Raw genomic sequence first — 288,358 nt, forward strand, 5'->3', positions numbered from 1 at the left:
CCATAGTAATTTGATCTATGTATGTGCTGAACTTCATTGCTAGATTCCTCTTGAGACTCCTTTTCTACATATTACTGAAAGTTTTACCCAGTGCAGAGAAGATAAAGAAATGAGAGCTAAAGTGACAAAGAAGAAACTAAGTTGATTCCTTTTTTTTAAATCAATGACCAAAACAAAATTAGAACTCGCAAATAAGTTCAGTAAGTTGTGATGGGAAAATCAACATATTGCTTTATATGAAAATATAATTTTTATCAACTCACATTGGTTGTATGGGGGGTCATTGTTACATCTTTACACTCAATTCGTATCAATCTTAATCCATATAACACCTCCCTTGATCTCCCAGCTCTCTTTCCAAAATTCCTCAACCTGTTTCATTAGTATATTTTTGTACATTTTTTATTGTAAAAATACTGTACAGACATGTTACCGTTACATGAAGAAGGTAATGAGTAGATTTCCTATAGAGCATTGTTGCCTCCTCCTTTGTTTTTCCCCTACCATCCCTTCCCTCCCACCTCCACAAATACCCTCCCAACCCACCCCCCCAACCCCGGCCCCCATGCTGAAGTTGTAAATTTCGCTTTCAACATAGTGTCTTGTATATCTCATTGTTACAGTGAGTCAATCTGCATCCCTATTTAAGCATTTTTTCCCCTTCCCCTCCACGAATTACAGAAGTGTATATACAAGATGCAGGGCACCAACATCAAATACAGTGAAAACAGGGGTAATACCACAGGGGAGGAACATACAAAGAAACAAAAAAATTACATGGTACATTATAAATACGTTAGAAAAAATAGCAAGCAAGAAAAAATATTTGTGTTGCTATTTTGGGGCTCATTTCGCTTAACATCATCTTATCTTGTCATATGTACATAGCCTTTGACTTTTTCTAGTTGTCTTACACATGTACTGTTATTGAAAATAATGGAAACCATGGGACCTATGTTTCTTTGGGCTTGGTTTACTTCACTTATTATATTTTTTTCCAAATCTTTCCATTTCCTAACAAATGGGGTGATGTCATTCTTTCTGATGGAGGCATAGAATTCCATTGAGTGTGTGAGTGTGTGTGTGTGTGTGTGTGTGTGTGTGTATACACATATATACATACATATATATGTATGTGTATATATGTATATATACACACTATATATATGCACAATATATTTATATATATATATAGAGAGAGAAACAGAGAGACAGAGAGAGAGACAGAGAGAGGACATTTTCTTGATCACTCATCTGCTGAGGGGCATCTGGGTTGATTCCATATCTTAGCTATGGTAAATAATGCTGTGATAAACATAGTGTGCTGGTAGCCTTTGTATGGTCTTGTTTGTAATCATTTGGGCAAATGCCCAAAAATGGGATTGCTGGGTCATAGGGAGCTCTATGTGGAGTCTTTTGAGGAGCTTCCATACTGCTTTCCAAAGTGGTTGAACAAGTTTACACTCCCACCAACAATGTAATAGGGTTCCCTTCTGGCCACATCCCCTCCAGCATCTGGTATTATTAGAATTTTTGATTATAGCGATTCTAACTGGGGTGAGGTGGAATTTTGTTGTTGTTGTTGTTGTTTGGTGTTTTTTTTTTTTTGGTGGGTCGTGGGGCTTGAACTTTGGGTTTGGGCACTGTCCCTGCTCTCTTCAGCTCAATGTGAGTGCTCTACCGCTTGAGCCACAGCACCACTTCCGGTTTTCTAGTTGTTTTTATTGGAGATAAGAGTTTCATGGATTGGGCTGGGAAGGTTGCCCAGTGGTAGAGCGCTTGCCTTGCATGCCTGAAGCCCTGGGTTCAATTCCTCAGCACCACATAAGCAAAAAGAAAAAAAAAAAACTGGAAGTGGCGCTGTTGCTCAAGTGGTAGAGTGCTAGCCTTGAGCTGAAGAGCTGAGGGACAACACCCAGGCCCAGAGTTCAGGCCCCACGACCGGACCCAAAAAAAAAAAAAAAAAAGAGTTTCAGGGATTTTCCTGCCCAGGTTGGCTTTGAACTGTGTGATCCTCAGATCTCAGTCTCCTGAATAGCTAGGATTGCAGGCATGAGGTAGAATTTTTATAGTTGCAAATAGTTCACATTTATGATTTTCAGTCTCCTTCAGCATCCTCACTAGCCTAGCCTCTTCGTAATGGTATATTCCAAGTGACAGGTTATTTCTCTTTCTTCACCCCATCCCTCTGTTGATCAATCAGATTCTCTTTGCTGACTTCACATATACTTGCAATATATTAAGTTATTATTTGCACCCTTTATTTACCTTTTCCCCTCTCATTATCCTCTCAGGGAGCACATTAGTTTATTAATGTTCTTTATCCAAATATGAAAACAATTTGTTCAACTATGTAAATAATATATATGCTGACATGAACACGCACATATATTTCATTTAGTTATAGCTTCACATATGTATGAAAACTCATGACATATTTTGGACCTTGCCTTGTCTCACTCAATATGATGCCCACTAAATATGTATATTTTTTCTTCCATACGATTTGATTTTTTGTGTAATAATTCATAGTACATATTTACTATATTTTCTTCATTCATTTCTTGTTGGGCACCTATAATGATTTCATCATTTGGGTATTATAAAAATCTTGTTTTTGTGCCAGTACCAACCTGTGTTGATTATTATGGGTTTGTAGTAGAGTTTGAAATTTGGTATTGATATTCCTCCAGCACTATTATTTCTGTTAAGGATCATTTTTGCTATGCAGGGTCTTTTATTGTTCCATATGAATTTTTGGATTGCCTCTTCTATTTCCTTGAAGAATAAAGTTGGAATATTGAAAGGTATCACATTGAATTTGTAGATAGCCTTGGGAAGTATTGCCATTTTCACAATGTTGATCCTTCGTTTCCAGGAATATGGGAGGTTTTTCCACTTCCTAAGTCCTGCTTTGATTTTATTTTTTTATGTTTTTAAAGTTTTTATTGTAGAGATCTTTCACTTCTTTAGGTAAGCTAATTCCTAGGAATTTTATTTTTTTCTGGGGCTATTACAAAAGGAGTTGCTTTCCTGATTTCAGCCATGCTCTTCATATTGTTGGCATACAGAAAAGCCATTGATTTTTGAGTGTTAATTTTATACCCTGCTACATTGCCAAAGTTTTGAATCAGCCCGAGTAATTTGGGAGTGGACTCCGTAGAATCCTTTAAATAGAAGATCATATCATCTGCAAAGAAGGGAGAGTTTTACTTCATCTTTCCCTATTTGGATCCCTTTTATGTTTGCATCTTGTCTTATTTCTGTAGCTAGGCATTCTAATACTAAGCTGGAGAGAAGTAGAGAGAATGGACATCTTTGTCTCATTCCTTAGTTTAGAAGACATGGCTTTAGTTTTTCACCTGAGGACCAATAGAATAAAATCGAAAACCCAGAAATGATCCACAGACCTATAGCCCCCTATCCTTTGATAAGGGAGATAATAAAATAGAATGGAAGAAAGACAGCCTCTTCAGTAAATGGTGCTGACAAATTTGGTTATTGACCTGTAGAAAATTCAGCTAGATCCTTATATATCACCCTGCAACAGATTCAACTCCAAATGGATCAAAGACCTCAAAGTCAAAGCACACACCCTGAAAACATTACAGGAAGGAATAGGAGAAACCCTAGATCTCCTGGGCACAGGCCGAAATTTTCTTAATAGAGACCCAGAAACACAACAAATCAAAGAAAGGTTGGACAAATGAGAGTGCATGAAGCTGCAGAACTTCTGTAAGGCAAAGGACGTAGCTAGCAAGATCAATAGATAGCCCACAGATTGGGAGAAGGGTCTCATATCTAAAATATATGTAGAACTCAAAAAAATTAAATCCCCTAACAACAAATCCTCAAAGAAACAATTGTCCGATAAATAAGTGGGCTAAAGACTTAAAGAGAAACTTCTCTGAAGAAGAAATAAGAATGGTCAATATACACATGAAGAAATGCTCAACTTCTCTAGCCATAAAAAATTGCAGACCAAAACAACATTGAGATACCACCTCACTCCAGTTAGAATGGCTATAATCCAGAACTCTAATAACAGATCCTGACGGGATGTGGCCAGAAGGGAACCCTACTGCATAGTTGATGGGAGTAAAAACTTGTTCAAACACTTTGGAAAGTAGTATGGAGGTTCCTCAAAAGATTCCACATAGAGCTTCCCTATGACCCAGCAATCCCACTTTGGGGCATTTACCCAAATGATCACAAAGAATATCATACTAAGGTTACCAGCACAACTATGTTTATCACAGCCTTATTTATCAGAGCTAAGATATGAAATTAACCCAGATGCCCCTCAGTAGATTAATAGATAAAGAAAATGTGGTATATATACACAATGGAATTCTATGCCTCCATCAGAAAGAATGACATTGCCCTATTTGTTAGGAAATAGAAAGGCGTGGAAAAAATTATATTAAGTGAAGTAAGACAGGCTCAAAGAAACATAGGTCCCATGGTTTCTCTTATTTCAAATAACTAGCATATGTCTGGGACAACCAGAAAAGGTCAAAAGCTATGTACATATGACCATATAAGATATGTTAAGCGAAATGAACCACAAGATAGGGACACAAATATCTTTTTCTTTCTTGCAATTGTTTCTAATGTATTTATAATGTTCCATGTTATTTTTTGTTTCTTTGTATGTCCCTTGCCCTTGGTATTACCCCTGTTTTCACTTATTGGATGTCGGTGACCTCCATCTTGTATGTACAGTTCTCTAATTTGGGGAGGGGTAGGGAAAAAAACAGAATACTTAAATAGGGATACACGTTGACCCATTGTAGCAATAAGATGAGCAAGACACTATGTTGAAAAATGAACTTTACAATTTAGGTGGTGAGGGTGGGAGGGTGGCAGAGTGTAGTTGTGGAGGTCGGAGGGAAGGGATGGTAGGGGAAAAACAAAGGATGAGATATAACAATGCTTGATAAGAAATGTACCCATTACCTTGTTCATGTAACTGTAACCCCTTCTGTACCCTATTTTTACAATAAAAAACTTTACAAAAGCCTTGTGACACCATTACAAGGTATTTTGCCATAAGTAATGATTTCATAAAGCAAGATTAAAAAATGACCACACATCAGACTCAATGTAGAATTTATTAGGCTTCAGGGACAGTCCACTTCACTGGTTGCTTAATTTCATGTTTAGATTCATAGATGTCTTCATTATCTACCTGTTAACGCATTAAAGAGTCAATCAAAAAAAATCCTGCGACAAATGTGGATATGTAGTTGCCTTTCTGGTATCTTGATTTGCTCTCATTGTGACATATACCAGTTAATGTTTATAAGAGCATCAAAGGGAAAATATACTTTTAGATTTCCAGGATTTCCACATTAGCTACACTAGCTTATATTCCCACCAAAATGTCTCAGGAACACTTTTTGTACCCACTTGTGTCTTTGTTATTGCTTGATTACTTGATGGCTAACACCATGACTATAGTGAAGTAGAATCTTAGAGTGTTTTTGATTTTCATTTCTTTTTTATTTCTTTTTTATTTTTTTTATTGTGAGAATACTCTACAGACCGGTTACAATTACATGAGCAAGGTAATGAGTACATTTCTTATCAAGCATTGTTGCCTCCTCTTTTGTTTCCTCTTCCCATCCCTTCCCATCTCCCCCCGACCCATCCACACCCCGCCCCCCGGCCCCCCGCGCCAAAGTTGTAAAGTTCGTTTTTCCACTTAAGGTCTTGTTCATCTCATTGTTACAATGGGTCCAACTGTATCCCTATTTAAACAATTTGTTTTTTCTATCTATGTTGAACAATTTTTTTAATGAATCCATTAGGCATTTGTATTTTTTTAAAACTGTTCAATTAACTTGCCCATTTTTAAATTTTATTGTCAAGGTGATGTACAGAGGGATTACAATAACATAAGTAAGGTAATGAGTATATGTCTTGTTTTACAGTGCTTTTTCTCTTGCTGTTAACATCTGTGAGTTCTCTGATTGTTCTATATAGTAGTCCTCTGTCTGTGGAAAAAATTTTACCTTTTTGTGTGTTGTCTGTTGTTGATTATTTTTTTGCTGTGCAGAATCTCTGTTTGATGTATTCTAGTTTGTCGTGTCTTTACCACATCGTGTGCACATATGGAGTCCTATTGAGAAAATATATACTTGTATTTCTAACTTACACAGTTTTCCCTAGTTTTTCCTGCAGTAGTTTTAAAGTTTCAGGGATCTCTTTTTACTTATATTTGGTTTTGCTTTGGGGGATTATTTTTGCAATCATATGAACGTTTGGATTGATTTCTGTAAATCTGTGATAAATTATATTAGGATTTTGAAGAATATGGCACTGAATTTTGTGAATCCTTTTGTCAATACTTTTTGATTTGCTTCACAATATTAATTCTGCAAATTCATAGGCATTTAAAGTTTTGCTGTCTTGTGGTGTGTATTCAATATTTCACCATATTGTGAGGCATAGCTACTATATATATATATATATATATATATATATATCCCTCATGATTAAATGAATATGACAAAGACATATCTACATGCCATGTTTTATGGCCTTTCTCATAACAGTGAAGCTAATGGAAATAATTGGGGTACATGATGGAAAATCAGATAAAGAAAATGTAGCACACATAAAAAGGTAAACATTATGCATTAATTAAATAGGAAATTCTGTCACCCATGATAACATGAATGAACTTGGAGGACATTATGCTAAATGAAACAAACCTGTTACACAAAGATAAATGATATATTTTCTTAATATGTTGGACTATAGTAGTAAAACTTTTATGAGTTAGCTTATTAATGGTTACCAGCAGATGCAACAGGTATTAGGAAATTGTATAGGTGATAGAGGAAATACATTTTCAATGAGAAGTAATTAAGTTCACATACATTCCTATACAATTTGACCACTATAATATTCCATGATATATTGTATACATGAATTGCTATGAGAATATATTTTGTGTTTAAAAACACATATGAATAACATATGTTAACTATATTCTATAATATACAAATACTATAAATTTTATGATATATTCACAATTTTTCTTCAATCTTAATAAAACTGAATAGCTATAACAAAAATAAACCAATTAAAATTTTGTCAGTGTTATGTTATTTTTCAAAATATGATGTCCTGTGTACAATAATTATTTTAACATCTTATAAATTCATCTGTAATAATATATAGTTAACAGTTCAGTGAGAAAATAGTATATACACATCAGTATTGCTAAAAATCAAACTTTAAAAGTTCAGAAATGTAAAGTTTTACTGGAGGTAGAAAATAAGATATGTCATATGTGAAAGGTAAGAATTTAAACTTTACAATAATTTTGTAAGTTTTGTCATTATCAGCTAAAAGTGAAGATACCCTATGTTTCAATGATACTACTACTCTATATAAAGTGACAGAAATGAGTTCATATTTTTTCAAAAGAACTGTTAAAAATCTTGAAATCATCATTGTTTATAATAGGTCCAAATTGGTAACAAGTACTTATCAGCAATACAATAAGTGGTGCTGTAGGTTTAAATACCAGTTAATAATGAAACTGTATGAACATAAAGGAGAATGGAAAGAATATCATAACCATTATTCTATGTGAAAAGCATCAGCTATAAAACAGGTGCTATATAAGGTTCAAAGTAGAAAAAATCTATTGTCTTAACAATTAAAATAATGGCTTCCTTAGTGATGTAAGTTACAGAAAACATTGGATGAAAGCTATAAAAGCATCTTCCCAGAAAATAATAATACAATTTGATTAAAAATGCAAGCACATTAAATTTTACTGTGTCTAATTTTCCAACTTTTCTTTGTGCCTCTGTTATTCAAGTGCTTGTATCTTTGTTATTCAATTACTCGTAAGAAATTATATAAATAATTTGATTCTAAAGTGCAATTATTAATAATTTTAATGTATTAAAATAATTATAAATATTCTGTCATTAAAGTTTGGGTAAATAGTTGCCAGTGTAGGTAAGCCAAATTAGGTATAGCACTTATTTTCATGTGATTAATTTTACTGGCTTGATATTTCACTTGGAAAGAAAAGGGCAAAAAGTGTAAAATAAATGAAAATGTTGGCTTTGTAAAATTAATTCACTAGGAAAACATATTATATCTTTGATTTCCCAAAATAAATGTCCAACAAAAGAAGGAAAAATTAAAACTGTACTGGGAAGTTAACTTTTTATTAATTTCATTTCTTTTGTTGAACAGGTTGGTTGTACTTGTTTCTAGATCATAACCAAAGATAGTATTTTGTATTTTCAATCATTGATTTCCTTTAAAAAAAAGAAAATACAGATAGTTCTTGCCTTTATAATCTTCCTTTTTTTAAATGTAAAGTAAGATTCAGTAGGGAGAAATGAAGTGCATAAATTTACTAATGGGTCTTGACAGTATGAACACTCATCAATTAATTTCTCATGAAGACAAAAGCTCATGATAATTTCAGACTAATAATAATATCATCAGGTATACCTAGTGTTCTGAAAAAGAAAATATAGGCCAAATGTCAAAGTAAACACTGATAATGTATGCCATCATTTATACCTTTCTCTTTCTTATGTAAATGGTAAGAATTTCATCAAAATAAATACAATTCTACTTTTTGAAATGCAGATTTCAGGCATGTTAAAAGTCAAACTAATTGAAGAAATGATCGAACGCACTAGCAATCTCAAATTCATAACTATTTAGTGTCTTTTTCTTTACAAATATTAAATTTTTGTAACAATTACTACAGCAATTTCATAATAATTTAAGGTAAAGAAAACTCAAAATCCAATTATTTTCTATTGAACTAATTAAACGTGTAACAATTTATCTTGAAGTTTCAGCTTATTTATGAAAAATTTTTTACTTTATTTTAGCATATTGGTATTTAAAGGTACTCATTCATCAATTTAACATTTATTCTTTCTTTCAACAATTACTTTAAATACTGTCTCATAACTTATTATATGCTGTGACTGCTAAAACTACTTGAATGTACAGAGATTCATATGGTTTGTCCCTCCATCCTCTGATTTTCATGGAAATAAGTAAGACACAGATAATATCAGTCAAAAACCGTTTTATGCAAACTTTATGCTTAATGTAGAATGCTTTATGTGAAATAGACACAGATGCACTGCCTAAGAAGGACTTAAGTTCATGAAAGTGTTCTAAGAAAAATATGACTTGAGTATTAAACACAGTAGGAGTTTCCCCATCCAAAGACAAATGGGGCCTAAATACAGCCAATTTAAATTATTAAATTGAAAGATAACATGATATGCTATTGGAAATAACAAGAAATTTGAAGAAGACAGTATCAGATCATAAAGTTTTAATTAATCACACTGTAATACTCATCTTTAAATTAGAGGAAGTATGATAAAGATGTGTTCTAAGAGGAAAGTGATATGGTACACTATGGAGAATAGAGTACAGATAGAAAAATTGAGGCACAGTTAAAAAGATGTTGCAATAATCAAGAGAAAAATTGAAGAGGGCCTAAATTCATGGAATTTCCAGCCCTGTCCAGTGGACTCTGTGACAACAGAGAAAAGATTACCCATGGAATGATATTCATTTATGAAGTTATATATTTAATATCTCCCTGAGGTGAAGAATGAGTTTCAGCAAAAAATGAATCTCCTCAATTCTCTACTCTTAGTGGGTCAGAGAGTACACATCAGCTTGGGGGTGGTTTCCAGTTACAGATCAACATATTCCAAGGGGCACATAACAGAATATCAGGAAGCAGTAAGAAAAGTTCTTTTGACAGGATCAATGTGTAAACACTCAGAGTCCTGTGTCTTTACTCAGAGGCAAGGCAAGGCAATCACACAGATCAGAAGTTTTAAATGGCATCAGTCTTTCTCCACAGCAACCACCCACTCATACTTTCTGCAACCAGTCATAACTTCCATGGGCCTCTAGGTTTTTTACATGGAATAAGTGATGTGTACAAAAAATATTGGCATTACAGGCTCTCTCTATTTACCTACTTTTGCATTTCTACTTCATGAGAACAACTTTTTCTTGAGCTAGAGAGAAGATATAACAATCAAAGTTGTATCAATTATTTTCTAACCTGTGATTTGGATGAGTTAACTGTTATGCCTTTCTCAAAGCTGTAGAATGAAAATTAGTGAATATATGTCAATATTTGTATAGCTATTGTTAATGTATGTCAGGAGGTTATGGTGGCAATTCAATAAAACATAGAATTGTGCACTAAAATTTAGTTATTATCCTTTACGTCTCAATATTTTTGGAATATGACCCCTGATAGATGCATGCTTCTGACACCTAAACAAAAATCAGTATCTACCAAGTTATTAAAAATCCAAAGAATATCGTATCAGTTGATTTGTTTAAAAATAATAATTTTGATAAAAATACAATTGTTATTCCTTGTAATTGTAAATGTCATTTATATGGTGCTGGGGCTGAAACTCACAGCTTTAAGTATTTGTGGCAAGTGATAAACCTCTGAGATACACCCTTATCCAAAATCATTTCTAGTACATGCTAATATTTATATAGGTATTCCTTAGCTGTGTAATAAAAAAAACTAATTGCAGATGGTTGTCCATGTCTCACACCTATAATCCTAAGTACCCAGGAGGTTGAGATCTGTGGATTGTGGTTCAAAGGCAGCCCAGGCAGGAAAGTCAATGAGACTTAATTTCAATTAACCACCAAAAAGCCAGAAATGGAATTGTGACTCAAGTACTAGGACACTAGCCTCGAGCACAAAAAGTTCAGGGACAATGCTCAGGACCAACAAAAAGAAACAAAAAAGCATAATTTCTGTACAAAAGCTATTGAAGCATTGATGTTGTGTGTATTTGTTCTAATCTGTTAAGGAAGAAAGAGCTATGATGTAATTTGTCTTTTGAATCTGAATGTATTTACTGTAATCAAAGGAGCTTTAGCCAACATGACCAGGCTGTGGTTTGTAAACTGCTCATGCAGTGTAGATTGTTCTTTGTTGCTGCTCCTGAGCATACTACAACTACTGCAATTTGGAAGAGATTTAGCAAAACTTGCTGAATGATGATCAACACAAGATCTAGTGTCCCCTACCATCACTGCTAATATGAAACCATGTGTTGGACATGCTAGTGAACTTAATGCCATTAGCTAAATACAGACATCAATTACCACTTCAAACACACCCACCCCCACCACTCCACACACACTCACTCACAATTATCCACTTTATTGCCAGAATATGAAGCATACATAAGGAATTTTCAGATTAGAAGACAAGAAGTAGAAATAAGCAAGGTCTCCTAGGTTTTAATTTTGGCCATTGGTATTTGTATTAAAGTCTTTATTTTCATTCTCTCTCTCTCTCTTTCTCTCTGTCTCTGTCTCTGTCTCTGTCTTTCTCTCCTACCCAGAGACATTTTAGTTTTGAGAGCTCTAATGTGTTGACTGATACCTGGTGAACATACATGGTTCAAAATATTCTGTGATAAGCAGGTAGTCCTCTGAAATAAACAATATGTCAGTCAAATTGGCAATAGTGGCAAGATTGAGAAGTGTTATATCCCCAATGTTCTCCTTTCTAGGTCTGAAAATAGGACACTGGGTTTTCAATATTCTCTAATCAGTATTTTAGAATTTCTTTAATTTGTACCATTTTTTCACTTCCTTTGAGTATGTACACCTACATTTTACATATTAGTATCTTAAGGTACAATTCCAATATGTTGATTATATTGCAATTACAGATGTATTCATTCTGTATTTTCCTTTTTAAAAATATATTTTCTTGTTTTTGTAGAGGTGATGTACAGAGAGGTTACAATTACGTAGGTCAGGTAATGAGTACATTTTTATTTTTGAGCCATGTCACCTCTTCCCTCACTCTCTCCCTGTTCTTCTGTCCCATCCCCAGCTACCAGTTGTATAGTTCATTTGCCACAGAGTGTCTAGTGAGTAACACTGATGCATTTGAACATGCTTTGTCCCACCTTTTCTGTGCCCCAATTTTCCTCCCAAAGACAAATAAACTAACAACCAAGAAAGGAAAATACAACAGAAAGAACGGTAACAACAAAAAATATCTTGTTTACATTTCTTGGAGTTCATTTGGAAAAATGTTATTTTATATGATCATATGCACATTGCTATTGAGCCTTTGTGATCTGCCCCTGTGAATATCTTCCTTATCAAGACCTCCCATCCAAGAAAAGTTCATTTTTTAAAATAATAGTAGAAAGTTTCAATTCACATGTCAATTCATGAGTACAAATAATCATGATCAGAGCACTTAATCTCTCCTCAAGGAATCTATGATTTGTCAGTCTACCTGGAATTAATTATCAGCAGTCTCCACCAACTTCATTGTAGTTTGTAAAACTTCGTAAAGTGTTGAGGAACTGCCAGCTTTACCCAGTGGTATGGTATATTCTGTTCCAATCAGTAAGAAATTGGTTCATAATTGATCGATAGCTAAATCAAAATTTATTATTTCTATTTTTACTGTAAGAAATGTAGTTAGCAAGGAAATATGGAGTAGTATTTTTAGATTTCCTTCACTCAGAAGGGAATTGAGAAGATTATTCATATTCATATTCAGAAAGATAAGATTCTAAAAATACTGATAAGACCCTAGTCTTCAATCTCTGACTACTACTTAAAATGAAAATAAGAACAAGTGTGTGTGCTAACTAAAGGAGATAGATCAGGATGCTATTTAGTATTATCATACCCTGAGAGTAAGTTCAGTGGAAACTTACATTTACTCATTCCAGGTCAGCTCTTCAAAAAAAGTTTGATCATTGTACCAGATAAAAAAGCATGACCAGCTAGGTGCTTGCTGAAAACCATGTGGAGGTTTCTGCAAAAATTAAATGTAATACTTACATATGATCCAGCATCCCACTAGTTGGTATATATGTAAAAGAAGTGAATCATTCTGTTTGCACTGTTAACGTTTATCACAGAATATACACAGTAACAGAGATTTGGAATCAATCTTAAGTACAATGTAAGAAGGGATAAACAATGTGGGAGATATGTATAATTGAATATTAGTTCTAAAACTAATCTGGAGGGACAATGGGTGAAGAAATGAAGCAGTGGAAATCACTAGAACCGATGTTGAAAATGAACTTTGCAACTTGTGAGTGAGGATGGGAGGGATAAACTGGGAGAGAAGGAAGGAGTAACATTGTCTAAATAGAAATGTACTCATTACCTGACTTAGGTCAGGTAATAAAAACCCTTTGTACATAACTTTATAATAAGAATGAAAAATTTCTAAAAACCTGACACCTCTTTATAATTACCTTAATATGTTTAGGAACTCTTACCTAAGAGGCCTATTGAACAAAATCATTAATTTGTGTAATCTTATACTAACACCACTCAAGAAATGGCTGCATATTCTTTAAAAAAAAACTTTTATTTCTGTTTCAATCGTTTCAATGTGAATGGCTTATGGCCAAGGATTTGATTAGCCTTTGTATGACCTTTCAAGGGATCCAGGAAATAAAACACTATTTTGGCATATTTCTATCTGTTTGACAAGGTGATTTTTATACCATATCTTTCGCTCAATCCTACAAAAATGCTATTCACTGGACACATATTGGCTGGCTTTTGACAACTCTGAGCCACAACACACAGCTCCTGAGTAACCTGTCATAGAAAATGGCATCTAGATCAGTCATTGGTTTTCCATGCTGATGAAACTTTCACATGATCTCTAAAGACCTGTTGAAAAGGTCCCGGCTCAGCCAAGCTGCTATTGGGATTGTTTGTCCTTGGCATTCTTATCCCTTGTGACTTTCAATCATATTTTAAAGAAGAGACTAGGATTTATTTTTAATGTCTAGCAATAAATCTTTCTACAACACCTAAAAGTGTCAAAGAGCTACTCTATGATCCACTGCATACTTTGCAGTATTTCACCGCTCGAAGTAGAGAAACATTTAGATTTTGTATTGTACATGGGCCTTCTGCTCCTTAGATAAAAGTATTTTATTTGACTCTGTTTCTTTTATCATAGTAACATACATTTTGTTATTTTTCTTTATTTAGATAAGAACATATTTCTTAATAGCCTATAATTTAATCAGATAACCTCATGGAATAAGAGATTGTAACAATGCATATAGAACTAGAAAAAAATTAGGTGATGAGTGGGCTTGGGAGAGAGAATGATGAAAGTGGTGACATTGATCATGATGGATTGTACTCATAAACTGACATGTTGAATTGAAATCCCTTTGTACAATTGTTTAAAGATAACAAATATAAAAAAGATAACAATGAATATACCTACTTGGAAAAACTTTACATTTCAAACATAACATGACATAATGAAAATCAGAAGTCTCTTTTCCTTCTAAATATGACAGCTCAATTTATTTTCTATTTTCTATGTGTTATATTTTATGCTAGTACTGAGGCTTGAACTCAGGGACAGGGTGCTGTCCCTGAACTATTTTGCTCAAGGATAGTGTTCTCCAAATTGAGCCACAGTTCTCCTTCTGGCTTTTATTTATGGTGGTGCTTAATTGAAGATAGAGTCTCATGAAATTTTTTCCTGAGCTGGCTTTGAACCATATTCCTCAGATCTCAGCTTCGTTAGTAGCTAGGGTTATAGATATGATACATTGTTGAAAAGCAAAATACTGGTTTTATGCAATAGTTTACATAGGTAATTAAGTTTACATTGCTTTATTCCATTCACAATATAATATAAATTCATGATAATACACATCCATATTCCTCTTACTCACTATGAAGATAAAGAACAAATGTGCGTTAAAATATATGGCCCCTATGAGTCACTCCAACCTTTACCCTAACTAGTATTTGTTTTCATTACATCGATGTGCTTCTTGTAGAAAACAGATGGTAGGGATTTGCCCTTTGATCAAACCACCCTTCTATATTTTAGGAATGGAAAATTGAGTCCATTGGTATTGAATGTAAAAACTGAAAAGTACAGAAGTCGTTTCTGAAAATTTACCACCAATTTTAGATTTTAGGTTCCTTCCTTTTCCTCCTTTATTCCTTTACTCATGTGAAGGATGTTTTCTCTACTTTTTTAATGTTTATGATGGTCACTTGTAGGCATGATTTGTTTGTTTAATTTCTGTAGTGCTGATTTAGTGGTAATTGTTTTATTTTTATTCATCATAGAATCGTTTTAATTGTGCTTCAGTTATGAGAAAAAGCTTCATTGGGGACAGTATTCTTGGTTGGTAGGTGTTAAGTATCATTGGTTGAAACATATAATTCCAAGTCTTTGTTTGAAGGTTTCTGTTAAGAAGTATGACATTATTCTAAGGGGTTTTCCCTTGTAACCAATGTCTCTACTCCTTTACAGCTATCATTATTCTTTATTGTTTTCTTTCTTTCTTATTTCAATTGCTATTGTAGAGTTGATATACAGAGGGGTTATGGCTATATGAATCAAGTAATGATTAATGAGTACAATTATTTTTGAACAATGTTTCCCCTTCTGTCACTCTCTCCCAGTTTTTCTCTCCCATCTCCACCAACAAGATATACAGTTCATTTTCCACATAGTGTCTGGTGAGTACTCTGTTGTATTTGTTTACCCTTGTTCCACTTTTTCTGTGCTTTCCCTTACCTCTCAAATACATACAAGCAAACAAGAAAAAAGGAAAGAAAGCAAAACCAGCAACAACGTCAATTAAAAATATCTCTTGTTTGCTTTTCTTGGAGTTCATTTCATTGAGTACTATTTTATATGACCATCTGCACATAGCTATTGAGTCTTTGTCAACCACTCCTATGCATATCCTTCTTTGGCCTCAGTGTGGGAATGTCTGGAGTCCTATATAATTTATCATGTCCCAGTGCACGCGTGTATGCACACACACACACACAACACAGTATAACCATAACTCTATCTATCTATCTATCTGTCTGTCTGTCTGTCTGTCTGTCTGTCTGTCTGTCTATAATTCAATGTATTTAATTACAGATTTATGGGCACATTCTAATTACCACAAATGAGGAAAACCATGCAACCTATGTTTCTTCGAGCCTGGTTTACTTCACTTAATATAATTTTTTCCAAGTCTTTCCATTTATTTATGAATGGTACAATATCATTCTTTCTGATGGATGAGTAGATTTCCATTATCTATCTATCTATCTAATCTATCTCTGTGTATATCTCTATCTGTCTGTCTATCTATCTATCTATCTATCTATCTATCTATCTATCTATCTATCTATCTATCTATCTATCTATCATCTATCTATCATCTATCTATCTTTCTACCTCTCATTTTCTTGATCCATTCATCCACTGAGGGACTTCTAGGTTGATTCCATATCTTAGCTATGGTGATCAATGCTACAATGAACCTGGTTGTGCTGGTGAATTTAGCATGGCCTACCTTGTGGTTCACTAGGTAAATGCCCAGGAGTGGGATTCCTGGGTCATAGGGAAGCTCTATGTTTAGTTTTTTAAGAAACCTCCATATTGAAACCTCCATATTGCTTTCCAGAATATTCAACAACTATACAATCCTACCAACAGTGTAATAGAGTTCCCTTTTGGCTACATCCCTGTCAGTAATTTTTATTGTTAGTTTTCCTGATAAAGACCATTCTAACTAGAGTGAGGTGGAATCTCAAAGTTGTTTAGATGTGCATTTCTTTTATGGCCAGAGAGATGTTGTACATCTCTTCATGTGTCTATTGGCCTTACTTACTTCTTCTGAGAAGTCTCATTTTAAGTCTTTATCCCAGTTATTGATTGAGTTGTTGCTTTTTTTTGTTGGTTGTGGGGCTTGATCTCTGGGCTTGAACGCTGTCTCTGCACTCTTCAGCGCAAGGAGAGTGTTCTACCATTTGAGCCACAGAGCTACTTCAGGTTTTCTAGTAGTTTATTGGAGATAAGTCTCACAGACCTTCCTGCCCGGGCTGGCTTTGAACCATGATCCTCAGATCTCAGCCTCCTGAGTACCTAGGATTAAAGGTGAGAGCTGAGATGTTGCATTTTTGAGGGTTTATTTTTGGAGAGTTAATCTTCTATTTTCTCCAGTCTTGATGTAGGCACTAAGAGCTATGAATTTCCCTCTGAGTACTGCCTTTCCTATGTCTTAGAGGAGCTGGTATTTTGTGTGTTCATTTTTATTAAAATCGATGAATGTTTGACTTTCCCTTCTAATCTGCTTAATGACCAATGGATCATACACCAACGTGCTGTTCAGTCTCCAATACTTAGTTTCCTGTGATGGCTTTTGCTGTTGAGCTCTAATCTTATTCTTTTGTGGTTTGATAGGATGCAGGGATAAATTCAGTTTTTTTTTTAAATTTGAAGAGATTTGGTTTGTGACCTAACATGATCTATTTTAGAAAATGTGCCATGGGATGCTGAGAATGTATATTCTGATGCTGTCTGTTAAAATAGCTTGTACATATCTTTTAAATGTAGTTGGTCAATACAGTAATTTCGGTCTGAGATTTCTTTCATGGGTTTTTTGCCTAGATGATCTATCCAGAGGTGATAATGATGTGTTGAAATTACCAACAATCAATATGTTTTGATCTATGTATACTTTTTTTGTTCGTTTGTATTTTTTGGTACTGGGGATAGAACCCAGGACATTGCATTTGCTAGGCAAGTCCTTTGCCACTGAGCTGCATCCCAGTCCACCTATGTGTACTTTTAAGTAATGTAGTATGTGTTTGATGAAGTTGTGTGTTCCAGTGTTTGGTGCGTAAGTCTTTAGAATTTTCATATCCTCCTGTAGTAAAATTCCCTTTACTAGTATGAAATGGCTTTGTTTGTCTCTCTTTACTAATTTTCATTTGTAGTTTGTTTTATCTAATGTTAGGATTGCTACTCCAGCCTGTTTATTGTGGCTATTTACTTGAAAGATTTTATTCCAGCTACTTGCTTTGAGAATTTATCTGCTTTTGTCAGCAAGGTGTATCTCTTCTAAACAACAGATTCATGGGTCTTGCTTTTTGATCCAAGTAGTCAATATATTTTAATTGGGGGCCTAATATTTAGGGTTAAAACTGAGAGTTGTCTGGTAATGCCTGTCATGTTATCCACATTCTTGGGGCTGTGCCTCCTCTATTCTAATTTTCTGGTAAGGAACATTTTCTCTGCAAATATCATATTATTGTTGGTTTTCTATATGAAGGACCTGTTCAAGTATTTTCGGGAGTGCTGGTTTTGTGGATACAAATTCTTTCAATTTTTCTTTGTTATGGAATATTTTAATTTGTCCTTTGGTTACGAAGTAGAGCTTTGTTGGGTGAAATATTCTGAGTTGGTGAGTAGTTGATTTTAGAGTTTCTAATGCATTGTGCTCCTCTTGCTTTCATGGTCTCAGCTAATAAGTCTGTAGTTATTCAGACTGTTTTTCCTTTTTAAGTAATCAATCTTTTCTCTCTGACAGCTTTTAAGATCCTTTCTTTTGTATCTATTTATCCTGTGCAGATTATAATCTGGCATAAGATGATTTGTTCTGATATGGCCTGTTGGGTGTCTTAAGTGTTTCTTGTATAGGAATAGACCTTTCTTTTTGGATATTTGCTACTTTTTGGATATTTGGGAAGTTCTATGCTAGGATTCTGTGGAATATGTTCCCTTTCCCCTTAGATATCTCCTCTTTCTCTTCCTGGATACCTATCAGTCTCAAATTTGGTCTTCGAATTGAGTCATAGTTTCTAGAGGCTTCTTTCTTATTTTTTGGATGTGTTCTCTATAATAACCTCCTGTCATTCAATTTGATTGGCTCTGTCTTCCAGTTCTGAGACTGTTTTCTGCTCCATCTATTCAGTCACATTATTTTTAAATTCTCTATTTTCTGTTTGATCACTTCGGAGGGCTTCTACCTCCTTTTTGAAATCTTATTTTAGGATTTCTAAGGTTCTCTTTACATCACTGATTTCTTTGTTTTAATCTTTCTACATCTCCAGTAACTGGGTGGCTGCTTTTCCTTTGGACTCCTTTGCTATCTCTTGTTTATGTTCACTATGAAGTCTTATATTATTCTTTGGCTAGTCTCATCACACTCACAAATTTTCTTGTATTTGTTTTCAAACTTTTCTTAATTAAATTTATCAGTAATCCTTTTAGTGCATCTTGAAAAGTGTCTTGTAGGTCCTACTCTGTTGTCTGGTTGTTTCATTTGATGATTCTATTTGCTTGGATTTGCATATTTCTAGTATTTCTGTGAAGTGTTCTATTTAAAGATTCTCTTGATTTTATCTTTTGGAATTCTGTGATCTTTGAAATAGGCAGTTTTTTTATTTTTATTGTAAGAATACCGTACAGAGGAGTTACAATTACATAGGCAAGATAACGAGTATATTTCTTATCAAGCATTGTTGTCTCGTCTTTGTTTCCCCTTCACATCCCTTTCCATACTCCCCCTTGCCCCCACCCCCCACCAAAGTTGTAAAGTTCGTTTTCGACATAACGACTTGTATATCTCATTGTTGCAATGGGTCTACCTGTATGGCGAGTTAAACGATTTGTTTTTTCCCTTCCCCTCCACAAATTATACCAACATCAAAAACAGTGAAAGCATGGGTTATACCGTGGGAGAGGGACATACAAAGCAACAAAGAAATCATCTTATAAATATGTTAGAAACAATTGCATTAAAGGAAAAAAATCTGAATACTTATCTTGGGGTTCATTCCCCTAACATCAACTTATCTGACCTTTTCTGCTTGACTCAGACATATACTAGTTATTGCAAATAAGGGAAACCATGGGACCTATGTTTCTTTGGGCCTGGCTTACTTCACTTAATATAATTTTTTCCACATCTTTCCATTTCCTAACAAATCAAGCCATGTCATTCTTTCTGATGGAGGCATAGAATTCCATTGTGTATATATACCACATTTTCTTGATCCATTCATCTACTGAGGGGCATCTGTGTTGGTTCCATATCTTAGCTATGGCAAATAATGCTGCAGTAAACATAGTTATGCTGGTAGATTTAGTGTGGTCTTGTTTGTGATCATTTGGGTAAATGCCTAAAAGTGGGATTGCTGGATCATACGGGAGCTCTATGTGGTCTTTTGAGGAACCTCCATACTGCTTTCCAAAGTTGTTGAACAAGTTTATACTCCCACCAACAATGCAGTAAGGTTCCCTTCTGTCCACATCCACTCCAGCATCTGTTGTTATTAGAGTTCTTGATTTAAGCCATTCTAACTGGGGTGAGGTAGTATCTCAATGTTCTTTTGATTTGCATTTCTTTTATGGCTAGAGAGGTTGAGCATTTCTTCATGTGTCTATTGGCCATCCTTCTTTCCTCTTCAGAGAAGTTTCTCTTTAAGTCTTTAGCCCACTTATTTAGTGGGCATTTGTTTCTTTGAAATTTGTTTTAGGAGGATTTAATTTTTTGAGTTCAAGGTATATTTTACATATGAAACCTTTGTCTGTTGTATGGCTAGTGAAGTCTTCTCCCTCTACTACAGAGCCATAGTAATCAAAACAGCTTGGTACTGGTACAAGAACAGACCCCAGGACCAATGGAATATAATTGAAAACCCAGAAATGAACCTAAAGACCAATAACCATCTAATCTTCGATAAGTGAGCTAAAAATATAGAATGGAAGAAAGACAGCCTCTTCAGTAAATGGTGCTGGAAATATTTGTTAACTACTTGTAGAAAACTAAAGCTAGATCCTTATATATCACCCTGTACCAGAATCAACTCCAAATGGATCAAAGACCTCAGAGTCAAAGCAGGCACTCTGAAAACATTACAGGATGGAATAGAAGAAACCCTAGGTCTCCTTGGCACAGGCTGGAAATTTCTTAATAGAGACCCAGAAACACAAAAAATCAAAGAAAGTTTGGACAAATGGGATTGCATGAAATTGTAGAGCTTCTGCATGGCAAAGGACATAGCTAGCAAGTTCAATAGAAAGCCCACGGATTGGGATAAAGTAGGCTGGTTTTTTTTTTTTTTTACTTAGTTGACTAGCCAGCTAGTGTTCTGTCCCTTTGTTGAGATTTATTTATATGGGTGCAAGGCTTGTAGGGATTGTTGGGTGAAGATGTAGAGTTCAGTTGTGCTGTGGAATTGGACTATAAATATTGACTACCAGATGAAAGTACTGAAGTTATGAGGTAAGGTTAGTATGGGGAGGGGTTGTTTTCAGGGATATATATGAGTGAGAGATTAGAAGTCTATAGGGGAGTTAGAGGAGAAAAGAAGGAGGGGAGGGAATGAGTGTAATGGAGGATATAAATGATAGAGAAGAAGAAAAATAATAAAAAAGGAAGGGGAGAAAACCCTTGTATTCCATATTGAAGAAGGAGTCAAGTAAAGAGAAATTGTGTTAAGCTCCCTGAAATGTAATGTTGCCTTCTCTAAAAAGCCTAAGGTAAGTGTTATCTTCTGTTTTATTACAGGTTTACTTTGGAAGGGAGAAAGGTGATATAAAGAAGAGCAACCATACTAAAGCTACCAGCAGAACTATATTTATTGCAGCATTATTCACCATAACTAAGATATGGAACCAACCCAGTTGCCCCTCAGTAGATGAGTGGATCAAGAAAATTATATATATATATATATATATATATATATATATATATATATATATATATATGAATTCTATGCTTCCATCAGAAAGAATGACATCATCCCATTTGTTCAGAAATGAAAAGACTTGGAAAAATTATATTAAGTAAACTAAGCTTGTCCCAAAGAAATTTAGCTTCCCATGTTTTCCCTTCTTTGAAATAATTATTATACATGTTGGATAATATTATTAGATGAGCAGAAAAGCTCAAAACCTATGTACATTTGTACATAAGATGATGTTAAGTGAAATGAACCCCAAGATAGGGACACAAGAAGTCTGTCTTTGTTGCTATTGTTTTAATTGTACTATGTGATTTCTTTTGTTTCCTTTATTTGTTCTTCCTCCTATGGCATATCCCCTGTTGTTACTGTGCTTGATTTTGGTACCCTGCATCTTGTATATGGTTTTGTCTAATCTGGGAGGGGAAGGGGAATAACAAAACGCTGAAACAAGGACATAGGATGGCCCATTGCAACAATGATACCCACAAGACAGTATATTGGAAACAAACTTTACAACTTTGGGAGTGGTGGTGGGGCTAGGGAGGAGTGAGGGAGGTTGGAGAGGGAAGGGTTAGTGGAACAACAACACAGGAAGGGGTAACAATGATCGACAAGCAATGTGGTTATTGCCTTACCCATGTAACTATAACCTCTATGTACAGAACCTTTACAATAAAAAGATTAGAATATTGTATGTGTATATATTAAAAACAACAGGTTATAAATTGTGTAAATACATATCTCAAATCAGTAGACCTAGAATATTCAATTTCGAGATTTGCATTCTCTAAAAACTAACAAAGAAGAGGAAAAAAGAGGCTCTCTGCTCAGTGTGTCAGAGATCAGGGCTGTTCTGTACTTCATTTTCTATGGGAATAGCCTGAGTTACGACCACTTCAGAGGAAGATCCTCAGTTCAGAGTTGCAATTTGACTCTAGCTGCTACTAGAGCTATATGTAGCAAATTACCATCAGAGATACTGGGTTAGAGGATGTAATGGTTTTCAACCAACTTTCCTGTGTGTGGGGTGGGTTCTCGTGTTGTTTCCCCATGTGTCTCCCTGGCTGCATGCCTTTCCAAGGGCTGTTGCTGTCTGCTGGCAGAAGATTTCGGGAAAGTTTGGAGGTGTCATTTGCTAAAGTAGGGTGGGGTGGAGGGGTGGGGGTTGGTGTCCCAGAGCTGTTTCCCGAGATGCTTCCCTAGCTGCATGCCTCTACAAGGGCCATTGCTCTCCATCAGGGGAGATTTGAAGAGACTGTTAGTTATAATTTGCAGGCATGAGGGAGGGGCTCTGTCCCAGATCTCTTTCCAGGTAGCTGCTGAAGGTGTATGAAAAGAATTTGGTTCTTTGCCCTTTTTGTTTCCTCCTTCTGGGGAGGGGGATATAGTCAGGGCAATTAGTGTTAACACAAGGAGCTGGTTTCCCAGGAGAGGGGTCCCTGATGGGCTATTCACAGATTCTGGAGCAAGTATTGTTCTGGCCTGTGTAGTCCTGGTGAGGAGTCTCTGTGTCTGAAGTGGCAGTCTAAAGTTCCTTTTCCTGTCCCTCCCCTCCTCCCTACATATTATAGTGTTTCAGTTGTGTCGCTTTCTCCCTCAAGCTGCTTGGCCAGGCCACAGCAGTTGTTGCTCAGCAGGGAGTTACAAACTGATTTTGAGATCTTTGCTGATTTCTGTTCTTGCGTTCCTAAGGTATGTTTTTTTTTCAGTATTAAAGTGAGCCTATCTTCAAAGTTTGATTGACGGTGATTCAGGTGTGTTTCTGTCAATTTTCCAGTATTGCCTGTATTTGTTCTCTTTGCTTTAAGTACAATATCTCATGGGGCACTTTTTGTCAGCTCTAGTATGTTGGATATTCTATTTTTTTAGTCAGTCATGGGACTTGAACTCTGGGCCTGAATGCTGTCCCTCAGCCCTTCAGTTCAAGGCGAGCACTCTACTACTTGAGCCACTGTGCCACTTCCAGTTCTCTGAGTGGCTTATTTGAGATAAGAGTCTCACAGACATTCCTGCCCAAGTTGACTTTGAACCATGATCCTCAGATCTCAGGTTCTGGAGTAGCTAGGATTATAGGTGTGATCCACTGGCGCTCAGCCTGTTGGGTATTTTAACAACGGATGCTGTAGCGTTTTCCACTGATCCAAAGAGCAAAGCCCTAGACCTGGATTATATTTCATCTCTAGCAAGATTTTCAGTTTTCTGTTTAACCGACCTGTTACACTGATGTATTGGGTAGGTGCATCAATTCCAGAAGGAAACAGAGAAGAAGAAAAGGAAAGGAACAAGAAAAAGATGCAGAGAATGTACTTCTATAGTTCTTCCATACTGTCGCTGTGACTGCATCTTCCTCCAAGATGTTTTCTGTTTTGGTCTATGTTTTAAAAAGAATTCTTGTTTATTTACGTGTTTTAAAGACTTAAGATTCAATAATTTGATTTCAACTTGTGGCAACGTGAATAGTTTACCTGATATCTTCACTTAAGCTGCTTTTACATGTTTAAACTCTGTATATTCGGTTGGTTTTCTGAGACATTGAAAAGTGGCTGTGACCAATCCATCATTATTTTCCTCTCACAAATTCAATTTTGATATGGCAAATAGTTAATATTTATGTTTAAATTACAAACTTATATCTTCTATATTTTGCTTCTCTAAGTTCTTGTTGCTATGTTGTCCTAAGAGCTTATAATAGATTTAGAAAATAATAAAACATTATAATACACTTTATTTTACATTACCCTCATGTATTTTTCAGGTATTGGATTTTTAAAAATAAATTTAATTCATTTATTAACACCTTTGCTCTAATAGATTGTCTTTAGTTCATCTTCACTAATTTTTTTGTCAGTTGTGGGGCTGGAACTCTGGGCATATTCACTGTCTCTGAGCTTTTGTGTTCAAGACTAGCCTTCTACCACTTTGAACCACACCAACTTCCTGTTTTGTGGTGGTTCATTGGAGACCATTGTCTCAAGGATTTTCCTGACCAGGGTGGCTTTGAACTGCAATCCTCATATCTCAGCCTCCTGAGTAGCTAGGATTATAGATATGATTCTTGCATAAGTTGACAATAGTATATTTCAAAGATTCTCATAAGTTTATCAGAGACAATAATCTTTAATTAATGATCTTTAATGCTACTGAAGTTGAGGGTGCTATGGACACTATTGATATGAATTGGACAACTGAATTGATAAATGTTGCATTTGTTCTGAGTGCTTGAATGACAAACAATTCTTCTATCACAGTTCCTCTACTAAGAATTATTTATGCTCTGAAACAGAATAATGTGTTTAAATTATATTAATGAACTACAATGGTCTCTTAAGTTTTCAAATTAAAGGAAAGTACCATATATCTCATTTTAAATTAAAAGCTACAAATAACCTTAACAGAGTGCATATGTTAAAAGCTAAATAAAAGCCCAAACTTAGGCCTATTCTAAGTCATATATGCAAAGAAAATCTTAATAGAATTTTTAAATGTTTTTTATTGTAAAAATACTGTACAGGGAGGTTACAGTTACATGAACAAGGTAATGAGTACATTTCCTATCTAACATTGTTGCCTCCTCTTGTTTTCCCTCTACCATCCCTTCCCTCTCACCACAACAACTACACTCTCCCAAACCCCCTGCCTCAATTGTAAAGTTCCTTTTTCTTTTTTTTTTTTTACATCAGTTTACATTTTATTAAAATGTAGCAGTCTGGCAGTTATGCAGGCTAAAAAATATAATGAATAATTCTCAGCAAACAACTCAGCATCCTGACAATATTTTGTTGTTAACCTAAGTTAATTAACCTTTTTAATTGAATGATATATTATGAATTATTTTTGAATTTTCATAAAATATGATGAATAACAAGTAGTGATGGTTCAATTAAATTTCTTTATTTTATTGTATTGTATATATTTTTTATTGTGAAAATACTGTACAGAGGGGTTACAATTACATGGGCAAGATAATTAGTACATTTCTTATCAAGCATTGTAGCCTCCTCCTTTTTTTCCCCTTCCCAGCCCTTCCCAGTGTCCCCTCTGTCCCCCCAATTCTCCCCCTCCACCAAAGTTGTAAAGTTCGTTTTCGACATGACAACGTGTACTTCTCATAGTGTCTTCTACATCTCATTGTTACAATGGGTCAACCTATATCCCTATTTAAACATTTTGGTTTCTCCCTTCCCCTCCCAAAATTAGACCGACAACAAATGCAGTGAAAACAGGGGTTATACAGTGGGGGAAGGACATACAAAGCAACAAATAATCACATGGTAGATTATAAATACATTAGAAACAATAGCGAGAAAGAAAAAACCACTTGTGTCCCTAACTTGGGGTTCATTAACATCATTTTATCTGGTCATATGTACATAGCTTTGACCTTTTCTGCTTATCCAAGACATATACTAGTTATTGCAAATAAGGGAAAACATGGGACCTATGTTTCTTTGGGCCTGGCTTACTTCACTTAATATAATTTTTTCCAGGTCTTTCCATTTCCTAACAAATGGGGCAATGTCATTCTTTCTGATGAAGGCATAGAATTTCATTGAGTATATATACCACATTTTTTGGATCCCTTCATCTACTGAGGGGCATCTGGGTTGGTTCCATAACTTCGTTATGGTAAATAATGCTGCAGTAAACATAGCTGTGCTGATAGCCTTAGTAAGGTCTTATTCGTGATCAATTGGGTAAATGCCCAAAAGTGGGATTGTTGGGTCACAAGGGAGCTGTATGTGGAATCTTTTGAGGTACCTCCATACTACTTTCCAAAGTGGTTGAACAAGTTTACACTCCCACCAACAATGCAGTAGGGTTTCCCTTCTGGCCACATCACCTCCAACATTTATTGTTATTAGACTTCTTGATTATAGCCATTCGAACTGGGGTGAGGTGGTATCTCAATGTTGGTTTGATTTGCATTTCTTTTATGGCTAGGGAGGTTGAGCATTTCTTCATTTGTCTATTGGCCATCCTTCTTTCCTCTTCAGAGAAGTTTCACTCTAAGTCTTTAGCCCACTTATTTAACAGACAGTTGTTTCTTTGAGAATTTGTTGTTGGAGGATTTAATTTTTTGAGTTTCAAATTTATTTTAGATATGTCACCCTTCTCCATGCTATAGCTAGTGATGATCTTCTCCCAATCTGTGGGCTTTCTATTGAACTTTCTAGCTATGTCTTTTGCCATGCAGAAACTCTGCAACTTCAGGCAGTCCCATTTGTTCAACCTTTCCTTGATTTGTTGTGTTTCTGGGTCTCTATTAATAAAATTTCAGCCTGTGCCAAGAAGACCTAGCATTTCTCCTATTCTGTCCTGTAATGTTTTCATGGTGTCTGCTTTGACTCTGAGGTCTTTGATCCATTTGTATTTGATTCGGGTGGAGGGTGACAAAGACAGATCTAGCTTTAGTTATCTACGGGTGATTAAGCAATTTTGCCAGCACCATTTACTGAAGAAGCTGTCTTTCTTCCATCTTATTTTTTAGCTCCCTTATCAGAGATTAGGTGGCTATAAGTCTGTGGGTTCATTTCTGGGTTTTCAGTTCTATTCCATTGGTCCTGAGGTCCCTTCTTGTGCCAGTAACAAACTGTTTTGATTACTATGGCTTTGTAGTAGAGTTTGAAATTTGGTATTGATATTCCTCCAGCACTGTTCTTTCTGTTAAGGGTCGTTTTTGCTATTCGGGGTCTTTTATTGTTCCATATGAATTTTTGGATTTCTGCTTCTATTTCCTTCAAGAATGAGGTTGGAATATTGAGAGGTATCACATTGAATTTGTAGATAGCCTTTGTATTGCTATTTTCACTATGTTGATCCTTTCGATATAAGAGCATGGGAGGTTTTTCCACTTCCTAAGTCCTGCTTTGATTTCCTTTTACAAGTTTTTAACATTTTCATAGAAGAGATCCTTCACTTCTTTTGTTGTTAATTCCTAGGTATTTTATTTTCTGGGGCTATTACAAAAGGAGTTGCTTTCCCTTTCAGCCATGCTCTTCTCATTGTTGGCATACAGAAAAGCCATTGATTTTTGAGGGTTAATTTTATACCCTGCTACTTTGCCAAATTTTTGAATCAGCTCAAGTAGTTTGGGAGTGGATTCCAATGGATTCTTTAAATACAAGATCATGTCATTTGCAAAGAGGGAGAATTTACTTCATCTTTCTCTATTTAGATCTCCTTTATATTTGCATCTTGTCTTTTTGCTGTAGCTAGGCATTGTAACACTAAATTGAAGAGCAGTGGAGAGATTTGACATCCTTGTCTCGTTCCTGAGTTTAGAGGAAATAGCTTTATTTTTTCACCATAAAGTTTAATTTTGGCTGTAGGTTTGTCATACGCAATCTTTATTGTATTGAGGAATGTTCCATGGATTCCTAGTTTTTCCAGAGCCTTCATCATAAAGGGGTGTTGGATCTTGTCAAATGTTTTTTCTGCATCTATTGAGATAATCATGTGTTTCTTATCCTTGCTCTTGTTGATGTGACAAATTATATTAATGGATTTGCATTTATTGAACCAGCTTTGCATTCCTGAAATGAGTCTTGTTTTATCTTGGTGTATAATTTATTGGATGAGTTTTTGGATTCAAATGTACATAATTTTTTTGAGAAATTTTGCATTGATATTCATCAAATAACTGGGTCTATAGTTCTCTTTCTTTGATGAGTCCCTGCCTGGTTTTGGGATGAGGATTATGATAGCTTCATAGCAAGAGTTCGGTAGTCAGTTTTCACTTTCAATTTCATGGAAAAGTTGGTGGAATATTAGTCTAAGTTCCGCTTTGAAGGCCTTGTAAAATTCCACTGTAAATCCATCCGGTCCTGGGATTTTCTTAGATGGGACATCTCTTATTGCTGTTTCTATTTTGATGCTTAATATGTGTCTCTTATGTTTGCTTAATTCTTCTTGGTTTAGTTTGGCATGTCGATATTTGCTAGGAAATCATCCATTTCTTCCAGATTCTCAAACTTATTAGCATAATGGTTTGAGTAGTATTCCCTTATAATGTTCTCAATCTTTAATTTTTCTGTGGTGATTTTTCTATTCTCGTGTATGAGTTTATTTATTTGGGTGTGTTCTCTTCTTCTGATAAGATTTGCTAAGGGTCTGTAAATTTTGTAAATGTTTTCAAAGAAATAACTGTTTTGTTGATTCTTTCTATGGTTTTTTATTCTAATTTATTTATTTCTGATTTAATTTTAATTCTTTCTTTCTGTCCACTGGATTGGGGTTTAGCTCGCTGCTCATTTTCAAGGAGGTTCAGATATCTCATTAAATTGTTGGTTTCAGAGCTCTCCAATTTGTGGATGTAGGAACTCAGAGTTATAAAGTTGCCTCTGAGTACTGCTTTTGCTGTGTCCCAGAGGACCTGGTAATTCATGTTTTCATTTTTGTTGAATATCATGAACATTTGAATTTCCTTTCTGATCTCTTCTCCTGGTGGTTCAACAGTGTTTTATTCAGCCTCCATATTTTACAGGACTTTATTTAGTTGCTTTTGGCATTGAGTACAAATTTTATTCCCTTGTGGTCTGATAAAATGCAGGGCATAATTTCTCTGTTTCTGAATTTGGACAAGTTTTCTTTGTGACCTTAAATGGGGTCTATTTTGGAAAATGTTCCCTGTGATGCTGAGAAGAACGTATATTCTGATGCTGCTGGGTGAGATATATGGTAGATGTCGGTTACACCTAGTTGATCTATGCAGTTGTTTCCATCAGTGGTTTCTTTGTTGAGTTTTTGCCGAGTTGATCTATCTAGTGGGGATAATATTGTGTTAAAGTCCCCAACAATTAATGTCTTTGGATCTATGTGAGCTTTGAGGGAAAGTAGTGTTTCTTGGATTAATTTGGGTGCTCCGTTATTTGTTGAATATATATTTAGAAATGTAATATCCTCCTGAAGGAGAGATCCCTTAATTAGTATGTATTGACCTTCTTATCTTTTCTCACTAATTTTAATTTGAAGTCCATTTTATCTGCTATTAGGATTGGAACTACCACCTGTTTATGGGGAGAATTTGTTTGGTAGATTTTATTCCAACCTTTCACTTTCAGATGTATTTGTTTTTATGGACAAGGTGTGACTCTTCAAGGCAGCATATTGAAGGATCTTCCTTTTTAATCCAACTAGACAGTATATGTCACTTAATTGGAGAGTTAAGTCCATTAATGTTGAGAGGACTGAGAGGTGTTTGGTAGTTCCTGCCATGTTAGTTACCCACCTTCTTAGAGGCTGTGACAACTGGGTTCTTCTTAAGGTTCTTGGATTCTCAGTTTGGGTGTGGTTTCTTAACCTTTATTATGATCTTGTTGGTTTTCTATGTGTAGGACATCTTTAAGTATATTTTGTTGGACTCATATTGTGGAGATATATTGTTTCATTTTTTTCTTTGCTATGGAAGGTTTTTATTTGGCCTTCCCTTATAAAGGATAGTTTAGCTGGGTCCTGTATTCTTGGTTGATAATTGTTTTAGGACGTGACATACATCATTCCAGACTCTTTTTGCTTTAATTGATACTGCTGAGAAATCTAAGATTATTCTAATTGTTTTCCCTTTATAGGTGATTGATCTTTTCTCCTTGACAGTTTAATGATCCTTTCCTTGGTCAGAATTGATCCTGTGTGGATTATAATGTGATTGTGAGATGTCCTGTTCCAGTCTGATCTATTTGGGGTGCTAAAAGCTTCTTGTATCTGAATAGGACTAACTTTGTGCATGTTATGGATGTTCTCTGTTGGGTCTTCGTCCGTCCCACAAAAGACGGACGGGGTCCGAGGAAAGGTAAGTGCGGCGCTCGCCCGTTCCCTAGCCTCCCTCAGCCCAGGAGACAATCAGACACAGCGGGGAGCCAAATCCAGCAGGTAGAAAAACTCGTTTATTAACAGAGAGCAGCCCCTTTTTAAAGACAAAGAGGGTGGGTAGTATGGTAAGGGAGGAAGAGGAACCAATCACTGTCAAGGTCACACCCTATCATTCACCTGAGCCTTCACGGGCTGGTTAGGTACTGATCAGAAGATCAATTGGGGCCTGCCCACTCTACCCTCTCCCAGAGCCATGGCTGGCCATGCTCTTCAGTAAATTAGGCTCTGCCCACTCAACCCCTTCCCAGCGCCATCTTTGCTGCCCATGTGCTCCACAGTTCTCTGCTAGGATCCTGTTAAATTAATTTCCTCAACCATTAACTTCTGTCTCTATGTGCTCTTCGACCTATTTTTAGGCCTTCTGCTGGTGCCTTCGCAATGTTGAGTAGATCTCTCATAATTCTTGGATTTTTTGGATAGTTATATGTTCTTTCTCTATAATACCTAAGCTGTCTTCAATCCCAGAGATTTGATCTTCTGCATGGTCTAACCTAATATGAAGACTTCCTACTTTGTTTTTTATTTCCTTTCCTTCTATTTGGTTGTCTTGGCTTCATATTCTTTGTTGGAGCTTTTGTTAGGTATTGTAAGAACTTCTTTACTTCCTTAATTTGTTGTTCAGTGCTTATTCTCAAATCACTTAGTTGATTGGTTATAGTTTCCTTGGACTCCCATTCCTTCTGTTGGGCTCCATTCAGCATTCCCTTTGTGCTCTCCTGGCTTCCTTCTGCTGTCTGTTTATGGATTCCATGAATGCTTCTATTGATCTTTGTCTAATCTCATCCGACTCACACAGTTCCTATATTACTCTTTGATTAGCTTCTTTAAGCTCATGCAAATCTTGTATTTCCCTTTGATTGTTCTCAGTCTGCTCACACAATTCCTGTTTTAATCTTTGATTTGCTTCCTCATGCTCGTGAGATTCTTGCATTAATTTTTGGTTAGTCTTGCCATGCTGTGAAGTTCCTGTGTTAATCTTTGGTTAGCCTCATCTCACACTGAGTCCTTTGCAGGTTTTCAATCTTATCCTTCACCATGTTTACCAGTAGTGTTTGTAGAGCTCTCCTCTGGATTATACATTTACTGTTCTGTCACCTGATTATCATGAGTGGGAGTGATATACCTGGCCTTGCCATTTTTCTTGTGTTTCTCCAGCTTGTTCTTCCCATTTGGTATGAAAGTAACACCAATTTTACTCTAGAACACTATTTTAAGGCAAACATCAACAAGAGTCCTGTAGTTGCACAGGCAAAATGACTGCAGATAAATCTAGTTCAACAGATACAATCTATTTAACATTAAATAACTATGGATTAATTGGCTAAGAACATCAAAGAGGAATTCAGCAGACCAGAAATTAATAGGTTTAGGTAGAATTGCAGAATGTGGGGGGGGGGGGGGAGATAGGATTAGAGGGCTCTGGAGGTAAAAGGAAAGAGTAAATTTAACCAAATCCTAATCTCAGAGAGGAAATGGATAGAGCAGAATGAAAGAAACAAGAAAAAATGAGAAAAAATTGAAATTAAAAAATGAAACATTTAAAAATTATGTAAGTATAAAGCAATAATATTGAGAGAAAAAAAGGATAGGATTAGAGGAGGAGAGAGATAAAAAGGAAAAATGAAAAATATAAAAAATAATTTTTAAAATGGATACTTAAAAATTACATAGGTATAAAGAAATAATACTATTATTAAAGAAGTTAAGCCTAAGAGGTATGAATTGAGTAATAAATTTCTGGATTAAGTATATACACAATGAGGGATAAGGCCTAATAATCAAAGACAGATATATATCTGCGGATGAGCAGAACAGCCATTAAGTCCTGCAAAAACAAAAAAAAGACAAAAGTTTAAGAGATTAAAAAGAAGAACACACACATACACACACACACTCCTAAAATTAAAACTATGAAAGAAAAAATATAAAACACTTTAAAAATTTATAAGCCTGGAACTGGTGGCTCACGCCTGTAATCCTAACTACTGAGGAGGCTGAGATCTGAGGATCACGGTTCAAAGCCAGCCTAGGCAGGAAAGTCCTTGAGACTCTTATCTCCATTAAACTACTAGACAACGGAAGTGGCACTGTGGTTCAAGTGGTAGAGCTCTCGCCTTAAGCTGAATAGTGCAGGGATAGCGCCCAAGCCCAGAGTTCAAGCCCCACGACCAACAACAACAGTAAAAAATAAAAATAATTAGGTAGAAAAAAATTTCTTTGATTTTTGGGAGGGGGGGAATCTTATATCTCCCCGGTGTCCATAACGAGTTTCTTAGTAGAGTCTCTGGTTTGGTTGTGGTGTTTGCTTTTCTTGTGGTTTGATTGTTTTTTTTTTTTTTTTAAGTCAGTTTGTTTGAGCAGGCAGAAAAAAGCTCTGCCTTACCGAGGACTTTGAGATCCTCCTCCCAGACTAGTTCAGTGGGAGGGAGATCAGCTTTGAGTGTCACAAAAGAGGGAGGAGGATGTTTCCTCAAGCTTGGAGTTGCTGTGAGGAGGTTGGGTTCTTGGTAGGGTTGAGACCTATCAACCATCAGTAAATTTTCCTTGAGGAGCAAAGTCCTGGGACACTCACAGAGCCCAGCCTGGAGTCATTCTCAGGATTTATGTTTATTGAGTTTCAATTATTTGTCTTTTTCCCCTCCTGCTGCTGAGTCTGAGGGCCTAGGCTGCAGTAGGGAGGGGCAGCCTCTGGCTGTGTTTATCCAGTGAAGAAAGTCACTCTTCCAGGGGCAGAACCCCATCTGCCTGGGCGGGGTGACTTTCCCCTGGGTGGAGGTGAGCCTGGCAGGTCAGGTCAGGTTCCTTGACCTGTGGAATGGCTCCTATTGTTTTCTTCCAATGCCTGAGTTGCAGCTAGCTGTTTCAGCAGTGCCTTTGTCAATATCAAAGATGGAGATCTTCTTCAGTGGTGGGAGAGGGGCTACATTCCCGCATGAGAAGGAGTGAGAATGTCTTGGGTCTACTCGTACCAGCCTCTTGGTTTCTGGGCAGTCCATGGTCTGCATTCAGTAGGATGAAGATATATGCTTCTTCTCAGTTCTTGCTGGTGGTGAGTAGATTACATTCACACACTGTGTCTGGTGCCTTTGTCCTGGACTCTGTTGATATATTACCCGCAGCAGCAGCTGCCGCTGACGTAGCCACAGCCCCCTCTGTGGACACTGGCAAGTGCAGAGGTCTGTCAGCTTCACCAGGCTGCCTGGATTTTTGCCTCTCTGGCCAAACTCTGTACTGTGATGGCACATTTGGTTTGATTCTTAAACCTAGGATTCTTCACTGGAACACTAAAACTGTTTTCTATGGGAGAGTTTGTTTAGCCTCCATGTTCTCCTCCATCATCTTCCTCTGGACAATTAATAGAAATTTATAGTGCAACTCTACGGAACATATGAATGATATAAAAGCTAATCTACCTAATGGGTGATGTGAAGAAAATTTTAGTGATTTGTTTAGAATATCATAGTAGGGAAGATATTATCTCAAAACATAGCTTTATACTAAACAAGTCTATAAACATTCTTCAATTTGTATTAAGGTTAAAAACACTGAGAAAGATACAAAATAAATATATGAAGCTAACAGATCTTGGTTCATGTGTATGGAAAAAGACATCATAAGAATAAATTGAGATAAAGTAATAAGTGCTGATATAAAAGCTGCCTGATATCCAATGATGTAATGAGTATAATTGATGAAACTTAAAACACCAGATAAAACATTTTCAGCATAGATAAAATAGTTTTCCATTGGAAGAAGATGTAGTCTATGAGCTTCATAACTAGAGAGAAAAAATCAAAGTTCGTTTCAAAGCATCAAAGGTCAGGTTGAGTGTCATATTAGTAATTATTCCACCTGCTGAATTTACTTGAAGCCACTGTTCATATACCATGCTAAAATCCTGAAGTCCTTAAGAATTACATTAAATCTATGAATATGATTTAAGATTTTATTAAATCTGTTATGTGCTCTTTGAATGAAAGAACAAAATCTAGATTGCAGTACATCTATTTACAACATTTGTGAATATTTTCAACTGAGTATTGAAACCTACTGCTCAGATAAAAGCAGTTCTCTCAAAATGCTAGGGTTTATTAACACTGCACTCAAAGTTCTGAAAGAATTATACCATCAGATTGAGGATGTTTTCAAGCATTTATCACACAACTATCATTTATTGATCCATAGATCAAGAAGTCATTGTGACTTACAATTATTGTATAAGAAATACATTTTATACTGCTATAGTCCTCATAAATCTTGGTAAATAAACTGAAAATTTCTGGAAAGGATACACCTTTAGAACTCTTAAGAATATTTTAATTCAAAGATGAAGTCAAAATATCCATACTTAGAGCTTGGCATGAGATTTCAATTCTCATATATAGCTTTGAAGTGTTCAACACTTCTTTGGAGGAAATAAAAGAACATGTAAACTAGCAAGAGATGTAAAATTGAAATGAAGGAAAGATTGCAAAATTGATTACTGAATCATCCTCAGAAACCTTAAATAAATGAGGATTTAGTTGTTCCACATGAACAAAGAATTTTATTTGCTGAGGTGAAATATACCTTGACAATTGTACTATGTACATTATTGAAATAAGCTGGGAATGTGACTTAGTGCTAAAGTGCCTGCCTAGCATGCATGAATCCCTGGTTAGATTCCTCACAACCACATAAACAGAAATAGCCAAACATGGTGCTGTGGCTCAAGTGGTAGAGTGCTATCCATGAGTAAAAGAAGCTCAGGGAAAGTGCTTAGGCTCTGAGTTCAAGGCCCAAGACTGGTAAAATAAATAAATAAATAAACAGGATTTAGAATGCCAAATAATCTTTGTTGATTAACAGCAGCAGATTTTGGTGCATATTTGGAAAATTGTTTTCCTATTCTATATTAGAATAGTACCAAACATGTCATGCACTACAGAGAAATCTTTCATGAAAGAAAGGATCACTTAATTTAGTAATTTTGATCAATCACTTATTTTATGAAATTGTGCCTCAATTGCTTGAACCCTAAGAAACCAGCAACCCATCTTCCATCAGCAAAGTCATCATGATGATTATGGTTCATGGAAGCTTCAGGTGATATGTGAAATAAATAACTTAATTACTTTATTATTTTTTAGGGGGGGGGTCCGGTCGGGGAAGCCTGAACTCTGGGCCTGGGTGCTGTCCCTCAGCTCTTCAGCTCAAGTCTAGCTCTCTTACCACTTGAGCCACAACGCCACTTCTGGTTTTTTTTTTCTTTTTGCTTATGTGGTACTGAGGAATTGAATCCAGGGCCTCATGCATGCAAGGCAAGCGCTCTACCACTGAGCCACCTTTCCATCCCTATTTTTTATTTATTTTTAATTTTTAAAAATTATTTTTGTATTATTTCATTTTGTGTGTGTATGTTTGCGTGTGTGTGCGTGTGCGTGTGTTTGTGTGAGTGTGTGTGTGTGTGTGTGTGTGTGTGTGTGTGTGTGTGTGTGTGTGTGTTGGTACTGGGTTTCCAACTCAGGGCCTTGGTTCTCTCCAAGACTTTTGGTGCTCAAGGCTAGCACAATAATATTTGAGTCACAGTTCTGTTTTTGACTTTTTAGTGGTTTATTGGAAATAAGAGTTTTTACTGCACAAGCTAGCTTCAAATTGCTATCCTCAGATCTCAGCCTCCTGAATAGCTAGGATTATAAGCATGAGCTACTTGTGCTCAGAAAAATGGTCAGTTAATTACATACAGTGTTTCTGATACAATGAATTTTATACTTAATATCATGTTTATGCAATTTGTTCTGGGCTACCAAAAGTTTCATATGACTGACTTGATCAGAGTATTTGCTTTCCTATCCTGGCCTGAAACTGCATCTGTAATATTTCTGACATATTCCTGTAGTTTTTCTTTTTGTTTATTCTTTTTATTAGTAAATCAAAGATTTTATATATAAAATGAATTCATAGAATCCGTGTTATGAAAGATATGGAACCAACCCAGATGCCCCCCAGTAGATGAATGGATCAAGAAAATGTGGTATAAATACACAATGGAATTCTATGCCTCCATCAGAAAGAATGACATTGCACCATTTGTTAGGCAATGGAAAGACTTGGAAAAAATTATATTAAGTGAAGTAAGCCAGGTCCAAAGAAACATAGGTTCCCTTGGTTTCCCTTATTTGCAATAACTAGTATATGTCTGAGACAAGCAGAAAAGTTCAGATAAGTTGATGTTAGGTTAAATGAACCCCATGATAAGTATCCAAAAGTTTTTTTTTTCTTTCATGCGATTGTTTCTAACACATTTATAAGATGATTTTTTGTTGCTTTGTATGTCCCTCCCCCACAGTATAACCCCTGCTTTCACTGTATTTGATGTTGGTATAATTTGTGGAGGGGAAGGGAAAAACCAAATCGTTTAAATAGGGATAGAGGTGGACCCATTGCAACAATGAGACTTACAAGTTGTTATGTCGAAAACGAACTTTACAACTTTGGTGGGGGGTGCGGAGGATTAGGTGGGGGGGGTGAGGAGAGGATGGGATGGGAAAGGGAAACAAAGGAGGAGGCTACAATGCTTGATAAGAAATGTATTCATTATCTTGCCCATGTAATTCTAACCCCTCTGTACAGTATTTTCACAATTAAAAAAAAAAAAAGAAAGAAACAATCCCAAACTATAGTTACCTCTAAAGGAAGGAATAATTTTACAAGTTTTTCTTGAAAAACTAACCACACCAAAGTAATTAAATTGAAAAGAAATGCCAAAAAAAGAATCCATGTTATGAATTATAGACCAATTATCATTTCATTTTTTGAACAAATAATAAAATTATCTCCAAAATACAATATTTTTTAAATTTAAAGTTAGCTTTTATACATCACATTCCTATTTAGTTAGTGTTCTGCCTATGGATATATTGTTCTGTTCAATGTATCAGTATGCCTATGCCATCACTACTAGCTCAATGCATTGCATTAATACACATTTAATGATATTTGACAACTTTTCTTGGAAAATCCTTCTTGTGCATTTTTCTTCTTCATATATTTTAGCTGGCTTTTTATACTTGCATTTGAATGCATATTTTAGAATCAAGTTAAGTTTTACTAAGAAAAAAATGCTGATACTTTCATTAGATATAAAATAGTTGTTCAAAATCTTTTTGTAAAATCATGTTGAGCGAGGTAAGCCAAGAGCAAAGAGACAAACGGTACATGGTCTCCCTGATAAGTGGATGTTAAATCCAAAATGTTAGGTGATACGACAAAATTAACAGGACTTAAGAATCAAAGAACTCCCACTCATCTGGTCGAACCACTACTAAATATCCCCATGCTGCTGATCACATGTATGGTGTATATGTGTACACTTAAAAAAAAATAAGTCTACTTTTAATCATACACACACCATTGAATTTTGTTTCTTGTATGCTTAAATTTGTGCTTAGTATATAGCAGGGAGTCAATAATCATTTGTGGAAATTGAAGAAAGGGATAAATCTGTAGATAATTTTGAAGAAATATCTTACTATTTTCAGTCTTCAGATCTATGTGTTGCATAATTCACCTATATTAGCCTACTAGCGTACTGTAGCATGATACTACAAGTTGAATGCTTTCAATATAAGATTTACTTTCTCATACTTTTGAAGAATTCTTGTATTCCTGTATCAGGATTATATTAGAATAAATTCTTAATGAAGTCTTTCTTCTTTACTTAATAATGCTCCCTTTTCACTCAATACTCCATGAATTCTCTTCTGTGTGCATTTAGAAGGAATACTCCTTCCTATACAAAACTTGTTGAGTAGGATTAGGGCCCCACCTTATAATGTCATTTTGTACTGAGTATCTCTTTAAAGTATCTGAACGTAAATATAGATATATTGGGTACCATACAATACTTTCATCATATACACTTAATAAACTATAATTAAGTCAACAACATTACTATTAAATGAAAAAACTCATTTTCTTTCATTAAATTTTTTTGCCTCTTTAAATTTTCTAAATTTTACAATTTACATTTTGGTGCTATTATAAAAAACCTAATTTTTGGTCGTGGGGCCTGATCTCTGGGACTGGGCTATGTCCCTCAGCTCTTCACCTCAAGGCTAGCACTCTACCACTTGAACCACAGTGCCACTTCAGGCTTTTACTGCTTATGTGATACTGAAGAATAGAACCCAGGGCCTCATGTATGCAAGGCAAGAACTCTACCACTGAGCCAACTTTTGAGTCCCTATAAAAAAATTTTTATTGTGAAAATACTGTACAGAGGAGTTAAAATTACTTGGGCAAGATAGTGAGTACATTTCTTATCAAGCATTGTAGGCTCCTCCTTTGTTTACACTTCCCATCCCCTCCCAGCCTGCCCCCACCCCCCATCCAATCCTCCCCACCCCCCCACCAAAGTTGTAAAGTTCATTTTCAACATGACAACTTGTACTTCTCATTGTTGCAACCGGTCCACCTGTATGTTTATTTAAATGACTTGTTTTTCCCCTTCCACTCCACAAATTATACCAACTTTAAATACAGTGAAAGCAGGAGTTATACTGTGGGGGAAGGACATACAAAGCAACAAAGAAATAATCATATAAATGCTTTAGAAACAAATGCAGGAAAGGAAAAAAAAACATTTAAATACATATCTTAGGGTTCACTATCCTAACATCACCTTATCTGACATTTTCTGCTTGACTCATATATATACTAGGTATTGCAAATAAGGGAAACCATGGGACCTATGTTTCTTTGGGCTTGGCTTACTTCACTTAATATAATTTTTTCCAAGTTTTTCCATTTCCTCACAAATGGGGCAATGTCATTCTTTCTGATGGAGGTATAGAATTCCATTGTGTATATATACCACATATTCTTGATCCATTCATCTACTGAGGGGCATCTGGGTTGGTTCCATATCTTAGCTATGGCAAATAATGCTGCAATAAAGATAGTTGTGCTGGCATGATCTGGTATTTAAAGAATCCCATTGACCCCACTCCCAAATTATTCAAGCTGATTCAAAACTTTGGCAAAATAGCAGGTTATAAAATTACCCCCCCCAAATCAATGGCTTTTCTGTATGCCAACAATGAGAAAAGTGAGGCTGAAATTAGGAAAGCAACTCCATTTGTAATAGCCACACAAAAAATAAAATACCTAGGAATTAACTTAACCAAAGAAGTGAAGGACCTCTATGATGAAAACTTTAAAATCTTGAAAAAGGAAATCAGAACAGAACTTAGAAAATGGGAAAAACTCCCATGCTCCGGGATTGGAAAGATTAACATCGTGAAAATGGCAATACTTCCCAAGGCTATCTACAAATTCAACGCAATACCTATCAAAATTCCAACTTCATTCTTCAAGGAAATAGAAGAGGCAATCCAAAAATTCATATGGAACAATAAAAGACCCTGAATAGCAACAAGGCTCCTCAACGGAAAGAACACTGCTGGAGGAATATCAATACCAAATTTCAAACTCTACTATAAAGCCATAGTAATCAAAACAGCTTGGTACTGGCACAAGAACAGACCTCAGGACCAACGGAATAGAATTGAAAACCCAGAAATGAACCCACAGACCTATAGCCATCTAAACTTTGATAAGGGAGCTAAAAAATTGAATGGAAGAAAGACAGCCTCTTCAGTAAATGGTGCTGGCAAAATTGGTTAACTACTTGTAGAAAACTAAAGCTAGATCCTTATATATCACCTTGCACCACAATCAACTCCAAATGGATCAAAGACCTTGAAGTCAAAGCAGACACTCTGAAAACATTACAGGATGGAATAGGAGAAACCCTAGGTCTCCTTGGCACAGGCCGAAATTTTCTGAACAGAGACCCGGAAACACAATAAATCAAAGAAAGTTTGGACAAATGGCATTGCATGAAGTTGCAGAGCTTCTGCATGACAAAGGACATAGCTAGCAAGATCAATAGAACACCCACAGATTGGGAGATCTTCACTAGCCATACAACGGACAAGGGTCTCATATCTAAAATATACTTGGAACTTAAAAAATTAAATCCCCCAACAACAAATCCTCAAAGAAACAACTGCCCAATAAATAAGTGGGCAAATGACTTAAAGAGAAACTTCTCTGAAGAAGAAAGAAGGATGACCAATAGACACATGAAGAAATGCTCAACCTCCCTAGCCATAAAAGAAATGCAAATCAGAACAACATTGAGATACCACCTCACCCCAGTTAGAATGGCAAAAATCATGAACTCTAATAACAACAGATGCTGGAGGGGATGTGGACAGAAGGGAATGTTACTGCATTGTTGGTGGGAGTGTAAACTTGTTCAACCACCTTGGAAAGTAGTGTGGAGGTTCCTCAAAATACTCCACATAGAGCTCCCCTATGACCCAGCAATCCCACTTTTGGGCATTTACTCAAATGTTTACAAACAAGACCACACTAAAGCTACCAGCACAACTATGTTTATTAAACAACTTTTTAATATTGCATATTCTTCTTGCTAGTATTCATATGTAAATATACAAAGTTTAGGTCATTTTTTCATTTGTGTAACTATCCACCTTGCTGAACCTCTTATTTAGTTCTGTGATTTATCTATAATTTTTTTGTATCGTCCATGTACAGAATTGTAAAACCCTTTCTAATTACCATGATTTTATTTTTTGCCTCACATTACTGATTTGGATCTTCAGTTCCATGCAGAAAAATATTAATGATAGTAATTAAACCATAACAGCATAAAGTTAGAATAACTCCTATGATGCATGTAGGTAAATGAATTTATTTTGGCATTTTTAATTTAATAAATACATTTCCTAAATACTGCATATGTTTTATTCTTCTTAAAATATTACTGCATACTTTCTGAGAGTTCTTCATTTCATAAATAAATGCCTTTTTCTTTATAAAAATTAATTTAATGTTACTATAAAGGTGATGTACAAAGGACTTACAGTTAAGCAAGTAAGTAATAGTATATTTTTTGTCAAACATTGTTACCCCTTCCTCATTTTTCTCCCGCTTTTCCTTCCCCTGATTCCCTCCACGTAAGTAGTAAAATTCATTTCCAACAATGTCTTGTGAGTATTACTATTGTCCTTTTACTCATCATTTTGTTATTTCCTTCCCCTTCCCCAAATCAGATAAATGTATATATAAGACACAGGGTACCAAAAATACCAGTGATAACTGGTAATAAACTAAAGGTGATAAAAAAGAAATAACTGCACTTATAACATTAAAAAACAAAAAATAAAAAATAAAAAATAAAAAAATACTTTTGTTTCTGTATCTGGAGTTCATTTCCATTAGCATCATTTTACAGGGTCATATGTACATTGCAATTGAGCTATTGTGGTCCTCTGCTATGATTATTATAGACATATATTAATTATTACAAATGAGGGAATCCATGGAGCCCTTGTTTCTTTGGCTCTCGCTTACTTCACTGAATACATTTTTTTCGAAGTCTTTACATTTCCGTACAAATGTCATTCTTTTTGATGGAAGCATAGAACTCCATTGTGTATATTTACCACATTTTCTTGATGCATTCACCTGCTGAGTGACATCTGGGTTGATTCCATATCTGGGATGATTCCATGTCTTAGCTACGGTAAACAATGTTGCAATGAATATAGTGCTGGGAGCTTTAATGTGGCTTTGTTTGTGGTTATTTGGATAAATGCCTTGGAGTGGGATTACTGGATCATAGGGGAGCTCTATGTTTAGTCTTTTGAGGAATCTCCATAATATTTTCCAGAGTACTTGATCAAGTTCACATTTCCACTAGCATTTTGTTAGTGTTCACTTTTGACCACATCCCTGCCAGTACCTACTATTATTTCTTTTCTTGATAATGGCCATTCTCACTGGGTTGAGTTGGAATCTCAATGTTCTTTTGATTTGCATTTCTTTTATGTCCAGAGATGTTAAACATTTCTTCATATGTCTATTGGTTATTCTACTTCCTCTCCAGAGAAGTCTCTTTTTAATTATTTTTAATTTAATTTAATTTTATTTGTGAACATATTGTACAGAGGGGTTACAATTACATGGGCAGGATAATGCATACATTTCTTACCAAGCATTGCAGCCTCCCCTTTGTTTACCCTTCACATCCCTTCCCAGCCTCCCCCCTCCCCCCAATCCTCCTTCCCCCCCACCCCGCACCAATGTTGTAAAGCTCGTTTTTGACATGATAACTTGTACTTCTCATTGTTGCAACAGGTCCACCTGTATCCTTAAACGACTTGTTTTTCCCCATCTCCTCCACAAGTTATACTGACATCAAATACAGTGAAAGCAGGGGTTATACTGTGCGGGAGGGACATACAAAGCAACAAAGAAATAATCTTATAATTGCATTAGAAACTCATGCATGAAAGAAAAAAAACGTTAAAATACATATCTAAGGGTTCATTTTCCTAACATCACATTATCTGTCCTGTTCCGCTTGACTCATACATATACTAGATATTGCAAATAAGGAAAACCATGGGACCTATGTTTCTTTGGGCCTGGCTTACTTCAGTTAATATAATTTTTTCCACGTTTTTCCATTTCCTAACAAATGGGGCAATGTCATTCTTTCTGATGGAGGCATAGAATTCCATTGTGTATATATACCACATTTTCTTGATTCATTCATCTACTGAGGGTCATCTGGGTTGGTTCCATATCTTAGCTATGGTAAACAGTGCTGCAATAAACACAGTTGTGCTGGTAGGTTTAGTGTGGTCTTGTTTGTAAACATTTGGGTAAATGCCCAAAAGTGGGATTGCTCGGTCATAGGGGTGCTCTATGTGAAGTCTTTTGAGGAACCTCCATACAGCTTTCCAAAGTGGTTGAACAAGTTTACATTCCTACCAACAATGAAGTAAGGTTCCCTTCTGTCCACATCCCCTCCAGCATCTGTTGTTAGAGTTCTTGATTTTTGCCATTCTAACTGGAGTGAGGTGATATCTCAATGTTGTTTTAATTTGCATTTCTTTTATGGCTAGGGAGGTTGAGCATTTCTTCATGTGTTCATTGGTCATCCTTGTTATTGGGGGGTTAGATTTTTTTAGCTCTAGGTATATTTTTGATATTAGACCCTTGTCTGATTGTCTGAGAGATCATGTCTCAATCTGTGAGCTTTCTATTTAACTTGCCAGGTATGTCCTTTGTCATGCAGAAGCTCTGCAGTATAGTGAAATCCCATTTATCCAGACTTTCTTTGATTTGTTGTGTTTCTGGGTATATATTTAGGAAGTTTCAACCTTTGCCAAGGAGCCCTCATGTTTCCTCTATACCTTCCTGTGATATTTTTAGTGTATCTGCTCTTACCTCGAGGTCTTTGATACTTTTGAAATTGATTCTAGTGCAGGATTATGTATCTAACTTCAGTTTTATACATGTGTATAGAAAACTCTGCCAGCACCACTTGTTGAAGAGGCTTTCTTTCATCTGATGGTTTTGGCTCCTTTATCAAACATTAGGTTGCCATAGGTCTGTGGGTTAATTTCTGGGTCTTCAATTTGATTCCATTGGTACTCAGGCATGTTCATGTGCCAGTCCAAAGCTGTTTTCTATAAATTTGTGAATGTCAAAGTTTTAACAAATGCCTTTTGTCTATCTAGAGATCTCATTGATTATTTTTTTACAAATGTATTAGTGTGGTAAATTATGTTAGTTGATTTTTCAAATTTATTACTAGTCTACTTTGCCATAGATGTCTAAGATACCACTGAGCTTCCTTTGGAGTAACCATCAAAAGCAACAGAGTCTTATTTACTCCTTTTTGACAGCAGATAATTTAAGTATGTTATTTTATTTTTAATGATTAAACCATGTATTATGTCATACTGTAATCACTCTAAGGTTCAGCTTCTTTTCTCCTTGTGTAGAATTTGTTTCTAACATCTTTCTGATTTTTATTTGATGAAAAAATGTGTTCTTAAGGTAACTATCTACATACATGCTTATTCAATACACAGAAATGTTAAGATTAATCATAAAAGAATTGAATACTTAGATATGGTTAATAAAGTTTTGTCGGGTCTTCGTCTGTTCCACGAAAGATGAACAGGGTCCGAGGAAAGGTAAGTGCAGCCACTCACCCATAGCCCAGCCTCCCTTAGCCCAGGAGACAATCAGACTCAGTGAGGAGTCAAGTCAAGCAGGAAAACTCATTTATTAACACAGAGCAGGCCCTTTTTAAGCAAAAAAGAGCGGGTGGCATGGCACGAGAGGAAGAGGAACCAATCAATGTCAAGATCACACCCTATCAAGCACCTAAGCTTCCACGGGCTGGTTACACACTGAATGTAAAGCAAATCAGGCTCTGCCCAATCAACTCATCTCAGTGCCATCTTTGGTGCCCATGTTCTCTACAGTAAATCGGGCTCTGCCCACTCAAATCCCTCTAAGCGCCATCTTTGCTGTCCATGTGCTCTACAGATTCCCTCTTTTTTGTGTTAATGGCAGACCCATCTCCCAGTTAGTTATCCTTTTCCCTCCTCTATAAAGGTTATTTTAACAGGATTACATTAGTAAGGATAGCATTGGCTGTGCAGGAGGTTCGAGGCAAGTCTGGGGGTCGAGATTCACCAGACAAGGATAAGGAGGGCCCTTGTGCATTAGCCTGTCCCAGATACTTCACATTCCCACCTAGCACAGTAATAAACATCAGCCCGGCTACAGTTAGAAATGTCTGAAGCAGTTCAAATAATTCCTGGGCATAGATAAAAGTCAGTATCTTGTAAGGTCGTCCTTTTCATAACATGGGAGTAGCCTGGGTATTGGGAGTTCCACACATGCGGCATGGTGCATCTTCATGGGTCCCCACACTCAGGCCATTCTACTATAGTCCAGAAAAACAAGGAAAATTTAAAACAAACTGCAGACATAGCAAAGCAATCCTGGGCACCTGGTGTCTTTTAAGTGAGCCAGTCCCTTGTATGTGCCTTTAAGGTAGCACAGGGGTCAAGATGACCTTTGAAATTTACTGTCAGCTCCCAACAGCTCCCAACATCTCCCCAGACTGTGTTTAAAGAAGTGAACCTGCCCGTCTTGGGTTGTTTGGATCGCCTTGTCTGCCTTACCTATCATCGAGAACTTCTTCAGAGCAAAGCTGAAGGCCCTGTCTTAGGTTGGTCAGACTGACAGCCCCTCTTACCGGTCTCTGGCTGCGATTCCTCTCAGGGGAAATTCATTCACTTGGAGTTTGATCTTATGTAATTGGCAGGTTAAGCTCATAAGTGTTTTGCAGTGCACATATAATGCAAGGAAGGCATAGAAAAACCATCAACAAAAGCATTACCAGGCCAAGCAATGTCATTAGCAGTCCTTGTAATATTAGTCAAGGATGGGATACCAGTCTTTGCCACTTCAGAGACCAGAGGTGGGGCTTGTTCTAATCCGGCTATTTGCCTGTGGGATTGGAAAAGATCTAAACAGGAAGCATAACAAAAGGTGGTTGTTTAACAATAAGTATGGATTCAATAATGGGACTATACAAGCAATTAGTAAAAGAACAATTAAAGTAGGTAATATTAAAATAATTAGCTTCTACAGAAATATTAAACAGCCCATACATAATGACATAGGGTGGTGATCAAAATGAAGGTCAGGCCACCAGATCCAAGGGACAGCTTCTCTTGTGAAGCTGTTGATAATTTCTGCATTGCCAGCACTGATCACTGCCCAGGTCATCCATTGAGGTGGATGCAGATTCCATAGGGCCATTGCCGGGACTGGGAGGGTCAGGACAGCCAACAGCTGGAGTATCGCCATCTGCAATTGTTAGAGAACACAAGAGCTTCTCAAGGGCTGGTTGCCCTTGGAGATGGTTAGTAATTATCTTTCTGGCTTTCCCTCTTCTAAACACAAGCTTTGGCCACCATAGCCGTTTTTTTTTTTCCTTGTTGGTTAGCTTATCCTTAGGCATCCTCCTGTATAGAGGAAATGGGTAAAAACTTAAGGTTCCTGGAAGGGATCCAAATGGGGTCTGTCTCCCCTATGGGAAAAACGCATCCAAATCCCTTGTCCACAGTAACTAGGGGGTCAGGTCCTCTCCATTGTTGTGTCAGGGGGTCCTTCCACCTGACTTTCACTTGGGACTTAGGGTTTAGTTGTCCCCAGTGCTTCTGAAGTCTGGATTCAGTTGCCCCTTTTGAAAAATTTAAAATGTTAATGGTAAACAAAGCTATCTGTAACTGTATATGGGGGCTAACTCCCTTTTTTGTTTTAATAATTGCTCCCTAAGACATTGGTGATTTCTTTCTATAATTGCTTGGCCTTGGGGATTATAGGATATTCCTGTAGTATGATTAATATGCATTTGTCAAAAAACTCTGACATTGCTTTACTAACAAAACAGGGTCCATTATCGGTTTTAACTTGTGCTGGTAGACCCAAGGTGGCAAAGCATTGAAGAAAATGTGCTTGTGAATGTTTGGTTCTTTATCCTGTATGTGCTGTGGCCCAGCATGCTCCTGAGTAGGTATCTGTAGAGACAAAGATATATTTAAACTTACCAAAGGCTAGGAAATGAGTAACATCCTTTTGCCAGAGGATGTTAGGTTTAAGGCCTCTGTGATTTACCCCTGGTGGTTGTAATGGAGGTACATTTAAGAAGGGCTGGCATGTTTTACAGGTATGTACTATCTTTTTGAGGTCCTTTACAGGTATCTGAGGAAATCTGTCTTGAAGACCTCTCCAATTAATGTGGGTTAAATCATGCAAACAGGTAGCCTCTTGTAAAATTAATACTTGTGGGCCAGTAGCTAACTGGTCTGCCAATTATTGGTTAGGGATAAAAAAACTCAGGAAGTTTTGAATGCCCTCTCAAACGCTGAATATGAATAGGGGTCCTCACCCTTCAAATAGGCCCTTAATGTTAACCATAAGAGGGGAAATAGGGTTTTCATCCAGTTTAATATATACCTGGGGAATATGAGGGAGCAAGTTAATCATATATAGGCTATCAGAATATAAATTAAAGGGTTTTTGAATGTCCTGAAGGGCCATCATTATGGCCAGCATTTTTTTTTATATTTCGCTGACCCTTGACAAGGTTGAAATCTTTCTTGGCTCAGGGTCTTTTGTTGGTCCTCAAAGGCTGCATACGCAGAGCCTGCTTTACCTCCGTCAGTAAAAACATGGAGGGAGCCAGGAATAGGTGTAGGAGAAAACAGAGAAGGCATTTTGAGGGCATTATGGGCCATCCATTTGGCCTAGAAACCCCTCTAAGGAGAGAGCAAGAAGAGCATTGGCTCGAGTGAGCCACTCAACATCTGCCATCCGAAAAGGAAAAACAATGGAGTGAGGGTCAAAGTCATAATGCCTTTGGGATTGGGTCCTTCCCTTACAATTGCATTTGCAAGTTGGTCTGCCTAAGAGAACACCCAAGGTGTGCCCCCCAGGGGAGTATGAACCCACTCTAATGGCTCCCCCCTTTGAGTTAAAACTGCAGAAATCAATGTAACACCTGCAAACAACCAAAGGGAAATGGGCTCAAAAATAGAATACCTCTTTAGGGAAACTTCATCCAGGGCTTTTTGGAACTGTAAAAATATTTCCTGATGGCTACCTGTAACTGTAATAACTTCTTGGGGCGTCCTGTCTTTAGTAGGGCAAATAAAGGCACAAGACTATCTTTAGGGACAGGAACCCATGGTAACAGCAAACTGATTTACCCTAAAAGACTCTGAAGTTGGGTTAAGGTTAGAGAGGCTGGAATATCCAGCAAAGGCTTAAGGGGGCTGGCCTGAGTCAAGTAAGATGGGTTCCGAGCCCCTTTAAAGGAGGTACCTTTTGAATTTTATTGAGGGCTATGGTAAAACCCCCCTTTTTTTAATATGGTGAGAACCTGTGCCAGAAGGCCCTCCAGGCGGCTTGGGTCGTGGTGCCCCAGAAATGATATCATCCATGTAGGCATAGGCAAAGGAGGTATCTGAATCCAGCACAGGCCCTAAAAGTGTGGCCAAGTATTGTTGGCAAAAGGCCGGGCTATTGGCCATTCCCTGTGGCAGCACTGTCCATTCAAAGCTACGATCAGGCTGGGAAAAATTAAGAGAAGGGATGGAAAATGCAAACTTCTTGCAGTCATCTGGATGCAGGGGGATAGAAAAAAACAATCTTTAATCCCAATCACAACCAAGGTATATTATGAAGGTCCAGGGCATGCATCATAGGGGTATTCCTACTAGCTCAATCCTTTCATTTACCTTATGGAGATCTTGGAGCATAGGCCAAGCCCTGAAGGCTTTTTGAATAACAAATATGGGTGTGTTCCAAGGACACATAGAAGGGCATATGTGCCCAAGGTTTATCTGTTCCTCCACCAGAAGGTGGAGGGCTACAGGTTTTGGTTTGCTCAATGGCCACTGCTCCACCCAGATAGGGCTTCCTGGCTTCCACCTGATGGGAGGTTCTATGGGTGGGGGGGAAGGCAGAGGCCTTTCGGATTGGGGGATCACCCAAGCGGGTCCCCTATGTTCTCCTCTGTAATTATGAAAGTTAAAAATATCCTTTTCCCTAACTCCCTCTAGATCCTGTTTAAGCCTTTGTGCTTCTTCCCCATCCAGGATATCATCATAGGATGCTTGATCGTCTATAGTGACCATGGCATCCATTTGTCTTAGCATGTCTTGCCCTAGTAAATTGGCAGTGAGGTTCTTTGCCAATAAATGGCGTATCTTTCCCTGTTCTCCATCTGGGCTAGTCCAGTTCTTCCTTGAGTTAATGGGGCTGGAGGATGCCCCTCCCCTAGTTTAAAAGCTTCCCAACTAAATCAAACTTGGATCAACAATCCTTTTTCCAATGGTATGACTTCCTGCACCTGGGGCAGGGTGTAGTGGGCAATTGCCCGCCCCCCCAGGCTGGTTGGCGGGGGATTGTTGTAAATGGTCCCTCTTAAAGTGCCCCTCCTGCCTGCATTTAAAACAACTCCCTCTCCCCGATGATCTTGGGGTTCCTCGGCCCTGGGCTGCCAGTGCCTGGGTAATAGTCTCAGTCATTGCAGATGTCTGAGCCTGTAAAGCTAAAGCTTGTGATTGGGACTGGTGCTGTTGCATTCCCACATCCTGCGAGGCCACCACCCATCTGCTCAGGGAACTCTCAATCCTGAGCAGGCCATGCGGTGGTCTGCATTCATCCCTTCCCAGACCAGCAGCTTTACAAACTGATCTCGGAGGTTCCCTGCCAGCATCTTGAGGTTAATACTCTGTTGCACTCGGTCTACAAACTCAGCTAGAGGCTCACCAGGTTTTTGTCTCATTCCTGCTTTGGGGGACTCAGTAGGCCCATCATCCAGTTTGTACCATGTGGCAAGTCCTGCCTGCCTCACCTGGTCACAGTACGGGCCAGGTATTGAGGCCTGTTGGATGCCAGTGGAGTACCCTTCCACCATCCCTGTTAACATGGCATAAGTAATAGGTATCTGGCATTGAGGCTGTAGGTTATGCTCCACCCAAACTCTACATTCCTCCTTAAAGAAAGCACACCATTTAATAAACTGAGAACTGTTGAGGATGGCTTTGGCCACATCCAGCCAGTCCTTAGGGACACATGGGTGATAAACAATGTCCTGTAATAGGGTCTGGGCCCAAGGAGAGTTTGGGCCATCCTCTGCCACCACCTTTCAGAGCTCTTTAAAGCCCTTTAAGATCCTTAGCTTCCCATGGATACCATTCCAAGGGCCTGTTAGCTCCTGGTGCCAGATTGACCTTATACGCTTGGGGAAGTGAATCCTTTGGCCTAGGGTCTGGGCTTCCAAGTGGCCCTTCCTTTCTAGGGTAAGCCGCTGATTAGGTTTCCCCAGCCCTGGGCTCCTCCATGGAAGGTTGGTAGGGGTCCGTGTCTTGCAGGTCCCCTTGCAGGTCTTATAGGGTGCCGTACCTCTGTACCTCCCCCACCCCAATCAGGGGAATAAGGAGGGGGCCTAAGACTGTCAGGGGCACCTGAGTCAGAGAGGGTAACTTTCAGCTTCGTTTTGACTTCCACTGTGCATGTTTCAGTGCCTTCTCAGTCAAATTTGACCCATTCCTTTTCCTTCTAACTTCCCAAGTCCTCCTTTATTCCTTCTAGGCTCCTCCTCCTTCTTCTGTGAGATAGCATTACCCATACTAAGGGTTTTACTTACCCTGAGAGATAGCTTAGCCTCAGCCCGTATCTTTTCCTTTCAAGCCCCACGTTGGCCACCAGATGTCGGGTCTTCGTCCATCCCACGAAAGATGGATGGGGTCTGAGGAAAGGTAAGTGGGGCCACTCTCCTGTTCCCCAGCCTCCCTAGCCAGGGAGACAATCAGATGCAGCAGGGAGTCAAGTCAAGCAGGAAGAAACTCATTTATTAACAGAACAAGCCCTTTGTAAAAGCAAAAATAGAGTGGGTGGCATGGCAGAGGAAGAAGAGGAACCAATCACTGTCAAGGTCACACCCTATCATGCACCTAAGCTTCCACAGGCTGGTTACACACTGAACGTAAAGCAAATCCGGCTCTGCCCACTCAACTCCCTCTCAGCGCCATCTTTGCTGCCCATGTGCTCTAGAAAGTTTTCCTTTTATTTTTAAAGTTTTTAGAAAACACTTTGTTTTCCAAATGATTTTTTGATTATAAGCCCCAAGGGAGCAATTTTGTTGAGGTACAAAAATAAATGACAAAAATTAATTGGAATCGGTGAATATATTGAGGTAGAATTGTGATGAATTCTTTCACTTTTCACTTGTTAGTTAAATGCATTAGAACAAAAATGATGACCTTTGTAGATAAGATTGAAATGAAATGAAGTAAAAATGCAAAAATGCTTTCACTTCCATTTTTACCTTGAAGGTTGATATTTATCAGAGCTTTTAAATGCACTTAAAAAAAAGATGTCTATTGGCAAGGGTAAACTTTTTCTGCTTCTCATTCTTACAAGTCAAATATATTTCTTACTATGGTCTAGACTTTACTAATACTAATTTAATTAAGTGTTTCTAGTTAACTAAAAATACCAATGTTTAATTTTTAGTATGGCACAAATGTGATGGTATTTTTGTAGTTAATAAATTATACACCTTCTGCTGGAACATACATGTTCTGAGTTATAACTATTCTTCCTATTTAATTACTTTAAATATTCAGCATTTTTAAATTTTTAAATGTACTATAAATCATATATTTTACTGATATCTAACCTGTACCTCATAATCATCAATTATTTTTCTACTGCTGTTATTTAAGGGCATAGAATTCTTTTGATCTAAAACAAGATTTTGTGTGATTACTGTGAGTACACACTGCTAGAAACTTTACTCACACTATGCAATTTAATCAGAATAAAAACAGTGAGATATAGATTCTCATCATTTCATTTTTCTATATAAGAAAAAGTGTGACATTAAACTCAAGTCAATCATTTGCTGAAATCTGATTTTATGTGAAGTTGGATGCATAGAGAATGTAAGTGCATATTGAAAAAAGCATTGAATTCTATGGTAGCACTATGTGCACACTAGTTATATAATTAAAAATATTGCACAGGAATTTTAACCTCCTACTTCATAAGCATTTTTTTCTTTCTTTTTTTTTTTTTTTGGTCGGTCGTGGGGCTTGAACTCTGGGCTTGGGCACTGTCCTTCAGCTCTTAAACTCAAGGCAAGTGCTCTACCACTTGAGCTATAACGTCACTTCTGGTTTTCGAGTGGTTTATGGGAGATAAGAGTCTCATGGAGTTTCCTGCCCCGGCTAGCTTTGAAACCAAGATCCTCAGATCTCAGCCTCCTAAGTAGCTGGGATTACAGATGTGAGCCACTAAGGTGAGGCTTCATAAGCATTTTTAACATACATAATTTGTGTTAGTTACTGTAAGTTTTTAGTTACTACATGAACAGGAAATACTATACTAAGGGAAAACAAATGTGTTTTTCACAGGTCTGGAAAAGTTTAGTTGCTACATCTGGTAAAAACCTTGGGACACCAGAAAATTAGGCAGGTATAACATGTCATGATACAACTAATACATTTACTCAGATGTTTCTCTTCTTAAGAAGTCAGCAGTGCCATTCTGAAGTCTAAACATGATGACCTCATATAGCTGTAATTACCTTAAAAACTATAACATATTAATTTGGAGTTAAAACATGGAAATTAAAAAAATTTGAATTATCTTTAAATAATTGTAGACAGTAATTGTAATTTAATAAAGTAGTTTATGAGTAAATCAAACTTGCAGTTCACTTTCAAATCACATTTTCCTCACACTAAATGAGTATAAATCCTTTAGTGTTTTCTGTTCATATTCCCCCTCTTTATAGTTAAGGAAACTGTAACTCAGAATAAATTTATTTTAAGCTAAGCATGATAATACATAACTTCAATCTCAATTATTTGAGAAGAGAGACAAGAGTACCAGGTGAGACCAGGAGTTAAAGATAAACTTAGAAAACAAAGAAATGCCCTATCTCAAAGTAAAAACATGCAAACAAAATAAATTTGTTCTAGGTCACATGGCTCATAGTGCCATATGTGGAATTAACTCATTTCCAATCAAGTATTAAAAATTATCCAAAATTGGGTCTTGAAGTCTGGGCTTAGATGCTATTCCTACACTCTTCAGCTCAAGGCGAGTGCTCTACCACTTGAGCCACAGTGTCACTTCTGGTTTTCTAGTGGTTTATTGGAGATAAGAGTCTGGATCCTCAGATCTCAGCCTCCTGAGTAGCTAGGATTACAGGCGTAAGCCCTGGTGCCCAGCTATCCAAACTTTCAATGTACATTTAATGACATTAATATTTCTTAGTATTATATCCACATAATCATTTAACTTGAAGTTCATCTTCTTTATACTAGAGTAAGGATTCAAATTTCCTAAACTCTGGTCAGTGTTAGGTTTCTGAGACTCTAATATATCTTTTTCCAGGGCCTTATTTGTTTAATCCATTACCATATAAGTTTGCTAAATGGCATACTTAGTTTGTTACAACCCTATTTGTCCTGTTGTTTTCCCCCCAAACAGTGTATTATTTGACATGGTAGAAATAAATTTTATTGCAAGATCAACATTAATCAGATGTGATATTACACAGCTATATAATCACTGTCATTCACTTGAACAAAGTAAGAAGTCAATTATTTTTCCCATGGGCAATATTGTTTCTTATTTGGTTGCCAGTTTCTTCAAAACAATGTGTAAATGTTTAACTTTATCAATTTCACCTTAAATAATGGAGGGAAAGGAATTATTGTGGTGTTTTATTGTTTAGTTTTCTGTGAATATCTAATTAATTATCTTAGTATGTGAGGACAAAAATTAATCTCCTTTGTATGAATTTACCTAAATGTAAATGATAATAAACATTTAAAATTTTCAGCTGGGCGAGAGTTGCTTACATCTGTAATCCTAGCTACTCAGGAGGCTGAGATCTGAGGATTGCAATTTGAAGCCAGCCTGGGCAGAAAAGTCCCTGTGAGACTGTTATCTCCAATTAACAATTCAAAAACCGGAAGTGATGCTGTGGCTCAAATGGCAGAGCACTTGTTTTGAGCACAAAGAGGCTCAGGGACCGAGCCCAGTCCCTCAGTTTAAGCCATACAACCAACAAAATAAAAACAACAACAAAAACATTAGCCTTACCTCTAAAAGTATACTATTGTAAAAAGTATTCAAAAGTTTTCAATTTTCTTATTTAATAAATAAAAATCAGCTGGGCACTGGTGGCTCATGCCTGTAATCCTAGCTACTCAGGAGGCTGAGATCTGAGGATCAGAGTTCAAAGCCAGCCTGGGCAGGAAAGTCTGCGAGACTCTTATCTCTAATAAACTACTCAGAAAACTGGAAATGTCACTGTGGCTCAAGTGGTAGAGCACTAGCCTTGACCTGAAGAGCTGAGGAACAGCACCCAGGCCCAGAGTTCAAGCCCCAGACTGACTAAAAAAACAAAAGTATTTGCATCAATAAATACAAAAAATATAATGATAACTTATACTTAATTTTTTATAATTCACTCCATGGGAAGATGTAGTTTTCTGTGTTTAAACATGAAGTAGAGTACATGTACAAAGAACTTTGCATTTTAGTACTTGCCTCATATAAAGATAAAGACATAAATCCTTTTTTTAGTTTTAATGTTATATTCTTATAAACTTGTCCTGAAAAGGGTCATAGCTTTGACAATTATAAATACATATTGTGCAGAGACAGTTCACAAAATTTGCAATACATTTTCTATTGTTCTTCAAAGAAAAATAGAAACAAGAAAATGAAGTTTTATTTTTAGTCCTTATCATAATCTTTCCATTGCCCTTTAAGACTTAGATTGGGAAGCAAAACAAGCTGGATGACATCATAATTATATTAAGTGAACACGGTGCTCAAGTCAATGTTGTATGCTTACTTTTGTTGACTAGATGCATACCAAGTTGCTCATTGTTTTTGTATTATTGAAGTGTATCTGGTTTACAGTCTATTAATTTACAAAATGAAATAATATCTCCAATTAGTATACTTCTTCCTTGGAATCTGGCATTGTGTATTATTAAATTATATACATATATAATTGAAAGAAGAATCTGGTTTACAGTCTATTAATTTACAAAATGAAATAATATCTCCAATTAGTACACTTCTTCCTTGGAATCTGGCATTGTGTATTATTAAATTATATACATATATAATTGAAAGAAGTTAGGTTATTTAACTTTTGTACAATTTCTTTTCATAATATAGCAGTATTTATAAATGCAATTTTTCTGATCAACACATAATGAAATGTTAAATAACATGGTTGTGCTGGTAGCTTTGGTGGGGGGCTTGTGTTTGGGCAGATGCCCAGGAATGTAATTGCTGGGTCATAGGGAAGCTCTTTTGAGGAATTTCCATACTGCTTTCCAAAGTGGTTGAACAAATTTACATTCTAACCAACAATGTAGTACCATTTCCTTTGGCCTCATCCAGCATTTATTATTTTTAGTTCTTTTGTGGGGTTTTTTGATATTGGCAATTCTAACTGGGGTGAGGTAGAATCTCAGTTTTGTTTTGATTTGTATTTCTTTTATGGCCAGAGATGTTGGATATCTCTTTATGTGTCTTCTGGCCATTTGTATTTCTTCTTCTGAGAATTCTCTCTTTAAATCTTTACTCCTTTATCAGTGGGGTTGTTGTTTCTTTGAGGATTTGTTTTCAAGGAGTTTAATTTTTTGAGCTCTAAATATATTTTAGATATGAGGCCTTTGATACAAACTAGTAGATGTCTTTTCTCATTCAGTGGGCATCCTTTTTTTTTTTTTTTGAACTCAGGCCTGGCGCTGTCCCTGTACTCTTCAGCTCAAGGCAAGTGCTCTATCACTTGAGTCACCGTACGACTTCTGGTTTTCTGGTGCTAAATTGGAGATAAAAGTCTCACGGTCTTTCCTGTCCTGGCTGGGTTTGAACTGCGAGCCTCAGATCTCAGCCGCCTGAATCGCTAGGATACAGGCGTGAGCCACCAGTGCTCGGCTTCACTGGGCTTTCTATTTATCTTGCTAGCTATATCCATTGCCATGTAGAAACGTTTCACTTTGATGAAATCCTATTTATTCAGTCTTTCTTTGATTTTTTGTGATTCTGGATCTTTTATTAGGAATTTAAATCTGTTCCTAGGTGCCCTGGTGTTTCCCTTAACCACTCTCGTAATGTTTTCATGGTATTTGACCTTACATTGAGGTCTTCGATCCATTTGGAATTCATTCTGGTACAGGAGTTATATTAGAATCTAGCTTTAGTTTTCTGCATGTGCCAATTCCACCAGAATCATTTTTTGAAGAGTCTGCCTTTCTTACACCTGTGTTTGATTCCCTTATCAAATATTAGGTGGCTATAGGTCTGTTGGTTCATTTTTGGCTTTTCTGTTTCATTGGTCCTCAGGTATATTCTCCTGCCAGTACCAAGTTTTTGTTTTTTTTTTTTATTACTATGGCTCTGTAATAGTTTGAAGTTTAGAATTGGAAATCCCCCAGCACTATACTTCCTGCTAAGTATTGTTTTAGCTATTTTGGGTCTTTTATTATTCCATATGAATTTTTGAATAGCTTTTTCTACATCATTGAAGAATGTTTAAAGGATTTGATGGATGTTGCATTGAATTTGTATGGAGCTTCAGCCACTATTGACATTTCCATGATGTTAATCCTTCGAATTCAGGAGCATGTAAGGTTTTTTCCATTTCCTTTAATCTGGTTTAATTTCTTTTTTTCAGATTTTTTATGTTTTCATAATAGAGGTCATTCACATCTTGTATTAATTCCTACGTATTTTTTTTCTTGAGGCTATTACAATGATCACTTTTGGCACATAGAAAAGCTATTGATTTTATATCCTTCTACTTTGCTGAAGTTTTGAAGCAGCTCAACTAACTTGGGGGAGGAATCATACATTTCTTTAAATACAGGATCAGGCTATCTGGTTCTTTAACATGACTAAGATGTGGAATCAACTCAGATGCCTCCCAACAGATGATGTGATCAAGAAAATGTATATATACACAATGGAATTCTATGCTTCCATCAGAAAGAATGATAGTGTATCATTCACAAAAAATGGGAAGACTTGGAAAAAAAATATATTAAGTAAAGTAAACCAGACACTAAAGAAGATAGATTGTGTGGTTTCCCTCATTTGTTGTAAATATAATGTGTCTATAAATCTAAAAGTAAACACACTGGAGGGTAAAAGACAAAAATACACTTGGACATGGTAAATTTACAGGGCTCTAGACATTCACACAGTGGGACTAAAAGAGGATCTTAGAAGAGGATCACAAAGGCTCAACAGCTATTTGCATATAATCATATAAAATTATGTTTATCAAAATGAACTTCAAGAAATTGAAACAAAAGGGTTTTTTGTTATAGTGCTCTTTGTTTCTTTTTTTTTCTCCTTTGTCACTGTTTTAGTTTTCTGTACATTCTGTCAGTTATAAATTAAGGCTAATTTTTTCAGTCTTTATTATTAAATTATGGCTATTTATCAGTTTTATTATCTCTTTATATTTACTTGAATTACATCTGTGGGATGTACTTTACATGTAAATTACATGTATATTCCATTTGTGGGAATATATTTTATGAGCTAATGCTATGTTTATGAAATAAACACTATTATCTGCACAACTCTCATGAACAAACTTGTACTTTTACAAAAGAATACTACATATTCACAAAATTTAGAAACAACATCATCCAAAAACAGTCTGATAACATAGTTAAAACATAAGTAAAGTCTGAAAAAAGTTCATGACAAGAGCATAGTGAGTCTGAGCTAAGTTTTCATTGATTACAGCATCCTAAACTTATTTTTTATTAACAAATTGGATAATCTGCAGTATATTTTATTTTTAAAAAGTATTGCCACAGCGACATAGCAAATTTATTTTTTAATGAAATATCTGTATTTAAATGCAAACAAAAAGATAGGAAAACAACATAGTGAAGGGAAACAACTAAAATGAATTTCATATTAAAACTTAGAAATTTAATGAGCACAATAGCCTTTTGAAAAATGCAATGTCCACTTTGCTTTAACTTCAATTTGATTTTATTTTTAAACAAAATTATGTGCATATAGTTTAAAATTCAATTGTTCTGTATGATCATAATAGAAAATGAATTTATTATCATATGAACTGTATTTTATCACAATTAATTCTTCTCTGGAAGTAGGTTTTCAAATATTAGATATTATTCCACAACTATACCATGCTTATGCTATCAATATATTTTCTATTTTTATATTACTTATTGACTTCTTGCTATTAGAGTTGTGTTTAACTTGATCCCGACCACATTCAGTAAACACACAAATTATATTTCTGTCTCCCATTATGTTTCTATGGTTTTTGTTTTTTGTAAAGGAAATTAATTAGTTACATTCCTAGAACAATGCTTTCTTTCTCTAGAATTAAATGGCATTTTCTTCCTATTTCAGTGGTTATTCTTGAGCCTATTAGTTGTCCATAACTACACACACTAAAAGCAGTATAAATCTCATTAGGATAAAAATCCAAAATAGTAAAAAATCATAATTTTTTCTTTTTATGTATTTTTCCTTAATCAATCTGTAAGGTTTCCCTTCTGGGAAATAAACTAAGGTTAAAATATTGCATTAATGTAGTTCCTTTCTTATTTAAAAATTTTACTTCATTAACTCAGGAACAAGACAAGGATGTCCACTCTCTCCACTTCTCTTCAATCTAGTATTAGAAGGTCTAGCTACAGCAATAAGACAAGATGCAGACATAAATGGGATCCAATTAGGGAAAGAAGAAAACAAACTCTCCCTCTTTGCAGATGACATGATCTTGTATTTAAAGAATCCCATAGACTCCACTCCCAAATTATTCAAGCTGATTCAAAACTTCCGCAAAGTAGCAGGTTATAAAATTAACCCCCCAAAATAAATGGCTTTTCTGTATGCCAACAATGAGAAAAGTGTGGCTGAAATTAGGAAAGCAATACCATTTGTAATAGCTACACAAAAAATAAAATACCTAGGAATTAACTTAACCAAAGAAGTGAAGGACCTCTATGATGAAAACTTTAAAATCTTGAAAAAGGAAATCAACACAGAACTTAAAAAATGGCAAAATCCCCCATGCTCCTGGATTGGAAAGATTAACATCGTGAAAATGGCAATACTTCCCAAGGCTATCTACAAATTCAACGTAATACCTATCAAAATTCCAACCTCATTCTTCAAGGAAATAGAAGAGGCAATCCAAAAATTCATATGGAACAACAAAAGACCCCGAATAGCAACAAGGCTCCTCAACGGAAAGAACACTGCTGGAGGAATATCAATACCAATTTCAAACTCTACTATAAAGCCATAGTAATCAAAACAGCTTGGTATTGGCATAAGAACAAACCTCAGGACCAATAGAATAGAATTGAAAACCCAGAAATGAACCCACAGACCTATAGCCATCTAATCTTCGATAAGGGAGCTAAAACAATAGAATGGAAGAAAGACAGCCTCTTCAGTAAATGGTGCTGGCAAAATTGGTTAATTACATGTAGAAAACTAAAGCTAGATCCTTATATATCACCCTGCACCACAATCAACTCCAAATGGATCAAAGACCTTGAAGTCAAAGCAGACACTCTGAAAATATTACAGGATGGAATAGGAGAAACCCTAGGTCTCCTTGGCTCAGGCCGAAATTTTCTGAATAGAGACCCGGAAGCACAACAAATCAAAGAAAGGTTGGACAAATGGGATTGCATAAAGCTGCAGAGCTTCTGCATGGCAAATCACATAGCTAGCAAGATCAATAGAAAGCCCACGGATTGGGAGATCTTTACTAGCCATACAACGGACAAGGGTCTCATATCTAAAATATACTTGGAACTTAAAAAATTAAAAACCCAACAACAAATCCTCAAAGAAACAACTGCCCAATAAATAAGTGGGCTAAAGACTGAAAGAGAAACTTCTCTGAAGAAGAAAGAAGGATAGCCAATAGACACCTGAAGAAATGTTCAACATCCCTAGCCATAAAAGAAATGCAAATCAAAGCAACATTGAGATACCACCTCACTCCAGTTAGAATGGCAAAAATCAAGAACTCTAACAACAACACATGCTGGAGGGGATGTGGACAGGAGGGTACTTTACTTCATTGATGTTGGGAATGTAAACTTGTTCAACCATTTTGGAAAGAAGTATGGTGGTTCCTCAAAAGACTTCACATAGAGCTCCCCTATGATCGAGCAATCCCACTTTTGGGCATTTCCCCAAATGTTTACAAACAAGACCACACTAAAGCTACCAACACAACTATGTTTATTGCAGCATTATTTACCATAGGTAAGATATGGAACCAACCCAGATACCCTTCAGTAGATGAATGGATCAAGAAAATGTGATATATATACACAATGGAATTCTATGCCTCCATCAGAAAGAATGACATTGCCCCATTTGTTAGGAAATGGAAAAACGTGGAAAAAATTATATTAAGTGAAGTAAGCCAGGCACAAAGAAACACAGGTCCCAGGGTTTCCCTTATTTGCAATATCTAGTATATGTATGAGTCAAGTGGAAAAAGTCAGATAATGTGATGTTAGGAAAATGAATCCTTAGATAGGTATTTTAATGTTTTTTTTTCTTTTTTTAAATTTTATTTTATTTTATTTGTGAATATACTGTACAGAGGGGTTACAATTACATGGGCAGGATAATGCGTAAATTTCTTACCAAGCATTGCACCTTCCTCCTTTGGTTTACATTTCACATCCCTTCCCAGCCTCCCCCCTCCCCCCCAATCCCAATCCTTCTCCCCCCCTCCCCCCCCCCCCCCGCAAAGACTTTTAAAGCTCGTTTTGGACATGAAAACTTGTACTTCTCATTGTTGCAACAGGTCCACCGGTATCCTTAAACAACTGGTTTTTCCCCATCTCCTCCACAAGTTATACTGACATCAAATATAGTGAAAGCAGGGGTTATACTGTGGGGGAGGGACATACAAAACAACAAAGAGATAATCTTATAAATGCGTTAGAAAAACACGCATGAAAGAAAAAAACATTATAATACATATCTAAGGGTTCATTTTCCTGACCTCACATTATCTGACCTTTTCAGCTTGACTCATACATATACTAGATATTGCAAATAAGGGAAACCATGGGACCTATGTTTCTTTGTGCCTGGTTTACTTCACTTAATATAATTTTTTCCACGTTTTTCCATTTCCTAACAAATGGGGCAATGTCATTCTTTCTGATGGAGGCATAGAATTCCATTGTGTATATATACCACATTTTCTTGATCCATTCATCTACTGAAGGGTATCTGGGTTGGTTCCATATCTTACCTATGGTAAATAATGCTGCAATAAACATAGTTGTGCTGGTAGGTTTAGTGTGGTCTTGTTTGTAAACATTTGGGGAAATGCCCAAAAGTGGGGTTGCTGGGTCATAGGGGAGATCTATGTGAAGTCTTTTGAGGAACCTCCATACTGCTTTCCAAAGTGGTTGAACAAGTTTACATTCCCACCAACAATGAAGTAAGGTTCCTTTCTGTCCCCATCCCCTCCAGCATCTGTTGTTGTTAGAGTTCTTGATTTTTGCCGTTCTAACTGGGGTGAGGTGATATCTCAATGTTGCTTTGATTTGCAGTACTTTTATGGCTAGCGATGTTGAACATTTCTTCATGTGTCTATTGGCCATCCTTCTTTCTTCTTCAGAGAAGTTTTTCTTTAAGTCTTTAGCACACTTATTTATTGGGCAGTTGTTTCTTTGAGAATTTGTTGTTGGGGGTTTAATTTTTTGAGTTCCAAGTATATTTTAGATATGAGACCCTTGTCCGTTGTATGGCTAGTAAAGATCTTCTCCCAATCCGTGTGCTTTGTATTGATCTTGCTAGCTATATGATTTGCCATGCAGTAGCTCTGCAACTTTATGCAATCCCATTTGTCCAACCTTTCTTTGATTTGTTGTGTTTCCGGGTCTCTATTTAAAAAACTTCGGCCTGAGACAAGGAGACCTAGGGTTTCTCCTAATCCATCCTGTAATGTTTTCAGAGTGTGTGCTTTGACTTCAAGGTCTTTGATCCATTTGGAGTTGATTGTGGTGCAGGGTGATATATAAGGATCTAGCTTTAGTTTTCTACATGTAGTTAACCAATTTTGCCAGCACCATTTACTGAAGAGGCTGTCTTTCTTCCATTCTATTGTTTTAGCTCCCTTATCGAAGATTAGATAGCTATAGGTCTGTGGGTTCATTTCTGGGTTTTCAATTCTATTCCATTGGTCCTGAAGTCTGTTCTTATGCCAATACCAAGCTGTTTTGATTACTATGGCTTTATAGTAGAGTTTGAAATTGGTATTGATATTCCTCCAGCAGTGTTCTTTCCTTTGAGGAGCATTTTTGCTACTCGGGGTCTTTTATTGTTCCATATGAATTTTTGGATTGCCTCTTCTATTTCCTTGAAGAATGAGGTTGGAATTTTGATAGGTATTATGTTGAATTTGTAGATAGCCTTGGGAAGTATTGCCATTTTCACAATGTTAATCTTGCCAATCCAGGAGCATGGGAGGCTTTGCCATTTTTTAAGTTCTGTGTTGATTTCCTTTTTCAAGATTTTAAAGTTTTCATCATAGAGGTCCTTCACTTCTTAAGGTAATTCCTAGGTATTTTATTTTTTGTGGGACTATTACAAATGGAGTTGCTTTCCTAATTTCAGCCACACTTTTCTCATTGTTGGCATACAGAAAAGCCATTGATTTTCGGGGTTAATTTTATAACCTGCTACTTTGCGGAAGTTTTGAATCAGCTTGAATAATTTGGGAGTGGAGTCTATGGGATTCTTTAAATACAAGATCATGTCATCTGCAAAGAGGGAGAGTTTTATTTCTTCTTTCCATATTTGGATCCCCTTTATGTCTGCATCTTGTCTTATTGCTATAGCTAGGCATTCTAATACTAGATTGAAGAAGAGTGGAGATAGTGGGCATCCTTGTCTTGTTCTTGAGTTGAGAGGAAATGGCTTTAGTTTTTCACCATTGAGTATAATGCTGGCTGTAGGTTTGTCATATACATCCTTTATTGTGTTGAGGAATGTTCCATGGATTCCTAATTTTTACAAAACGTTCATCATGAATATGTGTTGGATCTTGTCGAATGCTTTTTCTGCATATATTGAGATAACCATGTGGTTCTTATACTTGCTCCTGTTGATATGATGAATAATATTAATTGATTTGCATATATTGAACCAGCTTTGCATCCCTGAAATGAATCCTGTTTGATAGTGGTGTATGATTTTTTGGATGAATTGTTGAAGTCGATTGGCCAAAATTTTGTTGAGAAGTTTTGCATCAATATTCACCAAAGAAATGGGTCTATAGTTCTCTTTCTTTGATGAGTCCCTGCCTGGTTTTGGGATGAGGGTTATGATGGCTTCATAGAATGTGTTCGGTAGTGAGCTTTGTCTTTCAATTTCATTGAAGAGTTGGAGGAGTATTGGTGTGAGCTCTGCTTTGAAGGCCTTGTAAAATTCCGCTGTAAAACCATCAGGTCCTGGACTTTTCATAGCTGGGAGGTCTCTTATTGCTGTTTCTATTTTAGTGCTTGAAGTGGGCCTGTTAAGATAGTTTAACTCATCTTGGTTTAGTTTTGGCATGTCAATATTTGCTAGGAAAAGGTCCATTTCTGTCAAGTTCTCAAACTTGTTAGCATAAAGTTTTGAGAAGTATTCCCTTATAATGTTCTGAATCTTGGTTGTTTCCGTGGTGATGTTTCTATTCTCATTTCTGAGTTTAATAATTTGGATGTGTTCTCTTCTTTTTCTGATCAGATTTTCTAAGCGTCTCTCAATTTTGTTAAGTTTTTTGAAGAACCAACTCTTTGTTTTGTTGATTCTTTCTATAGTTTTTTTGGATTTTAATTCATTTAATTCTGATTTAATTTTGATTATTTCTTTCCGTCTACTGGATTGGGGTTTACCTTGCTGCTCTTTTTCAAGGAGGTTTAGATGTGTCATTAAATTGTTAGTTTCAGATCTCTCCAATTTGTTGATGTAGGAGCTCAGTGCTATAAACTTGCCTCTGAGTACTGCCTTTGCTGTGTCCCAGAGGAGCTGGTAATTTGTGTGTTCATTTTTGTTGAATAGCATGAACATTTGAATTTCCTTTCTAATCTCTTCCATGACCCACTCTTGATTCAGCAGTGTGTTGTTCAGCCTCCATGTGATACCGGACTTTCTTTGGTGGCTTTTGGTGTTGAGTTCTAATTTTATTCCCTTGTGGTCAGAGAGAATGCAAGGTATAACTTCAATGTTTCTGAATTTAGAAAAGATTGCTTTGTGGCCTAAAATGTCTTCTGTTTTAGAAAACGTTCCATGTGCTGCTGAGAAAAACTTGCATTCTGATGCTGCTTGGTGAAATGTTCGGTAGATGTCTGTTAAGTCTAGTTGATCTATGCAGCTGTTTAGATCGGCGGTTTCTCTGTTGAGTTTTTGCCGAGTTGATCTATGTAGTGGGGAGAGTGGTGTGTTAAAATCCCCAACAATTAATGTCTTTGGATCTATATGGGATTTGAAGGAAAGTAGTGTTTCTTTGATAAATTTGGGTGCTCCATTGTTTGGCGAATAGATATTTAGAATTATAATATCCTCCTGAAGGAGAGATCCTTTAATTAGTATGTGGCGACCTTGTTTATCTCTTCTCACTAATTTTAATTTGAAGTCTATTTTATCTGTTATTAGGATTGCAACTCCCGCCTGTTTATGGGGGCTGTTTGCTTGGTAGATTTTGTTCCAGCCTTTAACATTGAAAATGTGTTTGTTTTTTCGGGCAAGATGTGACTCCTGCAGGCAGCAGATAGAAGGGTCTTGTTTTTTAATCCAACTAGACAGTCTATGTCGCTTAATTGGCGAGTTCAGTCCGGTAACGTTAAGAGATAGGACTGAGAGGTATTTCAGAGTTCTTGCCATGTTATCCACCTTCTTGGGGGCTGCAAAAACTGGGTTCTTCCTTTGGTTCTTGGATTCTCAGTTTGGGTACAGTTTCTTGGCCTTTGTTGCGGTCTTGTTGGTTTTCTATGTGTAGGACATATTTAAGAATCTTTTGTAGGGCTGGTTTGGTGGAGATGTATTGTTTCAATATTTCTTTGCTATGAAGGTTTTTATTTGGCCTTCAGTTATGAAGGAGAGTTTAGCTGGGTACAGTATTCTTGGTTGATAGTTGTTTGTTTTTAGGGCATGGCATGCATCATTCCAGGCTCTTCTTGCTTTGGTTGTCTCTGCTGAGAAATCTGAGGTGATTCTAATTATTTTCCCTTTATAGGTGATTACCCTTTTCTCCTTGACAGGTTTAAGGATCTTTTCCTTGGTCTGAGTTTATCCTGTGTGGATTATAATGTGATGGTGGGATGTCCTATTCTGGTCTGGCCTATTTGGGGTTCTAAAAGCTTCTTGTATCTGAATAGGCCTATCTTTTTGTATGTTTGGGAAGTTCTCTGCTAGGATCCTGTTAAACAAATTTCCTAGACCATTAACTTCTGTTTCTAGGTGCTCCTCTACACCCATTATCCTTAGATTAGGCCTTCTGATTGAGTCTTCCAGGTGTTGGATAGATCTATCATATTTCTTTTACTTGTCTTGGATGGTTGTATGTTCTTTCTCTATAATATCTAGGCTGTCTTCAATCCCTGAGATTCAATCTTCTGCATGGTCTAACCTGCTGTCAAGACTCTCTACTTTGTTTTTTTTTTTTTTTTTAATCTCTTTTCCTTCTAATTGGTTAGCTTTGATGGCTTCAAGTTCTTTGTTGAAGCTCTGTTTTAGGTCTTGTATGAATTTCTTTACTTCCTTAATTTGGTGTTCAGTGTTTGTTCTCAAATCACTTAGTTGATTGGTTATGGTTTCTTTGGACTCCCATTCCTTCTGTTGGGTTCCATTCAGCATTCCCTTTGTGGTCTCCCTGACTTCCTTCAGCTCTTAGTTAATGGATTCCATGAATGCCTTTAGTGATATTTGTGCTTTTTCTACCTGGTTCTCTCAATTCCTGTAGTACTCTTTGATTAGCTTCCTCACATTCGTGGGATTCCTCTAGTTCTCTTTCCTCCATTCGTGGGATTCCTGCAGTTCTCTTTGAGTGTTCTCAGCCTGCTCACGCCATTCCTCCCTTTCTCTTTGAGTATTCTCAAGTTGTTCATGAAAATCCTGTATCAGTTTTTGAGTAGCTTCCTCACGCTTATGATATTCCTGTATAAACTTCTGGGATGCCTCCTCTCTCTCCCTTTCACGCTCATACTGAGTCCTTTGTAAGTTGTCAAACTTCTCATTTATCATGTTTGCCAGCAGTGTTTGTAGAGCTATTTGGGAACTCTCCTCTGGATTATTCATTATCTGTTCTGACCCCTGATTATAAAGATTGGGAATTGAGATACCCGAATTTGCCATTTTTCTTGTGTTTTTCCGGCTTACTCTGCCCATTTGAGATGAAAATAGCACCAGTTTTGTGCTAGAACACTATCTTAACACAACCATCAATCAAAGTTTGCATTTGTACAATCAATAATCTACAGATACAATCTAGTTCAACAGATACATCTATTCAACATCAAACAACTATATGTTAATGGGCTTCGAACCGCAGAGAAGAATTTGGAAAACCAGAAATTATTAAGGTTAGGGAGAGATATGGGTAAAAAATAGGAATAGATTGGTGTGGGGAGGCACAGGGAGAGTTAACTATGTCCTAATCCTAATGCAGGAAATAGGTTGGGTAGGATGCAAGTAGAGAGAGAGAGGAAAAGAAGAAAGGGAAAGGGAAATGAAAAGAGACCAGAAAAAAATAGAAACGTAAAAATTAATGTTATTATGGAGATTAAAAGACCATCTATTTAGAGAGGAATGTGAGTAAAGAGAAGGGAAGGGACATAGAGGAGAAGTGAAAACCTTAAAAAAATGCTTAAAATATTATATAGGTATAAAGAGGTAGTACTGCTATTAAGGAGTTTAAGTCTCGGAGGTTTTGAATTGAGTAATAAATTTGTGGATTAAGTGTGTACACAATGGGGGATAGGGTCTACTAGTTAACTACGGATTTATCTGAGGATGTGCAGGACAAGAGTTAAGTCACATACAGAAGGTCTAAAGAGAGTATAAGGTGCAAAGGATAAGAAAGGGAGAAAAAAAGATCAGAAGTTCAGTAGAGCTACACAAAAAACAAAAAACAAAAAAATAGTTAAGAAAGAAAGAAAAAGAGAAAGAAGACAAGAAAAGAAAGGAAAACACCCATTCCTAAAATAAAAATTATAAGAGGAAAAAAAAGTTACTGGAAAACAATTATTTTTTCAAAAAGGCAAAAATTAAAGATTAATAAAAGTTTTAGAAAAGGAAAAAAAAATTTTTATATATATAAGGTACCAAAAAAAAGAACAAAAAACAAGAAAAGAAGAAAAGAAGAAGAAGAAAAAAAAAAGTTTTTTTATTTTTTTTTTATTTTTTTGGGAGGGGTGGGAAGAATCCTGTATCTCCCTTTTGTCTGTAATCAGCCTCTTGTTGTAGTCTCTAGTCAGCTTGAGGTCCTGTGGCTTGATTGGTTTCTTAAGTCAGTTTGTTCGAACAGGCAGAAAAATTCTCTGCTTTACTCAAGATTTTGAGATCCCCCTCCCAGATTAGTTTAATGGAGGGTGATCTGCTTTGAGAATCACAAAAGAGGGGGATGCAGTGGTGAGGCTAGGTTCTGGGTAGAGTTGAGGCCTTTCAACAATGAGAAGCTTTTCCCTGGGGCTATTTTGTGAAAAAACTCACAGAGCCCAGCCTGGAGCCATTCTCAGGGTTTCTGTTTTTCAATTGATTGTTGAGGCTGCTAGAGGGAGGGGCAGCCTCTGCCTCTGGTTACCCAGTGAGGAAAGCCACTCTAATGGCTGGCGTCTGAGCTGGGTGACTTTTCCCTGGATGGAGCTGAGTCTGGCAGGTCACTTCGCCATTAAGTTCTTATGACCTGCTAAATGACTCGTTTTATTCCAAGGCCTGAATTGGAGCTGGCAGCTCCTCCGAGCTTTGTAGGTATCCAAGATGGACATCACCGGTGCTGGGGGGGGAGGGGTGGCCTTCCCTCCTCTGCTCCCTGAGAAGGTGTGAGGACGTCGGGCTTGTACTCACGCCGAGTCTTGGATCCTGGGTAGTCTCTGGTCTGCAAACTGCAGGATGAAGATGTCCGCTCCTTGTCGGTTCTTGCTGGTGTTGAGTAGAATCTGCTCGCCAGCTGCGTCTGGCTCCTTCGTCCCAGACTCTCTGTGTGAGCGCTCAGGTATGGCTCCGGCTGCGGACTCTGCCGCGACCCTGCCGCCGCCGCTGCTGCGGGTGCTGGCAAGCGCTCAGATGTGTCTTCTTGCCTTGGCTTTCCCTCTCTTGTCTAACTCTCTGTCCTGTGATGGCACACTTGGTGTGATTCTCTGGCTTAGGACTGTTCACTGGAACTCTAAAACTGCTTTCTATGCCAGAGCTTGTTCAGATTCCAGCTTCTCCTCCGCCTTCTTCCCGGAACCCCCCTGTTTTTTGTTTGTTTCATGCATGTGTTTCTAATGCATTTATAAGTTTATTTCTTTGTTGCTTTGTATGTCCCTCCCCCACAGTATAACCCCTGCTTTCAATATATTTGATATCAGTATAACTTATGGAGGAGATGGGGAAAAACAAGTCATTTAAGGATTCAGGTGGACCTGTTGCAACAATGAGAAGTACAAATTGTCATGTCAAAAAGGAGCTTTACAATGTCGGTGGGGGAGAGCGAGGGGGGGTGAGGATTGGGTGCGGGGGAGGGGGGGAGGCTGTGAAGGGAGGTGAAGGGTAAACAAAGGAGGAGCCTGCAATGCTTGGTAAGAAATGTATGCATTATCTTGCCCATGTAATTGTAACCCCTCTGTACAGTATGTTCACAAATAAAATAAAAAAAAATTTACTTCAATATGTCTTTGCAATATCTTTCCTGGAATTCTCATATTTATGTTTACATATTCATTTTCTTAGGGATTTTATCAGGTTTTCCCTGAAATGGGCAAGTGAATAGTTACTTTTTAAATTCTTTTCACATTCCAAAGTGTCTTTATTCTACTATAATATCATGTACATATTTGGATGTATATGTATATGCTGTAAATCATCTATTCCTCGGTCTCCAAAGCCCTCTTTTTTGTCCTGCAACTTCAGTTCTACAGTTAAAAAGTGTGATGCCTTTGTGATTTGTAATATTCTGAATGTGAATGTTCTCTTTCTTTTAACTTATGGTTAAAAAGTTAATGTTTTTCTTGACATAGTTATGATTTCCTTCACAGTTATGGAAATTCTTGAAGTCACCAAGTTCTAGAAACTCTGATTTTAAAATGTATCAATTATTTTGTCAAACCTTTGTTCATATCTACCTTTATGTCTGTCATTATTCTAATTTTAACTGTCTTTGATCCTTCTAAATAATTACTTCAACTTTATCCTTATATGCATCTTTCATACATTTAATATGCACACTCATAAATATATATATGTATATATATATACATATACACACATATGGTATCACTTTCATATGTATCATTCTTCTACATTTTTTACATAACTTTTCTTACTAACCCCCAATACTGCCTATATTATGCATGTTTCCTTTGTTTTGTATTTTTCTTATGTACAAATCATTCTGTAATAATTAGTTAATTCTTGATTATCTTTATAGCTGGGAGATCCTACAAACATGATTGCAAAGGCAATGTGGTTGTATATAGTTAGTAATGTACATATTACTGAGCATTATTATTTTTATTGAGCCAAGGTCCTACTGGGATTATTTTCATCGAGGAACTTCCAAAATCCCACTGTGTTATACTTTCAACAACTTGATAAATTATAATGATAGTTTGTAAAATGTTTTTCTGCCGTTAATGATATAAGTATTTTAGTATGATTTTTTTCTAAAATTGCCATCAAAGTAATTCATGTTAAGTGTACATGTAAATTTTAATTAGCTTCTATTTTGTTTATAAACTACATTTATATTTAAAGTTATTTCCTAAACATTCACACATTCATATTTTGATTAATGAGTACATTCATTAGTATTAATATCTGTGATCAAATTATTGAATTAATTTGATTAAGCTTTGCCTCACTATTTTGTATTATTCTTTTAAAATTTTATTTGAAAATATGTAAACTATCACCAAAAGTTGTAAAGTTCATTCACATAAATCCTATTGATTATTGGTTTTGTTTCCAATTGTTAGGTATTTCCCTAAATGACTGTGTATTCTGCATACTTTTCATTATTAATAGTTGTGCATTTGAATATATGAGGAAATTGTTATGTTCCAGTGGTTGACAAGTATCATTTTAACACCGAAAAAGATAAATCCATCTGCAATATCATAAATGAGGAAAATTACAGAAACTTCTGTGATGGAAAGTATTGTTACTTTTCAGAGGTCTTCTGGAAGACTTGCTGTAAGAATTTCAATGTATAGAGATCCTGTTCTTTCTACGAACTGCCAAATTAAAATTACAACTAGAATCAGGAGCTAAGCAGAACACTGAAATACAGGATTGAATTCCAAGACAGCCAGAGCAAGAAAAGTCAGATTGTATCTGAAAAATAACTAAACCAACAATAGATCAGGATGTGATTCAAGTGCTATAAACCTGCCCAGCAAGTGCAATACTGTGAGTTCAAATCCCAGTCATGCCATGGAAGATAAAATTAGTATTCTCTTAAAATACTTAAGAAGATAGCAACTATATATTTTAATATATAAAATTTATATTAAATATAAGTTTTGCATTATAAATTAATAATTTTACTTGAAATAAACATGCAATTTACAGACAGGCATTGAGTTTGTACATCAAAAAACAACTAAAAATCACTGAGAGCTTTAGATATATGTCATATTGGTTGCACAAAATAAATAACAACATATGAACTATAAGTAAGGATATTTAGTATTAAATAGCAACAATCTTAAAATGAAATAAAATAGTTTAATTATTCAGAAACATTTGGACAGGAACAAGCATATATATTTGTCTAAAAAATTAAAATGAGTAGTTAACCAATTTTTCCAGCACCATTTACTGTCTTTCCTCCATTCTATTTTTTTAGCTCCGTTATGGAAGATTAGATGGCTATAGGTGTGAAAACCCATTTCTGGGTTTTCAATTCTACTCTATTGGTCCTGAGGTCTGTTCTTTTGCCAGTACGAAGCTGTTTTGATTACTATGGCTTTGTAGTAGAGTTTGAAATTTAGTATTGATATTCCACCAGCACTGTTCTTTCTGTTAAGTATCGTTTTTTGCTATTCGAGGTCTTTCATTGTGACATATGAATTTTTGGATTGCCTCTTCTATTTCTTGAAGAATGAGGTTGGAATATTGATAGGTATCGCATTGAATTTGTACGTAGTCTTGGGAAGTATTGCTATTTTCACGATGTTGATCCTTCCACTCCAGGAGCATGGGAGGTTTTGCCACTTTCTAAGTTCTGTTTTAATTTCCTTTTTCATGTTTTTATAGTTTTCATCATAGAGGTCCTTCACTTCTTTGGTTAAGTTAATTCCTAGGTATTTTATTTTTTGTGGGGCTATTATGAATGGAGTTGCTTTCCTGATTTCAGCCACGCTTTTCTCATTGTTGGCATACAGAAAAGCCTTATATATCACCCTGCACCAGAATCAACTCCAAATGGATCAAAGACCTCGAAGTCAAAGCAGACACTCTGAAAACATTACAGAATGGAATAGGAGAAACCCTAGGTCTCCTTGGCACAGGCCAAAATTTTCTTAATAGCGACACAGAAACACAACAAATCAAAGAAAGGTTGGGCAAATGTGATTGCATGAAATTGCAGAGCTTCTGCATGGGAAAGTACATAGCTAGCAAGATCAATAGAAAGCCCTCAGATTGGGAGAAGATCTCCACTAGCCATAGAACCGACAAGGGTCTCATATCTAAAATATACCTGGAACTCAAAAAATTAAATCCCCCAACAAATCCTCAAAGAAACAACTGCCCAATAAATAACTGGGCTAAAGACTTAAAGAGAAACTTATCTGAAGAGGAAAGAAGGATGGCTAATAGACACATGAAGAAATGCTTAACCTCCCTAGCCATTAAAGAAATGCAAATCAAAACAACATTGAGTTACCACCTCACCCCAGTTAGAATGCCTATAAATAAGAACTGTAATAACAACAGATGTTGGAGGGGATGTGGACAGAAGGGAACGTTACTGCATTGTTGGTAGGAGTGTAAATTCATTCAACCACTTTGGAAAGTAGTATGGAGGTTCCTCAAAAGACTCCACATAAAGCTCCCCTATGACCCAGCAATCCCACTTTTGGACATTTACCCAAATTATCACAAACAAGACCATACTAAGGCTACCAGCACAACTATGTTTATTGCAGCATTATTTACCATAGCTAAGATATAAAACCAACCCTGATGTCCCTCAGTAGATGAATGGATCAAGAAAATGTGGTATATATACACAATGGAATTCTAAGCCTCCATCAGAAATAATGGCATTGCCCCATTTGTTAGGAAATGGAAAGGCTTGGAAAAAATTATATTAAGTGAAGTCAACCAGGCCCAAAGAAACATGAGTCCCATGGTTTCCCTTATTTGCAATAACTAGTATATGTCTGAGAAAAACAGAAATGGTCAGATAAGTTGATGTTAGGTGAAATGAACCCCAAGATAATTATTCAAATGTTTTTTTTTCTTTGATGTGATTGTTTCTAACATATTTGTAAGATGATTTCTTTGTTGCTTTGTATGTCCCTCCCTCACGGTATAACTCCTGTTTTCACTGTATTTGATGTTGGTATAATTTGTGGAGAGGAAGGGAAAAAAATTGTTTACATAGGGAAACAGTTGGACCCATTGCAACAATGAGATGTACAACTTGTTATGTCGAACAATGAACTTTACAACTTTGGCCACGTGGCGAGTGGGGGGTGGGCGTGGAGGGGGTGGGAGATGGGAAAAGATGGGAAGGGGAAACAAAGGAGGAAGCAACAATGTTTGATAAGAGAAGTACTCATTATCTTGCCCCTGTACGGTATTTTCACAATAAAAAAAAAGAAAAAGAATTGAAATGAGCATGTATACTTGATCCCTATGCGAAGATTTTAGTGATTGAAACATCATAGCTTAAAATAGAAAAATGTGGGCCTGAGATAAATGTTTGAAGAAGGCTGGGCACTAACCTTTTAGTTAAATATATATGCTTTTGTAAGATTCAGGATCTGGATAAATTGTATTTTTGTTTAAAACCCCATTAGAAACATTCAGACTTGTTAACTGTCTGCTCCTGAAAAATGGATAGTAGTTAAAAGGTCAACATCGTCATCATGTGTTTAGATGAATAGAATCTTACAATAATTTAGTTTATTTCCAGTGCTGCCTAAGTCTATAAAGAGTTATTAAAAATAAGAAACTTGGTAGTATTTGAAAAGCTGTTGATGACACAAGTCAGTAAAGTGATTTCATTTTTTATGAGGCTGTTTATTTTTACCAAATGTTGCATGGATATTTTACATCTTGATGTGAAATATTTAATTTTATAACTGATATAATTAATATAAAGGAAGTTGTTCTTTTCTGATTTGTGGTTTGGAGCTGCCTTAATTATATTCACATAAATTCATTTTAATTTTTGTGTATAAATATTATCATTTACCAAATAATAATACGAACTTCTGGAATATAAATATGATAGTGTCAAAAATATTATCCTTAGTGACATTTAATTTGAATATATAGTTATTAAAAACCAATTGTAAAATAGCAATTTACAGTAAGGTTTTTAACTGTCAGCATTACATTCAGCAACTGTTGCTACTTCAATCATTTCCAGATCTGCCATATTTCTCTGAAAATTAAGATAATTCTTCTCCACACAATTTGGTAGTAGCGTTTAATAATTTTATTGAACATATTCTGAGTATGCTCTATTATACAATGATGGTGCAGAAATTCACAAGTTATACACTAAAGCATGTACAATAAGTGAAATCTTGTGGTTCTCTCTAAAATAACATGATTAACAAATGGAAATGAACTTTCAGAAAAAATTTTAAGGAATAAACGAATATGTAAATCAATTACTTCATAGGAGAGTAATGGTTGCACCTTAAAGAAGCCGTGGGATTTTATTGGCATTGAAAGGTTGCTAAATTTTATTGAGAGATAGTATGTCAAGCAGGGACAAAAGTGCCTTGAGAAGATGTATACATGTTAAAATACACAGTCAACATTGTGGTATTTGTTAGAACCATCAATTCTTACATGTTTATCAAGACAATAAGAAGACAAAACCAAGTGAGGTAAAACGTAGCCCATTTTCAATTTTCAAGCCTAAGTTGATGTTGGTTTGGGTAGCTAAGTCTTTCAGGAATGCCAGTAGGAAAATGAGACATAGGGATGCCTTAGAGGATGGAAGGTTGTCATATTCATAAGTGATTAGTTTTAAAAAATGGCTGAACATTTGTCTGGCATTCCAGAGCCCCCCCCCCATTCTCTTTAGTCTTTTAATCTATCTTCTACTTTGCAAATATTGCATCATATTATTAGAATATCCTTAAGTTCTAATTTAAAAATGTAAAATATAGTATTTAGAAACCTACCTCTTAGAAAAAAAGTGATTGTATTTCATCCTAACTCCACATGCTTTAGCCCAAATATTTGCCAAATTATCATTTCTAGAAATTGATAATGTTTGAACAGAGGGCATCAAGCATCCTAGGTAAGTTCTCTGTCACTGAGTTTCATTCCTAGAACTTATCAATTAGTTTACATTACTAAGTTTTAATATCCTTGCTCCCATAGTGACATTAATAGCAAAATTATTAATTCTAACACTCATTTATAGAATTATAGTTCAGATTAATTACTAAATTATGTGAATATTTCTTAAAGATTTGAATATTTGGCTTATTTAGCAAGTAAAAGTTTTTTGTTACTGTTTTTAGTACTTTCTGCCAGTAGTGAAACCAGTCATTGATGTTTATAAAGTGGTTTAAACTATATGAAAGAAATCACTTTGTAGATCTAAGACAATGACTTGTGAGATCATAAGTCTTACAGAAAAAATGATGACATATATTTTAAATAAGTCAACCTGAAGATAAATGTTCCACTAAACAAAGATAAACTTAGGAAATACAGTCAATTCCCATTTTAAACTGGTTGTTATACCCCCATGCATATCTGATTCAACTCAGTAAGGTTACAAATGCACTTCTTCTATGATTCCACAAGTATGTGTGTGAAGTACAAAGATATCTAAAACTAATACAAAGTGTAAACACAACAAATCAAAGAAAGTTGGACAAATGGGATTGCAAGAAACTGCAGACCTTCTGCAAGGCAAAGGACATAGATAGCAAGATCAAGAGAAAATCCATGGATTGGGAGATCTTCACTAATCATACAGCAGCCAAAGGCCTCATACCTAAAATATACCTAAAATATTAAATCCTCCAACAACAAATCCTCAAAGAAACAATCGCCCGACTAATAAGTGGGCTAAAGACTTAAAGACTTGAAGAGAAAATAAGAATGACCAAGAGACACGTGAAAAAATACTCAGCTTCTCTAGCCATAAAAGAAATGCAAGTCAAAACAATACTGAGATTCCACCTCACCCCAGTTATTATGACTAGAAACGAGAAATCTAATAACAACAGATGTTGGAAGGGATGTGGCCAAAAGGGAACCCTACTGCATTGTTGGTGGGAGTGAAAACGTGTTCAACCACTTTGGAAAGTAGTATGGAGGTACCTCAAAAGACTCCACATAGAGCTCCCCTATGACCCAGCAATCCCACTTTTGGGCATTTACCCAATTGATCACAAAAAAATCTATACTAAAGCAACCAGCACAACTTTGTTTCTTGCAGCATTATTTACCATAGCTAAGATATGGAACCAAACCAGATGCCCCTCAGGAGATGAATGGATCAAGAAAATTTGATATATATTTACACATATATGATCCATTTTTATATATGAATTGATGCATATATATGAATCGATGCATATATATAAATTGATCCATATATATATACATATATATATGAATATATATATATATAATGGTATTCTACACCTCCATCATGAAGAATGACACTGCCCCACTTGTTAGGAAATGGAAACACTTGGAAAAATTATATTAAGTGAAGTAATCCAGGCCCTCCAAAACATACGTCCCATGGTTTCCCTTATTTGTCATAACTAGTATATGTCTAGGACAAGCAGAAAAGGTCAAAAGCTATGTACATATGACCACATAAGATGATGCTAAGTGAAATGAACCCCAAGATAGTGGTTTTATCTTTCTTGCTATTGTTTTTAATGTATCTATAGTGTACTATGTGATTTTTTAAATTTCTTTTGTATGTTCTTCCCCCATGATATAACCCCCGTTTTCACTCTATTTGGTTCTGGTGCCCTGCATATTATATATACATCTTTCTAATTGGGGGAGGGGAAGGGAAATAACAAAATGCTGAAATAAGGATACAGGTTAACTCATTGTAACAATGAGATGTTCAAGACACTACTTTGAAAACGAACCAGGCCCAAGAAACATAGGTCCCATGGTTTCCCTTATTTGCAATATCTAGTATATGTCTGAGTAAAGCAGAAAAGGTCAGATAAGGTGATGTTACGGAAATGAACCCTAAGATATGTATTCAAATGTTTTTTTTTTCTTTCTTGCGATTGTTTCTTACACATTTATAAGATTATTTTTTTGTTGCTTTGTATGTCCCTCCCCCACAGGATAACCCCTGCTTTCACTGTATTTAATGTCAGTAAAATTTGTGGAGGGGAAGGCGAAAAACAAATCATTTACATAGGGATACAGGTGGACCCATTGCAACAATGAGATATACAAGTCGTTATGTCAAAAACGAACTTTACAACTTTGGTGCAGGTGGGGGGAAGGGGGGAGCGGGGAGGATTGGGTGGGGGGGCAGAGGGAGGATGGGAAGGGATGGGAAGGGGAAACAAAGGAGGAGGCTACAATGCTTGATAAGAAATGTACTCCTTATCTTACCCATGTAATTGTAACCTCTCTGTACAGTATTTTCACAATAAAAAAGAAAAAAGAAAACGAACTTTACAACATGGGGTGGGAGGAGGGAGTGGTTAGGGATGGGGGAAGGGAAGGAATAGTAGGGGAGAAACAAAGGAGGAGGTAACAGTGTTCCATAGGAAATGTACTCATTACCCTACTCATGTAACTGTAACCCCTCTGTTCAGTATTTTTATAATAAAAAATATATTTAAAAAATAGAAAGCATATGCCCCGCTCTTAAAGTGCTTCTACTCAGGTAAAAAAAATCAGTTTTCTCCCATGAGATCACAGTAAATCAAAGCTTAAGGAAGCACATTGACATCCTAATAGTAATATAATTTTTCCTAAATCAGTGAAATAAAAGTGGATTAATTGAGTATGTTATTTTAGCAAAGTTGTACAAGTACCTTCTGTTCAGAATAAACAATCTGATGATATTTCACATGTGAAAAGCTTGTAAAGTCAAATTCTGGAAAAGAAAAAATATTGAAGAAAATTCCCTCATTATATGAGAAAATTATATCAGCATTATAAATTCTTGTTTTGTTATTACAGAATTTTACATTCACAAACATGAGAAATGTTCTTAAAATAACAATAACTACATTAAAAGTAATCTTCTTTAGGAATCTTTTATTAATGTTAAGACTGTCTTCCTTAGTATCCACAATTTACATCCTACTTTTGCATTGGAAAAATATAAAATTCAATATTTACTTCTTTTTCTGGTACTTTCTTTTCAAAAACTATTCAGTGATCTGAACATTAAAATTTTAGCTGAGGTTCATTTTTATAGGATGAAGAGTTGTCACCACAATTTTTTTTTATCATTTTAGAAACTTTTCTTAATAATTTTGGAATATAGTTTACTCCTCTTTAAAGAGGGATGAAAACTACACTTGTGTGCGACAGATTTTTTTCTGGAAAATAATAACCAAAAAAATTATAATTTGTCTTAAGTAATATTCTAAATGCTTTGTGAAGTGAATCACATTGGAAAAGATCAGTCTGCAAATTAACATAAGCAACAGGAAATATTACCTTTTGTTCCTCTTTTTGGTAGATAGTCTTATTACAAGTATTCCAGCCTTTATTTTTGTCTTTGAACATTTTTCTACATTTCTGGGTTTTTTTTGCAGGGGTGGGGCAGTCCTGCGGCTTGAATTCTTGGCCTGGGCACTGTCCTTGAGCCTCTCTGTGCTCAAGGCTAGCACTCTACCACTTGAGCCACAGCATCACTTCCACATTAGTGATAGGAAATGTACTCATTACCTTATTCATGTAACTATAACCCCTCTGTACAGTATTTTTACAATAAAAATATATACAAAAAAGTCTCATGGAGTTTCCTGCTTGTGCTGGCTTCGAAATATTTTTTTCTTTAAAGCCATATATTTAATATGTGTATAAAGGATTTCTTTGTATGTCACAGATTTGGAACAGTTTTTATTTATCTGATCTTCTAATGATTCAGCTCAGATAACAGCTTCTTGAGGCTCACATCGCTATCATCAAGGATCCTTTTCACTCATAATCTTTATTTAGAAGAACTTTCCCTTATATGGTGTAACAAATAATAAAATAACAAGACAAAATCTATTTCTATGATCATTGCTCTAGAACTTTCAATTTTCTGAACAGTTGCAGTGTATTCAATACTATACACATATTCATTGCACTAAATTTCAAGAGCCTGAAAAACAGACACTGGAAAAGACTGACCCCTATTTTATTGGTAGAGAAGTTACAGTTAGGGATATTAAATAAAAGTATTCAGACTTAAACACACATCTCTTTCAACAAAACCTATTGTTTTTCAAACACTCTCAAAGAGCAATTCAAGAGCAGAGACACAAAATAGAATTCAGTACCAAATATTAAGGCATAAAAATTTAATGTACTATGAACATTTTAAATTATATGATAAAATATTAATATATGGCATATACATAACTAGCTAATTATACATAGGGAAATAAACTACAACATCATACCTTTATATAAAAGTAGAATGCCAGATTAAAGAGCAAAAAAATACAAAAATTTAAAAATATGTATAAACTAAATATGGAATCTAGAAATAGTGATTTTTAAAGACTGGAAACAAAGTCTTTAAAATAAATTTTATAAATTATTAACATTTTTCATGAAAAATGTCCATTAAGCATAGTCAAGATGTGAAGAATAAATTTGGAATTATCGAAAAAGATAAGTACATATAAATTCAATATGCTGTTTTGAATTTTGTATTTTATAGTGTCTGCAGTGAATTTCCAGGTGCCAGGCCTTTTTTATTTTTTGAACATGTAAGATAATCTATAACTTGAAGAACATATAAGATACTCTATAACTAGAAGATATACCTTACACAATAATAAAAAGAGAAGATTAATCTTTGAAATACAGTATTAACAGAACTATTTAATTGTAAGTCTGAGAGATTGCAAGTTAAATTAAATGTTTTTGTCCTTTACAAAACCAGTGCAAACCACAGAAATCACTATAAATTGTATCCCTTACAGTTTTTCTCAGACAGTAATTTATCATCTTTGCTTTTTATAGTAAATAATATTACCCTGATCCATTTTAATGTTGAAACATGGATTCACCTGTCAGCATCTTAGATCAATCAGAAATTTGTTCTTATTTACAGTTGAAAAATGTGCAAGTAGGCACACCAAAGAGGATATTTTTAAAGCAAATAATTCACAGAGGATGTAAAGTCTTATTCCAAACACTGACAAATCAGACTTTCTACCCCATATAAAAATACATGAACTTTACATAAATGTGTGGTACCAGACCTAAAATACATTTTGGTATGTATGATTTTGATTTTCCAAAATGAATGTTGTATGTAGATATGGCTACTCTGTCACAAAAAGTTTCACACAATGAGCTTTCTCTCTAGTGTTTACAATGGTTTTACAAAAATGCTAAACCTCCAAAGAATCAATAAGTCAATTAATGATTGAGCAAAAGGCTAAACTAACACTTTCTCAGAAAGAAATAAAAATGACCATTATATGTCTAATAGACATATGAAGAAATGCTCAACCTCTCTAGCCATAAAAGAAATGCAAATCAAAACAACATTGAGATAACACCTCACCCCAGTTAGAATGGCTATAATCAAGAACTCTAATAACAACAGATGCTGGAGGGGATGTGGGCAGAAGGGAACCCTACTACATTGTTGGTGGGAGTGTAAACTTGTTCCACCACTTTGGAAAGTGGTATGGAGGTTCCTCAAAACACTCCACATAGAGCTCCCCTATGACCCAGCAATCCCACTTTTGGTCATTTACCCAAATAATCACAAAAATATATATACTAAAGCTACCAACACAATTATGTCTCTTCCAGCATTATTTACCATAGCTAAGATATGGAATCAACCCAGATGCCCCTCAGTAGATGAATGGATCAAGAAAATGTGGTATATATAATCAATGGAACTCTATGCCTCCATCAGAAAGAATGGCATTGCCCCATTTGTTAGGAAATGGAAAGACTTGGAAAAAATTATATTAAGTGAAGTCAGCCAGGCCCAAAGAAACATGAGTCCCATGGTTTCTCTTATTTGCAATAACTAGTATATGTCTGGGACAAGCAGAACAGTTCAGATAAGATGATATTAAGTGAAATGTACCCAAGATAGGGACACAAGTGGTTTTTTCTTCCTTGATATTGTTCCTAGCTTATTTATAAGGTACCATGTGATTTTTTTGTTGCTTTGTATGCCCCTCCCCCATGGTATAACCCGTTTTCACTGTATTTGATGTTGGTATAATTTGGGGAGCAGAAGGGAAACAACAAAATGTTTAAATAGGGATACAAATTGACCCATTACAACAATGAGAGGTACAAGATATTATGTCGAAAAATGAACTTTACAATTTAGTTGGGGCAGTGGGGGGGGTGGGGTGAGGGGGGTGAGAGGGTGGGGGTGAGGGTGGGGGTGTAGTTGAGGTGGTGGGAGGGATGGGATGGTAGGGAAAAACAAAGGAGGAGGCAACAGTGCTGAATAAGAAATGTACTCATTACCTTGTTCACGTAACTGTAACCCCTCTGAACAGTATTTTCACAATTAAAAAAATTTTTAAATGGACATTATATACATAAAGAAATTCTCAGCATGCCTAGCCATACAGGGAATGAAAATCAGAACATAATTGAAGTTATATCTCCCTCCTTGGAGAACAGCCATCATCAAGAATATGAATAACAAATACTGCTTAGGATGTAAGGAAGAGGATACCCTAATACAGTTAGTGGGAGTGTGAGGCCCAGACATACAAAGGGCACTAACTAGTTTTCTCTCATATATATGTACATATATATATATAGATATATATATATATATATGTATATATGAACCAAACTACAAGTCCCTATGTAAGTTTATTTCCACAATCAGTTATTATATATGGAAAAAACCTGGTCTCTTTTTAGTGCGTAAATATGAATATTCTCTATAATTGCAAGTTTTGAACACTTGGTTCCTGGATGGCAGTGCAAATTTCCAAATGTGTGGAAAACTGGTAGGTGGGGGCTAGATGACTGAACTGAGGACTTGTCTTTTGGGGCTACATCTTTTCCTGTATTTTCTTTGGTTTGCTTCCTGCCCACTGTGATATGAAGCTTCTCTTTTCCTACACACAATCACCACCATGATGGACTCACACTTCTGAAACTGTGAGTTAGTATAAATAATTCCTTTAAGTTATTTGCGCTAGATATTTGGTCACAGCTATTAGAAAAGTTGCTAACATACTGGAGACAGGAACTATAAGCAGAGCAATTGCCTAGAAAGCACAGATTTGAGATCAAATCTCCATACTGAAAACTATTTCTGTAAGTTGAAAACCTAGAAGTAGGGCCATTTCTGTGGCTAGTCCTTAGGCCTTTGGGACTGCTTTGCTGAAGAATTTTGAAAGTGTTTAGAGATGTGGGTTAGAGAAGCCCTGGAATGTGTAAGCAAACTTTAATGAGCAAAACTGGAGGGAACTACAAAGACTAGAATGACAAAAAGAATGTGAACTATAATGGCTTGACTAACAAGGTTTCAGATGGGAATGAAGAACTTTTGGAAATGTACTACAGACAATCCATGCTATATTCTGGCAATAAATCTGTCAACATTTTATCCATGTTCCATGATTTGAATGAAGCTGTACTTAAAGGTATCAGACTAATTTATTTGTATTTGAATTTGTAATTGTATTTGTATTCAGGTTGTGATATTGGTTATTGATGAATTTTTTTTCACAGGGATAATTGAAGCAAAAATACACAGTGGAGATTTGAAAAACAAATCCTGTTAAGCAAAGTAAGCCAGGTCCAGAAGAAAAAAGTTGTATGTTTCTCTCATATATGGATGGTAGACATAAAATATGCATACACACACACATGTTTAAACATATACATGATTTCTCTCTGTAGATATAGAGTTAGAGAGCTAGATACACAAATACAGATTTAGATGATATAGCTATATAACTCCCTTTAAGACTTTGAAGACTTCAAAGATAACCTAAATACAGTTTGCTTTATAAGACACCCCCAGGAGCCATGGGCAGACTCTTATGATGTGTATATGAAATATTTACCACAGGTCCATGTATTAAATGGTCTACAGATGGTAGTACTAATTTTGGAGGTGGTGGAAACTTTGCAAAGTCAGGTCTAGCTGAAGGAATTTGATCACCTGAAGTGTGACAATGAAGGGTATAACATCCCCAGACTCTCCTTTTCTCTCCACTTTCCATCCAGAAGTGAAATAAAAACCTCCACTACATGCTCCCAACTGCCATAGTTTTCTGCTCAAGTCTATGGGGCTAGTGTCTTAATGATAAGATGCAGAGCTTTTAGGAAGTAACTAAATTAGTATGACTGATCTAATGAATGAATTACTTCATTGATTGATTCACAATTGATTGGAGGAATTAGAGGTGGTGAAAATGAGAACAGGGAAGGAAGTGGGTAATGAGGGACATGCTCCTTGGAGCTATATCCTGATCTTGTTCTCTTTTTCTCTCATCTCTTCGTCTTAACTGCCATGACATAAGCAACTTTGCTTACCCACCATGGTATTTGGCCTCATGACAGTTAAAGAAACAACAGAGTCAAGTGACTATGAACTGAAATCTATGAAAAAATGAGACAAGTAAATATTTCCTCTATTAAATTGATTTACTTAGATGTTTTGCCATAGTAACAAAAAGCTAACACAAAGAGATAATCATTATTAATTTGAATCTTCCAGCAAAAACAAGAAGTTCTCCTTAATCGACTTCACTATCTGATAGACCATTTTGCACAGTTATTTGTCATTTTTCAAATTACTGGCAAACACAGTTTGAAACAGGTTTGAATTATTACTAGAAAATAAATATCTGATATACATCTTCAAATATAAATAATTGCTACTTTGTAAAGAATTTTACCGAGTTAATTTCAGATTAAGGACTGTGAACTGTTGAATTGTGTTCTGCTTTCAGGTCAGTATAATACACACACGCAAACCTAATTTAAGAACTACTTAAAATACTGACTGAATTGATTGAAAGTATATCCTAACCACATGTTGAAAATATTACACTGACATATCTTAAATTTGTCACTTCAGGAATATTTAGGAATTATGTATATAGTATATATACATATAAAATCATTGATATTAAAATAATTGAGACATATTCTCTTTTAACAATCTTATATTTACTGGTTTTCTGTTTGGTAATATATTGTCACCTTTTGACAAAATTTAACCTAACTGGGAGGAATTGGAAGAAGATGACAGAAAGAGAACAGAGAACTAACTAAACTGTCTCCAAAGAAGCAGGGTGTTAGGGTCCCACTAGGCTTTTCACATCTAGAGAGTCACACCAAGTAAGCTATAATTATACAGAGATATACACCAAAAAAGAAAATTATAAACTGCCTGCATAAGAAGACAGAACAAAGTGCTCGTTGGTGGCAGCGGTGGCTGCAGCCCAGCGCTAAAAACAACAAGTGGCGACTGAGCCTGTGAGCTTTCCACATACCTTTAGCACAAATTTAAAGACAAGGAACAGGTGCCCACAATATATAGCTGGCCATACTGGGATGCAGAAACAATTTGTCCCATTGCAGATGGTCCAAAACACCAATCAAAATCATGAGTAGCCCCACACAAAGCTTCCCTCCTAGAGAATGGCATCTGGAAAGGATCAACCCCTTCCTGAGAAGAACCCCAGTTTTGAAAATCACAGCCTACCTAAGCACCTCACCATAAAACCTTGCCAGAGAAGTGGTGCCATTTATGAAAATGGCAAAGGAATCTGATCCCCATACACCACCCTTCTCTAGCAGCTACCAAAAGGTTCACCCAGGGAGAGAGACACCTCCACTCATCAGGTGGGAGCAAGCACGAACTAGGTATTCCAACCAAACTCAACTTTCTCATTGCCAGCCAAACACCTAGGAATTACAATTATCTAAAATCTCAGTGAAAGAAAGAAAGAAAGAAAGAAAGAAAGAAAGAAAGAAAGAAAGAAAGAAAGAAAGAAAGAAAGAAAGAAAGAAAGAAAGAAAGAAAGAAAGAAAGAAAGAAAGAGAAAGAAAGAGAGAAAGAAAGAAAAAAAGAAAGAAAGAGAAAGAAAGAAAGAAAGAAAAGAAAGAAAGAAAGAAAAGCCTGGACAGGTTATAAGCGCTTGACCAATTTCAGGCTGGGCTAAGAAGAGGATCTCAGGAGGCAGCCCCCACATACTGGGGAAAGCTACTGATTCCATATATGCTGCAGTCCCACCAGAAACCCAAGCTCTGCAGAGATTTTACAAGGCAGATAATAGCAACCTCCTTCCTGTGTTAGCACACAAAGCCACTCCCCCCTCCCACTGCTGCCTAATCTAGACAGTGAGGGGACCTGTAAAGAAACCTAGTTTGTAAGGTAGACTTTATTCTGGTCATTCACACAAACTGATTAGAGAATTCATCTGTTCACTTTGAGTTATACTTAAAGTTCAGACAGGCCTAATTGAGGAAATCTAGGTAACAGCCACACCCGCATATCAAGAAGTCTTCTGAATCCGACTATACTCCCACTCCATGCAGATAAGCAGTGCGGATCCCAACCTATAAACACCACAGACACCACCTACCTATGAAATAAAGAAGTCCACACCCTTGCCGGGCGCTGGTGGCTCACGCCTGTAATCCTAGCTACTCAGGAGGCTGAGATATGAGGATCATGGTGCAAAGCCAGCCTGAGCAGGAAAGTCTGTGAAACTCTTATCTCCGATGAACCACCAGAAAAACAGAAGTGGCACTGTAGCTCAAGTGGTAGAGCACTCACCTTGAGCTGAAGAGCTGAGGGACAGCGCTCAGGCCCAGAGTTCAAGCCCCACGACCGACAAAAAAAAGAAGAAGAAGAAGAAGAAGAAAAAGAAGTTCACACCCTCATCACCCTGCCACCTAGAACTTGGGTACAGGAACAGCTAATCAGAGCAACAAAAGTGAGACTCTACTAAGACTGCAAAACAGACATCAAGAGACACAATGTCTTTCAAACAAATTAGAGAACGTATTTTTTTGTTATTAATAGTTTGTTTTCTTTTCTTTTTTACTGTTCTGTTTAGTCTTAGATATAGTCTACAGTGATTACTAGTTATCTTAATTTTTTTTTTGGTCGGTCGTGGAGCTTGAACTCTGGGCCTGAGCGCTGTCCCTCAGCTCTTCAGCTCAAAGCGAGTGCTCTACCACTTGAGCTACAGTGCCACTTCCGGTTTTCTGGTGGTTTATTGGAGATAGGAGTCTCACGGTTTCTCCTGCCGGGGCTGGCTTTGAACCGCAATTCTCAGATCTCAGCCTCCTGAGTAGCTAGGATTACAGGCGTGAGCCACCAGCGCCAGGCTCTTAATTTTTTTTTCAGGTAAGGGGTAGGTTTATTCAGTAGACCTGCTGGGTCCAGCTATATTTTTAATTGCCCAATTTTCTTTTTCTATTTATTTGTTTTTATTTTTATCTTATTTTTGCATATATTTATTTTTTATTGTAAAGGTGATGTACAGAGGAGTTATGGTTATGTTAGTAAGGTAATGAGTACATTTCTTTTTGATCAGTGTTACTGCCTCCCTCCTTTTCTCCAGCTTTCCCTCCCCCTGAATCCCCTCCCCACTCCAAGTTGTAAAGTTCATTTCCAAAGTAATGTCTAGAGAGTATCGCTGTTGCATTGGTTCACCCTTTGCCTCAAGGTTTCTGTGATTTCTCTTTCCTTCACCAAGTCAGATAAAGTTATATACAAGACAAAGAGTACCAAAAAAAAAAAGAACAGTGATCACAGGGAATAAACCAAAGAAGAAAAATAAATGAAAGGAAATAACTGCAAATGGTACACTAAAAAAAAGAAAAAAGTAAAAAAGAAAAAACAAGACAACCACAAAAAACCCTTTTTCCATATCAGTTCCTGAACATATAACACTGAATGTTGTTTTATAATTATAATATATTAATATAATTACAATGCATGTAACTGAATATATATAATATATGTGCATGTATACATATATATATATATATATACACAATAGGGCTTACTTATAAATATTAGGCTTAGGCAACTAGATTATATGATTCTCAAAGATTTTAACTAGTATTTAATATATATCACCCCTCAAATATATATACAACAGCTGACACTTACTACCTCTGCAAATAGTTAATATTGAAAATAAATACTTGTTGTCTTGAAAAGCTTTATAGTCCAACTAATAATCTTAGTGCTAAATATTCCCAGATGTTGGAGTTTATAGTTTATTTTATCTTAAAGGGTTAAATATTTATCCTGAATTTTTAGTTAGAATTTGTGAACTTCAATATCTTCAAGAAAGGAACTATTTTTCAACACTAACAGGTTTTAACAAAAGAGTATTTACTACTTGAAATCCCTGGGTGTATTATTATTTAGACATAGCAGAGAACTAATAAGATCACTAGGGGAATACCTGGTACATTATTATTACAAACATGAAATGCAGATGCCATTTGCAGCATATGAACAACTAGAATATTGTTCTATAATACATCGGAAATCACTCGACACCATGGTTAAATAATTACTTGGCATTTTACTGGGTTGTCCTTAACATTTCTAAATGCCTTAAAGTAGAGGTAATTTATAAAACGTTATAACAAGTGTTGATACAATTCAGCACATTTTCAGTTACCAAATTCAGTGTCTCTCTACTTAGAGCATTATGACTTCTTCATGAACTTCTATGAATATGATTTATTTCAATCAGCTGATAGTGAAATTTTCTCTGGCCTTAGGAAATAATTGTTTTGTAAACATAGGGAATGTTGTAAACTAAATATTCCAAAGTAAATATCATTTTGAATGCATAAGTAGGAAATATTGTTTTCTTGTTACATTGCTATTACTATTAGTGAAACTAACATATATTGACCTCAAAAAAAGTTTGGAAGTTCCTCAAACATTAATCACAGACCTACTGATACATTTCTGAAAAGCATTTTTATTCCTAGTCTTTATTCCAGAATTCTGTAAAGGAAGCTGGCAACTTTAGATAACTGAGTGATAAATTCTCATGGGAAGGATAGAGAGTTATTTTCAAAAATTCTCCCAGGAGGCTAGTATTGACACTAAGATTTAAACACATGGTATGTTTGCAATTATGTCAATAGAAACTCAAATGCCAGATGTGCCCAAATAATTCACAACATGGTGTTGACAATATATTAAGAGAAGACCGTAAACAAAAAGCTGTCATACTGTATCCATTTACAGTGATAAGTTCCCAAACAATTTTAAAGACAATATTTGAAGTACTTGGCATTCAACAAATGTTGAAACCTTCAAACTTGAGTTAGTCTCTTTGTATGGCTTATTTGATAGTACCAAATAGGCAACTACAACTAATAGATTAAAAGATTCAAGAAACCATGAAAATAACTGGATGGACATTTGGGGGAAATAATGCAGTCACAATTGAATTTCTGCAAAATATTTGCCTTTGAAAGCCAGAAATGTTTCCTGTTGTGACAGGAAAACCCATGCTGATTGCTTAGCTTAATAGTTGAGCCTTTTGTCTTAGCATAGGTAAGGTATGACACTGTGTGATGAGTTTGGGGATTTAACACATGCAAGAAATGTTTCAATTGGTTCAAAGAAATTTGTCTTTCATAATCTTGAAAACACAGAATCTGTAACAAAATCTAGTAGCACTACTTTCCCATCCTTGCAATGTGTTTTCCTTCTATTCCGCTTTCACTAGAATCTATGTCTATCTATAACATATACTATTAGATCATTTATAACATAGTTTAAATAAGCTTAACCTAGAAAATATATTTAGGGAATTTGCAATTAATGCACAAATCAATTATAAAATAATTTTAGCAAGATGCAATTAAGAAACATTATACACAAGGTGCTATTGGTTCATTCCTGTAATTCTAGGTTCTCAGGAGGCTGAGACCTGAGGGCTGTGGTTCAAAGCTAACCCAGGCAGGAATGTCTGTGAGATCTTATCTCCAATAAATTACTCAGAGAAAGCCAGGAGTGGTACTGTGGCTCATGTGGTAGAGCGCTACCTTAGAGCAAAAAGAAGCTTGGGGACAGAACCTAGGTCCTTATTACAATTCCCAGGACAGTCACCAAAAATAATAATACAAGAAAAAGAAATATACAGAAATACTCTTGTATGTCAACAGACCTCATTAAATAACTTTCGGCCACTTAACTTACAAGTAGCTTCAGTCATCATGTGCTCAATCCAGTTCTAGGCACTATAAGGGATGCAAAATATGAAAACAATTTTCCATGTTGAAAGGTTTTATGATTTCCAGTCTTATAAAGGTAAGTGCCCAGAAAAGTTGGTAAACTGCAGAAGGCTAAAAGGGGTAATGGCCACAATAGATATCTCTACAAAAAAGAATAAGGGGATTGTAGAGTTCCTAAAAAATATAGTGCCTGTATTTGGAAGACTGTAGAAGAAACTATGAGGAAACTAATTCAAACTGGCAGAGCTATACAAATAAGTATGTGGTCCATAAAGCATGAAGAAATATAACACTTTATTTTATTGTAAAGGTAATGTACAGAAGGGATACAGCTACACAAATAAGGTAATGAGTACATTTCTTTTTGAACAGTGCTCCTTCATCTCTTGTTTTCTTCTGCTTTGACAACCCCCCTGGCTCTGCTCCCCCAAAGTTGTAAAATTTATTTCCAACATAGTGTCTTGTGAATATATCAATGTTGCATTGCTTCATACTTTTTCCCTCATCCCACCGATTCTATGATTCCCTTTCTAATCCCCAAATCAGACAAACATATACAATATAAAGGGTACCAAAATCAAAAATAGTGACAACGGGATATACCAAAGTGTGGGGAGAAATAATTGTATATAGTTCACTAAGAAAATAAACAAAAAACACTCTTGTTTCCATATCTTGTAGTTCATTTTGATTAACATAATTTCATAAGGTCATATGTACATAGCTAATGACCTCTTGTGATCCTGTGGTAGATATGGTAAACATATACTAATTATTACAAATTACTAATTATTACAAATGAGGGAATCCATGGAGCCTGTGTTTCTTTGAGTCTGGCTTACTTCACTTAATATGATTTTTTTTCAAGTTTTTCCATTTCTCTATGAATGGGACGATGTCATTCTTTCTTGTGGAATTATAGAACTCCACATTTTCTTGCTCCATTCATACACTGAAGGGCAACTGGGTTGATTCCATGTCTTGGTTATGGTAAATAATGCTGCAATGAACATAATTGTTCTGAGAGCTTTAGTATGGCCTTGTTTGTGATCATATGGGTAAATGTTCAGGAGTGGAATTGCTGGGTCATAGGGGAGCTCTGTTTAGCCTTTTGAGAAACCTTCATACTGCATTCCAGTGTACTTGAACAACTTTGCATTCCCACCAGCAATATAGTAGTGTTTCCATTTGGCCACATCTCCAGCAGCATCTGTTATTATTATTTTTCTTGATAATTGCAGTTCTCACTAGGGTGAACATTTCTTCATCTATTGGCCATTCTTATAACCTCTTCAGAGAAGTCTCTCTTTAAGTCTTTAGCCCATCTGTTAATGGGGTAGTTGTTTGTTTGAAGATTTGCTTTTGGGAGGTTTAATTTTGTGAGCCCTTAGTATATTTCAGATATGAAGCCTTTGTCTATTGTACAGCTAGTGAAGATCTCCCAGTCTGTGGGCTTTCTATTTATCATGCTAGTTATGTCCTTTGCCATGCAGAAGCTCTGCAATTTAATGCAATCCCTTTTATCCAACTTTTTTTTTTGATTTGTTGTACTTCTGAGTCTTTATTGAGAAAATTCCAACCTGTGCCAAGGGGTCCTAATGTTTTCCCTATTCCTTCCTGTAATATATTCAGGGTGTCTTATTTTACATTGAGGTCTTTGATCCATTTGAAGTTAATTCTGTTGCAGGGTGATATATAAATATTTAACTTCAGTTTTCTACAAGTGAACAGCCAATTCTGCCAGTACCATTTTTTGAAGAGTCTGTCTTTCTTCCATCTTGCATTTTTGGCTCCCTTATCAAAGTTTAGGTGACCATAGGTCTGTGGACTCATTTCTGGATCTTCAATTCTGTTCTATTGGTGCTCAGGCCTGTTCATGTACCAGTGCCAAGCTGTTTTTTTTTTTTTATAATTATGGCTTTATAATAGAGTTTGAAGTTTGGTATTGATATTCTTCCAGCACTGTTTTCCTTGCTAAGGATTGTTTTTGTTATTTACAGTCTTCTATTACTTTGTATGAATTTTTTGATTTCTTCTATTTCATTAAAGAATGTTGTTGGGATATTGTTGGGATTCACATTGACTTTGGAGATAGCTTTGGCCAATGTTGTCATTTTCAGGATGTTAATCCTCCCAATCCAGGAGCATGGGAGGTTTTTCCACTTCCTTAAATATTCTTTAATTTCCTTTTTTAAGGTTTTTAAAGTTTTCACTATAAATGTCCTTCACATATTTGGTTAAGGTAATTCCTAGGTATTTGTTGAGGCTATTACAAAAGGACTTGATTTTCTGATTTCAGCCTTGCTCTTCTCATTGTTGGCATACAGATGAGCTGTTGATTTCTGTGGGTTAATTGTATATCCTGCTATTTTGCCAAAATTTCAGATCAGCTCAAGTTACTTGGGAAAGGAGACTATTGGGTTCTTCAAATACAGAATCATGTCATCTGTGAAGAGAGAGACTCAGGACTATGATCCTCCCAGGTGTGCTTCCTCCCATAGCTGGATGGCAGGTGCAGGCTATCACACCCACCTACTGGTTGCAATAGGATATTGTAGTTTCCCCCCTGGCTGGCCTTGAGCTACAATCCTCCCCACAGTTTTCTCCCAAGTATCTAGAATTACAAGCATGAGACACTATCACCTGCCAGAATAATTAAATTTGAATGAAAGGTTGGTGAAAACAAAAACAACTCACATTCTTTTCCAACTAAGCTCAACTTCCTGATTCTAACCATGAAAATTTTATTTCTTAAAGCAGTTAGTTTTGCCTAATTTTATTTTTAGATTGGTTGCAAACCTCTCACCCCATTCTACCTTCCTTATCTCTGCCTATCTTTTCATAGCCTGAATTGCAAAGCTGTTGATGTGATTGTTTATGTGATTAGATAGCTAAGATTGGGACTCTTCCCTCAGTTTATATTCTTTGCCTTTAGGGAAAATTTTTGATATACAAAGTTAAATATGACTAAAATGATAATTTGACCCACTTCTCTCTCTCACTATTAATAGGAAAATATATTTAATTCTAGTGGGAAAAGAAATATAGAAATCAGGAAGCTAATTAAAATTTCTAACATCGCATACATTATAACCACTTTTGAATGTGTAGTGTAGGGAGAACTAAACCCATTTACTGCCCTGCTTCTCACTGTTAACACTACTCCTACTCAAGGTGATTGTTTGAATGAGAAAAATAAAAATAGATTCAAAAGGAACTCTTTGAAGCTCTTCATCATAAATAGGGTTTTCTCATATTCTGTGTCTTGCATCGGGGGCAGAGTAGCCATTCCTTAGAAGGCAATCACATTCCCCAAAATAGAAGTGAATTGTTATAGAAAGGATATCTTGGATAAGGAATATGTTTGACTTAGACAGAGGAGTGCAAATTTTTAACACTTGAAATAGAATATGAGCTGTCTTTTCTTCTAAGAGCCTGGCTGGGCAGTAATCCGACTGGAAACTGTCAACAAATGTTGTTCTGTAACATTCTACATAACTCAGTTGCCATAGCAACTAGATTTTTATTGACAAGAAAGAAAGTGAAACATATGGTTGTGCAACATTCTTACTTCAAGAAGCCTAAAACCTATTTACAGGGTCATCATTCTCTCAGAGTGAAGTAAGACAGAGAGAGAAAGAGACTGAGAGTGAGTGAGTGAGAGAGAGAAAGTGAGAGAGCTTTAATCACACAATTTCATGGACTGTTGGAAATGTTTCTTGGATATAAACGATGCATAATAAAAATGTCAGTCTGAAATATTTTCAAAATTGTTTATCTTTAAAAAGGTAACAGGAATAAAAATTCTTTTATAATGAGAATTGCTTTGTATTCTTACCTAGTGTTCAGGATACATTTATGAAGTACCTCCACTGTGATATCATGAGAGTCACCCCTTACTCTAACAGTATCCTTGACATTCAGTTGCTCACAGTTTTTAAAAGAGAAAAGTGCATAAACATCACTGGTCACAAAATAATATACATATATAGAGTTTATAGTAGAGTTACTAAAGGGCATTATATGAAGATAAAAAGAAACAATTATATTTTGTCTCGGTTTTCACTGTTCCTTGTCCACTATTCTATTATAAAAATCATCATCTTTTTTTGTCTTACTACAGCATTTCATTCAAAATTTAATTATATTACTAACCATTTTGTGATCTTTACATATCGCTTACCAATTTAGACTATATTCAAATTTTATGCCATATACGTGGAGATAGATTCTAGAAATGTGTATCATACACCATAGACATTCAATAACAATTTGTCAAGTGTTTAAATAGTGTCAAAGTTTGTATTGTCATCAATTTGTAGAAAAATAGCCACATTTTTATTTGTAGTAACGAAGTCTTCTCAAATGCTTGTCAATTATTATAAATTGTCCAAGAAAAAGAAAATGGATGCATTATGAAATCTTGTCAAAAATTTCAGCTGTATTGGATACCCACAGAGCAATACGAATTAGGTGGCTTTAATAAAATACCTGGAGATTGTATCATCAAAACATCAGAAGTAATACAATTATGATGACTCTAGCAACAAACTATGTTTTTTGTTTTATATGGGAAGAAATATAAAAATAATAAGGATCAAAGTAACTGAAAGTCAGAAATGAAACGAAAGTGTTTTCATTTCCTATTTTCTCAATAAGATATCAACAATCTTTTTCACTTGGGATACAGATTTTATTTGGAGGTTTTGTTTTTTTCAATTTTGGAACAGAAATTTTAAACCAGTAATCACTATTAATCTTTGTAACTATTAATTATTACTTAGCACCAATTTAAGTTTAAAAATATGAAGAAATGAAAAATGTGAAAGACACCATTTTGTATATTGTTATTAGTTTATTATTTACAATATCTTTTTTGAGTATATTTGTGGGCTTAGATTTAAGTTGGATTCTAACATTATTTTATCTATGAATATAAATTTTGTTAATGTAAAACTAAGAGCAAGAATTTTAGAGGAACTAAGACTATCACACCAGCCTTTTAATATGTACACATGACAAATACACACACACACACACACACACACACATACACACACACACACACACACACACACACACACACACACACACACGGGTTTCCCATCTATATTTTCAGATTAAATTAAAGTGCTATTTTTCTCTTTATAGTAGTTCCTATAATTAAAGCTTTATAAGACATTTATTGCTATATATCAACATTTTAAAATATGGTAGCCAGTAACCACAATAGGTCATTAGGCATTACAAATATTGCTAGTACAAATGAAGAAATGAATTCTGTTTTTAGTACATAGAGTGAATGGATACTATTTTGAACAACTGAAATTTAGATCATTTAAAGGAAGAAATATTTCAATGACCTGAAATAATTCTTTCTTTTAGAACTGAAACAATAATTTTAAGTTTTTCCTCTCTACTTGGAAAATTATTCTGGAAGATACAAACCGGGGGAAATTAGCCCCTATGCCTGATAATAATCAAATAGCATTGCCTTAAAATTACTTTTTATGTTCTTTTTTTATTTTTAAATTTCGTTTTATTGTAAAGATCCTGTACAGAGAGGTTACAGTTACATGAGTAAGGTAGTGAGTACATTTCTTGCCCAGCATTTTTACCCCCTCCTTTGTTTATCTCCTACTATCCCTTCCCTCCCCCACCTCTCTTTCACACCTCCCCCCTCGAAGTTGTAAAGTTTATTTCCAATATAGTGTCTTGTGGGCACCATTGTTGCAATGGGTTATACTGTGTTTCAGCATTTTGTTATTCCCCTTCCCCTCCTCAAATTAAACAAATGTGTATACAAGATGCAGGGTACCAAAATCAAGTACAGTGACAACAGGGGATATAGCATAAGGGGAAGAACATACAAAGGAAACAAATAAAATCACATAGTACATTAGAAAACAACAACAACAAAGAAAGACCCCTTTGAAATGACAACTCTTAACATTGTTAATGTCCCACAATTAAATAATAATTCCTCAATCTAGTAGGCATTTTTCTTATACTTTTTGTTTGTTTGTTTGTTTTTGCTTAGGTAAGAGTAGATTCAGATCTCAAGGCCTCACACTTGCTAAGTGGATACTAAACCTCTGGCGCGTGGCCACTAAGTTAGTTTTTGCTCCACTTATTTTTTTGATGAGAGCTTATGTTTTACCTGGCATCAAACTTGGACTGTAATTCTTCTATTTATGCCTTTTAGTAGCTAAGATTATAAACACTCACCACCATGTTTCTTGGTTAAAATGATCTCTTAGTAACTTTCTACCCCAAATTCCCTCAAACCACTCTCGAATTTCTACCTCTTGAATAGCTGCTGATACTTTACTTGAAAATACTAGAGCATACATCATAAATTTGAAATGATCTGAATAATCTAAGAATATAGGAAAATAAATTATTACCTTGATTCCACAGGTGAGGAAATTTTGAAACTTAGAAAAAATTTTGAAAAGCAGTAGGATTTCTACATTGGAGAATCTGAGTTCCCAACTTAGAATCTCTACTTTTAAAATACAACTTTCTTTGTATTGAAATTTGAATGCAAAGTAGTGAGTATGTGGTAAAGCTCAATTTGAAATTCATGAGGACTTTTTTGCTGATTAAATTCCAATCAAAGGCCTTTATATGTTAGGTGGATTCTTGCCATCCTAATAAGTAATTACAGAGCACCTCAAAGGAAAGACAGGGAGAAAATGAGAGGTGGGGGGCAGTGGGAGACTTGAAAACAACCCAACTTACTTTGGAATTCAATAAAAGCAAAACATACTGCAGTGGATAATTAGATCTGGGTAGATATTGGACACTGTCTTATACCTTCTCCATTCTAGTATTTGTATTAAAATATAGTACCTATAAAATGTGGTCCCATTTGGCATTTCTATATAAGCCTACAATATACTTCGGTCACATTCACCTTCTTGAGTAAGTTCAGTGTTTACTAGAAACATTGCGTACTTGATATTCCACAACCTCCTCTTAGGAATTATACAAAGCTCCATTTTGCTGAGATTTCCATTGCTTTCATACACTATTTTTACATTCAAAGTGCATCACCTTCAAAAATTATGCCAGGTACAGAATGAGCTTTCAAAAAAATTTTGGTCTCCCTAGAGAGGGCAAGGGAAGCTGAAAGGTTTCTTGAAAACACACCAGAGCTTAATAATGCAAAGCTTTGTGACCATCAATGAAAGTTGTATCTGAAGATCAATGGAACAGATTAAAAGATCCAAAAATAAAACCATATATTTATAAGTATCTAATATTTGACAAAGGACCCACAGATATACAGTGGAAGAAAACATAGTCTCTTCAGTAATTGGTATTGGGAAAGCTGCACAGCCACATGCAAAAAACTAAAAGTGGATCCCTGCTGGTCACCATGCACTAATATCAATTGAAAGTAGATCAAAGATCTCAACATCAAACCTGAAACTCTGAAATTACTGCAAAAGAGAGGAAGAGAAACATTAGAACTTATAAGTGTAGGCAGGAACTTCTTGAGCAGAGTACCAGGGACACAAGAGATGGGAGAGAGACTTGACAAGTTGGAGTAAATCAAAATAAAAGCTTCTGCACAGCTTAGGACATAGTTATTAAACTAGAAAGATCTTTACCAGCAACACATCATACAAAATCCTAGTATCTAATATATACAAGCAGCTCAAGAAACTGACTTTTCCCAAACTTAACAAAACAATCCCTAAATGGGCAAGAGAGCTAAGGGGATACTAATCAGAAGAGTTAAGAATGGCAACAATGCTTGATAAGAAATGCACTCATTACCTTGCCCATGTAATTGTAACTCCTCTGTACGGTATTCTTACAATAAAAAAAAAAAAGAATGACAAAGAAGGTCGGGCACCATTGGCAGATACCTGTAATCCTAGTTACTCAGGAGGCTGATATCTGAGGATCACTGTTCAAAGCCAGCCCAGGCAGGAAAATCCGTGAGACTCTTATCTCCAATAAACCACTAGAAAACTGGAAGTGGTACTGTGGCTCAAGCGGTAGGGCACTCGCCTTGAGCTGAAGAGCGCAGGGACAGAGCCCAAGCCAAGACTTCAAGCCCCTTGACCAAACAAAAAAAAATGACAAAGAGGGTTGGGAATGTGGCTTAGTGGTGGAGTGCTTGCCTGGTGTGCACAAACCCCAGGGGGTTCGATTCTTCAGTACCACATACACAGAAAAAGCCAAAAGTGGTTCTGTGGCTCAAGTGATAGTGTTGCCTTCAGCAAAAGAAGCTCAGGGACAGTGCCAAGGCCCTGTGTTCAAGCCCCAGGACTGACAAAAACAAATAAAATGACAAAGAAACACATGAGGAAATGCTCATAATCCCTGGCCATAAAGGAAAAGCAAATCAAAACAACTCAAATTCCATCTTACCCAAGTAAGACTGACTGACATTTTGTTTTTGAACAACAACAAATGCTGGCAGAGATGTGGGAAGAAAAGGAACCCTACTGCACTGCTGGTGGGAATGTAAACTAGTATAACCACTCTGGACAGCAGTCTGGAGATTCCTCAAAAAAACTAAACATAGACCTTCCCTACCACCCAGGCATACCACTCCTGGGCATTTATCCTGAACATCATGAGCCAGGATATAATAAGGGCAAGTGCATATCCATGTTCATTGCCACACATTTCACAATAACAAGATATGGACACAGCCCAGACGCTCCACAATAGACAAGTAGATCCAAAAAATATGGTACTTATATACAATTGAATTTTACACGGCCATTAGAAAGAATAAAATAATGTCATTTTCAGGGAAATGGATGGAACTGGAACAAATCATGTTAAGTGAGGTAAGCCAAGCTGAGAGACAAACGGTGCATGTTATTTTGTCTCTGATATGTGTAAGTTTAGGTCTAAAATGTACTGGGATTTGACAAATTACATAGGATTCTAGATACTGAAACACAGTGAGACTAAAAGAATACAGTCTTAGGAGAGAATCGTCATGCTGCCTAAGTGCCTCTTCATATTTATGTAAAATGATATATATATGTGTGTGTGTGTGTGTGTGTGTGTGTGTGTGTGTGTGTGTGTGTGTGTGTGTGTGTGTGTGTGTGTGTGTGTGTGTGTGTTGAAATGAGCTTCTAAGATATGGAAACAAAAGAGTTAATTTTTTCTGATGACCTGTCTTCTTTACCTAATATATGGTATATTTAGGTATGTATCTTAAGGAGAGCAGGGGGCATAAAACTGGAGGGAAAGGGGTGAAAATGTTCAGTAGTGCAGTGCACTGGACATTGGTGAAAGTGAACTCTAGAAATCATGTGTAGAGATGGGAGGGAGAGACTGGGAGAGAATGAGGGAACAGATGATACTGTAGGAAAAGAAATTTACTCATTACTTTACTCATGTAAATGTAACCTTTCTGTATATCACCTCTCTAATAACAATAAAGTAAATATTTAAAAAAGAACAGCAGTAAGTCAGACCCAAAAAATATAGGTCCCATAGTGTACCTTATTTGCAATAATTAGTATATGTTTAGGATAATCTTATCAGATGAGCAGAAAAGCTTAAAAACTCTGTACATATGACCATTTAAGATGGTGCTAAGTGAAATGAACACCAAGATATGGATACAAGAGTTTTTCTGTGTTGTTGTTTTTAAATGTCTTATGTGAGTTTTTTTTATTTTTTTGTTTCTTTTGTGTGTTCTTCATCCTATGGTATATCCTTGTTGTCACTGTATTTGATTTTGGCACTTTGCATATTGTATACACATTTATCTAATTGGGAAGGGAAAGGGGAATCACAAAATACTGAAACAAGGACCCAGGATGACTCATTGCAACAATGATACTCACAAGACACTGTGTTGGAAATGAACCTTACAACATTGGGGAGCAGGAATGGGGGTGGTGGGGGAGGGAAGGGATAGTGGGAGAAACATAAAGGAGGGGATAACAATGTCCAACAAAAATCTACTCATTATCTTACTGATATAACTGTAATCTCTCTATACATCATCTTTACGAGAAAATAAAATTTTAATGAAAGAACAGAAGAAAAATATTTCTATAGGATGTCATCCTAGTTGAATTGATATGATCATATTAATGTTTCTGACACTCTCTCAATGTTATTTTACATTTCTGCCATCCATAGCCCTCCAAGAAACACAAAAAATACTTAAGTTCTGACCTAAAAGTTTCTAAAATCGTGAATTCAAAAGTTAAATATGTATAGTAATTTTATTCACAAATTAAGAAAGTATCTGATAGAATATAGTTCTAGTGAAACTCCTAGTTCCCAACTGTCACATGTAGGTATTCGTGCAAGACAGGTTGCTTTTTAGTCTATTTTTAATGGTGTTTTCATCTTTGTCTTTTATTTTTCCCGTAGTTTGGGTGGTACTGAAGTTTGAAATCAGGACCTCACTATCATGTGCTTGCTAAGCAGGCACACTAAATGTGGTTACTCCTTGGCCTTATGTTTTCCTGTTTTTCATTAAAGATAATAAAAATGTGATATCTCAAAATCCTAGGATTTTTAATCAATTCTATTCCTTGTCCTATATTATAGCTCTATTAACTTGGCAACTTATATAGCTTGGCTTGAACCTCACTTTTAAGTTTACAAAATGAAAAAAATACATTCTTTAAGTCTGAACACAAAGTGAAATAATATTGTGTGTTTTTTAAACACTGTAAGGGTTAGTAATTATTACTCAACGGAAATCCAATCATAGCATATGTGATTCACTTTCAAATAACATACTAAGAAATATTTCCTTTCATTTGATCAATTTTCAATGAGCAATGTTAAATATGCAAAACATTTTGACTGTCACATCAATAAAGAAAAATAAGCTAGATATGGTTCTTTTCTTCAAGAATATACTACTACTCTTTGTTCTAGGAAACAACCATATAAAAATTCCAGAGATGGGGGCTGGGAAGGTGGCTCAGTGGTAGAGAGCTTGCCTTGCATGCATGAGGCCCTGGGTTCGATTTCTCAGCACCACATAAGCAAAAAGAAAAAAGCCGGAAGTGGTGCTGTGGCTCAAGTGGTAGAGCGCTAGCCTTGAGTTGAAGAGCTGAGGGACAGCACCCAGGCCCAGAGTTCAGGCCCCATGACTGGACCCCAAAAAAATGTAAAAAAAAATTCCAGAGATGGTATATAGCTATTTCTGTAATGAAGCATGAATTTTCTAGAAGAGAAAAATGTAATCTGAGGCTTAACGGGAGAAACAGAAAAGTTTTTGTAGCCTTATTTTGCTTTTTGATTTTTTTTATTTTAATTTTATTTTGTTGTAAAGGTGATGTGGCTCATGCCTGTAATCCTAGAGAGGCTGAGACCTGAGGCTCACAGTTCAAAGCCAGTCTGGGTAGGCAGGTCCCAATGAGACTCTTAATCTCCAATTAACCACCAGAAAACTGGAAGTGGCTCTGTGGCTGAAGAGGTAGAGCACTTGCCTTGAACTGAGCAGTCAAGGACAGCACCCAGGCCCAGTGTTCATGCCCCACGACCTGTGAGCTACATCCCCAGCCCAGCAAGAACATTTGTCCTCATCTATTCTCATAGCATAATTTTACTCTACATTCAAAACTCTCAATATTCAAGAGAATATAATTTCCCTTTAAGAACACCTTTTCTTATGCTCTCTATTTAGAATCCTGCAGATTGATTTAGTTCACAAACATATAATAATGCTACTTATTTTTAAAAGTGCTGAAAATGGGTTTTAGAGTGAAAACTTCATGTGCAACATTAACAATTTGGTACTCCCATAATTGTGTGGAGATTTTAATAGAGAAAAAGTTTTTTTTGGGGGGGTCTGGTTGTGGGGCTTGAAGTCTGGGCCTGGGCGCTGCCCCTCAGCTCTTCAGCTCAAGGCTAGAGCTCTACCACTTGAGCCACAGCGCCACTTCCAGCTTTTTTCATTTTGCTTATGTGGTGCTGAGGAATCGAACCCAGGGCCTCATGCATGCAAGGCAAACGCTCTACCACTGAGCCATCTTCCCAGCCTCGAGAAAAAGTTTTGTATATATGTAAATCAAGTCTGATACTGGAGTGATAATTCTTGAGAATATCATTTTCAGTTGTGTTGAAAATACTTTGTTGTTCAATGACTTTAAACATGTTGTGAAACAACAGTAGAATAAAGATAACTATCTCCCATTTTCATGAATATCTATGGCAGAACAACTTGTTTTCTAGTGAGATATAGAATACTCCATTGTTTCTGAATTTCAGACTCTTTTGCTATGAATTGAAAATATATTGCCTTATAGTTTTTGCCTTTTGAGACTCAAAAAATCAGTAATTTAATTAATTTATTTCAACTCTCATTAATCTGCAAAAGAAAGATAATGCAGATAGATTCTGAACTTTCTAACATGATCATTATTTATTTTCTAGCACATGTGTTGACACAATTATCTACTGTAATTTTAAATAAGGAGCAATGAATAGTTTCAAACATACAAATCTCCAAGTGTGGCATTCAAGTTGAAAGCTTTGAGCAACATCATTAAGAAATCATTACTTTTTTAAATAAAGAAGCAATGATAAACTTAACATCCTTCATGTATGGGCTCATTACAGTGATGTGTGTTATAAACTATGTCTGTCTATAAACTTACATGTACATAGATAATCAAGACCTGTGTTGTATATAATAGACCTGAATAAAATTGCAAATTATTCTCCATGATCACTCTTTTCTGATATCATATACATCTTATCAGTTTTTATAAATGTGCATTCTTTTTCTTCAGTCTTTTTCACTGGGTTTCACAAGTGCTAATTATTTTCCTCAACTAACATATTTCCCAAGATTAGTGAACCAAATAGGAGCCCTCTGACATGGCAGTTCAATGTTCTATTATTTTAAGGAAGCATGGTGACTAATTGAACATCTTTATATTTTCTCAGTAATGTGTGTTAGGGCCTGACCTACAAATTAAAGCAAGATTTTTGACCTGAAGACAATACTTTTCTTTGGAGTTTTGAGGTTATAGATCTCCTTAATGTTAATCAATTTGCATGAAATTCAGAATGAGAAAAGTCTTTGTTATTATAATGACTTTTAAAATTAATGTTAGACTTTGAAACTCATATATAGAGTTTAAGGCAAATTTACTTAGAAAAATTACATGATGTTTTTGTATTTAAGTTGAACATAAATTTGCCTAAAACTAGTGCTTACTATAGATGAACACATAGTTTGGAGGGTTTTTTTATTGATTTTATTTATATTTAACTGGATTGATTTAATATAAGACCTATAATATATGTGATACAAGTATAACCAAAAGCATAAGAATGAATAGTATTTTGTGATCTCACTATGAAAATTCAAAAGCTAGACTCTATTTTCTTTTGCTAGAGATATTAATAATCTTTGTATGCATTGCAGTACCAAGAATCTTGTATTATCTACTCTGAATCACAAATTCTTGGAACAGGTTTCATAGCATAGGTACTTGACATTCAGAAGCCAACAACCATCACTTATAGTGTGGAATAATGGGAAATTTCTACATTGAAGGCTATGTTAGTCTATCATTACTTGCATATTCCTTAAATATGAGATCTTAATTATGTTTAATAACGTTATGAACTTTATATATATATGGACCGGGGGCTTACTCTCAGGACCTGGGAGCTGTCCGTGAGCTTTTTAGCTCAAGGTTCATCCTCTACCACTTGAACCACAGCTCCACATTCAGATTTTGTGGTAGTTAATTTGCGATGAGAGTCTCATGGAATTTACTGGTTTTCAATCTCAGTTCTCAGATGTCAGTCTCCTGAATAGCTAGGATTACAGGTATGGGCTATGGGTGCCCAGCTTTACATATATTTCTAAAAACTATCATGAAGCATTGCATGATCTATTGAATGGGTAAACAAATTTCTGGTCTTAATTCTGATTAAGTAATATTATCAAGGTCATTTACAAACTATATTTGAACCCAGTCTTGTCTTTATACAAAATTCCAAGAAAATGCATACTGTAACTTTCTTTTCCAGCTACCTTTACTTCATGTTTCTTCTTTTATTCACGTAAGTTTTGCATATGTCAAGTATTTGTTAAGTATACTCTCTATATTCAACATTTTCAATTTATCTATAGCATATAATATTTTATAATTGTATTATTTATATACATGTTCTTATTTGATTTGGCTTCTAGCTCCTTCAAATATAAATAACTAATGTTCTTGGAATTAAATTATAATTCCATGATTGTGCAGGTCTTAAGGTCTTTAGGAGGATACTAGGAATCAGATTATGGCATCAAGCTTTCTAATTGAATGCTTTTTATCAAGTGCATCACATGACTATAAAGTAGTAAAAGAAACCCAGCTTTGAGGCTTTGAGTCTACTTAAGATCTCTATGATACTGAGAAAGTTTTAACTTCTCTGAAAGGTCCTAAGAAGTGTTTTAGTGAGAAAATAATAATTCATAGTATTGAAAGAAGAAAGAAAGAAATTTCATTTAAACAATTCTTTTATTCAGAAAAGAACTACTTGTTTTCATTATTCTTGTGAGAAGATGGCAAATATAAAATGCTAACACAATGTTTGGACAGTAATTAGGAAAGTAATAATTACCAACTATTATGGACTATGTTTCATGCAAAGTAAGTCACCCAATATATTTTATTTTATTATTTCTAAGGTTATATTTATATTCTTTGACTATTAAACGATTATTTTGTGAAATAATGATTATATCTAATATTTCTTAAATATCAGTGCTAACATTTTAAATCTATGTTGATACTTATTGCAAAACGTAATATACAGCATAATATGGGTAATATATACACAAATTATAAAACATAAAAAAGTGGATAGCCATGACAAACAGAAATGACAATTAATTTTGGTTCTGTATTTTTGTTTATTAAATAATTTCACAAATCTGTGGAATATAAATCCTAGGCAGCATCTTATGAACCAAATATGATGAAATAATCTCTCCTCATTTCAATGTTATATGAGCTACTTTATCTTTATCTTTATCTTATTGGGAACTCAGTAATATAAAAGTCTATAGCAATACCTGTATCTAACTAAATTAAATGAGTAAAACATCCATATAAATAAAATGAATTGGGGTTGGGAAGGTGGCTCAGTGGTAGAACGCTTGCCTTGCATTCATGAGGTCTCAGCACTACATAAGCAAAAAGAAAAAAGCCGGAAGTGGTGCTGTGGCTCAAGTGGTAGAGCACTAGCCTTGAGCTGAAGAGCTGAGGGACAGCACCCAGGCCCAGAGTTCAGGCCCCACGACCAGACCCAAAAAAAAAAAAAAAAAAGTAAATAAAATGAATTAAAAGAACAGCTGGAATTTTGCATACTCTAAATACAATTCTTAATGAAATAGGCAGATAGATAGAAAGATAGATAGAAAGATAGATAAATAGATAGATAGATAGAGATAATTGAGATTATAGGGCTCAATTTGGTAAACTTATTAAAAGTTTTATAGACAAAATAATTATGAATTGCTAGTAATTTTTAACTTTTAAGGAGTTTTAAAATTAGAAGTGGTAAATCAAATCAAATAAGATTAGAAGTGGTAAATGAAATAAAGTAAAATTAGAAGAATACATAAACAATAAAGCAAACAAAACATTTTCATTTACCTGTAAAATTTATCTAGGCTAACATTCGTCATATTGCTTTAGACATTCTTATAAAGGTAGTAGAATATTTAAAAAGAACTTGATGGTTTCTCATGGTTATTTTCCATCATGTGAAACATTAATACTAGATGTATACACTATAGAGCAAATATGAACAAAAATATATACATACATTTATACATGCATACATACATACATAGTATATACCTTTTGGTATGAATTTTATCATATTTCTTTGTTCCAATAGTAGAGCTTGAACTCATAGCCTAAAACTTTCTTGGCTTGCTTGCTCAAGACTGGCATTCTCAAACCATGACTCCAGTCTGCAATTTTTAATGGTTTAGTAGAGATGAATTTTTTTCACTTTTCTGTCTAAATTGACCCAGAATCCTGAGACAATAAGATTATAGGTTTGAACCACTAGCACAAGGAATCATATCATAGTATTAATTCAGAGTTATTTTTAAGGTTTATAAATATCTGTACAGAAAACCTAGTTTACTCATTATAAATAACTTTTAAGTTGAAATATACATAAAGACATATTGAAATATGCATAAAGAAATATTCATAAAGCATATACATCTTAACTCCTCAATAATATTGTTCTTTGAATATCATATAATTTATTTGTTCTTCCAAATATAAATATTTATACTTTTCTAGATTTATTTTGGCAAGTGTGTAATAAAGTTTCATATTGATGGCTTTCCTGGTGTATGTGCAAGTTTTTAAGAACTGATATCTAGAAATGGGATGCATTATGATAGTTAACTCTGAACATTTCATGTGTCTGCCTTTTAGACCTGTGGCTAAAGAGCAGTTTAATGGCTGCTTGTTCTTTTTAATTCAGATTTTTCTTAAATTATAAACCTAATTTTAAAAAGTCCTTTTTTGCTTTCTTATGCATAGCATGGCATTAGAACCCAGTTAAGCACAGTAAATGTGATGTTCTGATTACTAGAGAAAAGATACCTATTTTCCCAACTAAAGCCTAGCTCCAGTTACAGGAATGGTGCCCACAAACTAAACAACCTTTTCAAAAGCAGTGATTAGATTCCTAGGATCTACTGATTCTGATCTGAGACTTAGCTTTGGATTCTAAAACTCCTGAATTTTGTTTCTTTACTTCTGACACCCAGAGTTTTCTCTTCCTTTATGTTGAACTCAATTGCAGAATTATCTCTAAGGGAGAATTTTAACTGGTAGGTGGGATGGGGTCACAATGTGTCCTGCTGTGTCAGCTCAGTTTACCCTATTGACTGGAAACAAATCAATGAGTTTTTAAATTAAATTCTCCTTTCTAATGCAAGGCACAGGTGGTACTTGGTTTTTATTGACACACTGCTAAGGAGGACACAACTTTGTGGAGAGAAAGTTGGGCCAGAGAGGTACTTTTGTGAGCTGAATAAATCATGGCAGGTTTTCTGTACCTATTGATGGTGGAGGTGACAGGAGTGCAGCTGGTGATTACCTACATGTATACATATTACACTTTTAAGGAAATATTCTGGATAAGCAAATTGCCTCCAAATGTGAATGTACATATTCAAATATTTATAGATATTTATGTGATGGAAAATAGTCAAATTATTGTATTAGTTTTAAATCATTTCAAACCCACTTTACTGGACATGATTTAGCTTTTATCGCAGAGAGTCAAGATGGTGCTTATTGAAAACTATTGCAGTGGGCTTATTAGTAAGCTAAAGTTCCTGGGAGCTGTTTGTTGAACTTGTACAGACAATTTAAATATTTGAAATTCATTATCATGACATATTTTCAAATGGTGATATCCCAAAATTGTTATCTAAATTTTTCTAGTCACAATCTTCTCTTTTTTATTCCATTGTATCATTATCCTTATTCACTTAAAGACTTAAAGGGGACATTGAGAAGTGCAGCAACATACTCTTGAGATGCCCAGTGAAAATTTCTAATCTTTTTGAGAACTTTGTAGGCTTTAAATAATGTTCATAGGGAAAAAAACTATTTAAAACTAATTCTTATACAAGGCCAGGGATTTTGTTCTAAAGAAAATTCAGTACCATAGGAATAGTAAATAATTTAGAGCATATAAAATTTTAGTACAATCCAAGAACTTTTTCTCTCCTTAGCGTTGGGAGAGAAATATTGCTTCTTAAATTGAGTAAAATTGCATGAAGATTTGAAACATATATATCTAAAAGAAGTCAAGTTATATGCACTAGTTTAAGGATTTATGATGGACTCACTGGTATATTGTGCAATCGTAATAACAAGATAAAAAGATACTGTTTAAATAAATTTAAATTGTATCTTTCTGACAATGAATGAAGGTTATAAAGAATAGGTATGCTTAGTTTATCTTTCACCACAATAAAGAGTCTATTACCCAGCCATAGAAAAGAAAACCTGTAATTGTTTTGTATTAAAAAGTTGAACTTACAGTCAAGTAGATCAGTGATTCATCTGATGGCAAAACAAATAAATCACAGGATTTGTTTCTTGACTTAGATTTGTTTCTTATTTACAATTAGATCTGAAGGAAATATTCATTCTGTATTTTTAAAATTTTGGTTTTAGCATTAAATTGTGGGGGAGGGCCTGAGGAGAAAACCAAATGATTATTTTCCTTTCTTTTAAATTATTGTCCTTTAGCATTTATGCAATAGAGAATATGGAGGAACATATTTCATATTAAAATAGTAGCATGGAACTAAGAGTTCAATGTAAGAAATGGTGATTTCTGGACTTTAAGAACATTTTTTTTCACTCGTGGAGCTTGAACTCTGGGCCTGGGCACTGTCCCTCAGCTCTTTAGCTCAAAGCTAGCATTCTACCACTTGAGCCACAGTGCCACTTCTGCTTTTCTAGTGGTTTATTGGAGATTAAGAGTCTCACAGACTTTCCTGCCTGGGTCAGCATTGAACCATGATGCTCAGATCTCAGCTTCTTGAGTAGCTAGGACTACAAGTGTGAACCACCAGTGACCGGCTGCAAATATTTTTATTTTAGCAAATTGCTTCAGGCTTAATTTGGGATCAAATTTAGAAGGAAAGATACTGGCAGCCTCAGAACTGTCAACCATTAAATTTTGTGTATTTTACAGGGACACACAATTTCTACTTGAAAGGAGAAAGAATAAAATCAAAGTTATTTATATGTATTATGATCAAAATTTATTCCATACTTGATATATGCCTAGTGTTTTATGTTCACTTTATCTCAATTTCATAAATGACAGAAATATAAGAAATAAATAAAAGTAAAAACAAAACATAAACTGATTAATTTTGACTTCAAAGTACTGTTATTATTTTTGACATTACTATGCTTTGAACTCATAGCTCCACATTTGTAGATTGGTACTCTATTACTTAAAACACATCCCCTTTCTCTCTTGCTACAATTTATTTTTGCCTATGGCCAGGTTCTTATTGCAAAGCTCCTACCTAGGCTTCTTATAAGACTTGGTTATGGCCATATACCATGATACTTGGCTTTGCTGTTAAATGCTATACTGCATATGTACTAGAGATCAATAAAATATGCTCAAGAAAGAAGGGTGTTTATAAATAATCTTTGAAAACACAACTTGAAATACATTTCAGAATATTATTCTTACAAATGAGGAAAATCTACATTATATCAACCTCTGTGATTTTTACGCAGAACTGTGGCCTGTGTGAAATAGTAGCCACCATTAGCAACTTAAAAGGACTATACTGAAACCTATCGGATTCACATAAAATTCACAGAGGGCATTCCAAAACCTAACCACTCCCAACACTGTTACTAAGCCATGCCATACCATCAAGTTCATTAAGGAAGATTTTGTGGGCTACATTTTTTCCTGAAACTACTCACCCAAAAGAACTCTATAGATATCAACAAAAGCAGCTAAAGAAACACTTAGCAGCTTGATTTGCCAGAGAAGTGAGTGACATTGCTGCCCATGACTGGAAGACCTGTCATCTTCCTTGGTTGCTCATTTGCTGCATGATCAATTCCAAAACTGGCTTATCACACTGAGTGTAATTAAGCAACATTTAAAAATATAAAGTCATTGACTTTGCTCTGTTATTTCCCCTATTATACATAATCCACAACAAATAACTAAGAATCGGAAATAGTGATAAAATATTGTGTACTTAAAGGAACCTCTAAATCTAGGGGCAGAAGCAGAATGTACAAACTATGATTGTTACCCTAGAATGATCTTAAGACCTAGATGGTTCTGAAGCTGAGTTTCAGCGCTTGACTAGCTACAGTCATTCTTTTGCATTTATGAGCTTTTCAGCTTGTTCAAGTTGTTGTCTGGATTATGATTTTCACATTCTTTCCTCTTAACAAGACAGTATATCTCTTCAGGTACAGTAGATCGAATTTCAGAAGTAAATCTCTCTTCCCTTTTCTTCTTAACTCAGGACCAACTCATCACCTGTAAATCAAAGTACAGTTTATTCAAGCAGTATTTGACCACATAGTAGTTTACATGGGCTCAGCTCTGAGAAACTCACCTTCATTTATATCTCAAGGCCTATGGAAAGAGCTACTGTCTCAAAGTTACCTAACAAGGAAATTGGGAAGCTCCTTCTCTGTTCTGAAAGGACATACTACACTGCACTTCACTTCCTACATTGAAGGTACATTGCTCATAGATTATTTTTTACCAGGCAATGGGTTAATAGTTGTGTTATAGGCCACTGTAAGAATATGTTAAGAGTTATAATCCTTCCTCAGAAAAAATGTACCAGCATAAAATACATGGAAATGTAGCATACAGACATGTAGAATCCCTGCCCCTAAAGCTACAACTTCGTATTTTTTGCACAGCATCCTTCAAGTCAATTTCAAAATATTTCAACCTCAAAAGTAGCTAGTCTCAACACTTTTATTTTTTAGATGAAAGATTTTTAGAGTAGTATGATATACACAGCCTTACACAGTGAATTAGTCAGTAGGAAATTATTTTCCTTTCGCCATTGTTCTCGATTAAGTATAAGTCAAGTTTAAACAACTTAAATTTTAAATAAGTGCTGTCATTGCATCTGTTTAAGTGATAAATGAATGTAATGATAAATGAAAGCTAGGGTTACACTGTTCTTTTGTTTGAACACCTGTACACTACATTCCTTGGGTATAGTTAAATTAAACTTTTTTGTATCACAGTCTTGCCATAAGTGTACCTCCATTGTAGACAACTTTATACTTTGTATGGAGATTTCTCAAAAAATATGCTGTGTGATATCTTAATGTTGTTTTGATTTGCATTTCTTTTATGGCTAGGGAAGCTGAGCATTTCTTCATGTGTCTATGGGCCATCCTTCTTTCCTCTTCAGAGACGTTTCTCTTTAAGTCTTTAGCCCACTGGGCTGTTGTTTCTTTGAAGATTTGTTTTTGGGGGATTTAATTTTTTAAGTTCCAGGTATATTTTAGATATGAGACTCTTGTCTGTTGTATGGCTAGTGAAGATCTTCTCCCAATCCATGGGCTTTCTATTGATCTTGCTAGCTATGGCCTTTGCCATGCAGAAGCTCTGCAATTTCATGCAATCCCATTTGTCCAAACTTTCTTTCATTTGTTGTGTTTCTGGGTCTCTATTAAGAAAATTTCGGCCTGTGCCAAGGAGACCTATAAAAGAAATGCAAATCAAAACAACATTGAGATACCACCTCACCGCAGTTAGAAAGGCTATAATCAAGAACTCTAATAATAACAGATGCTGGAGGGGATATGGGACAGAAGGGAATCTTACTGCATTGTTGGTGGGAGTGTAAACTTGTTCAACCACTTTGGAAAGCAATATGGAGGTTCCTCAAAAGACTCCACATTGAGCTCCCCTATGACCCAGCAATCCCACTTTTGGGCATTTACCCAAATGATCACAAACAAGACCACATTAAATCTACCAGCACGACTATGTTTATTGCAGCATTATTTACCATAGCTAAGATATGGAACCAACCCAGATGCCCCTCAGTAGATGAATGGATCAAGAAAATGTGGTATATATACACAATGAAATTCTATGCCTCTATCAGAAAGAATGACATTGCCCCATTTGTTAGGCAATGGAAAGACTTGGAAAAAATTATATTAAGTGAAGTAAGCCAGGCCCAAAGAAACATAGGTCCCATGGTTTCCCTTATTTGCAATAACTAGTATATGTCTGAGTCAAGCAGAAAATATCAGATAAGTTGATGTTAGGGGGAATGAACCCCAAGATAAGTATTCAAATGTTTCTTTTTGTTTTTTTTCCTCTCATGCAATTGTTTCTAACATATTTATAAGATGATTTCTTTGTTGCTTTGTATGTCTGTCCGCCACGGTATAACCATGCTTTCACTGTATTTGATGTTGGAATAATTTGTGGAGGGGAAGGGAAAAACAAATCATTTAACTAGGGATACAGGTGGACCTACTGCAACAATGAGATGTACAAGTCATTATGTCGAAAAACGAACTTTACAACTTTGGTGGGGGGTGGGGGAGGATTGGGTGGGGGGAGTGGGCAGTATGGGAAAGCATGGGAAGGGGAAACAAAGAGGAAGCAACAATGCTTGATAAGAAATGTACTCGTTATCTTGCCCATGTAATTGTACCTCCTCTGTACGGTATTCTCACAATAAAAATTAAAAGAAAATATGCTGGGCATATGAGTACATTTCTTATCAAGCATTGTTGCCACCTCCTTTGTTTTTCTCTTACCATCCCTTCCCTCCCACTTCCACAATTACCGCCCCTCACCCCCCCCCCCCCCGCCTAAATTGTAAAGTTCTTTGTACAACAGTGTCTTCGACATCTCATTGTTACAATGGGTAAACCTGTATCCCTATTTAAACAATTTGTTTTTTCCCTTCCCCTCCCCAAATTATAACATCAAATACAGTGAAAACAGGGATTATACCATGGAGGAGGAACATACAAAGCCTGAGACTCTTATCTCCAAAACACTACTCAGAAAAAGCCAAAAGTGGCTCTGTGGTGCAAGTGGTAGAACCTTGATTAATAGAAGTAAAAGAATAGTACACAGGCCCTGAGTTCATGTCCCAGGACAGGCAAAAATCAAAACTAAATTAAAAGTAAAATTATTGCTACCTGATAATCTAGTTATACTATCTGTAGCTATAAATACCTAAGGTAATTAAATAAAAATATCGTGGAGATACCGGCTCACCAATAAATTTCAGTTGAATAATTCAATATTTACTGATCACATACATACCCAAAATTTGGTGGCATATTTCTTTCCCAACATAAATTTACTCAACTTTTCATATGTATCTTTTTCTGTTACACTTTTACATTTTCTCTATTTCTATTACATATTTATTTCTAAAATGTATTGTGATGTACCTGAATGACAGTATCTGAATTGTTTGAAAAGTACCATCCCTGTAAATTTCTTTAGTGTTATCATTAACCAAACAGATCCAAATAATGGAGTCATAAATCAATGATAGCAACTGGTTTGAAAAAAAAATACCTAACTGTGAGTTTGTCATTAAATCTCCTTTATTCTCTGCTTTGTATCATTATACAAACAGGAAGTAATAGTGGCTTGATTATCTTAATAATTCAAAAGCACCCACCAAAGGATCTGAAATAAATGTATTAAATATTGTAGTGTGTAAAACAAATATTTGAAAATAAAATGTACATTGTTATATGACTGGTTGTCAAGGCTCCTCACCTACCTTACTAGATTCTACATGGTACAGTAAGTTGTGATGATGTAAATAGATGAGTTGATGAAATGAAGAAAATTGAGCTTTCCACAATGATGCAACATTCAAAAAACACTTTTTATATCAATTGCTTTTGTAGTGATCACTGCTGAGATTTATTGTGCTTCAACTAGCCATTTACTTATCATATCCATTATTCATATTGGCGTGAGTTGATCTCTTTATCCCAGTATACATGTTTGACATTTAACTCAATTTAAGAGATTTTAACCAGTTAAATTATTCCTGAGTTGTTATTTTCATTTTAATTTGTTATATTTTGAGGAAGAGTTGTTCTACCACATTTTCCCCTCACTTTCCTCCTGATAAAGCTTCCTAATGGCTTATTGATCCATCTGGTTCATTTCTCCTACACGAATTTAATTCTATTTACTAGTTTTGTCATTTGTAGATTTCCAATTTGAATATTTAGGCATATCACATGAGGCCATATTGCTTAAGTGGTTTGGTGTAATTGTATTGGAAGTATGAATAAAGCTTGCCTTGTGTTTCATATTTATAAAATTTAAATGGAAGTTAATTTATACAGAAAAATAATTAAACCCCTGCAGATATGTGTATCATTCAGATGTGTTGTGCTGCGTGGGACATCAAACATGAACAACATAAAAATATGCTCTTCTTTCATCCTCCTGATGCTATGTTTCAGAATTAGTCACAAGATGACTCATGTTATATAATTGTTTTCTAATTACCTACACTGGAATGATGGCAAAGAAACTAAAGAAAATCAAATGTCATGTTTCTTAGATATTTTTGGAAAGAACAAGAAGGTAAACAGTATATTTAAAGATAGCCATAAATGATAAATCCAAATTACTTGGTGCTCTGTATAAATAGTTTTAGAGAAACAATTTTTGTTCCATGGTCCTAGAAAATGCATTTTCTGAATTTTCAGGAAGCATTAATCTTTGCCCTCTAGTAGCCTAACACCAACATTTTATACTCAAAGTTTTCTTCAGGTTTTAGTATTTTTATCATTTTAAACAGAATTAAGCAACATTTAGGTTATTCAAAAATAAATTATAATGTACAATGTTCAAGGTGAACATATGAAAATGATGACTTTCTTAAAATAAATGGTTTATATTACCAGGAGTTTGTCAGTGCTTAGAGGAAAACATTTTTGTAGTCATAGAAAAAACATACTTGATAAAATATGCAAAAATCGGGGCTGGGAAGGTAGCTCAATGGTAGAGTGCATGCCTTGCAAGCATGAGGCCCTGGGTTCAATTCCACAGCACCACATAAACAGACAAAGCCGGAAGTGGCGCTGTGGCTCCAGTGGTAGAGTGCTAGCCTTGAGCTGAAGAGATGAGGGACAGCGCCCAGACCCAGAGTTCAAGCCCCATGACCGGGAAAAAAATAAACAAAAACAAAAATCACTGTTGACAGTAAGAAAAATTACTTTGAACATTATTAAACAGTTTTTAGAGCAATCACAATTTTTATCCAATAAAGCATTCAATATGTCAACCATACTACTGATATTGTGGTGAGGAGGGATTCATAAGATACACACACAAATTAAAACACATACTTGCATGAGCATACACGCACATACACACACATGTATACATACACAAACCTTTGCCCCTTATAACATTTGAAACTCAATTAGGAAGAGAAGGCCAGAATGATCAAAATAATAGCTAAACTAAATAGTATATATCTGACATCTAAGCTCTGGAGGATGGACTCTTAAGTATTACACAAGTTCAAAGCAAAAATAATTTTCTCCAAAATAATTGAAGATGCCTTTAAACAGAGGCGAGGATTTGACCTCGACTGAAGTGAATTTGTGGAATTTGCCTAGGCAGAAAGTAGATCAACTTAAATGTCAACCAACAAACATTTCAGAAGCAAAAAAAAAACGGTGTGAAAGCAATAAGAGTACACATTGTAGTTTGCATGTCAGCTGGAGAATGAGATCAGATTTAAACTAAGAAGCATAGGTAGGGAATTTAGACTTCATGTCATTGTGAGCAATACAGAATAAGGTAACTTGCCAGACCCTTCCTGGATGTGCTGTGTGGTGGACAGGATGCAGGACTATCAAAGTGCAGCCTGTTTTAAGTATAAGCTCAAAATATGAGGGAATCACACAACTCAGTAATTAAATACAAAATATTTTATTTTGCTAGTGTGCATAAACCAATTTATATAATAAATTTCCAAGATACTTATAGATGTTTTACCTGTAAATTTATTAGCATTGTCCTGTTTTACAAAGGGGCTTCACTTTGACATGTATGTACATGTACACCATCTACCTTGATCAGACAAATTCATCCTCTCCTGCACGCTCCTTACCTCTCTCCTACTTCCCAAACTAATCTCACAAAGTTTTTTGTTCATTTTGCATACATCTACATAAAGTATTTTTACTGTATTTTCTCTCCAATATCCTCTCCATTCATTCTACTTAAATCTGATTGACTCCCTTGCTTGCTTTCACTTTCCCCATTCAACAACTCTCAGTCATCCAATTTTCAATCTTCATTCACAGATCAAATTAAAATTAATTAAATCTTCAATTAGAGTACCAATTCTAATAGATTGTAGAGGTGTTTCAGCCACATTGATGTCAGTTAAACAGTATGATTAAGATACTTTGTACATGAAGGGGATAAAATACTTTTCCTATATTTGTACGAAAATTTGAATATAGTCTTTAAAAAACTGAAATCCAACATAAGACAACAGAGGGAATTTTAAATAATGTATGAATAAATTTGATGCACTTCCTAATATTTCATCATTAAATCTAGACTTATTCCTTTGTCTTTCATATTTGTAAGTTTGCATAGAACCCTTAACTTTATCTCAAATTAAATCAATAGCTTTGAGTATTCATTTGCTCTATCAACTCTACAACATCATATCATCTTCCCTTCAAAGACTTTTCCAAGTTCTTGCAGTTCAGAGTGGCTTGTGTCTGTAGAAGCCAAGGAATATTTATCCATGTAAATTAGATAATCAAAAGGATGGTTTCAGTTCTCTTGTCTTCCAATAGCTTAGAAGGTTCTTTTCTTAGTTGTTATTCAAATGCATCAGATCATATTTTCAACTCAAGTGGAGGAAAGGAATATTAAATTGGTGGGTATGTCTTCTTTTTAGTTGAATCTTAAATATCTTGTATTTCATATCAGAAAAAATACCATATTCTTGAGAATGAACATTCCCCATTAAAATAGTCTTTACTACTAAAGTTGCCATACTTGACATTGAAATATAATAATTTTCTTAGGAATTTTCTTAGGAATATTTTGGAATGGCTTAATTTGATACTCCAAATAATTTTCTATATACTAATGCTTCCAAATGATCTACTGGCCGTCAGATTTGATAAGACATCTAATTCTCTATCAAAGATAGTATGCTTTTTATATGCAAAATTTGTCTATTCAGTAAGTATATAACACATTTTATAATGTATTAGTAATTCTGGCAGATGATGAATAGACAATGGTAGAACATGGGCAAGTGTTAAACATTCAAAGGATGACAGACACTCCTTGATATGGGAAATGTGTAGGAGAAGGCCAGAAACTTGAATAAAATTCTCAGTGAATAAGTGATTCACAATCACTGAGGGACTAAAAGATGACTAATTTTAGTACAAAAATATTGTATATTAAACATATTTTATGTAGAAATCATTTTCCCACTAAAATATCATTTATTTAATATTGCAGAAAATCAGGAAGCTAAGGAAACCCAGAATATCCAGCACTCTCACTTATCAAACGCTGATAAAGCATTTAAAGAAATGTTTTCTAGGTTAGGGGGCTATGCAGGCAATGGATTTTAGCTGATTAATGGAATCCTAAAACAGATATGAGGAACAAACCCCAGAATGCCACTATAACAAGTGGGACAGAATTTAAATATAAAGCATTAGAGAAGAATGAAAGACAAAGAGTCAGGCATTTATACAATTGTTGATAAGGGTAAATAAAATTATTTTGAATTTCCTTTTGGTTTTGCATTTCTTATTTAGGAAGGGTCTTCTTCTAAATATAGTAAATTGAAACAGTTCATTTTTAGCACATTCTGTATTTTTTTGAAAGAATATGTTTTAGAATCAACAGCCTTGGTATTATACATATTCCTCAGGGAGAAATTTTCTGAATAATCATTAATTCTCTGATCTAGATAATACAACCCAAAAAAGCTATTTATCCATGTAAAATGTCGTCTTTCTCTAAATGAGACTGCACCAAAGCTAGATTAAGGTATTACTTATATTCTAACTAGAATTTTCAGAAGCTAAAGAGGATCCCATACCATCATGACTTTTGTGTTATTAGATGGAAATGAATATATTGTTTCAATGTCATTATTTTGTGAACCAGAATATTGTAGGAAAATGATCATTCTTTCTAATATTTTTAGAAACTGCATTTAATATTCATAGATTTCTTATTCCCTTGGTATAATTTACATCAGCATAATTTACCTGTCTCTACTTCCACTTCTATAATTCATCATAGGAATTTTGGTGTGCTGAAACATGTTCCATTCATTATTAGGATACTGATCTCTCAGTTTGTAATTTAGGAACCTTTGTAAGTTCTTAGAGGATTTTAAAAAATCATTGATGTGTACCTTCATTTCTAGTGTTGAAATAGTTATCTCTACATTAAAACCTACAGCCACAATAGAGTGGAAATATGCAGAAAGTAAAATTTCAAATGTACTCTTATAGCAAAGTGCAATAATACAAAGAAATGAATGAATACTCTAAAGGACTGCATTTTACTGACTTAATCCTTTCATTTCCCTATAGCACTTATTTTAGTTATGGGAGCATATATCTATACTATATTTAACAACTTTCTTAGAATCCACAATTCTCTTGAAGGAGTACTACAGAATTATGAATTCATTATGGAGTTCAGTACACTATGGACCCTATTTCAATCTGAATTTGTAATTAAACATGTAAAAGTTATATTTGCATAAAAAGAATGCCTACCAGCCAGGTGACAGTGGCAAATGCCCGTAATCTGTAGCTACTCAGCTTCCTGAGAGTCATGGTTCAAAGCCAGTCCTGGCAAGGAATTTCATGAGACCCTCATCCCCAATTAACTATCAAAAAGTACAAAATAGAAGTGTGGCTCAAGTTGAGAAAAAGTGCTTAGGGACAGGGACCAAGCCTTAGGTTCAAGCCCTAGTTACCAACTTAGGGAGGAAATGTCTATATAACTAAATCAATGGGGAAATTATCTTTTTTCAGTTGTTTTCATAAAGTGCTCATAATATTACCCACATTTGACTTAAAATATTTAATTCTATTATTACCAAAACTGTATAATATTAAATCACCTACAACTGCCCACACCATGTTAAAAACAGGATCTTGTGAATGTTTCTGAAAAAAAATTCCAGTCATATTGTGATGCATATGCAGGTGTAGATGTAAGATACTGTTTCTTTAACACTTTATCATTTTATGACATTTTAATTTCCTAGTGAGTATGATTAATACTACTTGGAAATAATTTATCACTAACACTAATTCAAGTGGTGGATCATCTCTAAAAATCAGTTGGCAATGAAACTGATATCCTGATGATATCCTACTAGTTTAATGTATTAACATGCACTCTCATTAATATCATGTTTATCCTTGTTGACAGGTATCACATTTGCTGGTTTTAAAAAGGATGTCCCTTCTGGTTCAAAGACATCTTGGTCTTTAGAAAAGTAAATTATGCTAAAGCAAGGGACTGATGCATACCAGCTTGTTCTCAGCCATATGTTTAAAGCAATCAAAAAAGGCAAAGTTGCATCTCTGCAGTGTTCATTCTGCTATAAAAGGATTAATATAATGAATCATGTGCTGCTGCAAAGGATTTTTCCTTTTTGTTTTTATTTCCTATTAAATTTGTTTTGCAATTTCAGTGACAGTAAAACTAGGTTATGCATAAACTGAAACCAAGAATTACTTGCCAAGAAATTTACGCTGTATACATGATTTAAGTATGTCATTTAGTTTATATTTAGAAAATAAACTTTTCTATTGACGTCCATCCATAGTTAGTCTTTTTTTAAAGTCAATAAAGGGTAAAGTACTTCCTTTCAGAAAAAAATTAAAAATACCACAGTATTTCCCAAACTCATTTGTTACTGAAGCATCCTGTACAGTATGAAAAATTAGACAACAATGTTATATTACTGAAATAAAAATGACAAAATAATGATATGATGAGATTACCTCAATTGCTCATGTATGTGGAATATATTTCCAATATTTTTCCAACTATAACCAGCGTGAAATATTCATAAGATAGTGATATCTGTAACAAAAATCACCAAGTGTGACAGGAAAGAATTACAACACTAGTTATCTATTATTTCTTGACACTGATGTTTATTAGTAAAGTCAATCTGAATTCTGAATCCATAAACAGGTTCTGTCTTCCTTTCTCATAACAACACATATTTTTGTTTTTGTTTTTACTTTTCACAGACATATATCAAATAATCCCTGTCTTCCCAGCTCTCCTGAAAACAATGCTAATTAAGACATAGTCTCTGATCCCAAAGAATTTTCTGACATCCTATTGTCCCAAACACCACGTAATAATGGGATAGAACATGTGATCAAATAAATGGCTTACTATCAGATTTTAAACTGGTTGATCATCTGGTCAAGCTTCAGTGTCCCCCTAGACACAAATATTTATGTACTACAATTTCTTTTTCTTCAGTAATTTGCAATGTGATAGTTTCTCATAAGGGAATTCATTAATTGTGAAGGCCCATATTGTTTTCTTCTAAATCTGACACAGCCTCTAATGTATTCATACCACCTGAAGAGAAATGTGATTGAATTAGAGTTCCTAGGGAGTTATCTTGAATTTTGGATGTAAGAACTGAGCTGATCCATATTAAATAATATGATTTGACACAAAGTTCAGTAGTACTGAGTCAAAGAAAAAGCTAACCCTCAACACAGTTGCATCTAGCCTGTGGTGCTCAGAAGGGATCATTTGATGGGTGAGACCTAATAAGAATCATTCAAGGGAGTTTCATTTTTAAAACACTACTCTGGGACAAGTTTTGAAAACTTACTGGGGATGACTAATATTTTCATAACTAATACAAAAATGTGGCATAACAATATCTAAAAGCAATTATTGTTAATTTTTCTTTTATAATGTCCAGTAAAACATGTGTCAAGATCTCACCCCTAACAAAGCTTGTATTACTAGCCAAATATTCATTTATTTACATTTTAGCATCTATGAATTGTATGAAGGAATGTTTATCACCATGGTATTTCAAATGTGTATAGGCATACTTCAGTAATATTTACCCCCTCCATTTTTCTGTTTCTAATCCCTTCTACATCACTATTGTTTAACAGATTTTAGTTGGTTCGCTAGTGCCATCTTTATACATGGGCACAATAAATTTTGATATTATTCATCCATCATCAATTCTTTTTCCCTCTACCTCTTGTTAACCATCTAAACAGTCTCATAATTGAAATCATGTTATATAATTCATATGCATATATACACATATGTGTGCATAAATATGAATATTTCTATAAATATATGTGTATTATGAGTATGTATATATTTGAATATATCTTTTAAATATAGATTATGCAAACAAGCAAAATTGTGCTGTTGGCTCCATCTGAGCTTGATTTATTTTGCTCAATATGATTTCAAATCTGTTCATTTTCCTGCAAATGATGTGCTTTCATTTTTTTCCTTTTAGTTTTGTAAATATTCTATGTGCCAGGCGTCAGTGGCTCATCCCTGTAATCCTAGCTACTCAGGAGGCTGAGATCTGAGGATCACGGTTGAAAGCCAGCCCAGGCAGGAAAGTCCATTAAACTCTTATCTCCAATAAACTATTAGAAAACCAGAAGTGGCACTGTTGCTCAAGTGTTATCGTGCTCGCCTTGAGCTGAAGAGCGCAGGGACAAAGCCCAAGCCCCATGACCGACCAAAAAAAATTCTGTTATATTTATATCATACTCTATTTATCGAATCATCCAATTGTTAGCCACCTCAGTTGATTCCATGTTTCAACTAATGTGAATAGAGCTATGTTAAACATTATTAAATCTGTTTTGTGTATTTATCTATACTCTTTTGGATAGATGCCCAATAGTAGTATGGAGAGGATATTAAGTAGGTTTGTTTTTCTTTATTGGAGAAGCCTCTATATGATTTTCAGAGAAGATGCACTAGTTTACATTCCCATTAACATTCTGCAAAGGTTCTTTTCTTCTAAATCCTCACAATATTTTTGTTTTCCTTATGACTGTCATTTTTATTGGGTTGAGATACAGGTTTTGGGTAGTTTAGATTTGCATTTTTTACAGCTAAGGAAGTAAAATATTCCTTAATATAAATATTTGCAATTCTTTCTTCAAGAATTCTATTCATTTCATATACACATTTATGATTTATTTTCCTTTTATTATTTATTTTTTTGGGCTCTCCACATTCTAGATACTAATATTTTGTATATTGAATAGCTGGTGAATGCTGCGTATTGTTTCTGCCAGATAGAATTGTTCTCTGCTGTGCAAAATCTTTGAAATTTATTTATTTTTTATTTTTGGTCGGTCGTGGGCCTGAACTCTGGGCCTGGGCACTGTCCTTTAGCTCTTCAGCTCAAGGCAAGCGCTCTACCACTTGAGCCATAGCACCACTTCCAGCTTTTTCTGTTTATGTGGTGCTGAGGAATCGAACCCAGGGCCTCATGCATGCAAGGCAAGCACTCTACCACTGAGCCACCTTCCCAGCCCCAAATCTTTGAAATTTAATGCAGTCCTACTTGTTAATTTTTGTCAGATTTTGTTACAATTCAACATGTCAGTATGTGAGCACAAAACATCTTCATCAATATCACCCTACTCACCCCCCTCTGTTTTCCTAGTTCTACTTTCATCTATCATCTATTGTGAATATATATTCCATAGTTTTTCTATGATTTCCTATTGTATTTAAGAGTTTTGAAGTATGATAAGATCTTTGGTGTATACTAGGCTCTAATGGCTCACAGTGATAATCTGAGGTACTCTGAAAGCTGAAATCATAATGATCAAAAGTCAGGGCCAGCTCAAGCAGAAAATTCTACTGGACTTACTTTTCCAGTACAAAAAAAAACATAACTAAATATATGGTGCAGGTGAAAGAGTTATGGAATTGAATAAATGTGAGGCCCTAATTTCAAACCTTATCAGAAAAAAAAACAATATGTCTCAGATTTTCCAATTAATTACAAAACAGAAATGAAATGTACAAAATTTTAAGGTGAGAATAAAAATGTAATTTTGCCATATGACTTTTGATCACTTTAAAAAGTATCTTCAATAAATATCTTACATTTTTTACTAGAATAAATATGTTTGGTCAATTTGGAGTTAATTTTTATCCTAGGGGAGAGGTTGAAACAGGAATTTCTCAATAACTAAAAGCCAAGAAATCAGCATATTCACTGTCAAATCTTTACCAGACCTCTCAAAAGGAACTAACACCCAGGTTCATGAAACCTCCATGAAATAGAAAAAGGAATAATACCAAACTAATTCTATGAAGTACCAAACATGAGAGAGATTATTATATACCTATTGCTTTGATGACAATAGACACAAGGATTGTTTATAAAATATATGCAAAAAGAACATACACCAGGATCAAGTTGGTTTCATTTTAGAGATGCAGAAAATAATCAATAAATATAATTTGGTAATTAGAAAAATATAAAAATATATGATCATTTCAATTAATACAGGAAAAGACTTTCAAAAATCAAAATCTTTTATTATAAAAGTTCTGAAGTAAATGGGATTGAAGGAATATATGTACCTAATAAAGACTACACATGACAGACCTACAACCAACATAATACTAGATGGGGAAAATATGAAATTATTTACTCTAAATTCAGGAACAAGAAATGGATAACTCTCTTCATTCTTGTTCAAATAAATGCTGAAATTCCTATCCAGAGAAATAAAACAAGAGTAACCAAGAAAATTAATCCAAATACAGAAGAAAGTCAAAGTATTCATATTTTCAAATCATAAGAATCTGGCTTTGAATAATCTTAGTAGAGAAGCAGAAAAGTTCAAAAGCTATGTACATATGACCATATAAGATGATGAACACCAAGATATGGAAACAAGTGGTTTTATCTTTGCCTCTATAGTTTTTAATGTACTATGTGATTTTCTTTTGTTTCTTTGTATGTTCTTCCCCATGGTATAACTCCTGTTTTCACTGCATTTGATCCAGGTGCTCTTCATCTTGTATGTACATTTTTCTAATTTGGGGAGGGGAAGGGAAAAACGAAATGCTGGTTGACCCATTGAAACAAGGAGATGTACAAGGCACTATGTTGAAAACAAACTTTACAACTTGGGTGGAGGGAGTTGAGAAGAAGGGAAGGGATGGTAAGGGAAAAACAAAGGGAAAAACAAACATGCAAGATAGGAAATGTACTCATGCACACACACACACACACACACACACACACACACACACACACACACACACACACATATAGGATTCTACAAAATCCTCCTATATCTGATAAACTCTTTAACACTTTCAACTATGTAGCCGGATATAAAATCAATGTACAAAAATTAGTAGCTTTTTTATGTAGCAACAATGAACAATACTCTCAAAAACAAAATACCTAAGTAAAAATGTAACCAAAAAGTTGAAAGATGTCTGCAACAGAAACTATTAAAAAAAAAAAAAAAACCTTGAAAGGAGACGTTAAAGAGAACACAAGAACATGGGGAAATGCCCCCAAAGCAATGAATTGGCAAAATTATTTTCATGAAAATGGCCACACTACTGATAATAATCTACAGACTCAATCCAATGATCCTTAAAATCTCAATGTCATTCTTCACATAAATAGACAAATCAAAGATAAAATTCAAATGGAATCAAAGAAGATCCCCCAAATTAAAAGCCATCCTGGAAAGGAAGCACACCTTTCAAATTAACTTCAGAGGCATAGTAACAATAACAGAATGATAATACAAAAACAGACATAAAGACCAAGGGAACAAAAGCTCTAGAAATACAGTCTCGTAAGTATTACCATTTCATGTTTGACAAGGGATCCGAAAGTATACATTGGGGAAAAACCACCTCTTCATCAAATCATTCAACTGGTTAGTTTGTTGTTGTTGTTGTTTGTTTTCTGTTTAATTTTACAAAGTAAACTAATAGTTCATGCAATACAAAGTACATAGTGTATATTGAATACAACAACTGCATTTGCTCACCCTTCTTTTCTGTGCACATACACACACAAAAACAACAACAACAAAAAATTTTCATTTCCTGGTATTTAATTTGATGAGCAGTACATAAGTTGTTCAAGGAAGTTATGCATTTGGATTACTCCCCTAAGTATAATTCTTTTAGTCAGTTTGTATGTAAATGCATTAAAAAAAATTGAAACTGGGTTTCACAACTTGCCTCAGGCTGGCTCAAACTTACAATCACCCAACCCCAGTCTCGCTAGTAGCTGGAATTACATACATGCATCACAATATCTGGTGAAAGGTCACACTAAAATTATTGGTATAAAAGTAGAAAGTGGGTTCATTTGGTATTACTACATGCATATAATGTATTTTTACCAAATTCACTCCATCTATTGTCATCTCTGTTCTCTGTTCCTTTTTTAATTCTAATTTTATTGTCAATATGATTTACAGAGGGTTACAGTTATATAAGTAATGTGGTGAGTACATGTCTTGTGTACATTGTTACACTCCCCCAATTGCTTATTTGAGTGCAGTTTGAGACTGGACCCCTATTTCTCACCCTACACCAAGATCTAGTTTTTAACCCTTATCATCCATGTCAGTATATATCAATGTATTTTAATATTTTTATATAGCTGAAAAAATATATAGGATATTTATGTATACTATTATATTGTTCTTTTCATCTGCATGTTTTATTTTTGGTTCATACTTAATAATATTTATTTTTTGAATTCTACTATTCCTTGACATTGACACATAAATGGAAGCTTTATGTTTGCTATTTGGATGCTAAACTACACATTATTTTCTTTTAAGTCATTGCTACTTTTACATTTGTAAAAACTTATATCCAAAGATATCTGCCCTAATTAGTGTATGCAATTCATATACCTTTAGTGTGACAATTGGTATGATGTTAAGGTTCACCATTTATTTTATTATTATTTGTTGTCTCTCCTATTCTCCTTTGTTATTCTATACCTTCTTCCTTTGTTTTTCACAGTTTTATTCTCTTTATATTACATAATAAATATTCACAATGTTTATATATTCAATCATGTATATTCATATATATTTTAGTTGTTAGGTTTGAGATAAACTTTTTTATCCTAATTTATAGACTAACAATCAAATTACACAACTAGATGTTTTATTTTATTTTTTATTTTTTTTGTTGGTCGTGGGGCTTGAACTCTGGGCCTGGGCGCTGTCCCTCAGCTCTTCAGCTCAAGGCGAGCGCTCTACCACTTGAGCTACAGCGCCACTTCTGGTTTTCTGGTGGTTTATTGGAGATAGGAGTCTCACAGTCTCTCCTGCCTGGGCTGGCTTTGAACCGCGATCCTCAGATCTCAGCCTCCTGAGTAACTAGGATTACAAGCGTGAGCCACCAGCGCCCGGTGATGTTTTATTTTTTACATACCATCAAAAAACTTTGAAATTGTAGCTGCGTACTCACTCCTCATCTTTTATGGTGTTGTCATTTTGAGTTTAAATTTTATAGTTGATACAGGTTTTATAGTAATATTATTGGTTATTATTTATGTAAACTGATGTTATCCAAGATGCCAAGCTTCTCTTCAGAAACAATAAACATAGTATTTTTAATTCACAATAAAAGAAAAAGTCTATCACAAAAGAATTCTATATTTATTAAAAGTATCCTTAAAGTTAATGTGAATGTCTTCATAAAGTTAATCTGAAAGAGATTGATGACCCCATATCTTTGAATGAAAAAATCTTAAAAGAAATTCTTCAAAGTAGAATACCATTATTTAATTTAGATATAAAAGAAAAATTTAAAAACCTAGATGTAGATTATAAGTTTTTGATGAAAAGTATTTTTTTCTCTGAATTTCCTTAAGAGGAAAATGATTGTGTAATTAAGTAGTTTTTGTAAACTATGCATGAAAATACATTTCAAGTTGATAATACTTGTGAATGCAAATGAAAGAAAACTAAAAAGTAATTGAAAGCAATGTAAAGATATTTCATATTAAAATCGTTCTTAAACAGAATATAAAAAGCAATACTCATAAGAAAATAAGTTGATAAATTATATTGTACTATGGAAATAATTTTCATAAGAAAGCATAATTAGACAATAAAACGGACTACCTCAGAATAAGGGAAAACATCAAAAAAGTTGTACCTAAGGAACATATGAAGAACTCCCACATATCAATAATAAAATTCAGCCAACCTAATAAAAATATAAACAATTACTAAGCAGGCATTTTAAAAGGAGAATTTTACTAACACAAAAATACTTATGAAAATTTGCTAAGAATATTGACAAAGAAATATAAGTTTAACCATAATGAATCTCATTGTATACCTATTGAAATGGCATTCAAAGTGACTGAATTGTGAGGAGAAAAATAAACTGCTGACAGAAATATAGATTTATATAGCTATATTTGAAGGTAGTTTAGAATGACAAGATCTTTAACAGTTTCTGAGATCAGTGACAATGCAAATAATTTATGCCACCAAAATCCAACTTTTAAGACTTGCATGCTTATTTCCAACAAGATGTGTGATCAAAGTGCACAACAGTATTATTTATAGTAGATAAATTTGGAAACAACACAATGTGCATCAAAATAGGTTGAACAAACTTAATTTATATTGTATATGTAAATGTAATATGTCTTAATAAAATGTTATTATCTCTCTTTTTGAACCATCTGTAAAAGAGTTTCAATAAAAAAAATTATACCTACTAGGACATGATATCTATCTACTGTTTGCAAACTATTGCCAGGAGTTCTGCCTGATCTATTTAAAATAACACCAGAGGAAAACACTCTTACAATTCTCATTTTAAACATGAAAGAAATATAAACTATATATTTGAGTAATAGAACTAGTAAGTTGTGAAAGTTTGATTTTTACTTGACCTCCTATTACAAAGATGGCTTATTTTTAATGTCATCCCATTGTATAATACCCTAGAAACATATTCTTGAGACCATGGTCTATATAGAATTGCACTTACAAAACAGACAAGCATCTAATAGAATATACTTTATATATTGAATCTCAGCTGTGACTCTTTGTGTATAGTTACATATACATGCATATGCAAAGTAAGTAATATATAATACGTTGTAAGTAAGCAATGCATATTTTATTTTACTAATAAATATAAAAATCACAAATACTCTATCTTGCTTTATAACAAAATGCTCTACTGTGAAGATTTCCCATACTAAGGAACATTTTTAGAAAACCTAATTCAATTAAATTATTTAAAAAATTCATTTAGATAACCCCTGTTTTCAATGTATTTGCTGTCGGTATAACTTGGGCAAGGGAAGGGAAAAAACAAAATGTTTAAATAAGGATACAGGTTGACCCATTGTAACAATGAGATGTACAAGACACTATGTTGAAAAAAGAACTTTACAATTTAGGTGGGGGAGGGGGGATGGGGAGTGTAGCTGTGGAGGTGGGGCGAAGGGATCATAGGGGAAAAACAAATGGAGGAGGCAACAATGCGGAATAAGAAATGTACTCATTACCTTGCTTGTGTAAGTGTAACACCTCTGTACAGTATTTTCACAATAAAAAACTTACCTAAAAATTCATTTAGATAATAATTGGCTTCTTGTGAGACTGTACTTTTACATACTTTATAGGTTCAATGCATCATAATTCCTTTTACCTGTCATGACAAACAGGACAGAGGGTGTTCCAATACCCAAAAGTATTCCCTCATGCTTTCTCAAAGCTCCTTCTAAATATAAGCCCTATAAATTGCTGGTCTCTCATCATACATGTAGATTGTCATTTCATTTAAATGAAAGATCATATAAATGAAATTTCAGTTAAATGCAGTTACAAAGTGTAATATTTATGATAATTTTTTTTCCAGGGCTGAGGACTGAACCCAGGGCCTTGCGTGTGCCAGGTGGGCACCCTTCTGCTGGGCTAAACCCCCAGCCCCTATTTATGATAATTTTTATATACTTAGCCAAATTTGTTTTATAATTATCTATATTATTTGGATGGCAATACTTTGTTCTTTTTTATTTTTTTAAATTTCTATAGAGCACTCCATTACGTGAGTATACCACTTTCTATCACCCATTCACCATTTTCAGAAACAAAATAGTAATCACCGAATTGAGACATATTACAATTTTTCACTGCTAAGAGTATTGTCAAGAGAGTCCAGAGGAAGATAGCAGAGGAGATGCTGAGGGCTAAACAAGCTCTTGAATAGAAACCAGTTTCAGTGTTCCAATGAAAAGTCCAAGGCTATAGAGTCACACCAAGTGTGCCGTCATAGTATAGGGAGTTTGTCCAGAGAGGAAAAGCCCAAGCAGCTTGGTTAAGGAGACAGATTTGAGCACTTGCTGGTGTCTGTTGTGGTGGCAGCAGTTGCTGATGCAGTCACCATATCAACAGAGAGAGCTGGAGACAAAGGCTACCGAGGCAGTGTGCAAGTGGATTCAACTCATCGCCAGCAAGAACCGATAAGGAGTAGAAATCTTCACAGACAGCCGCAGACCATGGATAGCCCTTAAACCAAGGGAAAGGCCTTAGTATCCCCAAGACATCCTCATTCCTTCTCCAGGAGCAGTGGTGGGAAGGTAGATCCAATCCCAACACTGGACTAGAATTCCAACTTTGACACTGACAAAGATTGGCTAAAGCAGCTAGCATATAACTCAGGCCTTGGAAGAAGGCAATAGGAGGCATTCAACAGGTCAAAGGAACCTGACTTGCAGGGCTCAGCTACATCCAGTGGAAAGTTGCCCTTCCCAGGCTGAGGAAGCTCCACACATGGAGGAATGACTTTCTTCACTGGGTAAAAAGAGCCAGAGCTTCCCCTTCCCACTGCAGCATAGGCAGAAGACCTAGCTGAAGGAGGGTCAAAGAAAAACAATTGAAACTCAGTAAACATTAATCCTGGGAATGGCTCCAGGCTGGGCTGTGTGAGTGTCTCAGGAGCTAACGCCTCAGGGAAAAGCTACTGAGTGCTGATAGGCCTTAATCCTACCCATGACCTAGCCCCATCACAGCAACTCCAGGCTAGAAGGAACAGCCATCTCCCTCTTTTGTGATAATCAAGGCAGATCACTTTCCCACTAAAGTAGCCAGGGAGGAGGGAAGTGAAGTCCCTGGTAGGGCAGGGCTTATTTCTGCCTGCTCAAACAGGTTTAAGAAATCAATCAAGTACACAGGGAAACTAAACACTACAAGCAAACCAGAGACTCTACCAAGAGACTGGTTATGGACACAGGGGAGACACAAGATTCCTCCCCAGAAAAAAAATCAAAGAACACTTTTTCTACCTAATTAAAAAAAATTAAATTGTTTCCTATTTTTCATTATTATTATTTAAGGGGTGTGTGTGTGTGTGTGTGTGTGTGTGTGTGTGTGTGTGTGTGTGTGTGTGTGGTTCAATTCTTTTTACTTCTTGCCCTTTTGGACTTTTTTTTCCTTGCATAACTTAATTGCTGTTCACTTCATCGCCAGATATACACTAGTGTTCGATTATTAAACCTTATCCTTCATTGTATGCATACTCAATTCACAAACCCTCAGCCTTAACTCCTTTAATTATAGTATTATTTCTTTATACTTATATAATTTTTATGTGTTTCAGTTTTAAATTTATTTTTTATTTTTTCATTTTTTTTAATCTCTCTCCTCCTTCCTTGTATCTTTTTTCCCGTCTGAATGTAGGTCTTGGTCAAATTCCCTCCCTCTCTTTCCCTCCCCACATTTTTATTTTCTTCCCACAATTATCCCTAAATCTATTAATTTCTGGTCTGCTGACACCTTCTTTGACTTTCTTATAATATTGATCCATAGTAGTTTGTTGTTGAACTAGATTGTATCTGTTGAACTAGATTGTATCTGTAATCATTTTGACTGTGTTAAACTCTCTGTGAAACTACAGGGCTCTTGTTGATGCTTGCCTCAAAATAGTGTTCTAGCACAGAATTGGTTTTGCTTTCATACCTAAATGGGCAGAACAAGCTGGAAAAGCACAAGAAAAATGGCAAGTCCAGGCATTTCAACTCCTACTCATGATAATCAGGCAACAGAGCAACTAATGTGTAATCCAGAGGAGAGTTTCCAAAATGCTCTACAAACTCTACTGATAAAATGCTGAATAAAATGATTGAAAGCCTGCAAAGGACTCTGTGTGAACGTGATTGGGAAATGCATGAGTGTGATGAGGCTAACAAAAGATTAATACAGGAACTTCACAAGTATGATGAGGCTAACCAAAGATTAATATAGGAATTTCTTGAGCATGAGGAAGTTGATTAAAGATTAATACAAGAATTGCATGAGTGAGATGAGGATAGACAAGGATTAATGGAGGCATTCATAGAATCCACAAAAAGAAACATGGAGGAATCTATGGAGGCCACAAAGGGAATTCTGAATGAAGCCCAACAGAAGGAAAGGGAATCCAAAGAAACTATAATAAATCAACTAAGGGATTGGAGAATGAACACTGAAAACCAAATTAAGGAGGAAAAGAAGTCCATACAAGATCTAAAACAAAGCTCCAAAAAAGAATTTGTGTCTACCAAATCTGACCAATTAGAAGGAAAGGAAAATTTTAAAAGTAGAAAATTTAGAACGTAGGTTAGACCATGCAGAAGATCTTATGTCTAGGATTGAAGACAGCCTAGACATTAGACAAAAAGAATAGATAAGTATTCAAGATATATCCAAGAAATAAGACAGATCTATTCAATATTTAGAAGACACCATCAGAAGGCCTAATATAAGAATAATGGGTATAGAGGAGGAAATAGAGACAGAAGGTAAATGTGTAGGAAATTTATTTAACAGGATCCTAGCAGAGATTGCCCAAACTTGGAAAAAGATAAGCCTATTCAGAGGTAAGAATCCTTTAGAACCCCAAATAGACAAGACCAGAATAGGACTTCCCACCGTCATATTGTGATCAGCACAAGATCAATTCAGATCAAGGAAAGGATCCTCAATGCTGTCCAGCAGAAAAGACCCCGAATAGCAAAAACGCTCCTCAACGGAAAGAACACTGCTGGAGGAATATCAATACCAAATTTCAAATTCTACTACAAAGCCATAGTAATCAAAACAACTTGGTACTGGCACAAGAACAGACCTCAGGACCAATGGAATAGAATTGAAAATCCAGAAATGAACCCACAGACATAGCCACCTAATCTTTGATAAGGAGATAATAAAATAAAATGGAAGAAAGACAGCCTCTTCAGTAAATGGTGCTGGCAAAATTGGTTAAACACCTATAGAAAACTTAAACTAGATCTTTATATATCACCTTGCACCAGAATCAACTCCAAATGGACCAAAGATCTTGAAGTCAAAGCACACACCTGAAAACATTACAGGAATAGGAGACAATCTTGGACTCATTGGCACAGGGTGACATTTTCTTAATAAAACCCAGAAACACAACAAAGCAAAGAAAGGTTGCACAAATGGGATTGCATGAAACTTCAGAGCTTCTGCATGGCAAAGAACATAGCAAGCAAGATTAATATAAAGCCAACGGACTGGGAGAGGATCTTCACTGGCCATACAATGGACAAGAGTCTCATATCTAAGTATACTCAGAACTCAAAAAAATAAATTCCCCAACAAAAAATCTTCAAAGAAACAACTGCACAATTAATAAGTGGGTAAAGAATTATAGAGAGACCTCTGAAGAGGAAATAAGAATGCCAAGAGACACATGAAGAAATGCTCAACTTCTCTAGCCATAAAAGAAATGCAAATAAAAACAACATTGAGATTCCACCTCACCCCAGTTAGAATGGCAATAATCAAGAAATCTAAGAACAACAGAAGCTGGAGGGGATGTGGCCAAAGGGGAACCCTACTTCATTGTTGGTGGGAGTGTAAATTGAACAAATTTTTGAAAAGCAGTATGGAGGTTCCTCGAAAGACTCGACATAGAGCTCCCCTATGACTCAAGAATCCCACTTTTGGGCATTTACCCAAACGATCACAAATAAGGCTATACTAAAGCAACTAGCACAACATAGCTAAGCTATGGAACCAACCTAGATGCCCCTCAGTAGATGAGTGAATCAAGAAAATATAGTGTATATATACAATGGAATTCTATGCCTCCATCATAAAGAATGACATTGCCCCATTTGTTAGGAAATGAAAAGATTTTGAAAAAGTATATTAAGTGAAGTAAGCCAGGCCCAAAGAAACATAGGTCCCATGATTTTCCTTATTTGCAATAATTTGTATATGTCCAACACACGCAGAAAAGCTCAAAAGCTATGTACATACGCCCATATAAGATGGTGCTAAGCTAAATGAACCCCCAAGATAAGAACACAAGTGGTTTTATCTTTCTTGCTGTTGTTTTTAGTGTATTTATAATGTACCATGTGATTTTTTGTTTCTTTTGTATGTTCTTCCCCCATGGTCTAACCCCGGTTTGCATTGTATTTGATTCTGGTGCCCTGCATCTTGTATTTACCGTTTTCTAATTTGGGGAGGGGAAGGGAAATAACAAAATGTGCAAATAAGGATATATGTTGACCCATTGTAACAATAAGATGTACAAGACACTATGCTGAAAACAAACTTGACAACTTCGGGGGGTGAGGATATTTTGGGGAGCTGGGGAGGGATGGGCTGGTAGGGGAAAATCAAACTAGTTAACAATGTTTGATAGGAAATGTACTCATTACCTTACTCATGTAACTGTGACCCCTCTATACAGTATTTTTACCATAACATATATGTATATATACACACACACACAAAAAAAAGTATTGTCAATGTATTTGAACAAGACTAGAACCATCACTTTTACAGTAATAATAGATGAAAATGCATCTTGTAATACTATCCCAACAATGTGTATTTTTCCTCTCAGCTTTCTTACATATATTTAACAAGTACAGTTACCAGGTATGGCTTCTACTGCTTACATCTACTGTGAGCTTTAATAACCTCATTGCACATACATATTCATTTTTAACTCACCATAATATCTTCATGTAACATTGTTGTTTGTGTCTGTGCTTCTATGGAAAGAAATTGAAGCACAAAATGGTTAGATGAGCTACAGTACATCACACAAAGAGTCAAAGCTTAGATTCAGCATATAAAGTCTGATTCCAAAACCCTATCTCACAATCACTTACATAGTCCACTTTAAATATATTTTATGTGGACTATCTTTTATGTTTTTCTGTTTATTTTGATGTTTTACATTTATTTTTTCTGATAGTAGAGTTTCTTCTGATTTAAGTATTTATATATCAAATATATTGGTGCCTTTTCTCATATTTGTTTCAAGTAGTTTGTTGAGTTTGCTATTTACTTTTTGAGTTTAAACTAATTTTGTAATAAAGCATTTAATTCAAAACAGTAAAATGGCTTTAATGGATAAAAAGTTTCTAATCTATTCTAATATCAGCCAAATAAATATTTATATCTTATACTTTTGTACTTTAATCTTATTATTTATTATGTACTTGCTACCATTTTATAAACCTAAAAATTTTCATTTATCTTTAGTTTACTAGGTGCATATATAAAAATAGAAACTTAAATCTCCCTTTTCTTCCTAGTATATGGTAGATTTATTGCTGTTATAACAAACTACCATATACTTACTAGTTTAAATTAACATAAATTTATTTTCCTATAGTTCTGTGTGTCATCAGTGGGCTATAATCAAGATATACCTAGGGTTTTATTTATTTTTTGTTTGGAGGCCCTAGGAATGAATCCAGCTGTTTGCTTTTCCAGTCTCTGGAACCTGCCCTAATATCTTGCCTTCCTTTCTTCTTCTATCTTCCAAGCCACTAATGGCCTATTTTGTCTTTCTTAAACTGTGTTACTTTGACATTGATTCTTATTCTGCATCCGACTTGCACACTGAAGAATCTGGTGGTTACATTTGGATCCCTGAACTAATCCAGGATAATTTCCTACGTAAGGTCAATTGACTCATAACTTTAACTTCTATTTTCCATACAACATAAAGTATGTTTCAGGAATTAAGATGTGCAATGACCTAACAGTATACATTTTCATTCTTATGCATATTCAAATGTGTTGGAAATACTTTTATTCTTGCCTCTACTTTTTGTTTGGGAGCTTGTCTTCCTGTCTGCTTATCAATCTATGACTAAAAAAATCTAAAGAATATTTTCTTTTTCCCTTATAGTAAAAGGTCAAACAATTTCAAACACTGTATTTGTTTATTATATGCATTTTTGTGGTTGATAAGCACGCACTTGAGGATCACCTCCAGTCCCACTTTGAATTGTCCATATTTGATGTTGGATTTTGTTTTGTGTGTGCAACAGCAAGGGCTGTGATCTTCCTAGTGGTTAGCTGGAATGACAGACATTCTCAACTGTGTCCAGAAACTGGTTGAAATGTCTCTCAGAATCCTTTTTTGCTTTGTTCTGTTTTGTCAGTACTCTGCCTGTACTCTGGGCCTGAGCACTCTCCCTCAGCACTTCAGCTCAAGGCTAGTGCTCTACCACATGAGCCACAGCGCCACTTCCAGCTTTTTCTGCTTATGTGGTGCTGAGAAATCAAACCCAGGGCCTCATGCCTGCAAGGCAAGCACTCTACCACTAAGACACCTCCTTCCCAGCCCCTCTCAGAATCTTTTATGTCCAGGCTAGCCTCAAAAGCAATGTCCTGATCTCTTCATATCCTCTTCCCAGGATTAAAGGCTTGAGCTACCATGCCTTGCTCACTATACCATATTTGTATGTTAACAACAAAGAAACTATCAATTATTTCTTCTGGTGGATAAAAATTGAAATTAGATTGACCTTTTGATAATTCAAACTGTGTTCTTTTCTTCCATCAATTTGTATGTCCTTCTGTATTTCATGTTATAAACACTTGGATAGTGCTTTTATGGTTTTTAATCTCTCTCCTAGACTTCAAGGCATTCAGTTAAAGGAAATTGCTTCCCTCATTTAAACTACTTGGCGTATGTTTTAAGGATTTTTCTGGTTTGTTTTATTTATTTTTTGGTAGAATGTTTTTTATTAATTTTATAAATAGAGCCATGAGTTTAAATAAAAGTTAAAGACCTTTGTCATAATCATAAACTAAGGTACAACTAAACCTATGTTCCAATCAACATTCCACAGAAAATTTGTATCTGTACATTGTAATATGAATATATATTTTTCTTTTGCAAAGTGTTAGAACCCTCTGCTTCTTATTGGCTTATGACTTTTACAGATATGACAGAAACATAGATCTTCAAATAAAACTGAAGAAACAACCTTGTCAAGTAGAGACAGGAACACTTAAAAATAAATAAGTGTTAAATTCAAATATTTGGGTACCAGGAATTCTTGAGCCTTTTAAAGATTTTAGCAATTAAAAATGTGTTAATGTCTAAAATAGAATACTGAGTTGTATGGATCATCGGGCTGTCTCAGAGAAGCAATTACTACTCTCTTACAGAGTGAGGCTTGTACAGTAAAGTTAATTTGATAAACAACAACTTCCAGAGGAGCAAAAAATGAATTTCTAACCTTAGTTGTTTTGTCTCAAATATGTCCAAAAGTAATATTTATATGCAAGCACAGATTATCAATATTCCAGACAACATATGAATAAGAATTTAAATTTTAAGTATTTTCCCTATCTTTAAAAGGGGAGATCTGTAATAACCTGTCCCTTTACAGCTTGAAAGGGATTTTTAGCAGTAATTTAAAAAAATCTTGTCAGATGTGTTATATTGAAAAGTAGTCTCTTTGATAAGAATTTAAGTTCATTGTTGTCCACAGATAAATAAAATTGTAAAATAAAAACATGATTTATTGAAACAATAGAAATGTAGTAATGATGAGTATACTTAAAAATATACAGCTTTCTGATTTTTTTTATTGTTATTGCAAAGGTAATGTACAGAATTGTTACAGTTACAAAAATCAGGTAATGAGTACTTTTTTTTAGCAGTGTCACCTCTTCCCTCATTTTCTCCCAGTTTACCCTCCTGGCACCCTCTCGCCACAAGTTGTATAGTTCATTTTCAACAAAGTGTGTAGTGATTATCACTGTTGCATTTATTCACCCATTGTCCCACCACTTCTGTGCACCCCTTGTCTGCCCCAAAACAGAAAAACTTGCATACTAGACAAAGATTACAGGAATCAAAAACAGGTACAAGGGAAAAAAGAAGCAAAATAACATAAAACTTCATTTCTTTTCTTGTAGATCACTTCAATAAATATTTTCTATGATCATATGCTCATAGTTATTAAATCTTTTTGATCCTCCTCGAAGACTATCCTCCTTTGATCTCACTGGGTAAATGTCTAGAGTCCTATATAATTTATAATTTTCAAGATATTTTTTGTCCTTTACCATCCAGTGTGTTTTCTTGTAGATTTATAAGGACTTTCTAGTTAAAACAAATGAGGAAAACATTCAATGTTTCTTTGGGTCTTTTCTTCATATAATTTTTTCCAGTCTTTCTATTTTCTTATGAATGGAAAATATTCTTTCTGAATGTATGTATGTATATATATTGCATATTTTTGATCCATTCATCTGCTGAGAGACTTTGGGTTTATTCTTTATTCCATTTCTTGGCTATGGTAATCAATGCTACAATGAACATGGTTGTTCTGGTAGCTTTAATATCGCCTTGTTTGTGGACTTTTGGATAAATGTCCAAGAGTGAAATTGCTGGGTCATAGGGAAGCTCTATGTTAGTCTTTTGAGAAACAATTGCTTTTTTGAGAAATATTGCTTTTTAGAGTTATTGAACAAGTTTACATGTCCACTAATTAATATTCCCTTTTGGCCAAACCCTCATGAGCATTGCTTATTGTTAGTTTTCAAGACAATATTGAGATTTCACCTCATTGTAGTTAGAGTATCCATTATCAAGAAAATTAACAATAAATGATGCTGGTGGAGATGTGGGCAAAAGGGAATTATGGCCTGAGATATTTGCTACATTTATTAACTCTAATTAAGTGTGACAAGATGCTCTACTTTCTATCTCTATTTTCCTCTGTCTGCTTCTTTCTTTCTGTCTCTATATGTGTTGATAAGTGTATGTATGACAGGTGCCTCTGTATATGTGCATTCATTGTACATGTAAATATACATGTATATATCTCAAGTTCATTTTAAATATTACTAATTTCATTTTAAATATATTTGTTTATGCAATATCTAAATAGCCCTTTGTGTCTTTTAATGGAAAATTATCAATATTTATAGTCATCCTTCCCTTAGTTACCTTTGAGTAACCCTTACAAAAAGGATTTCAGATGACAGCTTGTTCTTGTTATTACTCATGTTTATGAATACATAAAAGTTCATTAAGTATTCATTTTTAATGTTTCAAGATAAACCTATTTTTGCCTTTTAATTCTCAGCGCTGTAGATTTTAAGATGCCAAAGTGGGTATTATCCAAGGAAATAAAATTTTTTGCTTTTAGAGGAATTTAGGAATTTCAAAAACAGTTTCTGGTATCTTTGGGACAATCTTTCCAACAATTGCCATTTCAAAATGCTAGATCTGTTGCCCTTAATCCTCTAACTGAGGTTCGTTGAATATACACAACTCCCTTAAAATACATTTATTTGTATTTCCTACAAAACTTTTCTAAAGAGAGAGTTTGGCAATAAATATTTGCTTTATAGATTATGGATAGCTTATGCATCCTTCAGTGTAAGTCATACAAAGAGCAATAGAAACAAACTTAGAGATATTATTAGAATTTGTAAGCTTTGTCACTACAGAGCCTAATATTAGATCAGAGGTTACAAAAGTTATCATTTTAAGATAATTAAAGAGGTTTTATGTATTATTTGTAAGTGAGGAAAACCAAAGGCACAAATATTTTGTCTGTTCTTTTTTCTTTTATGATTCTTATCAGTCAAGGGAACATATACTATCATCTCTTACACACAGGCACAATATTTTATTTAAGATGTGTAAATGTACATTGTACTTAGAGGCATACTGATGTTGACTTTTATCATATGAAGGAGGAAAATGCGAAGTTAGTGATATTATTTTGATATCCTCTGAGGGAGAGTTCACCATCTGCTCAAGGCTCAACTTCTATTGTAGGTTTGGTTTTATCTGAACAAGAAAGCAGTTGGTTTGGGCTTTGAAGTTACATCCAAAGATTCAGTCTGTAACACAGAACAAGTTGTACTGTTGTACTATTTGATCACAATTTTTCTCTGTTCTATTTCACAACATATAGAACATACTTTTTCTAATAAAAATGACAGAATAGAGTGACTTACCAGAAATTGCACAATCACGAAATTGACACATTTATTTCCTGTATTTACATGCCTTTGTGTCTTTACTGGAAAAGTATTTTATTATTGAAAATCATTAAGTAATATTATTTAGAAATCTTCTCATTGCTAGACTATATAAGCAACTGAAATAAAATCTACAAATCTTTTATATGTGAACTATATCATGTGAATATGACAATTCAAGATGAATATTTACTATTAAGCCAAAATGTATACAGTGCTCATGGCTTACATCTTCACACTGTACTGTAGTGCATTTCTGTTAGCCTCCATTTTGCTGTTTATAAAAATCAATTAATAGTACTGCTTACAATAGAATTGCAACTCTATAGGATATAAAGAATCTATACTAAAGTCCAAAGATTGCACAAATGTAGCAATGATTTATAACTTATCCAATGTGTAGTCTTATTTCTAGTTTAAAAAATTGAATATTGTGTTTTATGTATGTACTTTAAGGTTCAATGTTCGTTAGGTTAAAAGAAAATCCAACCAACATTTTCATAATGCATAGAAAATTTATTTATATTTCATTCTATTTTGTTCTCACAATTATTCTAGTTAGTATACACATTATAATGCTACTTTAAAGGAAGGATGGTGAGGACCAAAGCAGCATTACTATCTTCAAAGGGGATTAAAATTGGATAGCTATTAGGTAGAATAGTCAAGACTTGAGTTCAGGTTATGTGATTCCAAATTAACAATCACAAATACAATAAAAGATCAGATATAATATATATGATGACAATAGTCAATATTAATTTTATTATTTTTTTCTTGGATGTTCTTTTTGCTTGACAAAATGTCAACAAGACCCTATCTGAAAAAATAACCTGGGTCTGGTGATAGATGCTTACAATTCTAGATATGGAGGAAATATAGGTGGAAGGATCATGCACACTTGGGGGCTCTTAGCCGAAAGTAAGAAAACTTTAAAAAATAACTAAACTATAAGAGGCTGTAGGCTTGGCCGAAATGGTAAATTGATTGCCTAGTAAGTGTAGGATCATATGTTCAAATCCCTGTGCCAATAAAAGCTTTCATTTAAAAAAAGGTGCAAACCCAGTTTTTCATACATAAAATACCTAAGAACATTGTTCACTCTTAGTATAGTAGATTGATATACAAGATTCAACCATATTTAAATATAAAATTCAAAATCTGAAATAAAAATTCCATTTAAAAGGTATCAAAGATATAATTTAGTTAGTTAGGACTATTCATTCATTATAAAACCTTGCTGAGAGAAATAAATCTAATAAATACAGAGATATCCCATACTTATAAATTAGATTAAATATTATCACATTAATATTGTTTCTCATGTTAAATTTCAGACTGAATTGCTGACAAAATACCAAGAAAAGCAATAATCTGAAATTGACAAACTGAAATTAAAATTCACAATGAAATACAAATGACCAAGAATAATCACAGCAGTCTTGAACAATATAGACACTTCCCTATTTACTACATTACAAATCTATAAAAATCGAGATATTATCATACTGACTTTAGCATAGAATTGGAGGTCAATTGATGAGAACTGAAGACTATTAGATGAAAATCATTGCATTTATGAATATTTTGACCAAAATTTGTTAAAATAAAGAAATGTCTTTTCAAGAAGCTTGGACATATAGATAAATATATGTTAAATGCTAAGTTGGACCTTTACCCTGTACTACATTGAAAAATTTGTTTAAAATAGATTAAAGCTGAAACATAAGCGATGAACTAAAAACCTAAATGCGTGCAATAAAACATAAAAGTACATAGTCATGACCTAGAATCAAGCAAGTGCCTTAACTGTGACATATATTGAAAGAAAACTGTCACCATTAATTTGATGTCATGCCTCATGAATTGGTTAGCATTCAAAATTAGAAGAATTTCAAAGATCTCTTCTTTACAAAGGTGCAGTGAATATGTACAAAGAAAGCATGAAAATGAAGAAGAAAAATAATTTCACTTATTTTAACTGGGTCATTTACCATATTCAGACATATTCTAATAAGCTGTTTGAGATTTTTTAAGGTCACCTACTCGTAATTGGATAAGAATCAGTTATGTGATGCAGAGGTATGCTCCTAAATTAGGTTTTGGTTCATTTATATACCAAATTTATACAGTATTACATATAAATTTAAAACATAGCCTATGGCCAATTACATTTATTTTATTTAAAATGCTCAAAGGAAAAGTGATAACTACGAGAAATTAATTAAACATCATCAAATGTAAAAGAAGTTTTTTGAACAGATAGCATCAAGAAAGTGAAACCTGATGTAAACATTATATTTCTCTTTCTTCTTGTGTTGAGACAAGGTCTTGTTTTTTATACTAAATTGGCTTGCTATTCATGTACCTACTTCTACAGGCTCTTAAGTGATGGGATTATAAACATATTCAATGGATTGTAAACATATTCAAACATATCTACCCTTCTCTGGGAAAAATAAACAGAAATTTTAAAAGTGAAAAATGTTGAGAAGTATTGGTAAAATAGCAACCTTCAATCTATTGATAAAATATGAGAATGTAAATAGTATGACTACTATGGAAAATATTAATTCAAATGTATCTCAAAGATATGTCTATTTCAATGATCATATATATCATCATAAAACTTGCAGCCTAATTCATAGTAGCCAAAATTTGAAAACGAACCAAATGATGATGGACTGATAGACAATAATACTCTAATATTTTTCTATTATTATTTTCCTTGGGTAATAAATGAAATTCTGATATATACTATATTATGGATAAAACTTGAATACATTATACTGAGGAAAAAAGGCAGACATAAAAGGCACTATTTGTGTGTATGTGTGTGTGTGCACTCCTATCGCTTCAACTCAGGCTCTAGGAGCTGCCACTAAGCATTTCTTACTCGAGTTTATCACTCTATCACTTCAACCAAAGCTCAACTTCTGGATTTTTGGTAGTTTACTGGAGATAAGAGTCTCATATACTTAGAGCTCCGAAAAATTAAGCCCCTAAAAGTAAACTGTCAAAAACTGGACTCATTCAATAAATGGGCTAACAAGTTAAAGAGAGACTTCGAGAGGAAGAAGTAAGGCCAACAGACACATGAAAAGATGTTTAACATCTCTGGCCATAAAATATATGCACATCTAAACGACATTGAGATTCCACTTCACTCTAGTTATAACTGTCATTATGAGGAAAACTAACAATAATATTGGCAGGCATGTGGTCAAAAGAGAACTCTATTACACTCTCAGTGGTAATGTAAACTTGTTCAACTACTCTGGAAAGCAATATGGAGTTTCCTTAAAAGACATAGAGCTCCCCTGTGGCCCAGGAATCCCACCCCTGGGCATTTATCCAATGAACCACAAGCCAGGCCACACTAAATCCACCAGTGCAACCATGTTCCTTGCAGTACTGCTCACAGTGGCTAAGATAGGGAATCAACTTAGATGTCCCTCAGTAGATGAATGGATCGAGAAAAGGATCAGAAAGAATGATATTGTACCATTCATAAGGAAATGGAAAGACTTGAAAAAAATATATTAAGCAAAATAAGCCAGACCCAAAGAAAAAGAGGCTGCATGGCTTTCTTCATTTGGAATAACTAGAATACGTATAAGATATTCTTAGCAGGGGATCACAATGGTTTAATAGCTATGTACATCTGATCATATAAAATGAAGCTTATAGAAATGAACTCCAAGAAATGGTAAGAAGAGGGTTTTTTTTAGTGTACTCTTTGCAGTTATTTCTTTTATATTTCTTTCTTCCCCTCTTTGGTTTATTCCCTGCTGACTCATTTTATTTCAGTAAGCTTTCTGTTTTATATAAGTTTATTTGACTTGGGAAAGGGAAAGAGAATGACAGAAAGGGTGGGACAAATGCTGAAACAAAGCAACATTGATACTCACAAGACATTATGTTGGAAATAAACTTTACAAATTGTTAGGGAGGGCAATTGGGGGAAGTGGGAGAAAATAAAGGAAGGGGGTAACTATTCAAAGAGAAATATACTCAATACTTTACTGATATAACTTAACCCCTCTGTACATCACCTTTGAATAAATTAAAAAAAAAATATTTCTCAGTCTTTCCTTCAAACCTCGGCCCTTACATCTCAGCCTCCTGAGTAGCTGTGATTATAGGCCTGAGCCACCAGCACCTGCCTGAAAAGTCATATTTTGTATGAACCCTTTTGATATAATTGTCCAGAATGACAAAATTTGTAGAAAATTATATTTGTGGAAATAAGAAGGGAATGACTGCTAAGGCATGAGAATTAGAAAAGATCATAATAGCCTGTTTTTACATAGCGTTGGTTTATAGATATAAACTTTGCAAATATACTGGAAGATAATACATTATTCAATTTAACAAGGTGTATTGTGTGGCTCTTAAAACAAACTATGTACATGTATAATGATTATGCTAACTGACACTTGAACTCTATGACACAGAAACAATACTTGACTCTCTTATATTATTAACCTACTGGATTTCCACGAACATTGTTGCTTTTGCTATAATTTACAAAAAGAGAATGAATTTCTTTCAGTTTCTGTATGTTTAGTCGCCATAAAATGTAATCTTAAAACATCAAAGTAGCAGAAAATCACTAGTAACAGTGAGATTTTCTCTTCAATTGACATACCAGTATGTTACAAGCACACCTTGGACTCTCAAAGTGAAACTGTTGATAATACTTGATGTGCATAAATATATAGAAGAAATTTTCTTTTTTACAATTTCCATAGGGAGCTACAGGATTCAGGTCCATCCACAGACATGAACTGATTTAAATCATAGTTTCCTGACACTTAAGGGGAAAAACAGTCTTGTTGATAATAAGAACAAATATACAATTAGCTATTAGTATTTTCCTGAGCAGGACACCACAAAAGCTCTTGTTATCAGTAGCAATTATGTTATTGACACAGAAATTCTAGTAGTTTGATTCATTTAGAGAATTATGAAAGGGGAATAAGATTCACTAAAGCTATTATAATAGCTAAAGGGACAAAAGTAAAATAGTATATATGATATATATAAATACATATATAGAAATATACCTATAAATAGTATACATAAACAGTAAAAGGGCAAAGGAATAAAGATCTTTTAAAGAACACTAATCTCCTGTTATAACTTTATCATTTTGTCCTAACACTTAAAACACTCCAAGCTGAAATTCAATTCAACCTGTGGCCTTAGCCTTTCTGTATTTCCATTTTCTCATCTATGAAATATGGATGATAATAGTGATTTGGTACATGGAATTATCTCAGCGGATCTTGAAGTACATTAGTAAATTGACTGCAATTTACAAAAATAGAATGAATTGACTTTAGAGGTTTTATTTAGAGATTAAATAAAACACTTGGAAAATTGAAGTGCTACACAAATTATAACTAATTACAATAATAATACTACATGTCCATGTCCCCTATGCAAAAATAATACATTTAGAATTATTGCATAATTATTGAGGAAGTCTACTGCAATTTTCCATTGGAGATTTGAACAAAAACAAGCTATCATTGTTGCAAGGACTATGGATCAACTGAAATATCCATATGCTAAATGTAAAGGTTATTTGAAAATGGCAAAAATGTCAGACAAACCTAAAAACTCACACTGTGAATTTTATTGATAGAATGTTTTTAACTAGGCTCTGAAGAAAGTACTAATTACTACAGCACAACTACAACTCTAGAATCAATGTAGCACTGTGCTGTGTTTTGATTCAGGCTGAACCTATTATGGCCTATCTCCATGTCCTGAACAAACATAAAAGAATTTTTTGACACTCTCAAGAAATTACAATAATTTTTATTTTCCACCACTGTGGAGTGAATGTTATTGTCATTTAGAAGGCTAAGAGTTCAGGGATGTCACTAAATACATTTCTATTCACAAGAAAGATTCTTTCACCTACAAGGAATTATCTAAGCCAGAAGTACAGTATGATTCCACTATAGTACAGAGATGTGATTGGTATACTAGACTCTATACAGATAGCAAATCTTTCAACGCTCAAAACTGTTTTAGGAAATATTATAATTTGGCAATTTATGCACACTCTCCCAAATATATTGAATCATTTCTAAATTACTTATGACAATGAATACAATGAAAATGCTATATAGTTATTGTCGTGTTGCTTAAGAAGTAGAGAGAACATATTTCTACACATTCAATACAGATTCATTTTCTTAAATAATTTCCATTAGTGGTTGGCTGAATTCCAGATGCCAAATCCACAGATATCAAAAACCATAGTTGTGGACTGTCAAAATTAGAACTCTGAATCAAATGGAAAATATGTATTGATTATGAGTAATGGAAGACAGAAATATCATCAGGTATCTGAAATTCTTCATTTTTCACTGACTTACACATTCCCAAATTTGGAAACAACAGTAATTCAAACCCATAAGGAAAGCTAAGTAAAACTGAGGCTATGTGAATCCTAGATTCAACATTTTAATAAAACCAGTCAGCAATTTTTAGACTTTGGGGAGTTGAAAGCTACTTACTAATTGTTTATTTTAAGCTTTATATATTTTTAATATATTTAATCTTTTTAATTGATTTTTATTGTAGAGGTGATGTACAGAAGGGTCACAGTTACATGCCTGGTAATGAGTGCATATTTTTTAACAGTGTCAGCTCTTCCCTCTTTTTCTCCCAGTTTTTCCAGCACAACCTCCCTCCTCCACAAATTGTATAGTTCATTTTCAACAAAGTATCTAGTGAGTATTACTGTTGCATCTGTTCACTCTTTGTCCCACTATTTCTGTGCTCTCCAATACCCTCCCCAAACAAATAAATTTACATATAAGACAAAAAGTAAAGAACAAATACAAACAAAGGAGAAAAATAACAAAAACCCTCCTGATTCTATTTCTTGGAGTTCATTTCGATAAACATCACTTTATATCATCATGTGCACATAGCCATTCAGCCTTTGTGATCCTCTCCTAAGAATATCCTTCTTTGGTGTCACTGCCTGAATATTTTGAAATACATTCCTGTTTGAATTTTCTTAATATGGACAAGTAACTGAATCAGAAATACACCATGTAATGTGACTTTTTCTGTGAACATACACATAAAAGAAGAGAGGATTGAAAATAAGAAAAAAACTATTATTTATGAATGTGTGAACATGTTTAAATATTTGTGTCCAATTTAAGCAAGATGAGCAATTATAGGGCTATAAATAAGCATTCTCTTCATAAAGTAGCAAAAAATATTTTTATTCTGAGGCCATTCTAGCTAAGTTTCTTAATTGATACTACTGAGACTAATGTTGCCTATTTATTGCCAAAGTGGCTGATTAGATTTAACACTTCCATAACAAAATTTGCTTCCAGTACCTAGATAGCTATTTCTTCAAATACACATGGAGCTGTCAGTAGTTGCACCTAGTCTCATAGGATTAAGACTAATTTCTACTTTATACTAATTATTGATACATAAATAGTAAATATTAATTCATAATCCTATCTTGAAAATGTTATTTTAAAATATGATGACTTAATCCTGGTGTTTGGATCATAAACAGCAATATTCATAACTCATGTGCCTTGTGTGCTATATACATTGATCACACACACATTGATCTCTGTGCATTTGAATCAAAATCAAGTAGAGTTCTCAAAGCAATTAAAGAACAAAGAAAGCTGATGTTTGATTTAGAAGATAGACATGCTCAGGCCACCCACTTACTGAACTGTTCATAATTGACCTGACAATCAATCTTGTATTTATTACTAATTTTCACAAAAATATTTTGTGCTAGAATTTTCAAACACAGTAAGACTAACAAAGAGTTAAAAGGTAGTTGATAATAAAAGCAAGAAATTAAGTAACAATGGTATTTTCTAGTGAAGAATCAGAAGTTATGCCACTAACACAATGATTTTATTGTATTTACAACACAATGGAACTATAACTCACTTTCAGTACTTTCATGCCACTAACACAATGATTTTATTGTATTTACAACACAATGGAACTATAACTCACTTTCAGTACTTTCTTTGAATAAAGAAATGCTTTATTTAAAATGTTTTTATTCACTTTTTAAAAATACAACTTTCAAACTAGTGATAGGAAATTGTAGAAAATCTAGGAGGAAAAATCATAGTTTTAAATAAAAAATAGTAGATAAAATTTATTTTCACAAAATTCAATGATGTTGTTTTCAGTATGATAAAACATAAAGTATACTGTCAAAAAGCTTAAAGTGTGAGTGATTATATGCCAATAGAAGACTAACATTTGGCTGAATAAATATAGTTTTTTTTCATTAATCAGACTTTTTTGATGTCTAGATGCCATCATATTCTAGGTGTGAGACGTGTGGTAACATATATATTATATATATATATATATATATATATAACTATGTACACATCAATTTTCTTAGTTAAGACGATTATACTTTCATAAAATTTTGCTATAAAACCAAATTCCAGTGGCTTAGGTCTGTAATGATAACTACTCATCCATCGGACCAAGTTTCGAAGCTTACTGTCACAGAAAATTTCACAAGACTCCATCTCCAAAATACCCAACAAAAAGTCTAGATGAAGATGTGGCTAAAGGTGGAACAAGCTAAGTGGAATAAACGTAAAGCCCTGATTTCAAACATTAATAGGAAAAACAAAAGTTTGTTTTAAAGATTTCCTCAAGAGAGCAATCCAAATGCATAACTCCCCTGAACAACTAAAATACTGTTTATCAAATACCAGGAATTGGACACATGTTTTGCGGATTGAGCAAAGGAGGGGGCACAGGAGTAGAAGGAAAAAGGGTAAACAAATATAGTCATTATATTAAATGTGCATTACGTAAAAAGTGAACTATATAACTTGAGGGTAGAGATGGGAGAGAGAAAATGGGAGAGGATTAGGAAGGGGTGATATTGACCAGGACTTGTTGGGTCTGTGTCCATCCCAGGAAAGACGGACAGGGTCCAAGGAAAGCTAAGTGTGGCCCCTCACCCATTCCCCAGCCTCCCTCAGCCCGGGAGACAATCAGATGCAGCAGGGAGTCGTCAAGCAGGAAGAAACTCGTTTCTTAACAGAGCAGGCCCTTTTTAAAGCAAAAAAGAGCGGGTGGCATGGCAGGGGAGGAAGAGGAACCAATCACTGTCAAGGTCACACCCTATCATGCATCTAAGCTTCCACAAGCTGGTTACACACTGAAAAGTAAATTGGGCTCTTCCCTCTCAGCACCATCTTTGCTCCCCATGTGCTCTACAGATTCCCCCTTTTTTGTTTTAATGGCAGACTCACTTCCCAGTTAGTTATCCTTTTCCCTCCACTGTAAAGGTTATTTTAACAGGATTATATTGGTAAGAATAGCATTGGCCATGCAGGGGGTTGGAGGCAAGTCTGACGGGCAAGCTTTACCAGACAAGGATAGGGAGGGCCCTTGTGCATGATCCAAGAGTCCATCCCACTTACCTCACATCCCCACCTAGCACAGTAATAAACATCAGCCCTGCTACAGTTAGAAATGTCCGAAGTAGTTCGATTAATTCCTGGGCATATATAAAAGTCACTATCTCATAAGGTCGTCCTCTTTAGAACATGGGAGCAGCCTGGGCATTGGGAGTTCCACACATGTGGCACGGTGCATCCTTATGGGCCCCCACACTCAGGCCATTCTACTATAGTCCAGAAAAACAAGGAAAATTTAAAACAAACTGCAGACATAGCAAAGCAATACCGGGCACCTAGTGTCTTTTAAGTGAGCCAGTTCCTTGTATGTGCCTTTAAGGTAGCACAGGGGTCAAGATGACCTTTGAACTTTACTGTCAGCTCCCAACATCTCCCATCTCCCCCCCCCTTTGCGTAAAGAAGCGAACCCCCCTGTCTTAGGTTGGGTGGATCGCCTTGTCTGCCTTACCTGTCATTGGGAACTTCTTCAGAGTGAAGCTGAAGGCCCTGTCTTAGGTTGGTCAGACTGACACCCCTCTTACCCGTCTCTGGCCGCAATTCCTCTTGAGAGGGGGGAGGGAGAAATTCATTCACTTGGAGCTTGATCTTATGTAACTGGCTGGCTAAGCTCATAAGCGTTTTGCAGTGCATGTATAATGCAAGGAAGGCATAGAAAAACCATCAACAAAAGCATTACCAGGCCAAGCAACGTCATTAGCAGTCCTTTAACATTAGTCAAGGATGGAATAGCAGTCTTTGCCACTTCAGAGTCCAGAGGTGGGGCTTGTTCTAATCCGGCTGTTTGCATAATGACATAAAGTGGTCATCAAAATGAAGGTCAGGCCACCAGGTCCAAGGGACAGCTTCTCTTGTGGAGCTGTTGATGATTTCTGCATTACCAACACTGATCAATGCCGAGGTCACCCTTTGAGGTTGATGCAGATTCCTTAGGGCCAGGACTGGGAGGGTCAGGACAGCCAACAACTGGAGTATCGCCATTTGCAATTGATAAAGAGCACAAGAGCTTCTCAAGGGCTGATTGCCCTTGGGGATGGTTAGTAGTTATCTTTCTGGTTTTTCTCTTTTAAACAAACACAAGCCTCAACCACCATAGCCGTTTTTCTTTCCTTGTTGGTTAGCTTATCCTTGGGCATCCAACTGTATAGAGGAGATGGGTAAAAACTTAAGGTTCCTGGAAGGGATCCAAATGGGGGCTGTCTCCACTATGGGAAAAACGCATCCAAATACCCTGCCCATAGTAACTAGGGGGTCAGGTCCTCTCCATTGTTGTGTCAGGGGGTCCTTCCACCTGACCTTCACTTGGGACTTAGGGTTTAATTGTCCCCAGTGCTTCTGAAATCTGGATTTAGTTGCCCGTTTTGAAAAATATAAAATGTTAATGGTAAACAAAGCTATCTGGGGGTTAACTTCCCCTTTTTTGTTTTATAGGCTATCAGAATACAAATTAAAGGGTTTTTGAATGTCCTGAAGGGTTATAATTATGGCCAGCATTTCTTTATATTGTGCTGACCCTTGACAAGGTTGAAAACTTTGTTGGCTCAGGGTCTTCTGTTGCTCCTCAAAGGCTGTATACACAGAACCTGCTTTATCTCCCTCAGTAAAAACTTGGAGGGCGCCGGGAATAGGCTTAGGAGAAAATAGAGATGGCATTTTGAGAGGAAGGTGCCATAATGTGACAGTCCATTTGGATGGCACATAATGGCTGTCAATTTGGCCTAGAATCCCCTCCAAGGAGGGAGCAAGACGAGCATTGGCTCGAGTGAGCCACTCAACGTCTGCCATCCGAAAAGGAAAAACAATGGAGTGAGCATCAGGGCCATAATGCCTTTGGGATTGGGTCCTTCCCTTGATGATAGCATCTGCAAGTTGGTCTACTTGAGAGTACACCCGAGGTGTGCCCCCCAGGGGAGTGTGAACCCACTCTAATGGCTCCCCCTTTTGAGTTAAAACTGCAGAAATCAATGTAACACCTGCAACCAACCAAAGGGAAATGGGCTCAAAAAAAGAATACCTCTTTAGGGAAACTTCATCCAGGGCTTTTTGGAACTGCAAAAATATTGCCCTATGGCTGTCTGTAATTGTAATAACTTCTGGAGGTGTCCTGTCTTTTAGTAGTGCAAATAATGGACAGAAACCCATGGCAACAGCCAATTGATTTCCCCTAAAAGACTCTGAAGTTGAGTTAAGGTTAGAGAGGCTGGAATATCCAGCAAAGGCTTAAGGGGGCTGGCCTGAGTCAAGGTAATGTGGGTCCCAAGCACCTTAAAAGGAGGTACCTTTTGAATTTTATTAAGGGCTATGGTATAACCCCCCCTTTTTTAATATGGCGAGAACCTGTGCCAGAAGGCCCTCCAGGCGGCTTGGGTCTTGGTGCCCCAGAATGATATAATCGAGGTATCGATTATATCGAGGGAGGTATCTGAACCCAGCACAGGCCCTAAAAGTGTGGCCAAGTATTGTTGGCAAAAGGCCGGGCTATTGGCCATTCCTTGTGGCAGCATTGTCCATTCAAACCTCCTATCAGGCTGGGAAAAATTAAGAGAAGGGATGGAGAAAGCAAACTTCTCGCAGTGATCTGGATGCAGGGGGATAGACCAAAAACAATCTTTAATCCCAATCACAACCAAGGTATATTCTGAATGTATAGCAGGAGTCCAGGGCATGCCTCTTAGGGGCGTTCCTACTAGCTCAATCCTTTCATTTACCTTAAGGAGATCTTGGAGCATAAGCCAAGCCCTGGAGGCTTTTTGAATAACAAATATGGGTGTGTTCCAAGGACTCCTAGAAGGGCGTGTCTGCCCAAGGTTTATCTGTTCTTCCACCAGAAGGTGGAGGGCTACAAGTTTAGGTTTGCTCAATGTCCACTTCTTCACCCAGATAGGGCTTCCCATCCAAATCAAACTTGGATCAACAAGTCTTTTTCCAATGGCATCCCTTTTTGCTCCAGGGACAAGGTGTAGGGGGCGGTTTGCTCCCCCCCAGGCTGGTTGGCAGGGGATTGTTGTGAAAAGTCCCTCTTAAAGTGTCCCTCCTGGCCACATTTAAAACAAGGCCCTCTCCCTGATGGTTTGGGGTTCTTCGGCCCTGGGCTGCCAGCGCTTGGGTAATAACCTCAGTCATTGCAAATGTCTGAGCCTGTAAAGCTAAAGCTAATGTTTGGGACTGGTGCTGTTGTGTTCCCACATCCTGCGAGGCCACCACCCATCTGCTCAGGGAACCCTCTCTCAATCCTGCATTGGCCATGAGGTGGTCTGCATTCATTCCTTCCCAGACCAGCAGCTTTACAAACTGATCTTGGAGGTTCCCTGCCAGCAGCTTGCGGTGAATGCTCTGTTGGACTCGGTCTGTAAAATCAACTAGAGACTCACCAGGTTTTTTGTCTCACTCTTAATATGGAGGACTCAGTAGGCCCATCATCCAGTGTGTACCACAGGGCAAGTCCTGCCTGCCTCACCTGGTCACAGTAAGCCCAGGTATTGCGGCCTGTTGGATGCCAGTGGAGTACCCTTCCCCTGTCCCTGTTAACATGGCATAAATAATAGGTATCGCCGGTTGAGCCTGTGGGTTATTCTCCCCTCGCACTTTGCATTCCTCCTTAAAGAAAGCACACCATTTAATAAACTGAGAACTAGTAAGGATGGCTTTGGCCACATCCAGCCAGTCCTTAGGGACACTCGGGTGATAAACAATGTCCTATAATAGGGTCTGGGCCCAAGGAAAGTTTGAGCCATCCTTTGCCACCACCTTGTAGAGCTCTTTAAGATCCTTAGCTTCCCATGGATATCATTTTCCAAGGGCATGTAAGCTCCTGGTGCCAGATTGACTGGATATGCTTGGGGAAGCAAATCCTGTGGCCTAGGGTCCAGGCTCTTGGGTGGCCCTTCCCTTCCAGGGTAAGCCTCCGAGTAGGTTACTTCCCCAGCCCTCGTCCCCTCCATGGAAGGTTGGTAGGGGTCTGGGTCTTGCAGGTCCCTCTCGCAGGTCGCATGAGGCGCCGTACCTTCCCCCCAGTTGGGAAAATAGGGAGGGGACCTATGACCGTCAGGGGCGCCTGAGTCAGAGGGAGTAACTTTCACCCTCGTTTTGACTTCCACTATGCATGTTTCAGTGTGTTCTTGGTCAAATTTGACCCATTCCTTTTCCTTCTCACTTCCCAAGTCCTCCTTTACTCCTTCTAGGCCTAATGTTGCCTCCTCCTCCTTCTTCTGTGAGATAGCATTACCCATACTAAGGGTTTCACTTACCCTGAGAGACCGTTTAGCCTCGGCTGGTATCTTTTGCTTTCATGCCCCATGTTGGGCACCAGATGTTGGGTCTTCGTTCATCCCACGAATGATGGACAGGGTCCGAGGAAAAGTAAGTGCAGCCGCACGCCCCTTCCCCAACCTCCCTCAGCCTGGGAGACAATTAGATGCAGTGGGGAGTCAAGTCAAGCAGGAAGAAACTCCTTTATTAACAGAGCAGGCCCTTTTTAAAAGCAAAAAAGAGTGGGTGGCCTGGCAGAGGAAGAAGAGAAACCAATCACTGTCAAGGTCACACCCTATCATGCACCTAAGCTTCCATGGGCTGGTTACACACTGAAAGTAAAGTAAATTGGGCTCTGCCCACTCAACTCCCTCTCAGTGCCATCTTTGCTGCCTATGTGCTCTACAAGGACTCATTGTACATATAACATGACTTTGTACTACAGTATTACTTTAAAAAAAGAAACAGCAATAATTAAGATTTCCTAAAAGTGCATGTAAAAATCTTAGCCTTACTTATGTTTACATGCCAATTAGTATTAATTAGGATTGACATTTAATTTAATATTAATATTTGTACTGTGTCACAGATGAAAATATTATTATCAGTAATAATAACTATTATCATTTCTGTGTGTGTGTGTGTGTGTGTGTGTGTGTGTTTGCTAGTACTAGGGCTGAAACTCAGGAACTAGGCATGATTCCTGAATATTTTGCTTATGATTGGCTCTGTACCACTGAGCCATAGTTCCACTTCTGGATTTTGGTTAGTTAATTGGAGATAAGAGTCTGAAGGACTTTCTTGATTGGGATGGCTTCAAAATGAAAACCTTAGACCTCAACCTCCTGAGTAGCTAGCATTACAGGCATGAACCATCAGTGCTCATTTTTTTTCTGTCCTTCCTAGTAATTATAACCAGAATGTTTCCAACATGGCTAGACACAGTCATTTACACCAGTTGTCTCATAGCATAGGAATACCAATAATGTGTGAAGGAAATCTGAATTTGTTTTGTGTTATGTGACACAAAATGAAAATCAGAAAGGTTTTATACTAACACCTATTACATTATTATTATTATGACTTGAATTTTCTAAGTTTTAGGAATCACTTTACATCTCCAGAGGTACTCTTAATGAAAAGTTATAAATCAAAAAATACAAAAAATACAAGTACAAAAAATAGCTCCTGGTGAGTAACAACACAATCAATGATTAGACTGTAAATATACATCAGTAGAAATCCAAAGTAATTGGTCACTTTAAGGATTTTCTAAGTGGAATTCTAGAAGTGCTTCTCAAAAGTATTCACATTAAAAAAAGTTCAAGTTAGTATGAGAATGTTCTATCATCAGGCTAAAAGAAGCAGCTAGTAGAAATAGGCTAGGAGATATACTATTATGTTTTAATTTTCTTTGAATTAGTTGTACAAAGGGCTTTCAACTCAACATTTCAACTTATGAGTACAACATAGCTTGATCTAAGTCATTCCTTCCAAAATTTTTTCCTGACTCCACCCATCCCCTCAAGTTACATGGTTCCATTTTCACATACATACATTGAATATTATGATTATATTCATCCACTTAGGATGGCTAAGATGTTCCTAAAATTTTCCTGTTTCCAACAAAATCACAAGTCCTTGAAAGCCACTCATGAAAAGTATTTCATATAGTTCACAAAAAAACAGACCTTCATAAAGTGAAAGTTTTTGAAAGGATTTATTTGAACAGGGTTTAATTAGAGATGGAGAAAGAAATATTTCCTGATGGTCAGAGAGAAAATGAAAGCTAAAAAATCAAAACTTGGATCCTATCTGTAATGTTCAGACTTTTTGTGCTGGAGGAATATACAAGTATTCATGTTAATGTTGCAACTTTTAATACTTAGACATGATTTTAAATGGTTTATATGCATTCAGTTTACTCAAAGCTCAGGCAATTTAAAGGATTTCCTTTTGTTTGTCCTTCATTCTTTTGGTGGCTATCTATTCATGAAGAGTTCCCAGCTTCTTAACATTTCTAAGGAAAAGGCAGATTGATATAGCTTTCTAACTCTCCTAATCTTGTCATTCAGTATTACAAAGGAGCTATGATTGCTGGGTGATTTACCTACTTTTCAGTTTACTTCTTACATTTAACTTGTGATTCTGATTCTTCGCTATTTGTTAAAAATAATATAATTTCTGTGTCTCCTCATCTATATATCCTACCTTATTTTCATTAGTATGTATTAATCCTTAAAAAATTTTGAGGCATTTAGTGTAGATTGCAAAACTCTTTGAAAAACTAGGACTCAAAAAAGAAGCAAACTTTTTTTTATTGTGAAAATACCATACAGAGGGGCTACAATTACATTGGCAAGATAATGAGTACATTTCTTACCAAGCATTGTTGCCTCCTCCTTTGTTTCCTCTTCCCATTCCTTCCCATCTCCCACCTCCCACCCTCTCCGTCCCCCCCCACAAAAGTTGTGAAGTTCGTTTTTCAACATAATGACTTGTACATCTCATTGTTGCAATGGGTCCACCTGTATCCCTATTTAAACGATTTGTTTTTGCCCTTCCCTTCCACAAATTATATCAACATCAAATACAGTGAGAGCAGGGGTTATACCGCGGGGGAGGGACATACAAAGCAACTTAGAAATCTTACAAAATGGAAAGACTTGGAAAAAAAATTATATTGTGAAGTAAGCCAGGCCCAAAGAAACATAGGTCCCATGGTTTCCCTTGTTTGCAATAACTAGTATAAGTCTGAGACAAGCCAAAAAAGGTCAGATAAGTTGATGTTAGGTGAAATGAACCCCAAGACAAGTGTTCAATTTTTTTTTTCTTTCATGCGATTATTTCTAACATATTTATAAGAAGAAGCAAACTTTTACCAATCTTCAAAGCTATCAGAAAAACTTCAATCTTCAAGGATGTGAGACAATCAAGTAAGGTACTTTGGTTTCCAATTTTCAATTGGTGAATTCAAAACCAGAAAGGCAATGTGAATGATTAAAATTTCATTATTAAAGCAGGATTTCTTTGGATTAGTTGGAGCTTGTCACATGTAACATTTGAAGGAAGTCACCAAATTAAGACAGAAATAAACTAGCGATTGTTGCTCTGAGTCCTGTTTTTCAATCAGTAAGAGTGCACTAAATGTGGACTAAGAGTTAACATTTGAAAAGTTCTTAGGTGGTACTGCTGTTTGTACTTAAGTAGTTCTACAAAGACTTTTCAGATATTTATGGCTAAGGAGGACAAAGGGGTTAACAGTGGAATTTAAGTTGAACAAAGGGATTGAAAAGAGGAAATATATTGTCATAACAAAAATGGCCAATTACAAGTTGATTGTGAAAGACAAAACAGAGCAATAGATGGCTCTATTTAAAGTTTCCTTTAACATTTCCATTGTAGAATAACACATTCAGAGTGGAGCTATTTTGTGTGGCTTTTTTAATCACTTTCTGCTTCCAGTTCTGTATATGTTATTTTTCAAAATAAAGAGACATGCCACTGAACACCTTAAGGCAACAGTTTTTTTTCTTTTATTCTTTTGATTTATTTTTGTCTTTTAGGAACCTCATTTTAAATGACTGTTAAGATTTTTCCCCCTTAATGGTAGAAGGGTCAAATAAATTGGATTTGAGATGTTTAATTAAGTCAATTCACAGACAAATGGACTTGATGAGTGGCAGGTTAGTGGTGTGAAGTCCAGGAGGAACAACAGCAATTAAAATAAACCTGTAGACATCAGATTAAGCTATTTTGTGGTCAATCCACAAAACTCATTTGGAAAAGAAATAACAGAATGCTGACAAAAAATTAATAATTAAACCTTTAACGGACACATAAAGCTTACAGGCATGACTGTGAACCATAGTCAATGACTATTCTCCAATTTTTCCTTGTATATAATGTGGAATAAAAGCTTTGTAAAAATAAAAATATATTAGTATATTTTTATCTGTTACAAATGCATTGAAATATAGATTGAAGAATTACAGTCTCAATATGGTGAAAAATATACATACATATTAAATCAGAGGAGTATGTAACCTATTGTTGGGAGAAGAGTTTTTGAAAGTAGTATATAAAAAACAGGAAAAAATAGAATAATTCTTTTAAGTCAGGCTCATAAATTTTTTGTGAGTTGTATAATATCAGTAAAGTTTAAAGAAAAATATATTGAATTACTTATCTAACAACAAACTAAATTTACCATGTGTATATATTCATGCTTATTAATGTATAATTACTTTAAGGTTAGCCGGTTCATGGAAAGAAAACTGCCACATGTTTCAGGCAGAAAAGCATTTATTGGAGAAGAACAAACTGCCACCAGCTAACATGAGGCAATTGGAGATTGAGGGAAAGGAAATAGAGAAAAAGAGGAAGGGACTTGAGTTGAGCTAGATTATATAGGAAAGGACAGGAAGCAGGACCACACAGATGCAGAAATTATCTCAGAGCCTCAAGAACTTCTCACTGTCTGATGGAAGTGTGGCCAGCTGGTTCAGGAAATGACCTCAGCAGATGAGAAAGTGACCTCAGAGGCTGGATGCTTTGCTGACTCACTGTAAGGCAATTGACAGTCAGGTGATTACTGGTTTCAAGCAGTACTGAACATTTGAGATTTTTGATAGTTATAAGTGAGCAATGTTTCTTTTTGGCTACTTCCTGCTGGCAAGTGATATCAACATTACGGATAGAAGGCAGAGTTGTTCTCCAGTCCAGTTGAAGGCAGCAAGCAGCAACTGTTCCTTGGTGGTGAATATGTGTATGTGTCCTTGGAAAACATCTGAAAGAAATCTCACAAGGCAGAGGCTGAGCAATAAGAAAAAAAATAATAGAGGACACACAAATGTCAGAAGGAAGGGTTTAGGGCAGATAATTAAAGATTGGATAACTTGGCTAGTTTGGCTATTTCCTATCTCCTGCATTCCAGGAGTTGGTGGCAAATGTCCCTAGCTACTTCTGACATCTGGTGACTAGATAGAGGAGAGCATGTTAGACTGGTAAGCAGTCAGAATCAGGGGCTGGGTTGGAGTGGTTAAGGGCCTGATGGGAGGCCTTAACAGATGTCTGGATTATAGAGTATGTATAGGAGACCCAGGAAGATGTCAAGGCTAACATCCTGAGCCTAATACTATAAATACATATAGTAGATAACAAAGGCAAGAATGCAAGTTTCTGTCCAGTTAGAAGGTAGACAGGTATGGACATTAGATGGGAAAGCTTACTAACTATTTCTTTTGATCACCTGGCACTGAATAATTTTGAAGATTTAGTGGTGTGGCTCCATTTAGATTGTGACACCATCTCCTCTTACTCCTCTCCATGGTCCCTTGTTCCCCTGACTGTTGGGTCCCAGGGATATAAGTGCTAGTTTCCAGGATGGCTTTGTCCCAGTTGACATTTTTTGTCCTTGATCTGGGCACTGTTCCTGAGTGCTTTTGCACAATGCTAGCATTCTACCACTTTGAGTCACAGCAGCACTCCCATCATTTGGCTGGTTAGACAAAAGAGTCTCTTGAGCCATGCTTCCAGCCTGGCTCTTTGGTAGTTAATTGGGAGATGGAGTCTCAAAGTTATTTTTCTGCCTAGACTGGCTTTGAACTACAATCCTCAGATCAAATGAGTCTGCCAAAAAACCCTTTTACACTGGGTGCTGGTGGCTCACGCCTGTAATCTTAGCTACTTAAGAGGCTGAGATCTGAGGATCACGGTTCAAAGACGACAGCCTGGGCAGAAAAGTCCATGACAGTCTTATCTCCAATAAACCACTAGAAAACAGGAAGTGGTACTGTGGCTCAAGCGGTAGAGTGCTCACCTTGAGCTGAAGAGCTGAGGGATAGCACCCAGAGTTCAAGCCTGTGGCCCCGGGGAAAACAAAAACAAAAACAAAAACAAAAAAAACAACCTTTTACTTCCAATTAAAGCAACAGGACACTGATAGAAATAGAAATAACAAGCAAAGATTAGCTGTAACTTGTCTAGAATTGACCAACAAATACTTTGTTATTTTTCTATGAGTCAGGCTAGATACTGCATGTTGAGAAATCTGTACTAACATAACTCAGTGGGACAAGATGAGAGTTTTAAAATTGTTTAATTGAATATAGCTCTTTACTACTGAAGATCAAAATAAACCATTGTCAGCTCAATATCCAAGATGGCTTACATATTTGGAAAACACATTAAAAACTTGGCTAACTTAATAGTATGAAAACAATTACTTTCATCGATGGACATAAAGAATGAGATGCTGGTTTTACAACAATGTATTAGAGATACTTGTTTGCACCCAAATCTGAAGAGCTAGTTTTGTGGCTTGAGTTTAAAACTGCCTGGTTTTTTCCTTTGGCTTGTGGAGTAGGGTGATTTTAGAATTGCCTCAAGGGAGATTAACTGTGACTCTACCAGACAGGCTACTGGGGCCATAGTAGTTTGCTAGATTAGGCTCCATCACAGTTTCCATTGATAAAGATTTTTCCTTTTAACAAACAGCACACATGATACTTCACTCTTTTCATGAAAATGCAAATAATTTTGACACCTTGGTGACAGTTTTTATGTATTACAATGAGATTACATTGAATGCATTTATATACACACATTCTTGTGCACAAGTTTTTAAATGTGCTTAGTATAAAAAAAAATTGGCTGTATAATTTCAGGAATTCCAGTGGGAAATTCCCATTGCCTGCTAGAACCATGTGGTCAAAGCTAGAAAGACAGGCAACACCAAATAAAAAAACAAGGAAAAACTCAAAGCCCAACATTTTTGACAACAGAATATATTTAGACATCTTTGCTAACAAAGCACAGTACATGGTCCGGCCTCAGTTTCAAGGGCCTGTGGAAAGAGACAGGAACTTTGTTAACAAGGCACATTAGAATATGAATTGAATGCCTTTATATGGGTAGAGGAGTAGTAAGCTTGGTGGAAGGGTGAGGATCAAGTGAGGTTAAATCCTAACCTACCACGTAGCCAAGATGGTGAATTTCTGAACAAGACACTATTGTAAGAAAACTTGGTGGAGATTTATTGAGTAAACAAGAATGTAGACAAGCAGACACACAAACAGAACACAAGAGGCACACTTTTTTAGGGTGTGGGGCCTCTCAAAGAAAAACATAGAGAGAGAGAGACTGACAGTTTTAAATGATCTCCATTCTGAAGGTCATGAGAGAGAAAGAGAGAGATTAAAGTGTAAGACAAGGAAAGCTACATTTCTAGAAGATGGCTGGGAGGAAGAGGTGAAGGTCAACTGAGAGAGTTTGCTTAGAGAGACAGAGAATGACAGGCAAAGAAAACTTGAACATATGGAAATTCTGACCATGTACTATTGCCTTGGAAGAAATTATATGAATCTTGCAATATTGTAGAGTCAGAAGTACTGTATTTAAGTCAGTGATTGCAATTATCGAATTGGTACTAAGTTTAAATTTCTAAGCAATTACTTTTCTTTTGATTTTAGATCTGGTTTCAAACCCAGAATAGCTAGCCTTTGTTAGAGAACCTAGAGGGAAAGGACCCAGGCTGTGTCGCAGCCTTGAAGGCACATGCCAAAAGTTTGCACCATTGAAAACAATTTTCTACCCTATAAAACATTTTGACTTGAGTAGGAGACTATCAAAAAGGCGAAGGAGACATCCCAAGTGAGTGTCCTGGCTCAGGAGTGACCCATGGCACCCCATGGAACCAGAAACTCAGGAAGGGAATCTGGTGAGTATGTGGGGGATAGGAGTTCCACAGCACATAGAAGAGTGTGGTCATGTAGGAGATAAAGAGTGGAGTCTCATAACACATAGAAGGCATGGTCTCACAGGACATAGAAGGGGAAGAGTCTCTTAAGACGGCGTGGTCATGCAGGACATATAATGGGAGGAGTCTGGTAAGTGTTAAGACGTTACCTATGGAAGACATCATTGTCCACACACAGTTCCTCTTCTAGAGTGAGGGTCAGATTCCCTGATTTAGGTGTTCCCCAAATGGGAAATGACTGACCAAGGAAGCATAGAAACCTTCTCGTGTGATACCACATCTAGAGAGACAGAGTCAGAGGGCTCAAAGAGTAGTCACTCACCAGACATAGAGGGTAAGGAAGTCACTCACTATATGTAGAAAGGAAATGATATGGTGGATGCATAGCCAGCAATGGTAAATGAGGGTTCAAAGTGAGGTTCCTCCAGCTTTCCTCACTTTGGTCCAAGGAGGGGCAGTCAAGGAGGCAGATTAATTTAGAAGGAAGAGAGAAAGGAGGGGTCCAGCGACACCTATCTGTGTCTCATCCTAGATCTTCAGCACCAGATGTAAAGTTTTCCATAAAGGAAATTGCCACATGGTTCAGGCAGAAAAGAGTTTATTGGGGGAAATCAAAGTGCCTGCTGGCCAACATGAGACACGTGGAGAGTGAGAGGAAGGAAAAAGAGAAAAAGAGGAGGGGGCTTGTGTTGAGCCAGATTATATAGGGAAAGACAAGAGGCAGTACCACAGCAGATGTGGAAGTTATCTCAGAGCCTGGGGATCATCTCATTGTTCGAGGAAGGTGTGGCCCAAGGGGCTCAGGAAATGACCTTAGTGTATGAGGACATGACCTCTGAGGCTGGGATTCTTTACTGACTCACAGTCAGGTGATTGACAGGTTTCAGGCAGATGAAGAGGAAGGAAGAGGAGCTTTTCTCCCGGGCAACTACCAAAACAGCATACTTAAATATACAGACAAACGAAAATTATTTTTGTCATTTTAATTTGAAGGTTGGTTCTCTTAAATCTCAATAAGACAATTAGCCCAAGGACTAACACACATTAGACATGCAATTGAATTTTTAAAATTTTATTTTGTTGTAAAGGTGCTATACAGAGAGGTTACAATTACATAAGTAATGTGTCAATTTCTTATCAGACTTTGTTTAATTTTTATTTATTACTGGTATGACTTTAAGAGCAGTCTAGTTTCTAGTTTCTTTTAAAAGGTCAATGAATTGAGCACTAAGAACAAATCTATTCATAACATGTAAATTAATTGAACAGAGTTCTAAAATGAAGTATAAATGGCAAATAATTGCATGAAGAAATGTTCAACATCTTTGATAGAGTATTTTGGGACAAAAATTATGAATCTGTGATTAATCTTTAATGATTATGAAAATTTTCTGATATGTGATTAGATTAACATTTTCAACTAAATTGAGAATTCTTTATCTCCACTCAATTTTGATGCACCATTTCTCCAAGCACTAAAATTTTATAATTGTAGATTTGACTTCAGCTGATTATATTGTTTGGCTATTATGAACATAGCTGTGATAAACATTGACATGCAGGTATCTTACTTGTGTATTGATTTACTTTCCTTTAGACGTGTGCCTAACAGTGCAAGTATGGCAGGATAATAAAGTAGGTCCATTTTTACTTTTTTGAGGAAACTTCATATTGATTTTCAAATTGTAGGAGACAGCTTAGGAAAAAATATTAAATGAATAAATAAATATTATAATCAAATTAGAATAAAATGAAGCAAAATTATTCCTCTGCACAAGTTATAACTGAAATCTCTGATATCCAAAACTATTTAGAACTAGTACACATTAAAAATAAAGTGTCAAAGTGTAAGATATAGCTTCAAAATTTTTATTTCTCAACACATTTTGTTGAAAAAAAAAAGATAAACTGGGCGCCAATGGCTCATGCTGCAATGTAAGGATAGTGTATGAAACCAGAACAGGCAGGAAAATGTGTCAGACTCTCATCTAGGGTAAACTACTCTTAAAAAAAAGGAAATGACCCTGTGGCTCAAGTGGTAGAGTGCTAGCCTTGAGTAAAACAAGCCTCAGAACCAACAAAAAATATGTTTGATTTCTGAAATAAATAGTGCAAAATAAAGTAACAGAATAAAAATAATCCCAGATCTTGTCACTGTAGCTGGTGTTTCTAATACAAGCCACTCAGGATGCTGAGATCTGACGATCTCAAAGCCATCTTGAGCTCAAAAGCCTGTGAGACTTATTTCTAATTAACCACAACAGACTGGCCTGCACAAGGATGTGGCTCAAATGTAAGAGCACTAGCCTTTAGCAACGAAAGCTCAGGGACAGGGCCCAGCATACACACACACACACACACACACACACACACACACACACACACACACACACACACACACACACACACACACACACACACACACACACACACACACACACATACACACACCCCAGTGATGAATACATTCATTCTTGGTCATCTTATTTCCAATTAGGGGTGCCTAACATTATTTAATAAGAAAAGGCAGTCATGTTATTAAATAGTTTGGGGAAAGCTAGACAGCCACATGCAAAAGATCTCAAAGACAGCCTTACCAGATAATATTTACAAAATGTAACTTAAATAAAATGAGGAAGAATAAAAAGCTATGACTATCAAAATCTTAAAAGAAAATTTAGCAGTGATTATTCATGCCTTTGGATTTGGATTCAATTTGGATATTGGCACAGAAAGTGCAGACAACAAGAGAAAAGCTTAGATAAATTAGACTACATTAAAATTAAAATATTCTTTGTATGAAATACACAATTAGTTCAATCAGAAGGCAATCCAGAATTGGTGAAAATATTTGCAAATTACTTACATAACAAGGGCTAACATCCAGAATATATTTTTAAAAACACTCAAAATACAAAAAAAGAATGATTCAATTGAAAAAAGCGAAGAATTTGAATAGACATTTTTCCAAAAATATGAAAATTGTGAATAAACATGAATAGATATTTAACACCATTAACTGTTTTGTAAATGCAACCAAACCAATGATGTCATATTACTTCACACTCACAAAGATAGCTACTCTCAAATGAGAAACAAAATGTGTGAGCAAGAATGTCAGGAAATTGAATTCCTCATGTATGCTTCTAAGAATGTAAAACAGGGCAGCTGCTATGCAAAACAATATATTCCTTAAAAAATGAAAATAGAATTATTCTAAAACCCAGAAATTGCATTTCTCTCCATATATCCAAAAATTGAAAGTAGTATGTTGAAAAATATTTTTACATCTGTGTTCATAGCAGCATTATTAACAAAAGCCAAGTGGTAACAAAAGTATCTATGAAAGGGGTAATATTTAAACAAGAACAGGATATTCTGACACATGCTACAACATAGATGAACTTTGGAGACATCAGTCTAAGGGAAGTAAGCCAGTAATGAAAAGAAAAAAGAATTTTGTGTTTTCAGTTATATGAGATACACAAATATTCTCAGAAGAGTACATTCTCAGAAGGTACACATATTCTCAGAAGAAAATAGAAGAGTGTTGGTATGAGATCAGGAGCAGGGAAAATGGTAGCTACTCTGTAAGAACAGAGTTTCAACTTTGAGGATGAATAGAATTCCTTAGGGTATTGGTGATTACACAATAATATGAATGTGACTAATTTTACTTACTTTACTTGAATACTCAACAAATTGCCATGGCAAATTTTATAGAATGAGTGTTTTAGTTTATTGATTTAAAACAAAAATAGAAGTTCTCCATGTATGTGTATCTCTATATCTGGATATTTGTTTTTCTTTTTTAATATATATTTTTATTGTAAAGATACTGTATAGAGGGGTTACATTTACATGAGCAAGGTAATGAGTACATTTCCTATCGAGCATTGCTATCCCCTCCTCTGTTTTTTCCCTACCATCCCTTTCGTCCTAACTCTCCAAATCCTTGGGCCTCAAAGCTGTAAAGTTTGTTTTCAGCATATTGTCCTGTATATCTTCTGTTACAATGGGTCATCCTGTGTCCTTATTTCAGCATTTTGTTATTTCCCTTCCCCTCCCTGAATTAGAAAAATGTATATACAAGGTACAGGACACCAGAATCAAATACAGTGACAACAGGGGTTATACCATGGGGGAAGAACATAAAAAGAAACAAAAAAAATCACATAATGTTTTTCTTTTGCATTGATCTATTTGGAAATTTTGTCATTATTTCAGAGCTCACAATAATTTTTGTAATTAAGTAGTGTTACTCCTTTAAATTTTTCTTCTTTTTCCTGATACTTTTGGTTATTTTAGTTCTATTGGATAAGAATTTTTGAATGTTTGGCCTAAAAGCCAACAGTCTTTTTTTTCTATATTTGATGCTATGGGAATAGCTCATATATCCTGGTAACAGTAGAGTTCATATGATTATTTTTTGCTCTAAAAATCATTTATTTATTTGTGTTGGGGAGATGGTGGGTCCTATGGCTTGAACTCAGGGTCTGGGCCCAGTCCTTGAGTGTTTTTGCTCAAGACTAGCACTTTACCAATTGAGCCATTGCTCCCTTTCCAGCTTGTTGCTGGTAAATTGGAGATGAGAGTGTCATGGAATTTCCTCCCCAAGCTGGCTTTGAAATGCCATCCTCAGATCTCTGCTTCCTGACTATCTAGAATTACAGGCATAAGCCACCAGAGTACTTCAAACTATTTGCTTGTGAATGCATTCTTTATTTCATTCTTGATTTCCCTCAGATTTCCCAAGTATACTGGCATTTTGTGAATAATGCTGCTGCGATAAACATAGTTGTGCTGGCAGCTTTAGTATGACCTTGTTTGTGATTATTTGGGTAAATGCCCAGAAATAGGATTGCTGGGTCATAGGGGAGCTCTATGTGTAGACTTTTGAGGAGCCTCCATACTGCTTTCCATAGTGGTTAAACAAGTTTACACTTCCACCAACAATGCAGTAGCATTGCCTTTTGGCCACATCCCATTCTAAGTGGGGTAAGGTGGAATCTCAATGTTGTTTTAATTTGCAATTTTTATGGCCAGATATGTTGTGTATTTTCTCAACCTTTATGAGCCACTGACTATTCCACTTATCATTATTGTATAGTTTAGATTAATTTTATTTTGTGTTTAAAATAAATGAAAATTTCCTCTAGAGAGATTAAATTTGCATACTTACTACTGTTAATATGAATTTTCTTTCTGTCATGATCCATATTTGTGTTTTCTTACTTTATCTCTACACATTTTGTATTGCTTGTTTTAGTATATACACCATAGAATGTAGATAATATAAAGACAAGTTTGATTTTAGTGTTGTAAGATATAACATTTATGGGTGTGTTTTCAACATTAATATTTCATTGCATGCAATATTATCTACAAGATGTCACAAATAATGATTGAATCATTTATATACCACTATTTTTGTAATAAATACCCACTGCTAACTATTTAAGATTTTAATCAATCTGCCTTTTGTATGTGCCTAATTAAAAATCGGAGTTCAGGGAAGTATTGTGTAAATGACCATTCTAGTCATTCTAAGCAAGAGAGTTTGCTCTTGTCCATCATGGTATGACACACATATTTTTTTCACTGCATTGTTTTGAAATTTATAACTGCAAATTTTCTACTTTGGTGTATTTTAGATGTAATTTGAGTTTCTTTGCATTGGTACCTCTTTTCCACATACTGTGACAGAATTATGGATGCTTTTTAATTTCACTGCATTATACAGCTTTTAAAGCAGATCTGGATTAGGAATGGTTTTGGAATTCAGTGTTTGTTGCTTTTTTCTTCCTAAACCTTGAACTCTAGAGACTCAAACTATTTTCATTTAGAAATTTCTGTACCTTAAGAAGTCTCCTTAGATCTCCCATTTTAAAGTAATCCTTGTTTGTCTCTTCATGTAGTTCTAATATAATGCTACAAATGCTGATTTATTCCCTTCTGAATAGTGTTACATGAAATTGTCTAAATGCCTGTCATCTACAAGTTGCTAATGAACTCTGTGTGCTAAACACTGTGTTAAATTGGTTCATTAGCAGTTTTACCAATTGCTTCCTCTTTTCATTGTTTCTTTCCATCGTAGCTGCCAGCTCTGGCCTCATTCCAAAATGTCATCTAAAAACAAAATTAAAAAAAAAAACATTTGGGGTAGAGAGATAAATTATTGACAGATTAAACTATTTCTTTAACACTGTAGATGAACTCCTATTCTTGGTAATTGGTTTGGGAATGATCTATCTGTAACAATGTAGATAACATTTGTGACTACAGATGGCAACAGACATATATATCCATAGATAAGTGAAATATATCCACAGATATATTCTTAAATGTGAATGCAGTGATATGCATGTACATGTAAATGTGAAAATATCAAACACATCTATACAAAATCTGTACTTTATTCATTGGTTGACTTTTCTTTCTCTCTCTTTTTTTTGTGCCAGTCCTAGAATCAGGCATTGGCCCTGAGCATTTCTTCTCAGTTTCTAGTGCTATGCCACTTGAGTTGCAGCTCCACTTCTGTCTTTTTGGTGGTTAAATAGAGATCAGAGTCTCATGACTTTCTTGCTTGGGCTGGCTTTGAACCACAATCCTCAGATCTCATATCCTGAGTAGCTAGGATTATATGAGTCTCATTTGTTGACTTTTAAACTATTTGTTTAGTTTAATACTTGAAATGGAGGATTACTTATTCTTTATAAATGTTTGTATTTGTAGTACTTCTATTAAATACAATGTGCTATGGACTATATTAAAAATAAAATAAAATGTAATTTGAATAAGTTTTATTTTCAAGAATGTTCTTATGTAACCACCGAATTGTGTTTATACAGATTCTTAATATCCAGAGGAAAAAACTGCTACAACAAGATTGAAGGAAAAAAAAAAAAAACTTCAGACCAGAAAATGAAATGCTGGTAGAGTTATTATTAGTAGTGATGTTATTAGATTATTTAATAGACTTAATTAAAATCAATACATTTACCTGTGTATTGGAAATAATTAGCACAATACAATGCATAAATATGTATGTAAGAAGTAATAATTAAAATACTACATAGTCAACTCTACTTAATCAGGCTAGCTGTGATTTTCTCTATTCTTTTTTCTATACTTTATATATTTCACATTGAATTCATATTAGGTTTATACTTGGAAAACTATGTTTAAATGAAACAATAGCTGTCAGAGAGCTATAGAAAAAGAACATAATTATAAAAGATAAGTTAAGGTACTATGCAGTTTATACAATTATAAAATATGCTATATTAAGCATCAACTACAAAATAATTTCAAACCTCATGAGATTCAAAGAACTGAATAATTATTAACATATACCAACTTTGAGCATGTACACATACTCTATAAATAGAATATTTAAAATAACATAACAGAGTTAGATTTACTAAATGTAACAACTTCACAAAGTTTCACGAAGTATTTTTCACATACAATCTGCTAACGCTGATTAAGTTGTATATATAATCATGTTTTTACCTAGGTAAGTTCACCTTCGTGTTTATAACTATAAAAATTTATAAATGTTTATATTTGCTTTCAACATGATGGCTTGTTTTCAGTCAGCCATAATACAGTAATTGTTAGACTTAACTGTCTATCTTGGTAATGTCTAGTTATGTAAGTAATTGCCAGTTACCTATAATAGCGCATAAACACAAAAGGTGGCTGCTTCAGGGTCAGAGACTTCAATTGTAGGAGATCTATATACTAGGCTAGTATTTAAAAATTATTCTTTCTCATCAATGGAACATTCATAGATGACTTGATTCAGAGCTCTTAAAAGTCTTGGAATCCTGTATTCTTATGTAAAGAAGAAGATGTTGGTATGTTATTATACAATTGTGGCTATTCATAACAATTATATGCATACATCTGTATGTATATGTACATATATATGTTCCATAAATATATGCTTATATATGTATATTTCTAGAAGCTAAATGATAAGATTTTTTTTTTTCTTTTTTTTTTTTTTTTTTTTTTTTTTTTTTGTCGGTCATGGGGCTTGAACTCTGGGCCTGGGCGCTGTCCCTCAGCTCTTCAGCTCAAGGCGAGCGCTCTACCACTTGAGCTACAGCGCCACTTCCGGTTTTCTGGTGGTTTATTGGAGATAGGAGTCTCACGGTCTCTCCTGCCCGGGCTGGCTTTGAACCGCGATCCTCAGATCTCAGCCTCCTGAGTAGCTAGGATTACAGGCGTGAGCCACCAGCGCCCGGCTAAATGATAAGATTATTAATGATTTAAACGTGGAGGATGATAAATGTTTGTTATGACTCTTATAATAGGGTGACAAATACTATAAATGTTTACACTTATTAAAATCAAATGGTACTTCATAAATATATTTAATTTCAATATGTTTATATGTCATTTAAAAAAGAAATTAAGTTAAAATTAAAATAAATATCTCAATGAGGACGAGAACAAATGATCCCAATTCACACCTAAGAAAATGACTTCCACGTTAGGAGATTGTTGAGTTGTTAAAAAAAAAACTACTTCTGAATATTGCATTTTTATTTTGTTGGATTCCATCCAAAACAGCTGAAAAGAACAAACAACCTACACTCTAAATCCCACAGCCATGTTCATGGTGTTCAGCACATACTCCAGACTGAGAATCAATGTTACGAACAACTACAACTGTCAATGGTATTGAGAATAACTTGAAAACATGACATTTATAATTTGAGAAATATTTTTCATGGCAATAGAAATTGGTAAGACATATTTCTGTAGCATACTGTTTTATCTTATGCTACTAGTTGCTGGCTTGTGCTTCTGGGGTGTCTCCACCAATCTTTTGAAAGTAAAATTAAAACAAAACATTCTAGTTGAGAAAAAGTCTCTTATTTTTAAAAATAAAAAAATTTAAAGGTACATATCTGCTCAGATATTGTAGAGGCAGACATTGGGAGCATCACAACTCAATGAACCCTAGACTATCTCAACTAATAGGTCAGGCATAGAAATCACACCCATATCACCATTATATTCCCTGTCGGGAAGCAGAAACATCATCCAAGTCTAGCCAGTCAAAATTATGAAAAGCTATCTTAAAAAAATAAAGCAAACAAGTGTTGAGATGTGACTCAAGATATAGAATACTTACCAATCAAGAGTAAGAAATAAAAGAGTAAGAGCTTCAGTTCAAACCTTATTATGCCCCCCAATTGCCTCTTGCAGTGCTATGATATAATACTGTGTACTCTTCAATGAATTTTTCCATGTAGAATAATCTTCCATCATTGTAAAAAATAACAAGATTTCAATATTGTTATAGAGAAAAGAATTTCACCATCACAAAGATTGTTGAGTTGTCTTGTTCTAGTTAAACTATTTTTCTTCTGCTCCTTCACTACAGCTAACTTGGGGGCATCTTCTAGTTCTCAGTTTCTATGATTTCTTTACTAGTTACTTTAAAAATTCTCTGTTGGTTTTTTAATCTTCCCTCTAAGCAACTTTATGTGATTAATTTTTATTTAAGTAATTTCAGTTGAAATTATTTATTATCTCTTTCCTCAAATAAAAAAATAATATTTCCTTTTTCCTCAAGTAAAATTCCTAGGGTTTTATTCCCAGTTTATGTTGAATTATTAATAGTTTGAACATTATTAATTCAATTAGTGGTTTTTTCATTTTACATGAATATTATTGCTCTAAGCATTATGAAATAAAATGAGTAAGATAGACAAGTACCCATTTCACAAGGATCTTTTTTTCAAAGGAGAGAAATTCAATGAACTTTACCCAAAAGATAAAACACACATTTTAAATTCATATCTGTACATGATATTTCTCAGTTGTCTATATACAATGAAATATAAACCTCTAACCTGTATTTTCTATGAGAGTAGGCACCTTAATTACTTGGAGCACTTAGCACAATGCTTGGCATTTAGACATTTCTTATTCAACTATTATTTATGAAAATCATATTGTGGCATCAGGCATAAGTGTAAGCACTGAAAATTTAATAATAATTAGACAAAAGTTCTTGCCATGATGGAACTTATATATAAATCCTATCAATTCATAATTGTAATTGCTGCTGTGAATTTTGAAACAGAGGAACATATGCATATGAAAATTCCCTGGAAAACGATGTAAGTCTTAAGGTTAAAATATATCATCTAAAAATACTGCCCAGAATTACAAAAGACATTTTTCACTTCTGTCTTATGTAGTAGTAATCTACTCAACAAAAAAGTCTAGTTAGACATCAACTTAATATTTTATCTGATGATACCATGGAAATATAGGTATTCATGGGATGACAAATGTGTGATATTACTGGCAATATCAAATAGCCAGCTTTGTCCAAAACAAAACCAAACAAAATGAAACAAATCCTTAACATTATGGTACATCAAAGTAATTTTTTCTATGTACTATGTTTGACTGCTTTTATTTGGATTATTTTGGTATTCTTTTAGTTTATCTTATAACAACACTGTTTATGTTGGGCTAAGTGCAGTGGTTACCCAATAAGGATATCTTATTGAAACCAGACAACAAATTGTCACTCAGTATCAACATATACAGAAAAAAATCTGTGTGTGGTTTGGTGCTACTAGGTCTCTTCTGATGAAGTGACAGTTCTTTCATCTGCCACACCTCCAGCTTCAAGAGTAATGTGTAAAACAATTTTACACATAATGGATCCTCATATGTGAGAATTTCTTCTCTTGACCTGACTTACCATTTTTCTCTGCTCAGGTACTGGTTGTTTGCAGAGAACATTTGTTGAGGATATTTCTCCCTTTTCAACTTTTATTTTTGGTAGGAAAAGAAAGATTTGAGGATCAAAATATAATCTCAGGGGAAGTCCAGGCTTTTCTTTTGAGTGAAAGGCACTTCAAAGCAGAACTCAGGCCGATACGTTGACATTTCTAACTTTGAATTTCTGGCGGTTTATTTTATACAGATGTAAATTTAACATTATCTGGCCTTTAAAGGAAGAACACATGAGAAAAAGACAAAAGCAAACCAGAAATAGCTAAGAGAAACAAACCTGTGGAAATGTCGGAAAGTGGAAGCCTGCTTTTTCAAGATTATTTCTACTCTCCTGACCTTAACACTCTCTCATATCTAGTACTACATCAGAAAACTCTTAAAGAATACCCACATCCATTCTCATTCAAGAGACTCCTTTTCCCAATTCTGTCTTCACTTCATTTATATTTTTTCTAGAATTTTTATTTTCCCAGATAATTTGAAATAAATGGCTCCTCTGGCAATTCAGAATTCTGCATCTTAATTGGAGTCATGAAAATTTTTTTATAGCTTTGAGGTCATTATGAAATGTACAGACAAGATTTAAGAAATATAGGACTAAAAGTCAAAGTCCAATGCCTTTAATTTGACATCCAAAGATCAATCTAATCTGAACTTGAAATTATTATACTTATCAGAAAGTGTACTTTGAAAAACAGTAAACCATTAATTTTAATATCTTCTAACTAACTCAAGTGGGAACTAGATTTCCTATCTCCCATCTAAAATATGTCAATATTTAATGATCATTTAATTTTCACACAGGGTAAATATAAAATGTTAAAATATCAGATTTCCAACTTTCAAAGGTGTATGTTTTTATAATAATTTTTGAATGCTAGAAAGCCTTTGCATATAGTATTATATATAACAAAAACATGCTGTAATAATTCAATAAATGGTTTGCCACAAATAAATCCTTTATTTGGTGCTGTTTAAAACAGATTATCTGAATATTTACCCATATTCTCATCATGTTTAATTGTATATGCAAAATACAGCAAGAAAATGAGGGTAACTAAGAAAGGCACACTACATCAAATACAAATAGATGTATCCCATCTCTGTTTCTATGTAAAAATTGAGTTAAAACACACAAGTATAAAGTAAGCAATGTCTTTTATATAATAGTTTGAAAGGGTTGCAATTTGGGGGCACCAACACACTAATATCCCTTTGAGTATGATCAATTTTAAAGTTGGGATAATTCCTGTAAAATGGGGAAGAGTTGGTTTATGTAACTTGGAGTCATGAGAGGTAGTCCTACCTCAGTGCAAAAATAGCTTAATAAATACCTGGGAAAAGGGACAAACTGTACAGCCCATTCACAAAATTGCTGTCAAGATGAAGTTTGGGCTAGAGTCATCTGCAGGCCTTAATGAGCATGAAGGATTAACCTCCAAATATGAACTATGTTATTGGCTATGGTCTTCATTATTTTGCTACACATGTCTTGCTATAGGTAATGTTGAGTGTTCTCATGAAATGACAGCTTAAGTTAGAAAGAAGAGAGATGGGAGATGGGAGAGAGAGCAACACATGAGAGAGAACAAGGAGTAACAAAATATGCTAGGAAAAAACAACTCAGATCTGACATTTTATGTTACATTAGTCAATATTAGCAAGTCATTAAGTCTATATATTACATAAGAATTGAGGGATTAAATCCAATAGTTGTAGGAATACATATGAAAGAATTTGTGAATCTGTTTTACATGGAAGAAGAATTTCTACTTGATAAGCTGCATTCACTTAGGATAACATTTAGTAACATAAATTGGAGTATGTATACATTGTAGGCATTATTCCTTTGTCAGATGGATAGTTGTCCTCGTAAACTTTCATTTTCTTTTTTTTTCAGGAATGGTTACATTTTCCTTCAGTTTCTTTGATAACTGACATTTCAGTCAAATGATTGATCAATTAATTTATGCTTGTTTATTTTCTGTAGTTTCTCTGAATGTGCAGGTGTAATTTTATTTAAATATTACAAACAAATTATTTCTATTGTCTTGTATTTCTCGATACTTGCTTTATGTACTAAATAATACATTCAGTAGTCAGTGGGAGGAATATTCTGTTAATATATAGGTATTTAAATTATGTTAATTTTTGTGCTCATGTGTGAAGGTACAACCACAGACACATGGGTTGATTTTGGTTGGGATTTTTAATACTTGTTCATGCATTGCTAACTTATCCACCATTGTCTACTGAAAAAACAGTTTAATATTATTTTTGTCTTTAAAATTTGAGGTACAGACTCCCTATGTAATCTACTCATAAGATACAACTTTCATCTCTTTGAGGACAAAAATCATAAACAACAAAGACTAAGTGTTGTATAGGTTGTAGGAAATTTCTGAATGCATAGAATTGCCCTTTTTTTAAAGTAAGTTTTTTTATTTTAAAAATACTGTACAGAGGGGTTACAATCACATAAACAAGGTAATGAGTACATTTCTTATCAAACATTGTTGTCTTCTTTGTTTTTTCCCTCCCATCCCTTTCCTCCCATCTCCAAAACTACGTTCCTCCCTTCCCCCCTTACCACCCTCCCGCCTAAATTGTAAAGTTCGTTTTTCAACATAACGTCTTGTACTTCTCATTGTTGCAATGGGTCAACCTGTATTCCTATTTAAACCATTTGTTTATTTCCTTTCTGCTCCCCAAATTATAACAAAATCAAATAATGTAAAAACAGGGGTCATACCATGGGGGAGGGACATACAAAGCAACAAAAAAATCACATGTTACCTTATAAATATGTTAGAAACAATAACAACAAAGAAAAAATACTTGTGATAGAAAATTTTCTTTGAAACTATCATGCATCAAGTTTAATCCTCCATACATTTCTTTTGTCAGCCATGGGGCCTGAAACCTGGGCTTGGGCACTGTCCCTTCAACTCTTCAGCTCAAGGCTAGTGCTGTACCATTTGAGCCAAAATGCCATTTCTGATTTTTTTCTGTTTATATGGTGCTGAGGAATTGAACCCAGAACCTCATACGTGCAAGGCAAGCACTCTACCACTGAGCCACCTGCCCAGACCCTCCCCAGTACATTTTAAAGGAACTACAGATACTATTAAGCTGTATGCTTTTGAGTGATACATACAACAAGATAAAAAGTAACTGTCCCTTCGACTTTTCTTTCTTATTTATGTTATATTTTGGCACCCCTTGATAGCTGGGACTGTCATTCTCAGGAGATACTAGAGCATACATACAAATCCACTAAATTTGTTTATAACATCTGTTAATGAAATTATGAAGGGGGCTGGGAAGTTGGCTCAGTGGTAGAAGCGCTTGCCTTGCAAGCCTGAGGCCCTGGGTTCGATTCCTCAGCACCACATAAGCAAAAGGAAAAAAGCCAGAAGTGGTGCTGTGGCTCCAGTGGTAGAGCGCTAGCCTTGAGCTGAAGAGCTGAGGGACAGCGCCCAGGCCCAGAGTTCAGGCCCCACGACTGGACCCAAAAAAAAAAAAAAAAAAAAAAGAAAGAAATTATGAAGGATATGCACCTGCATTAAATGAATTTCAAAATAATTTAGTTTCAAGAATACTATGAAAAAGTTTATTTTGAAAGTCCAATAAACACATATTTCACAGAAATTTTGGTAAATCAAGTTATATTCTAAAAGTTTGCAATCTATTTGGGCAGCTAGTGCCCTCTCACTACAATATAATTCATGTAGTCTATGATGAAGGGTGACATTTCTTTTTGCAACCAATCTATATTTTTTTGTACACGAGTTGACTATATAATGCATATATATCAATTTTAGTGATTTTAAGTGAAGAAATTTTAAATATACCCAATTATGAGTTATAAAACTAAATAATTAACAATATTTTCAGAATATTTATTTATATAAAGCATATAATAAATATATACTATTGACTTAAGATGTTCCATCAAAATTTATAATTTTACATCATAACCTCCAATGTGAGATTCTTTATAGAAAGCCAGCTATTGGCAGGCAATTAAAGAGAAATGATAAGAAGGGCGAGAGACTCCTAAACTGTGGCAAATATTACTATATTCTTTAACTTATACTATCTAAGGCATTTTGTTTTAGTTGCCCATGCAGACTCATAAAAGACCTCTTCAAATGAATTTATAAATATTTTATTAGGCCTTTGCTCACTTTTGCACTGATTTTTCATAGAGGGATAGAAGTAGATGTAGCTTCTCTTTTCTCAATGTGTATATGCAGTTTCCAACATATTTTCTTTTCTCCAACATATTTTGGTACCTTTATTGACTAGTAAATGACTGTAGCCTCCTAGGTTTATTTCTGAGTACACTATTCTATTGCATTGGTTCCCGTGTCCGTTACTGTGACTAGTTTATACCTGAAGGAATCAAGTCAGCATACAGTCCTGATACATGACTACCCATGTCAATTTAGTGAGGTTCTATTTCTAACAGCTAACTTTTGAAATATGCCTGGGCGCCAAGCAACAAATGAGCAGATTTATCATAGTGATACAAATACATGAATGAAATGATCCTAAATGCATGTTACTGAAATAACTGGAAATCATTATGCTTAGTGAAATCAGACTAATAAAGACAAATATAACATGTTGTTTATCATATACAAAATATAAGTTTTTAAAAGACATGAAAATATTATAGATACTATTTGAGGAGAAGAAGGATAAATTGGAGAAGAATCAATAAAGGATAATGGAAAGATGTATATGATCAAATCATATCATAGGCATATTTTTGAAAATATAATATACATATTCATTGAATGATTAATGGAAATACAAAAAGCTATTCAAAATAATTCATGTCAAGTATGTATACTAAAAATGTTTATTCATATAGTTTTTATATAGTGTTTATTTATATAGTGTTGAAGAGATGATAAGTCACTATAATGATATGATTTATCATCCATGCAGTACAGCAGCTGTCATACTACACCTGCCATTTTTGACCACTGTTGTTTTATGTTGTTAAAACAATGAAGATTTGAAATTACACTCCCATGTCCATTTTGATATCAGATGGTGACGATTCTGGGATTATGCTGTAATTTTATTTTAGAATAATAACATTTTAATCTTCAAACTACTTTTTATTTTCCTAAATTAAACTTACTTACATTCTTCTGCTATAATACTTATAGAGATACCAAAGAGAACAAAATTAGACATCAACTCAGAAAAGGCAACTTCAAGGCTTTCCTTTCTAATCATATCTGAGGCTCTTTCACTTTCCCAAGCAGGCACACAGAATTAATGTTTTTCTTTCACACGCTACTATTTTTAAGTGTGTTTCCACTTTGCATAGATTAACTTCTTGAACCCTATGAAGTTCTGGGTCAAAATTCCATCCACTCTGAAGACCACACTCTCTAAGGAACTGCGTGTATTCCCTTATATTGCCAAAAATGATTTAAAGTAATCACAGTGTCAAAGAAACATGCAATTCAATTGCAAAAGATTTGGAATATTCATAATTGTAATAATTTGAGCAACAAAATCAAAATTGTGCTAAAAGAAAAATAAATACTAGAGTATACACTATTACTATCTATGAGATGGTACTTATTTTACTGAAACACATACCTTATTAACTTCAATACCTAAGCTGGAAGAAAAAGAAATCTTTGTATTAAAGTTCTAAATAATTTATTTAGGTATTCTAAACTTTAAAAGGTAGAACATTTCTAGTCACTTCCCAAGTATGACTTTTTCATTTTGAGAACTATTAAAAGCATGCAATGTGGATTGGGTTGGGTGTAACTTTAACTGTATAACAAAAAAGCTGCTAGGGTATTTCTGGGGAATTCTGAATTAACTACATCATTTATGAAATGTTATTACATCAATATTGGTGCATCGTGTTTGAAATTATCCTCTTCTAATGCATGATACTAATAGGGCAAACTGGGTATGAGGAATGTTCAAAATTTTATGATTCTATAAATTTAAGCCTATTCTAAATTAAAATAGCATTTTAAAGCAAAAATAATCATGTACACTTTACAACAAAGTGGTTACATAACTCTTCTTATCACTCACATAAATGTAGTATGTTTGTGTATCTAGTTTCTTAAGGGCTATGCCTCATTTATTCACATCACCTGGTATACAGTACATTCAACTCATAAATTCATATATATGCTCAGTAAATAACTAGATAAGTGAAATGTTCTGGGTGGTTTCTTTTTAACTAGAAATATCAATTTGCAAATTTTATTTATAATTAAATTTGTATAATTCTTATTAATGTAATGTCAACTTACTAAAATCATAGTCATTACTTCTAATCATTCATCTACCTATGCACATGCATTTATAATTCAATGTGCTTTCACTTAAAATTAAAACATACTTAAATGGTTCTGGAGACACACAGAAAATAATATTACAGCTTGTCTTTATGTGAAGCTGTCAAAATTTCAGAGACCTAGTGGGATAATTTATAAGCAAGGAGCCACAAAATCTGAGTATAAATTTTATCCTCTTTCAGTAAAGTAAAAAGAAAATACACATGGGATAACCCAGGTGAAAGAGTGAGCACAAAATCCATTTTAAAATGAACAAAAACTTAGGGAAATTGCGTTGTACCCTAGAAAATAGTTTGCCTGTTGCTAAGAAAGAAAAAGAAAAGAACAAAACAACAAAGAAAGTAAAAAGAAATACCAGTGAGGTTTATGAAGAGTGAAAAAAACTTCCTATCCATTATTGGTGGTAATATAAATTAGTTCAGCCACTATGAAAAACAATATAAAGTTTCATCAAAGCACTAAAACTGAAGCTGTCATGTGGTTATCCTCAATATACAAAAATGAAGTGAACATGAAAAATAGCTACTTTCATGCACTTGTTTACATCAGTAGCATTCACAGTAACTAAGAAATTAAATCAGCTTCAAAGCATACTAATATATTAATAGATAACAAACATATAAATAATGAAGCATTATCAAGACATAGAGAAGAATGAAATTATGATGTTTGCTGTAAAATGAATGAAACTTAAGGGCAACCATATTAAACAAAATAAGACAGTCATAGAAGAAAAGGATGACATGACCTTCCTAACATATGAATACTAAAGAAACAATGTAGATTTTGGGACTGGGAACCATACTGGATTGAGTGAAAAAGATGTAGCTAGAAGTATAAACCAAGTCGGGTGTCGGTGGCTCACATCTGTAATCCTCCATAAACCCACCCCCCAAAAAAAAGTGTAAGCCATATGATATAATCAATGTGTGATATTGCACGTATGGATTTAAATGCATATTACAGTGAATCCCATTCAACATGTACAATTGGTATGCATTAACAAGGATATTACAAAGGAGGTTTGTTTTTTTTTTTGGTCCATTGTGGGGGCTTGAACTCTGGCCTTGGGTGCTGTCCCTGCGTTCTTCAGCTCAAGGCAAGTGCTCTACCACTTGAACCACAGTGCAACTTCTGTATTTTTTTTTTCTGGTGGTTAATTTGACATACAAGTCTCACAGATGTTGCTGCCCGGGCTGGCATTCAACAGCCTTACTCAGATCTCAGTGTCTTGAGTAGTAGAATTATGGGAGTGAACCACCAGTGCCCAGCTTGAAATTATTGTTTTTATGAATCAATATTTTTAAGATACTTTCTCCACATATTTTTCTAGCAATAATTAGTTCTACAAAGGGATGATTTAGTGTGTGTGTGTGTGTGTGTGTGTGTGTGTGTGTGTGTGTGTGTGTGTGCACTAATACTTATTGGGACTTGGATTTGGGACTTGGCACTCTCTTGCTAGTTTTTCCACTTATGGCTGGTATTCTACCATTTGAGTCAGGCATCAACTTCCAGCTTTTTGCTGGTTAATTTGAGAGAAGTGTTTCAGTTCCATTATTTTGGGAAAATTTTCCAGGCACATAACCTGTAACTTTTCAGGGAAAAATCTTGAAAGCCAGGTTAAAAATTATTGCTAATCAAGGCAAAAAGAACAGCAAATTTGCTAGTGTCCAGTAGAGAATGGATAGTGTTTAATGTAATGTTTTTATCCAAGGAAAACAACTACCTACAAAGATCACAATAGAAAACCCAGAACAATGCACAGATCAAGGTCACTAAAATATAGTATCTACACTATCCAGTTCTAAAACTTTACCTTGACACTGAAAGACAAGTGTATTGAAAATTCAGTAGAAAGAAGTCTCTTCAAACTAAATTAAAAAAAAAAATTCTCTTCATAATGTAGAGGTAAAATGAATTCATGCTAATGAGTGAACAGAAAGAATATTTCAAAAAAGATAAACTATCAAAACGAGAAATTCTAAAGGGAGTACATGGTATATCATAGCCAAATTAGTAAATATCCAAAGAAAAAAATGACTATTCCAAAAAGATACTTAAGAAACACACAAGAAAAAGAGGAAAATATTCTGAAATCTTCTAACTGGAATATAATAGCATATCACAAACAGTGGAACATAAAATATAAGATAGATAGATGCATTCCAAGAGAACTAACTAATATCCATAGACATATTTCAAAGAAAACTAGCCAACACTTATATAAACAGAAACAGAAACAAAACCAAAAGCCTACCTAGGAAGTTTCTGAGACTGAAGCCAAACAGCATTACTAGATAGTAATTAAGCTCTAAAAGAATCAAACTTATTGGACATGCAGTTATATGTGTGTATATAATATAATATTCCCATTCATTGAACACAAATGGATGCTCAATGTAAAAATAAAATTATATTGATGGGCTTATAACATGTAAAATTTATAATAATAATTGGGGTTAAGTGGAAATATAGAAAATTCCCATAGGTAGGGGTTGGGAAGGTGGCTCAGTGGTAGAGCTCTTGCCTTGCACGCATGAGGCCCTGGGTTCGATTTTTCAGCACCACATAAGCAAAAAGAAAAAAAATCTGGAAGTGGTGCTGTGGTTTAAGTGGTAGAGCACTAGCCTTGAGCTGAAGGGCTGAGGGACAGCACCCAGGCCCAGAGTTCAGGCCTCACTACCGGATCCCCCCCCCAAAAAAAGAACATTCCCATAGATGTTAAATGCTTTAATTTAACATTAAAAGTAAATATATTTTGTCAATTGAATAACAATAAAATTTCAGTAGAATTAGAATATTAAAGTTAGTTTATTAATACTAATCAAAAAGTAGGAAGAACATAGACAAAAATTAGGAAAATTAGAAGTAAATCCCAGATTAGTACAAATAGAAATTATAATCAAAATTAGATGATATTGAGCCAAAATAAAATAAACAACTCTCTGTCTCCTGCAAGGAATAACTTTAAATACAAAGCAAAATTCATTGAAATAAGAAAGAAAGTAAATGATGAGAAAAATTGTTTTGAACAATGAGTATGGAAAATTTCGTGTAACCATATTAATTAAAATACATCTCAAAACTTGGAGTGTTATTAGAGACCAATACAATGATAAAAGGGTCAATGCATCATCCAAGAAAGAAATAAATTGCATATAGGACTAATGACCAATATTGTACTATAAGAACTCTGAAAATCTCCTTTTCAATAAAACTAGTGAGAAGAGTAGCAAAATTCGTGAAATCAAATTTATTTAATATTGAAAATAGACCAAAAAACTACATTAAGAATACCCATATATTTCCCTCTATATAATTACTTAAAATATTCCAGTCTTGGTGATTTGGCAGTCATTTGAACCTGTAATATTTTCATCTGTTCTCAGTACCACAACAGTCTTGCAAATTAGTAATTCTAATAAACATAACATCTGGGAAAACTGAAAGTCTAGCAAGTACCCAAAGGGAATAATAGTTTTCTGTCTTCTCGAGAATCTTGTCCAGAGAATTGTCCCAATCTGATATTTTGAGAATCTCTTGGAAAGGTCTCCTTTTCAATACTTCTTGTTTGATAAGACTAATTTAAATCTGAAAATTCTGTCCCCAGAGTATTTGGTTGAGAATCAGAAATAAATATATAATATCATGTGCTCCTGAATTGCTAATTCCAACATGCAAACAGAAAACAGTCCACAAATGTTAAAAGGAAGATCTAAGGAATGATACCTCCAAAGGGTTTTTGAAACTCCAATGTATTTCTGGTTTCCTAGAAGACAAATTGTGTGACCAGGCTTATATACAGACAAAAGTAATATTATGACTGGCTGACATTGAAGAGAAAATAAAACAGGTAAATCAGAATTGTAAGCTGCTTGTCAAGCATTGAAAACATACCTAAACATACACACAAAACCTAGGATGGAAGAAGACTTATTGGTCCAAGACTTTTAATGAAATCCTTATCCAATCACTGAATAATTACTAAGCTAATTGATCAGGGACTTCACTGCCGTACACAAGAAAGAATAAAGACTGCAGAAATTCTCTAAGAAAGTCACTAACAGATCAAATACCAAGAATAGAAAAACAATGAGGAGCAACAACAGCAAGCTCCAGGGGATTAAGTTCAAGAACTGATTGACTTAATTATTTTAAACTTCTAGTTTTCAACTCCAAATTATAAGAAATACAAAGAAACAGGAAAATGTGGCTGATACAATAGAAAAAGTCAGCCAATAGACTCTATTGTGAAGAATGACATGTATTTGATTCACTACAGGAAGACTTAAAACTATGGCTTAAAATCAAAAGAATTATAAGATGATTTATCACAAAATAGTAATTATCAATATAAAGATGGAAATCCATAAAATAAACAAAATAGATGTTTTGCTCAAGTGTATAATACCCCCCCAAAACAAATTATTAGCAGAATTTAAGAGCAATTTTAAGTGATCTAAAGAATGACAATGAACTTTAAAGTAGACTACTTGAGAGTTCGAAGGAAGATGGTGGAGGAGAACCTGGAGGCTAAACAAACTCTTGCATAGAAAGTAGTTTTAGTGTTCCAGTGAACAGTCCTAGGCTAGAGAATCACACCAACTGTGCCATCACAGTACAGACAGTTTGGCCAAAGTGGGAAAATCTGGGCGAGGAGACAGATCTGAGCACTTGCCAGTAGCTGCAGCTGCTGCAGTGGCAGCAGCAGCAGCCGTAGCTGCCATACCTACAACACAGAGAGTCTGGGACAAAGGCACCAGACACAGAGTGCAAGTAGATTGTACTCAACACCAGCAAGAACTGACAAGGAGCAGAGATCTTCATCCTGCAGATTGCAGACCAGAGATGACCCAGGAACCAAGACTCTGGCTTGAGTAGAACCCTGACATCCTCACTCCTTCTCAGGGAGCAGAGAAAAGAAGAACGCCCCTCCCCCACCACCAGAGATCTCCATCTTTGATACTGACAAAGGCCCAGCTGGGCAGATAGCTCCGACTCAGGCTTTGGAAGAAAACAAAAGAGTCATTTAGCAGGTGACAGGAACCTGACCTGATCTGCTAGGCTCAACTCCATCCAGGGGAAAGTCACCCAGCCCAGGCACAGAAAGCTCCGCTCCAATGTGTCAGCTCTTTTGTGATATTCACAGCAGATCTCCCACCCATTGAACTAGCTTGGGAGGAGGATCACAAAATCCTGGGTAAAGCAGAGCATTTTTCTACCTGCTCAAACAAACTGACTTAAGAAACCAATCAAGCCAAGGGAAAACCAAACACCACAAGCAGACCAGAGACTCCACAAAGAGACTGGTTATGGACACAGGGGAGATATAGAATCTTCTCTTTTCCCACCACCCCCACCAAAAAACAAAAACCCAAAGAACTCTTTTTTGTACATTTTTTACTTTTTAATTTTTTAAAATTGTTTTCTATTAATCTTTTCCTCTCATAATTTGTATTTTAGTTGTATGTGTGTGTGTGTTTTTTTAATCATTTCTGATATTTTGGTACTTTTTAAAAATCCTTCTCATTTTTTTCTCTTTCTTTTTTGTGTGACTTAATTGCTGTTCTGCTCCTCCCCAGATATATACCCATTGTCGATTATTAGACCTTAAACTCCATTGTGTACACACAAATATTTTTCTAGCACAAAATTGGTGTTACTTTCATACCAAATGGGCAGAACAAGCCTGAAAAACACTAGAAAAATAGCAAGTCCAGGTATCTCAACTCCCAATCATGATAATCAGGTGACAGAACAGCTAATGAATAATTGATACAGGACTTGCATGAGCAGGTTGAGAACAGTAAAAGAGAAATACAAGGATTGCATGAGAAGGCAGAGAACAGTCAAAGAGAAAGACAGGAATTGCATAATCCAGCTGAGAACAGACAAAAAGAAACACACGAATTGTGTGAGCAGGCTGAGAATAGTCAAAGAGAACTACAGAAGTTGCATGAACATGAGGAAGCTAATAAAGAGTAATGCAAGAATTGGGAGAGCACGATTAGAATAGACAAAGATCAATTGAGGCATTCATGGAATCCATAAACAGATAGCTGAAAGAATTCAGGGAGACCACAAAGGGAATGCTGAATGGAGCCTGACAGAAGGAATGGGAGTCCAAGGAAACAATAACCAATCAACTAAGTGATTTGAGAATAAGCACTGAACACCAAATTAAGTAAGTAAAGAAGCTCATACAAGATCTAAAACAAAGCCCCAACAAAGAATTTGAGATCATCAAAGCTGACCAACTAGAAGGAAAAGGAATAAAAAACAAAGTAGAAAGTCTTGAGAGTAGGTTAGACCATGCAGAAGATCGAATCTCGGGGATTGAAGACAGCGTAGATATTATAGAGAAAGAACATACAACCATCCAAGACAAGTCCAAGAAATATGATAGATCTATTCAACATTTGGAAGACACAAAGGCCTAATCTGAAGATAATGGGTATAGAAGAACACCTAGAGACAGAGTCTAGGAAATTTGTTTCCTAGACAAAGTCTAGGAAATTTGTTCAACAGGATCCTAGCAGAGAACTTCCCAAGCATGCAAAAAGATAGGCCTATTCAGATACAAGAAGCTTTTAGAACTCCTAAGAGACCAGACCAGAAAAGAACATCCCACCATCACATTATAATCCTCACAGGATCAATTCAGACCAAGGAAAAGATCCTTAAAGCTGTCAAGGAGAAAAGATCAATCACCTATAAAGGGAAACCAATTAGAATCACCTCAGATTTCTCAGAAGAGACATTTAAAACAAGAAGAGCCTGGAATGATATATGCCATGCCCTAAAGACAAACAACTATCAACAAAGAATACTGTACACAACTAAACTCTCCTACATTACTGAAGGTCAAATAAAAACCTTCCATAGCATAGAAAAACTGAAACAATATACTTCCACCAAACCAGCCCTCCAAAAGATACTTAAAGTTGTCCTACACAAAGAAAACCAAGAAAACCACAATAAAGCCCAAGAAACCACACCCAAACTGAGAATCCCAAACCATAGGAAGAACCCAGTTGCAGCATCCCCCAAGAAGGTGGATAACATGGCAGGAATTCCCAAACAGGTCAGTCCTAAGTCTCAACATTAACGGACTTAATTCTCCAATTAAGCGATATAGACGGTCTAGTTGGATTAAAAAGCAAGATCCTTCTATCTGCTGCCTTCAGGAGTCACACCTTGCCCATAAAATAAACAAACAAACATATTTTGAAAGTGAAAGGATGGAACAAAATCTACCAAACAAATGGCCCCAATGAATAGGCGGGAGTTGCAATACTAGTATCAGAAAAATAGACTTCAAATTAAAATTAGTGAGAAGAGATAAAGGTCACTACATACTAGTTAAGGGATCTCTCCTTCAGGAGGATATTACAATTCTAAATATCTGTTCGCCAAACAACAGAGCACCCAAATTTATCCAAGAAACACTACGTCCCCTCAAAGCTCACATAGACGCAAAGACATTACTTGTTGGGGATGTTAACACACCACTATCCCCAGTAGATAGATCAATTCAGCAAAAACTCAACAGAGAAACTGCTGATCTAAACAACTGAATAGATCAACTAGATTTAACAGACATCTACCAAATATTTCACCAAGCAACATCAGAATACATGTTTTTCTCAGCAGCACATGGAACATTTTCCAAAATTGACCATGTTTTTCTCAGCAGCACATGGAACATTTTCCAAAATTGACCAAATTTTAGATCACAGAGCAAACTTGTCGAAATTTGGAAACATTGAAGTTATACATTGCATTCTCTCAGACCACAAGGGAATAAAATTAGAACTCAATACCAAAAGCCACCAAAGAAAATCCTATAACACATGGAGGCTGAACAACACACTGTTGAATCACCAGTGGGTCATGGAAGAGATTAGAAAGGAAATTCAAATGTTTATGATATTCAGCAAAAATGAACACACAAATTACCAGCTCTTCTGGTATACAGCAAAGGCAGTAATCAGAGGCAAGTTTACAGCTCTGAGCTCCTACATCAACAAATTGGAGAGATCTGAAACCAACAATGTGATGAGACATCTGAATCTCCTTGAAAAAGAGCAGCAAGATAAACCCCAATACAGTAGATGGAGAGAAATAATTAAAATTGAATCAGAATTAAATTAATTAGAATCCCCAAAAAAACCTTAGAAAAAAATCAACAAAACAAAGAGTTGGTTCTTCGAAAAATTAACAAAATTGACAGATCCTTAGCAAATCTTATCAGAAAAAGAAGAGAACAAACCCAAATAAATAAACTCAGATATGAGAATGGAAACACCACCACAGAAACAACCAAGATTCACAACATTATAAGGGAATATTTCTCAAAACTTTATGCTAATAAGTTTGAGAACTTGGCAGAAATGGACCTTTTTGCAGCAAATATCGACATGCCAACACTAAACCAAGATGACTTAAACCATCTTAACTGGCCCATATCAAGGATTAAAATAGAAACAGCAATAAGAGACCTCACATTTAAGAAAAGCCCAGGACCAGATGGATTTACAGCAGAATGCTACAATGCCTTCAAAGCAGAACTCACAATAATACTCTTCCAACTCTTCAATGAAATTGAAAGAGAATGTTCACTAACGAACACATTCTACAAAACCATCATAACCCTAATCCCAAAACCAGGCAGGGACTCACCGAACAAAGAGAACTATAGACCCATTTCTTTGATGAACATTGATACAAAACTTCTCAACAAAATTCTGGCCAATAGACTTCAACAATTCATCCAAAGAGAACATACACCATGATCAAACAGGATTCATTTCAGGGATGCAAAGCTGGTTCAATATAGGCAAAACAATTCATACAATTCATCACATAAACAAGAGCAAGGATAAGAACCACATGGTTATCTCAATAGATGAAGAAAAATCATTTGACAAGATAAAAGACCCCTTTACCATGAAGGTTCTGGAAAAACTAGGAATGCAGCGAACATTCCTCAATACAATAAAGGCTGTATATGACAAACCTACAGCCAGCATTATACTCAATGGTGACAAACTAAAGCCATTACCTCTTTTTTTATTTTTATTTATTTTCTATTGTGAAAATACTGTACAGAGGGGTTAAATTAGATGGGCAAGATAATGAGGACATTTCTTATCAAGCATTGTAGCCTCCTCCTTTTTTTCCCCTTCCCATCCCTTCCCAGCCTCCCCCCGCCCTCCCGAATCCGTCCCCCCCCCCAACAAAGTTGTAAAGTTCGTTTTCGACATGAAAACTTGTACTTCTCATTGTTGCAACGGGTCCACCTGTATCCTTATTTAAACAACTTGTTTTTCCCCTACCCCTCCACAAATTATACCGACATCAAATACAGTGAAAGCAGGGGTTATACTGTGGGGGAGGGACATAAAAAGCAACAAAGAAATAATCTTATAAATGTGTTAGAAACAAATGCATGAAAGAAAAAAAAAACATTTGAATACATATCTTAGCATTCATTTTCCTAACATCACCTTATCTGACCTTTTCTGCTTGACTCATACATATACAAGATATTGTAAATAAGGAAAACCCTATGTTTCGTTGGGCTTGGCTTACTTCACTTAATATATTTTTTTCCAAGTCTTTCCATTGCCTAACAAATGGGGCAATGTCATTCTTTCTGATGGAGGCATAGAATTCCATAGTGTATATATACCACATTTTCTTGAACCATTCATCTACTGAGGAGCATCTGGGTTGGTTCCAGATCTTAGCTATGGTAAATAATGCTGCAATAAACATAGTTGTGCTGGTAGCTTTAGTGTGGTCTTGTTTTTAAACATTTGCGTAAATGCCCAAAAGTGGGATTGCTGGGTCATAGGGGAGCTCTATGTGGAGTCTTTTGAGGAACCTCCATATTACTTTCCAAAGTGGTTGAACAAGTTTGCACTCCCACCAACAATGAAGTAAGGTTCCTTTCTGTCCACATCCCCTCCAGCATCTGTTGTTATTAGAGTTCTTGATTTTTGCCATTCTAACTGGGGTGAGGTGGTATCTTAATGTTGTTTGGATTTGCATTTCTTTTATGGCTAGGGAGGTTGAGCATTTCTTCATGTGTCTATTGGCCATCCTTCTTTCTTCTTCAGAGAAGTTTCTCTTTAAGTCTTTAGCCCACTTATTTATTGGGCAGTTGTTTCTTTGAGTATTTGTTGTTAGGGGATTTAATTTTTTGAGTTCCAAGTATATTTTAGATATGAGACACTTGTCCATGTATGGCTAGTGAAGATCTTCTCCCAATCCGTAGGCTTTCTATTGATCTTGCTGGCTATGTCCTTTGCCATGTAGAAGCTCTGCAACTTCATGAAATCCCATTGTCCAACCTTTCTAGGGTTCCTCCTATTCCATCCTGTAATGTATTCAGAATGTCTGCTTTGATTCCGAGGTCTTTCATCCATTTGGAGTTGATTCTGGTGCAGGGTGATAGATAAGTATCTAGCTATGTTTTTCTATAGGTAGTTAACCAATTTTGCCAGCACCATTTACTGAAGAGGCTGTCTTTCTTCCATTCTATTTTTTTAGCTCCCTTATCAAAGATTAGATGGCTATAGGTCTGTAGGTTCATTTCTGGGTTTTCAATTCTATTCCATTGGTCCTGAGGTCTGTTCTTGTGCCAGTACCAAACTGTTTTGATTACTATGGCTTTATAGTAGAGTTTGAAATTTGGTATTGATATTCCTCCAGCAGTGTTCTTTCCGTTGAGGAGCGTTTTTGCTATTCGGGGTCTTTTATTGTTCCATATGAATTTTTGGATTGCCTCTTCTATTTCCTTGAAGAATGAGGTTGGAATTTTGATAGGTATTGCATTGAATTTGTAGATAGCCTTGGGAAGTATTGCCATTTTCACAACGTTAATCTAAAGCCATTACCTCTTAACTCAAGAATGAGACAAGCATGTCCACTCTCTCCACTTCTCTTCAATCTAGTATTAGAATGCCTAGCTCCAAGACAAGATGCGAACATAAAATGGATCGAAATAGGGAAAGAAGAAATAAAACTCTCCCTCTTTGCAGATTACATGATCTTGTAATTAAAGTATCCTATGGTTTCCACTCCCAAGTTACTCAAGCTGATTCAAAACATTAGCAAACTAGCAGCATATAATATTAACCCTAAAAAACCAATGCCTTTTCTGTATGTCAACAATGAGAAAAGTGTGGCTGAAATCAGGAAACCAACTCCATTCGTAATAACCCCACAAAAAATAAAATACCTAGGAATTAATTTAACCAAAGAGGTGAACGACCTCTATGATGAAAACTTTAAAAACCTGTAAAAGGAAATCAAAGCAGGACTTAAAAAGTTGTAAAACCTCCCATGCTCCTGGATTGGAGGGATTAACATCATGAAAATGGCAATACTTCTCAAGGCTATCTACAAATTCAATGCAATACTTATCAATATTGCAGCCACCTTTTTTCAAGGAAAGAGAACAAGCAATCCAAAAATTCATATGGAACAATAAAACACCCTGAATATCAAAAACGATCCTTTACAGGAAGAACACTGCTGGACGAATATCAATACCCGAATTCAACTCTACTACAAAGCCATAGTAATCAAAACAGCTTGGTATTGACACAAGAATAGACCTCAGGACCAATGGAATAGAATTGAAAACCCACAGACCTATAGCTATCTAATCTTCGATAAGGGTGCAAAAAAAATAGAATGGAAGAAAGTCAGCCTCTTCAGTAAATGGTGCTGTCAAAATTGGTTAATCACTTATAGAAAACTAAAGCAAGATCCTTATATATCACCCTACACCAGACTCAATTCCAAATGATTCAAAGACCTCGGAGTCAAAGCAGACACTCTGAAAAAATTAAAGGATGGATTAGGAGAAACCCTAGGTCTCCTTGGCACAGGCCAAAATTTTCTTCAAAAAGTTCCAGAATCACAACAAATCAAAGAAAGTTTGGACAAATGGGACTTCATGAAATTGCAGAGCTTCTGCCTGGCAAAGGACATACCTAACAAGATCAATAGAAAGCCCACAGACAAGGGTCTCATATCTAAAATATACCTAGAACTCAAAAAATTAAATCCCCCAACAATAAATCCTCAAAGAAACAACTGCCCAATAAGTAAGTGGGCTAAAGACTTAGAGGAAAGGATGGCCAATAGACACATGAAGAAATGCTCAACCTCTCTAGCCATAAAAGAAATGCAAATCAAAACAACATTGAGATATCACCTAACCCCAGTTAGAATGGCTATAATGAAAAACTGTAATAACAACAGATTCTAGAGGGTATGTGGACAGAAGGTAACCTTACTTCATTGTTGTTGGGAGTGTAAACTTGTTCAACCACTTTGGAAAGTAGTATGGAGGTTCCTCAAAAGCCTCCACATTGAGCTCCCCTATGACCCAATAATACCACTTTTGTGCATTTATCTGAATGATCACAAAGAAGACCAAACTAATGTTACCAGCACAACTACGTTTGTTGCAACATTATTTACCATAGGTAAGATATGGAACCAAACTTGATGCCCCTCAGTATATGAATAGATCACCAAAATTTGGTATGTATACACAATGGAATTCTATCCCTTCATCAGAAAGAATGACATTACCTCATTTGTTAGGAAATGGAAAGTCTTGGAAAAAATTATGTTAAGTGAAGTAAGCCAGGCCCAAAGAAATATAGGTCCCGTGGTTTCCCTTATTTGCAATAATTAGTTTATGTCTGAGACAAGCAGAAACGGTCAGACAATTTGGTGTTAGGCAAAATGAACCCCAAGATAAGAATTCAAGTATTTTTTTCTCTTTTGTGATTGTTTCTAATATATTTATGAGATGATTCCTTTGTTGCTTTGTATGTCCTTCCCCCACGGTATAACCCCTGTTTTCACTGTATTTTATGTGGTATACTTTGTGGAGTGGGAGGGAAAAAAAACAAATTTTTTAAATAGGGATACATTTGGACCCATTGCAACAATGAGATGTGCAAGACTTAATGTCGAAAAACGAACTTTACAGCTTTGGTGGAGGGGGTGCGGGGGCTTGGGTAAGATGGGAAGAGATGGGAAGGGGAAACAAAGGAGGAGGCAACAATGCTTGATAACAAATGTACTCATTACCTTGTCCATGTAATTGTAACCCCTCTGTACAGTATTTTCTCAATAAAAAAACATGATTAAGTGAAAAAAAAGTATACTACTTGAAATTTCCTGAACTGTTAGAGCCAAAGGAAAGATGAAATGTGATTGGAAGTTAAAGAAAACAATCAAGTGTGCCAATTTGTGTAAGAGAGAACAGGAGAGAGAGATATAGTACAAAAATTTTCTTTATAATTTAATACATAATTGAAGCATTCCAACATATCAAAAATGAAGGAACAAATTACTTTAAGCCTTCCTTATGAGAATCTGTGGAGAAATTCTTCAGGCTAAAATTAAAGTCTATAGGCAATGTTCGTCTAGGTACTGTTTTGACATATTTTAGCATAGTTAAGTAAACACCATAAATAATCATAAATCTGTGTTGATCAATTAGCAATGGATAAAAATATAACAACAAAAGCAAGGCACCAGTGGGTAATGCCTATAATTCTAGCTATTCAGGAAGCTGAGCTATGAGGACTGTGATTTGAAGCCCACCAAGGCAAGAACATCCATGAGACTCTTATCTCCAATAAGTTACCCCCAAATAGGTAGAAGTGGAACTCTGACTCAAGTGGTAAAGCACTAGCCTTGAGCAAAAATGTTCAACCCCAAGACCCGCTGAAAATAAAACACAGCAAAATGTGGAGGGATTAGGGTATACTTTAGCCTACTTTTTATTATTTTGGTAATGAAAAAATATGTAATCTTAAATGTTCACTTTAAAATTCATGTATGCCACTAAGAAAATGCCCGAAATGTATTAAAGAAATGGCAAAGGAAAGAAAAATCACAATGTCTATATAGCACAGAGGAAGTGCTAATAGAGTAATAAGAAAAAATCGAGAATCAGAGAAAAGTGAAACTGTAAAGATTAATCCTAATCAGTAAATATAAATTATAAATATATAAATATGTTAAAAATACATAAATATAAATTAAATATAAAACATCTGAATACTCCAAAGCATAACAATCAGTACACTGGATTAAATTCCATTCATCTTGGAAAAATGAGTGAGAGAAAAGTAAACAGGCTCTATTGGAGGGTGATTATTGACAGGAGGGGGGTATTGATAAGGAGGGTGAAGTAATATGAATATGGCTAATGTAGTTTATTAATATGTACAAAACTAGAACAATGAAATTCATATTAAAATCATTTTAAGGGTTTTGAGATCATGTAGAATGGCAGAAAGTTTATGGGGATACATTGTATACACATGAGCAAATGTCACATGAAACCTGCCTTGTTTAAAAATACATGCTAATAAACAGTTTAGGAGAAATATACTTTCCATCCAAAGCCAGAAATACATTGAAAGAGTTTCTGTTATAATCAGGTAGTTCAGAGTGATATTAAGTGTAAATAGCACTAACAGCTCCATTGTTGCCTTGAGATGCCCATAACCCTGGACCAAAATATACAAGTGAGCTCTAGATGCTGATAGTGAGCTTGGACTGACAACAAAGAAAATCTTAAAATTGAAAAGAAATGAATTCTTCACACTCTTTCTGAGCTCCAAGGTTGATTTTTCCCTAATGCTCTAGACATGTGCCTATTTTTTTACTATGTTTTGGGGGGTTTTCAATAACAGGATAGGAATTCAGTAGTTACCTTAGTCTTGTAACATAAGGTCTTATGAGCTAAAAATAAGTTCAGTTTTAAGCTACTAAGTGTGATTAATCTGTCATTTGCATTGCCAGATTTCTAAATAATTTATATGCTTTGTCAGATTTCTAATAAATTTATATACTTTGATCGTTTAGAATATTTTATGCCAAATGAAGGACAAAAACAAGTATTTTACTTCACATAAGGATAGGAACAATTAAAATAATTATCGAGATTTACTTTTTGTATTGCTGCTTCACCTAATATGTCTGTTTCTTCCTCAAATGGGTAATGATTCTAACATACCATAGAATCACATAACTAGTGGAATATGTAGTATTTTAGAGTTGTCTCAGTTATTTCATGATGTTCCATAAGAAGAAACATACTTTTCCTCTTTCTCAATTTATGAAGATCAGAATTCCATTTAATATTTTGTTGTTTTTTTTCCTCACACAGCTTCTAAATAATATAATACTGTTTAGTATAACATTTTCCCTATTTCTGAATGTCACGAATTACAACAGTTTGGTATTATATTTAATGTTCAGTTCATTAATTAGTTTTATTGATTACTTTTTACATAAGAATACTCTGGAAACAATGAATTTTCAGAAGCATGGGAATCTGCTTGAATGTATGCATGTGTAAAGGTACAATTTTATTTTCTTGAATAAAATATGAGTAAGAACAATTTTTTATTAAATGCTGTGTTAGGACAGTAGAAGTGATAAAATCTATAATCAATTTCAATATAATATCCATCAGCTTTTAGAACAAAGTGAAAGTAACTTCCCTTCATATAAAGATCATGAACAATTAACAAGTAAAACCATAATTTCACAGATAGTTGATCATTTAAATTCATCAAAACTTAGGGAAAAAGTGAGGCTACATTAAATTTTAATCAAATTTTACAGCTGCTGAAATATATTCATGAAATACTTGATTGACATTCCTAATGCAAACAGAATGATCTATAAAAAGGACTGTTACTTTTTAAGGTCAAGCATGTCATTTTTATCTTCCTATGTTTAAAATAGACTACCTTCAAAGAGGTTTGCTATTCCCTTAGATTCCTGTTTCATTTCTTATGACTTCATTTTTAGATACAATGTGTGCAAGTTCTCAATATTAGATTAGAAAAAAAAATCACGGTTGAAGGATTGGCTAATTTGTTTCCAATGAATTAGTTATATCTCCTTTGTTATTAAAAATTAGTAGAACCTACTTTAAACTGATGTCAAAAACATTCATAATCCTAGAATTAGGTAAGTTCCAGTGCATATTTATATAAGTTAATGTTTAAATCAAATTAAATAACTGTTTCCTTAAACATTTATCATTTTTTACTATCCTTCTGCTTTGGTATCTGGTATCATTGGTCATATGTGAATTATTTGTGTGCTTGGATTACAATAAAATTATATATTTTTTTCTATATATAATAATATTTTTCTTACTCTGCAACCTGTTGCTATGTTACTTCTGTTAGTGTTCTTGTGATAGGCCTTTACAACCAGTATGTCTAGATTTCTAAATACAGAAAAAGACAAAACAAAAAGAAAGTAATAAATTCATGTAAAATTTTAAAGAAAAAAATGTGACAGGGAAGCATTTTGCTTGAAGCCCATAATTTCAGCACACAGAAACAGGATGACCATATGGTGAAGATCAAACTGTGATACATAACAAGGTTAACTATCAAAAATCAAACCAAAGAAGGCAACATTTTGATTTTCTTTCTCTTTTTTCTTTTCTTTTCTTTTCTGTCGGTCATGGGGCCTGAACTCTGGGCCTGGGAGCTGTCCCTCAGCTCTTCAGCTCAAGGATACTGCTCTACTACATGAGCCATAGCACCACTTCTGGCTTATGTGGTGCTGAGGAATCGAACCCAGGGCCTCATGCATGCAAGGCAAGCACTCTACCACTGAGTCACCTTCCAGCCCAACATTTTGATTTTCTGAAACCATATTTTGGGAAATAATATTCTTTATAAGACAATAATTGAAACATTTTGTATATTTTGTATAACAATATTTGATTATAATATGTAGGTTATATGTTATGGTATAATATGCATAAGCAGGAACTTTTTTTCCCTAGGAGCATAGCAGATAGGAGACTTGACAAAAGGGATTATATTAAACTAAAAGGTCTCTGCAGAGCAAAGGGCATAGTACTAAACCATAAAGACAGTCAATTATGTGAGGAAAGAACTTCCAGGTATACATCTGACAAGACCTAATATCCAAAACATACAAGGAGCACAAGAAACTAATCCCTTCAATCAATCAATAAATGGACAAATATGCCAAATAGAGATTTCAGAGAAGTAAGAATGGCTAATAAACACATGACATGTTCACAATCCCTAGACATAAAGGAAATGAAAATAAAATCTTTGAGATTCCATCTCCCCCCAGTATGATTGGCCAGTATTGAGAATTCAGTAGCAATAACAATTGCTGGTGGGAATGCTGGGATAGCAACATTATTACGGTTACTGGAAATGTCAACTAGTACAACCACTCTGAAGGGCAGAGTAGAGTTTCTTCAAAAAACTAAAAATAGAACTACCCTACCAGAGCATAGCAAGATAGACTATGGTAAAGATATTTGTACATCTATGCTTACTGCTGCATTATTCATGATGGCAAGGTATGGAAAGAGTCATATGTCCTAAAATAGATGAGTTGATCAAGAAAGTTTGGTACATATGTAAAATGTAATTTTACTTATACATTAGACAGAATAGTATCATGTCATTTGCAGGGAAATGGATTTACCTAGGGAAAAACCCATGTTATTTGAAATAAGCCAGATTCAGAAACACAAATGGTTCTTCTTTCTCTCATATATAGAAGCTAGATCTAAAACACAAATATTAATGATAATATATACAAGGCTCAGTTCAATTACACACAAGTAAATTGAATAAAGGATGGTATATGTATGGGAGGAATATAACTAATGTACTCTATCCAAATGAACAATAGGAAGTGGAAATATGGTTTTGTAGGTAAAGCAAAGGAATTGAGGAATAAATAGAAGAAGGAAGTATGAGAAAATGTAGTCACTATACCCAATACACATTATGTAAAACATGAACTACATAACTTTAGGATTGATGGAGGAAAATAAAGGAGAACAATAAGAGAAGTGATATTGACCAGCATTATGCTCATAATCTGACTTATAGTATAATAAATCTTTTGTACAACCACATAATAAAAATAATAGATAATTATTTAATTGAAATATGTTGTATAATATCAAACAATACTTGGCCATAATATATAGGTTTTCTTTTTGTTTAAACATAATTATTGTACTCTTTCTATGTTTTAGGTATAAAGAACACTTTGGGAACACAATTTTTAGCAGAATAAAAAACAAATCTTGTGTTCAGTGAATTTACAATTTAGTGCAGGAGGTATTAATTATATTTGGAAATATCCAAACAATTATGTTAGTATGCTAAATTTAGGTACTAGTAAAAATAGTGTGTTCTATTTCCCCATTTGTAAGGAAATGGAAAACCTGAAGAAAAATACAGTAAACAAAGTAAGCCAGGCTCAAAGAAACATACGCTGCATAGATTCACTCATTTGTAATAATTAGAATCTGTCTATAAATCTACAAGTAAATCCAATGAATACTAAAAGACAAATAACTACTCTTGGACATGATTAATCAAACAGAACTGTAATCATTCACACAGTGAGACCAAAGGAGGATATTCTTAGGAGAGGACCAGAAGGACTCAATAACTATGTGTGTATGACCATATAAAATTGACACATCGAAAAGAACCCCAAGAAATGGAAACAAGAAAAAAATGTTCTGTTCCTGAATACTACTTTGTTCATTCAATTATATATTTTTATCTTTATTTTTTAATATTTTATTTATTTTTTATTGTGAAAATACTGTACAGAGGGGTTACAATTACATGGGCAAGATAATGAGTACATTTTATATCAAGCATTGTAGCATCCTCCTTTGTTTCCCCTTCCCATCCCTTCCCATCCTCCCCCCACTCCCCCACCTGATCCCCCCTGCTCTCCTTATTTAAATACATATTTTATAAATTTTTCATTCAATTATAGATTTTATATTAATTTTAGATTTTATAATTTTCTAGATTTTCTTGGTGATACAGTTTGGATTTGAAATATCCTCTAAATGTTAAACATCATGGTTACTGACCTCTGATACTATTGTTAGATAGTAGAGTAGTTAAAAACTCTGTCCTCATTGGAAAGTTATTGAGATATTGAGATCTTTCCCTTTCTTGTATCTCACTTTGTTTCCTATGTTCCATGAGGTGAATAGTCTTCCTGAAACACTTTTTTCTGCTACAAGGATATAATGTGCCTGCCACTGGTGTAAAGCAATTTTTTCAAGTAAAGGTGGGGTGAAACATCTAAAACTATGATAAAAAATAACTCATTCTTCCTTTTAAATTGAATGGGTATTTGTCACAGCAGAAGAAAGCTGACTAATGCATTTTGGCTATTACTCTTCCAACCCCCTAAGATTTCAACTGGAATTGCATTGAATCATTGCTTTTGCTGATTCCTCTAATCCTTAAAAATGACATGTCCTTTATTATAGCAGTGTATTTAAATATTTTAATAACGTTAAGAGTAGTAGTTTTCCTCATATTTATTCAGACTCGCCCCAATAACTTTATTTTTGAGGTGCTTTTGAATGTTAAAAATTTTTAATATATTTTCTGTTCATTTTAACTTCCAATTTAATTATTCATTGAGCATACTTTAAATTATCATAAATTAGGTAATGAGCATATTTCTACTTGAACATTCATTTTCTCCCAGTTTTTCACCTCCTGAACTCCCTCCTCACAAGTTATAAAGTTGGTTTCCACATAATGTCTAATGAGTATCACTGTTGAATTGGTTCATCCTTTTTCCCACCATTTCTTGACTCTCTTTCCCATCCCCAAATTTGGTAAATTTATATAAAAGACAAAAGGTACAGAAATAAAAAAAAACCCAGTAACACCAGGGAATAAACCAAATGATAAAAAGAAAAGAAATAATTACAAACGGTACAAAAACTTTCACACCTTTTGTTTCTATTTCCTGCAGTTCATTTTGATAGGCATCATTTTATATGGTCATATGCAACTAGTTATTGAGTCCTACTGGTCCTCTCTTAAGATTATACTAGACATATTCTATTTAATACAAATGAGGAAAATCAAGCTACCTATGTTTTTGGGGGTCTGGCTTACATTTCTTAATATAAAATTTTCCAAATGTTTTATTTCCTTATGAATGAGGCAATGTCATTTTTCTGATGTTTTGGAAGCATAGAATTCCATGTGTATATATAACGCATTTTCTTGATCTTTTCATCCACTCAGGTGCATCTGGGTTGACTCCATATCTTAGCTATAGTAAGTAATGCTGCAATGATCATGGTTGTGCTGATGGCTTTAGTGTGGCCTGGTTTGTGATCTATTGGATAAATGACCAGGATTGAGATTACTTGGTCAAAGAGAAGCTCTATGTTTAGTCTTTTGAGGAAACTCCATAAGGCTTTGGCAGAGTGGTTGAAAAAATTTACATTCCCACCAACAGTTTAGTAGCATTCCTTTTTGGCCACATCCCAGACACTTGTTAGTTTTCTTGATGATGGAAACTCTAACTGAGATGAAGTGGAATTTCAATATTGTTTGGATTTGCATTCTTTATAGACAGACTTTCTTCAAGTACCTGTTGACCATTCTTTTTTTTTTCTACCATTCATTTTTATTTCTTTTTAAAATTAAAAAAAAAGTTATTGTAAAGGTAATATACAAAGAAGCTACAGTTACATAAGTCAGGTAATAAGTGCATTTCTTTTTGACCATTTATCACCCCTTCCCTCACTTTCTCCCAGTGTTTTTCCTTCCCAATCCACCCTATAAATTGAATACTTCATTTTCAACATAGAACACAAACAAGGTCACACTAAAGCTACCAGAACAACCATGCTCATTGCAGCATATGGAATCAACCTAGATGCTCCTCAAAGGTTGAATGGATCAAGAAAATGTGGTATATATACACAACAGAATTTTATACTTTCATTATGTACCACTTGTAAGGAAATGTTAAGAGTTGGAAAAAATTGTATTAAGGGAAATAGACCATACTTATTTCTTCTTTGGAAAAGTCCATTTTTAAGTCTTTAGTCCCCTTATTAATGGAGTTGTTTCTTTGAGGATTTGTTTTGGGGAGTTAATTTTTTGAGCTTTAAGTAATTTCAGAAATAAGGCCCTGGTCTGATGCATAATTAATAATGATTCTCTCCCATTCCATAGAATATCTGTGGCATAACGAATCAATGGCTTTCCCCAGTGGAGCAGGGGGAGCTAGCTCCTTAGACCCTTTTCTAAGTCCAGCCTAAATCTTGCCATTAGCTTTTACAACCTGTCCAGTTTTTGGTGTGTTTTTTTTTTTTTTTTTTTTGCATTTTTAGAGACTTTTGGTGTCATAATTCCAAGATGCCCAACTAGCTGTGGGCTCAGCTGCAGTATGTTTGGAATGCTGAGTTTGTTGTTTTTCGCTGCTGAGGGGCAGGGCTGCCTCTCCCTGGGCAGTTCTTCCTCTCCATGAGCAAGCCTGTCTCCCCCTGGGCAGACTGCCACCAAATGGGTGTGCTTTTCGTTTTCCATTAGAGAAAGGAGGTACAAATGTTGCCATTTGTTTGCGAATATCTCTGGCCAGGTGTTCTAGCAGACTCTATGCCACTTTCAAAAATGGTTTTCTTCTCAGGTAAGAGGAGGGTTTCTTTCCAGATACTATTCTCTGGGAGAGAAGATGTCTTTTGTAGGGTCTCATGCTTTCCCTCAGTGTTTTGGACCATCTGTGCGATGTGACAAGTTGTCTCTGCTTCCATCTCTGGCCAGCTGGGATGTGAATCCCTGGTCCTGGCTTTTAAATTCACGATGAAGTTCAGTGGAATGCCTGTGTGTGCTTTGTTGCTGTCACTAAAGCTGGCATCTATGCCCTAGCTCCCCAGGCCACCATCACCAGTAGCCACATAATTCTGACTTATTATGCAGGTATCTTATAATTTTCTACTTTGGTATAAATCTCTATATAATTAAAGCTTACTCTCTAGGCCTGTATGGAATCCTAGGCCTCTATGGAATCCTAAAACTCGGCTTCTTTGAAGAGAACGTTCTTGGTTCCCTGATATCTATCCACCATCTTCTTTATTTCTGGTATTTTTATAACTTTTATGAAATTTCATGCAAGGAACTTCAGCTATAGATCCAAGTGTAAACATGTATTTTTTCTGAAGATGTATTGATAAGACTAAAGACTGTCTTTTTCCTTTCAATATCCCTATGAAACAGATGTTTTGGTATCCCTTTAACATGACCTTCCAGAATAACACTGACTTAAAGTTTACACTCTCTTCCCAGCAGCAATCCAGTCTCCAATGATTAACTGACAAGAAGAATAGAAAAAGACCTTGATTTTCTTCTGAGGTAAAACCAAATTTGTTGTACCTTTTATGCTTCATTTTTACGCATGGAAGTAGATTTTAAATAACCTGAAATTATATGGGCTGGCTTCACTTCCTTCCCCAATCATAAACTAACATCTTATAATTCAGTAACATTGCAATAATAACTTGTAACAAGAATCCTATCTGAAACTTCTTTTCTGGAGAACTATACCCAGATACACTTTACATTAAAGATTTTACTCTATTATGTTTTTATGACTTTTTTTAACAAAATCTTTCTTTATATGTGTAATAATTCCTTAATGTTAGTATCTTTAGGTCTTTTAACTTGAACTTGTCACATTCTTCAGAAAAAACTCTTACAATCTACAATAGAGGGTAAAAGCATTTTATGAGGATTTCTGGGAGTTTAATCAAAAAGATATCTTGAGTTCCATTGGAGCATGTTTATACACGCTCTAAACTGTCATTTTGTAGCTGAAAGTTTTGTAATTCTTGAATTCCATGCATGCCCCTGTGTTAACTATTGAAATATCTTCCTTACAATAGTTTTCATTTTCAAATACTATTTATCAGGCTAAGAGCTATAAAGCTAAATTTTACATGCCAGAAAAACAGTGGCAAAATATGAATCAACAGAGTTTTAGTGCTGACACAGCTTCTAAACAAATGTGTTTCTCAAAGATACCATTAACATCTTTTTATTTTCATTTTCATAAAATATGATTTGTGATGTATAAGTGAAAGAGAAAAAGAGAGAATATAAGAGACAGATAAAAAGGACTAATTTTTATGTAAAACTCTAATATGGTCAAATTACATATTACAAATATTGCTATAATTTGGAAGTTGACTATCCCCAAAGGACCCTGTGATAAACTCTTGGTCCACAGCATGATGCTATGGTGAGAAGGTAAGGCCTGGTAGTTGGGAGATATGCCCTCTAACATGACTGTGGAAACCAAGCTTTTTTCCCTTTCTTTTTTCTTTTTAAGAGTTACAAATTGAGTAATGTTTTTAACTACTACTTACTGTCATTTTGATATTCTGCCTTGCCAAAAGCCAAAATAAACAGGCTCAACTGATAATCAACTGGGACTCAAAATAAAAGTCTTTATAATATCTTCTATATTTCAGTATCATGATGTAAAATTGAATAACACAATTCCTCCAAAATTTTCTATGAATAATTGGAAAAATATATGATTTATTTTTGAATGTCAAAGGTTAAAACTCTAGACACAAATTTCATGTTTTAGTATATAATATCCATGAGTGAATCCTACATCATACTCAACAGAATTGGAAAAAGAAGGACTTACCATTTATTAAAAGACTTAGACTCAAGACAAAATTCACTTTACTGTTGAATTAGAAACCTTAGATTATGATGCTAAGGATAGGTTTTGACAGCTTTTAGTACAACTTTTGCCACTAAGATTCCCATTCCTGGATTTTTTGTGTTTGAAAACTTTTGGATTATGGGGTGATACGCCAATTTTTCAGGACTATTATTTTTGGTGTTGCAATTAATAGTTGGTCATTTTAAAAGATAATTTTTCAGTTACATTATATTTGACAAATTATGCACCATTTTAAATATTGCAAAAGCATAGTCATTAAAATGTTGATGAAAGTGAAACATTTTACAAGATGATAATTAACAAGTCACTTAATCTCTAGCCAAGACTTACATAAATTATAATCAAGAAACAAAAGATACAATGAAAGAAGTTATTCTAAATTCCTATTTTTCCTTGACACTGTAGAGAATAACCCAAGTCCATATCCAGAAAAGCTATTAACCAAAAGCAATAAATTAAATCATTTGACATTTACAAATCAACTGGTTTAAGCCAATTTCAACTTGATTTTTCTGTAATCCCTCCTCTAAAACCTTCCTTGACTTTTCAGTTTCTATTAAAAGACTCTATTATCATCTTGGGTTTCTCTTTTTCCCTTGTGATATCATGGCACCAAGGAAAGGTAGAGGAATAGGCACCCTAGAGTTGCTAGGAAACTCCTCCCAGCCTTGATCTTTTCTCCTGGTGCTTCAGAGGGAGGCTCTCAAAACTACCAGAGAGTTTCAAGGCAAGACAATGGGAAACACTGAAAACAACTGTTGTTTTTAGTTTATCTAAAGGTTATTGTTCAGCTATATATCCTGGAGAAGCCAGCCCAGGCAGGAAAGGCTATGAGACTCATCTCTAATTAACCACCAGAAAAATGTAAGTGACACTGTGGCTCAAAATAGTAGAGCACTAACCTTTAGTGAAACAGCTCAGTGATGCACACAGGCCTTGTGTTCAAGTCCCATGACTAACAAAATAAATAATAATAATAATAATAATAATAATATCAAAATGGAAGCAAGAGGGTTTTTTCTGTGTTGCTGTATTTGTTTTCTTTTTGTCTTGTTTCTAAGTTTATCTGTTTTGGAGAGGGCAAGGGAGACAGAAAGGGTGGGACAAAGGGTGAATGAAGAAGGTAGCAGTGACACTCACTAGAAACTATTGTAAAATGAACTATGGAAATTATGGGTGGAGATGGGTATTGGAAGGAAAAACTTTAAGAGAGTGAAGGAAGGGATGGCACTGTTCAAAAAGTAATGTACTCATTACCTGATTCATATAACTGTAATAACCATCCTGTATATTACCGTTACAATAACAATGTGTGTATATACATATATATATATATATCCAGTAAAATTTAAATTGTAATTCCTTTCTCTGTACCTCAGAAGTAAATTATCATATGTATTCAATAATAAACAAACATTTTAATAACCATATAGATATTGGAGTGCAACTAAAAGACTGAGAGGGCAAGAATTTTGAGTTGTGTTTGCAATCACCTGTAGTTTGTTTCTTTTCATTTTTAGTGTGATTTCAAAAATATGAGTTCATAATTATAGAAACATTATTTGGTATTATATACTAAGCAAATATTATTAAAGGAATGTTATATTATTATCTCATTTAACATTTAATATTATAGTCTCCACTATAAATGTGTCAGAACTAATACACAATAACTCTATGGATGAGGAGATAAAAATGAAAAAGTATACTTATTACTCAATATAATATATAGTGATTTTTGGATTCAGAAATCATCTGACTCATTATTCTACTATTAAGAATGTAACACAATGAGAAACAGATGCTCTCAAAAGATTTTGGCTTAAATCTTCAGTAACAAAGTTACTGATGCAATAAAAAAAATCTGTTGGACTCTTTCCTTGAGATTGTTCTTTTCACTTAATTTACCATATCAAAATATACCAAATTAATGTATTCCTCACTGGTATTCATCATGTCCACAGAGATAAATCAATAAAATTAAGAACGCAACTGGAAACCCAGAAGACTTAAAATAGTTCAGAATGTTTACTTTTTGTTAATGTAGGTGGTATTGAGAAAGGTCTTACTACAAAAAGTAAGCAGCATCTGATAAGGTTTCATGTACCCTATCTTTCTTATCTTCAAAAATTTAAGCATCAATATTTATAAAAGCATCGGTTATATATTTTTAATAAACACAAGAAAGAGGCAAAGAAAAATATGAAAACCTTTAGTAATTCTTAATGTAATATAATAATGTTTAATGTTGCCAAATTTGTTGAATTGTCAGTCCTGTTTATATGGCAGTGTGCAGAGATATATGCCAGCTGAACTCCAGAATAGCTATGCACAACATTTCTTCTTTATTTTCCATTTTCTAGGGGCAATAGACAGAGATCTTTTAAATTTCATATATTTACACATAGATATGTTGATTCCATAGCTATTACAAGCACTGCCTCTGTTCATAAAATAAATACACATAAACACACAGATACACAGACACACACTCACACACACATATTTGATGATACAACAGTAAGTGTAAGTAATCAAAGTCCATTGCTCTAACTATACACAAGCTAGACACGTTACAGGCTTAGCATATAGAGTGTTCAAAAAATAATTATTCTGTATATTTACCAAGGCAAGTTGGTGTATGGATACCAATTCACAATATGTTGCTGTCATTTTGGATGTCATAGTAAGTGAAGACACCTTGTTAGAAGTTTTCTTAATTGTGAGAATGTCAGGGACAAGTATAATTGAGAATTAAATTTGAAAGTCTTATTTAGGAGACACCCCATTATCAGTCATCTAAGGTGAAATAATGCAACCATTGAACTATTACTTCACAATAAGAAAGAACATCATTTATACTGGAATTTTAATTTACTTTGAATCTTTTCATTTACTTTTTTGTTTCAAAAGTGTCTCTCTGACATATACATATTTCCAGTATCTGATAATAATTGGTTTTATGCTCATTTATTGAGGATAAAACAGAATTCCTGTAAGTTGTTTATTCCCTATTATTTATGGAGAATGTGTTTTCAATAATGTCCTACTTAGCATATAGCACTGAAGAATAACCTATTCATTTTATATCAACTGGTCAAAACGATGTTAACCAAATAGCAAGCCATTCCAAAGAAAAATAATTTTACCCAATTCCGTTGTGGAAAAATATACTCATGTCCCACCAAAATATTTAATTGGCTAGTTTAATAATTGAAGGGTAGATGAAAGGCAATTTGGATTATTTCTGAATTATACAGTTTTTAATCTATACATGGACTCTCTGAGACTTGATGGTTGACCTGTGTATTAATGAACAATGTGAAGGCAGATGGTTTTATTTTTTATCCACCACCAGTTTTATTTGGATCAGCATCATTGATTGAAACTGATTCTATGGTTTTGATTGGGGGTTGATGTTCCTCATTTACTTTAGTAGTTGATATCACTAAATACAATTTCTAGAAAAAACAGATGTAGATGACAAGTGCTATAAATTTCTCTTAGAGAAATATTTTATACCGCTTGATCAAAATCTCTTTTCTATCGATAGTAAACTAGGCTACAATTTAACCTAATCTCAAGGCAATTAAAACACACACTCTATTAAACCTTGGTCATGCCCATTAAAATTAATTGAGACCTTAACCCTTTGCTGGACTCTTTCTTAATGAGCTTAGAAGAAAAGATAATAAATCCAGCAAACAAGATCCTTCTTTAATGACTATGGTCCTTTTCTTTTTTTTGTCATTTTTTGCAAGAAATTAATTGTATATTTCTGCTTTTAGTATTGATACTTATCTTCCAGAAAGACATATGCATTCTCACATCTATGGAAGTGTTTTGTGTGCCAAGAAAGAAAATTGGTGTTATGAAAACACAAGATAAAACTATTTAAAAGGATAATATCCATTAAAGGTCATATTTTTCTAGTTAAAAGGACCCCCTAACTAGTAGATTATTAAAAGCTTCATGAATAATCAATGTATTTCTGGCTGTGCTCATACTTTCATGCAACTGCTGAAGCAGGAACAAAATTTACTCAATTTAAATCTATGGCTCGGAATTATCAAGTTATTTCATTAAAGAGGTAGCTAACTGACTAGTACATGATAGCATTTTCTTTATAAAGCATGTTATACTTTATGTGGCCATTTGTATGTATCCTTAGGTATCCTACAAAGAACCCACAATAAAACATGTATGTCTAATGTCATTAGTAAATGGTTAACTTTGGTTTCTCAGAGAACTAGATAACTTTGTTCACTAGAATCATCTATTTTCTTATCTAAATAGAGAAGTACTATATTCAGTTAAAAGTAATATATTAAATTAACTCCATCTGATTACATTCAGCTTCAAAATCTACAAATATATGTAACCTTCAAAACAAATGTTTAATATGTTTTTATTGTAAAAATACTGTACAGAGGGCATACAGATACAGTTACATGAGTATGGTAATGAGTACATTTCTTATTGACCATAGTTACTTCCTCCTTTGTTTTTCCCCTAACATCCCTTCTGTCACCACCTCCCCAACTCCTCTCTATGCCCCCTCCAAAGTAGTAAAGTTTGTTTTCAACATAGTGTTTTGTAAATATCATTGTTACAATGGGTCAACCTGTATCCTTATTCCAGCATTTTGATATTTCCTATCCCTTCCACAAATTATAAACAAGTATATACTAGACACAGGGCACTGGAATCAAATATAGTGAAAACCCCTCCACCAATTATGAAGAAGTATATACTAGATACAGGGCACTGGAATCAAATATAGTGAAAACAAGTATTATACCATGTGGGAAGAACTTACAAGAGAAACAATCACATGGTACATTATACATACGTTAAAAATAATAGCAAGAAAGAAGAAACCAGTTGTGTATATGTCTTGGGGTTCATTTCACTTAATATCAACTTATATGGTCATATTACAAAGCTTTTAAACTTTTCTACTTGTCCTAGACTTACACTAGTTACTGCAAATAAGGAAAACCTTGGGACCTATATTTCTTTGTGTCTGGCTTACTTCACTTAATATACTTTTGATCCAAGTCTTTCCATTTCCTTACAAATGGAGCAATGTCACTCTTTCTGATGGAGGCATAGAATTCCAAAAGATAGATAGATACATAGATAAAGATATATAGATATAGATCAAGAAAATGTGGTATGTATATCACATATTCATCTACTGAGGAGCATCTGGGTTGGTTCCATATTTTAGCGAATGCTACGATAAACATAGTTGTGCTGGAAGTTTTGTATACCCTTGTTTGTGATTATTTAAGTAAATGCCCAAAAGTGGGATTGCTGTGTTATAGAGGAGCTCTATGTGAAGTCTTCTGAGGAACCTCCATACTGCTTTCCAAAGTGGTTGAACAAGATTTCACTCCCACCAAAAGTGCAGTAGGTTTCCCTTTTGGCCACATTGCCTCCAACATCTGGTGTTATTAGATGTCTTGATTTTAGACCTTCTAAATGGAGTGAGGTGGAATATCAATGTTGTTTTGATTTGCATTTCTTTTATGGCCGGAGATGTTGAATATTTCTTCACGTGTCTGTTGGCCCTTGTTATTTCATCTTCAGAAAATTTTCTCTTAAAGTCTTCAGCCCACTTATTTACTGGGCAGCTGTTTCTTTGAGGATTTGTTGTTGGGAGATTTCATTTTCTGAACTATATCTTACATATGAGACCCTTGTCTGTTGTATGACTAGTAAAGATCTTCTCCCAATCTGTGGGCTTTCTATTGATCTGGCTAGCTGTGTGTTTTGCCATGCAGAAGCTCTGCAACTTCATGCAATCCCTTGTCTAACCTTTCTTTGCTTTGTTGTGTTTCTGTGTCTTTATTAAAAAATTTCAGCCTGTGCCAAGGAGCCCTAGAATTTGTCCTATTCCATACTGTAATGTTTTCAGAGTGTCTGCTTTGACTTCGAGGACTTTGGTCCATTTGGAGTTGATTCTGGTACAGGGAGATATATAAGGATCTAGCTTTAGTTTGCTACAGGTGATTAACCAATTTTGCCAACATCATTTACTGAAGAGGCTGTCTTTCTTCTAGTCAATTTTTTTAGCTTCCTTACCAAAATTAGATGGCTATAGGTCTGTGGGTTCATTTATGGTTCTTCAGTTCTATTCCATTGGTCCTGAGATCTGTTCTTGTGCCAGTACCAAGCTGTTTTGATTACTATGGCTTTGTAGTAGAGTTTGTAATTTGGTATTAATATTCCTGCAGTGCTGTTCTTTCTATGAAAGATTGTTTTTACTATTCAGGTTCTTTTATTGTTCCATATGAATTTTGGGTTGCTTCTTCTATTCTTTTTTCAATGAAATAAAGGGGAGAATATTGATAGGTATCACATTGAATTTGTAGATAGTTTGGAAGACCTCCCATTTTCATGTTAATCCTTCCAATCCAGGAGCACGGGAGGATTTTTCATTTCCCAAATTCGGTTTAATTTCCTTTTTCGGGTTTTAAAAATATTCATCATAGAGGTACTTCACTTCAGCAATTAACCCCTATGTATTTTATTTTTTGTGGGGCTACTACAAAAGGAGTTGCTTTGCTGATTTCAGCCATGCTGATCTTATTGTTGGCATACACAAAAGCTGTTGATTTCTGAGGGTTAATTTTTATTTATTTATTTATTTTCAATTGTGTATATATATCACATTTTCTTTTTTTATTGTGAAAATACTGTACAAAGGGGTTACAATTACATGGTCAAGATAATGAGTACATTTCTTATCAAGCATTGTAGCCTCCTCCTTTGTTTCCTCTTCCCATACCATCCTCCCCCCGACCCCCACCCAACCCTCTTGCTCCCTACCAAAGTTGTAAAGTTCATTTTTGACATACAACTTGTACGTCTCATTGTTGCAATGGGTCCACCTGTTTCCCTATTTAAACTATTTGTTTTTTCCCTTCCCCTCCACAAATTATACCAACATCAAATACAGTGAAAGCAGAGGTTATACTATGGGGGAGGGACATACAAAGCAACAAAGAAATAATCTTATAAATGTGTTAGAAACAATCACTTGAAAGGAAAAAAATAACTTTTGAATACAATCTTAGGGTTCATTTCCCTAACATCAACTTATCTGACCTTTTCTGCTTGACTCAGACATATACTAGTTATTGCAAATAAGGGAAACCATGGGACCTATGTTTCTTTGGGCCTGGCTTACTCCACTTTATATAATTTTTCCAAGTCTCTCCATTTCCTAACAAATGGGGCAATGTCATTTTTTCTGATGGAAGTGTAGAATTCTATTGTGTATATATACCACATTTTCTTGACCCATTAATCTACTGAGGGACATCTGGGTTGGTTCCATATCTTAGCTATGGTAAATAGTGCTGCAATAAACATAGTAGTACTGGTGGATTTAGTGTGGTCTTGTTTGTGAACATTTGGGTAAATGCCCAAAAGTGGGATTGCTGGGTCATAGGGGAGCTCTATGTGAAGTCTTTTGAGGAACCTCCATACTACTTTCCAAAGTGGTTGAAAAAGTTTACACTCCCACCAACAATGCAGTAAGGTTCCCTTCTGTCCACATCCCCTCCAGCATCTGTTGTTATTGAAGTTCTTGATTATAGCCATTCTAACTAGGGTGAGGTGGTATCTCAATGTTGTTTTGATTTGCATTTCTTTTATGGCTAGAGAGGTTGAGCATTTCTTCATGTGTCTATTGGCCATCCTTCTTGGTCTCCTTGGCACAGGCTGAAATTTTCTTAATACAGACCCAGAAACACAACAAATGAAAGAACGGTTGGATGGGATTGCATGAAATTACAGAACTTCTGTATGGCAGAGGACATAGCTAGCAAGATCAATAGAAAGCCCATGGTCTGGGAGAAGATCTTCACTAGCCAAACAGTGGACAAGGGTCTCATATCTAAAATATACCTGGAACTCAAAAAATTAAATCCCCCAAAAACAAATCTTCGAAGAAACAACTGCTCAATAAATAAGTGGGCTAAAGACTTACTGAGGGTTAATTTTATACCCTACTACTTTGCCAGAACCTCGAATCAGCTCGAGTAATTTGGGAGTCCATGAGATTCTTTAAATACCAGATCACGTTATGTGCAAAGAGGGAGAATTTTACTTCATCTTTCCCTGTTTGGATCCCTTTTATGTTTGCATCTTGTATTATTGCTGTAGCTAGGCATTCTAATACTAACTTGAAGAGAAGTGGAGAGTGGGCATCCTTGTCTTGTTCCTGAGTTTAGAACAAATGGCTTTAGTTTTTCACAATTAAGTATAATGCTGGCTGCAGGCTTGTCATACACAGCCATTATTATATTGAGGAATGTTCCAGGATACCTAGTTTTTCCAGAGCCTTCATCATAAAGGGGTGTTGGATCTTGTCAAATGCTTTTTCTGCATCTATTGAGATAACCATGTGGTTCTTATCCTTGTCTTGTTGATGTGATGAATTATATTAATTGATATGTATATATTGAACCAGCTTTGCCTCCTTAAAGTGAATCCTGTTTGATCATGGTGTATGATTTGATGAGTTGTTTAGAATGTTCATCATTGATGTAAAATATGTTTCTAACATATTTTATAATATATTTCTTTATTGCTTTTATGTCCCTTCCTCACGGTATTATCCCTGTTTTCACTGTATGTGATGTTGGCATAATTTGTGGAGGGGAAGGGAAAAAAATTGTTTAAATAGGGATACAGGTGGACCCATTGCAACAATGATATGTACAAGATGTTATGATGAAAATGAACTTTACAACTTTGGTGTGGAGGGGAAAAGGGAGGCAGGAGAGGTGGTGGGTCAGATAAGATGGCAAGGGATGGGAAGGGGAAACAAAGGAGGAGGCAACAATGCTTGATAAGAAATGTACTCATTATCTTGCCCAGGTAATTGTAACCCCTCTGTACGGTATTTTCATAATAAAAAAATTAGTGGAAAACAAAAAAAAAAGAGAGAGAAAGAAATGGGTCTATAATTCTCTTTCTTTGATGAGTCCCTGCCTGGTTTTGGTATGAGGGTTATGGTGTCTTCAAAGAAAGCGTTTGGTAGTGCACTTTCTCTTTCAATTTCATTGAAGAGTTGGAGTAGTATTGGTGTGAGTTCTGCTTTGAAGGCCTTGTAGAATTCAGCTGTAAATCTATCTGGTCATGGTCTTGTCTTGGGTGGGAGGTGGCTTATTACTGTTGCTTTATTGATGCTTGATATGGGTCTGTTAAGTTGGTTTAAAACCTCTTTATTTGGTTTTGGCATGTCGATATTTGCTAGAAAATTGTCCATTTCTTCTAGATTCCCTAACTTATAAGCATAAAGGTTTGAGAACCCTTATGATGTTCTAAATCTTGTTTGTTTCTGTGATGATGTTTCCATTCTCATCTCTGAGTTTGTTTATTTGGGTGTGTTCTTTTCTCTTTCTGATAAGATTTGCTAAGGTTTTGTCAATTTTGTTAATTTTTTCGCAGAATAAACTATTTGTTTTGTTGGTTCTTTCTATGATTTTTTGGTTCTAATTCCTTTAATTCTGATTTAATTGTAATTATTTGATTCTGTCTATTGGATTGGCATTTAGCTTGCTGCTGTTTTTCAAGGAGCTTTAGATGCCTCATTAAATTGTTTGTTTCAGATCTCTCCAATTTGTTGATGTAGGAACTCAGAGCTATAATCTTGTCTCTGAGTACTGCCTTTGCTGTTTCCCGGAGGAGCTGGTAATTTGTGTGTTCATTTTTGTTGAATATCATGAACATTTGAATTTCCTTTCTAATCTCTGCCCTGACCCACTGATGGTTCAACAGTATGTTGTTCAGCTTCCATGTGTTACAGGACTATCTTTGGTGGCTTTTGGTCTTGACTTCTAGTTTTATTCCCTTGTGGTCTAAGAGAATGCAGGGAATAATTTCAATGTTTCTGAATTTGGACAAATTTGCCTTGACCTAAAATATGGTCTATTTTGGAGAATGTTCTATGTGTTTCTGAGAATAATGTGTATGTTGATGCTGTTAGGTGAAATATTTGGTAGATATCTGTTAAGTTTAGTCTAACTATACAGTTGTTTATGTCTGAGGTTTCTCTGGTGAGTTTTGACCGGGTTGCTCTATCCAATGGGGATAGTCGTGTGTTAAATTCCCCCAAAATTAATGTATTTGTATCTATGTGAAATTTGAGGAAAAGTAGTGTGTCTTGGATATATTTGGGTGCTCCATTGTTTGGTAAATAGATATTTAGAATCGTAATATCCTCCTGAAGGGGGATCCCTTAATTGGTATGTAGCTACTTTCTTTACCTCTTGTCACTAATTTTAATTTGAAGTCTATTTTATCTCATATTATAATTGCAACTCCTACCTGTTCATGTAGGCTGTTAGCTTGGTAGATTTTATTCCAGCCTTGCACTTTCAGAATATGTTTCTTTTTGTGGGCAAGGTGTGTCTCTTGAAGGCAGCAGAGAGAAGGACCTTGGTTTTGATCCATCTAGACATTCTGTGTCACTTAATTGGAGACTTAAGTCCATTAATATTGAGATTTAATACTGAGATATGTTTGGCAGTTCCTGCCATGTTATCCAAGTTCCTGCAGGCTGTGCAAACTAGGTTCTTCCTATTGTTCTTGGATTCTCTGTTTGGGGGCAGTTTCTTGGCCTATTTTGTGCTCTTTTTGGTTTTCTATGTGTAGCATATCTTTGAGTATCTTCTGTAGTGCTGGTTTGGTGGAGATATATTCTTTTAGTTTTTCTTTGCTCTGGAAGTTTTTAATTGACCTTACATTATGAAGGAGAGTTTAGCTGGATACAGTATTTCTGGTGGATAGTTGTTTTTCTTTAGAGCATGGCATACGTTATTCCAGGCTCTTCTTGCTTTAATTGTCTCTGCTGAGTTTGATTGTTTTCTCTTTATATGTGATTGATGTTTTCTTCTTGGCAGGTGTAAGGATCATTTCCTTGGTCTGAATTGATCCTTTGTGGATTATGATATGACGGTGGGATGTCCTGTTCTGGTCTAGTTTATTGCGGGTTCTAAAGGCTACTTGTATCGGAACAGGCCTATCTTTTTGCATGTTTGGGAAGTTCTCTGCTAGGGTACTGTTAAATCCTAGACCATCTCTACTTGCTCCTCTGGTATCTTCTAAATTTTGAATAGATCTATCATATTTCTTGGATTTGTCTTGAATTGTTGTCTGTTCTTTCTCTATAATTTCTAGGCTGTCTTCAATTCCCGAGATTCCATTTCTGCATGGTCTAACTGTCAAATGTTTCTACTTTGTTTTTTATTTCCTTTCTTTCTAATTGGTGGGCTTTGATGGCTTCAAATTCTTTGTTGGAGCTTTGTTTTTGATCTTGTATGAACTTGTTTATTACTTGATCGGCTTTTCAGTGTTCATTAACTGATCTGTCTCCTGATCATCATGATTGGGCATTGAGATACCTGTACTTGCCATTTTTCTTGTGTTCCTCCGGCTTGTTTTGCCCATTTACTATGAAAACAAAGCCAATTTTGGACTAAAATATTATTTTAAGGTAAGCATCAGCCAGAACCCTGTAGTTTCACAGATAGTTTGATGCAGTCAGAATGATTACAGATACAATCTAGTTGTTGAGCAGATATAATTTAGTTCAACAACAAACAACATGGATTAAGGTACTAAGAACATCAAAGAAGGAGTCAGCAGACTAGGAATTATTAGGAATAGGGAGAAATGTGGGGAGATAATAAAATTAGAGGAATGTGAGGAGGGAAAAGGAGTGAGGGAATTCAAGCAAGACCTAAATTCAGAGAGATGAAACAGATAGAAGGAAAGGAGGAGAGAAATAAAAAACAAGGAAAAATAAAAAAGTAAAAAATGCAACACGTAAAATTATATGAATATTAAGAAATAATGCTGAGAAAAGAAAAGATGGAAGGGAGGAGAGAGATAAAGAAAAAAGGAGATATGAAAAATTAAAAAATAAAAAAAATTTTAAATGAAAAACTTAAAAATTATATAAGTATAAAGAAATAATACTACAATTAAATGAGTTAAACCTAAGAGATTGTGAATTGAGTAATCAATTTCTGAGTTAAGTATGTACACAATGAAGGATAATAATCGATGACAGGTATATATCTGGGGATGAGCAGAACAGCAATTAAATCATACACACACACACAAAAAAACAAAAAAGACCAAAAAGGACAAGAGAAAACAGAGTTTAAGCACACACACACACACACACACACACACACACACACACACACACACACACAAAATAAAAGTGATGATTAAAAAAATTAAGAAGAATTAAATATTAGGTAGAAAAAAGAGTTCTTCAATATTTGGGGTGGGTGGGGACGGGGTCTTGTAACTCCCTTGTGTTCCTAACCAGTCTCTTGGTCTAGTCTCCAGTTTGCTTCTCATGTTTGGTTTTCCTGGGGCTTCATTAGTTTCTTTTCTTTTCTTTCTTTCTTTCTTTTTTTTTTTTTTTTTTGGTCAGTCGTGGTGCCTGAACTCTGGGCTTGGGCTCTGCTCCTCAGCTCTTCAGCTCAATGCTAGCACTCTACCACGTGAGCCACAGTGCCACTTTCGGCCTTTTCTGATTATGTGGTGCTGAGGAATCGAACCCAGGGCCTTATGCATGCAAGACAAACAGTCTTCCACTGAGCCACCTTCCCAGACCTTCATTGTCTTCTTATGTCAGCTTGTTTGAGCAGGCAGAAAGAAGCTCTGCCTTACCAGGGACTTTATGACCCTCCTCCCTAGTTCAATGGGAGGGAGATCTACTTTGAGTATCACAAAAGAGGGAGATGGCTGTTTCCTCTAGCCTTTGGTTGCTGTGATTGGGCTAGATTGTGGGTAGTGTTGAGGCCTGTTAGCAATCAGCAGCTTTTCCCTGAATGGCTAACTCCTGAGCAACTCACAGAGCATAGTGTGGAGCCATTCTCAGAATTTATGTTTACTGAGTTTCAATTGTTTTGCTTTCACTCCTCCTGATGTAAGGTCTGCAGGGCTGCAGTGGGGAGAGCTGCCTCTGGCTCTGTTTACCCAGTGAGGAAATCCACTCCTCTATGGGTGGAGTCACTTCTTCTTGGGAAAGGCAACTTTCTCCTGGGTGGAGCTGAGCTTGGCAAGTCAGGTTCCTATGACTTGTTGAATGGATCCTATTGTCTTCTTCCAAGGTCTGAGTTAAATGCTAGCTTCTCTGGCCCAATCTTTTTCAGTATCAAAGATGGAGTTCTTCTCCAGTAGTGGGGGATGGGCTACCTTCCCACCAAAGCTCTGTGAGAAGGAGTGAGGATGTCTCATGTGGTACTCACACCTATCTCTTGGTTTTAGGACTATCCACAGTTTACGACTATCTGTGATGAAGATTTCTGCTCCTTGTCAGTTCTTGCTGGTGGTGAGTAGAATCTGCTTGCACACTGCCTCTGGCACCTTTGTCTTGGGCTCTCTCTGTTGATATGGTGGCTATGGAAGCAGCCGCCACCACAGTCCCATAGTTGTGGACCCCAGTAAGTGCTCAAATCTCTTTCCACTTTTTCTCTCTGGCTAAACTCTCTGTACTATGATGGCACACTTGATGTGACTCTGTAGCCTAGGAATTTTAACTGGAACACTAAAACTGCTTTCTATGCGAGAAGTTGTTTAGCCCCCCATATCTGCACCATCTCCCTCTAAAAACAAGTTTTAACATGACCAAATTACTAATACTGAGGAAGAAAAGTCCAAACTCTTTTATCATGTTTTTCATTGTGTTTATAAGTTCAAATAGTTTTCAAGATCACATGTTAAGTGACTATTTTGTTTCCTGGGCCTTTAATTCTCTAACTTCTGACCTTGAGCATCAAAATTTTTAAATATTTCATAATATTATTTCAAATTTCCTGTCGCAAGCTGTCAACCTTAAAAATCCAGTAATCTGCATTGTGACTTTCTTAGGCTGCATTCCATGGAACAAAACATATCAAATTTTCTGAGGCAATATCCATGGTTTCTGTACTAAATGATCTCAATAGGCATGGACCTACAAATCTTTTCTGATTTCTCCACAGTCATCCTTAATGTGCTACCAAAAGTGTGTGTGTGTAGATGCAGTTTAATGAGTAAATTTGGGAGAATAGCAAGAAAGCTCAGCTCAATATCACAACAAAAGCTTTTGTTAACATTATACTAATTAATATTTATTGAATATTTCCAAGAAACTCTGAATGTCAGGATACTGTGAAAGTTTCATATTCAATACATGAAATACAACATTTTACTTAATATTCTCTAAAATGTATTACTGAATAATCATGATTAAGCTTTGCTTCTGGAGGTCAAAGAAAATGTTTCATAGAAAACTGTCATAACACTTTTAAAAGTATATAACACGATACTGTACAGTTGTTCTATGCATAGTTGGATGGTATTAGTATTCACTGAATTATTAAACTAAGATGTAATTTTATATAGATACTAATTAGTTAAAGGATGGAGACTTCTCACATTTCAAAATTATGGAAAAAAATCACTTCTTGGATTTTTGGCTAAGCTGAAGTGAATTTCTGAAAAAGGAGAAAACTAGAATCACAGTAGAAAGTTGCACACTTGTTGAAAGTTTTGTGCTGGAATGAGAAAGGATAAATAGTGGATGCATGAGAATTGTTTTTGGTCCTAGAATCCCCTATTTTTTCTGCACTTGTAGGTACATGATAAGAATTTTTACAACTGTACAATTCAAACTGCACACTGATATAAAATGTAGACTGTAAAAATAATGTATCAACACTATATCATCAATTAAATTCTGTATGAAATTAAAGAAAGTTGATAATACAATCCAATGAAATAGTGAAGATGTATGTACATCTCTCTATATCTAACTACACTGAAATATATTCTAATTTTCATTGAATTTAGGACTACTTACTGTGGAACCATATCTCTAGACTATTTTGGAACTGTTTACTTTTGGGTGGAGCCTCATTTTATGCTGATGCCATCCTAGGATTTTATATTCCCACATGATTGCCATTATTACTGGGAATGACAGGAAAGAACCACTATACCGGATATTGGGCTTTCCCCTTAAAACCGGGATAACAGAAGTATAGGGTACAGTAATTGGTTGAAATGGATTCTCCAAAACTTACACTCATCTAGATTCAAACCATGACTCTTCTGTATGTACATAAAATGTACATACATACATTACAGACTTAATCCACTGCACAAGGTGAAAAAATGATGTTTTATTTCCTCACAAAATTAGGCATAGAAGAACAAATCACAGCCATCCTTGTTTTAAATCCAGATTATAGAACTAAAAAAATGAATCCATAAAATAATTACTTTTTGTGTGGTCATATCACCATCACACACAATTGCAAGGAACTGAATCAACTGGCAAATGAATAAGTACAATGGTATATTCATGCAATGAAATATTATCCAACTACAAAATCATGTGATTTGCATTCAGTATTATTTAAAGCCTTACAAACATTGTTTTAAGTGGAAAAAATAACAAATGGACACAATATGTGATTTTTTTTACTGTAAAATACTTATAAAGACCCAATGTGTAGACATTGAAAATAGGTTAGTATTTTATAGGGATTGGGAAAAGGGAAATGAGGGAAGAGTGATAATGAACATAGTTTCTTGTTTCAGGTACTAAATAATAAAATATTCTATATATACTCTTCACAGTTAAAACCATTTTGGGATTGCACCAAAATCAATGACATTTATACTTGGAAATAATAAAACTTACTTGTGAATTATATTTCTTATTTGCAATATCTAGTATAGGTATGAGTCAAGCAGAAAAGGTCAGATAATGTGATGTTAGGAAAACGAACCCTTAAATATGTATTTTAATGTTTTCGTTTCTTTCATGCATGTGTTTCTAATGCATTTATAAGATTATTTCTTTATATTTCAATAGAAAGAAAAACAATCTTCTCTTTAATTGGATGTCTTCGTATTTTGTTCAAGGCTTTTCTATTTATACTCCTCAAGGGTATTGATTTATATTTTTCTTTTTGGTTATTTCCTTGTGTGACTTTTGATATACAGGTAATTTTGAATATATGAAATGATATTGGAAATTTTCTCTCCCATACCAAATGTGAAACTCTATTACAAAACTATAGCAATGAAAAGAGCTTGGTAATGGCACAAAAATAAGTACAAGAATAGAAGACCCAGAAACTAACTCGAAGACCTATTCGATGAGGGAGCCGAAAATATAGACTGAAAAACATATAGCTTCTTCAATAAATAGTGATGGCAACAGTAGATATGCTTGTACAGAATCTGAAACTAGATCCTCTTGTACCAGCATCAATTCAAAATGGATCACAGAGCTCAATATAAGATAAAAAAAAAAAACCATAAACAATTACAGGAAGTGGTAGGGGAAGCATTAGGGCTCCTGGGCACCGGTTGAAATTTTCTAAGTAAGTATCTAGAAGCACAACAAATCAAAGAAAGACTTAATAAATGGGATTGCATCAAAATGATACGTTTCTACATGGCAAAGGACATAGATAATAAGCTAAATAGAAATCCCATAAGTGGGAGAAGATTTTTACTAGATATACTTCAGACAAGGTACCAATGTCCAGAATAGGCCTAGAACACAAAAAAATTAAATCCTCTAAAATTAAACCCTCAAAGAAACAGCACTACTAATAAATGAGCTAATGACTTAAAGGCAGCCTTCTCAGAAGTAAAAATGACCAGTTGACACAAGAAATGTTCATCATCTCTAGCTATAGAGAAAATGCAAATCAACAGCAAGAAAGATAAAACTACTTGTGTCTCTATCTTGGGGTTCATTTCTCTTAGCATCATCTTATGTGGACACATGTATATAGCTTTTGAGATTCTCTGCTTGTCCTAGATATATACTATTTATTGCAAATAAGAGAAACCATGGGCCCTATGTTTCTTTGGCCTGGCTTACTTCACTTGATTTTTTTGTATTTTTGTATGTTCTTCCCCCATGGCATAACCCCTGTTTTCACTGTATTTAATTTTAGTGCCCTGCGTCTTTTGTACACATTTTTCTAATTTGGGGAGAAGAAAGGAAATAACAAAATGCTTAAATAAGTATATGGGTTGACCCATTGTAACTATGAGATGTACAAGACACTATGTTGAAAACGCAATATACAGCTTCGGCGGGGAAGGGAGAGGTTGGGGAGGTGAGGAGGGAAGGGATGGTAGGGGAAAATCAAAGGAAGAGGTAACAATGCTCGATAGGAAATGTACTCATTACCTTACTCATGTAACTGTAACCCCTCTGTACAATATTTTTACAATAAAAATATATTCAAAAAAAAATGTAAATCAAAACAATGTTTTAATCTGCTCTGGATGACAACTATCTAGAAAACAACAAATTCTTGTGAAGATTTGACCAAAAGGGAAATCTGCTACACTGTTTCTAGGAATATAAACTTGTTCAACCACTCTGGAAAGCATAACGGAGGGACCTCCAAAAAGTAAACATAGAACTAACCTATGACCCAGCAATTCAACTCCAAGGTATTTATTAAATAAAGAGAATAAACAAACACAACCATGCTCACTGCAGGTTTGGAAGAAAGGTATTACTGTTAATTCTTCATTAATTATGTCATAAATGTAACATGAAATTGTTAGGCCCTGTTATTTCTAAGGGAGTTTTATTTTTGTTTTATCTTCTAATTTAACCCCATTCTTAGTATGTTTAGAATTTTGATTTATTTATGTCTGACTTCTGGTAAGTTTTTTTGTTTTAAGAAGTTATCCATTTCTAATAATATATACCATGCATGCTTCATATACAAGTATTCGTAATAGTCTTTTAATATCATTTTTATTTCTGTGGTATTAGTTGGAATGACTCCTCTTTCATTTGTAATTTCATTTTTGTATCTTTCCTCGACTTCAACTTCCTCCTTTTTCCTTTTCTCACTCTTGCTAACTCTCTTTCTAGTTACAGTTCATCAATATTTATCTTTAGAAAAACCACTCAAAACCTTATTCACTTCTGGTAATTTAAAAAATTTTGTTATTCCTTTTTGCAATTCTTTGTCATGTAAACTTAGGGTGCTTAAAATTTTTTTGAACATGGAAATTTATCTCTATTCCTTTTTTGTAATTCTTTGTCATGTAAACTCAGGGTGCTTAAATTTTTTTGAACATGGAAATTTATCTCTTCTGATTTTTACCTTAGAAAACTTCTTATTGTGCTTCTTGTTTTAACATTTTATATACCCATTTTCATTTGTTTCAATATGTTTTGTTAGTGCAAGTTTGATTTTTTCTTTAATCCATTGTTGGAAAATATGATATTTTATTTCTACATACTTACCAACTTTCCAATTTTACTTCTGTTCTTCAGTTCTAATTCCATACTGTTGGCATAGCATGTTCATTCATATAACTGACAGTTGACTAAATTTGTGGGGTTTTTTGTAAACGTAGAAAAAATATCTACTGGATATAAAATATCTGTTACTGGATGGAACTTTTCTCTATATGTGATAGGATTACTTTGTTTATAGTATTCATTCCATTTTTTATTATTGATTTTCAGGTGATCAATCCTTTATTTCAAGTGAATTACTGAAATTGCCTATTGTTGTTGTGTTGCTGCATGCATCTCTCTTCAGTATTTTTAATATTTTCCTTTTGTACCTGAGCAATTTAATATTGGATGGATAGATAGCTGTAGAGATAGATATAGTTGTAGATATCTGTACTACACCTATATCTATATCTATAGATAAATAGGGAGAGATGGTTGTACATTGATGGATGATAGAGAATGCTTATATCCATTTTATACCCTGAAGCATTTATCACCATAAAAACCTATTGTATTTCTTGTGGCACTTGGTGGCAAATTGTGATTTGAAGACTACTATATCTGAATATAGTCATATTGTGTCTTTTAGTTGACATTTACATGGAATAACTTTTTCCATTCTTTTCTGTTAAGCCACCAAGATTTTCTAGTTTTATCATTTAAGTATTTATGTAATGCTGGTAAAATGTTTTATCTGTTATTTAGTAACTTCTTGATTAAAAAGTATTTGCTTTAGTCAAAATGACATTTGTAGGAGATGAAGTATTTAGGAAAGGCTTAGATCATAAAGTGGAATTCTAATTACTGGGATGTGACTATCAAAACTACTTTAGAAAGTTCTTTGTCTCTTTCAAAACATGATGGCACAGCAAGAAAACAACACCTATGAATCAGGAAGTAGACAGATTAGAGCATATCATGCTCTGTTCTTGGATTCCAGATTCCAGAACTGTAATAAATAACTATTGTTTAAAGTGTGCTTCTTCCTGAATTCTTTGAGCATGTATCACAGTTCTAGTAATAATAATTTACAAATTATTCCAATGATTTCAGTAATATAATAGTTTTTAAATCTCTGTAGTTTTGCATTGGCTTTTCTTTTAGCAATAGAGAGTACATGAGACATTTAACTTAGCATAAAACTATTAACTAATTTCTACTAAAGAATTAAAAAGGAGAGGTGATATTCCTTCATTTGTTACAGAGAAAACTTTTATCTGATGACTTTTGAAGTTGTTAATTTGAAATACTGGCATGTAAAATTTTTACTCATATTAATACAATCAATGAAACAATTTCCCATTTCTGTGCTTTTATACTCAAAATAATATGTGCACACTTATTTTACTTGTTTCAAAACTGTTAGCTGCATTCAAATGCTATTGCTGGACTAGAAATGATTTTCATACTATATTTTAATTGAATTCCTCTTTTAAAACAAGGTAAATAACAAAGTTCTAAACTTCAGAAATCATACTTGAGTCATTAGTTTTATGAAAATCTCTTCATGTTGTTTTCTTAAGGTATTTGATTCTGTATATAGGTATACAGGGGCATGAACTTCATGACTAAGAGCTCTTCTGTTTGAACCATGACTAAGTCCTGATTACTTATGTTTAAAATATGTTAAAATATTATTTTATGGGCTGGGAAGGTGACTCAGTGGTAGAGCGCTTGCCTTGAATGCATGAGGCCCTGAGTTCGATTCCTCAGCACCACATAAGCAAAAAGAAAAAAGCCAGAAGTGGCTCTGTGGCTCAAGTGGTAGAGTGCTAGCCTTGAGCTGAAAAGCTGAGGGACAGTGCCCAGAGATCAGGCCTCACAACGGGACCAAAAAAAAAAAATATATATATATATAATTTTATATTTGTACTAATTTTAATTTATGTGACTTAAAGAGCAAATAAGTATTAGATGGCACAAACACATTCTAAACTGTTGACAATATTTTGTTTTCTAGAATAGTATACTTTTTGTCTTGAATGTTTTTACACTTAAATTTAACAACCTAAAATTTCACAATTTTTTATTAGTTAACATTTGCATTGTTTATTTTTGTCTTTAAAGATTCTTTTTTCAATTGTTCTTTAAGTAGTTGTACAAAGAAGTTTCCATTTAACAAAGCATTTGTGAATATGATTCACCTTGTTTAGTATCACCATGTTAAACCTTATCACTCACCTCTTTCTATGCATCTCTATCCTCACTTTTCTCTTTCTTTTTTTTTTTTTGAGTCCGGTCGTGCGGCCTGAACTCTGGGCCTGGGCGCTGTCCCTCAGCTCTTCAGCTCAAGGCTAGCGCTCTACCACTTGAGCCAAAGCACCACTTCCGGCTTTTTTTTTCTTTTTACTTATGTAGTGCTGAGAAATCGAACCCAAGGCCTCAGGCATGCAAGGAAAGCACTCTACCACTGAGCCACCTTCCCAGCCCCTCACTTTTCTTAAATTTGTAGCATATAAGTTAGATTTTTTTTAATTGCATCTCCTTCTCTTCTATTCATTCATCTAAACTTCTTCCCGTGCACATGCCCTGCAAATACCCGTATCTTGGTGCTTATATTTTATGCTTTGACTTTGCTTTTCTAAGGAATTACACTATTAGAGACCTCCTTTGAATTTACCATATTTCTTTTTTGATTGTTATTTTGGTGATTATATTTTCATTGAATTTTTTTTTTGTAAAGGTAATGTACAGAGGGGTTACAGTTACATAAGTAATGACAATATTTCTTGTCAAACACTGTTACCTCTTCCCTCATTTTTCTCCCAATTTCACTCCCCTCACACACCTCTCTCCTAGGTTGTAGAGCTAATTTACAAATTAGCATATTGTGAGTGACACAGTTGCTTTGGTTCACACTTTGTCCTTTGTTTCACAAATTTGTTCATTCCCTTCCCCAAATCAGATAAATGTATATACATGACACAGGGTACCAGAATCAAACACACTGACTTCAGACAGTAAATTAAAAGCATCATCATCATCAAGAACAACAACAAACCTCTTGTTTCCATATCTTGGATTTCCATATTTTGATTAGCATTATTTTTTTATGGTCGTATGAACATAGCTCTTGAGCTATTTTGATCCTCTGGTAGGACTATCGTACACATGCAATAATTATTCCAATGAAGGAATCAATGGAACCTATATTTCTTTGGGTTTGGTTTACTTTACTTAATATGATTTTTTTCCAAGTCTTTCCATTTCCTTACAAATGGGGCTATGCCATCCTTTTTCATGGAAGTATAGGATTCCATTGTGTGTGTGTATATATATATATATATATATATATGTATATATATGTATATATATGTATATATATATATATATATATATATATATATATATATATATATATATACACATACCACATTCTCTTTCTTTCTTTCTTTTTATTTTGTCAGTTGTGGGACTTGAACTCTGGACTTGGGCACTGTCCCTGAAATCTTCAGCTCAAGGCGAGCACTCTACCACTTGAGCCACAATGCCACTTCTGGTTTTCTAGTGATTTATTGGAGATAAGAGTTTCACAGACCTTCCTACCCAGGCTGGCTTTGAGCCGTGATCCTCAGATCTCAGCCCCTGAGTAGCTAGGATTACAGGCATGAGCTACCAGTGCCCGGCCACATTTTCTTGATCCATTTATCTACTGAGGGGCTTCTGGGTTGGTTACATATCTTGGCTATGGTAAATAATGCTGCAATGGAAATAGTTGTGTTGCTAGCTTTAGTATGGCCTTGTTTGTGGTCATTTGAGTAAATGCCGGGAGTGGGATTGCTGGATCATAAGGGAGCTCTATGTTTAGTCTTAGTAGAAACCTGCACACTGCTTTCCAGAGTGGTTGAACCAGTTTACATTCACAGCAACAGTACAGCAGCATTCCCTTTTGGACACATTCCCACCAGCATCCATTCTTATTTGTTTCCTTGATAATGGACATTCTAATATGGGTGAGGTGGAATCTCAATGTGGTTTTGATTTGCATTTCTTTTATGGCCAGAGATGTTGAACATTTTTTCATGTGTCTATTGACTATTCTTATTTCCTCTCCAGAGAAGTCTCTTTATAATTCTTTAGCCTACTTATTACTGACGTGGTTGGTTGTTTCAAGATTGGTTTTTTTTTGGGGGGGGTAATTTTTTGAGCCTTATGTATATTATTATATAAAGCCCTGTTGTATAGCTAGTAAGATGTTTTCCCAATCTGTGGCCTATTTATCTTGTTACCAATGTCCTTTGCCGTGCAGAATCTCTGTAGTTTAATGTGATCCCATTTATCCAACCTTTTTTTGCTTTTGTTTTGTTACTGGATCTTTATTTAAGAAGTTTCTACCTGTGCCAAGGAGTCCTCACATATCCCCTGTCCCTTCTTGTTTTGTTTTCAGGGTAGCCGCTCTTCTGTCAAGGTCATTTACCCATTTTGAGTTTATTCTAGTGCAGGATCTAACTTTAATTTCTACATGTGAATAGTCAATTCTGCTAGCACCATTTGTTGAAGAGGCTGTCTTTCTTCCATCTGATTATTTCAGCTCCCTTATCAAAGATTAGGTGGCCATAGGTCTGTGAGGTCACATATGGGTCTTCACATCTATTCCAATGGTCTTCAGCTATGTTCATGTGCCAGCACCAAGCTGTTTTTATAATTACAGGTTTATAATAGAGTGTGAAGTCTGGTATTTATATTACTCTAGACCTATTCTTCATGCTAAGGATTGTTTTAGCTATTTGGGTCTTTTATTATCCCATATGAATTTTTACATTGCTTTTCTATTTCATTAAAAAATTGTTGGGATATTGATGGGTATTACATTACATTTGTACATAATTTGGGGGAGTATTGTAATTTTCATGATGTTAATGCTCCCAATCCAGTAGCATGGGAGGTTTTTCCACTTCCTTAAATCTTTTTCTTTTCTTATTATTTTAAAAATTTCATCATAGAGGTCCTTCTCCACTTTGGTTCAGTTAATTACTAGGATTTTAATTTATTTTGAGGCTACTACAACAGGAAGTTTTTTTTTTCTGATGGCATCTCATTCCTCTTATTGTTGGCATACAGAAAAGTTACTTATCTTTGTGGGTAATTTCATATCCTGCTACTATCTTCAAGTTTTGGATAAGCTCAAGTAATTTGGGAGAGGTGTCTATAGGATTCTTTAAGTACAGGATTGTGCCATCTTCAAAAAGGGAGAGTTTCAATTGTTCTTTCCCTATTTGGATCACTTTTATGTTTTCTCTTGCCTTATTAAACTGGCTAGAAATACCAATACATTATTAAAGAGGAGTGGAGAGTATGGACATCCTTATCTCATTCCTGATTTTAGAGGAAATGTTTTTAACTTTTCAACATTAAGTATAATAACGGCTATAGGTTTGTTATATACAGCCTTTATTATATTGACGTATTATCCATGGATTCCTAGTTTCTTCAGAGCTTTCATAATAAAAGGGTGTTGGGACTTTTCAAATGCTTTCTCTGCACCTATTGAGATGATCATGTTGTTTTTGCCCTTGCTCCTATTGATGTGTTATATTACATTAATTGACTTGCATGTATTGAACCAGCTTTGCATTCCTGGAATGAATCCTGTTTGGTGATAGTGTATGAATTTTTTGGTTAGATGTTGAAACTGGTTGGCCAGAATCTTATTAAGAAGTTTTGCATTGATGTTCATTAAAGAAATGGGTCTATAATTCTCTTTCTTTTATGGGTCCCTATCTGGATTTGGGATGAGGGTTATGCTGGCCTAATTGAGTTTGGTAGTGATCTTTCACTTTCAATTTCATTGAAAAGTTTGAGGAGTATTGGGGTGATTTCTCATTTGGAGAGCTTATAGAATTCAGCTGTGCATCCACCTGGTCCTGGGCTTTTCTGGGTAGGAGGTCTTTTATTACCATTTCTATTTCAATACTTGATATGGGTCTATTTTGTTGGTTTAGATCTTCTTGGATTAGTTTGGGTATATCAATACTTGCTAGAAATGCTTCTATTTTGGGCTAGGAAGGTGGCTCAGTGGTAGAATGCTGGCCTTGTATGCATGAGGCTCTGGGTTCGATTCTTTAGCACCACATAAGCAGAAAAAGCTAGAAGTGGCACTGTGGCTCAAGTGGTAGAGCACTAGACTTGAGCTGAAGAGCTGAGGGACAGTGCCCAGGCCCAGAGTTCAGGCCCCATGCCAGACAAAAAAAAGTCTTCTATTTCTTCTGAATTCCCAAATTTGCATTATGATTTGCAAACTATTCCCTTATAATGTTCTCAATGTTGCTTTTTTTCTGTCATGATTTTTCCATTCTCATCTCTGATTTTACTTATTTGGGTGTAGTCTCTCTCTTATTTACGGGTCACATTTGCTGAGGTTCTGTCAATTTTTTCAATTTTTTCAAAGAACCAGCTCTTTGTTTTGTTGATCCTTGCTATGGATTTTTTAGACTCTAATTCTGATTTGATTTTAATTATTGTTTTCCATTTACTAGATTGGAGGTTGGCTTGTTGCTTATTTCTCAGGAGCTTCAGGTGTGCATAATTTAATTGTTGGTTTAAGTTTTCTCTACTTTGTTGATGTAGGAATTCTGAGATATAAATTGTCCTCTGAGTACTGACTTTACTGTGTCCTAAAGTAGCTGGTATTTTGTAGGTTCCTTTTTATTAAATATCATAAACATTTGAATTTCCTTTCTAATCTCTTCAATGAGCCACTGGTGATTTAACACTGAGCTGTTTAATCTCAATGAGTTCCAGAATTTTCAATGGTGGCTTTTGGAGTTGAGCTCTAATTTTATTCCCTTGTGGTTTAAGAGAATTAAGGGAATAATTTAAATATTTCTGAATTTATACAGATTTATTTGGGACCTAAAATGTGGTCTATTTTTTATAATGTTCCATGTGATGCTGAGAAGAACATATACTCTAATGCTGCTGGGGGAAATATTCTGTGAATATGGTAAGTCTAGTTGGTCTATGCAATTGTTTAGTTCTGGGGTTTCTCTGTTGAGTTTTTTTTTTTCTGGTTGATCTGTCCAGTCGCAAAAATGGTGTAACTCAGCAGCAATTGATGCATTTGGATCTATGCGTGATTTTTAGGGTAAGTAGAATTTGTTTGATAAAGTTGGGTATTCCAGTATTTGGTGTATAGATATTTAGAATTGTTATATACTCCTATATTGGAGATCCTTTTATTAGTATGCAATGTCTTTCTTTATCTCCTCCCACTGATTTTAATTTGAAGTCTATTTTATCTGATATTAGGATCACAACTCCATACTGCTAATGAGGGTCATTTACTTGCTATATTTTATTCCAGCCTTTCAATTTCAGAATTTGTTTGTTGTTGGCAAGGTGAGTCTCTTGAAGACAGGAGATAGATGGGTCTTGATTTTTGATACAACTAGTCAATCTGTCTTTTAATTGAAGAGTAAACTCCATTGATATTGAGAATTATATTTGAGAGGTGTTTGGTAGTTACTTCCAGGTCATCCATGTTCTTCAGGGCTGTTCCTCTGGGATTCTTACTGATTATCTGAATCTCTGATTGTATCGTTTTCATGTTAGGTTTTCTATGTGTAGGACATCTTTAAGTATCTTTTGAAATGCTGATTTGGTGCACATATATTGTTTCAACTTTTGTTGGCTATGGAAAATTTTTGTTTGTCCCTTGGTTATGAAGGAGAGTTTAGTTGGGGACAATAATCTTGTTTAATTGTTGTTTGTCTTTATGGCATGGCATAATGCATTCCAGGCTCTTTTTGTTTTTATGATCTTTACTGAGAAATCTGTAGTTATTCTGATTGTTTTTTCTTTATAGGTGATCGATCTTTTCTCCCTGAAAGCTTTAAGATTCTTTCCTTGGTCTCTATTGATCATGTGTGGATTACAATGTGATAGTGGGATGTCCTGTTCTGGTCAGGTCTGTTTTGAATTCTAAAGGCTTCTTGTACCTGAATGGGTCTATCTTTTTGGATATTTGGGAAGTTTTCTGCTACAATTCTGTTAGATATATTTCTTAGTCCTTTAGCTTTTTTCTCTGAGCCCTCCATTCCCATTAACCTTAAATTAGGCCTTCTGATTGGGACTTTTATCTGTTGAAGGGCTCTATCTTGTTTCTTGGATATGTTATGAATATTTCTCTGTTCTTTCTCTATAAAGTCTAGGCTATCTTCAGTTCCAAAGATTCTACCTTGTGCATTGTCTACTCTACTTTCAAGACTTTCTACTTTGTTTTTTATTTCCCTTCTTTCTAATTGTCAGTTTTGATGGCTTCAATGTCTTTATTGAAGCTTTGATTTAGATCTTGTATGGATTTCTTTACTTCCTTGATTTGGTTTTCAGTGTTTATCTTCTCACATCCTTTAGCTGAGTGGCTATACTGTCACTAGATTCCCTTTCCATCTGTTGGAATTCATTCAGATTTCTGTTTATGGATTCCATGAAATCGACTATGAATCTTTGGTTAGCCTTATAGTATTCACACATATCCATATGCAGGCCTTCAATCTTTTTATTCAGGATGTTTATCAGTAGTATTTGTATTTTTTTGTTGGTCTGTGGGCTTGAACTCTGGGGCTGTCCCTGTGCTCTTCAGTTCAAGGCGAGTGCTCTACCTTTTGAGCCACAGCATCACTTCTGGTTTTTTAGTGGTTTATTGGAGATCAGAGTGTCACAGACTTTTCTGCCTGGGCTGGCTTTGAATCGTGATCCTCAGATCTCAGCCTCCTGAGTAGCTAGGATTACAGGTGTGAGCCACTGGCGCCTGACTTGTAGAGCATTTTGAGAACTATCCTCTCCGTTTTTCGATGATTGCTCTGTTCCAAGTTTTCTTTGAGTGGGGGTTGTGATTCACTGACTTGCTATTTTTTCTTGTGGATTTATGTCTTGTTCTGCCCATTTTCAAATGAAAGTCAATTGAATTCTACACTAGAACACAATTTTAAGAGTAGCTACAATGCAGAGCCCTGTGGTTCTACAATTTTTAAGACAAGCAGCAAACCAATCATGTAGTTGCATAGACTTTTCACGTTCGCAATCAAAGATAGGTAATTTCACTATATCTCCTTTTGGGATATGCAAATAGATCCAATGCCATACCAGAGCACAGTTTTAAGACAAAACCCTGGGAGCTGAATTTTTAATGATTTTGGGGGTTAAAATGCATAGATTGGTATTCCTCTTTCTCTGCTTTTCTTTGTTAAGGGAAGGATACTGTGTTGAATGTATGGGGATTATAGATAATTGGAAGCAGTGAACAAATCGGTCATGAGGTTTATAAAGACTTGGATCAAAAGGATAAGACAATGGGCCACTTTGGCTCAATCACAATTAATACAGATATAGTCTAGCTCAATGACACAAAGCTAGGGATCAACAGACTAAAGAAAACAAAGAAGGAGTGAAGGACTAGAAATATAAGAGAATTGGTTGAGGTGAAATTAGAGGAAAGATTAAGAGATGTAATAAATATAGGAGGAGAAAAATCAGAGTATGGAGATGTACAGAGGGAAACAGAAGAAAACTAAGAACTGAACTGAGAGAGAAAAAAAGAAAAGAAAAAACAAGAAAGAGAAAATATATAAAATATATTTATAAAGTAATAGCATTAAATTAAAAATACTAATGTTGCAGAATAGAGAATTGAGTAATCAACATACTCTGAATTAGGTATTCACTCATTTAAGGAGTCAGGCTAGTAATCATCATAAGCTGTGTATCCAGGAATATCAGAAAGGCAATAAAGAAGAAAAGGCAGAATGGGGTAGAGAAAAAAAGAAAAAAGAAAGAAAGAAAGTGAAAGAAAACAGCAGTAATAAAAAAGAGAAAAATAAATATGTATATATAATTAGGATATAAATCTTCAGTTTATTTGGAGGATCTTGTGTCTCTCCTAGGTCCTCTATGTCCTCTATCCAGTCTCTTGATAGTGCCTTTTATTTCCTTGTGATGGTCAGTTTTTCTTGAGGTTTATTTGGTTTCTGAAATCAGTTTGTTTGATCTGGTAAATAAAACGATCTGCTTTACAGACTTGTGTCCCTCTGTCTAAACTAAGGTAGGGGCAGAGTGATCTGCTTTGTGTGTAATGCATGGAGAAGGTAGCTGGTTGCTATAGTTTGTTGTTGCTGTGAATGAACTTGAGTGTTGGTGGTGTTTCCATCCTGTCTGAATTCAGTGGCTTTTCCCAAACATGCTAGGTTTCTCTACTCTCTTCTGGCACAACCTGGAGGTGTTCTTAGCTTTTACGCCTGTCTGATTTTTATTTTTATTTTTTTATGATTTCCAGTGAGATTTCACAGACTTTTTTTGGCTTTTTTTTATGTTCAGATACTGTTTTTGTAAATATATATTTTTATTGTAAAGATACTATACAGAGGGGTTACAGTAACATGAGCAAGGTAAGGAGTCTATTTCCTATGGAGCATTGCTACCCCCTCCTTTGTTTTTCCCCTATCATCCCTTTCTTCCCTACCTGCCAAATACCTCCATTCCTCCCATCCTCAAAGTTGTAAAGTTTGTTTTCAACATAGTGTCTTGTACATCTCATTGTTACAATGGATCATCCTGTACCCTTATTTCAGCATTTTGTAATTTCCCTTCTCCTCCTCACTTTAGAAAAATGTATATACAAGATGCTGGACGCAGAATCAAATACAGTGACAACAGGGGTTGTATCATGGGGGAAGAACAAACAAAGAAACAAAAAAATCACATAGTACATTAAAAAGAACAACAAGAAAGGAAAAAAATAAAATCTCTTGTGTCCCTATCTTGGGGTTTATTTCGCTTAGCATCAGGTTATATGGTCACATGCGCATAGCTTTTTACCTCTTCTGCTTGTCCTAGACATATACTAGTTATTGCAAATAAAGGAAACCATGTGACCTATGTTTCTTTGGGTCTGGTTTACTTCACTTAATATAATTTTTTCTTAACTGTAGCTGGCAAAGATGCAGGTTTGGCTGTGATATGAATGGAATTTCTTTGCTCCCTGCAGAGGGGCAGGGCTCCCTCTCCCTGGGTTCACCAAATAGAGAGTTGTTGCACCATGGGAAAAGCTACCTCTTCCTGAGTGGAGCAGCCTTCCCCTGGGCATATCTGACTCTCATTGTCGGATTCCTTTGCCCACTTGAAAACTGGTGTTATAGTCACTGTTTCTCTGGCCTGAGTTTTCTGCTAGGGGCATTGCAGAGTTATGCCAGTATCAATGAAGATGTTCTTCTCTGGTGGGGAGTAGATCTACCTTCCATATGCTGTTCTGTGAGAAGAAGGGAGTATATTTTTTGTGGGGAAAACACACGTTCCATTGGTTATTTGGACTGTCTGCGATCTGCATCCATTGGTAGCCAGCAGGATGTGGATTTCTGTTCCCAGTTATCTAGTTCAACCTGGAGTGAATGAAAAGTCACACACTCTGTCTCTAGTACCTTTGTTCTTGCTCTGTGTGGCTACCACCTTGGCTGCTGCTGCCACCAGCATCGACATGTGTTCAAATATATTTCCTTAAGCAGACTGATTGAATTTTTCCACTCAGGGCAGAATCATTGTACTATTGCTGCTCACTTGGTGTCATTCTCTGACCATGGACTTTTCACTAGAATGAGAAAAATGGTTTCTTGGAGAGAGCTCAGTTAGACCCCAGCTGCACCTCCATTATCTTTCTGCTTCAATACTGTATTTCAATTAATACATTTGCATACAATTGTATTCACCTCACTGTATTTGCTTATAGGTTTATAGGCTAAGTCTAACTACTACATATGAGGGAAACAATGAAACGTTTTTCTCTGTGATCCCGACTTACATCACTTTTAATTTTTCCAAGTCTTTCCATTTGCTTAAGATTGGTATAATATCATTCATTCTAATTAATAAAATTCCATTCTGTGTGTATATATATCACATGTTCTTGATGCATTCATCCATTTAGTAACATGGGGCCTAATTCTATATCTTTGCTATGGTGGCTAGTACTGCAATGAACATGGCTGTGATGATGACTTTACTGACCTAGTTGATGAACTTTTCTAAAAATGTCCAGGAATGAGATTGTTGGGTCATAGGGTAGCTCTATGTTTAGTCAAATAATGGGTTTTGATTTTGGATTTAATATAATAAGTATTTTTTATTTTTTAAATAAGTTTTTTGTAGCTTTATTTATTTTTTGGTAGTGAGGTTTGAACTCTGGGCCTGGGTGCGGTCCTTCAGCTCTTCAGCTCAAGGCTAGTGTTCTACCTCTTGAGCAACAGCATCACTAAATAAGTTTTTTAATGTGAAAATACCGTACAGAGGGGTTACAATTACATGAGCAAGGTAATGAGTACATTTCTTATCAAGCATTGTTGCCTCCTCCTTTGTTTTTCCCCTTCCATCCCTGCCCTCCCATCTTCATGACTACAGTCCCCCACCGCAGCCAAGCTGTAAAGTTAGTTTTTCAACATAGCATCTTGTACATCTTATTGTTGCAATGGGTCCACATGTATCCTGATTTAAACTATTTGTTTTTTTTCCCTTCCCCTCCCCAAATTATACCAACATCAAATACAGTGAAAACAGGGTTATACAGTGGGGAGCAACATACAAAGCAACAAAAAAAGTCACCTTATAAATACGTTAGAAACAATAGCAAGAAAGAAATAAACCACTATGTCCTTATCTTGAGGTTCATGTCACTTAACATCATCTTATCTGATCTTTTCTGCTTGTCTCAGACATATACTACTTATTGCAAATAAGGGAAACCATGGGACCTATGTTTCTTTGGGCCTGGCTTATTTCATTTAACATAATTTTTTTCAAGACTTTCCATTTCCTAACAAATGGGGCAATGTCATTCTTCCTGATGGAAGTGTAGAATTCCATTGTGTATATATACCACATTTTCTTGATCCATTCATCTACCAAGGGGGCATCTAGGTTGGTTCCATATTTTAGCCATGGTAAATATGCTGCAATAAACATAGTTGTATTGATAGATTTAGTATGGTCTTGTGATCATTCGGGTAAATGGCCACAACTAGGATTGCTGGCTCATAGAGGAGCTCTATGTGGAGTCTTTTGAGGAACCTCCATACTACTCTCAAAAGTGGTTGAACAAGTTTACATTCCCACCAACATTGCAGTAGGGTTCCCTTCTGTCCACATCGCCTCCAGTATCTGTTGTTATTAGAGTTCTTGATTATGGTCATTCTTACTGGGGTGAGATGATATCTCAGTGTTGTTTTGATTCGCATTTCTTTTATGTCTAGGGAGGTTGAGCATTTCTTCATGTGTCTATTGGCCATCCTTCTTTCCCCTTCACAGAAATCTCTCTTTAAGTCTTTAGCCCGCCTATTTATTGGGTAGTTGTTTCTTTGAGGATTTGTTGTTGGGAGATTTAATTTTCTTTAGTTCAAAGTATATTTTAGATATGAGACCCTTGTTCATTGTATGACTAGTGAAGATCTTCTCCCAATCTGTGGGTTTTCTATTGATCTTGCTAGTTATTTCCTTTGCCATGCAGAAGCTCTGCAATTTCATGCAATCCCATTTGTCCAACCTTTCTTTGAGTTGTTGTGTTACTGGGTCTCTAGTAAGAAAATTTTGGCCTGTGCCAAGGAGACCTAGGGTTTCTCCTATTCCATCCTGTAATGTTTTCAGGGTGTCTGCTTTGACTTCCAGGACTTTGATCCATTTAGAGTTGATTCTGTTGCAGGGTGATATATAAGGATCTAGCTTTAGTTTTCTACAACTGATTAACCAAAAATAATAATAAGTATTTTTCTAAAACATCATAGTATAGTTTTACAAATGGATATTCTTGGGTTCTGGATAGTTTATTTCTTCATATTTTCAAGTCAAAAACTAATGACCATATGTTTTGAATGTAATAGAAAAGGTTTGTATGTAGAATCTATCTGTGTATCATCTATCTATCTATCCATCTACATATATACATACACCGGGACATAATAAATTATATAGGATGGTAGACAATCACAAACTGAGGTCAAAGGAGGATATGCATAGGAACACATGACAAAGGCTCAATAGCTATATCCATATGATCATATAAATAATATTTTATGAAATGAACTCCAAGAAAAGGAAACAAGTGATTTTCTAAGTTGCTATTGTTGCTGATTTTTGTTTCTTTTCCTTTTCTCTTGTTTGTTTGTATTTGGGAAGTTAAGAGGGCACAGAAAGAGTGGAACAAAGGATGAATAAATACAACACTGATAATCCTTAAAAGCCATGTGGAAAATGAACTGTACATCTTGTAGGTAGGAAATGTGAGGGAAAAACTGGGAGAGAGTGAAAGAGAGAGAGATGGTTTAAAAGAATTTTACACATTATCTGATACATGTAACTGTAATCCGTACATATATCACTTCACCAATATCAATATAAAATAAAATCTAAGAAAAGCCAGGTATAAGCCACCCCTAAAAAAATCTACCCTGAAAAGCATCAGAGATATCAAATGATGACCATCAGAATCTGTAAGAATCTTAGTATCTTGACCATATATTTCAAAACTTTCTTTTTTTTAGTCATCTCTTCTAAAATCAATGGGAATCCTTCATGAAGATTTTACTCAAATTAGCAGATCATTTGATTTGGACTAAGATGAGGACATATAGAATCTCAGCAAATGGGCAAACTAATGTTCTATACAGTATCACATCACTACATCTGTTCCTCTAAAAATATTTAATACCTTACCTATAATACTCTCCCTATACCTATTTGTGTCCATTCATTTATTTCATCTTTCAATGCATTTCTTGTAGTGATTACTATATTCCAGAGCAAATACTAGAAGCTTGAAAAATATGTGCACTAGTAATCCATACACTTTAGGGTGGTAATGTATTTTATGTGATTTTCTCATTTCTGCATGTCTTTATAAGAATGAAAAGCTATTAAAATGGAACTCATATGTTTCCTTTTGTTCTTTATGCAGTTTCATTTAAAAATATGTCTTTTTCTTTCTCTAGCTAGTGTCAGCAATAGGAAATTGCTTCCATAATTCTTTACATTCATATATACATTTTCACATTAAAGGTTGGCATAACCTGGGACTTGTTGAATTATTGATATTCATATAAATGTTTGTAGACATTTGAATACCTCCTATTGAGAAAAGGTTGAATTGATCAGAATCAGCTGAATTGCTTATGCAAATATCAAGGAACAACTATTGCTAGCATTCAAGGCTAAATGACATTAAAATAGTTTATCTCATATTTACATTGTGCACTTGGCAGTATAGCCATGTTTCTTTAAAGTTATGTGCTGCTAAAACACTAGGAATTTAGAAGCTTTGACTTGTTGGCCAATATAAAAGTACAACAGAGAGAAATGCCTAGTACTTTTATATGGAACTGTTGAAAGTACTATTTGCTAGTTCATTTTTAGTATAGACAAATTATAAAGATACCCATGTATTTCTCTGGAATTTGTGTATAAATATTTTTGAAACTTCATGTTATTACCACTTCACTTCTCAATTTTTGTATACCTGCAACAATAGTTATCAGCAACTTCCAAGTTATCCTTCTAGCCAATAATTATATCTTCTGAGCAAGTTCAATATCAAGAAGAGTAACAAACAAGACTGCAGTTCAGAGGAATTGAACAGAAGCAGTTTTCCTTTGTGGCTTTTCCTCAGACTCCTACTTCTGACCCTCTCCTTAACACTATCCGCTGTTTACATTCTGTTGAGTTTATTTTCATGTCTCTGAGGAATATGCCTTCAAAAAATAGACTGATTTGCCCTGTCAGAGTCTCATTGGAAATATATGAGCACAAACTGTACTATTAATAACTATAATTATCTCAACAAGAAAATCTGAAATGACTATTTTAACTTTCCTCTTCCTTTTACTAGTATTTTTTATCTGCATGGGAAGAAAAAGAACAGTTTAAAAATGCATTTCAACTTATAATCTTTATAATGTTTCCATGAGAGCTACTCTGTTCTTTAAACCCCTTGTTTCCAAACCCTTACCTTCTATCCATATTTGCCACAATAAATTTGTATTCCTGTCCAAAGGGAAGGCAAATATGTTATTCTCTTCACAGTTTCATGGACCACAGCATGAATGAGATTGACCTGAAAAATTTCAGCCTTTTATTATCAACTGTTTTTAAGTTACAATCTATATACCTAAATTAGAAGATTCTATTCTTACAAATTATGGTAAACAAATCTTATTTTAAACAAATAAGAAAACATTATTTTAAATTATATTCTGGGTTTATGTGGTTGCTCATGCCTGTTTTCCTAGAGAATGGTAAACAGAGATTAGAGGACAGTGGTTCTACACCATTCTGGGCAAAACGTTAGAAATACCTAGCTCAATGAACAAGTTGAGCATGAAGGTGCACATCAGTAATTCTAGATATGTCGAAGACGTAGTTATTTGCAAGAATCACAAACTGAAGTGGACCTGGGGGGAAACTGACATCTCATATATGGAAATGAATGAGCAGGAAAACATGCTGGAAGCTTGATTTAAGTGGTTATGGGATCAATCCTCAGATCATCCATAAAAATATTTAAAAATTCCCACAACAAAGAAACAAACAAAAAGCTAAGTATAATATAATATGGTTTCTTTGTAAAAGATATAGAAGTAGTCAGGCTTCCAGGAAAATCCTCATCAAATACTCAAAAATACCTTTTTACAAATCAAAGAGGAACAGAATAATATCCTACTACACTTTCTCACAAAAGGTATAGATATCGTTTTGTTTGTCAACATATTCACTTTTTAAATGATTATATTTGACAGCAATGTGACTATCCATATAGTAATCTTTTTTGGGGGGGGGGTCCAGTCGTGGGGCCTGAACTCTGGGCCTGAGGGCTGGCCCTCAGCTCTTCAGCTCAAGGCTAGCACTCTACCACTTGAGCCACAGCTCCACTTCCAGATTTTTTTCTGCTTATGTGGTGCTGAGGAATCGAACCCAGGGCCTCATGCATGCAAGGCAAGCGCTCTACCACTGAGCCACCTTCCCAGCCCTATAGTAATCTTATCTTTTGTAATTTAGTGGTATTTTTCCAAACCCTTTTTTACTTTTGGTGCTTTTTTTTCATTCTGCATTGATTCAAGCACCCCAGTACATTTCAAACAGGTTTCAATAATTTTGAATATTCAAAGACTTTTAGATCTTAATTTGTAATGTCAGTATATCAATATTTCTTTCTAAAAGCAACATTTTATATAAAATATTTTTCATATTACTACATAAACTAATTTATATTTCATAATTAGAGATTTAAGAGCAGTTATCATTAAATAGAAAATTTGAACTTGCTATAATTGAGTTATACTTCACTTTTCCACAGTGAGGCAGTGTCATGCAGTGATTAAAAAAATACAGTTCTTGAGTCATAAAGAAATTAAATTGTGGCTTTACTTGTAACAAGATATAAGACAAACAACCAACAAATCTCAGTAGAATGCTCTCTAAAATGTGAATAATAATAATAACTAGCTGAAAGATTGGATATTCACAATGAAGATGTACAAGACCTAATACTCAATAATGATCTGTAAATGGAAACTTCAAAAATATCTAAATTATACAGAACTAAAATACATTTCTAATATAATACACATACAAACAATCGGGACAGCAATGTACTTTTTAATAGAACATGTGTTCAACAAATAATTGAATCAATGGATGACTTAAATGGGAACAAAGTTAGTATTTTTCTTCCCTCTGAACCATATCTTCTGTCACTTTTGTTACTTTTAGTGTTTTAAGATTTCAATTTCTACTTGATAAACTACCATTCCCTTTGAGTAATTCATTTGTTTATTGCTTATTTATCATTGTGTGTAGGGCTTTTCAATCTAATCTGTCAGTTTATTAGTACAATATACCTTCATCGGTTATGCTTGGGTGATCCAACAATACCTACACACCACAAAGAGGATATGTACAAACAAGAAAAGAGTTGCTCTGAATTTTTGGTGTTCTCACCACACCCTTAAGTGTGGTCCTAGAAGAAGAAAGGCTGAGTATATGAGTCAGTAAGCATTATATAAAATGTTAAATAATTACACAGCTAGAGTAAATTTTTGAAAAGTAAAGTGAAATGGATCATTTCACTTTTATATCATGGTCTTATGGCATTTGTCAATGCCACCTTAGTTTATCTGGTAAGTTCACAATGACATATATGTCATTGTGTGTGTGTGTGTGTGTGTGTGTGTGTGTGTGTATACTTTTCAAGAACTGGGTAATTGTGTGTAATTATGTAGACATTTGATAAAATGCCTAGAAGTAAGGCAAAGTGCCTGTTGAAATTCTGATTTATTTGCTCCTAGGAATGATATGTACTATAGTTTTAAGATGGAAAATAGGAAAGTATCATAAAAATAAAACAATTCATATTAGAGAAGTAAATTATATCTCTTTACTGTGAAGGAAATATCATGAAATAAATTGTTATATTATTATGTTATGTCTCTACTGTCTTGGATATAGTTTTAGTCTGTTATGATTGTCACATAGTATATGAAAAGTAAATATTTCATAACTAACTTAAAGATATGTTTGAGAATATCAGTTCAATAACTGCATATAGAGGAAGCATTGTATATAATCAAGGGAAGAATAAAATTGCCAATTATAGGATCAGATCACTAAGGATGTACCATCTATGACAAGTAGTAAACATTTAACTTACAAGCATCTGAAGTATTCCTTTGTAAAAGAAGAAAAATTCCCAAGAGTAAAATGAATATATTCATGCTAAGAAACTTTTGCAAGACTATTTGAACAAAAAGATTTCCTTCCTAGCCTCTCTCCGAGCTGGAAATTTTCAACTCAACTATCATTCATGAAAGGAATTAACAGATTTTTATTTAATTAAAGAAATATGCAATTTAATAGGGTAAATATTACTGGGAATTAGTTTACCAGATGAATCTATTGTCTTTCAATGATAAATACTACTGTATCAGCAAAGCACTGTTATTTTGATTTGCACATTGCATTTTGATTTGCAAGGAGTTAAGAATCTTGGGATTTTAAACTGAAAAGGTCTCTGAAAGCATTTAATGTAGTGGTGCCTTTTGCTGAAATAGAAAATTTAAGACCCAGTATAAAAATGAGGAAGAAATAGATTATTTAAATTCAGGGCAATTATATCTGCTTTTGGCTTTCTTCCTTCTATATATTTTGTACAGGAGACATTAGGCTTCATAGTATATTCCAATATTCTAAGAATTGTAAAAGATCAACTCAGTATACCTACCATTTTTTCTCCTGGAGATTACATTGAACATGATTAATACAAAGCAAGTACTACCACAAGCAGGTCCATTTGATCTACATAACATTGCACTGTTTTGTATAATTGTCCATCAATTTACAATTGAAGTATGCCACAAAACATCCAATTTAAACATACAGTTTTCTCTCTGGAGAAGAAATGTTCTAGTAACAGAGGATTACTTTTCTCACATAATTGAATAAAGTTGACTTGAGCTGAGTAGCTTATTTCACTTTTAAATAGGACATAATGTTTCACATTTGCATGGTTGCCACTCTTCTCTAATTATTCTTTATAACATAGTTTCACTCACTTATACTTACCTATTGCTATCAAATGTTCATACTGTTAGGTTCCTACGACTACTGCCTGTAATCTTACTTACTCAAAAGGCTGAGATTCAGGGCTGGGAAGGTGGCTCAGTGGTAGAGTGCTTGCCTTGCATGCATGAGGCCCTGGGTTCAATTCCCCAGCACCACATAAGCAAAAAGAAAAAAAGCCGGAAATTGCGCTGTGACTCAAGTGGTAGAGCGCTAGCCTTGAGTTGAAGAGCTGAGGGACAGCGCCCAGGCCCAGAGTTCAGGCCCCATGACCGGACCCCTCCAAAAAAGGCTGAGATTCAGAATGTCACTATTCAAATAAGTCTAGACAAAAAAATTCTATATCTCCATGTCCACTTTGCCAGCAAAAAAAAAAAAAAATAGAGAAAGAAGAAAGAAGGAAAGGAAAAAGAAAGAAAATGAAGAGAAAATAAAGAAAAAAAGAAGAAAAAGAAAAGAAAATCCAGGCTAGAGATATGGCTCAAGTGATCAAATGGTATAGTCCCAAGCATGCAAGCAATCTTAAGGCTCTGATTTCAAACCACAATAAAAGTAATATAAATTCTGAAAAAACCTTAAAATTGAAAGTTTTATTTTAATATTGTATAACTACAGTCCTTTAGAATAATTAGGATGATCAAAACCCTGAAATGCTTAATGCTACAGAAGAATCATCTAAAATTCATTGTTTTTCACTGCAAATATTTCTGCAGTGACTCTTCTATCCTTTCATTAGTTGGCAAAGGTGATTTGAAATTGAAGAGCAGTATGTTAAAAAAGATGCCTAATAATGAAATAATTTGCTTTGATCCATCTTAACTTTAGCAAGAAATGAATGGACCAAATTTCATTTAATCAAAAAATAATGTATGCTATCTTTGCAAGATGTAAAATTAAACCACATTGCTATAAAACAGATAAATGGTAAGGAAATGTTAATCATAGGTTCATGATTCCAGTTGAGTCACTATGTATTTTTAATTGTTTCCTGGTAATGCCCAATACCCAGATAATTCACCAACTGCATAATGTGTATAAGTCCAGGCACAAATATCTTTCCAATTTATTGCCAAGATCAAGGGATATATAAATAAAGCAAAACATGAATTTAATGTTTGTACTGTTTTACCCCATGCTTAATTACTTGAAAAGAAATTGTGTGAAATGAATTGGCCAAATTTATAAATGTTATAAATATAAATGTTATAAATAACGTAACAATTTCATCAGAAATAGAAAGCATTTTCTATTTCATATATATTTTATTTTCAAAATAATTAATTTAAGATGGGAAAAGTGTGTTTTGGGTAAAAAATGTTCAAAGTTAATTTAGAAATTTCCAGATTGCCCACTGGAGGGCCCTTGAGTTAACTGCAATATTGAAATTGTGATGGATTTCTGTTCAAATTCAAGAAAATCATGCAGTATAAATTCTAAAATATTTTTGACTTTAAAATAATTATTTTATTTTATTATCTTTTCATGTTTAATACTTTTCCTTTTCTCAATACTTTGTTAATCCTATTATTACTTTATTCTAGTTTAAAAATCCTTATGATTATAAAGTGTTATAAATGATTATTTAATTATTTAATATTTAATTTATTACTTAATATGCCTGTGTCAATTATGTATTATACTGTAGAATAATGAATATAGCTAAGTTAAAAACTTGGAAGTGAACTTTTGTAACTGTCAATTTTCCCACTTTTTTTTTTTACTGGTATCAATTATTTGCTCAAGCGGGTCCTTTTTATTTTGTATGTTTTTTTCGTGTAAAAATACTGCACTGGGGGGTTACAGTTACATGAGCAAGGTAATGAGTACATTTCCTATAGAGCATTGTTGCCTCCTCCTTTGTATTTCCCCTACCATCCCTTCTCTCCACCTCCACAACTACCAACATCCCCCACCCCCGCCAGAGTTGTAAAGTTCATTTTCAACATAGTGTCTTGTACATCTCATTGTTAAAATGGCTCAACCTGTATTCCAATTTAAGCATTTGGCTTTTTCCCTTCCCCTCCCCGAGTTAGAGATATGTATATTACAAGATGCAGGGCACTGACATCAAATACAGTAAAACAGGGGTTATATCTAGGGGGAGGAACATACAAAGAAACAAAAAAAAAACACATGGTACATTATAAATACCCTAAAAACAATAGTAAGAAAGAAAAAATATATTTGTGTCCCAATCTGGGATTCATTTTGCTTAACACCATCTTATATTGTCATATGTACATAGCTTTTGACCTTTTCTACTTGTCCTACACATGTACTCGTTATTGCATATAAGGGAAACCATGGGACCTATGTTTCTTTGGGCCTGGCTTATAAATTAACATAATTGTTCTTAAATGAGGCAGATTCATTTTGACAAGTTCATATATGTATGTATTCAATGAACCTTGATCAGATGCATCTATGTCAACCTCCCTTATCCTTTCTCAGCCTTCTCACACAATTCAACAAGTTTTACCTTTCTATTTTTATACGTGTTTTTTAAAATTACTTTGTAACTGGTTAACAGAGCAAGTGTTGGGAATTAAGATATTATTAGTGATTAATTCTACATTAGAAGAGATTATATAAACTTATTCTAGTAAAATAAATAATAACATAAATATTAAAGTATTTTAATGAAATAAAGCTTGTAATGACAATAATAATAAAAATAAACAATAGAACTTATTCTAATATATTCTCAACATAAAAACATCCTTTTCTAAGAATTATATCTACTTCTCAATATATTATTGTTTAATGTCTTTATTTATGAGGCATATGCCAATCAATAAGCATTGTTTGGCCATAATACATGGAGAGTATCTGGAATACAGCAAATTATATTAGCAATGATTCATTATACAAAGGGGTTTCATGTTGACGTGTCCATATATGCATACAATGTACCTTTTTCAGACTCATAGACTTCATTACTCTATCTCTCCTCCTCCCCATCTTCTCAAATTAACCTCATCAAGTATAATGTCTTTCTACCATTTAAATTTCCACGAGAGACCTTCTATAATACAACCTGGAGCACAAAAGTTATGTCTGCAAAAAGTATGCAAACATCCAAAAACCTAAAAGAATGGAGACACTTTAAAGGGACATGTGAGGCAACCCCATAAAGATCTAATTAGACAAGCTGAAAAAAATCAAACAATTAAAACTAAGTATGAATTAATCCATGAATATTGATTCAAGAAATAATTGCAAGGAAGAGAATTTTACTTTACAAAATAAATTCTGTATTAATATTTATAGGCACCATTTGTTAAGACGCAGAGTTTTTTTTTTTCCTAAATTTAATATTTGTTACCGTATATCAGATTAGAGAAGGTGGAACATCACTTTAAAAAGTAGACCAAGGTTAATACCACCAGTAACATCATAGATTAACCATAATATCATGAGAAAAATCTATTCACTTTGGTGTTGTTTTTGTCCAAATCTGTAACACAAATTTCTCACCATAAAGATACCAGAAACTCTGGGTGCCAGTTGCTTATGCTTACAATCCTAGCTATTCAAGAGGTTGAGAACAGAGGATTGTGGTTCGATGCCAGCACACACAGGAAAGTATATGAGACTCTTATCTTTAATTAATTACCAAAAAGCCAGAAATGTCTCTCTGACTCAAGTGGTAGAGTGCTAGCCTTAAGTGACAAAGCTCAGTGACAGTGTCCAGGCCCCTCAAAACCCAGAACCAGCACACATGCACACAAAGCAACCAGAAACATCCAAATAGAGGACAGTATACAGAAATACTGGTTTGGTATTCTACAAAATTATGAAAATCATCAAAAATGCAAAAAAAGAACCCTGTCAGAATTAGGTGGAATCTCAGGAAACATGATAACTAAATCTAATATACCTGGGATGGAACTATGAATGAGAATAGTGATAATAAAGAAAGATTAACAATCCTGAAATAATATTACTAGTGAAACATTAATACCAATTACTTTCATGTTAATATAATAATTCAGTTTTAAATTAGTAATTATACTTTATAATCATAGATTTGTTAATATCATTATTTACAAATTATACATTTTAATTATAAATTATTTAACATTTCAAAATGTTAATATATGTTATATATCATGGAGATGTAAAATACTAAGAGTAGGAAAAACTAAATTTGAAATATGTAAGAAATCTTTATAGTATTGTAACTTTTTTATAAATGTATGTTTTTAACTAGAACCACAAAGGGAAAAAAAGGAGAAAAGACATACCTAAAATGATAGTGAAAATACTGCTATTGATCTTGCAGAAATAGAAAAAATATGAATGAAGTCTATAGATACTTGTTCAACAATAATTTAGATAACCAAAATAAAAGGGATCTATTAAACCTGATTCAAAAACAATCTCTAAGTAGGTTAACATGACTACTTGAGGTTGAATGAACAATAAGAAAATCTCACCAAACAGGAAACCTCAGGATTAGATGATTTGAATATTTAAATCTACCAAGCATTTACACAATTAACCCATCATTTTAAAACTTAACTTTATTGTTCTCTCATTCTCTCCCAGACCATCTCTCCTGTCACCACTCATGAGTTGTATAATTTAGTGTCCAGTGAGTCCCACTGCTGCACTTTATCACCCTTTATCACCCTTGAGTTTTGTACCCTCTTTCCACTCTCCACAAGATATACATATAAATACACTGTTTATAAGGTAGAATGAACAGAATCATTAAAACTATTTTTCAGAGAGAGATCTCTAGTTTCCATATCTTGGAGTGTACATATATATGAGGCCCATAGGCATTGCACCTTCATGCTTCTCTCCTAAGAGTGTACTCTTTTGGTCTTACTGTGTCTGAGTATTCAGAATCCTGTAAAATTTATCATATCCCAGTGTACTTTTATCTACTTTCCCATATCAGCATGCACAGTTTGCCTCTCTGAGCTTGGCTTACCTCATTTAACATGATTTGTTCTAGTTCTATCCATTTCCCTGCAAATGACATTAGTTTATTATTTATAATGGTGGTGTAAAATTTAATTGTGTGGAGGTACCACCGTTTTTAGATCCACTCATCTATGTGAGGCGTCTGGCAGTTTCCATATCTTGGCTATTGTCAATAGTGTGGCAATGAACATGGATACGCAGTTGTTTTAATTATAGCCTGGCTCATGATGTTCTGTGTAAATGCCCAGGAGTGATATGACGGGAGCATAGGAAAATCTGTGTTTAGTTTTTTGAGGAACCTCCAGAATACTGTCCAGAGTGTTTGTACTAGTTCACTAGTGCAGTACTAATGAATCATTTAAAAAAATCTTCTAGGGAATAAGCCAAAGGAAATAAAAGAGAAAAGAAATAACTGAAAACAGTACAATAAAAACCCTCTTATTTCCATTTCTTGGAGGACATTCTTAGGAGAGAATCACAATGACTCAATAGCTATATGCATATATACCCTTTGCCTTGTTTGTAAGTTTATCTGAGTTGGGGAAGGGAAGGGAAATCACAGAAATGATGGGGCAAAGGGTGAAGCAATTCAACAGTGATAATCACTAGACACTATTTTGGAAATGAACTTTACAACTTGGGGTGAAGGGGGTGGGGGGAAAGAGTAAGAAAATGAGGGGGGGTACCACAGTTAAAAAAGAAATGCACTCATTACCTTACTTATGTAACTGTAATCACTCTGTACATCACCTTTACAATGAGATTTATATTAAAGCAAAAAGAAAAAATATAACATTTAGAGAGTTAGATGGTATTATTCTATTAGGCAAGCCTTCTTGTCAAACTTTGACAAATGAATGAAAATCACAGACCATTAGATCTCATGAACATTAATTCAAAATTTTCTACAAAATATTGCCCAAGAAAATTCAACGGCAAATACACAAGTATATTGCATGAATATGGAGGATTTATCCCAAAAATGTAAGGATACCTCAACTTCTGATTGGCTATTCAATGTAAGAAATCTTATTACTATATTGAAAGAGAATAACACTATATATCTCAATTAGTGGGGAAAACAGCTTGACACATCTAATAAATTTTTATAATAAAAGTATAGTAAAAGCCTGGAAATGGAAACAACTTTTCCAACATAATAAAGAAAAAGAAAAACCAGAATCAAAATGACAAAATAGTAAAACATTTCACTTAATGTCAGAATTAATGAAACTGAAATTCTTGTAGGGGCAACTGGGTAAGAGAAAAAGTATACACAAATTACAAGAAGAAAAGAAGGAAAACTATCACAAAAACATAAAATGACTTATACATTAATAAAATCTTAAAGAATTTCTATAAAAATCCATTAAAGTTAGTAAAACTCAAATGGTTACAATTTTACCATGCAGGGCTGGGAATGTGGCTTAGTGGTAGAGTGCTTGCCTAGAATGCATGAGGCACTGGATTCGATTCCTTGGTACCATATAAACAAAAAATAAATAAATAAAATTAATTTAAAAAAGAGTCTCACAGACAAAATTTTTTACCATAAAATATAAATATACAAATGGTATTTGTCTTTTATATGATATCAATTAAGAATTGGAAAACTTAATATAAAATTATAATTGAAACAAAATCTTACTGAGGTCATTTTAAAGTCTTTCAACAATATTTTTCACTTTATATGTAAGATTCTTACATTTTCTTAAATTTATTACACTAAAATAATTAATGTTGATAAGACAGGATTTCTCAAAGGAAACTTGCTTTTCAATACATTCTCTACCAAAATTTAAATGGTCAAATTTTGTAGATATGGAATAACCAAACCTTAAATTAAAATAGAATTTCTAGGAACACAGCCAAAGTAATCTCGAAACAAAAAGTAAAAAATGGAAAAGGACACTTTAATTTCAATATTTTCAAAACTCTACAATCATAAAAACTGTTGGGTATTGTCATGGGATTAGTTATATTGATCCAAGGATTAGAGCTAATAATCCAGAACTATAACTATGTGCATGTTCAATGGATGACAGGTGTTCCAAGATCACACAGAAGGGAAATAATAAATGTTCAATATCCAGCTGTCCACATGAAGAGAAATAGTTAATTTCTTACTTCTGATCATAAAGAAAATTAACTCAAAGTAAATTAAATAAACATATATATATACAATTTTTAAAATATGAAATGCTTGGGAAAACATATAGCAATAGTATTTCACATTTGACAATTTGGAATTGTATTCTTACACATGATGCTGAAAGCTCATACAATAAAAGAAAAAAATTGGACATCATCAAATTAAAAGTTTGTATACCATAACACAAAATTAAGTAAAATAACAGCCTTCAGGATGAATACTAAATGTTCACAGAAATTTGCAGTTTATCTAAAAGCTTAATTATTCCCTTTATCATGTTTGTATCCATTGTTGTTTTCTTTGCATTCTTTCCTATTTTCAAATGTGTATTTTTATATGGTGGTAATTGATGAGGTTTTCTTAATTATCCAACTAATAGTAAACAAAACATTGAAAGAGACAGGTCTCAATCTATGAAGCTATGACAATACAAGTGGAAATCAATGATATCAATAATAGGATAAATCAATAAAGACAGTGTAATAATATTACAATATTACAAAATGGAATAAAGGATAAATGTAATTGTAGACAGACTGTGTTTACAATACCAAATTCATTGCTGTGAAAAAACCTAAAGAATTTATTATAATTTATTTATCCATTACTTAATTAAGTGTGATGTATTTAGCTCCTAGATGAACTTGAAAGTTTTTTTCTTTTCAATGTTTTATCAATGAAATCACAGGCAATAGAAGTGTTGCCACATCTCTTTATCATTTGAAGTATAAATACATACATATTCTGCAGATAGTATACTTATCGTACAATAAAAGCAATTTAAGCCAATATAACAATATTGTACAATATCAATGAACAATTTGTGTTTCTGAGGTGGGGACTGACTTAGGGAAAAATCTAGTTACTGGTAGGGCATGAATTATCATATGATTTTCAGTTTAAAATTTTTAAGTTTAATTTTTAACGATAGTATTCACTTCACAATAGGAGAAGCAAACCATTTATGCATCACTTTAATGCTCTAAATGAACAGCATGATATCTATAGTAAAGCAAAGCCAGTCATTACATTGGATGAGATTGTACTTGTCTGTGTTGTTTGTAATATATATATATATATATGTATATATATATGTATGTGTATATGTATACAAACATGTTTATTTAAGTGTATTCATTTTGAAATGTATTGCTTAAATTATTTCAATTTGTTTTCTGTAATCTAGACTGATGCATTTGGACTGTCAACTGTTGTTTTGTCATCTTTGTGCTCTGATAGATTCTTACTGGATTTCAATGTTCTTAACAGTTAATTAGCAACAGCAACACTAGTCATAACATCCTCCTTCCCCTACTATAATGATTATAAAAACTCACTGGAAGTGGATTATTGATGGACTCTTCCAAACTGCCTGGATGACAAGGTGAAATTCACAACAATTTTCATTAATAAGGGACAACCTACAAGTATATTAAATGCATCACTTAACAACTTAAGCAATTTTAAAGCTCTTTTAATTTTGACAAGCATAAAGAAACAGAATCTTCTTGACAATGATCCAGAGTGGAAAACATGTGTGGAATTTGGTTGTTTGCCAAATAACAGAAGGGCAGTGTAAATTCCAACTTCAAATTATTATGATGGCAAAGCCTGAAAAGAAGTCCAAAGGTATCTTAGTTTAAGTGTATTTACTTCTTAAGAAGTCTAATTTAATATTTAGGCTTCAATCAGAACAGAAAGAAATATGTGTTGTTTGATATAATGTGGGATGGAACTCTTAAGTATGTATTTCTTGCCATTCCACATAATGTATTTTTGCTGTGAGAATAGAACCCAGGGCATATTAGACAACTACTGTACTAATTCAGCCGTGCACAAGCCTTCTGTATTTTGTTTGTAGTACACTATCTGACTGGTGACCCTCCTGTCTGTACTTGCCAAGTATCTGAGATTATAGGAATGGACTTTTATGCTCATCAATAGATTCTATTTAATTTAATTTAATTTATTTACTTATTTTTGGTCAGTCGTGGGGCTTGAACTCTGGGCCTGGGCGCTGTCCCTCAGCTCTTTAGCTCAAGGCGAGGGCTCTACCACTCCACTTGAGTTACAGCGCCACTTCCGGTTTTCTGGTGGTTTATTAGAGATAGGAGTCTCATGCTCTCTCCGCCCGGGCTGGCTTTGAATTGCGATCCTTAGATCTCAGCCTCCTGAGTAGCTAGGATTACAGACGTGAGCCACCAGCGCCTGGCTTTAGATTCTATTTTAGTATGTAAGAATAGAACACTTGTCCAGATTCCTATGAACTTTGATAGCATAGTACAACTTTCATTTTAATTTTAAGTAAATTAAATAATTTTTCACATGGAATCCCTTCAAAGCTGGGCACAGAGTTGGCATATATTTTATTCTATTTTACAGAAAAGAAGTGTCAAGTGACTCACATAATGTAACATAAGAAAGAAATTATAAACTTCTAAAGACTTGTAACCAAAACTGAGGTCTCTTAATTACATATAATTTTTTTCAAATTATACATCACTTCTTACATGTCTTATATTTATATGTAGCTTCTAGTGTTTATAACATGCTTCCTTCCTCATTCTACAATAAAAACAAATTTTATCTATATCAATATTTGAATTAATAAAAGCTATTTTTATGTTGTAAATAAATATTGACTTTTTGGTTTCCATTAACTTTATGCCATCCCTCTACTATATATCACAATGCCTTCCATGCCCAAACACATGCATATATATAATTGGAGAATAATGATCCTCGGTGCCATCCACTTAGAAATGACAAGAATTATTCATTGCTACATAATTCCTTAGTTGCTAACTTTAATGTCTTTTCTCTAGATCCAATGTTACTGATAACCTCACAGAAGAGTTGTAATACCAGAATAAGAATTATGCTACATCATCCCAAAATGGAGTATTATGTTCCTTTGGGTCTGGCTTACTTCACTTAATTTTATTCTTTCCAAGTCTTTCCATTTCCTTATGAATGGGACAATGTCATTATTTCTGATGGAATCAGAAAATTCCATTGTATATATACCACATTTTCTTTAGAATTCCTATTCTGATTTCAGGACCTCTTTCTGGCTAACAGTAAAAAACTTTGGTCTCACTGTATACATAGAAAAATGTCTTAGAACTTGAGATTTTCCCCTCATAATGAAATGACTTTCACTTGTAAACAGTTCACTGTAAAAAGTATTAAACATTTATTATTTACAAGAACTGTGAGAATACTCTCCCAGACATAGTACTATTTACTGTGAATAAATTAACATATTGTAGTAAGATCTGTGTTAGAAATGACTTTATATTCACATACAGTTGTACATAGAAAAAACAGAACCTATGTGTACTCTACAGTTTCCCCAGTGTTAACAAAATTAAAATATAATCTCTTAGTCAAGATACTAATAATTGTACAGCAAGGTAGAGAATATTTCTGTCACTACAGGGATCCATTATTTTTCCCTTTCATAACCACACTCACATCCTTTCATTGCTCTCTGTCATTGCTGACCTCAGATGATTGCAAATCAGTGCTTCATTTGTATCATTTTATAATTTAAAGTATTGTAAGTAGATAGTATTTTTTGTCTGTCTTGGGACCTGAACTCTGGGCCTAGGTACTGTCCCTGAATTCTTCCGCTCAAGGTTATCTCTCTACCACTTGAGGTACAGCATCACTTGTGGCTTTTTCTGTTTTATTGGTGCATGCAAGGCAAGCACCCTACTACTGAGCCACCTTCCCGTCCCCAGATGCTTCTTTTATATCAGCCAAATCCACATTTTCCACAAGTGCTTTCAAGAGCAAATTATGCTGTTTTGTTTCTATCTTCTCTACTTTGTTCTTTTTTTTTGTATGTTAGTTTATTTGTCTTTGAGAGGGCAAGGAGGGGCCCAGAAAGCATGAAACAAAGGGTGAACAAATGTAGCAGTAATACTAGTCATTATGGTGAAAATGAGTTATACAACTTTTGGGTGGTAACAGGAGGGAAAAAATGGGAGAGTGCGAGGGAAGGAGTGACATTGCTGACTTATGCAACTGTAATCCTTCCATACATCATCTTTAAACAACAACAACAACTGTATATATATATATATATATATATATATATGTATATATATATATATATATATATATTCTCATTAATTAAAAATCTTTGGTCTGAGAGTATACATAGAAAAATATCTTAGAGCTTGTGATATGTAACTATAACTCTTCCCCACATCATCTTTAATATGTATTTACATATATATTTAATATACAATATATTATATGTTTTAAATATAATATTCATAATATATATAGTCACATATCACAAGTTCTAAGATATTTTTCTATGTAGAATACCTGTCTAGTAAGTGTGAAATCCTAATTCAAAACCAAGTATCAGAGAGAAAAGAGGTAGACAGATAAACAGAACTCATATTCATTGATTGTCCTTCAAATAGTCAATGATTGATTTAAAAAGTAGATGTTACTGAAATACACAGAGATTTACTATAAAATGAGGACTCATTAGTCTATAGAGGAGGAATTTCACAAAAAATTCTAAATGGGAGATAAACTTTGAGAAGGAAAATAGTCTTATACTTTTTTTTTTGCCAGTCCTGGGACTTGAACTGGGGCCTGGGCACTCTCCCTGAGCTTCTTTTGCCCAAGACTAGCACTCGACCACTTGAGCCATAGCAGCACTTCTGGCTTTTTACTGCTAATGTGGTACTGAAGAATCGAACCCATGGCTTCATGCATGCTAGGCAAGCACTCTACCACTAAACCCCTTCCCATCCCTCTTATTGTTTTGATATAATGTTTATCAAAAGTATCTTCAACTGAAATGCCTTAGAGAAGCTTTAAAAATTAATGATGACTTGAATGATTTTATCCTAAATTATCATTGATCATCAGCTTGGATTCAAAGCCTTGTCCAGGTGGCTTCTATCATTCAGTCTAAGTAACTTATCCAAGGTCAATAAATTTACATTCTACCATTCAAGTAATCAGAAAGTTATATGCTAAGAAATGTTCATACATCCAAAATCATGCTAGACAGAGTTTAGAAATGCAATCATTGAGAATTATGCAGTATTTGGGGAACAAAGCACGGTCTGTGTAAAGGGAGGGAATTCAGTAAGGCCTTTATGGAGGAAGTTAAATTATGAAAGATAAAGAAAACTTAGCTCAGTGAATAAAGATATGGTTGCAAGGGGTAGGGTAAACTTGGTAGAAAATAAGCATGAATAGGAGAATACAAATAAGGATGAGTACTATGAGATCAACAAAAGGCTCCATGTGTTTTGATGTTGCTAAAGTATAAAGCCTAAAAAATAGGATGTGGAAAGAAGTAGACTGGAAATTTAAACATAAACTAAATCATGAAGTCTGAATAATATCTATTGTATGGTTGATGGTCTTTCAAATGAAAAAATCTTGAAGTACTTTTCACTTCAAATTCATCTGATGAATAAATATATGATATATAAATGTATTATAATGTATTATATATTTTATAGATATAGTTTTAGATAATATTGTATAATATATACTATCTAGTATAATATGATATATAATATTATATATAATATATTGTATAATATGTAACTATATAATATAATACAATAATATATCATATAAATATCTGATGAATGGACAAATTAACTTCAGCAGATTTGCAAGGAATTAAAGGAGTAAAATATTGGAAACAAGAAAATTCACTAAGACAATGTAATCTTTTTTATTAACAAGATTTTTTTTATTGTGAAAATACCATATAGAGGGGTTAAAATTACAGGAGCAAGGTAATGAGTATATTTCTTATCAAGCATTGTTGCCTCCTCATTTGTTTCCCCTCACCATCCCTGCCCTCCCAGCTAAATGCCTTCCCCCTTCCAAAGTTGTAAAGTTCAGTTTTGACAAAACATCTTGTACATCTCATTGTTGCAATGTGTCCACCTATATCCTTATTTAAAGAAATGTTTTTCCCTTCCCCTCCACAAATTATATCAACATCAAATACAGTCAAAACAGAAGTTATACTGTGGGAGAGGCACATACAAGGCAACAAAAAAATCATCTTATGAGTATGTTAGGAACAATAGAAAGGAAGAAAAACAATTTGAGTCCTTATCTTGGGGTTCATTTTGCCTAACATCAAATTATCTGACCGTTTCTACTTGTCTCAAACATATACTAGTTATTGCAAATAAGGGAAACCATGGGACCTATGTTCTTTGGGCCTGGCTTACTTCACTTAAGATAATTTTTTCCAAGTCTTTCCACTTCTTAACAAATGGGGCAATGCTGTTCTTTCTCATGGAGGCATAGAATGCCATTGTGTATATATACCACATTTTCTTGATCCATTCATCTAATGAAGGGCATCTAGGTTGGTTCCATATCTTATCTATAGTAAATAATGCTGCAATAAACATAGTTGTGCTGGTAGCTTTAGTATGGTCTTGTTTGTGATCATTTGGGTAAATGCCCAAAAGTGGGATTGCTGGGTCATAGGGGAGCTCTATGTGGAGTCTTTTGAGGAACCTCCATACTACTTTCCAAAGTGGTTGAACAAGTTTACACTCCCACCAACAATGTAGTAAGGTTCCCTTCTGTCCACATTCCCTCCAGCATCTGTTGTTATTATAGTTCTTGATTATAGCCATTCTAACTGGGATGAAGTGATATCTCAGTGTTGATTTCATATGTATTACTATTATGGCTTGGGAGGCTGAGCATTTCTTCATGTGTCTACTGGCCATCCTTCTTTGCTCTTCAGAGAAGTTTCTTTTTAAGTCTTTAGCCCACTTATTTATTGGGTAGTTGTTTCTTTGAGGATTTGATGTTGGGGGATTTAATTTTCTGAGTTCCAGTTATATTTCAAGGTATACTAGATATGAGACCCTTGTCAGTAGTATGGCTAGTGAAGATTTTCTTGCAATCTGTGGGTGTGCTATTGATCTTGCTAGCTATGCCCTTTGCCATGCAGAAGCTCTGCAACTTCATGCAATCCCATTTGTCCAACCTTTCTTTGATTTCTTGTGTTTCAGGGTCTCTATTAAGAAAATTTCGGCCTGTGTCATGGAGACCTAGGGATTCTCCTGTGCCGTACTGTAATGTTTTCAGGGTATCTGCTTTGACTCCTAGGTCTTTGATCCATTTGGAGTTGATTCTGGAGAAGGGTGATACATAAATAAGGATCTAGATGTAGTTTTCTACAAGTGATTAACCAATTTTGCCAGCACCATTTACTGCAGAGTCTGTCTTTCTTCCATCCTATTTTTTAAGTTCCCTTATCGAAGATTAGATGACTAGAGTTCTATGGGTTCATTTCTCAGTTTTCAATTCTATTCCATTGGTACTGAGGTCTTTTCTTGTGCCAGTACCAAGCTGTTTTGATTACTATGGCTTTGTAGTAGAGTTTGAAATTTGGTGTTGATATTCCACCAGCACAGTTCTTTCTGTTAAGGATCGTTTTTGATATTCAGGGTTTTTTGTTGTTCCATATCAACTTTTGGATTGCCTCTTCTCTTTCCTTGAAGAATGAGGTTGGAATATTGATAGGTATAACATTGAATTTGTAGATAGCCTTGGGAAGCATTGCCATTTTCATGATGTTGATCCTTCGAATCCAGGAGAGTTTTCCACTTTCTAAGTTCTGTTTTGATTTCCTTTTTCAGGTTTTTAAAGTTTTCATCATAGTGGTCCTTCATTTCTTTGGTTAAGTTAATTTCTAGGTATTTTATTTTTTGTGGGGCTATTTCGAATGGAGTTGCTTCCCTGATTTCAACAGCACTCTTCTGATTGCCATACAGAAAAGCCATTGATTTTTGAAGTTTAATTTTATATCGTGCCACTTTGACAAAGTTTTGACTCAACTCAAGTAATTTTGGAGTGGAGTCCGTGGGATTCTCTAAACACAAGATCATGTCATCTGCAAAGAGGGAGAGTTTTACTTCACCTTTCCTTATTTGGATCCCTTTTATATTTGTGTCTTCTCTTATTGCAGTATCTAGGCATACTGACACTAGATTGAAGAGAAGTGGAGAGAATAGACATCTGTTTCTCGTTTCTGAGTTAACAGGAATTGGCTTTCGTTTTTCACCATTGAGTATAATGCTGGCTGTAGGTTTGTCATACACAGCCTTCTTTGTTTGAGGAATGTTCCAAGGACTTCTAGTTTTTCCAGTACCTTCATCATAAAGGGGTACTGGATATTGTCAAATGCTTTTTCTGCATCTATTGAGATAACCATGTGGTTCTTATCCTTGCTCTTGTTCATGTGATGAATTATATTAATTGATTTGCGTATATTGAACCTACTTTGCATCCCTGAAATGAATCCTGTTTGACCGTGGTGTATGTTTTTTGGATGAACTGTTAAAGTCGACTGGCCAGAATTTTGTTGAAAAGTTTTGCATCAATGTTCATCAAAGAAATGAATCTGTAGTTCTTTTTCTTTGATGAGCCCATGCCTAGATTTGGGATGAGGGTTATGATGGCTTCATGGAATGAGTTCGGGAGTGAACTTTCTCTTTCAATTTTATTGAACAGTTGGAGGAGTATTGGTGTGAGCTCTTCTTTGATGGCCTTGTAGAATTCTGCTTTAAATCCATCTGGTCCTGGGCTTTTCTTAGATGGGAGGACTCTTATTGCTGTTTCTATTTCATTGCTTTATATGGGCCTGTTAAGTTGGTTTAACTCATCTTGATTTAGTTTTGGCATGTTGATATAAGGTCCATTTCTGTCTTGTACTAAAACTTATTAGCATAAAGGTTTGAGAAATATTCCCTTATAATGTTCTGAATGTTGGTTGTTTCCGTGGTGATGTTTCCATTCCCATACCTGAGTCTATTTATATTGGTGTGTTCTCTTCTTTTTCTGATAAGATTTGCTAAGGGTCTTTCAATTTTGTTATTTTTTTCAAAGAATCAACTCTTTGTTTTGTTGACTCTTTCTATGCTTTTTATTGGATTCTAATTCGGTTAATTCTGATTTTATTTTTTTTATTTCTTTCTATTGGATTGGGGTTTAGCTTGCTTCTCTTTTCAAGGAGGTTCAGATGTCTCATTAAATTGTTGGTTTCAGATCTCTCCAATTTGTTGATGTAGGAACTCAGAGCTACAAACGTGTCTCTGAGTACTGCCTTTGCTGTGTCCCAGAGCAGCTGATAATTTGTGTGTTCATTTTTGATGAAGATATGAGCATTTGAATTTCCTTTCTAATTTCTTCCCTGACCCACTGGTGATTCTACAGTGTGTTGTTCAGCATCCATGTGTTAGAGGACTTTCTCTGGTGGCTTTTGGTGTTGAGTTATAATTTTATTCCCTTGTGGTCTGAGAGAATGCAAGGTATAATTTCAATGTTTTTGATTTGGACAAGTTTGCTTTCTGACTTAAAATGTGGTCTATTTTGGAAAATGATCCATGTGCTGCTGAGAAAAACGTGTATTCTGATGCTGCTGGGTGAAATATTTATTAGATGTCTGTTAAACCAAGTTGATCTATGCAGTTATTTAGATCTGTGGTTTCTCTGTTGAGGTTTTGCTGAGTTGATCTTTCTAGTGGCGATGGTGGTGTGTGTTAAAGTCCCCAACAATTAATGTCTTGGGACCTATGTGAGCTTTGAGGGAAAGTAGTGTTTCTGGGATAAATTTGGGTGTTCCGTGGTTTGTGGGATAGATATTTAGAATTGTAATATCTTTCTGAAGGAGCGATCCCTTAATTAGTATGTAGAGACCTTCTTTATCTATTCTCACTAGTTTTAATTTGAAGTCAATTTTATGTGATATAGGATTGCAACTCCTGAATGTTTATGGGGGCCGTTTCCTAGGGAGATTTTGTGCCAGCCTTTCATTTTCTAACTGTGTTTGTTCTTATGGGCAAGAAGTGACTTGTGAAGGCAGCAGATAGAAGGATTTTGCTTTTAGTCCAACTAGACACTCTATGTCACTTAATTGGAGAGATAAGTACGTTAATGTTGAGACATAGGACTGAGAGGTGTTTGGTAGTTCCTGCCATATTATCCAACTTCTTGGGGGCTGTGGCTATGGTTCTTGGATTCTCAGTTTGGGTGTGGTTTCTTGCCCTTTATTTTGGTCTTGTTTGTTTTCTATGTGTAGGGCATCTTTAAATATGTTTTGTATGGCTGGTTTGGTAGAGATATATTGTTTCAATTTTTCTTTGATATGGAAGGTTTTTTATTTGACCTTCAGTTATGAAGGAGAGTTTAGCTGGGTACAGTATTCTTGGTGGATAGTTGTTTGTCTTTACAGTATGGCATAGGTGAGAAATCTGAGGTGATTCTAATTAGTTTCCCTTTATAGGTGATTGATCTTTTCTCCTTGACAGCTTTAAGGATCTTTTCCTTGGTCTGAATTGATTCTGTGCGGATTATAATGTGAAGGTGTGATTTCTTGTTCTGGTTTGGTCTATTTGGAGTTCTAAAAGCTTCTTGTAGCTGAATAGGCCCATCTTTTTGCATGTTTGGGAAGTTCTCTGCTAGGATCATGTTAAATTAATTTCCTAGACCATTAACTTCTGTCTCTAGGTGCTCCACTACACCCATTATCCTCAGATTAGGCCTTCTGATGGTGTCTTCAAAAGGCTGAATATATCTATCATATTTCTTGGATTTGTCTTGGATAGTTTTATGTTCTTTCACTATAATATATAGGCTTTCTTCAATCCCCAAGAGTCGATCTTCTGTATGGTCTAACCTACTTTCAAGACTTTCTACTTTGATTTTTTATTCCTTTTCTTTCTACTTTATCGGCTTTGATGGCTTCAAATCTTTATTGGAGCTTTGTTTTAGATCTTGTATGAACTTGTTTACTTTCTTAATTTGGTGTTCAGTGTTTATTCTCAAATCACTTAGTCGATTGGTTATGGTTTCCTTGGACTGCCATTCCTTCTTTCGGGCTCCATTCAGCATTCCCTTTTTGGTGTCCTTGAATTCTTTCATCTGTCTGTTTATGGATTCCATGAATGCCTCTATTGATCTTTGTATATTCTCATCCTGCTCTCTCAAATCCTGTATCACTCTTTGATTAGCTTCTTCATGTTCACGCAATTCCTGTAATTCTCTTTGATTGTTCTCAGCCTGCTCACGCAATTCCTGTCTTTCTCTTTGACTGTTCTCAGCCTGCTCAGGAAATTCTTCTTTTTCTCTTTGGCTGTTCTCAGCCTGCTCACACAATTCCTATATTAATCTTTGAGTAGCTTCCTCATGTTCACGAGATTCTTGTTTTAATCTTTGGTTTGCCTCCTCTGTCTCCATATCATGCTCACTCTGTGTCTTTTGCAGGTTTTCAATCTTTTCATTCACCATGTTTGCCAGTAGTGTTTGTAGAGCTTTTTAGGAACTCTCCTCTACATTATTCATCAACTGTTCTGTTACCTGATTATCATGAGTGGGTATTGAGATATCTGGATTTGCCATTTTTCTTTTGTTTCTCTGGCTTCTTCTGCCCATTTGGTATGAAAGTAACACCAACGTTGTGCTAGAGCACTATTTTAAGGCAATCATCAAGCAGCATCCTCTAGTTGCATAGTTTAAATGGCTGCAGATACAATCTAGTTCAACATCAAACAACTATGGGTTAATGGGCTTAGAACAGCAATGAAGGATTTAACAAACCAGAAATTATTAAGTTTAAGGAGAAAGATGGGGAAAAATAGGATTAGCGGGATGTGGAGTGGTAAAACAGGGTGAATTTAACCAAGTCCTAATCTCCGAGAGGAAAATGGATTGGACAGAATGATAGGAGAGAGATAAAAACGACCAAAAAATGGAAAAACAAAAATTTTAATTGAAAAAAATGAAACACGTAAAAAATTATTTAAGTATAAAGAAGTGATATTGAGAGAAAAGGTTAGGATGAAAGGAGGGGAGGGATAGAAGGGAAATATGAAGAACTAAAAAGTAAACATTCTTAAAATTGGAATATTTGAAAATTATATAGTTACAAAAAGATAAGACAGCTATTAAAGAAGTTAAGCTTAAGTGATGCTGAATTGAGTAATAAATTTCTGGCTTAAGTATGGACACAATGGGGAATAAAAGTCTAATAATCGAGGATGGGTATATATGTGGGCATGAGCAGAGTATCAATTAAGTCATGCAAAAAAGAAAGAAAGAAAAAAATAGAATAGAAAATAGGACAGGTTCTGGGAAGATGGCGGAGGAGAAGCTGGAAGCGAAACAATTTCTCGGATAGAAAGCAGTTTTAGTGTTCCAGTGAACAGTCCTAGGCAGAGAATTACACCAAGTGTGCCATCACAGTAGAGAGAGTTTGGCAAGAGAGGGAAAATCCAGGCAAGGAGACAGATCTGGGCACTTGCCAGCAGCCCGGCTGCGGTGGCTGCAACGGTGGCAGCAGCCATAGCCGCCATACCTGCAACAAGGAGAGTCTAGGATGAAGGCACCAGACACAGCGGGTGAGCGGATTCTACTCAAAACCAGCAAGAACTGACAAAGAGCAGGTATCTTCATCCTGCAGATCACAGACCAGAGATGACCCAGGACCAACACTCTGGCAATGTGAGTAGAACCCTGGCATCCTCACTCTTTCTCAGGAAACAGAGGAGGGAAGGCCACCCATCCCCCACCCGACTACCAGAGATCTCCATCTTTGATACTGACAAAGGCTCAGCTGAGCTGCTAGCTCCAGCTCAGGCCTTGGGAGAAAACAAAAGAGTCATTTAGCAGGTCACAGGACTAGCCCAGGCCTGCCAGGCTCAACTCCACCGAAGAAAATGTCACCCAGCCCAGGCAGAGCAGGAGTAACTTTCTTCACTGGGTAAACAGAGCCAGAGGCTGCCCTACCCTACAGTAGCCTTGAAAATAAATTGAAATTCAGTAAACATAAACGTGAGAATGGCTCCAGGCTGGAATGTGTGAGTGTCTCTGAAGCTAGTCCTCGGGGAATAGCTACTGTTTGCTGAAAGGCCTCCACTTTACCCAGAACCTAGCCTCATCACAGCATCTGCAAACTAGAGGAAACAGTCATCTCCCTCTTTTGTGATACTCAAAACAGATCTCCCTCCCACTGAACTAGCCTTGGAGGAGGACCACAAAATCTTGGGTAAAGCAGAACATTTTTCTGCTTGCCCAAACAAACTGACTTAAGTAACCAATCAAGCCACAGAAAAATCAAACACCACAAGCAGATCAGAGACTCCACCGAGAGACTGATTATGGACACAAGGGAGATACAGGATCTTCCCATCACCCCTCCCCCCCCAAAAAAATCAAAGCACTTTCTTTTTGTTGTGTCTTAATTTTTTTAATTTTTATTTTTTTAATTTTGTTTTGTATTATTTTTCTTTTCTTCCTCGTATAATTTTTATTTTAGGTGTATATGTTTGTGTGCTTTTTTAATCTTTACTGACCTTTTGATCCTTTTTTTATTTCTTTTCCATTCTTTTCAATTCCTCTTTCCATCTTTTCTGTGTGACTTAATTGCTGTTCTGCTCATCCTCAGATATACCCGTTGTCAATTATTAGATCTTATCCCCTATTGTGTACATACTTAATCCAGAAATTTATTACTCAATTCAAAATCTCTTAGTCTTAAATTCCTTAATAGCAGTATTCCCTCTTTATACCCATATAATATTTTAAACATTTTTATTTTTTAGTTTTTCATGTCTCCTTTCTATCCCTCCCCTCCTATCATCCAATCTCCATTCTTCTCTGAATACTACTTCTTCAAACTTGCAGTCTTTAAGGGTTTCACTTTTTTATTTAAAATTTTTTCCCATTATTTCTTGTCTCTTTTTTTTTCTCTTTTTTTCTTTTTCTTTCTTTTTTTCTCTCTCTGCTATCATTCTGTCCAATCTATTTCCCTTGGTTAATTCCACTCTCCCCTCACTTTTCCAAATCCCTCTAATCCTATTTTTCCCCACATTCTCCCTAAACCTAAAAATTTCTCATTGCCAAATTGTCCTTTTCTGTTCTTAGGCCATTAAGACATAGTTGTATAAATTGTATCTCTTGAACTAGATAGTATCTGCAGACTTTTGACTGTGCAACTAAGGACTTTGGTTGATGCATGCCTTAAGATAGTGTTCTATCACAAAACTGGTGTTACTCTCATCCCAAATGGTCAGAACAAGTCGGAAAAACACAGGAAAAAGGGCAAGTCTGGGGATCTCAACTCCCACTCATGACCATCAGGGGACAGAACAAATAATTAATAATCCAGAGGAGAGTTCCCAAAAAGCTCTACAAACACTACAAGTAAACAGGGTAAGTGAAAAGAGTGAAAACCTGCAAAGGTCTCAGTGTGAGCCTGATAGCGAGAGAGAGGAGGCAAACCAAAGTTCAATACAGGAGTCTCATTAGGGTGAAGAAGTTATTCAAAGATTGATACAGGAATTTCGTGAGCAGATTGAGAACAGTCAAAGAGAAATAAAGGAATTGCCTGAGCAGGGGACCACAAAGGTAATGCTGAAAGAGCCCAGCAGAAGGAATGGCAGTCCAAGAAAACCATAATGAATCAAATAAGTGATTTGAGAATAAACATAGAACACCAAATTAAGGAAGTAAAGAAGTCCTTACAAGATCTAAAACAAAGTTCCAACAAAGAATTTGAAGGCATCAAAGCTGAACAATTTGTTTTTTTTATTGAAAAAAACAAAGTAGAAAGTCTTGATAGTAGGTTAGACCATGCAGCCCTCAAGAAGGTGGATAAAATGGCAGGAACCACCAAATACCTCTCAGACCTATCTCTCAACATTACAGGCTTAACTCTCCAATTCAGCGACATAGGATATCTAGTTGGATTAAAAAGCAAGATCCTTCTATCTGCTGCCTTCAGGAGTCACACCTTGTCAATAAAAACAAACACATCTTGAATATGAAAGGCTAGAACAAAATCTACCAGGCAAATGGAAACCATAAACAGGCAGGAGTTGCAATCCAAATATCAGAAAGACTAGACTTCAAATTAAAATTAGTGAGAAGAGATAAAGAAGGTCCATACATACTAATTAAGGGATCTCTCCTTCAGGAGGATATTACAATTCTAAATCTCTATTCGTCAAACAACGGACCACCCAAATTTATCCAAGTAACAATACTTTCTCTCAAATATCACATCGATCCAAAGACATTAATTGCTGGGAACTTTAACACACTGCTATCCCCACTAGATAGACCAAATCGGCAAAAAAAATCAACAGAGAAACCGCAGACCTAAACAACTGCATAGATCTACTAGATTTAACAGACATCTACTGAATATTTCACCCAGCAGCATCAGATTACACTTTCTTCTCAGCAGCACATGGAAAATTTTCCAAAATAGACCACATTTTAGGTCCCAAAGCAAACTTGTCCAAACTCAGAAACATTGAAGTTATACCTTGCATTCTGTCAGACCACAAGAGAGTAAAATTAGAACTCAAAACCAAAAGCCACCAAATAAAGTCCTGTAACACATGGAGGCGGAACAACACACTGTTGAACCACAAGTGGGTCATGGAAGACATTAGAAATGAAATTCAAGTGTTCATGATATTCAACAAAAATGAACACACAAACTACCAGCTCCTCTGGGACACAGCAAAGGCAGTATTCAGAGGCAAGTTTATAGCTCTGAATTCCTACATCAACAAATTGGAGAGATCTGAAACCAGCAATTTAATGAGACAGCTGAGCCTCCTTGAAAAAGAACAGCAAGATAAACCCAAATCCAGTAGATGAAAAGAAATAATTAAAATTATATCAAAATTAAATATATTGGAATTAAAAAAACCATAGAAAGAATCAACAAAACAAAGAGATGGTTCTTTGAAAAATTAACAATATTGACAGACCCTTAGCAAATATTATCAGAAAAAGAAGAGAAAAAACCCAAATAAGTAAACTCAGAGATGAGAATGGAAATATCACCACAGAAACAACCAAGATTCAGAACATTATAAGGGAATACTTCTCAAACCTTTATGCAATAAGACAAGATTAAAACATAAAAAGGATTCAATTAGGGAAAGAAGAAGTAAAACTCTCCCTCTTTGCAGATGACATGATCTCGTATTTAAAGAATCCCAGGCACTCCACTCCCAAATAACTCAAACTGATTCAAAATTTTTGCAAAGTAGCAGGGTATAAAATTGACCTTTAAAAGTCAATCATTTAAATAGGGATACAGGTGGACCCATTGCAACAATGAGATGTACAGGTCATTATGTCGAAAATGAACTTTACAACTTTGGTGCGGGGGGGGGCGTGGGGAAGATTGACTGGGGGTGTGGGGGGAAGATGGGAAGGGGAAACAAAGCAGGAGGCTACAATGCTTGATAAGAAATGTACTCATTATCTTTCCCATGTAATTGTAACCCCTCTGTACAGTATTTTCACAATAAAAAAATGTATTTAGAAAACAACAAAAAAAGGTCAATGGCTTTTCTGTATGCCAACAATGAGAAAAGTGTGGCAGAAATTAGGAAAGCAATTTCTTCGTAATAGCCCCACAAGAAATGAAATACCTAGGAATTAACTTAACCAAAGAAGTGAAGAACCTCTATGATGAAAACTTTGAAAAACTGAAAAAGGAAATCAAAACAGAACTTAGAAAGTGGCAAAAAACTCCCATGCTCCTGGATTGGAAAAATCATCATCGTGAAAATGGCAATACTTCCCGAGGCTATCTACAAATTCAATGTGATACCTATCAATATTCCAACCTCATTCTTCAAGGAAATAGAAGAGGCAATCCAAAACTTCATATGGAACAATAAAAGACCCTGAATAGCAAAATCGATCCTTAACAGAAAAAACAGTGCTGGAGGAATATCAATACCCAATTTCAAACTCTACTATAAAGCCAAAGTAATAAAAACAGCTTGGTACTGGCACAAGAACAGACCCCAAGACCAATGGAATAGAATTTAAAACCCAGAAATGAACCTAAAGACCTATAGCCATTTAATCTTCGATGAGGGAACTAAAAAAATAGAACAGAAGAAAGACAGCCTCTTCAGTAAATGGTGCTGAAAAAATTGGTTAACTACTTGTAGCAAACTAAAGCTAGATCCTTATATATCACCCTGCACCAGAATCAACTACAAATGGATCAAAGACCTCGGAGTCAAAGCAGACACTCTGAACACCTTAAAGGATGGAATAAGAGAAACCCTTGGTCTCCTTAGTATAGTCCAAAATTTTCTTAATAGAGACCCAGAAACACAAGAAATCAAAAAAAGGTTGGACAAATGAGATTGCATGAAATTGCAGAGCTTCTGCATGGCAAAGGACATAGCTAGCAAGATCAATAGAAAGCCCTCGGATTGGGAGAAGATCCTCACTAGCCATACAACAGACAAGTGTTTCATATATAAAATATACCTGAAACTTAAAAAACTAAATCTCCCAACAACAAATGTTCAAAGAGACAACTGGCAAATAAATAAGTGGACTAAAGCCTTAAAGAGAAACTTATCTTTAGGGGAAAGAAGGATGGCCAATAGACACATGAAGAAATGCTCAACCTCTCTAGCCATAAAAAAAATGCAAATCAAAACAACATTGAGATACCATCTCACCCCATTAGAATGACTATACTCAAGAAATCTAGTAACAACAGATGCTGGAGGGGATGTGGACTGAAGGGAACCTTACTGCATTGTTGGTGGGAGTGTAAATTTGTTCAACCACTTTGGAAAGCAGTATGGAGGTTCCTCAAAAGACTCCACATAGAGCTCCCCTATGACCCAGCAATCCCACTTTTGGGCATTTACCCAAATGTTCACAAACAAGACCACACTAAATCCATCAGCACGACTATGTTTATTTCAGCATTATTTACCATAGCTAAGATATGGAACCAACTCAGATGCCCCTCAGTAGATGAATGGATCAAGAAAATGTTGTCTATATACACAATGGAATTCTGTACCTCCACCAGAAAGAATGACATTGCCCCATTTGTTAGGAAATGGAAAGACTTGGACAAAATTATATTATGTGAAGTAAGCCAGGCCTAAAGAAACATAGGTCCCATAGTTTCCTTTATTTGCAATTACTAGTATATGTCTGAGTCAAACAGAAAATGTCAGATAAGGTGATGTTAGGGAAATGAACCCCAAGATAAGTATTCAAATGTTTTTTTTTTCTTTCATGCAATTGTTTCTAACATATTCATAGGGTGATTTCGTTGTTGCTTTGTATGTCCCTCCCCAACGGTATAACCCATGTTTACACTGTATTTGATGTTCGTATCATTTGTGGAGGGGAAGGGAAAAACAAATCGTTTAAATAGGGATACAGGGTGGACCCATTGCAATAATGAGATGTACAAGTCATTATGTCAAAAAGGGAACTTTACAACTTTGTTGGGGAGGGTTCAGGTTGTGGGAGGGGGTGAGGATGGGAAGGGATGGGAAGGGGAAACAAAGAGGCAACAATGCTTGATAAGAAATGTACTCATTATCTTGCCCATATTATTGTAACTCCTCTGTACCATATTCTCACAATAAAAAAAAGAAAAATAGGACAAAAATGTTAAAAGACATTTCTAAAAAAAAAGTACACACACACATATACACCCAAAATAAACATTAGAAACGGAAGGAAAAAAAAAGATTAGTAGAAAACAATTAAAAAATAAAAATTAAAAAAATTTAGAAAAAAGTGTTCTTTGATTTTTTTTTTTGTGGATGTTGGGGGGCATGGGGAAGATCCTGTATTTTTCTTTTGTCTTTAACCAGTCTCTTTGTGGAGTGTCTGGTCTGCTTGTTGTGTTTGGTTTTCCTGTGGCTTGATTGCTTTCTTGGGTCAGTTTGTTTGAACAGACAGAAAAATGCTCTGCATTAGCCAGGATTGTGTGATCCTCCTCCCAGTCTAGTTCAGTGGGTAAGAGATCTGCTGCGAGTATCACAAATGTAGGAAATGGCTGTTTCCTCTAGTTTGGAGATGCTGTGTTGAGGCTAGGTACTGGGTAGGGTTGAGGCCTTTCAGCAAACTGTAGCTTTTCCCTGAGGGGATAGTTCCTGAGATACTCGTAGTGCCCAGCTTGGAGCCATTATGTTTAATGAGTTTCAATTATTTGTCTAGGCTGCTGTAGGGAGGGCCAGCCTCTGACTCTGTTTACCTAGTGAAGAAAGTCGCTCTTCAGGGGCAAAGCTTTCTCTCCCTGTGTGGGGTGACTTTCCCCTTTGTGGAGCTGAGCCTGGCAGGTCTGCTCAGATTCATGTGACCTGCTAAATGACTCTTTGTTTTCTTCCAAGGCCTGAGTTAAATATAGCTGCTCAGCCAGGCCTTTGTCAGTATCAAAGATGGAGATTTCCCGTGGTGGAGGAAGGGCGGGCTTTCCTCCTCAGCTCTCTGAGAAGGAGTGAAGATGTCAGAGTCTTGGTTCCTGGGCTGTCTCTAGTCTGGGATCTGCAGGATGAAGATCTCTGCTCCTTTTCAGTTCTTGCTGGTGGTGAGTAGAATCCGCTAGCCCACTGCATCTGACATCTTTGTCCAGGACTCTCTCTGTTGGTATGGTGGCTAAGGCTGCTGACATTGCCACCACTGTTGCTGCATCTGCGGCTACCGGCAAGTGCTCAGATCTGTCTCCTTACCTGGATTTTCCCTCTCTGGCCAAACTCTCCCTACTGTGATGGCACACTTGGTTTAATTCTCTGGCCTAGGACTGTTCACTGGAACACTGAAATTGCTTTCTATGCAAGAGCTTGTTTAGCCTCCAGGTTCTCCTCCACCATCTTCCTCTGAATCTTAATGTAATCTTTTATTACTGGTATTATGAAAGCTGAAATTACTCCAATCCAATCACAGTTGCAGAAGTGAAAATATCTTAAAGAAACCTTTGATAAAATCATAAAGATGTTAATTATTGAATTTGTGACTTCTGGCAACAATGTGACTGGTGGTAGAAGGGATAGGTGAGACAGGAAGGGAGAAAGATAGAAATGTTAACATTATTCAAAATTCAGTGTATAAATGGATTCATTAAATTTAACCTCCTTGTCCAAATATTTTGAAGTAAAAAGTAGAATAGATCAAATTGACAATTTCTTTTAAAATGTTTTTATGTAGGTCCCATAGTTTCTCTTATTTACAATAATTGGTATAGGTCTAGGATAATATTATTAGATGAGCAGAATAGCTCAATCGCTATGTACATATGACTATATAAGATGATGCTAAGCAAAATGAACTCCAAGATATGGACACAAGAGGTTTTCTTTGTTGTTGTTTTTATTGTACTATGTGACTTTTTTTTGTATCTTTTGTATGTTCTGCCTCCTATGGTATATCCCCTGTTATCACTGTATTTGATTTTTTTGTACCCTTGTTTTGTATATATGTTTTTTTGAATTAGGAAAGAGAACGGGAACAACAGAATGGTAAGAAAAAGGACAAGGGGGAAACCAATGCAATTACAACATACACAAGAGAAGATGTTGGAAATTATCTGTACAAACTGGGGGGGGGTTAAGGGAGGAGGGAAAGTAAGAGAAGAATGAGGGAAGGGGTAACAAGTTTGACAAGAAATGTACTTATTGCCTTACTTATGTAACTGTAATCCCTGAAAATCACCTTGGCAAATAAAAAATGTAAAAATTTCTATCAAGAAAAAAAGATGAAAAAGTGAATAAAATTATAACAAAGAGCTTGGATCTGTTTTCATATTCACACACACACACACACACACACACACACACAGAGATAATTTCACCAATAATTTCTTAGGCAAGATCCAAAAGCCTATGACTTATATGTGGTTCCTTTCACTTTGATATAATTTACATGCCATAAAATTTACTATTTTGAAGTATGAAACAGGGTTTATTATTACTTTTATTACAGTTTGAAACAAGCACCTTTATTAAATTCCATAATAATTTTGTTACATTTAACAGAAGCTCCTCATTCTGAAAGATACTGAACCTAGAATCTCAGACCTTCTGTATGCTAGGCATGTGCTCAACCACTGATCTGTCCTGAAGCCCCACAGAGATTCCATGTTTATTACCAGTCAATCTCATCGTTTCCATCCTGCTATGTCTATTGATGACTATATTTGATGTCTGAGGATTGTCTTTGCTGATCATTTCAGATGAGTAGAGCCATAGAATATGTGACTGGTTGTGACTGACTTCTTTTATTATGTTTTTAAAGGATCAAGGCAAGTCCTCTACCACTTGAGCCACAGCACCACTTCCAGTTTTTTTCTGGTGGTTTATTAGACATAAGGGTCTGATGGACTTTCCTGCCCGTGCTGGCTTTGAACCGTGATCCTCAGAACTCAGCCTCCTGAGTAGCTAAGATTACAGGTTTGAGCCACCAGCGCCTGACTCTGTTTTTAATTTTTTTGGGGGGAGGGGTCCGGTCGTGGGGCCTGAACTCTGGGCTTGGGCACTGTCCCTCAGCTCTTCAGCTCACGGCTAGCGCTCTACCACTTGAGCCACAGCGCCACTTCTGGCTTTTTTCTTTTTGCTTATGTTGTGCTGAGGAATTGAACCCAGGGCTTCGAGCATATAAGGCAAGTGCTCTACCACTGAGCCACCTTCCCAGCCCCTCTGTTTTTAAATTTTATCCATGTTCTAGAATGCCCTTTTGATGGATAAGTAATATATCCCATTATATTGAAGTAAAACTGTATGTTTCTTTCTTCATTAATTGATGTGTTATGTGAGTTATTTTGATGTAACAAGCACTTATTAGGCATACATTTTCAGTTATGCTGAAATCTATATATTAGTAGTTTTGGTGGGGACTTGGAATGTGGCTTAGTTTTGAAGTGCTTGCCTAGCAGGCATGAAGCCATGGGTTCGATTCCTAAGTACCACATAAACAGAAAAGGCACTGTGGCTCAAGTGGTATAGTGCTAGCATTGCGCTAAAAGAAGCTCAGGGACATCACTCAGGATTTGAGTTCAAGCGCCAGGACTGGCAAAAATTGTTTTTGGTGGTTTTTAGGAATATCTGGCCAAATCCTAGTGATTGCATCATTTCACAAACCCCACTAATAGTTGATCCACAATGCATGAGGTTTTCAATTTATTCAAATCCTCACAAGTATGATAACTATATGTGTGATTGGATGTATCATGATTGTGATTATTTGAATTAGAAAAAGTTAAACAATATAGCCACTGTGATTTATATTTTAATTATATCCAGCAACACTGAGTATCTTTCCATGAGATCTTGATCACCTGAATATTTCATTTAAAGAAATACCTTTTCATGTCCTTTGGTCAGCAAATGTAAACTTTATTTATGTCAGAAAGCTATTTATCAGATAATTGGTTTTTAAAATACTTCTTCATTTTGTGAGTTTGTAATACAAAATTATTAATAGTGATGAAATCCAAGTTTTCTAATTGTCTTTTTTAAAGCACTTTTCTCTTATCATATATAAGTACCTATTACCTAATCCAGGGTTATGAAGATTGCTCTTTGTTTTCTTATAATTTTATCTCTTGTAATTTTTATAGTTTTATCTATAAAATTTATATCTTGATCAGAGTTAATTTTAGCAGGTGGTTTGAAGAAAGAGATACAAAACTAATACTTTTATGTAGGATTGTACAGTTACTATATTATCATTTGAAGACATTGTTCTTTCCCTGATTATGATCTTAACACCTTTGTTGAAAATCAAATAGCAATAGACACACAGTTTCTTTTTTTTGTGAACTCTAAAAATTTACTTGATATAAATATATTCATTTATATCAATATCAGTTGTTTTTATTAATGTAATTTTATATCTTGGGAATCAGAATGTATGAGTCATCCAATTTTATAATTCCCTTTTCAAGATTGGAATGGCTATTTTAGACCCCTTGAATTTATACAAGATAAAGATTTAGCTTTTGCATTATAGTAAAAATATAAAACTTAATAAATGGTGTGTTAAATTTATTGATCAATTTGGAAAATATTGCCCCTTTGCAATAATAACTATCAATCTACAACAAAAATACATTTTTTCAGATATTTGATTTCTTTCAATAATGATGTGTAATTTTTTATATACAAGTCTTGATTCTTTGTTAAAATTTATCCTACTTCTTTTTAGATATCCTGAAAGGAATTTTATCCTTTTAGTTACTTTGGTGCAATTTGGTTACCATATAAGTTTACAATATATTTATTTAATTTATGCTGCCTAACATTAAAGTTTCTCACAATATATTACCCTTAAAGTATTTCATTATTCTTAAAGCATCAAAAAATTCACAGTATGTTACTAGATACCATAGTACCTAGTTGGTACAAATTTTAAAAAATCTTCTCATCAAATTCTATTGTTGTCTTAATTTGCATTAAGTTATACACATAACTTTACACATAATTATACATAAGTATATAACTATGTTACTAACTATATATATAACTATATATATGTATACTTTCTTGGTCATATGTAGAAACATTATATAATTTTCTAAATGAAACTTCATATCATCTGCACTTACAGAAAAATTCCCTTCTTCCTTTTCAACATGGTTACATTTTCTTTCTTAGTCTTTCTCAAATTCATGGGTTAAGCTTCTTATAGAAATTTTAAAAAATATGATTAGAATGGACTATTCTAGTTTTTCATTGACTTTAAAACTTCAAGGTTTTTAATGTTAATATATTTGAATTTTAAAGAAATATTTGTTCTTCATTAGGTTGATGGTCACATTACTTGGCTAAGTCTCATTTGGCTATACAGTATTATGCTGTGTCTTTAATTTTCACTAGATTTGAACGGCTAGATTATGAAATTGGAGTATTCAACAAAATTCATATAATTGTATCAATATAAGCAAAAAGAATTTTATACATTTATAATTTTCTACTGGAGGAAATTGCAAAACTGGAGTTAGAGGAAAAAGCTCTCTGTTCTCTCAATTCTAAAAACAGATAATGAAATTTTCCCAAAGAAAAATTGTTTCCTTGTATCAAAATAGAACATTTTTTATTGTAAAGATGATATACAGAGAATTTATAGTAACATACATAAGGAAATGAGTGCAATTCTTTTCAAACATTGTTACCTCTTTCCTTGTTTTCTCCTGTTTTCCCTCTCCCCCACTCCCCTTTCCTTACCCAATAGTGTCCTGTATCACTGTTGCATTGGCTCACCATTTTTCCTTTGTCTCATCATTTCTGCAATTCCTCTTCCCATCCCTAAATCAGATAATTTTGTATGCAATACAAAAGATACCAAAATAAAAAACAGCCACAATGGGGTCAAAACCATAGGAAGAAAAAGAAAGAAAAAAGAGATAACTGCATACAGTACACTAATCAAAGCAAAGCAAAACAAAACAAAAACTCTTGTTACCATATTGTGTACCTTAGTTTGATTAGCATAAGGTCATATGTACATAGCTGTTGAGCAATTGTGATACTCTGCTAGAACAATCCTAGACATATACTAATTATTACAAATGAGGGAAAACAAGCAGCTTATGTTTCTTTGGGTCTGCCTTACTTCACTTAATATGATTTCTTCAAAGTCTTTCTATTTCCTTCGAAAGGAACATAAAGATACATTTTGTGTGTGTATGTATGTGTGTGTGTGTGTGTGTGTCTATACACACATACATATATGTACATGTATATTGTGTTTTCTTGATCCATTTATCCACTGAGGGGCATCTGGGTTGATTCCATATCTTGGCTGTGGTAAATAATGCTGCAATGAACATAGTTGTGCTGGTAGCTTTTGTATGGCTTTGATTATGGTCGTTTGGTTAAAGACCCAGGAGTGGGATTGCTGGGTCATAGAAGAACTCTATGTTTAGCCTTTGGAGGAACTGCCATACTGTTTTTGAGAATGTTTAAACAAGTTTACACTCCCACCAAAATATTACAGGAAAGAATAGGGAAAACACCAGGGCTTTTTGCACAGGTTGAAACTTTGTCAATAAAGACCTGGAAACAAAACGTATCAAAAAAGGATGGATAAATGGGATTCCATTAAACTGAAGGGCATCTGCATGGCAAAGGACATAGCTGGCAAGATAAATAGAAAGCCCACAGATTGGGAGATCTTCATTAGCTATACAACAGGCAAAGACATCATATACAAACCATACTTGGAGCTCAAAAAAACACATCCTCAAAGAAACAATCATCACATTAATAAGTGGGTTAAAGACTTATAGAGAGATTTCTCAAGAGAAAGTAAGAATGGCCAATAAACCCATGAAGAAATGTTCAACGTCTCTGGTCATAAAAGAAATGCAAATCAAAGCCATATTGAGATTTCACCTCACCCCAGTTAGAGTGGACTTCATCAAGAAAACTAATAACAACACATGCTGGGGGGGATGTGGCCAAAAGAGAATGATACTACACTGTTGATAGGAAAGAATTGAATTTTTTTATCCACAGAGATTGGAATTCAATTTGATATTTGCCATGTGCAAATATATTCAAATAATCTTTACGTTCCATTAATTTCCTCCATACATTCCCTAGTCACTATTACATAGCTATGGCTATCATTTCAAAATATTTTGTCTTATCATAACTTATGTGTATATAACTGAATATAATCACTTTGAAGAAGCAAATTATAATTGGTAATAATGAGAACTGTGAACATAGTTAGCAATTGCATTCCAAGTTATGCCGTAGGGAAGTACCCATATGTGTCCATTTGTTTAGAGTAAAATTCATAACACTTGAAAGTTTGGAAAACAGGAAATAACAAACGCTTGTGAATATGTATAGAAAAGAAATACTTATACACTATTGATAGGAATGTAAATGACTGTAAACAGATGGAAATTATGTGTAGAAATTCCTCAAGAAATTAAAAATAAAGCTATCCTATGATACTGTTTTACCACGTTTGAGTATATTTCCAAAGGAATGCAAACCTACAAAACAAGAGGGGAACCTGTACAACCATACTTACATCAGTATTGTTCCAATGGTGAAAGCATAGATGCAACATGGTTTTGTAATACTTAGTGCTTAGATAAAGAAAATGTGGTAAATATATATTGTGGCATATTAACTAGTTTTAATAAGAATAAAATCATGTGACTTATAGGAAAATAAATGGAGATTAATCCAAACCTAGGAAAAAAACACATCACAGATGTTCACGCATATGTACAATATAAACCTAAAGAAATATGTTAGAACAGTGAGAGGGCTTCTAGAAGGTTGGAATAGGAAGAAATGTGAAAGTACTGATAATAAGTAAAATAAAATTACATTAAGTAGATGAAAATAATATAATTAAAACCACCAAAAATTCTTTGAAAGGAGGGAGATAGAATATGTTAAGTAATAATATTGCCTTACCTGGAATTGAGCAGAGCAGGGGTTAGTTTGGCCTAAGAACACCAATACCCAAGTGCAGAGGAAATCAGAATAAGAGGCATGACTGTTGCGGATTTCTATATAGAAAAAATGCATTAATTATTTAAGTAAGACAAAATAAAAATGTAACATTGGATAAAATATTGCCTAGTAAATTTGGTTAAAGTATATTATATGTAATTTGTCAATATTATAATGAATTCCATTTGTAAAACTGATATATGCTAACAAAATTTTCAGAAAGTAGAGTATTATTTTGGTATTTTATATTTGTCTATTTTATTTTTCAGAACCACCACTTTAAGGAAATGCTCCTAAATTATCTATGCTTTAAAAAGAGCTTGTAGCCAAGCTCTGGTGGCTCACACCTGTAATCCTAGCTACTCAGGAGGCTGAGATCTAAGGATTGTGGTTTGGAGTGATTCCAGGCAGGAAAGTCTGTGAAACTCTTGTCTCCAATTAAAAACCAGAAAGCTGGAAGCTAAGCTGTGATTCAAGTGGAAAAGTGCTCGACTTAAGCAGAAAACCTCAGGGATAATGCTCAGGTCCTGAGATCAAGCCCCAGGACGACACACATGTGCAAAACATTGTTTGTAAGGTTTTGTTTGACATACTTACCAATTCAATTTTTGTTTTAAAAATAAGTGTTCTTATGTATCATTTATTCAGTTTCTTCAAATCATGACACCTTAATAGAGCTATTGCATAATAACACAATGAAGATATTAACATTGACATAGATCCAAGAAATTCATTTGATATTACTGTAAGGATACTTTCTGTTGCTTGCTATTGTCATACCAACTTCCTTTCCTCCCTCATCACTTTGTTAAACTTTGCAAGACTAATCAGTGTCCATTTCTATAACTGGATCATTTAAAATGTTATTTAAATAGAAATGTCCAGTATATAACTTTCTTGGTTTGTTTCAATGTACTTCCTTCCCTGTAAATTTATATATCATATAACTATCAGTATTTGTTCTTTATTACTTAGTACTCTAAATATCATATTATTGTGCAATGTTTATAGTTATTCATGTATGTGATGGCTTGTTTCATTGATATCTGTTACACTGAATATAAAGTGTCCCCCTTAAGTTCATGTATTTATGATCTTCAGCAGGTCACATTGTTTGAGGAGGTTGTGGTAATTTTAGGAGGTGGGATATAGCTGAAGCAAGTATGTCATGGTTGACAAGTCCTTTGGTGTTTGTTATCATTGAACCATTCTTGTTATGTTCATGGTTTTCTACCTGCCATGAGGTGAACAGTTCTCTGCCAAACACTCCAGCCATTATGATGTTCTGCCCAAGTACATGATGTAAAGTGATCATAGACTGAATCCTCTGAAACCATGACACTTAAAAAGTTTTGATTTCAGCTTATTCTCTCTGGTATTTCAGTACCAGAAAGGAAAAAGTAATCTTTATACTCTTTAGACTTCATAGTCTGTTACAACAGATAGTTTCTGCTCGGTGTTAATTTCAAATTTATGACACCTTGTACATGGTGGCAACTTATGGAAGAAATGACTCATTGAGATTACTAGTACATATCCTAAACTATTTGAAACCCAAATTAGATGTCAAAGTTGCATATTATGTACTGAATTATGTATTCTTATTTACCAATGTATTTATGCAATAATTATTATTTACTGTGAATAAAGTCCTCTTCTAAGCAATGAAGGTACAAAAGAAAAAAATAAAGAAAAAACACCTGTTCCAGGCTAGGAAGGTGGATCAGTGGTAGAGTGCTTGCTTCACATGCATGAGGCCCTGGGTTTAATTCCTCAGCATCACATAAAACAGAAAAAGCTGGAAGTGGCGCTGTGGTTCAAGTGGTAGAGTGCTAGCCTTGAGTTGAAGAGTGAAGGGACAGTCCCCAGGCCCAGAGTTCAAGCCCCATGATCGACCAAAAACAAAACAAAACAAAGCAAAACATCAACAAAAAACCCACCTGTTCCTTGAAACCTGCTGTCAAATCTAAGGGGCATACCAATCTCAAAGAATTAAATTACATACATTTATTAATATGTGCATAACTGTCATGAAGGCAAATGAAGCCTGGAAAGATATCAATAATTCAGGTGATGTTGCCCTCGTATGTGAGGCATTATACAATAAAACAAAAATGCAAAATTCTACATTACTAATATTTTATGTTAATTTTATGGTGAATTAGTTATATTTTATGCATATTTATTTAAATGTATCACCCTTTTTTCTTTTACTTCTTTCACTAAAGTGGATGAATTATAAGCTAAAATGTTCTGGAGAGAATACAACTATATTGCAATCTTTCTCATGTGTGATTTTGAAGATTTTTTTTTTTACTCAGAAGGGAAAATAATTATCATGTATTGAGCCTAAGGAACAATTGGTTTAATTTCAAGTGATCAACCAATGTTGACTGAGAATAGACTCTAATGGCAAGAATGGAATCAGAGACTCTAGTTATCTGGCTGCTTTGACAATTAATTTGAGAAATTATGGTGAATTGGGTTGGTTTGGCGGTGGTGGATATGATGTGAAGCATGCAGGCTGTGGATATAGTTCAAAACAGAAGCAATAGGATTTCTTGACCAGATGGGTAATGCGGAATATGAAACAAAAAACAAACTTGGCTCCAAAGTTTTGACCTGAGATATTGAGTAAAATGAAGTTATAATCAATAGTTCCAAGAAATGAAATATCGATAATAGATTTGGAGAGTGCAGTCACAAGTTTAAATTTAGATATGTCCACATATTGAAGAGGACATAATGAAGGGGTAGTTGAATATAGATCTGTCTTTGATGGGAAAACCTAGTCTGGCGATACAAACAGCAATATTATTGAAAGCAGAACTAAGTTGAAGAATTAGGAAACTTCTATCAAACTTTAAGGTGTCAGTAGATTTATTACCTTCTAAACAAGGATCTATCCTCTATTAGAAGAGTTGCTTAGCTCTTCTCTCTCCCATTTCACACGTGTACTACAATTAATTATTAAACTCCATTTGTCTGGCCTTCCTTTATTCACAGCTTATAACACTTCATGATATTTTCATTTTAATGTTGTATTGCATTGGCATATATCACCAGTTAAATAAACTATTTTCTTGATCATAATCATCTTGGTTGCAATAATTTCCATGATATTTGGAGTTTCTTACTCAGTTATTATGAAGCTATCTATGTGTTGCACATCAAGTATCCTTCCCATGATGTATGATCAAAGAGACAGGTTATATAATACAGTACATGATTATATTATATATGAAAAAGTAAAGCCTGTATGTATGAAGAATCAACATAATAAAGGCTGCTATTATAGTAATATTAAAATTGATCCACCTAGGACATATTTATCAAAAGACTACTGCATATCTGGCATAAACACACAAGAACTTTTCCTTATATAGACTCTGGATCATAGGGAATCCTCCAAGAGTTGGCTAGGTGTGAACAGAAATGGAGGAAAAGGAAAAATAGGAATCAAAATTTTAAAGGTATAGGAATAATGGGAAGATAAGGTTAAAGCATTCCACATGGAAGCAAAAACCTGAAATTTGTGGTTCTATTATTTGATTTTGTAAGTAAAGCAATTATTGTGTGATTTTTTATTATAATTTTATTGTCATTATAGAGGTGATATACAGAGGGATTATAATTACATGAGTCAGATGAGTACACTTCCTTTCATACATTGTCTCCTGTTCTCTCACACTCTCCCTCTCACTCCTGTTCTCTCACACTCTCACTTTCATCAGTGTCCAGTGAGTTCCACTGCTACATTTTTCACGCTTTTTCCTTGAGTCCTATACCTTCCTCTCAACCCTTACAAAGATATGAACTTGAATGTATCATACATAAGGTAAAGAAGACAAAAATCATCAAAAAATAAAAACTATAAAACAAACAAAAATAAACAAATAGGAGAAGTTATTTGTTTACACTGGGATATGATAGACTAAACAGGATTATAGATATGCACACACAATTAGACCAAAAAAAGATATGCTTAGGAGAAATACACAAAGGCACAATGCCCAAGTGTCTATTCATATTTATATAAAATAATAGGCCTGGTGCAGGGGGCTCATGCCTGTAATCTTAGCTACTCAGGAGGCTGAGATCTGAGGATCACAGTTCAAAGCCTTTTGGGGCAGGAAAGTCCGTGAGAGTCTTATCTCCAATAAACCACCAGAAAACCGGAAGTTGCTCTGTGGCTCAAGTGGTAGAGAGCTAGACTTGAGCTGAAGAGCTGAGGGACAGAACCCAGGACCAGAGTTCGGGCCCCATGACCGGCAAAAAAACAAAAACAAAAAAAAGTAAAATGAAAGTACATTTTAAAATGAGCTCTAAAATAGGGAAATATTTTCTCTAATTAAAAAATAAAAATTTTAAGTAACATTTTTGTTTTCAAAAAATAATAAAGCTTATTTTATTGAAGATCATGAACATACGTTACAAAATTCAGTGTCTTTACATGATATTTTAAATTTCTTAACATTGTAACTGGAGGCAAAGTTTCACCCTGTCATATAACAAATTTTCATTCTTTTATGGCACTTAGTATTAAATACATCTTATCTGTTAAATAATGAATTATGGGATATTTAAAAAGTAATCAATTTTAGATTATCATTTTGAAAATCTTGCTTTAAATTTTCCTTTTAAGAAATGAATCATTTCAAGTTATCAATTTTGTGATACTTTAGAAGTTATCCTTTGTTTTATTCCAGTCCTAAGGTGTGAACTCAGGGAGGGGAGTGAGGAGTTGAGGAGGTGGGTAGGGAAGGAATAGTAGGGGAAAAACAAAGGAGGGGCTAACAATGATCAATAGGAAATGTACTCATTACCTTACTCATGTAACTGTAACGCCTCTATACAGTATCTTTACAATAAAATATTGAAAAGTAAATAAAAATTATTTTTATTTTTAGTATGCTTATAAATGAGTTATCTAGAATGAATATTCTGGTATTTTTGACTGTACTGAATCTAAAATATCCAATGTTATATGTGGGACTATTCATTTACTACTTTGCTGATTATATATATGTATATATATATATATATATATATCATGAGTGTATATATATATATCATTAGTTCTACTCATATTAAATGATATATAATATCTTTCTACCTGGAGTTACACAATGAAGGCAAAGATTAATTAATATTCCCATATCAACAGATAACATTTTGAAGTCAATTAAAATAAATCCTAATAAAGCACTTTATTTCTAATATGTTTTCCAGTATCATTGTGCTGGAAACTTTCTGCCAATGGAACAATACATAGAGATGAGGACTCTGAATGCTAGTCATGGAGGCTCTGCTATCTATCTAAAATTATTAAAATAAGAGTTTGATGAAGGAAATTATTCCTTTCTTTCCTTGCAACAATTTATTCTGTGAACCATCTTGGAAATAGCAAGAAGGCTTGTGCATATACTAAACCTGCTATGACTTTATCCATTGAATTTTCATCCTTTACATTTGTGTGAAATAATTTTGTGTTCTTTATTTATAATCCAGTACCAGGCATTGTGTTTTAGCAGTTAAAAATGTAAGGTACTGAGGTAAAAGGCGTTTTAGAGTTCATGAAATCCTACTATTTCATTTTGCATATAAAGAAAATGAAGCCCATATATTTTAGGTCATAGATTTGAAAATAGATCGCACTTTGTTTCTCAATACATAATTTTTACACAGTAATGACAATTTACTTCCAGATTTTTCTCTAATGGAGAAAGCTAGTATACCAAGGAAGAAAATAACTTGTAAACTAAAATTAGGTGAATGGTTAATATATTGGGATTATAATCCTATTGTGACAGTGCTTAGAAGCCCTATATGGTGAGAAAAGAGTCTCCTTAATTAGGTCCATGAGTTAAATAAAAGCAGGAAAAAATTTCCCCAATTTCAGTCTCCATTTTGTATGTTCTCTGCTCTAAGCCATTCTGCAGTTACTTTGCAATCTCTTTTGGATCCAGTAACGAACTGATTGATAACATTTTCATGACAAGGAACCACAGCTATCACTATTGAACAATAGAACCTGATCAAGACAGATCACCTATAAGCAATGGCAATGACTTAATTCTGACCAGGGCTAACAAATGACAGTTGTAACTTCTCTGGATCTCTACCTCCTCCACTTCTCAAAAAAACAAAAACAAAAACAAAAAACCCAAAACCAAAAACCAAAACAAAAGCAAAAAAATGACAGAAATAATGATCAACAAACACATGCTTAAACCATTATTGCCTAACAAATTTTTCCCAATGTAGCATTTTTTTTATTTAAGCCTTTTAACTCATTTGAACTCCCTACGATGGCTAAAGATAATCAGCTGTGCTGTCTTCCATGGCATTTCCATTTCTTTTAATTAATTTTTCTGCATTTCATTGTTACCATCTCTTGATTTTGAGTTTAAGTGACAGTGGACTCCCTGGAGTTTGGGACTGGTTTCAGCTTGGTATAGGTTTTTAGCATGTGTCAGAAATAACTGAAAGGTTTGTTATATATTAAAGAGTGACACAAGTCAATTAAGTAATTCAACACTTAAACAGGAGCAGAGTCAACAAACAAATGATCGTCTCAACAGATGCAGAAAAAGCATTTGACAAGATCCAACACCCCTTTATGATGAAAGCTCTGGAGAAACTAGGAATCCATGGAACATTCCTAAATATAATAAAGGCCATATATGACAAACCTATAACCAACATTATACTTAATAGTGAAAAACCAAAACCATTTCCTCTAAAATTAGAAAACAAACAAGGATGCAGGCTCTCTTCATTCCTCTTTATTATTTTATTGGATTTAATAGCCAGACCAATAAGGCAAGAGACAAATATAAAAGGGATCCAAATAGGGAAAGAAGAAGCAAAACTCTTCCTCTTTGAAGATGATATGATCCTGTGCTTAACGCCCTAGATGCCTCTCCCAAATGACTTGAGCTGATCCAAAACTTTGGCAAAGTAGCAAGGTATACAATTAACGCACAAAAATCAGTAGCTTTTCTGTATGCCAACAATAAGAAGAGAAAAGCAGGGAAAAAAAGCAACTCCTTTTGTAATAGCCTCTAAAAAATAAAAAAAACCCAGAGAGGTTCTGGGAAGATGGCGGAGGAGAAGCTGGAGGCTAAACAAGCTCTCACATAGAAAGCAGTTTTAGTGCTCCAGTGAACAGTCCTAAGCCAGAGAATCACACCTGTGCAATCACAGTACAGAGAGTTAGGCCAGAGAGGGAAAATCCAAGCAAGCAGAGAGATCTGAGCACTTGCCAACAGCCCCAGCTACAATGGCCACTGAGGCGGTGATGGCCGAAGCTGCCATACCTGCAATACAGAGAGTCCCAGACAAAGGCTCCAGATACAGCGAGTAAGCGGATTATACTCAACACCAGCAAGAACTGACAAGGAGCAGACATCTTCATCACACAGATCGCAGAGCAGAGACGACCCAGGAACCAGGACTCCAGCATGAGTAGAAGCCTGACATACTCACTTCTTCTCAGGGAGAAGAGGAGGGAAGGCCACCCTTCCCCCCCCACACACACACATTACCGGAGATCTCCATCTTTGATACTGACAAAGGCCTGGCTGAGCAGCTAGCTCCAACTCAGGCATTGGAAGAAAGCAAGAGACATTTAGCAGGTCACAGGAACATAACCTGACCTGCCAGGCTCAACTCCACCCAGGGAAAAGTCACCCAGCCCAGGCAGAGCAAGAGTGGCTTTCTTCACTGGGTAAACAGAGCCAGAGGCTGCCCCTCCCTATAGGAGCTTTGACAATCAATTGAAATTCAGTAAATATAAACCCTGAGAATGGCTGCAGGCTGGGCTCTGTGAGTGTCTCAGAAGCTAGACCCTCAGGGAATAACTACTGTTTGCTGAAAGGCCTCAACTCTACCCAGAACCTAGCCTCATAACAGTGGCTCCAAACTAGAGGAAACAGCCATCTCCCTCTTTTGTGATACTCAAAGCAGATCTCCCTCCCACTGAACTAGCCTGGGATGGGGATCACAAAATCCTAGGTAAAGCAGAGCATTTTTCTGCCTGCTCAAACAAACTGACTTTAGTAACCAATCAAGCCACAGGAAAATCAAACACCACAAGCAGACCAGAGACTCCACCAAGAGACTGGTTATGGACACAAGGGAGATAAAAGATCTTCCCATCCCCGCCCCCCCCAAAAAACAAAGAACTCTTTTTTTTTTGGTACCTTTAAAAAATTTTTGTAATTTCTTTAATTTTTAATTTTTAACTTAAAAAATTGTTTTCTATTAACTTTTTTTCTTTCTCTTACAATTTTTACTTTAGGGGTATATGTATGTGTGCATTTTTTTTCTTTCGATCCTTTTTTTCGTTCTTTCTCATTCTTTTCACTTTCTCTTCTCTTTCGTTCTTTTTTGCGTGACTTAATTACTGTTCTGCTCATTCTCAGATATACCCGTAGTCGACTACTAGACCTTATCCCACATTGTGTACACACTTAATCCAGAAATTTATTGCTCAATTCAAAACCTCTTAGACTTAAATTCCTTAATAGCAGTATTACCACTTTATACCTATATAATATTTTAAGCGTATTTATTTTTTAGTTTTTCACGTCTCCTTTCTAGTCCTCCTCTTCTCTCATCCAATCCCCATTCTTCACTGAATATTATGTTTTTTTGCATAATTTTTAAGTGTTTCACTTTTTGATTTTTAATTTTTGTTTTTCTATTTTTTCTTTCTTTTTCTTCTTTTTTTCTCTCTACTATCATTCTATCCAATCGATTTCCCTCTTTGAAATTAGGATTTAGTTAACTTTCCACATCCCTCTATTCCTGTTTTTACCCACATCTCTCTCTAAACCTAATAATTTCTGGTTTACCAAATTCTTTGCTGTTCATATCCCATTAACATAATTGTTTGATGTTGAACTAGATTGTATCTACAGACTTTTGACTGTGCATCTACAAACTTTGGTTGAGGCTTGCCTTAAGATAGTGTTCTAGCACAAAGCTGGTGTTACTTTCATCATAAATGGGCAGAACAAGCCGGAAAAACACAAGAAAAATGGCAAGTCCGGGTATCTCAAATACCACTCATGATAATCAGGGGACAGAACAAATAATTAATAATCCAGAGGAGAGTTCCCAAAATGCTCTACAAACACTAATGGTAAACATGATAAATGAAAAGATTGAAAACCTGCAAAGGACTCAGTGTGAGCATGATAGGGAGAGAGACGAGGCAAACCAAAGCTCAATACAGGAATACCATGTGTGTGAGGAAGCTACTCAAAGATTGATACAGGAATTGCGTGAGCATCTTGAGAACACTCAAAGAGGAATAAAGGAATGGCATGAGCAGGCTGAGAACACTCAAAGAGATAGCAGGAATTGCGGGAGCTGGCCTAGAACAAAGAGAAAGTCAGAAATGGAGTGAGCAAGCTGAGAACACTCAAAGAGAACTACAGTAATTGTGTGAATATGAGGAAGCTAAACAAAGAGTAGTACAGGAATTGAGAGAACAGGATGAGAATACACAAAGATCACTAAAGGCATTCATGGAATTGATAAACAGAGAGCTGAAAGAAATCAGGGAGACCACAAAGGGAATGCTGATTGGAACCCAACAGAAGGAATGGGAGCCCAAAGAAAAAATAACCAATAACTAAGTGATTTGAGAATAAATACTGAAGGAAGTAAAGAAGTTCATACAAGATCTAAAAGAAAGCTCCATAACAGAATTTGAAGACTTCAAAGATGACCAACTAGAAGGAAAAGACATCAAAAAACAAAGTAGAACGTCTTGGTAGTAGGTTAGACCATGTAGAAGATCTAATCTCGGGGATTGAAGAAAGCCTAGGTATTATGGAGAAAGAACATACAACCATCCAAGACAAATACTAGAAATATGATAGATCTATTCAACACTTGGAAGACTCCATCACATGGCCTAATCTGGAGATAATGGGTGTAAGAGGAGCACCTAGAGACAGAAGTTAATGGTCTAGGAAATTTGTTTAACAGGATCCTAGCAGAGAACTTCCCAAACATGCAAAAGGATAGGCCTATTCAGATACAAGTAGCTTTTAGAACTCAAAGCTTTTTAGATCAGGCCAGAACAGAACAGGACATCCCACAGTCACATTATAATCCACACAGGATCAATTCAGACCAAGGAAAAGATCCTTAAAGCTGTCAAGGAGAAAAGATCAAACACCTATAAAGAGAAACCAATTAGAATCACCTCAAATTTCTCACCAGAGACAAATAAAGCAAGAAGAGCCTGGAAAGATGTATGGAATGCTTAAAGACAAACAACTATCAACCAAGAATACTGTACCCAGCTAAACTCTCCTTCATAACCGAAGGTCAAATAAAAACCTTCCATAACAAAGAAAAATTGAAACAATATATCTCCACCAAACCAGCCCTACCAAAGATTCTTAAAGATGTCCTACACATAGAAAACCAACAAGACCACAATAAAGGCCAAAAAACCACACCCAAACTGAGAATCCAAGAACCATAAGAAGAACTCAGTTGTCTCAGCCCCCAAGAAGGTGGATAACATGGCAAGAACTCCCAAATACCCGTCTCTCAACATTAAAGGACTTAACTCTCCAATTTAGCGACATAGACACTCTAGTTGGATTAAAAAGCAAGATCCATCTATCTGCTGCCTTCAGGAGTCACATCTTGCCCATAAAAACAAACACATTTTCAATGTGAAAGGCTGGAGCAAAATCTACCAAGCAAAGGGCCCCCATAAACAGGCGAGAGTTGCAATCCTAATATCAGATAAAATAGACTTCAAATTAAAATTAGTAAGAAGAGATAAAGAAGGTCACTACATACTAATTAAGGGATCTCTCCTTCAGGAGGATATTACAATTCTAAATCTCTATTCAACAAACAATGGAGAACCCAAATTTATCCAAAAAACACTACTTTTCTTCAAATCCCACATACATCCTAAGACATTAATTGTTGGGGACTTTAACACACCACTCTCCCTACTAGATAGATAACTCGGCAAAAACTCAAGGGAGAAACCACAGAACTAAACAACTGCATAAAACAAATAGATTTAATAGACATCTACCGAATACTTCACCCAGCAGCACCAGAAAACACATTTTTCTCAGCAGCACATGGAACATTTTCCTAAATAGACCACATTTTATGTCACAAAGCAAACTTCTCCAAACTAAAAAACGTTGAAGTTATACCTTGCATTCTCTCTGACCACAAGGGAATAAAATTAGAAGTCAACACCAAAAGCCACCAAAGAAAGTCCTGTAACACATGGAGGCTGAATAGCACACTACAGAATCACGAGTGGGTCATGAAAGAGATTAGAACAGAAATTCCCATGGTCATGATTTTCAAGAAAAATGATTACACAAATTACCAGATCCTCTGGGACAGAGCTAAGGCAGTACTCATAGGCAAGTTTATAGCTTAGAGTTCCTAAATCAACAAATTAGAGAGATCTGAGACCAATAATTTAATGAGACAGTTGAGCCTCCAAGAAAAGAGCACCAAAATAAACAACAATCCAGTAGACGGAACGAAATAATTAAAATTAAATCAGAATTAAATGAACTAGAGTCCAAAAAAAAAAACATAGAGAGGATCAATAAAGCAAAGAGTTGACTCTTTGAAAAAATTAACAAAATTGACAGACCCTTAGCAAATCTTATTAGAAAAAGAAGAGAACACACCCAAATAAATAAACTCAGAAATGAGAATGTAAACATCACCACAGAAATAAAAAGATTCAGAACATTATGAAGAAATACTTCTCAAACCTTTATGCTAATAAGTTTGAGAACTTGGCAGAAATGGACCTTTTCCTAGCAAATATCTACATGCCAAAACTAAGCCAAGATGAATTAAACCATCTTAACAAGCCCATATCAAGCATTGCAATAGAAACAGCAATAAGAGACCTCCCATCTAAGAAAAGCCCAGGACCAGAAGGATTTACACCGGAATTCTACAAGGCCTTCAAAGCAGAGCTCACACCAATACTCCTCCAACTCTTCAATGAAATTGAAAGAGGAAGTTCACTACAGAACTCATTCTATGAAGCCAGTATAACCCTCATCCCCAAATCAGGCAGACACTCATCAAAGAAAGAGAACTATAGACCCATTTCTTTGATGAATATTGATGTAAAGTTTCTCAACAAAATTTTGGCCAATCAACTTCAAAAATTCATCCAAAAAATCATACACCACGATAAAACAGGATTAATTTCAGAAATCAATTTAACCAAAGAAGTGAAGGACCTTTATAACTAAAAATTTGAAAACCTGAAAAAAGAAATCAAAACAGAACTTAGAAAGTGGCAAAAACTCCCATGCTCCTGGATTGGAAAGATCAACATTGGGAAAATGGCAATACTTCCCAAGGCTATCTATAAATTCAATTCGACACCTAACAATATTCCAACCTCATTCTTCAAGGACATTGAAGGGGCATCCAAACATTCATATGGAACAATGAAATACCCTGAATAGCAAAAACGATCCTCAACAGAAAGAACAGTGCTGGAGGAATATCAATACCAAATTTCAAACACTACTACAAACTCATAGTAATCAAAACAGCTTGGTACTGGCACAAGAACCATCCTCAGGACTAATGGAATAGAATTGACAACCCAGAAATGAAATGACAGACCTATAGCCATCTAATCTTTGATAAGGGAACTAAAAAAATAGAATGGAAGAAAGACAGCCTCTGCAGTAAATGGTGCTGGCAAAATTGGTTAACTACCTATAGAAAACTATAGCTAGATACTTATTATCACCCTGCACCAGAATCAACTCCAAATGGATCAAAGACCTCGGAGTTAAAACAAACACTCTGAAAACATTGCAGGATGGAATAGGAGAAACCTTGGTCTCCTAGGCACAGGCTTAAATTTTCTTAATAGAGACCAGAAACACAAGAAATCAAAGAAAAGGTGAACAAATGGGATTGCATGAAATTGCAGAGCTTCTGCATGGCAAAGTACATAGCTAGCAAGATCAATAGAAAGCCCTCAGATTGGGAGAAGATCTCCACTAGCCATAGAACGGACAAGGGTCTCATATCTAAAATATACCTGGAACTCAAAAAATTAAATCCCCCAACAACAAATGTTCAAAGAAACAACTGCCCAATAAATAAGTGGGCTAAAGACTTAAAGAGAAACTTCTATGAAGAGGAAAGAAAGATGGCCAATAGACACATGAAGAAATGCTCAACCTCACTAGCCATAAAAGAAATGCAAATCAAAACATCATTGAGATACCACCTCACCACAGTTAGAATGGGTATAATCAAGAACTCTAATAACAACAGATGCTGGAGGGTATGTGGACAGAAGGGAACCTTACTTCATTGTTGGTGGGAGTATAAACTTGTTCAACCACTTTGGAAAGTAGTATGAAGGTTCCTCAAAAACTCCACGTAGAGCTCCCCTATTACCCCGCAATCACACTTTGGGGCATTTACCCAAATGTTCACAAACAAAACCACACTAAATCTACCAGCACAACTATGTTTATTGCAGCATTATTTACCATAGCTAAGATATGGAACCAACCCAGATGCCCCTCAGTAGATGAATGGGTCAAGAAAATGTGGTTTATATACACAATAGAATTCTATGCCTCCATCAGAAAGAATGACATTGTCCCATTTGATAGGAAATGGAAAGACTTGGAAAAATTCTATTAAGTGAAGTAAGCCAGGCCCAAAGAAATATAGGTCCCATTGTTTCCCTTATTTGCAATAACTAATATATTTCTGAGTCAAGCAGAAAAGGTCAGATAAGTTGATGTTAAGGAAATGAACCCTAAGATATGTATTCAAATGTTGTTTTTCTTTCATGAGATTTTTTCTACCATATTTATAAGATTATTTGTTTGTTGCTTTGTATGTCCCTCCCCCACGGTATAGCCCCTGCTTTCACTGTATTTGATGTTGGTATAATTTGTGGAGGGGAAGGGAAAACAAATGGTTTAAATCGGGATTCAGATGGACCCATTGCAACAATGGGATGTACAAGTTGTTATGTCCAAAACGAAATTTACAACTTTTGTGGGGGGGGAGGTTGGGGGAAGGAGGATTTGGGGGGCGTGGGGGAGGATGGGAAGGAATGGGAAAGGAAACAAAGGAGGAGGCAACAATGCTTGATAAGAAATGTACTCATTATCTTGCCCATGTAATTGTCACCCCTCTCTACAGTATTTTCACAATAGAAAATAAAAATAAAAAAATAAAACCATGAATGCACTTAACGAAAAAGGTCAAGGACCTCTCTGATGAAAAATTTTAAGAAGTAAAAAAGGAAAATAAAGCTTATTAAAGAAAGTGGACAAACTTCCCATGCTCCTGGATTGGGAGAATTAACATCATGGTAATACTGCCCAAAGCTATCTACAAATTCAATGCAATACCTATCAAAATCCCAACTACTTTCTTTAAGGAAAGAGAAGACGTAATCCAAAAATCCATATGGAACGATAGAAGTCCCTGAATAGCAAAAATAATCCTTAGCAGGAAGAAAAGTGCTGGAGGAATTTCAATATCAAATTTTAAACTCTATTTTAAAGCTATAATTATGAAAGCAGATTGTTATTGGAACAGAATAGGCTTGAGGACCAATGGAATAGTAATGAAGACCCAGACATGATTCCACAGTCCTATGGCCACCTAATCTTTGAAAAGGGAGCCAAAATTATCAGAGGGAAGAAAGACAGCCTCTTCAATATATGGTGATGGTAGAATTGGCTATACACATATAGAAAATTGAAACTAGGTCCTTATATATTGCCCTGAACCAAAATCAACTTGAAATGGATCAAAAACATCGAGGTAAAGCAGAGAACCTGAAAATATTACAGGAAAGGACAGGGGATGGTCCAGGGTTCCTTATTACAGGTGGAAACTTAATAAATAAAGATCCAGAAATACAACAAATCAAAGAAAGACTGTATAAATGGGAGTTCATTAAACTGCAGAGGTTCTGCATGTAACCAGAAATAGGTAGTAAATTAAATAGAAATCCCACAGATTGGGAGAAGATCTTCACTCGATATATAATAAACATGGGTCTCATATCAAAAATATACCTAGAGATAAAAAAATTAACCCCCTAACTAACAAATCCCCAAAGAAACAACCACACCATTCGTAAGTGGGCAAAAGAATTAAAAAGAGACTTCTCTGGAGAGGAAATAAGAATGGCCAATAGACACATGAAGAAATGCTCAATATAGCTAGCCATGCATGAAATGCAAATCAAAACCACATTGAGATTCCACCTCACCCATTAGAATGGCCATTATCAAGAAAACAAAGAATCACAGATGCTGGTTGGGATATGGCCAAAAGGGAATGTTACTACATTGTGGTTGGGAATGTAAGCTGGTCCAACCACTCTTGAAGGCACTATAGTGGTTCCTCAAAAGACTAAACATGGAACTCCCCTAAGATCCAGCAATCCCACTCCTGGACAATTATCCAAATAATCACAAGCTAGTCACACTAAAGCCACAGCACAACTATTTCTTTGTAGCATTATTTTTTATAGCTAAAGATATGGAAGCAACCCAGATGCCCCTCAATAGATGAATGGATCAAGAAAATGTGGTATATATACACAATGGAATTTTATGCTTCTCTCAGGATGAATGACATCACCCTTTTCATAAAGGAAATGGAAAGACTTGGAATAAATTATAATAAGTGAAGTAAGTCAGACGCAAAGAAACATAGGCTACATGGTTTTTCTCATTTGTAATTATTAATGTTTGCCTAGGATAGTCCTGGTAGAGAATCGTAATAGCTCAATAGCTATGTACATATGACATACAAATGATGCTAATTGAAATGGAAAGAACAGGTCTTTTTTTTTAGTTGTTGTCCTTGTTGTCACCAATGTACTGTATGTAGTACTTTTTATTTTTTTTAAATTTCAATTTTTATTTTTTGTGAACATACTGTACAGAGAGGTTACAATTACATGGGCAAGATAATGAAGTACTTTTTTTATTTTATTTCCTTTTTCTTTTTCCATTGGTTTATCCCTGCAATCACTGTCTTTGATTCTGGTACCCTCCACCTTGTATATGCATTTATCTGATTTGGGGAAGAGAAGGGGAATACCAGAATGCTGAAAGAAGGATACAGGATGACCCATTGCAACAATGATACAAGACTCTGTGTCGGAAATATAGTAAATGAACTTTACAACTTGGGGAGGGGAAAGTGGGGGAGGGAAGGGTTACTGGGAGAACAACAAAGGAGTAAGTAACAATTTTTGACAGGAAATGAACTCATTACCTTACTCATGTAACTGCAACCCTTCTATACAGCATCTCTAAAATAAAATTTAAAAAAATTAAAAGAGTGTACTCAACTCTCATAGTTTCAGAGTCGGCATATCTGAACATGTCCTTAACATTGGCATGAGTAGTAACTAGTTCAGGGCTGGAAAATCAAATAAAATGTCACACAAAACTATGTGATTAATAGTTCATTAATTCTTGAGGCTTTACCCGTAACTGAATAATTATGCACATTTGTGGACAGTACAATAAAGAAATATGAAACAAAGTCTATGTTCATGCTGTCAAAGTCACTAGATACATGCTTGCTATCATTACTTGTATCAGTCTTCTTATTTGGTTTTTCTGAGCATTCAGAATCATAGGAACAGACAAATTAGACATCTCTCTTTTGTAACTTTATTTTTTCCATTTAATATTTTTATATACTTTATTGTAAAGATAGTGTACAGATTGGTTACAGTTACATGAGTAAGGTAATGAGCACATTTCCTATCGAGCATTGTTATTTCCTCTTTTGTTTTTTCTCCTACCATCCCTTCCTTCCCCATCTCCCCAAATCCCCCCCCCAAGTTGTAAATTTCGTTTTCAACATAGTGTCTTGTACATCTCATTGTTACAATGGGTCAACCTGTATCCTTGTTTCAGCATTTTGTTATTTCCCTACCCCTTCCCAAATTAGAAAAATGTATATTCAAGATACAGGCACCGGAGTGAAATACAGTGAAAACATGGGGAAGAACATACAAAAGAATTTTGAAAAATCACATAGTACATTAAAAACAACAGCGACAAAAATAA

The sequence above is a fragment of the Dipodomys merriami genome, unplaced genomic scaffold, assembly GCF_024711535.1.
Source record: "Dipodomys merriami isolate MVZ:Mamm:240054 unplaced genomic scaffold, mDipMer1.0.p SCAF_3, whole genome shotgun sequence".
Taxonomy (NCBI): Eukaryota; Metazoa; Chordata; class Mammalia; order Rodentia; family Heteromyidae; genus Dipodomys; species Dipodomys merriami.